This window comes from Phyllopteryx taeniolatus, chromosome 16, assembly GCF_024500385.1.
Source record: "Phyllopteryx taeniolatus isolate TA_2022b chromosome 16, UOR_Ptae_1.2, whole genome shotgun sequence".
NCBI lineage: Eukaryota > Metazoa > Chordata > Actinopteri > Syngnathiformes > Syngnathidae > Phyllopteryx > Phyllopteryx taeniolatus.
The window spans coordinates 4392520-4669675 of record NC_084517.1 but is presented as its reverse complement, the minus strand read 5'-3'; the positions used below and the strand labels follow the sequence as shown (position 1 = coordinate 4669675).

General features: G+C 42.8%; 25 protein-coding genes and 3 non-coding genes across 55 annotated transcripts in view; 15 read left to right on the top strand and 13 right to left on the bottom strand.

The window, feature by feature from the left end:
- Nucleotides 1-9607, bottom strand: part of crlf3 (cytokine receptor-like factor 3) — a 9804-nt gene extending 197 nt beyond the window's left edge. The window contains exons 1-9 of one of the 2 annotated variants that reach the window (XM_061750312.1): nt 9463-9607; nt 6458-6597; nt 4329-4536; nt 4161-4248; nt 3225-3402; nt 2917-3145; nt 2424-2562; nt 2191-2303; nt 1-567 (exon numbers count right to left, since the gene is read on the bottom strand). The exon at nt 1-567 is cut by the window's left edge and continues 197 nt beyond it. In XM_061750312.1, coding sequence (XP_061606296.1) covers nt 308-567; nt 2191-2303; nt 2424-2562; nt 2917-3145; nt 3225-3402; nt 4161-4248; nt 4329-4536; nt 6458-6577 — 1335 coding nt within the window. In that variant the 5' untranslated portion in view covers nt 6578-6597; nt 9463-9607 and the 3' untranslated portion in view covers nt 1-307. The remainder of the gene's footprint in view (nt 568-2190; nt 2304-2423; nt 2563-2916; nt 3146-3224; nt 3403-4160; nt 4249-4328; nt 4537-6457; nt 6598-9462) is intronic. The other variant, XM_061750313.1, reaches the window with a different exon arrangement.
- Nucleotides 9608-9769: 162 nt separating this feature from the next.
- Nucleotides 9770-14889, top strand: LOC133466521 (mpv17-like protein). 2 transcript variants are annotated; one of them, XM_061750318.1, is made up of 4 exons: nt 9770-10285; nt 10941-11011; nt 11266-11295; nt 13026-14889. In XM_061750318.1, the coding sequence occupies exons 1-4, from the start codon at nt 9979-9981 to the stop codon at nt 13146-13148; spliced, it is 531 nt and encodes a 176-aa protein (XP_061606302.1). In that variant the 5' UTR covers nt 9770-9978; the 3' UTR covers nt 13149-14889. The 2 variants fall into 2 exon arrangements, with proteins under 2 accessions (XP_061606302.1, XP_061606301.1); XM_061750317.1 differs by having other exon boundaries at nt 12930-14889.
- Nucleotides 14890-15822: 933 nt separating this feature from the next.
- On the top strand, nt 15823-22420 carry LOC133466519 (nuclear distribution protein nudE homolog 1-A-like). Of its 2 annotated transcripts, none has more exons than XM_061750315.1 (9): nt 15823-16218; nt 17154-17303; nt 17756-17909; nt 19391-19539; nt 20049-20185; nt 20681-20890; nt 21039-21127; nt 21306-21424; nt 21490-22420. In XM_061750315.1, the coding sequence occupies exons 2-9, from the start codon at nt 17212-17214 to the stop codon at nt 21536-21538; spliced, it is 999 nt and encodes a 332-aa protein (XP_061606299.1). In that variant the 5' UTR covers nt 15823-16218; nt 17154-17211; the 3' UTR covers nt 21539-22420. The 2 variants fall into 2 exon arrangements, with proteins under 2 accessions (XP_061606299.1, XP_061606300.1); XM_061750316.1 differs by having other exon boundaries at nt 15829-15928.
- A 102-nt stretch (nt 22421-22522) lies between these two features.
- LOC133466121 (myosin-11-like) lies at nt 22523-47404 on the bottom strand. Its single transcript, XM_061749504.1, has 43 exons — nt 47285-47404; nt 45830-46088; nt 45278-45448; nt 43853-44009; nt 43686-43713; nt 42767-42866; nt 42619-42666; nt 42444-42536; nt 42281-42344; nt 41174-41272; nt 40916-41059; nt 40286-40381; nt 40086-40204; nt 39840-39992; nt 38969-39142; nt 38701-38874; nt 38390-38504; nt 38108-38301; nt 37910-38031; nt 37473-37542; nt 37190-37350; nt 36987-37095; nt 36036-36167; nt 35761-35967; nt 34828-34965; nt 34644-34767; nt 34400-34571; nt 33195-33407; nt 32677-32821; nt 32391-32597; nt 32027-32131; nt 31727-31879; nt 31319-31567; nt 29679-29891; nt 29392-29604; nt 28759-28920; nt 28548-28676; nt 27603-27691; nt 27226-27349; nt 26864-27072; nt 25544-25652; nt 25289-25461; nt 22523-24062 (listed from the first exon to the last, which is right to left on the bottom strand). Exons 1-43 carry the CDS (start codon nt 47377-47379, stop codon nt 23792-23794), a joined length of 6282 nt encoding a protein of 2093 aa, XP_061605488.1. The 5' UTR covers nt 47380-47404; the 3' UTR covers nt 22523-23791.
- A 1535-nt stretch (nt 47405-48939) lies between these two features.
- Nucleotides 48940-51406, top strand: hoatz (HOATZ cilia and flagella associated protein). Of its 2 annotated transcripts, XR_009784849.1 has the most exons (2): nt 48940-50079; nt 51313-51406. XR_009784849.1 is itself a non-coding variant. In XM_061749505.1 (1 exon), the coding sequence occupies exon 1, from the start codon at nt 48991-48993 to the stop codon at nt 49432-49434; it is 444 nt and encodes a 147-aa protein (XP_061605489.1). In that variant the 5' UTR covers nt 48940-48990; the 3' UTR covers nt 49435-50290. The 2 variants fall into 2 exon arrangements, 1 of the variants encoding a protein (XP_061605489.1); XM_061749505.1 differs by lacking the exon at nt 51313-51406 and having other exon boundaries at nt 48940-50290.
- Nucleotides 51407-53384: 1978 nt separating this feature from the next.
- gsg1l (gsg1-like) lies at nt 53385-60385 on the bottom strand. Its single transcript, XM_061750182.1, has 5 exons — nt 59616-60385; nt 57796-57843; nt 56575-56727; nt 54939-55050; nt 53385-54719 (listed from the first exon to the last, which is right to left on the bottom strand). Exons 1-5 carry the CDS (start codon nt 59902-59904, stop codon nt 54395-54397), a joined length of 927 nt encoding a protein of 308 aa, XP_061606166.1. The 5' UTR covers nt 59905-60385; the 3' UTR covers nt 53385-54394.
- Nucleotides 60386-68818: 8433 nt separating this feature from the next.
- On the bottom strand, nt 68819-72150 carry si:ch211-76l23.4 (uncharacterized). The gene is made up of 4 exons (XM_061750353.1): nt 71993-72150; nt 71160-71307; nt 70331-70460; nt 68819-69416 (listed from the first exon to the last, which is right to left on the bottom strand). The coding sequence occupies exons 2-4, from the start codon at nt 71290-71292 to the stop codon at nt 69185-69187; spliced, it is 495 nt and encodes a 164-aa protein (XP_061606337.1). The 5' UTR covers nt 71293-71307; nt 71993-72150; the 3' UTR covers nt 68819-69184.
- A 1728-nt stretch (nt 72151-73878) lies between these two features.
- Nucleotides 73879-86616, top strand: ift70 (intraflagellar transport 70). Of its 5 annotated transcripts, none has more exons than XM_061748158.1 (19): nt 73879-74073; nt 74307-74372; nt 74761-74970; nt 75096-75152; nt 76212-76347; nt 76437-76541; nt 79133-79261; nt 79484-79533; nt 80178-80330; nt 80405-80470; nt 80587-80640; nt 80720-80785; nt 81708-81784; nt 81960-82167; nt 82692-82763; nt 82849-82952; nt 83037-83115; nt 83169-83335; nt 86479-86616. In XM_061748158.1, exons 1-18 carry the CDS (start codon nt 74026-74028, stop codon nt 83331-83333), a joined length of 1845 nt encoding a protein of 614 aa, XP_061604142.1. In that variant the 5' UTR covers nt 73879-74025; the 3' UTR covers nt 83334-83335; nt 86479-86616. The 5 variants fall into 5 exon arrangements, with proteins under 5 accessions (XP_061604142.1, XP_061604140.1, XP_061604138.1 ...); XM_061748156.1 differs by having other exon boundaries at nt 86474-86598; XM_061748154.1 differs by having other exon boundaries at nt 73880-74073; nt 83206-83335.
- On the bottom strand, nt 84491-90388 carry c16h16orf89 (chromosome 16 C16orf89 homolog). The gene is made up of 9 exons (XM_061748166.1): nt 90349-90388; nt 89967-90227; nt 88945-89097; nt 88275-88425; nt 86732-86849; nt 86511-86673; nt 86142-86246; nt 85972-86061; nt 84491-84996 (listed from the first exon to the last, which is right to left on the bottom strand). The coding sequence occupies exons 1-9, from the start codon at nt 90371-90373 to the stop codon at nt 84893-84895; spliced, it is 1170 nt and encodes a 389-aa protein (XP_061604150.1). The 5' UTR covers nt 90374-90388; the 3' UTR covers nt 84491-84892.
- On the top strand, nt 88530-88623 carry trnai-uau (transfer RNA isoleucine (anticodon UAU)). Its single transcript has 2 exons — nt 88530-88567; nt 88588-88623. It is a non-coding gene; the product is annotated as a tRNA-Ile (tRNA).
- Nucleotides 90389-90639: 251 nt separating the features above from the next.
- Nucleotides 90640-97050, top strand: alg1 (ALG1 chitobiosyldiphosphodolichol beta-mannosyltransferase). Of its 4 annotated transcripts, XM_061748162.1 has the most exons (14): nt 90640-90971; nt 91040-91117; nt 91569-91672; nt 91766-91914; nt 92519-92608; nt 92926-93039; nt 94849-94967; nt 95165-95203; nt 95275-95334; nt 95403-95513; nt 96252-96366; nt 96493-96568; nt 96638-96817; nt 96913-97050. In XM_061748162.1, exons 1-13 carry the CDS (start codon nt 90677-90679, stop codon nt 96782-96784), a joined length of 1497 nt encoding a protein of 498 aa, XP_061604146.1. In that variant the 5' UTR covers nt 90640-90676; the 3' UTR covers nt 96785-96817; nt 96913-97050. The 4 variants fall into 4 exon arrangements, with proteins under 4 accessions (XP_061604146.1, XP_061604147.1, XP_061604149.1 ...); XM_061748163.1 differs by lacking the exon at nt 96913-97050 and having other exon boundaries at nt 94852-94967; nt 96638-96784; XM_061748165.1 differs by lacking the exon at nt 96913-97050 and having other exon boundaries at nt 90913-90971; nt 91622-91672; nt 96638-96784.
- On the bottom strand, nt 96615-99914 carry eef2kmt (eukaryotic elongation factor 2 lysine methyltransferase). Its single transcript, XM_061748167.1, has 8 exons — nt 99735-99914; nt 99466-99528; nt 99325-99405; nt 99144-99245; nt 98642-98775; nt 98327-98580; nt 97048-97197; nt 96615-96981 (listed from the first exon to the last, which is right to left on the bottom strand). The coding sequence occupies exons 1-8, from the start codon at nt 99852-99854 to the stop codon at nt 96875-96877; spliced, it is 1011 nt and encodes a 336-aa protein (XP_061604151.1). The 5' UTR covers nt 99855-99914; the 3' UTR covers nt 96615-96874.
- Nucleotides 99915-100101: 187 nt separating this feature from the next.
- On the top strand, nt 100102-110382 carry pigq (phosphatidylinositol glycan anchor biosynthesis, class Q). Of its 3 annotated transcripts, none has more exons than XM_061748160.1 (13): nt 100102-100235; nt 101383-101567; nt 102732-103079; nt 103217-103413; nt 103485-103616; nt 104398-104518; nt 105807-105933; nt 106045-106198; nt 107776-107887; nt 107979-108059; nt 108584-108698; nt 108821-108882; nt 109385-110382. In XM_061748160.1, exons 2-13 carry the CDS (start codon nt 101415-101417, stop codon nt 109550-109552), a joined length of 1770 nt encoding a protein of 589 aa, XP_061604144.1. In that variant the 5' UTR covers nt 100102-100235; nt 101383-101414; the 3' UTR covers nt 109553-110382. The 3 variants fall into 3 exon arrangements, with proteins under 3 accessions (XP_061604144.1, XP_061604143.1, XP_061604145.1); XM_061748159.1 differs by lacking the exon at nt 100102-100235 and adding an exon at nt 100689-100806; XM_061748161.1 differs by lacking the exon at nt 100102-100235 and adding an exon at nt 100738-100822.
- A 2831-nt stretch (nt 110383-113213) lies between these two features.
- rab40c (RAB40c, member RAS oncogene family) lies at nt 113214-128319 on the top strand. The gene is made up of 6 exons (XM_061748709.1): nt 113214-113367; nt 118304-118364; nt 120452-120512; nt 120597-120674; nt 121278-121500; nt 122603-128319. The coding sequence occupies exons 1-6, from the start codon at nt 113226-113228 to the stop codon at nt 122875-122877; spliced, it is 840 nt and encodes a 279-aa protein (XP_061604693.1). The 5' UTR covers nt 113214-113225; the 3' UTR covers nt 122878-128319.
- A 312-nt stretch (nt 128320-128631) lies between these two features.
- eif3d (eukaryotic translation initiation factor 3, subunit D) lies at nt 128632-139207 on the top strand. Of its 2 annotated transcripts, none has more exons than XM_061748708.1 (16): nt 128632-128775; nt 130226-130351; nt 130436-130481; nt 133688-133824; nt 133916-134001; nt 134078-134150; nt 135085-135200; nt 135283-135415; nt 136390-136537; nt 136651-136781; nt 136863-136948; nt 137535-137664; nt 137733-137875; nt 138103-138295; nt 138846-138939; nt 139014-139207. In XM_061748708.1, exons 2-16 carry the CDS (start codon nt 130229-130231, stop codon nt 139025-139027), a joined length of 1653 nt encoding a protein of 550 aa, XP_061604692.1. In that variant the 5' UTR covers nt 128632-128775; nt 130226-130228; the 3' UTR covers nt 139028-139207. The 2 variants fall into 2 exon arrangements, with proteins under 2 accessions (XP_061604692.1, XP_061604691.1); XM_061748707.1 differs by having other exon boundaries at nt 135079-135200.
- Nucleotides 139208-139344: 137 nt separating this feature from the next.
- apol (apolipoprotein L) lies at nt 139345-142980 on the bottom strand. Its single transcript, XM_061749911.1, has 3 exons — nt 142442-142980; nt 141695-141907; nt 139345-141599 (listed from the first exon to the last, which is right to left on the bottom strand). The coding sequence occupies exons 1-3, from the start codon at nt 142978-142980 to the stop codon at nt 140654-140656; spliced, it is 1698 nt and encodes a 565-aa protein (XP_061605895.1). The 3' UTR covers nt 139345-140653.
- Nucleotides 142981-145364: 2384 nt separating this feature from the next.
- On the top strand, nt 145365-177986 carry cacng2a (calcium channel, voltage-dependent, gamma subunit 2a). Its single transcript, XM_061748232.1, has 4 exons — nt 145365-146645; nt 159901-159984; nt 171614-171754; nt 173164-177986. The coding sequence occupies exons 1-4, from the start codon at nt 146420-146422 to the stop codon at nt 173712-173714; spliced, it is 1002 nt and encodes a 333-aa protein (XP_061604216.1). The 5' UTR covers nt 145365-146419; the 3' UTR covers nt 173715-177986.
- A 142-nt stretch (nt 177987-178128) lies between these two features.
- Nucleotides 178129-183177, bottom strand: rpl3 (ribosomal protein L3). 2 transcript variants are annotated; one of them, XM_061748227.1, is made up of 10 exons: nt 183065-183177; nt 181857-182049; nt 181506-181674; nt 180422-180557; nt 179940-180126; nt 179255-179415; nt 179072-179173; nt 178894-178989; nt 178474-178593; nt 178129-178233 (listed from the first exon to the last, which is right to left on the bottom strand). In XM_061748227.1, the coding sequence occupies exons 2-10, from the start codon at nt 181894-181896 to the stop codon at nt 178189-178191; spliced, it is 1056 nt and encodes a 351-aa protein (XP_061604211.1). In that variant the 5' UTR covers nt 181897-182049; nt 183065-183177; the 3' UTR covers nt 178129-178188. The 2 variants fall into 2 exon arrangements, with proteins under 2 accessions (XP_061604211.1, XP_061604210.1); XM_061748226.1 differs by lacking the exon at nt 183065-183177 and adding an exon at nt 182531-182654.
- LOC133466676 (small nucleolar RNA SNORA54) lies at nt 178306-178438 on the bottom strand. Its single transcript, XR_009785007.1, has one exon. It is a non-coding gene; the product is annotated as a small nucleolar RNA SNORA54 (small nucleolar RNA).
- LOC133466678 (small nucleolar RNA U83B) lies at nt 180203-180299 on the bottom strand. Its single transcript, XR_009785009.1, has one exon. It is a non-coding gene; the product is annotated as a small nucleolar RNA U83B (small nucleolar RNA).
- On the top strand, nt 182661-186176 carry LOC133465423 (uncharacterized). 2 transcript variants are annotated; one of them, XM_061748230.1, is made up of 4 exons: nt 182661-183031; nt 183654-183873; nt 184005-184076; nt 184625-186176. In XM_061748230.1, the coding sequence occupies exons 1-4, from the start codon at nt 182879-182881 to the stop codon at nt 185248-185250; spliced, it is 1071 nt and encodes a 356-aa protein (XP_061604214.1). In that variant the 5' UTR covers nt 182661-182878; the 3' UTR covers nt 185251-186176. The 2 variants fall into 2 exon arrangements, with proteins under 2 accessions (XP_061604214.1, XP_061604215.1); XM_061748231.1 differs by lacking the exon at nt 184005-184076.
- Nucleotides 186177-186316: 140 nt separating this feature from the next.
- Nucleotides 186317-196944, bottom strand: slc25a39 (solute carrier family 25 member 39). 2 transcript variants are annotated; one of them, XM_061748228.1, is made up of 12 exons: nt 196710-196943; nt 194564-194669; nt 191922-191981; nt 191744-191794; nt 190259-190368; nt 189611-189678; nt 189395-189519; nt 188415-188588; nt 188094-188203; nt 187393-187474; nt 187226-187306; nt 186317-187123 (listed from the first exon to the last, which is right to left on the bottom strand). In XM_061748228.1, exons 2-12 carry the CDS (start codon nt 194658-194660, stop codon nt 187005-187007), a joined length of 1077 nt encoding a protein of 358 aa, XP_061604212.1. In that variant the 5' UTR covers nt 194661-194669; nt 196710-196943; the 3' UTR covers nt 186317-187004. The 2 variants fall into 2 exon arrangements, with proteins under 2 accessions (XP_061604212.1, XP_061604213.1); XM_061748229.1 differs by lacking the exon at nt 191744-191794 and having other exon boundaries at nt 196710-196944.
- A 1656-nt stretch (nt 196945-198600) lies between these two features.
- LOC133465559 (progranulin-like) lies at nt 198601-204060 on the top strand. Its single transcript, XM_061748501.1, has 7 exons — nt 198601-198740; nt 198813-198929; nt 201093-201234; nt 201768-201862; nt 201959-202189; nt 202432-202695; nt 203792-204060. The coding sequence occupies exons 2-7, from the start codon at nt 198813-198815 to the stop codon at nt 203879-203881; spliced, it is 939 nt and encodes a 312-aa protein (XP_061604485.1). The 5' UTR covers nt 198601-198740; the 3' UTR covers nt 203882-204060.
- A 1356-nt stretch (nt 204061-205416) lies between these two features.
- rundc1 (RUN domain containing 1) lies at nt 205417-213559 on the top strand. The gene is made up of 5 exons (XM_061748499.1): nt 205417-205919; nt 207915-208073; nt 209221-209419; nt 209490-209585; nt 211269-213559. The coding sequence occupies exons 1-5, from the start codon at nt 205542-205544 to the stop codon at nt 212132-212134; spliced, it is 1698 nt and encodes a 565-aa protein (XP_061604483.1). The 5' UTR covers nt 205417-205541; the 3' UTR covers nt 212135-213559.
- Nucleotides 213560-213888: 329 nt separating this feature from the next.
- Nucleotides 213889-216137, top strand: rpl27 (ribosomal protein L27). Its single transcript, XM_061748502.1, has 5 exons — nt 213889-214008; nt 214466-214548; nt 215599-215768; nt 215855-215965; nt 216047-216137. Exons 1-5 carry the CDS (start codon nt 213894-213896, stop codon nt 216093-216095), a joined length of 528 nt encoding a protein of 175 aa, XP_061604486.1. The 5' UTR covers nt 213889-213893; the 3' UTR covers nt 216096-216137.
- Nucleotides 216138-216563: 426 nt separating this feature from the next.
- On the bottom strand, nt 216564-224979 carry bcat2 (branched chain amino-acid transaminase 2, mitochondrial). The gene is made up of 11 exons (XM_061748500.1): nt 224797-224979; nt 222893-222964; nt 222326-222526; nt 221070-221180; nt 220873-220992; nt 220645-220808; nt 218999-219141; nt 218461-218546; nt 217922-218062; nt 217762-217836; nt 216564-217250 (listed from the first exon to the last, which is right to left on the bottom strand). Exons 1-11 carry the CDS (start codon nt 224812-224814, stop codon nt 217209-217211), a joined length of 1173 nt encoding a protein of 390 aa, XP_061604484.1. The 5' UTR covers nt 224815-224979; the 3' UTR covers nt 216564-217208.
- A 1659-nt stretch (nt 224980-226638) lies between these two features.
- On the top strand, nt 226639-231962 carry LOC133466605 (potassium voltage-gated channel subfamily A member 7-like). The gene is made up of 3 exons (XM_061750512.1): nt 226639-226771; nt 227224-227909; nt 230700-231962. Exons 2-3 carry the CDS (start codon nt 227232-227234, stop codon nt 231567-231569), a joined length of 1548 nt encoding a protein of 515 aa, XP_061606496.1. The 5' UTR covers nt 226639-226771; nt 227224-227231; the 3' UTR covers nt 231570-231962.
- A 4313-nt stretch (nt 231963-236275) lies between these two features.
- slc1a9 (solute carrier family 1 member 9) lies at nt 236276-274726 on the bottom strand. Of its 11 annotated transcripts, none has more exons than XM_061750501.1 (15): nt 274440-274725; nt 272902-273002; nt 266143-266295; nt 265216-265322; nt 263951-264035; nt 252521-252679; nt 251458-251610; nt 249471-249727; nt 249273-249378; nt 246252-246378; nt 241993-242226; nt 241208-241408; nt 238354-238488; nt 237646-238084; nt 236276-236542 (listed from the first exon to the last, which is right to left on the bottom strand). In XM_061750501.1, exons 3-15 carry the CDS (start codon nt 266147-266149, stop codon nt 236366-236368), a joined length of 2187 nt encoding a protein of 728 aa, XP_061606485.1. In that variant the 5' UTR covers nt 266150-266295; nt 272902-273002; nt 274440-274725; the 3' UTR covers nt 236276-236365. The 11 variants fall into 11 exon arrangements, with proteins under 11 accessions (XP_061606485.1, XP_061606487.1, XP_061606489.1 ...); XM_061750503.1 differs by having other exon boundaries at nt 241214-241408; nt 274440-274722; XM_061750505.1 differs by lacking the exon at nt 241208-241408 and having other exon boundaries at nt 274440-274726.
- Between the last annotated feature and the right edge of the window lie 2430 nt (nt 274727-277156).

The window sequence follows — 277156 nt, the reverse complement described above, 5'->3', positions numbered from 1 at the left end:
ATACCTGAAAGAAATCTTCAAGTTCCAGATACCAAGAACTAAATGATCCTAGAAATGATTGTGTTTGCACAGTTAAGTTCCAGGAATTAAAAGCACCAATGACCAAACGTTCCCGTAACTTTCGGTGAAAAAGCAACTTTTGGGTTTATTTCAGGAGCCAGAAGAAGACCCTGCTACGGACGGTAGTACTTTTGCGAGGTCAACGAACCTTAAGAGATTGGAAAGTCTCAGTTTCAGGAAGTAAGAAGAACTAAAAGATGCTAGAACTTTCGGTGTAAATATGACTTTTATGTCCCGTTGTCGTCCTTTAGAAGACGAGCACTTTCCAGCCGGCGTGTGCGAAGGAGCAGCCGAAGAAGAGGCCGTCCACCGCCGTCTCCAACATCCAATCAAAAACCACCTCGCGGCTGCCCGAGCCAATGGTGACGCGCAGTTTCAAGCCGCTAACGTGGTTGTTGTTGTTGAGTGGGACCACGCCCACGACCTCCATGTCGAACGTCACCGCCGAGCCAAGAGTGACAGACGGAAGCTGATTGGTCATCTCCTTACCGTTCACATACACAGCACCTGACAACCAAAATGCAACACCACCTACTTAGTATTATGATGACTAATATGACCTAGTTATTATTAAAAACATTATTCATCATCATTACTTAAGAATAAATTATTTGAGATAGTTTTTAGTTATCCTAAAAATCAAATACCTAGTTACTTTTTAAAGGTCCCATTCCATCCAAATAAGGCTTGCAAAACGACCCCATCAGATTTTCGTGTGGTTGTGATGTACCAAGCTACTAATTATTCAAGAGCCTGCCCACTTCGTGGTTGGTACACGCCCACTCAGGAAAAAGTGGCTAACGTTTAGGTGCAGCCTATACAGGATCACTGTTCAAGCCTGACGTCACTATGAATGCTTTGCCACCACAAGATGGTCGCTGAGATGTTGCCAGGGACCAATCAAAGTAACGCTTTTTTCCATATTTACATTAAAGAGATTAGTGATCCAATCAGAGCAAAGCTTATTTACATATCAAATATGAATGAGAAGTCCAGCCATTTCAACTGCCGAGCCTAAAAGACCCACTAAAATGTTTTACGGAAATTATCTTGCAAACCCTGTAAAAGGACAACAAAGGGGTTTTTTTTTTTTTTTTTTTTAATGAAGGCATGGAACCTTCCATCATTAAATAACTTTGGTGTATCAATCAGTGTGCACGTGTTGAACGCTCGAGGTCATGTGCCCAGATAACATGTTCACTCCTGGTGCAAGATACTAATTAAAAAATAAATAAATGTTCAGACACAACAAAAGCTTTAGAGCGGGATTTACAGTTCAATTAGCATTCACATTATTACAACTATTTATGGGATTAGGGGACTAATGGACTTAAAACAGTATTTTAGCAACCATACAATGGCGCTTGACACGCTGGGACCATGATAACGTCAATTATGACGTCATGAGGATTTCCCAGCATGCCTAGCGCGGTTGTATAGTTGTTAAAATGCTTTTCTATGCCGGTAAGTCTACTAATGCCATAAATAGTTATAATAATGTGAATGTTAATAGCGCTTATGTGTGTTTATCCGCCATCTGCAGCTCTTGTTGTGTCTTGACTATTATTTATTCTTTTTTTCCAAATTATCTTGCACCAGGAGGTAAAGTGTTATCGGGCACATGACCTCTCTAGCTTTCAGTATGTGGTGCAAGCCATTAAGCTACAGTGCCAAAACTAAACACTATGGTGCATCAGAGCATAAATACTGAAAACATTTCCCATTAAGGGCATTTTTTGAACTTTTACTATACCTATGTATAATACACACTATTTGACATTTGAAGATTTTATTTGTGGGGAAAAAAATGTATAGCATACACGAGAAATTATAAGAATCACTGTAGGCTATAACACCATGTTTTCATTTAAGTATTTTGACTCCTCATCATTATCTAATAACAACCAGTTATGATTTCAAATAGTTTTAATATTGCTATAGTAACACCTAGTTATCATTAAAGCTACTTTTTAATCATGATTGAACACCACCTAGTACATTTTAGCCATCACGATTTAAGAACAACTAATTATTTACTAAATCTGCTTTTTAATATAACAACATGAGCACCTAGTTGTTTTTAATTTAAAAAAAAAAAAAAAAAAAAAAAAAAAAGTATTCCTTCCATACCATTGGTGGAGATGCAGACGGCCTGATCTCTCTGAAGTGAGTGTTGCCCTTTTTCTCCGTCTACACACACACCCAAACTGTCCCGACGGTCCAGCTGACCGGTCGCGGAAATCCTTCAAGTGACAAAAACTCTTCAGAGATATATTATATTATATGTGTGTGTGCGTGTGTTAGTATTGCAATGTGTGTGTTTGTGTGTATATATATATATATATACACACACACACACATACTTAAAGGTAAGCGTGAGGCCGCAGAAGTAGGTGGGTGCGTTGGAGTAGAGCACAGGGCAGCTGGACGGGGCCGAGTCGTTCCTCAAGGCGATGTTGCGCCTGCTGCTCACGATGTAACCCTCCGTGCCCGCACGCCATGCTACACGCATACACACATATATATATACATATAAAAACATGCACACAACCAACTCAGACATAAAACACACACAGAAAAGCACAACACCACATGTCCACACACACCAACAAAAACAACACAGACACAGCAAACACAAACATGCAATTAAGCAACACACACCCAAATGACCAACGCACACAAACAAAGCAGGCCCAAACAGACACACCAGCAACATAAACACAGTCGATACATCAACACACACACACACAACACAAACAATACACATGCACACATAACGAACACACACGTGAACAAAATGTAGTGTTAAGGGGTGTGTGTGTGTGTGTGTGTGTGTGTGTGCCTGCGTGTGGCCACCGTGCGGCTCCATGGTGGTGTATCCGGTCTGCGCGACGCTCCACGGGCTCCACTCGGTGCGACCCTCCCCTCGGGCGCACACCCTGAAAACGTAGTCGGTGTTGGGGTCCAGGCCCAGGGCCAGGAAGTCGGTGTCGCGTCCCACGTAGGCATCCTCGTACTGGCTCCCGCCGTTACCCGAGCGCCGGTACTGCAGCCGGTAGTCGGCGGCGGCGAAGTCCTCGTCCACCTGAAAGCACGTGACACGCGTGACGAAAACAAACAACTTTTCAAATCCAGTTGTACGGGAGCGCCCCCCGCAGGCTCACCTTACACCAGCGCACCAGGATGCTCCCGGGTCTCTCCTGCAGCTCCTCGATGAGAACGGGCGGGTGCGAGGCCACCGAACCGTGGCGGCACACGTGGTCCCGCAGCAGAACCAGAAGGGAGTCGTCAAACTGGGCCGACACGCACGGGACGTCCACCAAGGCGGGGACCTCGGGCAGGCTGGACCGCAACCACACCGTTAGACGCAGTTAAGTAAACAACAATCATAAATTCATATTTAGTGTGTGAAAGGAACAGTTACTTTCAACACAACAGGGCAGGAGAAGACAGTGTCAAGTGTTAAATTTCCCACCCACACTCCGCTGTTCCCTTTATCATAAAGCCACCATCCCGCCTCTGAAGTTGAGAGCTTCACGGGTGACAGAGGCAGGAGAGAAGCCGAGTGAAACGAGATGTTTTTGTTTTTTTCGACAGCTGCTTTCAACAGGGAAGGCAGTATCTGCTTTAATACCCCTTTTGTTACTTTTCTGTGTGAAAGGTACCGACGGGGAATTGTAGCAGAATTCCAGGATAGAGGTGTGAAGTTCAACACCCTAAACTCTCTTCTCTTACCCTGTTGTGTTGAATGCAAATGTTTGTTTTTTTTCCATGTCAGAGCAGACAATGATCTGAATCATAGATGGAGACCCTAGTTAGCAGGCTTCCGTACTTCCCGGCTCACTAAGAATTACCCAAAAAAATCTGTCGACCGGTTGAGGGTGTACCCCGCCTGGCCTGGTGACATGGGCGTCAGCGAATGAGAGTGTAGAGTTGGCTGTCGTTAGCTCGGGTTAGCGGATATTTAAGGTGAGTCCGCAATAACATGAGCACCTTTCACTGCGAAGCTTCGAGGGAGATATTTTGCTCAGACTTTTTTTGTAATCAAATTATTTGACTTATTCAAATAATCGTTTCAGCCCAAGTTGAGTCGACTGTACCTGTCCAATTGAATGTGCAGGGCCTTCTTGGTGAAGCTTCCCAGTTTGTCTTCTTTCTCGCCGAGACCGCAGCGCAGCGCCGCTTCCCCTGCGGAGAAAACGCAGTCCTTAAAAATCATAAACGAGCACTTTTTCAGATGCCATTTTTAACAATTTTTTTTTTTTAACCCTCTCTGAGGAGCTCGTCGGCCTGGCCAACACCGTACTCCACCAGGCTCTGGCAGTCATCAAGAGGCTTGACGCTGTCCGCCTCAATGGCATCCACCTCGGTGAGGAGTGCGCTCAGTCGTTCCGACAGCAGCCGGGTGGCGGCCGCCTGCAGTTCGGCGAAGTGCCTGCGGAGGGCCTCGCGAGCCTGCCCCGAGCTGCCCCGAACCTGGCGGACGAAGATGAGTACCAGAATGGAAGAAAGACATAACCAACATGTTAGTGGTGACTTCTATAATACTGGGTTTTAATGACTTCCGCCTTGGCAATCCCTCAACTTTTGTCCTCAGACCATTTATGTTGCCAATTTACTTTTGGAACAAAACCAACAAAATGTCCACCCTTAATGAGAGTTAAGCTGCCACAGAGATCCTCCTTCTTCCTCAAGACTGGAACTAAACTTCTTAAAATGGGTTCCTATCACCGATAACCTTCCGACATTAGACGCTATAAAGCTTCTGCTTAAAAAATTTCAAACGTTACAAACTGGGCCAAAAAAATAAATAAATAAATAAATAAACCACATCATCTTTAATTGTATGTTTAATTCATTCGACATTGGGGCAGCAAAGTGGACGACTGGTTAGCACACCTGCCTCACAGTTCTGAGGACCCGGGTTCAAATCCGGCCTCGCCTGTGTGGAGTTTGCTCGTTCTCCCGTGCCTTCGTGGGTTTTCTGCGGTTTCCTCCCACATGCCAAAAATATGCTAGGTAGGTTAATTGAAGACTCCAAACACTTGCTAGGCTACAAAAAGATTTTGTAGCCTAGCAAGTTAGTGCTACCAACTGATATGATGTGATGTGTTATCATAAAAATACGTCCCCGGTCGGCTTGCTCGTCGTCCATGTGTGATGGTGTGTCCAGTAAAAATAAACACGGCAATCAAACAATAAAAAGTGTTTGTTGGTCACAGCGAGAATGTTTGTGGGCCCGAGGGACGCGGGGGGGCTTGATGTGAGCGAGCGGCGACAGGAAGTGGAGACATTGTTTACTGAGAGCTGCTGCCGCTTGGATCGGTGAAGACCAAAACAGGAAGGAAGAGACATCACCGCCAGGGAGAAAAAACTAAATGCCGCTGGGAGTCTCTATCAACGTTTCAACAGGTTTAGGGTTGAAAAGTAAAGTTTAAGGACAAGGTTAGGGATTTAAAAAGGGGTTAGGGTTTGAAATCAAGGTCCGTGTGTCAAGACAGGGTTGGGGTTTAAAGTCTAGGTCAGGGTTTTGAGACGGGTTTGACTTTTCAAAGTAGAGTTTTTAAGACAGGGTTAGGTTTCGAGTTTTAAGTGTTGGGGTATAACGTCTAGGTTAGGGTATCAAGATAGTGTTGACTTTTCAAGTAGCGCTTCAAAGCCAGGGTTAGGGTTCTAAGTCAGGGTTTCAGGCCTTGGTTAGCATTTCAAGCTTGAGTTGGGGTTTTAAACAACAGTTATGGTTACAAGGTAGGGTTTCAAGACAGGGTTATGGCTTTGAGTCTGGGTTTTGAAATTTGGTTTCAAGTAAGTGTTCAGGTTTCAATAGTGCGCATTTTACCACTTCTGTTTTCAACAGTCATAAAGAAAGCAAGTCTATGAAAGCTCCCATATTTTGGCTATTTAGACATCCATAGAGTGACTCTCTAATGTGGACAAGTGTCAATTTCAGTTTAAAAAAAAAAAAAAAAAAAAAACACCTTGGTTTTGTCATACGAGTGTCCACAAAAGGCCTCTCTGACAGTTACTTCTGTTTGACCAAGTTTTGGATCCGCTTTGTCCATATTTGACTAAGACCGCCCCCTTTCCTCTGATTGGTTGCCTCCGTGTCGTAGACCCAATTGTGAGAGCGCACGTCTTTGTTATGTTGACAGCGCTGGAGAGCTAGGCAGAGATCTTCGCTACTGACGTAGATAAGCTCGAGAAATTCGAATGACCTGATTTCAGGCCTCTCGACAGAAAAATGTGCGGAGCTCAGGAATGCGTGGACAATTTTAATTCATATTTCATGTTTAATGAGGCACCATAGAGACAATATTACATCCAAAATACTAGAAAAGGTTAATTTAGCAAAATATAGGCCCTTGATGATGATGAGGAGGAGGAGGAGTAAGCGCACCTGTTTGCGTGCCTGGTTGAGTCCATTGAGTCTCTGCTGCAGCTCGCTGCGAAAGTTCTGAGCCGCCTCGATGCTCTCCTTGGCCTCCTGCAGCAGCACGTCCACCTCTACCGACATCATCGCCACTCACTCACGACTTACTGGCGCACACGCACAAACGCAGACATACATGCGTGCACACACACGCAGGAAGTTAGCACACGTAGCTAGCGTAGCATAATGTGACAGCCTCACATTGAATTGCCCAAATGTCAGAAAAATCAAGACAATTTTGGTCATGAATCGATTCTGGCATGCACCACATCCACACAGTGTAGTATGTAGCGCTCCCTGCATCCCACCCACAGCTTCGTGACGGGCAGGGCACAGCAGGTGAGGCTGGGGGACACCACCTCATCCACACGCACCATCAGCACTGGGGTGCCCCAAGGATGTGTCCTTTCTCCGCTGTTCTTCTCTCAACACAATAACGACTGCACCTCAACGCACTCAGCTGTCAAACTCCTGAAGTTTGCCGACGGCACCACAGTCACTTGAGGCAGTTCTACACAGCAGGCATCAAATCAGTCCCGTCTTCCTCGATAACAGTCTGGTTTGGTGTTGCCACCAAAAAAAAGGACAAACTCCGACTGCAACGGACAATCAAAACAGCTGAAAAGATTGTCGGTACCCCCCCCCCTACCCACCCTTGAGGACTTGCACGCTCCCAGAACTAAGACAAGTGCGTGCAAAATCCTCTTGGACCCTTCACATCCTGGTCATCACCTCTTCCAGCTCCTTCCCTCAGGGAGGCGCTATCGAGCAATGCAAACCTGAATTTTACAGACAAGCTGAGTGAGTCCCTCTTCTACACCGACCCATTGAAAAATGTACTTAATGAATATATACATCAATGGCAGTTGACATACAGAAATGTCCAGGACAGAAACCTGGGAACTCCTGAATTGTGAAAATAAATGAAAAATAGAAAATAGACTGATTATTGTTTTTATTGTGTTACTATTGATAGCGGTTAACTTTTTTTTTACATATATTTGTGTGCCAGTTCAGAATGTGATTTAAAACCTGACCGCCTGTTGTTATCATCTGTCTTCTGGTGTGTTATTGTGACTCGCTTTTGTGCATCTTCTCACTGCGGTCGAGCGCGTTTCCTTGGCCGCGTCGAAAGAGGAAGTCTCTTCGAAAGCCTCGGGGTGCTTCGTGTGGAACTGCGACACACACTTTCGGTCAAAAAAAATAAATGAATTCACTAGTTAAAAAGCATATGAATAAACAACGGCGGCAAACAACTGTGCACATGCGTGTTGTTTGCACACTGCTGCCCATTAATGTGCATTTTAATTATGCAGGCATGCACTGGCGGAACAATAGTCCGCACTCTCTCTCACGCCTATCATGTTCCACCAACTGTCCAGCCTTTTATTATGACTTTTTTTTTTCTTTTCTCCCAGTAAAATAAGAGGCCTGAAGTCATTAATTCTCATGAGTGTAATCCTTCTTTTTGGGGAAGAAAACACGCAGCTGCAAGATTAAAAAAAAAAAAAAATGTCTGGTCTTATTGCCCGGGTGCGGTTGCAACAATGAACTCCATCTCAGCTTTAATTTGAGGATAAAGCGCTTATTTTCTGGGGAGCGTTTAGGTCGGTGTGCATGTGAACGTGTCCTGCTGGTCCAGGTCTGAAAGTGACTACTGACTGCAGTGTACAAGCAGGCCATAACAAGAAAGATTCGACATCAGGATACTCTGCAAGATATAATGTGAGGGCATTAAAATAGACATTATACTTAGTGATGGGGCGGTTTTATGTTACAGTGTTAAATGCCACACATGCTCTGACAAAGAGCAAAGTTATGGAAACCACATAACTATCATCAACCAGAAGACATGTCACCACTTGTTGCAACATCTTCCGTAATCTCTTAGATTTGTTGTCATCCAATTACGCCACCCTAACCATACACACACTCATAACACACACACTTAACATATCTTATTTATAGCTGGTATCTATCGCTCTGGATGACAAGAGGCCAAAGTCAGGTGGACACGTCACTTTTTTTTTTCTTTTTACATTTGCCCTACTGGCAAAATACCACAATTCATCCTTTAAAAAAAAAACATTTAAAAAATAAAAAAAAGAAGTGATGGATTTGTAAAGATAGCACAGGTTCTGTTAACATCGGCTCTCGTAGAATGCAAGACAAATGATTGCTATTCATAAACAGGTTAACTTAATAGCTTATGTATAGATGGGATCTACTTCTCGACGCCAAGAAGCCGGCGTCAGCTGCACAATCGCACATTTTTATACATTTGCCCTAATGCCAAAACACCACAGTAAGTCATACAAAAGAGAAATGGTGGTTTTCTACATATATCATAGGTTCTGCGAACATCGGCTTTGTTTTATGAGAAGACAAATAAAAACGTTCCTGTTAAAACGTTAATGTAATAGCTGGTATCTATCGCTCTAACGCCAAAAAGCCAAACTCAGTTGCACAATTTCATATTTCTTAACTTTGCCCGATGGTCAAAACACCACAATATGTGACACGTCAGGGAAATTGTTATTTTCTATATATAACAGCGGTTCTTCAAAATTCGGCTTTGGTGCTATGCACAAAAGAAACGTCGCTATTAACATAAATGATTTTTTTTTTTTTTTTTTTTAGAGCGTCCCCCAATTGGGAGGAGGATGACAGCAGAGCTAGCCAAAAAAAAGTTAACAGCTGTATCGCTAACTGGAAACAATGGCGAGTTAAGAGCCTCTAGCTATGGTTGTTGTTATGAATTTTGGCACTGGCGGAGGCGCATTAATCGTATTGTAGAAGCGTTTCTTCTTGCCCAACACCGCCAAGACGGCAGCCAAGTTGCAGCAGTTCGCTGGTGGCCCAAAACACGACGAATTGTTACTCGAACCACAAGCGACGGATAACACTCGCAAACAAGGAAGCGACGGCGGCCAAGCCATCGTCAAACACGGCCCCCGTAATGTCAAGCGTACCTTCTTTTTTTTTTCTTTTGGGTTAATGTTTCCTGGCCTTCATTTCGTCGCCAAAATCCAGATTGAGAGAAACGCTGCCTGAAGACGGAGACACGTTCGCTTGAGTTTCTAACGCAAGTCCACAAACGACACTTGAGTAGGGCTTTAAGCACGACGGGCCAATCACAGACCAGTTTGCTTTGATTGACATGCAAATTAACCAATAGAAGGATTCCCCCCTCGTCTTCTTCGGGTCCCCTGCTCATCTGACGCCGTTCGTGTGACGTCTTTGTAATATTCAAATGATGACAAATAAGGCTTTATGCCGAAATTCTGCGCAATGACAACCTCTCTGGGGGTGTCAATAAAACAAATGAATTAAAAAAACGAGCTTTATCTTTCTTGCAAATGTTTCGTTGTGCGCAGACTCCGAGGCGATCTTGGCTGATGACGTCACGCTCGTCCAGGAGGATGCGCGAGAAACTTCAGTGCGTGACGTGAGCCCCATTCGCGTCCTGAGCGCACCACCTCCTCGGCATGCGGAGGCTGGTGCTGCGGGAGGCCGCCAAGCGCTTCCCCTGGCTGGCCAACGTGACGCTCTACGGCGGCCTGTTCGCCGGAGGTGACCTGGCGCACCAGCTCCTGGCGCACAAGGAGCGACTGGACTGGACTCACACGCGCAACGTGGCCGTGGTGGCGGTCACCTTCCACGGCAACTTGAACTACTTCTGGATGAGGGCGCTGGAGCGACGTTTTCCGGGCAAGTCGGCCGGGATGCTCTTCCGAAAGCTGCTGCTGGACCAGAGCTTCGCCTCCCCGCTGGCCACCAGTGTCTTCTACACGGGTACGTTTGTGATTGTATTCTAATTTTGACTTAGAAGTTGATAGTGAAAGAGTGCAATACTCCCAAAATGGGTTTAGTAGCACTCCCTGTATGGGGTTCTATGAAAATTCAGCCCTCGTAGCCAGTTTCTACACGCATCATAGCATAAAATGCTTGCAATAGCTCAACATTATACAAGACACCAATTTTGGTATTTTCAAAAGAAACATGAAGTCGACACACATGATTTGCATTCGCGGGCCACATAAAATGATGTTGCGGGCCGGATCTGGCCCCCGGGCCACCAGTTTGACACCGGTGTCTGCCATTTTATTAAGTGTGCACGTTAATTTCAAGAAAAATAGACACATATTGTGAACATTTTAATTTAAGTAGCTGCTCATGAAATGATGTTCATTGCATTCTTATCGTTTTAATTTTACTGGGCCAAAGACCCCGAAAGTGGTCTAGTAGCACCTCATAGAATTTTGAAAATATTCAGCCCTCGAAGACAGTTTCACTTAGCATTATAAAATGTGGTCATTTTCAAAAGTCAGTCATTTAGCTTTAAAGCGGCAATTCCAAGGTTCATTTTGCCCATTTCCAGTTTCACAAGTTTGGATTCTTGACCAAAGATCTTGCGTGATCTCCGTTGAGTTTCTGTTCTGTCTTCCAGGGGTGAGCTTCCTGGAGGGAAAGGAGGACGTCCTTGAAGACTGGCGGGAGAAGTTTTTCAACACGTGGAAGGTGAGCGATGGTGGGTGGGTGGGGGGGGGGGGTGGGGAAATCACCCTCTTCCCTCGTCGCCACTGGGATTAACCCAGATGACACATGCCTCTAGTGTAGTATCTGTGGAAGTGAAGCGGACTGACAACATTTGCTCGCAAATAGGAATTAGTCTGGAATCTGATTCATGTAAAGTATATGCTTGTACAATATATGTACACTTCATAAATGTACTTGATTTTGAAGATAAAGTCAGGTTGTGTTTCCTCCTGCAGACTGGACTCATGTACTGGCCTTTCATGCAGGTAAACATCATGGTTATTATTCATATTCCATGCTAGTCTTCAACTCACTTCCCATTTTCTATTTGTATCGACAAGAATGCGCCCACAAAGAATGCGTGTATACATATTTATAAATGACCTCAGCAGCGGTCGCATAGACGATTTGACACCTCGTCATGTGAGCGCAGCCAAAGTCGACGAGACACTTGTGCTTATTGAATAACTGTGCTGTGTTGTTCATTAAAAATCCTAATAAACACGCCCGAGTAGTTGTTAAACATGTCGATTTGTCATGATTTTAGATCAGTGATTCTCAAAATTTTGGGTGGGTCGCGGACAGCTAATAAAAGATTATATGTATTCGTGTTAGGATTTCTTTCGCTGCAGTGCAGACGTGCACCAAGTTGCCAAACGGAACATAGTGTATTAGGTAAGCAACGGGGAATTTCACTTCCTTGTGTCCTAGCCACTAGTTTACTCTGTAAACAAACATCGTGTAGCTCAGCCTCCTGGTTAGCAGCTGTCTTGGCTAGTAATACGCTTTTGGCGGTACATCCTACTCATTGGAAACAGCGTTTGGAAATATAGTATACACTATTGTGCATGTGTTTTCAGAGGCTATTTTGAAAACAAAACAAAACAAAACAAAAACCCCAAAACATCTTTTGTTGTTCTTAACGTAGATGTGGCTCGTGACCTTGCAAATAAAAGGAATGTGACAGCAGTTGAGAATCACTGAACTAGAAGTTCTTATATTACAGTCTGTTGTTGAGTAATGATCATAACGCGCAGTCGTCGTTGTTAAATTACATTATGTCAGTTAATAATCATCATAAACGTGGGCTAATAGTTGTCAAATGGCTTTATGTCAATTGGTACTAATAATAAGCGTAGTCGTTGTTGAATGACAGTGTATCAAATACTGATTTATAAAAAAAAAAACATACTGTAGTAATTGTTAAATAACTTTGTTATTAGTAGTTGTTAAACATAATAAACACCCACTAGTTGTTAAATGACGATATCAGTTGATAATAATCATAAATGTAGTAGTTGTGAAAAGACTGTGTTACGTGATCATGATAATAAGCATACGCTGACTAGTCCTTGTTCAGGAACAGTATATTAATTAATAGTGATAATAAACATGCACTAGTAGTCGTTAAAATGATTGTTAATTAATAATGACAAAGAACATACGCTAAATGACCATGAACATCCACGAGTCAATGCTAATAGATATAAGGTATTGTTATATACCAATTAATAATCATGATAAAACATATCCTGGCTGTTGTTAAACGACTCTACGTTAATTGTTATGACAATACACATTCATAAATGACACTATAGATTGCTACTTATCATTATATCATGCACTAGTAGTTAAAGTATAGTTATATAACTGCGTGTTAATTGATAGTGATAATCACCATGCACTGCACATGTTCATAAAAGTAGCTAATTAATTCAAAAATAACCAGGCACTGGCACCATATTTGTTAAATAATAGTGCGTTGATATTAAGTAATGATAAAAAGATTGTTGTTAAATGACAGCATGCTGCTAATGTATTTAATAATGATAACCGTGCCCCACCACGTGTGATGCTAATTGCTCCAGCTAATTGTAATTGTGCGTGTGTGTGTTGTCAGTTCCTGAACTTCGCCCTGCTGCCTCTGCACATGCGCACGGCCTTCATGGGCTGCTGCGCCTTCCTGTGGGCAACCTTCCTCTGCTTCTCCCGTCAGGACGGCGACGGCACAGCCGGCGTGGCGCTCGCCTTCATCGTGGACCCCCGCAAGACGCTGGAGGAGATGCGCCAGGCCCGCCTGGCCAGGAAGCAGGACCGCGGGACCCCCGAGGACAACTAGTCACGTGCTGCTGTTGAGTACCGAGAAGAGCACCCTGGCAACCGGGAGCACCTGTTGTGTCCAAGCCCGTGGCCGTATACAGTGGGTCCATATGTATGCGTACATGCCAAGGCAACAGGTGGCGCTGTAGCCCCAGAACCATAAAGCTCAACCAATCAGAAGCAATTGCAGATAAGCCCTGTCGCTGCGGCTAAGATGATAAGCAGGCTATGCATTTATCGTGTACTTTTGTGCCTTAAAGTATTATGTGTTTCACTTCTATTACTATATTTATTTCTCTATGACGTATCAAACCCAAAAGATGAATATAATTGTAACATTTGAAGAGGCACATCAACATTTACAGCTCGGCGGTGCTGCTATAACGTTTTTAAAATGGATAGATGGGCCAGTTCATTGATTGATGAGGTAAAAAAATAATATTTTTTACAATGAATACAATCATATTTAATTGAACAATTATTGAATAAAATGTTAAAATTATTCATTTTACTCCTATTTGTTAATTTATCATTTCACGTAAATTAAACGATCAAATACAATAATTAAAAATGTTAAATGTCTGTGTAAAATTCTTTTTACAAATATTTTATTTTAGTATTTAAAATACATTAAATAACCAATTATTTAAGGAAATGTATTAACTAGTGTTGTATATGTAAAATTGTTTATTTTATTCACATTTTTATTTGATCATTTACTGTGTATTAATTAAACAATTCTTTACTGAGATAAATGAATATGAAATGAATAAAAAGTGAATATAATTTGATCAATTTTGTTTTTGTAAAAACATGCATTTTGTCTTTTTAATAATTTTTAAAATTGATTTATTTGATTAAATAATTAGTTAATCACTTTATTTTAAATCATACAATGACAAAAATCTACATACGTTCAAGATATTTTCTGTAATAAATAATTGGTTAATTATAAATCATCAGATTATTAATTAGAATAATTCATGATTTGTCATTTATTTTTCCTGTACATATTTTGGAGACACATTTCAACTATTTTTGTGAATGACCTTGACCTTGAACTTGAGAACCTTGACCTCAAACGTTTGCCCACCCATGTTAGGCCGTCCAAGGGAAGTAGGACAGCAGTAGTGACAGTGCTTTGGCATTGTTTATCCAATACTTCGACTTTTAGTCTTCTCAGAATATGCAGCCCACACACTCCTGCAACTAAATTGAAGGGCTCCATTATTCTACTTGACGCCATTTCGTGCCTTCTCATGTCGACACATCTCAGTGTTTGCGTTGAATATAATCCACTTTGGGTTTTCTACCTCGAATGACTAACGCGGACGTCGTAGTCTAGGCGTCTAGACAAGACAGGTATGTAGCTTGTGTTTTGGCAACAAAATAAAGGGATTTTCCTCACAATGGATGCCCAAAAGAGCCTCGCTAAGGGATCGGGAATTCTCATTTTGGAGCTATTAAAATGACAATGCTGTGTTAATTCATCACACATACTGTACATCCTGTCCTAACATACTTTGAAATCTACAAACGTTGAATGAAGGCAACAGGACTGTTTTTGTTGCCATCAGCCAAGGTACCTTATGTACTGTGCTGGAGCTCCCGACACAGTCCTTATGTCCCTTTTATTATTATCATTATTAATACAGTAAGTGGAATTAATACAGTAATCTTTCTTATGATTATGGGAAGAACTATCCATGTATTGTTTTCTTGTCAAGAAAAAAAATAATAAAACACAGCAGGGATCATGACCGTGTCATCTTTATTTTATTGCTTCATCGTCTTCAGCCATTCAACCAAACATCCGAGGATAGCATTAGACTATTCCAGAATGCCACCCAGGATGTTTCATTAAGGTCCGATCAGAACAAAAGTGTTTTGCGACTGTCATTAGCTCCGCTTTCAGGGTGACATTGAAAGTAATCCGTCTGTTATCACTCAGCACTTCCAGTTCAGTTAGGTGCTAGATTACACTAGGATCCCACCCAGGAAGTGTCATTATGATTGTATTTAGCATTTCTGAATTTAAAGCCTTTATGTGACTTTCATTACCTCCTATTTCAGTGACAATCGCCATTTCATCCATCCCACTTTGTTTCAGGATGGTATCAAGGACAGCGTTGGCGTGTGAACCAGCTTTGTGTGAAGCGATGGCGAATGCGTGTGGATTAACTAGGATCAGATCAATTGCCTTAATCCCTCGCAAAAGGACACAGTTGACCCGTGGTGACCTCTGACCCTGCTATCAGGGAACGGCATCGTCCAATCAGAGGAACAGGAAGTGATCAGGCGCTTCCAACTCACCAAACTTCACTTAATGACACTTTTAAATGGTCGGGTTCTTACTTTTAACACAACAGATGAAAGCACAATAAACTTTATTTTATTTATGTATTTACTTGTTGTACCTAGTTATAAAACATCGAAGTACATTTACAATTTACATATACCACCACAAAATCCATCATATTCCTCAACGATTGGGGTAATATTTTCGATTTCCGATAGCCATCAAAGGCATCACGGACCCTCACTAATCCATCAAAACGTCTAGACTGGGAAGATTATGCAGATACGCCTCTTCCTTTATCGCTCAGTTGATTGGATAACTAGACAAACACCACGCCCATTTAATTTGACTGCCACCTCCAACGGCTAATAGAAAGCGGGAACGAGACCGGACACGTAACTTGTGATTGGTGGACGTTTCCGGACAATATGAATGGCAGCGTGTATTGTTCGCCGTTCCTATCCCACGGCGGCAGCAACTTTTGTGACGCCCAGCTTGTGGTAAAGTGTGATTTAAACTTCTCGGAATAACATCCAGACGGTAAACGTGGTCATTATTCGTTAAGAAAGTCAGTCAGCGGCGAGTGAGACGTTGGGCGTGTTTCGTCGCCTTTCCACGACACTTTCTCCCCGGAGACCTGCGGTGTGTTTAAGTCAGCTGGGATTTAAATGGTTAACTCCTTTTAGCAGGGACCGCTAACTTATTTGCATTAAAAAGCCGAGAGGAGGAGATTCCATTGACTCTCTTGTTCTTTGGATTGCAAAGTTTGAGCTGCCTAACCCCTCCAGAAGTAAGTCATTTCAACATTATTCGCCACTACACGTTGAAGTAACCACTATCCTTTATACATCTTTTTTTGTTGTCTAGTAAGTTTTGACGTGTCTTAATTTGTTCAAACTTTGTATGAAAAGTTGTTTAAAAAAAAAAAAAAAAAAAAAGCCATTTCAAGCGAGAGCTTTAAATCCATTTAACGCATAATATGATCCACTTATTTTAGTCTGTTCTGGTCGAATGACGTTTGCCATTGTCTCGCTACTGCACTAATTCAAGTTGTTAATTTGAGTTTAAAAGGCGAAATGAAAAAATAATGTTCTATGCAATGTGAGCTAGCCTCAAAGTCATTTCTGCACGTTTTGTACTTATTAAAATGTCTAATGAGAGTAAAATTGGCTAATTTCCAAACGGACTTCGTTGGAGGTGTGACTGCACCCAACTGGGGTCAAAGATATATATTGCCAAATATGACAGAGAGTCCCAAAGAGCAATTTCAGTTTTTTTTTTTTTTTTTTTTTTTTTTTTTTTTTTACACGATGCATCAGGAATTTTGATTACAAAGTGTAAATGAGACTAAAAGTGGGCATTTTCCAAACTGAATTCCTCACGCGCTTGACTGGGCCCAACTACAATCGTTAAGTCTTAAGCTGAATATGTAAGAAACAATGAAAGAGTTATTTCGATTAGTTGTATGTACGATTACACCGGGAGTTTTCATGAAAAACGAATTGAGATTTAAAATTGCCTATTGTCCAAGTGGACAACGGACTTCGATGTAAACTTCACTGCAACCCTACTAAGAGCAATAAGTCGTACGCCGAATGTGGAAGAAAGTCCTGGCGAGCCATTTCTATTTATTTTATCATGACACAAGTCGATTTTGTCATTGGGGGAAAATGGAACTCGAGCTCCAATTGACTGCTTTCCAAATGGACCTCCTTTCACGCCCAGACGGCTTGACTGCATCGACAAGTTGGGCCGCGTTTGGCTGCATTCAGCCAGGCTGGGGATGGAGATGGAGGATCCCGACACTCCAGACTTTGGATCCTTGAAGGAGGAAGTTCACTACTGGAAGGAGAAGACTGCCAAGCACCGGCAGAGGTTTGTTTTTCCCTGTTAAACCCCGTTTTTCCCCCCCAAAATATTGACACCTTGGCAAGAAATGCCTCCAAGTGTTATCTGAAATATTAGTTGATTTTACTTTCACATTTGTGAAAGCACATTCTCACATGGTCTCCTAAAATGTCGCAGGCATTTTTTTATTTTTATTTTTTTTCAGAGGATCAGACCTGATAGAGAAGACTAGCTTATTTTTGCTAGTCACGCCACATGAAAAGATAAGATATCTTGTGTGCTCACATTGGCATCTTGTGGGAGATCACTTGCTTGTTGCCACAGGATTGAAGTGGAATTTAGGGAAAATGAGCAGCAACTTCCAATTGCTCGGATGGAAACAAACTTGGGAGTCCTTTTTGAATATGTTGACAGGCATAATGCTATGTTTATTGAGTAAAGTCTGAGTATGCTCTCCTTTTTTTTGGGTGTGTTTTCAGTGCTGAGGAAGCCCAGGAAGAGCTGCAGGAGTTCCAGCAAATGAGCCGCGACTACGAGGCAGAGCTGGAAGCAGAGCTCAAAGTGTACGAGACGAGGAACCGTGAGCTGCTGGCCGCTAACAACCGCTTGCGAATGGACCTCGAAAACTACAAGGTAACCAACCAACCAATCAGGACATTTGTCGCTTTTGAAAACTACAGTGAGTGCCCGTTTATCGTTCCGGCGGTGAAAAGCCATGATATGGCGAGACCATGTCAATTTCTTTTTTTCCTTCTTCTTTAGTTTTACCCATCCCGTACACTTAAATGTATTTGGGGGGGGGGGGGGGGGGGGGGGGGGGGGAAGTTGGGGACCTTCTGTCTTCTTGGTCTTAATTTTTCTGCATTTCATCCACTCGAGCTCAGTGCCGCTGGGCATGATGTGATGTGGCACTACACTGAAGGCGCAAAACTCTAACCCTAAACTGCGGTTAGTGGGGGAACGTTTTTACACTAACACAAGCGGCATTGTTTTTTTTTTTTTTTTTTTTTTTTCCTCCCAAGATCGTGTTCCTCTCTCCACACGAAAATATTTTAAAGTTAGCTGCGTCCTCCAGGCGGGAACGCCATGAGACCCAAGCGGAACATTCTGTGACTCGTCGCGTTTGTGCGAAGAACACAAACTGGACTTGAATGACTCTCTTGTTCATCTGATATTTAACTGCGGAAGAAGTGGTAATTTATTGAAAACTCACTGGACACAACATTAGGCACATCCATTTGTATTGGAGCTCTTGAGAGGATATACATAATGAAGTATCCAGTTTGTTTTATTTCCCCCCCCCCCCCCCAACCCACCCACAATTTTCATTGTGAGCCACACAATGAAGTTGTGGGGAAGAGTAGTGGAGGCTCGACTCTGGACAGAAGTGAGTATTTGCGAGCAACAGTATGGTTTCATGAGTACCACAGATGCGTTATTTGCCTTGAGGGTGTTGATGGAGAAGGTCAGAAGGTCAGAAGGAGCTGCATTGTGTTTTTGTAGATCTAGAGAAAGCGTATGGCTGAGTCCTCAAATGCAATTAACGCGCATGTATGCTTCAGGCTGAAATAGTTTTAAAAGATTGATTTTGTTTGAAGAATTTTAGTATTTTGTGCTTAGGGTCAACTGAGGGTGTAGATTTAAAGGTCCTCCTAAGGGGTAATTGTACAGAAATGTCTATTGATTTATTTTTTTAAGATGTTAAGTCTGGGGTTTTCCTGTTGATCGGCTGATAGATGTTGGGTTTCATGGCTGTTTACACGCTCACACTTACACACAGCGGGGGTGATTGAGGCAAGAGGAATCAGCAGGAAGCAGCTGTTGACGCCGTCGGCCATGTCTGCTCTTCCATATGACTCGTCCTCTTATGGCATTCCATGAATAACGCTGTATTATTAATATCGGTGTCCTATATGGTTCCATCAGTGTGATGTTGGAATGTGGGAAAGGTACCGACACAGTGTAAGGGACGAAGACGACGACTCAAATAGAGGCTAAACGGTGGCTTTAGTTGTGAATTTGATTTTGTGATTCCATGGAGTCCGACAAAAAAAAATGTCACTTCTCCTTGACTTATTTGTCATTTCACCCCCCCCCCCCCCCACCCCCCCAAGGAGAAGTACGGCACACAGCACTCGGAGGCGTGTCGTCAGATGTCGACGCTGGAGGGCGAACTGGCCGAAGCAACGTCCATTCGCGACCACCTGCACAAGTACATCAGGGAGCTGGAACAGGCCAATGACGACCTGGAGCGAGCCAAGAGGTGAGCAAGGGGAGGCCATGTTTAAACCTTTTAGACGGTGTGAAAGGTATTGACACTGATGGGAGGGGGGGGTGAATCTGCAAATTTCCCCAGTTTGCAAGATGGGGTGGCTACTGGCTGTATGAAAAGCCTTGATTAGAGTGTAAATTTGACCCAAATCTTAGGAGGCTACACCCCTTTCACGCTGCCCATTTTGTGTCAAAGGTACCCCTTTTAGAATTTGGGGTTTGAAGTTGAGCCGGTTGAATTTACTGGTGTCTCAAGTAGTATTGGAGCTCCTTCCAAGAAACGTTTTCACAGTGAAACATTTCAACGCACGTGCGTGAAATGTCACTTTACCTGGTGAAAGGTTTCAACACCCACAGTTGTCAGTAAAAAAAAAAAAAAAAAACGGCATTATTGCTTATCAACTATTTCGCGCACGAGACAATGACTTTGACTTCCGCATCGGGTGGTGTTTGCGTCATCCAATTTAAGCGCTCGTGACGTTTAAGTCTCTGCGCCTTCAGGGCCACCATCATGTCTTTGGAAGACTTTGAGCTGCGCATGAACCGGGCCATCGAGAGGAACGCCTTCCTGGAGAGCGAGCTGGACGACAAGGAGAACCTTCTGGAGTCCGTGCAGAGGCTCAAGGATGAAGCCAGAGGTCAGACCACGTTCCTGACTCATTGATTGTCCGCTGTCATTTTGGAGAGTTGTTAATTAAATATTCCTTAAACATGGCTTCAACCTTGATCAAAAGCAATTGACACCCCAATTCAAAATGATGTAAGGATTAAAATTGTAAAGGTGAAGATCGTTTAATCCTTAAAACAATTGAAACCTTACTTAAAAATGATGTCGACAATGAATTAAACATGATTTGAATGTTAATTAAATGTTGATTGCAGATTTTAACAAATCATAATTAAAATTTCAAATTCTTTTTTTTTTTTTTTTTTTTTTTGTCAACTGAAAAATCTATATCACAAGAATAAAGTCAGATTTTTATTTATTTGTATTTTTTTAAAATCCCCTCTTTAAAACTGTTTTTCATTAGAAAAGGCATATCGCAAGAAAAGTTTTTGCGAAGAACAAAAGGTGTAATATTACAGCCAATAATATCGCTTTGAATAATTTGCTGATGACTGATGCGTTGCAGACCTACGCCAGGAGCTCGCCGTGCAGCAGAAGCAGCAGACGCACACGACCAACACCTCCACAGAGCCTTCCTCCTCCTCCTCATCATCATCGTCGGCGCCCTTCCCCTCGCCGCCCCTCACACCTCCAGACAAAAAGACTGAAGACAAAATGTCCGCCAACACGCACATCCGAGCGCCCTCCGCACCCAAAACGCCGTCCGTCGACACGGGTCAGTCCAAAAACACCACTAAGCACTCAATTAAACATGAAATAAATGTTAAATATCAATTAAACCTTAAATCGATTTCAACCTTAATTAAAGTTGAATTCTAATGCTTTAGAAATTGCTGTTTATTGATGTTTAGTCTCGTTCACAGGTGACAGTAGCACGTCTGTGAGTCCTCTGACGACGTCGGCCAGAATTTCTGCGCTCAACATTGTCGGCGAGCTGCTCAGGAAAGTCGGGGTGAGAACTTTCATGCTCGGTGCCTGTAGTTAGCATTGTTGTCTCGCAGTCAAAAGGTTCAAGGTTTGATTCTGGGATGTCAATGGGACAGCAATGTAAACTCGGCCTCCTTGGCCAAGGTCGTAGGACCTTGCGGGAGCACAACAGGAACTTTACAAATCCTTTTCCGACATGATAGAATCTGGAATCCAAGCTGGCGTCGTGTCGCGAGTACGTCCACGAGCAGCCGGCCGGCCGCAGACTCCCGGCCGAGAATCTCCCCGCCGCGCCGCCCGCCAACGGACACTACCACAAAGGGTAAGGCGGCCCGCTCTCGTCGCCGCGACGACTCCGTCCTCATCGCTTGTGATTCGTTTGCGCAGGCTGGTCAAGAGGTTGGACTTCGGAACTGGAGCCAAACTGCTGCTGTGAGACGAGATTTCAGACCTCTCGGGCCTTTCCTGGTGTGGCCACGAGTGTGTGAGAGAACAAATCGGCACTCGCACTTAACTCACTGACTGACTTTTTTTTTTTTTTTTTGGTACGACACTGTTTTTTTCTGCTGTGGCAGACCATAGGAAAAGTGACATTTGTGTTCGTCACGTCAAAAATGGTTTTGTGTGAAGATGAGTATTGCAGCCACACTGGGGGGGAAAGCAATACTGAGATTGAAGTTAGATTTTTTAAATTACTTTTTCCAGACCAAAAAAAAAAAATAAATCATCATCTTATTATGGAGGAAAAAAGATTGAAAAGTCTTTTAGTTTTTCAGGGATAAATGGTGTTTTTCTAGAAATATTTTGGTACTGTAAAAAAAACATTACATGAATAAATCCATTTTATTTTTAAAACGACATTACAAGAATAGTCAGAAATGGTGGCAAGTTACGACAGATTTTTTCCCCCCTCAAGATTAGTCTGATTTCAAGAAAAAAAAGGTGAAGTTATCTCAGATGACCTTTTATCTGAAAAAACTGCTTAATTTTTTTTTCATCATGCAGTATATTTTCTTTTCAGTGTGGTCGTCATGCGCCATAATTTTCAACTTTTACAAACTAGAAAACAAGCACTTTTTTTTTCCAGTCCTGGTGCCTCCAACACCGTGTGGCCATTTGTGGTACTGCGCTTAGAATTGCCTTCCTTCATAGTGTTAATGTATCATGTTTTTACAGAAACATGTCTGAGATGTTGTTGTTGTTGTTTATGTCGTTTTAGGAAATGTTGAAGCTCTTTGAGCCTATTTTAAATGAATAGCTTTGCTTTACCGGCTCGGCACTGGCTCTTTATATTTTCAATAAAGAATTTGTTTTTCTACTTTGCTTGTTTTGTTTTTCTAATTTGACAAATCAGCTCCAAGGATCATTGGGACACACAATCCCCTCCACCACGATAATACAAACAAAGATACAAGTAGAGGAGGGTTCAAATGTACTTTAATGGCCTTAAATGTTTCATTCCAAACATTACAATAAGTCACGTGCGTTTGGCAAGTGCACAATAGCAATACACACGACAAGTGTAAATATAGATAACTAATAACACTGGTCAACAACTAATTTGTCGATTTTATAGCTGATTTGGGACAATTTTAATGTGCTGAAATATCACATTTGGTTCTGCTCAATCAGGTCAACTTTTTGAACTATGGCCAAAAGTATTTTCACTTTAGAGGTTCAAATCAAATTCATGTTGTGAATTTTGAACAATGATGATGTAACATTCAAAGTACAGCTACTCACTTTTATCAATGTTGACTATTCACTTTACAGTAAGCAAAATTTGTAACTTTTGGTTAATAAACTGTTAGCAACTTGGCATAAAACCCTGACCTGAACACGAGAAACTGATGTCATTTTCGGATTCAGCAATGCAAAATTGTCCTAAATCAGTTGAAAAAAAAAAACCAGACAACTTACAAAAAAACAAAATGCATTTCTAACTAATTAATATTCCAATAAATATGTTCAAATGTGTTCATAAGCACACGTGAGCAAATCTAGTTTATTCATGGCAAAACCAATGTGCTTTGGGGCAAAATATAACATTTTGGTGCATTTTATTTCACAAATATTGCACTTGTGGCCAAATATAAAAATGTTTTTCTGCTAAAATCTGACTTTTTGTAGTCAATGATTGCATTTTGAACAAATGTTACACTTTTTAGCCAAATATCCTTTTTTTTGTGTGTGGACAAATATAACATTTTTGTGACAATATAGTACATAACATTTTTAATATAAAATTTGTGTACCAAAATCCAACTTTGTTTATGGTCAACCGTAAGACTGTATTTTTGTAACAATGCAGAGTGTCTTGTAGTCAACTATTGCATTTTTCTGCGCAAATATTGTACTTTAGCTGACAATTTTGTGGCAAAATGTGAAAAAACATTTATGACAATATGTAATGTTTTTAGGAAAAGGGCGTTTGTGTGGCCTAAAGTATACGACTTTATGAGCATGATAACATTTTGGGGGACAGGGTACAACATTTTGTTGGTCAGCTATAGAACTTTTGTGACCAAATATTGTAATTTTGTAGCTAAATATAACATTGTTGTGACAAAGAAAAGTATAATCTCTTATTTTGTTGCTCAACATGTTGCACTAATTGCGAGTTTAATATTTTGAATGTCGCACAGGTTGTTAAGTGCATGCCGAAGCAACAGGTGGCGCTATAACTTGTTTACTCATCTGGGGGGGTATCGTGGAGCTCCTCGGAAGCCTCAGGCAGGGGGCTTCGTGCGGCGGGAGACGGCGAGCGAGCTTTCTCCTCCTCCTCGTCTTCCTCGGGGATCTCCACCGAGTTCTCCGCGATGGTGCTCCTGTTTCGGCCAACGCTTCCTCCTGTCAGCCCCCCAAAGCTCCTCATGGAACCTCCGCCAAGACCGAGGCCGCCGCCGCCGCCGCCGCTAGTACGAGGGCTAGAGCTGCTGAAACTCGCCTCGCCGCCACGCCTGTGGGAGACAAACACGAGAAAGAGGGTTTAGGTCAAGGAGAATGACGAGCAGTAGGTTTGAGTGCTGACATCTGGAGGAGGTGCCTCGTGTAAATTAAATGTTTGACTTTTCTAGAAAATACTGTGTGACTTTGTATCAAGTAAATATTCAACTTAAAATACTGAAAAAAAATGGATTTATGCACAGTGTATAACTTTTTTCCTCAAAAATCTAAAATCTTTTTTATCGAGAATTTTTTTTTTTCCAGAAATGTACTTTTTTTTCGAGAAAATCTATAACTTAAAAAAAAAAAGCAACTTTCCTTTTTCGTTTTTTGAAATATATGACATCTAGAGAATATGCGACTTAAAACATTTTTTGGGTCGAAAATTAGACTTTAAATATACAACTATTATTTGTCAAGAAGTTATCCATTTTTAATATACAACTTTTCCAGAGAATTGACAGGTTTCAGAATATATACCTATTGTTCAGGATATTTAATGACTTAAAAAATACTTTTACTAAAAAAAAATTCTACTTTTAATACACAGTATGACTTTCCCAGAGAAAATCTGAATTTTAGAAAATACACTTTTTTTCTAGAAAATACACATTTTTGATATACCTCTTTTTTTTCGAGATGATACTACTTTTACTGTATCCGTAACTGTTCTAGAAAATATACCGCTTTTTAATATACGACTTTTATAGAGAATATACAACATACTACTTTGTTTGAAAATCCACAACTTTTGGCGCAGATATGAATTGTTATAGACAATGTCCAACTTTTTTCCAACTTTTGGAAAAATGACTTTCCTTCAAAACTAGGTTTTATAATTTGTTTAATAGAAAATGAACATCTTTTTTTCCCCAGAAATATATGACTGTCTTTTGGTAAAATATGAGATTTTTTGTTTTTTTTTGCAAATATACAACTTTTTTCCCACCAAATATGTGGTTTTCAGAAAAATGCAACTTTTCTAGATTTTATTTTTTTGATATAAATTATGAAATATATAACATTTTCCTCTAAAATACTGTTAAAATAAAAAAATACTTTTTGTCCAATATATACACCATACAATATTGTCCAATAACCTTTTTCCTCAGAAATGCACAACTTATTGATCCTTCTTTATTTCAGGGACAACTTCCTTTTTTTTTTTTTTTTTCTGTGTGTCGCTGCCGTGTGTTTTCGTTGTGACTTTTTTTGTTTTTGTTTGTTTTCCCGTTGTTACCTGCATTTGCTCTTGAGCGCTGCGACCTCCCTGCCGAGGGCGTCGTTGGCCTCTGCTGCCTCGTCCAGCTCCCTCTGCAACTTCCTGCGGGTGGCGCCCATGCGCTGCACTTCCTCCTCTGCCTCCTCCAGCTGAAGCTTCAGCTGCTTCACACGCATGTTACTCTTCTCGGCCTGCAAGGACAAGAAACAACGACATCCTTACCATGTCGTGAATGCCACACACGTGTTGCGTTCGGGGCCTGCGCAATGTCACCTGATCTTTGTACTGCTGCGCCTGTTTCCTCTCGTCCTCCATCTGGACGCTTAAGTCCTTCAGTTTCTTCTCCTTTTGACGCAGGTTCTTGGCCGCGGCCTGACGCTCCCTACAATCATCATCATCATCATCATCATCACACCATCTTCATGACTATCACCACTACTGTGGGCTATCGAATTATGTTCAATGTATCACATCGCATTTGGAAAGAGCACTGCACAACACTCTTCCTTTCTCAGCTTTCACCACATGATTCTCTGCCTTTGTCTTCTTAATGTTCCTCCCCACCACCAGTCATCTTACACTCTCCCCTACCACCACCTTACAGTCGGTAACCTCCTTCAGATGACATCGTCTTCACAAGATGTAATCCTTTCTGCAAAGTCTCCCACCATCTGTCCCTCCAAGTTCCTTTCCTGGATGCCGTACTTAACCATCACTTCTTCATCACCCCTGTTTCCTTCACCAACATGTCCATTACAATCTGCACCAATCACGACTCTCTCTCTGTCTGGGATGCGCAGAACTACTTCGTCCAGCTCCGTCCAGAATTTCTCTTTCACCTCTAGGTCACATCCTACCTGTGGGGCATAGCCACTAATCACATTATATCAATTTCAAGTTTCGGCCTCATCACTCGATCTGATACTCTTTTCACCTCCAAGACATTCTCAGCCAACTCTTCTTTTAAAATAACCCCGACTCCATTTCTCTTCCCATCTACACCATGGTCAAATAATTTCAACCCTGCCCCTAAACTTCTAGCCTTACTGCCTTTCCACCTGCTCTCCTGGACACACACTATGTCAACCTTTCTCCTAATCATCATGTCAACCAACTCCCGAGGGCTGCATTATTGAGTGAATCCTATTATGACATTGTAATCGGAGGGATTTGTATCACATTGGGCGTGAATCATATGGAATCATATTGCAATGGTAATGAATCGGATTGAATCATAATGGGAATTCATTTTATTGTAGCATATTGGGAAGCGCATCGATGTAATGGAAGTGACTCGGATTGTCTCGCATCATAATGGGAAAGAATCATAACGTATCGTAATGTGAGTGAATCATATTATATTGCGCGGTAAAGGGATTGAATCATATCCTATTGGGAGCGAATCGTATTGTATCGTAAGGGGAGTCAATGCTATTGGAACACAATGGGATGAACGGGATTGTATAATGGGAGTGAATTGTATCGTATCGCAATCAAAGCGAATCATCTTGACGAGTTGCGTCCCAACACTTTTATCAATATGGCGTAAATAAGCAGCAGCATGCACGCACCAGCGGCTTGTCTTCTTTTTACCTGCTCTCCACCTCCATCTGCTCCTCCATCTCCCTCAGTTTGTTCTCCAGGGCGCCCACTGAGGATTTGAGCTTGGATCGTCCCTGGCCTTCCATCTCCTGAACTTTGGCCTTCAACTCTCGGTTCTGCTTGTCCAGCTGCTGCCTGGCGGCCTCCTTGGCCTGCGAAGATGCTCGCTCCGACGTCAGCTCGGCGCTAAGCTGCTCCACCTGCACCCAAAAAGTACAGCTAGGGGCGCACTTTGAACTACGAAACTACTACAAAAATCAACCTGACAAATAAACTTGAATTAATCAACAAAAAAAATGATTAACTGCTGAGCCGTAGGTCAAACTACGTGCAACTTGATCCTACGAAGGTACCTGCTGCTGGCTCTTCCTCAGACGCTCGTTGAGGTTCATCATGTTGGTCTGCTCCTCCTCCAGTTCTCCTTCCAGATGGCTGATCTTGGCGTCTAGGCGGCGCTTTTCATCGGACAGCATGGTCCTGAAATGAATTTCACGAGCGACGCTGCGTTCAAGAACATAAACTACTCACAAAACGTTTGTGATATTGGGGTGAAAATTCTGGACAAACCTAAAATGCACCAAAAACTGTTCATTTGTCTAAACCTTTGAATGCGCGTCCAACCCTTGAACCTTTTATGAGTAGTGTAATTCCTAATAAATGGGTGATATAGACTACTAAAAAGTGCTCCTCATGAATTATAAAAAGAGAAAGGATGGGAGGGTGTGCTCACTTTCCAGAGGAGTTAGTGGCAAGCTCCTCGGCCAACTCATCTCTTTCCGCCTCCGTCTGCTTTCGAGCTCGCTCGACCGTCGCAAGCATCTAAATGGCACAAGAATTCAAGTTAAAAATGCTTGACTTGACTTCGAATTCCAAAATTTGTACTATTTTTTAAATTACTTTTTAATAATTAAAATACCAATTAATAATTAGTATCTTTTCAAACATAAGAAGAGGTGTTCCTGCTGTAAGTAGAATATGCTCGGGTATTTTCCCATCGTTAGAAAAAAAATCATTCATTTAGTTTTGGGAACATTTAAAACCAGTTTTAAATCAATAAGCTGACATTCCACAAGGTTAAAGGCAGTCTGTATGTAGTCAAGGGCCTCAACAACGATGGAACCAGAACAACAAATGACAGTGTCGTCAGCATAACAATGAAATCTACCATCAGGGATATTTCTGCCAAGTACATTTACATAAATACTAAACAAAATAGGACCAAAGACTGAGCCCTGGGGGACACCAGAAAAAAACGTGTGACATAGTGGATGAGCTGCATTCAAAGTGTTTACATTGCATTCTATTGGATAGGTAATTTGCAACGCAGCCAACTGGAATGACTTGTACCATAACTGGAATTAATGGTATTGCAATGGAATGAATCGTATCATAACTGGAATGAATATTATTGTATCATCATGAAATAAATCATATCGCAGAGTATTTGGAACAAATCATATCGCATCATAATTGGACGGCATCGAATCATGTTATAATGAATGGTATGGAATCATATCATTATTGTAATGAAACCTGTTATATCCTGTGATAATCGTAAGGAATTGTAGGGTATGGCATGATAGAGTAGATGACCAGCAGCGATGTGTCTGCATGACAAACAATGAGCAAAATATGGCATCGGCCTCATGGATGGAGAACGTCATATCTGTCGTACCTCGTTTAGCTGCACCAAGTCAGCCTCCATGACTTTGGATTTGCGCTCGGTCTCCCTGGCCGAGGCGAGGACCTCCTTCTGGGCGGCGCGAGAGTCCTCCAGCTCCCGTTGGAGATCCTTCACCTGGCCCTGAGGGTGGACAAGACACGGACACGGTCAGTAAAGTTGGAAACGAGAGGAGGAACCTGATGAGAATGTTGGGCGTGCTGGCCTGGATCTTGCGCAGCTGCTTGAGCGCCTCGTCACGCCCCCTATTGGTGGCCTCCAGCTGGTCCTCCGTGTCCTTAAGTTCTCCTTCCAGCTTCTTCTTGCTGGCTGATGCCTGAGCGCGCTGTTTCTTCTCCTCCTCTAGCTCAGACTCCATCTCGCGCACCTGACCAAGGAGCGATAAATATTACCTTAGCTTTTGCTTCGGTTAGGTTGGGCACCATGGCCTTAAAATCAAATCTATGACTTTTTTCACAAAAATCCAATTTCAGATTTGAGTCCTTTTTCCCAAGAAAAATCCTATTTTAATAAAAAAGAAATTCACAAAAATCCAATTTTAATTTTCAAAAATTGTCCAAAAATCAGATTTCCAATTGTATTTGTTTCCCACAAAAATACAACTTTAATCACTCCCCCTGCCCCCACACACAAAAATCTGCTCTAATCAATTCGATTTTAATTAAGAAATATTCACAAAAATTAGATTTCCAATTTTAGACAATTTTTTCACAAAATGTATTTTTCTGATTTTGATTGTTTTTTTCCCCACAAAATTCAAATTTATGTTTTTTTTTAAACTGATTTTTCCCCCCCACAAATATCATCCAGACAAGTAAACTAGAATGAATGGATCCACCTGCTTAAGGAGCTGCTTCCTTTTCTCCTCTCCAGTCTCCTCGCGGGTCTGCAGGTCCCTCTCGTGTTGGGCTTTGAGGGCCTGACCGTTGACCTCCATACGTAGCTTGGTGTCCTCGGCCACTTGCAGCTCATCTTCCAGCTCCTCCATGTGGGCCTTCATCTCCTCCACCACGGCCTCAAGGCCACGCTTGGCCTTTTCCAAGTCATGGACCTGAAGGCAGAGAATTTCTGCATTACCAAAAAAAATGTGTAGCTCGAGAAGATGTGAACCCTGTGGTGACTTACGCTCCGTCCCACATCATCCTTAGAACTGATAAGGTCCTCCATCTCTGCTCGGAGGCTTTTGTTGGTCTTCGCCGCCTCCTCCAGAGCCTCCCGGCTCTCCTCCAGACCTCTGGACAGAGCCAAGACTTTGGTTTCCTTCTCCCTTGCCTCCGCCTCGGCTCGATCTCGCTCCTCGGCAAACTTGCAGGATATGGCTCGCTCCTCGGCCAGCATCTGAAGAACATCACCAAAGAGAGATCTCAAGTTAAATAATATGGGAAGGAACTTGGGCATGCGAGAGGGCAGAGGTAAGGGGGCGCTAGGTAATGGAGAGACTGGTGAAGGTGATGAGAACGAGCTTGTTTACAAATTCTTTGTTTGACTGTTAGCCAATGAAGGTTCTTGCGTATGGGGGTGATGTGTTCCGAGGAGGGAGTTTTGTTCACGACACAGGCAGTGGAGTTCTGAACCGGTGGGGCCAATTCTCACCGTGTCTTTAACAGAGACCCAGGAAACCCTGCTGAATAAACTAATTTTGGCGGTTTATACCAGTGATCTTGTTGCTTCGGTCACAACCCACAGCTCGTGATAATATGTGAGCATGGGAACGTAAAGTGACCGGTAAATTGAGACCCTCTTCACCAGGACATACCAATGGAGACAGAGTTTGCATCACTCCAGACGCTGCGTGGATTCGCTTGTTGATCTGCTGCTCCAGTCTTCTCTCACTTGCGAATGAGACCCAAATATATTTGAGCTCCACCACTCGGGGCTGGATATTATCCCAACCTCTTTCCACCTCACTACCATGGTCTCCAATTTGGAAATGGGGATTTTCATCCCAACCTCTTCACAGTTAGCTGCGAAGCGCTCCAGTGAGAGTTTAAGATTGAGGCCTGATGAAGCCAAAAGAACCACATCATCTGCAAAAAAACTAATATGTAACACTGAGGCCACCAAACCAGACCCTCTTCATGCCCCAGCTGCCTGGGCAGAATCCCACCCCTATTGGAAACAAATCTGATGTGAGATGTTACTGATATATGCTTTGAACAATAATGTGCTGTTGATGATGACACCCAGACTCTTAACTTGAGGGGAGGGGGACTGTGGAATTGTAAATGGAAAGTGAAAAACTGTTCGTATTTGCCAGGTTGGATTTTGAACTGATGAGCAGAAACTCACTTTTATTGCTGTTTAGTTTGAGAAAGTTGAGAACCAGGTTTTGATATCTGGATGGCAGTTGGAGAGGGAGGATGGGGGGGAGGGACATATCAGGTTGGAAATAGTAACAGTGGAACTGGATACCACATTTTCTGAGGATTTGACCAAATGTGTGGATGTAGATGATGAGGAGAAGAGTGCCTGAGAATGGAGCCTTGTGGAACACCAGATTAGACTAGGGAGTGCTGGGATCTGATCAACTTTTGAGTTGGACAAAGTGAGATCAAGAAGAGAGATACGGCCGGAACTCGGAGAGAGGGTGGCTAAAAATACAGATAGAAGCAAGTGTATCAAGGAGGATGGTCTGGGGGACATTGACAATACTGGATGAAAATTGTCAAGAGTCCAGAATCCATTGGTCTTAGTGATTTTTAGCAAGGCTATGACAAGTTCAGAAGGCTCCACTTGATCTCCAAACCCACAGTGTCCAAGCTCACCTGGTCAAATTTCTTCTGCTTCTTCTCCAAGTTTGAGACGAGCTGCCGCTGTCCCTCCAGGTCTATGAGGACGTCTTCCAGCTCCTGCTGCACTCGGCTGCGGCTCTTGTCCAGCTTGTCGTAGGCCGAGGCCTTCTCCTCATACTCGTTGCTGGCCGCCTCGAGGTCTCGCAGTAGACGCTTCTTACCTTCCTCCAGCAGCTCCACCGAACTCAGGGACTCGTCCACCTTCTTCTTGCAGTCAGAGAGCTGACGGTAGACAGCAGAGGTGGGACTAAGTCACATAATTGCGTAAGTCAAGTGATATTATCTTATAATTTACAACATTGCACATTGGCCACTTTGCACTTAGTATCTGTACATGCGTGAATGTTCTTTGGTGAGACTTTTGAGCTTGAAGTTCCTGACCTGCATGTTAAGGCTGGACACCTGCCTCTCCAAGACGCGCTTGGCCTCGCTCTCCTCCTCCAGCTGCTCTGTCAAACAAATCCGGTCTTCCTCCATCTGCCGCAGACGTCCCGACATGTTCAGCTTCTGACGCGTCTCTTCAGAGAGAAGCTCCTGTGGGGATCACAACAATATTATATTAAAAGACAATCATATGCCTAGCAGCCTGTTAGCTTATGTGATAGGTTTGTAGCTATGAATGAAATCAACTAAAGCAATTTAGTTCGACAATGCCCCACATTTGACACAAGTGTTGTTTACCTGAGTGTCTTGGAGCTGCGAAGACAGCCCGGAAACATCTTTAGACAGCTTGATGTTCTTTCCTTCTGCTTCGTTTAGAAGACTGCTCAAGTTCTCCAGCTCCACCTTCAAGACCACAACACAAGATGAAACTAAATGTATTTTGGGGCTTTAGTTTTTCACTAAAGTAAACCCCGCCATTTGCAAACTGACCTACTTAGAATTATTATTACTATTATTTTAGGAGAAGAGAACTAAAACAATCAGCTTTTAGTTATCATTGCCCCAAGTGGAGGACTTTGTGTATTTTGGGGTCCATTATGGTTTGGTCTCTAATCCACAGGAATAGCGAGGGTTGACTGTATAGGTGTTCATTTGGACATACGGTCATCTTGGAGACTTTGTCCCCTAGTTCGTTCCTCTGTCTCTCGCTCTCGTTGAAGCGAGCATTGATGTCGTTGAGCTGAGCGTCCACCTTCTTCTTCTTGTGCTCCACATCCTGCTTGGCGGCGGCCAGGGAGCGCAAGTCAGCAGTCAGGTCCGAAGACTCCTTCTCCAGGGCCTGCTTGGCTTTCTCCAGACCTGCCCGGACCTGAAGGCATGCCATTTCCCACCATTTATGACATGTAAAAACGTCTTTATTTACCTGAACTACGGCGACAGCTGTTTACTCTCTTGGCCTGTTCCAGCTGGTCTGAGAGTTCCTCCACCACCTGGCCATGCTTCTGCCTTAAATCCTGGATTTGGGCTTCATGACTGCGGCCCTCCTCTTCCATGGCTTTCTTCAACATGGCCACCTCCTGCTCACGCTTTGCCCTGGTAAACACAAACACCAGCCAGACAACTGAGCCAGCTCACGCCAGGGTAAACTACTCTCTGGGTTAAAATGGTTTAGCTTACTTTAGACTCAAGGATACCAACATGAAAAAGTATAACATAGATGAGGCTAGAATAAAACCTGGGGTAAAAAGTGGATTATCAAAGAATACTGTACATCCAAACCTAATCCCTTGCGTACAAACTAGACAAACCGAGAATATACACAAGTAAATACAGCGGACTAGTCCAGCCCTTGAACATGTCTTTACCAAAGGTATAACTTGGTTTTAGTCATGAATACAACCTGGAGCATAAACTGGATTATCAAATAATATTGTCACCACTTCTACAACATGAAGCACAGACTGACCGTAGTTCCTGCTGTGCTGCGGTGGTATCCAGGCTGTCCTCCAGTTCTGAGCGCAGGGCATTCAGTTCCTCCCCAAGGTCCCGCCTTGCCGCCTCCACCTTGGCCCGGGCCCCCCTTTCGGCCTCCAGGTCCTCCTGGACCTCAGACAGCAGGGTCTCCAGCTCCCGAACCTTCTTCACCGCCAGGCCCCGCTGGTTGCTCTCCTCATCCAATCTGTGCAAGACCACATTTGTCTCAGATGTCCTGGTAAGATGAACTGGACTTCCTGCCTTCTTACCACAGGGATTCTCAAACTTTTTGAGTCCAAGGACCCCCTCATAATCCTAAAGTCAATTGACCATAACTAGCATGTGTACCATTAAATGGTAAAAAAGATAAATAGTTGGAATGTGAGAATGAACTCTGATATTTGTAATAAAAAAAGTTATTTCTATCGAACGAAGACGTATTTTGTTTGGCTGGAACAACGAGAATAAAGTCGTATTTTTTTTTAGATAAAGTCGCAAAAAGTTTGATATATAGTTAAAAAGAGAATATCAAAAATACAATTTAATTCTCATTATGTTGCGTATAACCAATAGTGAAAATCCACGAGTAATTGACACCCCGCCTTAAATGTTAGACTTGCTTTTACTGCAGATGCCACAAGATGGCGGAAAAGCACCACATTTCTATTAGACGACGCATTGTCCTATCAAGCACAAGCTCCTGTCCTCAATTCAACATACAGTAGTTCTTTGGAACCAAGATGTCACAAGATGGCGCCAAAGCAATACTTTTATATGAGACATGGCTTTGGCCTGAGCACAAAAACAGCAAATAAGTTGTTGTTAGTAGTTAGTTTTGTCAGCAACAAATACCAAAGGATAGGTTAAAAAAAAATCCCAAAATAGCTTTAATTCGCGTGTAGTGAATTGCGTTTGTGAGGTGAACACAGTATCCTCATCAAAATATGACTTAAAAAAAAAAAAAACACAGCTAAATTAAGCATGGATGTCAGATTTATCCCAGTCGTATCAGAGCTTCTAACTGGCCCAAAGCTAAGGAGTCTTTGGTTTATGATGTTTGTTTTACTGATTTGCCGATGCCCTCACGTGGTTATGCACTTTTTAAAACGATATGACAATACTGTATATATTGCAAATTATTCGGCGGACCCCCAATCTATGGCTCGCAGACGCCCAGTTCGAGAAGCACTGTTTTACCGAGCCTGCGTGGCCTGCAGCTCATCTTCCTTAGCGGCCAGCTGCGCTCGAAGCTCGGCTAGTTGTGCCTGGAGGTCGGCCAGCTGCTCGTGGAGCTCTGCCAGCTCGGCCTCCAACTTCCTCTTGGCCTTCTCCATGTCCAGGCGACCCTTCTCCTCCTTTTTGTAACGCACTGGACACGAGAGAGGAAGGACGCATTGGAACACAGTCGTTGGAGAAGAATATTCGGTTTCGGGTGACTTACCCTCCAAGTCGGAGATCATAGACTCGTGCTTGGCCTTCAGCTTGGTTAAGTTCTTGGACTTTTCCTCCTCCTCGGCAAGGTTGGAGTTTAAATCCACCATCCTCTCCTCCAGAAGCTTTCGCTCCTAGAAAGACTCAGTTTTAAAAAAATGTATGTAACAATTTTAAGACCAAATGCCTCATACCTTTTGTAGTTTATTATTCTGGTCCTCCATCAGGAGGACGTCCTCCTCCAGTTTCTTCACCTTTCCCTCCACGGCAACCTTCTCCAGCTGCAGTTTCTGATGGGCGTCTTCTTCTTCCATCAAGTGGGCCTCCATATTCTGCATTAAAAAAAAATAAATAATTGAAAACCGAATTTTTTTTTTTTTTTTTTAAAGTTGCACAACACCCAATTCAACTCATCATTGTGGAATGAATATATTATTATATGATAAAAGAAGAATCCCGGGCCCGCCTGTGTGGAGTTTGCATGTTCTCCCCGTGGCTGCGTGGGTTTTAGGTAGTCAGCAGGCTAAGCAGCCACCTAGCTGGAAAGGCGGTAACTTGGTCCAACTAAGGAAGAGATTACTTATGGCACTGACAAGCACAAAACAGACCCGGGATTCTACCTTTGTCCAAGGTACGGTGAAGGATCCTGGTTAAAGTATGCCATTTTACACTAAAAAGAAACATTTCTTGTACGGAGACGGGACAGCTAAAACGTGTCGGCCGAAACTCTCTTACCGGTTCAATTGGTAGTTTTCAAATAATCCCATTGGATTTTCCATTTCTTGAACTATTATTTTGAAACAGTACAAGGAGTAACGATTCGATTGTGATTCGCTAATTATTCATTACTGTCAATGCAAATGGTGAACGAGGTTTTAAGGTGCGAGTCCAAGCCTTAATAGTTCTATATATTTACATGTTGTTTCCCCCCACACACACACCCATTTGTTAGTCGCTTGTTGCTAGGCAGAATTCATAGGGCTCAGTTGTAACTGCCCGATTAACCAATTATGAGGCATGTAAATTTCTCACTCGAACCGCTGCTCTGTATTAAATATAAAATGTTGTGTACGTCATATAATACCGTGTCAGTGTATGTGTGTCTTTGTGCGTGTGTGATAAACAACCTGCAGCTGCTGTTCCATGTCCTTCTTCTCCTGCTGCAGGGAAGCACCGCGCTCTTCCTCCTCCTCCAGCCGGGCCTCCATCTCATGCAGGACCTCCTCCAGTTCCTGCTTCTTGGCCTCAAGGCGCACCCTCATCTCCTCGGCTTCGGCGTACAGCTCCGTCTCGGCGTGGAGTTTCGTCTCAAGTTGGGCTCGTTCCTCCATCAGCTGCGCACAAAAAAAACGCACACATGCTCACATCAGACTGTTTTTGGAAGGTCTACGAAGGTTCATACCTGCATGTGTTTCTGTGTGATGTCCTTGAGTTCGGCCTCCTTCTTGGCCGCCATTTCCTTCGCAGCCTTGAGTTCCTCATCCTTCTGACCCATTTCCTCCTCTTGGCGGGTCACCTGCAGCAGGGGCTTCACCTGGAGGACACCACCAAAAACTAAGCTAGATGGCAGGCTCCTTCAAAAATCAACAGGCAACACCCTTGTCTCCCCTAAACAGCTTTTTGTAATATTGTTGATCGAGAACCCCCAGAGTGAACAGGCCAATCACAGCACGGAACGGTAGGAGTGCCAGATCAATGCAGGTTCTGGATGAAGCTCTGCTGCAGTCCGCATAGTCATTCGAATTTGTAAAAAAAAAAAATCAACAAGTGCATCTGTTCTCTCCCCTAAGGTAAGAAATTGTATTATCTGCCAAATAATGCTATGCGGTTGTTAGCTTGTTAAAAGAAAGTCTACCCGCAGAGTCATAATAATCCACAGACACACCATTTGTCTGCTCCAAAGTAAATAATGAACTCATATTATCTGCCGAATAATGCCATGCTGTTCTTAGCGCAATCATTAAAATGCTAAGCTAAGCTAACAAGGCTAGCTACGGGATCCGGCACAAATCATTTTTAGCCATATGAATCCACAGGCACAGTGATTGTCTACTTTTGATTGTTTGTTTAGACTATTAGTCTTGTATAGTATAGTACCTGTATTGTACCTATACTTTTTGTTAGCTCGCCAACCAAAAATGATAACTCTATGCTAGTAACGTGAAGCGTAGAAAGCTAATGAGGTTACTGATCTCTTGCAGTGTTTGTACACGTCGTTTGCTTTTTACTTTTTATGAGTTGCAATAGTAAATCGAGAGCTAGCGCTTTCAGTCAGTGACGCGTATGCTATGTTAGCTGAGCATTTTGATTTGTTTGGAATGATTTGCGTGAAACGTATCCGTTAGCCTCAAACCTTGGTGAAGAGCCTCCACCACTGCCAATTCTTGAGTTTGAGGTAACAAGCGCAGTTCCTCTGGATCACCTTCATGGCGCTCAGCTGTTGCTGACGTTTGCTGAAAGCCCTGAGAGCCGAAAACAGAGACGCTTCATTAAGTGCACCCACAAAACAGCTCCAGTACGAAGAAGTACTACTAAGAGTACTGGTGCGTGTCATACTTCCGGGCCAGGAAGCCTCGGGCTTGCGCCTGGAAGGAGATGATGATCACGGTGAGCTTAAGGTCTCGCTCTTCCTCCAGCTGAGCCAACACTCCAGTCCTGAAGAACATCTTACTCTGGCCGATACGGTACAGGTTGGGATCGAGGTCCAAATGCTTCACCTAGACAACATCAACCAGCACCATGGAAGGCGCATGAGAAACTTGGTTGACCATAGCCTCTGATGCACCGATGTTGTTGTTTGTGGGGGCTTTGTGGTTGTCAATATGAATCTTCATCTCACCATCAAGCAGCATGCCTGCTTCCCGTCCATGAAGCCCTTCGGGATGGCATTAGCCGCCAGGATCTCGTACCTGCACACACGCAGGACACTCACACATAAAGTAACAATATGGTGCAGATGATGAAAACAACAATGACAGAAACAACGGCAAGAATAACATAGAGCAATAAGGATAACAAGAACAGCTAGAGCAGAAATAATGAGAACAAAAAGAACAACAAGAGCAAAACAAGGAAAACCAGAAGGAGAAAAAGAAGAACAGCCAAAACAAGAACAACCAAAAACAACAACAAGCGCAACAAGAACAATAAAAAGAAAAACAGCAAGAACAACAACACAAATAACAAGACGAACAAAAAGAACAGCAACAACAACAACAACAACAACAAGAAGAAGAAAAAGTAGTAGAAAAACAACAAAAAAGAAGTCCTTTGTACCTCTGCCTGAACTCCTGGAATACGATGCGGTTTGGGAATCCCTGCCGGCAGATCCTGATCCCCTCCAGCACACCGTTACACCTCAGCTGCTCCAGAACCAGGTTGGCGTCCATCTTACCCGCCTGTGGCAGCACAAACACACCATCAACACCCGGTGTACGGGTGTAAGGGTGTATGGATGTACGGGTATATGGGTACCCTCTTCTCGTGGTTGGGGATAATGCACCGCACAAAGTTAGGTTGCGTGTTGTGCAGCGTAGTCATCAGTTTCCCGAGGGACTCTTTGTACAGCTGGCCCACTGTACGAAACATTCCCTTCTTGGATTTGGTGGAGGTGGGCACGGAGCTCTCGGACATCTTGGCCATGGTCTCCAGGCCTACCACTCGATCCGCTGATGAGGCGAAGAGGGCACAGGGGACAGGGTCAGATGGGAGATCCAGGCTCCGGAAGACCAGGGGAACGATTTGGGGAAGACCAACCATCTTTCCACAGATCCTGAATGAAGTTGCTGGAGGAGTTGCTGAGTAGGGCGGTCACATTGTCGTTCAGCGGGTCCATGTTCTTGGTCAGCCAGCTGGCCGCGTTGTAGTCCACCTGGGAGGCAAAAGACAAAACCATGTGTAAACAGATTCGTCAATGAGGCAACCTTCAATGAGATTACTAGAGTTGCACTCATTGGAAAAAAGGTGCTAACTTGCTCCGGATCGTAGAACTCTAACCGATCTCTTGTTGGTGTTTATTGTCAAAAAGTCATCTTTTGCCTTATTCCGACAGGTAGGGTGATGCTCACCTTTCCGGCGTAGTGTGCAACAGTGAACATCAGCTTGTCTTTGAGCTGTTTGGGTTTGGAGAACTTGACGTGATTGGCGTGTGTGTTCAACAGCTTGTCAACGAAGGAGATGTCTGTGGCTTTGGGGAACCAGCACTCTTCGTCGAGCAGGGCCAGGATGCCCGGTGGGTTGTTCTGGAACACCAGCGTATGCTTTCAAGTACAGAACTTCACATTTATGCTTGAAAAAACAAAGCAAACAAAACAACTCAAAAAAGCCGGTCCCGACCCCCCTCTCGATGAGCTCGATGCAGGGCTGCAGGTCCAAGCCGAAGTCGATGAAGTTCCATTCTATGCCCTCGCGCTTGTACTCCTCCTGCTCCAGGACGAACATGGTGTGGTTGAAGAGCTGCTGCAGACGTTCATTGGTGTAGTTAATGCACAGCTGCTCAAATGAGTTGTCCTGGGATGCACCGACGCCAGACCAACACCACAAAGAAAAGAAATGCAATTCGAATTGTTTACAGTGACTTGGAACAGAGCGCACAGGACTAGCCACAAATGAAGTTAAGTCTTATTTACAGAGAAAGCTGAGAAACAAATGGCGGAATTACGGCACGAATACGAGAATGGAAAAAAAAAGTTAAGTCATTGAAATAATTTTTTTTAGGAAAATTTTTTAATGAGAATAAAGTCGGATTTTTTCAAGAATAGTCTTTTTCTGAAGGAAAAAGTTGGAATTTTACATGAATAAAGTTGTTTTTTTTAAAGGGTCTTCAACCTAAATGAGAATAAAGTTGATTTTCTTTTTTTATTTTATTTTAGAATTTAAAAAAATTCTATCTGAGTAAAGTTAATTTTTTCAAAGAAAAAACTCCTAATCATACTAAAATAAATTTGACGGTTAAAAAAAAATAAATCAATGTAAGAGAAGTCATAATATTGTGAGAATACGTAAAAATGGATGGAACGTAAGGAAATCTATTTTTTCTGAGCAAATCATAGCCATATAAATTGTTTACAGTTACTTGGAACAGTGTCGGAGAATAGCCTTGGGGATTGAACCCCGTGCTGCTTCACTTGTCTTAAGACAAAGACATGATTATCTAATGACATGTAGCCGCCTATTGTGATAGTTTTCCATAACAGCGATCAGGCACCTCGAAAATCTCAAATCCAGCGATGTCCAGTATCCCCAGGAAGGACGAAGACTGCCTCTTACTCTTGTCCAGAGTCTTGTTGACTCTCGCCAGGATCCAGCGGAAGAGACGCTCATACATAGCTTTAGCCAACGCCTCCACAGCAAAGTCAGCCTGGTGGGACGAAGAAGAAGGTGACAGGTTGATTCATTGAGTTCAGATGACAAAATACTGTATCTGAGCATCTGTTCTTGCTAGACTCCGCACCTGCTGCTTGGTCTGAGCCTTCTGAACTACCTCCCGGCCCACTTTGATCCTGGGCGTCAAGAAGGCCCTGGTGATGTCGGTCACGTTGATACCTTGCAGGTGGCACACCTTCTGGGCAGCTAGTGCCAACATGGAAAGACAAGGAAGACTTTTAGTTTTCTTGATAATCGAAATGAGAGTCTGAGGTACGTTTGGGGTACCCGTGTTGTCCGGCATGGTGGCTTGCTCCGTGTTTCGTTCCTTCTCAAACTTGACGTTTCCCAGCTGGAGAACCGTGGAGACCACCTTCAACATCCCTGAAGAAGCAGGCCAAAACAATGACATACTCAAGGTGAATAAATCCCAGAGAATATTTAACACCATCGGGACCTGAGAATCTGGGCCTGTGTTTTTGAGTCACCACGGCCCAAATCCCCCCCCAAAAAAGTTCAGTTGGCTTTAAGGCTTAAGACACCAGCTGGGATCTGTATCTTGTTCAGTGAACTTCTACAACACCAAATAATGTAAGATTTTTTTTCTGGGGATTTATCAAGTTGGAATTATGCGTCCTGCGTAAATTTACACACAGCTCTGACCACGCATACATACAAAATCTTGCGGTCGAAACTACAAATAGAACACACTTAGAGGGTCACTAAGGACATCCAAAAGCACATCCAACTCCTGTCGTCACTGGGATTTGTGGCCACTGGGACATTTTAACAGGAAATGAGACATACGCTGCATTTCACTATCAACGATAAGTTGAATCATGTCGATGTGCAATTATATTTTTCCCTCCTCGCAATTTACATCCAGTTGCCATACAGACATCACCGACAAGAGTATACCTATTCTCTCGTCCTCAGTGAAGCCCATGATCTCCATGGCCTCCAGGGTCTCCACAAACAGCTCATCGTCCTCGATGCCGGAAACCTCCACGTGTCCCGCCACCAGGAAACGATAGCTGCTGAAGCCCTCCAGAAGAAGCTCCTCTGAAAGAGGAGCAGATACCAATCAAACCCAGACGCTTTTCTAAGGTTACACTGGATGATTGGCCACCTTCTATAGAGTGAAAAGGACTCCAATGGACTTGATTGTCTGCTCACCTTTCAATTTGTCCTTGGCTCCGGCCACCATGTAGTAGAAGATGTGGAAGGCTCGCTCTGTGTTGCCCTGACGGATACAGCGAGACTTTTCCAGAAGGTCTAATTAAATAAGGTCAAGAAGAAACTAAGCAATATATATATATATATATACATATATTCGTCAAAGGGCATCAAAGCCTAATGCTATGAAGGAGTGTTAGGACAACAATGGACTGGAAAGAAAAACAGTTTTTAAAAAATCATAACAAAAATTTTAATCATATGAGATTGAAGTCGTATTTTTCAAGAAAAATTAGTCGTAACGAGTGAAGGATGAAAATAATGATACAAATATTGAAAAAGACATAATACTATGAAAAAAATAAAAAATAATTTTTTTTTTAAAAAAGCCAGAATCTTGTGAAAATCCATCCATCCATCCATTTTCTGAGCCGCTTCTCCTCACTAGGGTCGCGGGCGTGCTGGAGCCTATCCCAGCTGTCATCGGGCAGGAGGCGGGGTACACCCTGAACTGGTTGCCAGCCAATTGCAGGGCACATAGAAACAAACAACCATTCGCACTCACAGTCATGCCTACGGGCAATTTAGAGTCTCCAATTAATGCATGTTTTTTGGGATGTGGGAGGAAACCGGAGTGCCCGGAGAAAACCCACGCAGGCACGGGGAGAACATGCAAACTCCACACAGGCGGGGACAGGGATTGAACCCGGGTCCTCAGAACTGTGAGGGTGACGCTCTAACCAGTCGGCCACCGTGCCGCCTCTTGTGAAAATACATTTTAAAAATTCAAGCGAAAAAGTTGTAATTTTATGAGAATAACATTCCCCCCCCCCCCCCCCCCCCCCCCACCCCTGAGACAAACAGTCTTAATCGTATGAGAATTAAGCAATATTCTTAAGGAAATTTTGAGGGGAAAAGTTTTGGGGTTAAAAAAAAAATCTTTAACCCAAGCTACCCTACCGTTATAGTTATTAAAAATTGGTAAATGTTTGCCTACTTCCCGTACAAAAGTTTTGCAGTAACTTTTTGCTATTTTAGTCTTGTCGTCCACGCCCCGTTGTGCAATAACACGCATGTTGTAAAGGTATTTGCAAACGACAAGGATACACGTGTCAATGTTTGCGCCGACCAGGTATCCGGTCACGTCGAAGTTGAGCTTGATGAACTTTCCCTGCGGACACAGGCGGGTCACACGACACCTTTAATTACTGAGGGAACTCCCCGTCAAAATGGTGGCGAGTGTCGACTTACGAACTGATTGACAATTTACAAATCGTGACGAGTTGTCGTTCTTGATGGTCTTGGCGTTGCCGAAGGCCTCCAGGACGGGGTTGGCCTGCAGCAGCTGCTTCTCGAGTTCCCCCTGCGGGCACAGTCCACAAGTTTGTCGACGTCTCCGCGGAAAAGGGAATTTAGCGTTATCGTAAAAGGGATTTGATACTCACGTAAGCCAGTGATCCGGCTGGTTGTTGTTGTGTTTGCTGTTGTGCCGGCTGTGAAAAAAAATCGAAATCAAATCATGTCAAATGTTAATAAGGAAGGTGGAGCACCCCAGGGCTCACTTGTTGATCCTGTATTATTCATTAAACTCACAGGATTTGCTTCCTTTTTGCCTTTGTGCGACGAGGCTACGAGGGCCAGATACTGGATCACCTTCTTGGTGTTTTCCGTCTTTCCCGCTCCGGACTCTCCGCTAGACGTCACCAGAGAGAAAATGCGTTTCAAAGTGTGTTTGAAAATGGACACGGGCGCGTGCACGTGTGGACACCCACAAGGACAAAAGTATCGGGACACCTACAATGACTCTCAACTGGTGGATCAGGACCATAAATTGGGTCTAGTATGGGAGGGTCGTGGAGAGGTCAAAAATTACAATTGAATATTGCGACAGTCATGTTGCATATTTCGTGATAAAAAAAGTAGAAATCTTTTGAAAATAAAGTCCGGTTTTGTAAGAGAAACTAAAGATGTAATATTGTGCAAATGAAGTCAAATGATTTCAAGAATAAAAATTGGACTCTTACGCAAATACATGAGCATATTTCTTTTCCCCCCAAAAATGTGTAATATTATGAGAGTAACGGTGTATTTTTTATTTTATTTTTTACAAATATGTCAGAAACTTACAATAATAAAATCTTACTTTTCCCATAAATAAAGTTATCATTTTCAGAGAATGGAGTCATATTATTTTGAGGGAAAAAAGTCTGAATTTTATGATAAAAAAGTAAGATTTTCTTTCTGAAAAATATTTTATTGTAGCAAGAATAAAGTTGTTGTTTTTTTGTCGGAAGTAGTTATAATATTGCTATAAAAAAGTATTATTTTATTATCTTTCACGAATAAAAATATTTTTGCAAGAAAAAGGTCTTAACATTAGAAGAAAAGTATTTTAAAATAGAAATACATATATATAGTTCCATGTATTGACACATTTATAGTCATAGTTTTTTTCAAATATATATTATACGTTATTGTGTGTACTGTTCCTGCAGGCTCATGTCGAACTTACGTGCAGAGGATGGACTGATCCTCGCGGTCTGTGGGGGGAAATCAAGCAGAACAGACCAAAGATGAGTGAAGAGATTAGTGGTCTAAAAATATGGAATCACAATCAAAGTGGGTATGATGAAAGTGTGTGGGGGGTGTGTGTGTGTGTGGGGGGGGGGGGGGGTTCACCTTGCATCATGTTCCTGTAGGCGTTGTCAGTGATGGAGTAGATGTGAGGTGGCACCTCGTGACGCTTCTTGCCCTTGTACATCTCAATGATCTTCTCCGAGTAGATGGGCAACATCTTGTACGGGTTCACCACCACGCAGAAGAGCCCCGAGTACGTCTGGGGTGCGCAAGAACGACACAGAAAAACTCGGTCGAGAGGGTCTTCTCCACGGGGGAGTTGAAGCAAAACAACACACGCATGGCTAATCTTTGGAGGATGTGTCCATATAAGGGCGTGGAGGGGCGGTTTCACCTCGTCTGATCTTCACGGCTTATTAGACTTTGTGGGAGTCAGTGGAAAAAGGCTACGATAAGCCCGTTGATCCTTCCGGAACATTTTGAATCTCGCAAGGGCCCTGTGTTTGTCAAGGATAAAGTTGTGCTCTAGCTTTCCGAGGCAAAAAAAAAAAAAAGTCGTACGATTTCAAAATTTAAATGTGGTCGTCATCGAGCGAAAAAATACGTGTAGTTCAAGAATCAAGTCGTAATATTTGAGGAATAAAGTCCAAATATTTCAGAAATAAAAAATTTAAAACAAGAATAGTCATATTTTTTTTTTTTTTTTAGAAAAAAAATCTGAATATTTGGAAAATAAAAATTGGATTCTTGTAGGAAAAAGTGTGAAATATTTCAAGAATAAAGTCAGATTTTAAAAGAACTCATAATTTATAAGAGTAAAGTGACTTTATTCTCACAAGAATAAAGTTGTATTGTTATGGAGAAAAGTTCAAAAGTTTTTTTCAATTTGGATTATTTTGAGAGAAAAATTATTTTACGAGAATAAATTGAGATTTGTTTCTAAGAAAAAAAAGAGTAATTTTTAGGAGAATAAGCATTAAAATAATTAAAAGTCTGAATATTTGGAAAATAAAGTTAGACTATTTTGACAAACGGGTGGTAATTTTACAAGAAAAAGAAGTACATTTCAAGTGAATACATTTTTTTTCGAGAAGAAACTAGGCATTATTTGAGAAAAAGTTTTCTTTTAAGAGAATAAAGCCACATTTTTGTTTTTTTGTTTTTGTTTTTTGACTGACAAAAAATCTGTAACATTGCTGTGCTAATTTCGTAATATTCTGTTTTTAAATTGTAATCTTCCAAGCATAAAGCCATGTTTTTAAAACTTTATCTGAAAAAGTATGGTATTCAAGCAACCGTATGGGCGGCGTAGGTACATCACTGCTGCTCGCTCATTGGTCAATTCGTCATCGGTACACAAAACGAACGTGCACGCAGGTGCCGTCTTGCCCTGTCGTTGTGCCTTCTATTCCGCAGCCTTTACGTCGCCTCCTTGCCATGCGTGCCGACGGTGGAGACCCTCGTTCTCCTCGACAACGTACAATATTCCTTCTCTAGTATGCTCGAGTGGGATTGGTCAGCGCTCACGTAGATGAGGCTGGAGAAGTATCTCTCTCGCAGGTTCTGCAGGACGGAGGCCTCGTTGAGGAAGGTGAGGGCGGCCATGTCCTCCACCTTGCTGAACTTGGGCGGGTTCATCTTCTGGATGTCGTCCTTGTTCACCGTCGCCTTGCGCCCGTTGGACAGCTCCACCAGCACCTGCGCAACCACGGCCGACCGACGGAACCGCGATCAGTCAACTGGGACGGAATTAGACGCTCGATGGCCACCTTGGCCGACAGTTAGTCAACGTATCTCCATTATTTTGAAAGAAAATAAAGCAGATTTTTTTCAATAGTCGTATTTTTCAAGACATTAAACTTGTAATGCTTTCATAACTTATCGTCGTATGTTCTCATAATTTATTTTCCTATTTTTTTTTTTTTTTCAAGAAAAAGATGTGGTAATATGACAAGAATATTGCTTTGGTAAAAGAAATGATAATATGATTCGAAAAACTCCAAAAGTGAATTCAGAAATGTGTTTCTTCGTGCGTTACAGATGTCTGAAGATATTTGAACTCATTTGTGGGCTAAAGACCTCATCGCCCTTTTCCTCCTTGATGCTTGCCGCCTCGAAGCCTTCCCTCTCCGAGGGCACCCACACCATCTTCTTGGCCGCCCAGTCGGCCTGTGCCACGCCACTGTTCCGGAAGTCGTTCTGCAGGAACAGGAACTTGCTGTCGTCCGCCGTCGGGTCCGCCATGTGGGGAACGTGCGTGTCGCAGTGAATGTCAAAATGGCCGCCGGAGGCTGGATCGGATTCTGGTGCTCGCAGGGGAGTCCGCTTGATATCTGGCCTGTCGATGGACGGAATAGCGCAACATGAACCACCATGTTTTTTTTGTTTTTTTTGGGGGTAATAGGAAAGCCATATTTGTCGAGGGAAAAAAAAAAGCTGATTTCTTGAGAAAAAAAATAATACAATTTTCAAATGAAAAAAAGGAATCATCTTTTCAAAATGGTCATATTTTTCAAGAAAAGAAATATAGCATTTATTTAGATAAAATGTTACTATTTTGCAGTGCAAAAAGGATTTTTACATTTTAAAAAAGTTATATTTTTGAAGGAGAAAAGTAGTCATTTTACAGGACAATTATTTTTTTTAGAAAGATGGCATATTTTACAAGTGAAAGAAGTTGCTATCGTAAGGGAATAAAGTTTGATATTTTTTAAGTCATTTGTTGTTGTCTTTTTCAAGAGAAAGAAATAGTTAATAAAATAGTTGATAATAATAAAATAGCAACATTATGAGAATGAAGTCTGATATTTTTTAGAGAAAATGTAGTAATCTTTCTTGCATAGTCATATTTCTGGATGAAAATGCCATCAGACAAAAAAAATAGACTTTTTCAAGAAAAAGTAGTTATAAAAATAAAGTTATATATATATATATATATATACATATATATATATATATATATATATATAAAATTTAGGGGGGGGGGATTACTTATTGAAAAAAAAATATATATTTTTCAAGACCAAACCTCTTAGTTTTCCATAAAAAGTATTATTTTTTTAAAGATCACATTTTCAAAATAAGAAAGTGGTAATCTTACGAGAATAAAGTCATATTTTCTGACAAAAAATACATATTGTTGAGACTAAAAGGGCACCTTTTTTTTTTAAAAGAAAAACTAGTAATCTTATAAGAATACATTAGTTGTTTTTTTTTTTTTAGGCGTCCAAAAAAAGGTGCATATTCTTTAGTAGAGAAATGGTGCATTTTCTCAAGAGCAAAAAATGTGTAATCCTATGAGAATAAAGTCCAAATTTTTTAAAGAATTTATTTTTTTTTTTTGACAGAAAAAAAATATTATTCTACAAGAATAAAGTCATTTTTTCCTCCAACTTCAGGCCTGTTGACATGACAGTTAAAAGGAAACTAATGCTGGCTTATTTTAGTGAAGCCCCGAAATGTTCTCAATATTATCCTGTGATAGTTTTACGTTAACTTTAAAGAATCGGTGTGTTTCAATACGATTTTACTCACTGCATTTTTCCGTGGAGGCCACAGTGATGCACCATACGCTTTGACCTCCCATTGCAAAATCGCCAAAAACCCACAAAAATCATCCCGCCGAGCATTCCGAAAGTAACGCAGATCTGCCATGCTGGGATGCCCATCTTTGGCCAGCCCTAAATTTTTGTTCCCGGTAGCCCGCCGAGGGCTGATGGGCACCTTGCGGGCACTGCGCTACCTTATAAGGTGCGCCAGCCTCTATGTCCAGCCAAGCTTGACGTTCACACTAAAACGGTGACTTGACACGTAAGTGCACCCAAGGATGACCAACAGCTCCCGTCACTGGCCTTTTTATATAAAATGGAACAAAAATACTTTTCTCCTAAAAATGTATGAAAAGGTTTTCACAATAAGGAATTAAAATGGACAATGTCCTCTGGTGTGAGCCCTAATCCAAAAGTGACTCCATTTGCATTTTAAAAGTCGGCATTTATCTGAAAATCATCTTAAGGTAGTTGAATGTGAACCAAATTCAAAAGTTTGGAGAAAGACAAAGAGCTCAATCCCACTCACTGTGCTCAGGTCGGCTCCTCGGTGCAGGACGAAGGCTCGACTCCGGACGAGACTACGATCTCACGGCGGGTACGCTGCTGGTGCCACTGATGAGGAGGGTGAGGAGGATGAGGAGGAACTTCCTCCCACTCCTCCTACCCAAAATATGACCATGACACCTGGGCCTGGAACGGGACCACGAGACCCGCCTCCTCAGTCCAAGTTTGGCAGCAATGCAAAAGCCCGAAAAGTCCAGTCGGCCAATCAGAGCAAGAGAAGAAGTAGACATATTTCTATAGTCCCTGAATTGGAAAACAAAAACAAGCAAACAAACAAACCAAAACGCTTGAAACAGATGGGACAGGTCATTTGTAGATGAGATTTTTCTTTAAAAAAAAAAAAAAAACACGTTATTTTAAGAAAATAGGACTCAATTAAAAAAATGTTTTCATTTTGTATTACTTATAATTAATTTGTCTATATTAAATGAATCAATTATTTAAAAATACATTTATAAAATGTATAGGTATGTATGTATTTTCTTAATTAATAGTCAAATTAAAACAATAGTTCAGATTTAAAAAAATGTAAATATTCATTATTGATTGAATTAGCGAACCAATTATTTAAAATTATTTTTAAATGCACATCTAAAACACTTTATTTTAATAATAAAATAATATGAATGCTAACTAAAAAATAATTATAATGTATGAACCAATCATTTCCAAATATAAATGTTAAATGCATATGTAAAAAAAATTATTTTAATTGATTTCATTATTTACCATAAAACAATCAGTTAATGAGACAAATGCACAGAAAAATGTAAACATGAATCCATTTTAACTGACCCATTTTAGTAATTAAAAAAATGACTGAATTAGAAACGCCAAACATTACAGGAATCTTTATGATACAAATAATGCTAAAAAAAAAAAAACAGAAAATAAATTAAAAACCTAGTAAAGTATTGCTAGTATGATTCGTTCGCTCCTTCCTTTTGCTGTGTTTTTTTTTTTTTTTTTTTACTTTAAAAATATATATCGAATTCCGCATGAACTCGTGAACCCGGAAGTTATCTATTGACGTCAAAAAAGGCAGGCTCGTCTCCTTCCGGGTTCTCTGTCGTTGCTATGGCGACCCTTCCAAACAACGTCAAGCGAAGTTAGTTCAGTTCTTACATGACCGCTGTCATGTCGGCCCCTCCAGAGCGTAACCGCGACGCTCCCGTCGACGTCCTGACCGTGTTCAGCGGCTCCTCCCCGGAGGACGTGTCCCACGCCCGGCAGCTGTGGAGCTCCTTGTGCATGCCGACGCCGCTCGAGTCCCGCCTGGTGTCGGCGGACATCCCGCAGAGGTTGCCCGTGTCCCGGCCGGAGCGAAGCGTCCACTCGCGGCAGCCTCCGCCTCTGCCTCGCGGCGAGCCGCCCGAGCAGCGGGAGGACGAGCGGCAGCGGTACTTGTCCGTGGCGGCCCAGAGGAAGGAGACGCTGGCCCTGCTCCGGCGGCAGAGGGAGCAGAGGATCCAGAAGGAGCTGCTCTCTTCGGCCTTCAAACACAAAGCGCCCAAAGAGAAGACGACCGACTTGAACGCGGAAAGGGAGATGGTCAGGCTACTGGACTGAACCGAACCGCCCTGGTTAGAGGCCCTGAACGCAACGAATACCTCGTGGCCCTGCCCTGAACTCACGAGAAGAAGACGCGAGCGCCTAGAAATACCGAGGCCCCTTCAACGCACCATGCGACAATAATATTCCATGCCGGGTGTCAAAGTCAACATATCGCAGTCGTCTACAGGAATTTGCGGAGGTCCTGATTGCGCCGTACGACATTTCTCTCTTGTAATTCCGTACTACGCTGAAAGCTCATGAACGCACCGTACGAGATCCCTAGAGGACTTGAACGCACCATAAGACGCTATTCTACCGTAATACCTCGAGGCCACGAATCCAACAGACTACACGAAAGTCAAATACATTTGAGGCTCTGAACGCAACTTATGGGATACATACAGGCCCTGAATGCATCATACGACACCATTACAGAGGCCCCAAATGCACCATACTATGAATAAAGTAAAACAAAAGACGTTTTATAAATGATGAGTTAATATCATGAATTAGATGATTTGACTTTAAAAGGCAAAATATCACAGAGATGATTAATATAAAGAAGAAAAAGGGGAATGGAAAGCTCAGCATCATTGTACTGAACTGCAAAGGAAGATGTCATCACTTTCAAATCTTTGAAGGAGACTAAAAAGTCCCCCTGTAAGTGGATATCACTCCAACAACTCAAATGGAGGTTTGAAAAGAAAACGTGATTTATTCAGAGAACTTAAATGTCAATGTGGAACAGTACGAACGAAATATTTAGGCCTTTAAAAACACACACAAACCTCTATGACGGTCTGCTACCATTGAATATGAAAATTAACCTTTATACTTGATTTAAGGCATCAATAAACGCTTTCCTATTGAACTTGTGGCCCGTATGACGACATCACTCGAATGCCTCACAATGTTCCTTTTCTACCTCGTATGTTCTCTCTTATTTAGTCAAAGTGAGCGTGATTTCTGGATGGATTAACCTAAATTTAAACTTCCGGATTGCACCATAGTAAACAGCATAGTACACTAGTAGCCCATTTATAAGGAACTCTTGTGTTCCTGGCACGAGCCTACGTGACTTGGAACTTGTTGCCATAATAGGATAAGACGTGACTGACTTGACTGTTGACTCGAGCTCGTCGAGCTTCCCCGACACTTCGGACTTTTCCAGTCCTGAATCATCCGACGCCCAAAGTTGGTGAGGAGAAAGTTCCCAAACAAAGCATATGAGCCATTTTCCAATTCCAGGGTGATTCTTCGGATAAGAAGACACTCACGTGGTGGAAAAAGTCCAAATATGCCCTGAATTCCTCCAACGTGCTCATGTGACAATGTCCACTTGTGGTTTCTTACTTTTAATACCAAGATGCTCTAATTTTAAACAGCGGTGGAAAGTAACGAGTACAATATGTACTTCATTACTGTACTTCAATAGCTTTTTTTTTATGATGACTTTTCAACTTGTGCTCCCTTCATTTGAAAACAGATGTGTGTACTTTCTCCTCCGTACTTTTCTGAAGAAGGCTTGTTACTTTTTCCAACCTCTGCCTCACAGTTCTGTGGACGTGGGTTCAATTGGGTGTTAACTGATGAAACTGGTGTCAGGGACAATATTTTTTTTCTTTTACTTTCCATAGTGCACAATGAAGCGTTTGTTTGTTTGTTTGTTTGTTTGTTTGTTTGACCAATGGCTGACTTCCAGTTCAATTTCATTCACGGGTCCTTGTGACTTGTTTGTGCGTCGTTTCATGTCCACCCAATTCGGTGTGGATGTGTGAAATAGTGTCCGGGGATATTTTTTTCAAGCCTTGCATTAATAAAAGACATGTCGACCCAATTTCGCGAGAACCGGTGAAACTGCTCAGACTCTCTTCATTCTTCCATTTCTTACAGTTTCTATTGGGAGTCATAAAGCGCTTGCTGCGGCTTGCATCATCGCAACGGGAGCTCTGGGACGGAGCTGACAGCCCCGCAGGAAGCGGAACCCCCCCCCCCCCCCAAAAAAAAAATAATAAAAAAAATTAATAATAATAAAAAAAAGCAGAAAAAGTTGAGTCCACTCAAAGTTTGCTTTGGAGACGAGATGTGAGCCGAATGACCGCAGACGCACACACGCAAAAAATGACATGATTGATAGCTTGCTTATGAATTTCAATTTGATAAAAGTTAACTGGCAGATGAGTCAGGTGTTGTCAAGTACAGCTGACGTTTACACTGGGTTAGGGTTTGAAATTAGACGGAGATGGGGGTCTCAAATTAAAGTTGCAATCCAAGTTTAGAAGTTCAAGACAAGGATTAGGGTTTTAAACAAGGGTTAGGGTTTCAAATTAGGGGTTCAAGCCATGGTTAGGTATTCTAACAAGGTTTCAAATCAGGGTTTGAAACCAATTTTCGGGTTTCGAGTTAGTTTCCATTTCAAATTAGTGTTTCAAGCCTGGGTTAGTGCTTCAAAAAAGGAATTCAAATTAGGGTTTGAAGACAAGGTTCATGTTTCAAGTTTTTAAGTTTTTTCACTCGGTGTGTGTCAATTTCCTGTTTGAAGACAATGGGGTTTAAATTAGGGTTTCAAACCAGGATTAGGGTTTCAAGTTATGGTATAAAGCCATGGTTAGGGTTTTCACAGAAGGGTTAGCGTTCCAAATTAGGGTTTCAAACCTGGGTTAGAAGAGCTGTTTCAATTTCAGTGCAACATTTCAACTTCCATGTGCCTAATTAAAGGCCCAAATATTTTTCATACATCGAAGAGAACATTTACATGTAGAAATTATTGTTAATAAAACCATTTTAATAGTTTTTGTAGAGGCTTGATCAACTGCCATAAAACATGAAAAAATAAAAATAAATAAATAAAAGTGACATGGAGGCTTTCAAAGTTGTCTCTGGATTATTAAATCGTCCCGAAATCTCAGAGTCAATTTAATCCCGGCTGTTTACAATCTGCCATCATTGCGTAACACACTAAAGCTCACACACACACACACACACACACACATTGCTCACTTTTTGGGTTGTGATGCTCATTTCAATTCATTCGTGTTGGGTTGATTTTCCAGCTCTTGAGTGGGGCTTGAACGATCCTTTTTAGTGGCACTTTCTGCTCACTCTTTTTATGGGGCGCACGACAACTTTATGCCCGCAGATTGATTCTGAAGCCGTAAAAGTTTCACCACGCGGAGATTTTGCACTTATGCTGCAGGTGTCAACCTGTGCTTTTCTGCTACTGCAAAAACAACAAAGGAAGGAAGAAAGCCAAGGTTAGGGTTGCAAGCCTGGGTTAGGGTTTCCAAGTGGGGTTTAAGGTTTTAAATGAGTTTCAATTATTATTTTCTATCATTTGTACATCAATTCATGTGTCCATTCATGCGGTTAGAATTTCAGGCACAGGGAACAACACCCTCAAGGATGCTAATGCCAAGGGTTGGAATACATTTTATTTGCGTTTTTATTTGCATTTGGGAAACTTCAAGATGTTTCTTTTAAAAGAGAAAAAAAAAATGTCAGAATGTTCCATGAAACAAGCTTTCTGGAATTTGACATTTAAAAATGTTTCCTACTATGCATCTCATTGAAATGCAAAATTCATTTGACGTGCAACAACACTTTTAAAATCTGTACAATACAATCTAAACATTCTAAAATCCGATTTTAGAAATGAAAATACCTGTAGTAATATTGTTTTAGTAAACAAGCTATTTAGCCCAAGCAAGGTTCAATTATTAAAAAAATATATATATACTTTTTTTTGTTTTTTTGTTAAGTGTTTACATTTGTTATCTTCAAACGACTTGTCGATAAAGTTCAAATTTGAAGTTCAAAATGCTACGTGTGGCGTTTTCTCACAATGAATGCTGTAAAATTCAATTTCCTTTTAAGCTAACGTTTGCTAACTTGCTGGTTTTGGGGCTAGCTTTTAAGCTAACGTTTGCTAACTTGCTGGTTTTGTGGAAAATGAAAGTAGATTCACATCAAAAATATGTATTTTTTATTAAAACAATCACACTTGTACCTGTTTTGTCATTACACAATATCAACTAGCAAGCTAAGGCCAATTAATTTTAGCCAGTTGCTTAAACCAGTTGCTTGGTTGTTGTATGAGCCACCAAGTCTTCCATTTTTTTTTCTTCATTATTTGTGAAAATCAAACACAGATGTGAAAAACGCATTGAAAACATTTCATTGGAATATCTGTGGCTAATTGTAGCTAATGTTAGCTATTGTTTTAATGACGGCTGGCATATTAGCCATTTGTTGTGGTTACAATACAAAGAAGTCTACAGTTTATTATTTGTAAAAATGTTTTAAAGTGAATAAATAAACATGGAGATTCCTAAAAAGTACAATTTAAAATAAGTTTACTTTTTAAACGCACCTGCGGTATATCTGTGGTGGCTAAGCATAGCTAATGTTAGCTAGTTGCCTCTTTGATGGTTATTGTATTTGTAAAAATGTTATGTTTACATTTTTTTATTGTTTATTTATAAAATGGTTTACAAGTAAAATGGTTTAAAAGTATAAATAAACATGGAAACACCAAAAAGTGATAAAGCAAAACTAAACACAAATGCACTCCAAGTATGACCGTGGCTAATATGAGCTAAAGTTAGCCAACGGGAGATTAACGTGAATTTCGGAGGCACAATATCACTGCGACGTTTTATGAATTCCATATAACTATACTGAAGTTGATTTCAAATACGACACCTAGCATCTTAAAATGTGCTAGAAAAAAAGGAAACAAAAAAATTCCAAGAATCTTAATGATATCACACAGTGTATTGATTGTTGCATAATATATTGTTATGTCATACCTTGTTATTACACATATAGACAGAGTGTACAATTCAAGTCTAGTTTCATTCATATTTCCATTGGTCTTGTCAAGTCTTTTAATAATAAAATAAAGGCGGCTGCACATTCACATTGCTATGTCAGAACCAGGTTCTGGCCTGAAGGAGGACCTCGTTCGTGACCCCCTTCAGCACTGCTCCTCCCCCAGCGAGTCCGTGTTCTCGCCTAAGTCAACAGAGGCAGTTCTCATCTTGGTCCGGTCCGCCCCTGGATCCGGAGGAGGCCCAGGTACGCTCCCGGGGCCCGGATAGACATCTAGCGTGCCCGAGATGGACTGCAAGGAGCGCTCTCGGAAGTAGTGGAAGGCCTCCTGGTCCAGGAAGTCGTGATCCTCGCGGAGGCCCTGCTCGAAGAGTTTGCGCTTGTGGCGGAACTCGATGACTGTCTTGGTATAGGAGTTGAGTGTGGTGACCGAGGCGGCCATGCAGCACGTGAAGGAACCCCACGCCATGCTGATCAGAGAAGACACAACGTGCAAAATGCTGAGTGTCCTTCCTTAAAAAAAGATTCCCTTATCCCAACCCCTGTTTTTATGACCACACATTCACCCCAAAAAAATGTTTTTGGATTATTTTTGGATATTATCTGCATTTCAACAAGGCATCAGCCCCCAAAGCTGGAGATAGGGGGTTCAAGTCCCTCCTGGGTTGGGTTCCTGAGCGTGAACTCACCAGAAGGACCAGCCGTAGTCCCAGCTGTGAGGCCTCCAGTCCTCAGGACCCAGACTGACGGTGATCTGAAACACTTGAGTGTACATCATGTGGGCCACCATTCCTAGAAGACCTGACACGCACACATGCAAGTCAATATCTAGACTTTGAAAACTTACGCAAAAGTAGAAATCATCGTAATTGTAAAATGCAAACACTAAGTTCCATTATTCTCCTCTCAGACCCGCCCTACGTAGGAGTGTGTGTGTGTGTGTGTTTGGAAAAGGACTTCCACACATCGAATCAAGAGTATGAATCCTGTCTTGGTGCTAGCCAATCAGGGAGAGTAGCGCGGGTTATCGTTCCATACGATGGACATAGGAGTTTTTCTGGACTCGCTCAATTTTCATTGTTGTGGTAAAACGCGCATGAGACAGCAAGCCGCTGGCAGAACGCCGTTTGCTTTGTAGATGCTCACAACTGGGACAAAGGGAAAGTCAGACTGTTTTATTTTTATTTTTTTATTGCAACTATCGATGGTTTGTATAAATGCGACACGATAGCGGTGGTATGAAGAGGTGGATGTAGTTGGGGAAGTCACAGGTACCAAATGCAGAGCCCACTCATTAGTGGCGTGCTAATTAGATTGATTTATGTTTTTTTTTTTTTTTAAATTACTCCTTTAAATATGCAGATACCAAAGTGTGCATTCGTGGTAACCAAGCAAGAGCCACATCTTTATAAACTGAGTGGCTGTGCAACATTACGGCTACGTACATTTATTTCTCACAAGGAAGTTCCTGTAAAATTGAAGTGAGAATTCACATTTAGCCTTTTTATAACGGTAGCTCAATCAAATCTATTTCGTTGGTAATTGCCTTCTTTAATTAGTTGCTTGGTTGACACAGACAAAGCCTTGGCAGAGGTCCTCTCTTGTGCACCATATGCTAAAGCGAAGACATGATGGAAAGAAGCCGTAAAGAACGAGCTTGTTGCTCAATACTAATGCGAGATGCCATCTTGGCATCAGAAGAATCGTGGCGGCGACTCCAAATTCTTGTGTAAGAACACACACACAGACACACGGACACACACACACACACGAGCTGTTGTGTAAGAGCTTTAAGACAAGAGCTTCAAATCCCTGGCGGGCCAACACCGAGGATATCCTCTGAACTCCGATGACCTCGCACGAACCTTCGCCGCTCAGCGTTTGATGCTGACAATGTGGATATGTTGTTGTTTCAGTTTGGTGGTTAGCTTTTCGGTCAGCTGGTTAGTTAATTGATTGGTAAGTTGGTAGTTGTTGTTTTTTTGGGGTTAATTTATATGATGGCTGGTTAGTTGTTTTTTTTGAGGTTCGGTAGTTTGGTTACGTACATGGTTGGTTGGTTGATTTGGCAGTTAACTGGCGGGCATGCTGGAGCCTATCCCAGCTATCTTTGGGTGAGCCAGCCAATCGCAGGGCACACAAGCATTCTAACAACCATTTTGACTACAGGCAATTACAAACAACTAGGTCCAGCAATGGAGCTGCAGTGTGTGGCAATTGATACCCCTATTGCACATTACCAACAACAACGTCAAGGTTTGTGAGTGTCAGTATGTTTTAATTTAAGACTTTCATTCCTGTGTTTGCGCGTCGTTCCCACCTTACCGGAAAGCACGGTGAAGACGGCGGCAAAGGCGTTCAACTTGAGCCCGTCGATGACGTTGCTGGAGTGGAAAAGCTCCAAACACATCAGACTGAAGCCCACCACCAGCAGCAGGATGTACAAGACCTCCGACACCACCGACAGCCACAGCACGCCTGACACGACATGCACAACGCACAATCAGGCATGCTTCAAAAGAATTGGGACACCTGCAAGGAAGTGAAGAAAATGTGGACTTTGGGGGAAAAAATGTGCAAAAATGTGGAGTTTGGACAGAGGTATTGGAGGTACACCTAAAAGAAGTGAGAAACATGTGGACTTCAAGCAATAGCATTGAGACACCTACTTGAAGTGAAAACGTTAAGTTCGGACAGAAGTATGAGGACAACTACAGGAAGTAACAAGTGAAGAAAACTGGAGTTTGAAGCAAAGTACTCAGAAGCCTGTACAAGGTGAAAAGTTTCGAAAATAATGTGGCGATCGGACAAAAGTATTTGGACACATACACAAAGGGACATTGTGGAATTTGGATAAAAGTAGAGAAGGTGAAAAGTGAACACAAATGTATTGGGACAGCTACGTGAAGTATGAAAAATGATGAAAAAGGTTTTGTATAATGAATTGTATTCTTAATATGCATACTTCTACGTCGAAAAAAAAATTAAAAACAAAAACATGCAAAAATCAATGCAGTTAAAACTTCAATGCACGTTTAGATTTAGCCGCACTAACGTGCACAGCAGGTAGCAAAAGCTTTAACCCTCCAGTGAGAGGCGACGCTTGCACGTATGCGACCGGTCACTTCATCAGTGGCCAATTGACGGGCGGGTCGCGGCGGTGAAAAGATTAGTGTGACCATTCTCCATTGATCTCCCGCCAGCATTCGGAGGACCACGGCGTGATGGCAGGTCAAAGGGCAACGACTATTGACTTTCAACCACAAAAAAGTGGGCGTGATAGCTGAGGTCAAAGTTAAGGCGGTTAGATAGTGTATGATTGGATGCGTGTCGGTCGGAAGATAAATTGGTGGATAGTGTATGGTAGCATGTAGTGTATGTCAGTATGTATACTGTATGTATATAGTTAAGTAAACAGACAATATGTGTACGAATCACCCATTTGAATGAAGGCTCATCTCTCCGCATTGACTCAATTCTACATCAATTTTGGGCCTCGCCACTTCCTTGAGCCGGCAAGGACGCGTGACGGCCGTCATTACTCACCTCTCTCCGAGGCGGGGGCCAGGTCAATGAAGCTGCGACACTTCTCACCTGAGACACACAAAGAGACACACTCAAAACGTTCGCATCTCAAATCATCTTTCTTCACTGGAATGGATGGAAATGCCATTGATCCGTTCCAGTCTGACTCAAAAGAAAAAGAAAAAAAAAGCTCAAAAAATCGATCTCTATACAAAAATACAGCATTGACAATAAAACAGATGGTAAAGAATTTCAACCATTTTTGTCACACTTTTTGCTTAGCCACCTGACGGCAGTATAGTACATCCATTCATCCATTCACATCCTAATATATTCTCCAATTCTCTCTAATTGTCTCATATTATTACATATACACAACAAATTGATGGCTAACTAGATTTGAAATTAGAAGCCCGTAAAAAAAAAAAAAAAAAAAAAAAAAAAAAACCTTGTTCAAGTATCATTCACTTGATTTTAAAAAAGGGGGCTTGGTAACAAAAAAAATGCTCGCAACACCTCAAAATTGTTCAAAGCTAAGACAATTTGCAATTTTGGTATTCCAAAATCCACACGCGTGATTTGCTTTCACTGGTCACAAAATAATGTGGTGGACTGGAACTAGCCCTCGGCCCTTGAGTGTGACACCTGCGCTTTACCTGGAGACGGTATCAACTCCTCAGTACAGCCATAATAGTTGTCGTTCTTTGCAGAGGATAAAGAATGTATGCCTGTGAGTAGGGCTCGGACCCGCCGTCTAAATCCCCATTCGCATTCACTGTATCTGCCTCCATATTTTGCGCCACCAATTTGTGTTGAAATGTACCACATACTTTGCTTAAAGGGTTATAACACTGCCACGTAGAGGCTAGTCATTTGCCCATCTATGGCATTTATGTTAGCATCAGAAAAATCTCGAAAAATTCGTAAGTCAGGTCACACCCACCTCAAGGCACCACTGTAGTTGTACCAAAAGTAGACTTACTTTATCATTATTACTATTGATAGCGGTTCACTTCTTTTATTACATGATTTTGTTAACTTTCATACTCAGGATCATCTTTTACGTCAGATAAATTAGAATAATGCTGACTAAGATCAGCAAATGCTCAAATTGTGTGTACGTGTATGTGTGTACCCTACATATGACGATAGTCATTCAGAATAATCTTTTCGAGACATACAGCGATCAGGCTTCGGCTGACGATAGCACGAGGGGACGAATGATCACATTCAGCCAGGTGATCGGTATGTGTGTACCCCAGACCACAAGATAATCACTCATACTGATCGTCGGTATGTGTGTTTGAAATGAGTTTCCAGCAAAATGTCATTGCTTTTGGCTGACATTTTCCTTACTTCTGCACTGAACGATGGCATGAATCATTGGTGACTACATCCGGTGGCAAGCCATGAGAGTGGACACCCAATCTAACGAGTGACTCCCTAGTTTGAGCACTGCTGTTTATATCGTATGGTGCAGAGGGACCCCAATGGACATAAAAATAACAATCAAACTGTGTTATGATTATTGGTCCCAGCGCAAGTAATTAAAGCCTATAGCGTGTCTATGGAACGTTTTAGTGAATGAACACTATATCACATGCAAGTCAGTCAACTGGCGAGCCCATCCCACGGGGGCGACCCAGCCAGGGGGACGCCACCCACTCCCAGGGCGGTCCCCGAGCCCAACCGAAGTGCCCCGACGAGTCCCAAAGGGAGGGGCAAGGGTACCGAAGAGCATGGGGGGCCCCAAGCACCAACAGGGCCCAACGCAGGAGCCGGCCGAAAGGTCACAGCCCGCGGGGGAGAGGAAGGCGAGGACCCCACGTCGCTCCACCCACCTGCCTCGTGGATGTTCTCCTCACACGAGTACCAGATTCCGGTGTGGAACCTCCTGAAGAGGAAGCGGTCGTCTCCGGTCTCCCAGCTGTAGTGCACCTTGCTCTGGTCCGTCTCGTTGACGCCGTAGTCGATGCAGTTGTGGCGCCGCTGCGCGCTGCAGTTGGGCTTGGGCACCCGCTGCGTGCCCTCGCACCAGTACGTCGTGATGAAGGCCGTGGTGGAGAAGAGCAGCGCCACCAGGTTCAGGCCCACGGACAGAAGAGCGCGACACTTGCGCGTTGTCTTCATGTTCGCGGAGGAGGAGAGGAGAGGAGAGGAAAGGAAAGGAAAGGAGAGAAGAGGAGAGGAGAGGATAGAAGAGGAGAGGAGAGGAAAGGAAAGGAAAGGAAAGGAAAGGAAAGGAAAGGAAAGGAAAGGAAAGGAAAGGAAAGGAAAGGAAAGGAAAGGAAAGGAAAGGAAAGGAAAGGAAAGGAAAGGAAAGGAAAGGAAAGGAAAGGAAAGGAAAGGAAAGGAAAGAAGAGGAGAGGAGAGGAGAGGCGAGGAGAGGATAGTGGCGGCGCGTCAGGCGGCGTGGCGCGCGGGCGGCATGGCGCGCGGAGCTTGCACCTTGCGGTACTCCTTCTTCTTCTTCTTCTGTCTGTCTGTCTTTTTTGTAGTTGTTCTGCTACCGGGCCAGTCCGGTGAAGAGAGTAGCGAGGAGGACTCGGTCCACGTCCCCGCAGCTTGTGAGCAGACTTTTTAGAGTCTGTCTCTCTCTCTCTCTCTCTCTCTCTCTCTCTCTCTCTCTCTCTTCTTCAGTGTACGTCACACAGACACACGCGCGGCAAAAATCCTCACACGTGCACACAGAATTCACACCAACACGAAACACGCAAACAGGACAGAGAGGGAAAAGTAAGCCGACCCTTGGAGTGAATACTTGCTTGACCCTCCATCGGCAGCAACAACCACAACCAAACGTTTCCGGCAGTTGCAGATCAAAAGTCCCCAACGACCAGGATGAATTTTGGGCCACTTCTCTTCTCTGTTGCAGTTCAGCCACATTCGTGGCCGGGACGTCTGGCGTGACGAGCTCTCGTCAGGTCATGATGCCGCAGCATCTCAATCGGGGTAACAAGTGGCCAATTGTGCAAGTTCTCACACTTCAAAAGATGAGAGAGGCCTGTATTTTTGATCGTAGGTATACCCTCACCTATGAGAGACCAAATGAGAAAAACAAGAAAATCACACAGCAAATTATGGTGGAAAATAAGTATTTGGTCACCTCCAAAGAAGCAAGATTTCTGGCTCTCGCAGATCTGTAACTTCTTCTTTTAGAGGCTCCTCTGTCCTCCGCTCGTTCCCTGTATTAAATGGCACCTGTTTGAATTCGTTATCAGTATAAAAGACACCTGTCCACAACTCAAACAGTCCCGCTACAAACTCCACTATTGGCCAAGACCAAAGAGCTGTCAAGCTTGTAGACCTGCACCAGGCTGGGACCAAAGGAACAAAGGCTACCATCAGTAACGCCGCCAGGGACTCAAAACCTGCAGTGCAATCAATCTACCATGCATGTTTTTGGGATGTGCGAGGAAACCGGAGAAGCCGGAGGAAAATTCTTTCAAAATCAGACAATGTCATTTTCAGTTTTTTGTTATTTTTGTTGGTTTTTGCCTCTCACAGGTGAGTTATACCTATGATGAAAAGTCCAGGCCTCTCTCATCTTTTTAAGTGGGAGAACTTGCACAATTGGTGGCTGACCAAATACTTTTTTTGCCCCGCTGTGTGTGTGTGTATATATAAGGGTGTAACGATTCATTCATTGCATCTCAGAAGTGTGAGGCAGATGTGTTAACCAGTCGCCAACGTGCCGCCCGTAATATATGTCACAGCCGACAAGGCCTTGACACCCACCCCACGACGACAATCCATCATCAGACAGGACGCTTGCGTCTTCCCGGCATCCGTGAGCACGTCCTCGTCCGACGAGTTTCCACAAGAAGGCAGCAACGCCACAGCGCTTTTTGCCGTCCTTGAGGAGGGCGAGCGTGTCCTCTCTTCCTCCTCTTCTCTGACTCCTCTCACCATGTTTCAAATGAGTCCAGCCAAGGCCAGCGGGGGCACAATTCATCAAATTAGGAAAGAGATGCGCACTAGATCAATGACACGCACACACGAACCTAAACGAACACAACGCAGGCACACGAGCTGCTCGATGAAGCGTTGACAGAATACACAAGGTGACGTTGATGATCTCGCCACTGACTAGACTTCATATACTCTTGTAGGTTACCTTTACTTCATTATCACACCGTAAAAAAAAAAAAAAAAGGACCCAGAACTACAAGTACCCAACATTACGAGTTGGAACGCTTGCTAAACAGAGCTGGCGCAATCTGCTTGCTGGGTTCATAATTTGTTATATTGTTTTGCACTTCCAGGCCATCGTGTCAAACTGAGTCAGGACATTAGTCAACTCATTATCTTTTTCGAATTTATTATCATTAAAATTATCATTATTGTTTTTATGAATGACTGTAATATCAATACATTGCGCATCTTGGGTATGAGATGTGTTTGACTTTTTTTTTTTTTTTTTTTTTTTTTAAATGCCGATGCTTCATTATGTGAGGATGTTCTAAATTTGTAAAAAAAAAAATAATAATAATAAATTAAAAAAATCCTGGATTCTAAAATTGGTTCTGATTCAGAATTTGATTGTATAGTGATTCTAAAACTGATTCAAATTCAAAATCTGATGATAAAATACATTTTAAATCGGATTCTGATTTTTTTCCCAAATATGATTTTTTTTTCAAAACAACAAAAATTTGAATCATATTAATAAGAATTCAATAATGTAAAAAAAACATAAGTATGCATTAAGAATCTGATTCTGATTTTAAAACTGATTCTACATACGATGACTGCAACGTGGATTCTAAAACTGATTCGGATTCCAAGTCGAATTCTAAAATTGATTCATACATGGATGCTGTTTCTAAATCTGATTACAAATCTGTTTCTAAAATATATTTGAAATTTGATTGGTGACTTTTAGAGTGACTGTGTTTGAGTTGTGAATTTTCCACACGTGAAGAAGACAGTGACGCGAAGTCGAAGTCGATGGCATGCGTGTGCTGCATATAAACAATAGATTAGAGTTGTGGTGTCTGCGAGTGTATCAGTCTTTGCGGAGCTCGTCAAGGGAGACATATTGCTTCCTCTTAACACAAACAAGACGTGCCTCCTTCTTGTAAAACTTTTTACGGCTTATTTCTCAACTCCCCCTGATTGCGTTTCAACACCACGTTAGTTCTGCTCTATGGTTTACAAAAAGGTGCCAGGCTTCCATCTTGTGACTGTCCCCACCAACCCGAGCTGTCATTGTCTTTCAGAACTGCAAGCATATTTTTTAATATACTTGCTGACTGTGGGATTTATGCAAAGCTGAAGGCCGTCCCGTCACGTCGGCGCTCTCGTTTTTTTTGTTTTTTTTTATCCCCCCCACCCCCCGCAGTGTCAAAGTGTCGGCCGGCCACGCATCTGATGGAAGTGTGCTGACTCTTTCCCGAGGCAGAAAATTGAAGCCGGGAGAAATGATGCAATCACCTCACCGCGGCATCATAGAAAATACATCGTCAACGCCACCGTTCTGAGGTCACCTTCTGACTGCATAAACGCACCGCTTACATGCCAACACTCGCTTTAGTTACACCTGCAAGATATCCAATCCCTGGAGCCTCGATTTACAAGTTGAATCCGTTCCGTGACCACGCTCGTAACTCAAAACGCTGGTATCCCATCGTCTTTCCTCATTGATATGAACGCAAATATCGTGAATCCGTGCACACATTGGGCAGTAAAATGTGATGTTGAGTGTAATTTATTGAGGCCAAAGAAAAGACCTTGCTTTTGGAAGGTCCAAATAAAACCTTTGAGGTTGAACATACAACTTTAGGTGGAAATGCAACTATTAGGGGCATTTATCTGGGTCAGCGAAGACCCTGGCTCCCTGGATTCTTTTCGTGCTCTTTGCGGTCGCCTTGTTGTCGTGCAAACAAAAATGAGTCAGGCAGCGTAATCCTTTCTCCATCTCGCTGTCACAACCTCTAATCCAAGCCGGTCCCTCACGGCCTCGCAACCCGGCCGGGCCGGTCCGCTCGGAGATCAGCGTGACACGCTTGCGCCGCTTGGTGGGCTTTGACGTCGTCGCTGAAACGGCGGAAAGGCAGGGCGACGAGACGGAGAAGACGTCAAGGACGTAACAGGTCATAGCTCGGTCTTGATATGTTTTAGGTGTGAGAACGACTGCTCGCATGCATACGTAGAGTGGTTTCGATAGGCGTGTTCAAGAGTTCCAGTGGGTTTTCAAATGCAAACACCGCTTTGTTTTACTTTGAAATGTCCGCGGAAGTCTTCTTTATCGATAAGATAAGATCGAAAAGAGCCCTTGGTTGGCAACCCCGGTTCTAACCCTTGTTTGAATCCTCATTTGAAACCCTAAACCTGGCTTGAAACTACTTTGAAACTCTAACTCTGGATTCAAACCCTAATTTAAAAACCCTCATCCCGAGTTGAAACACTAACCATTGTTTGTATCCCTAACGCAGGCCTAAAACCCAAACTTGAAACCACAACCCGGTCGCAAAACCCTAAAATGGAACACTATTCCAGGCCTGAAACCCAAACTTCAAACCCTAACCCTGGCTGGAAACCTGAATTTTTTGGACATACTTGGCAAAATAAAAATGATTCTGATTCTGATTCTGATGGAGTCAACGTGAAGAAGACAGCAGATGCTCCAATAAAAAGAGCCTCCATGGAGTCATGTCACACACACACACACACACATTTAGTGTGATGTGTGGTGTGAAGCCAGCAAGGGCTTCAATAACGAGGAAGCAAAGTGTTGATCTCCAATTCTTTCTTTAGCTTTTTGACAGATGAATCCAACTTGAAACTGTAACCCAGGCTTCAAACCCTAATTTGAAAACCTAACACTGGCTTCAAACCCTAATTTGACACCCTACTCCGGGCAGGAAACCCTTCATTTAAAACATAACTTTGGCTTGAAGACCCAATTTGAAACCTTAACCCAGGCTTGAAACCTTAATCATATCTTGAAACCCTACTTTGAAACACTAATCCAGACATGAAACCCGAGTGCTGTCTTGATACCCTACTTTGAAGCCTCAAGTTTGGAAGTGCTAACTACTGTCAAACTCAAGGCCCGGGGGCCAAATCCGGCCCGCCACATCATTTGATGTGGTCCGCGAAAGCAAATCGGGTGCAACTTCCATGATTCTTGCTAAAATTTTCACCCAAATTTTAAGCAGTTTTTGCTTGCCAAACCCCGCTTTACAGTAACTTGAACAATAGCTGAACAAACTATTATCCTTGAATGTTGATTGAAACCTTCATTTTGTATTAAAGCCTTAATTTAAAACCCTAATCCACACTCTGGAAGCCCTAATCCTGTCTTTAAACCGTACTTCGAAACCTTACATTTGGTTTAGTTGAAACCCTAATTTGAAACCTTAACCCCTCTTTGAAACTCTAACCGAGGCTTGAAACCCTAAATTGACGGCCTAATTTGAAAACCAAACCACTTGCTTGAAACCCTCATTTGAAAACCAGGCTTGAAACACAAATTGGAAAAGATAACCCTTACTTTGAAACCCTAATTTCAAACCCTTACCCTGATCTGAAAATCTACCTTGCAAGTGTAGCATTTGCTTGAAATCCTTGAAACACTAACATTGGCTTGAATCTCTACTTTGGAACCCCAACTTGGACTTGAAACCCCAATTTGAAACAATAACCCAGACTTGAAACCCTAATCTTGTCTTGAAAGCCTACACTGAAACCCTGCTTATCTTGAATTCCTAATTTGAAACCCTAACCAAAGGCTTGAAACCCAAACTTGAAAGCCTAATTTGAAACCCTAAACATCTGCTTGAAACCCTAATTTGAAAACCGGACTTGAAACCATTACCCTGGTTTGAAAACCAAAGTTGAAAACACAGCATTGGCTTGAAACCCTAATTAACCCTGACTTGAAACCCTACTTTGAAACCATAACTTTGACTTGAAGCCCCAGTTTGAAACGTTAGCTTAGACTTGTAACCCTACTACGATATTCTAAATTTGGTTTGAAGCCGAAAGTCTGAAGAAACCATTCGCTTGAAACACTAACTTGAAAAATTGAATTAAAACCCTAACCACCTGCTTGAAACTCTAATTAGAAAACCCGACTTGAAACCATTACCCTGGCTTGAAACCCAAATTTGAAATCATAACCTCACTTTGAAACCCTGATTTTAAACAGTAACGCTGGCTTCAAACCTTCACTTTGGCTTGGAGCAAAAAGGAATTTGATGGAATTTGAAACCCTACTCCTGTCTCGAAACATTGAGTTACAACCCTAACCCAGGGCTGTCAAACACATTTTTATTGCGGACCACATCATAGTGATGGTTTCCTTCGGAGGGCTGTTATGACCGTGAACCCATATAAATGTATGATCGTCTCATATTATTACATAATGGATACGCAACAAATTGACGCCAATTTAAAAAAATAAACCATGTTTGTTGAACTAGTTAATGTCTTTTATAAGGGAGCTTATTAAAAATGAAGACAATTTGCAATTTGGTATTTTAGCAAAAACACATTAAGTCGACGCACATGATTTTCTGTCGTGGGCCACATAAAATGACCTCTGGTGCTCACCTCATAAATAATGTGCGACTATTACACCAGCCACGGAGGTGTTTCATTACGGTGGTACTCAGATCTGAGACGTGACGTGGGCTGGAGACCCCTGATGGTTCTGATCTCCGGTGTGGCAAAAAGGGCTCGTGACTGCGTAATGGGAAATTTTATCACTGCATCCATTTCCAAGAAAGAAGGATGACCCCTGTGAAATGTGTATGGGTCTGGTTAGTTTGCATGTTGGAGGTATATAGATCGGTATTTGAAATCTCCTCGGGGTCAGGTACTGTCTGTCATTATGGTATGGTAGCATTTTATTGTCAGTCCTCATTGTGCGTTAAACGTACAGAGAGCAGAAATTACTTTTCCGAGAGGAAAGAAAAAAACCAAAACAAACCATGCAACATAAAGACATAAAGAATCCATGCAATTTGTTGTATGAAGTGGTTGTAGATGAAAGAGGGCTTCAAGCACATCTGACCAAAGAGCTGGGGGAACTGCCAGAACAGTTTGATCTATCCAGGATCGAGGTGGTTTTCACCTACCACGAGTGAGTCTGGAACGTATCCCCCCCCCCCACGATAAACAGGGTTTCCATGTATTCTCTACATCAGACCGAGTCTTTTTTTTTTTTGTCCGGTGTCCTGTTCCTTGAAGAGTACATCTCATCTTGTGTCCAAAGCATCCTTTGCCCAGCATGTGAGTGGGCCCCGAGAGATGAGGCGTGAACTCCCAAATCAATAGAAAACGTGACGGCCCAGGACGTATGAGAAAGACCGCGACGAGGTATTTGGTGAGCGGCAGTACGGCATGTCGCTGATGCCACAAGGCATGAAATTCATTATCGATCCCATGACCCCGCTGACACGGAAACGTGATCGGTCGCCACCGTCGGTCGTTGGCCCGATGATGGGAGGACCGTGAATCACGGGTGTGGAAGAATAGGCCGTTTTCCTTGACTCGTCCACCTGACACGCTCCTCCGTTCATGTGAGGGATTCTCTGCTTGACTCATCCCGATTTGCACTCTTTGTCAAACTATTCACAGACACCACTCACTGTTTATTGTGTTTAATTCTCGTTGGGTTGAAAACAGCCACCTGGGTGGACTAGTGGTTAGGACATCTTCCTCAAAGTTCTGAGGTTTGGGTTTGAATCTCGGCTCCGGCTTTCCTACTTCAATGTGTCGGTTGTGAATTGGTCTCACATCCCTAATGTCTTGGTCTAAACTGTGTTTCAAGTCGTCAAAGTCTTGGCTTTGACTTGGTCTCAGGTCCTCAAAGTCTTGGTCTTGACTTGGACTGAAGTCCTAACGTCTTACTTGACTTCCTCTGAAGTCCTTAAAGCCTTGTTCCTCTTGGTCTTGGTGTTGACTTGGACTTGGATCCTGAATTTCTTGGTCTTAGAAAGTCCTCAAAGGCTTCGTCTTGGCCTCAAGTTCTAAAAGTCTTGGTCTCAACTTGATCTCGAGTCCTAAAAGTTTTGGGCCTCAAAGTCTTGTTGTGGAGTTCGTCTCAGATCCTAAAAGTCTTGGTCTTGACTTGGACTCATGTCCTAAAAGTCTTTTTCTTGACTTGATCTCAAGTCCTCAGCGCCTTGGTTCTCAAAGTATTGCCTTTGACTTGCACTCAAGTCCTAAAAGTCATTTTATTGACGTGATCTCCAGTCCTAAAAGTCTTGGTCCTCAAAGTCTTTGTGTTGACTTGATCTCAGGTCCACAAAGTCTTATTCCCATCGAGTCCTCAAAGTCTTGATCTTTACTAAGTTTACTAAGTCATCAAAGTCTTGGTCTTAATCTCTTGGTATTGACTTGGCTCTTGAGGCCAATTTAAGAGCAAGAATTTGAAGACTTAAGATCAAGTCAGTACCAAGACTTTGAGACATCTAAGAATTTAAGACCAAGTCACGGCTCGATACTTTGTGGATTTGAGACCAAGTCAATACCAAGATTTTGAGGACTTGAGACCAAGACTCATCCCATTTCTCTTCACTTCCTTTAAGTGTCCCAATAACTTTGTCCTAAGCCAACCAATGCATCCTAAGTTATTTTTGGTTCTGTGACCCACTTGGTGTGACATCATAGTCATGGGGGAAACATGAGTAATCCTATTGACACTAGGAACTCACTGTAACTGTGTGTAATCTGCACTTGCTCTCAATCTCACTCCATGCAGGAGATGAGCAGCGAGAGTCCACAGATGACACGTAGATACAGCACGTATGAGCATCGGCACAGCACCAGTCACTGGTCAGTCTACGTGTCAGTCATTCCAAGCAATACTAGTGACTGGTCCATGATGTGATTGAAATTGGTCAGTCAAGAGTGTCAATAATTACAGGCAGCACCAGTGATTGGTGGGCTACATCACTTACGCTTCATTAGTCGGTCTACATGTCAATTATTATATGCAGTACCATCTCAGTCTACAAGTCCACAGCAGGTCATTAACCAATACAGTCTTATTTATCATAGCAAACATGTTTTTTAATGAAGCAACATCCTCTGATGCAAAAAGTGACTTTATTTGTTCACTGGAGCGTATGTGTGCGCATGTTTGTGAGCGCGTGATGCAGCGGGAAACAAAACGCAAAGCGGAAGCAAGCGCGTCCAAACAATCCGACTTGGATGCGGTTCAGCATGTTGGGCCGAGTTCCACCAGCAAGAGCAAATCCCTCAAAGTGTACCGACACGACGCAAATGTTTCCAGAAGGGAAGAAAATCCTTCATGGTTACTCGATAGCTTCTCATCACTTACCTGGACCAATAACAAACACTTTTTTACACCCCACCAAATCATATTTTTGTGTTTTTCTATTATGTCATTGCATAAAAAAAGCAGAGTAAGAATGAAAGCGTGAACATGATCATTTTAGGAGGTGGTGGCCGCAGGGGTGGTCTTCTTTTTTACCACCCGCCTGCCCGTCTGCCTGGGGACGGGGGCCGAGGCCTGGGTCTGGGGCCGGGTGCCTCCCCGGCTGGCCTTCACCTCGTCCATGAAGGTCTCCAGGGCGGTGAACTTCTCCGTCAGCTCGCCCAGATGAGCTTTCAGGGAGTTAAACTCCTTGTAGAGATCCCCCAGAGCCTCAGACAGAGGCTGGATCCTGGACAGAGGCAAAACATGTCAAGGTAGGTTTTTGTGAAAAGGAAATGTCCTTGTGTGACCAGTAGTCATGTGGATGATTGAGAATAAGTATTCACTCTTTTACGCGCGGTTTCGTGCATGACTGCCAACTACAGTATATTAACTTTGGCAGGTTTTTACTTCCTGCTTTTCTCCATTGCAGTTGGCTTGATTGAACTCTTCAATGGTAGCTTTTTGTAAACAAAGGACTTTAATTTGAATCTTCTGTGACCAGTGACCATGTGCATTACTACTAACTATATTAGTTTTGGTAAGTTTCTACTTCCTGTATTGCGCTGTTAGCCATTAGCTTGCGGGACAAGTCATGCGGATTATTGCCAACTACAGTATATTTATGTTGGTTGGTTTCTGACTCTTGGTTTTGTTTGATTGCTGTTGAGTTGGTAGGACTCTCAGCCAGTAGCTTTTTGTGAACTAACTGCTACATCGATGACGACTGCTAGCTTAGCTTCTTGCACTAGCTGCTAACTAGCTTGCTACCAAATAGGACTGATCTGAATGGAACATTTTGTTTTGAAAGACAACCAAATCAAAGTTCGATCTTTATGTGAGCGGAAGAAGAAAATAAGCTGAAGTAGCAATTTGTGCGAATAAAAGCACGAAAAGGGAAGTGATAACGTGTCATTTTAACTACTGGACCGTCGTAATGTCTCGCCCTCCAATCCGAGCTGCAGCGGGACGCAGGAAACACCAAACTTCCTTTTGTTTATTTAATAAGTTTCTATTTCTAAACACCCAATTGCACCCTGCGTGTTTATTTCCAGGCCCGTGAAAGGAGCACATTCCTGTGGGAACTCTTTGGCTGGGAGGCAATATTCCCTTTACTGGGCGGGCCCTTGTACTTTTGCGTTGTCAGGTCGGTTCGCGGCGTACCTGGCGTAGTCGGGCAGCAGGGACTGGTGGTCATTCTGCAGGAGTCCCTTCATCTGGTTGAGTATGTCGAAGCGCCAGTTGTCCAAGATCTGAGTCAGGTTGGCCACCCCCCTCATGCTGACCCTGTCAGCTGGGACCAGACGGGGAACCAATGAGAGACGATACCGACATTTACTTACATTAGCATTAGCTTGGAGACGTACAACCAACACTGCTCGTTTATGTTTTCAATTCATGTATAGTTGATATACTGATATCACTCTGGTGTTTATTGCATTCTTAATACATACAATGCTGTTGACCTTTGTTGCTGCTGTTTAAATGTACCATACAGTATCTATTTATTCAGGTTTGGACTCCTTCGGAGATGATGTACTGGAATATAAAGGTCACCGTGTTTCTTCTTTAATGCCACACATAGCTATCCTTGTGCAGCGTTTTTGTACATTATTTCCCCGATGAGATAAGTGTTATTAAGAGGTGGATTAGGTCACTGAAGGCCCGGGGCCCAAACTCATTGCTGTATAGTATATTCTATGTATAGTATTATTGATCCATGGACAGCGGTTGTCACTCCACTGCTCCAGTTTGTGTATAAATTCTGTTTTTGATACTTTTGCTGCATATAATGTTGCTGACTATTCTTGCCGATGCTCACATTCACTTCTTTATATATTGGATTGTATTTGTTCACGTACAGTTTGTTTTCCGTTTTTCCGGCTCAATGTGCCGCCAATGTTTGTCGTCACCTCTGCCTTTGACACCATCATCGGGACCCCTGAACCCCTCACGTCGAGTAAACAGAAGAGAGGGAAATCTGTTTGCTCACAGCCATCCCGGTAGTTCCACTCGTCCGCGTCGGCCGTCCGCGTCTGAGCCTGCGCGCGCCGCCGCTGCGCCGTCACAGTTGCCGCTGCAATGGCCAACAAGACCAGTACTGCCAAGGTCAACTTTTGGGCCATCGTCCACACCACAACCTGCGCAAACACTCTGTAAGGACATCATCTGCTGGATGCATCAACGTGTACGCATCACACCCTCTCAGGAAACTTTCCTACATCCTACTTTGAAACCCTAAACCTGCTTTGAAACCTTAACAATCCTGGTGTGGTACCTTAATTTGAAACCCGAACTCTTGTTTTAAACCCCAACCTAGGCTTGAAACTCTCATTTTCGACTAACTCGGAAACATAACCGTTGCTTGAAAGCCTCTCCGAACACTCCAGACGTCAGCATTCATGAATGAACTAAGATAAGAAAGCAAACTTTTTTTTTTTTTTTTATGTCGTTCAAAATGTCAAATTCACGCTTGACATTTTGAATAGTCTCGTATGAGTTCATCTCATATGACTTCCATTTCACCCTTCATTGTCTATTTCAGTATTGCTCTAACTTTCCGTCCAGTCACCAAAGAAAACTAAAAACACTCCACCTGGAATCCCGGAATCCTGCTGCCCTGCTGAGTAATCTTGTTTTTCAAGTATTTAAATAAGAGTTAAAAGATGATGTTTTATTTGACAACGTATTCAAAAAAACGGCTGTTGTTTTGAGACCACCGTCCTGTACACTATCCCAGCATGCAAGCAGACAATGTTCCCATAAAAAGATACAGCGTGAAACCTTTTCTGCTCTTCAAAGGATTGTTGTGAATTACGCACGTACCTGCTGCACAAGTGTGTCACCTGAGGACCGCTCGTCAGTCGTCTGCTTTCCGACACGTTCGACACCAGGCAGCGCTCAGCGAAAGCAAACGAGAACACACCCTTCTTCGGACTTAATGTCAAAAACACACAAACACTGCGGTCAAGTTTGTCCAGCGTTTTGGAGGCCCACGGTGTGGTTTGGGTTGGAGGCGTGGCTCCAGCTCCTCTGGTTTGCTTCTTATATTTGTTTTTCTTGGGCATCTTTCATAAAATGACTCATTTAAGTCAAAAAAAAAAAAAAACACACGTGTGTGCTTTAGGCACATGATGTACAATACCTTGCAAAAGCTATTTGATGTGCGTTTTTTTAAATTATTGAACATTTATGCAGACATTCCGTGACAATTAGAAACGGGGCAATCGCAGAGGTATTATTATTTTTTTAGATGTGTTGTTTTCATGACCATGTATAACTATGATGAGATAAACTTTATTAGTCCCGCAATGGGAAAATTACTCGAGCCGTGCAGACCTCCACCAAGGCCAAACTGTGAGCAGAAAGTACAAATCCCAAAATTGTGCTAGTAATTGTTTTAGCAGGTTACTGGCTTGCTGTTGCCATTTTGATTCTGCGGTGGTGGGCAGTTCCAGGGGTGGGTGGCAATTAGGAATTTCGGGACAACTCCCAAACGGCGGTCCATTCCAGGCCCACCTGGCCAAGAATCTTGTTTTTTTTTTTAAATAGCATAATTCCTATATAATTTCCAGCACACACAGCCATCTTTTAATAAAACATAATTATATACTATTATTCAACAAATACAAGACGATTTATAGGGTAGCCTTATGTCAACAAAGCCGTGCACGAGCGAATCGGTCGCGTGCGCCGTGCACGCCGAGCCGAGAGTCCCGGCAGCCGGCCGCAGTCCCGCTATAGATTACCTGCATAACCTGCAGGCTGCGGCATGTGTTTGTGATTCGTGACGGAATCTTCCTGTTATGATCAGGGTCCTGAATCTCCTCTGCGGAGTGTGAGCGGCGTCTTCACATACCCAGAAGACATCCTCATTTTGTCCCAGAAGACATCCTCATTTTGACGGGAACATAACTCATGATGATGATGATAATGCTGATGATTAGCAGCACCAGGGGTGAAGGTCACTAGCAGAGGGGTTATTGAGCGACTGGGTGAAACCATGATGGCAGTGAGGAGGTGGTGCTGTTCTTGGAAAACGAGGAGGAGCAGGAAGATGTGGTGGTCTTATTGGGGGAGAAGGAAGAGAATGGAACAGGAAGCAGCAATAAACAGACCGGGAGATATTCCGTGTGTACTGGGTAGGCAATTGTATTATGCATGTAGTGTATACATCAAAAGTGATGAGACCTAAAATCATGGTGACCGCTAACTGGTTAGTATTCGGGACTTTGTTGCAAGGGAGGAGAAACCCAAAAAAATTCGGTCTTCACTTGACGCACAGGGGGCCTCGCCATTTAAATTCCCGGGCTGAATTTTGGGCCCGGTACATCCGTGGGCACTTCCATTTGCACACTACTATGTATGTTTGTCTTTTTACACATATTCACGATTAGTGAAGGCGTGTGTATTCATCGTTTGTTATTCATCATAAAAATTTACAATTTAGAAGCTTACCTTGCAAACAGAACTGTTGTTTATCTGTTCCTGGCCACAGAATTAATACAACCATTTCTTAAAAATTGCTGTAATATATATATATTTTTTTCCTCACTATATAAATAAAGGTTGTTCTTTTAATCCCTGGCAATAAAGGGTGTGCACTGCTGTTATCTAAAATTATGTAAATAAAGAACAGAATATTTAATAGATTAGTTGCTGCATCCTCAAACATGATTGGTTTTCATAAACGCCCGTCAAAACTCTTACTTCCGGTCCGGGAGGTTGCTAGGTAACACCAGTCAGCTTGCTCTGTGCGAGCACGCCAGCTAGCTAACTGGCTAGTTAGCGTCGCTTGTTTTGGGGAATTTGGCAGATTCGGTCTCATTTGGAGCCGTGAAATATACACGTTTGGCATCATGATGACGATAAAAGACGGGGAGTATACTGCTACTATCTATAAACTGGTAAGAATACGAAGGTTATGTGACGGGAGTTGTCCTGGATGTGCTTAGCTTAGTTTAGCTCGGTAGCTTGACGTCAAACTACAGGAAAATTCATTGAATTATGTTACTAGTTCTTACTTGTAAACAGCGATTCACTATTAACATGGCTCAGGAATGAAACAAGAAAAGACCTGTTTGATTTACAAAATGACTATTAATAAGAAAAATGTGCGTAATGCTGATTTGTCTTGTAGATTAAGGACAGCCAGTATGTTGAGGCCATTCACATTCTCAACAGCCAACTTCAAAAGCACACCAGGGTAAGTGTTTGATCATAAGGATGTCTCATCTCTTTCTCACAGCTTCAAATATTAAGAGGGGAAAAAATGAGCACACCCCAATGAAAGTGTTTGATGTTAAACTTGAAAATTCAAATTCGTAAGACGAGTCCAATCACTGAATACATTTAATGTAATTTAATAATCATTTAAAGGCGGACTAGTGTTAAGTATGTCTGCCTCGCATTTCTGAGGTACAGGGTTCGAATCTTGGCTCTGCCCTTCCTGTGTGGAGATTGCATGTTCTCCCTGTGCTTGGTATGGGTGTTTTTCTGGGTACTCTGACTTCCTCCCGCATTCCCCAAAAATGCAACGATAGTCTATTTAAAGTCTAAAAAATGTGGAAATCGTTCCTGTTTTTTGTTTCAAGTCTCGGGCGGCGCTGTCCCTGCTGGGCTTCTGCTACTACCACGTCCAGGACTTCAGCGCCGCGGCCGAGTGCTACGAGCAGCTGACGCAGCTGCACCCCGAGGTGGAGGAGTACCGGGTGTACTACGCTCAGAGTCTGTACAAGGCGGGCGCCTATGCCGAGGCCACCAAGGCTTCCTTCGCCCTGGATACGCCCAGCAGCCAAACCAAGGTCACTTGGTCCACGCAATGATCAAGATGGTGTTCAGTGAATACCCCAAATAGGAGAAAAAGACAACACAGCTGACATTTAAGTGTTTTTTCTAAATTGTCCCTCTTCTTCTTTCTTCTCTACAGATGATCAAACTGCAAGCCTCCATCAAATATTTTGAGGAGAATTACTCTGCTGCCAAAGTAACCTCCATCTCAAAGGATGAATTGGTTTTCTTTATTTGTATTTAGTTTTTATTACTGACTTCTCGTGAGTATTGTTGACCGATAGGTTTGTTATCAAATATGACAGTTATTATTGTTGATTTGGCGGAAGGAGGAGGAAGGAAAAGAAAAAAAAAAGTTTCCAGGCAGGGTGGCGACGTGTGCCGCCCGCTTCCTTCCCAAAGGACCTTGCCCGTGAGCTGCCCAGAAACCCATTGGGTAGCTCGGCGCGCTGGCAGGGTGCCCTTAGGCGGGGAAGGGTCCGATGTGTCCTCGCCACCTCGTGGTGAGAGGTGCGGCCTCCTGGCTGAGTCAGTCTTCGGCAAGTTGGTCAAACGAGTGCCAGCACTCAACAAAGGGGGCTCCAGCCTTTATGCCCCCCCCGACCCTCCGGGGCCAACAGGGAAGATTGACCGCCTCTTAATGTTACTTTTCCAACCTAGGATTATTTTGCGGTTTAAAACCAGTGGGATAAAATATTAATTGTTGGATTTAAGATAACAAGACCATTTTTTTAGCTTTGCATTGTCACTCGCAGATCCTCTTTAATCCCTGGAACGAATGTTTCAATTGTATGTGGTTGTTGAGAACAGTATAATATTTGCCACGTGGCATTTGTGTTGAAAGGTGAAACGTCTCATCCGGTTCAGCTGACAAACAGATTTGACATCAGACATTCAAATTTGCAGAAATACAATCACTGGAGGCGCTGTTGAGATGGTAACACTAAGGCGTTCATGCAAAGTTCTTAAAATATGATATAACGTTCAAATCCAGTGAAGATTGTGATTAGTTCCTCCAGAGTTGCAGTAGCTAGCCGCCACCTGTGGGTGTTGCTAGTCCTCCAGCAATTGTCCCAGACAGAAGGAGCAAAGGGTTGGCGGGGGTCATCTGTAACGGCGTGTCCGTTGCATTATTATTACTTACTGATGGTTATTATTGCTGACTAATAGTATTGGTGAGTGACTCGTAGTTATTGCTATCTGATAGTATTGCCGACTGACTTTTATTATTGGTGACTGTCGTGCGTGGGTGCAGTCTCTGGTGGAGCAGCTTCCCCCGGAGGACACTGACTACGTGTACAACATGGGCTGCCTGCTCTACCAGGATGCCAAGTACGAGGACGCCTGCAAGAAGTTCACATCGGCCATGCAGGTGCTGGGATATGTGCCTGGTAAGTACACAGACACACTCAAACATAAATCACTACCGAAAAAAACAAACAAAAAAAAAACCCCTTTTTTTTTTTGTTCTCTGTGCCAGCTCTGTCATACAATATCGCGCTATGCTACTACAGGCTCAGCAACTACGCGCAGGCCCTCAAATACATCGGTGAGATCATCGAGCGAGGCATCCGGGAGCATCCAGGTATCTGACTCGATCGTGATGTCAAATTGTCATTACGGGCCACATGGTAGTTATGCTTATGGCCCAGCTAAAACGGCCCTGCTAAAACGGGCCAGCTAAAACATCCTGGGCAAGACCAAAGAACTTTCTAAGGACATCAGGGACAAGATTGTAGACCTGCACAAGGCTGGAATGGGTTACAAGACCATTGGCAAGAGGCTGAGTGAAAAGGAGACAACTGTTGCGGCAATAAATCGAATAAAATTAGAATTAGAATAATTAGAATAAAATGACTGTCAATCTCCCGCCATCTGGGGCTCCTCGCAAGATTTCACCTTGTGGGGTACTTTCGTGGGGTATCAATGATCATGAGAAAGGTTAGGCATCAGTCCAGAACTACATGGGAGGAACTTGTTAATGATTCTCAAGGCAGCTGGGACCACAGTCGTCAAGAAAACCATTGGTAACACGCTACGCCGTGTCATTAAAATCCTACAGCACCTGTAAGGTTACCAGTAATGTGGTAATGCTGATACAATGACAATTGTGCAAATGATGCAGAGTCCTCGAGCAATTTAAAGCAGTTTGAAATGACTAATCTGGAACAGTGACAACAATTGTGCAAATGGTGCAGATAGTTCTCAAGCACATGAGTGCCCAGTATTGGTCAACAACAGATACGCAAATAGCGCACAGTGACGAGACTACTACAGTGAGTGCATGAATAACGTAGAAGTGTCCCGACAGAGATCTGCAAGAAGGAAGAAGCTGTTAGAATGTCTGCTGCCCTGGTGGAAGCCTTCAACCTCAAGGCTGCCATCGGGTACCAGCTGAAGAACTGTAAGAGATCGGGTTGCAAGAAGCTACACACAGTTCCAGAGAGCTATTGAAGATCTGTGTGAAGACTGGAGCAAGCTGGTCCGTGCAGACTTTGAGGCAGGATGGGGACACAAGGTCTGGGCCCGCCCCTTTGTGATCTTTTGTTGTTGGAAGATGCGTCTCACATCCTGTTCATGGATTGTCAACGCAGAATGGGGAGGTCAGAGGTGTGATGGTGGTTGGTGGTGCGGCTAGGTGGGTGTGGGATGTGAAAGTGTCCTTTGAAATCTGCTGTGTTGAAGTCGTCATCTAGTCCTTTATTGTTCTCCGCTTGAGGGGATGGTCGCTTGTAGTTAGGGAATGTAATCCACGCCAGACTGATTTAGATTTGTTAGCAGTAAACAGTTTTTCCAGCTTTTCTGCATAATTTCTCTTTGGCAGGTTAATTTCTTTTGTCAGCTGGTTTATAGCCCGATTGTAGAGGGTTCTGTCCTCATTTTGATCGGCGTCCTCTTTAGCCGAGCGAAGTTGCTGAAGTTTAGCAGTGACCCAAGGCTTGTCGTTATTGAACGTGTGAAATGTCTTTGTTGGTACACACACATCCATCCAGTATTCAGACCTCCTTTCATTTTTCACTCTTTGTTATATTGCACCCATTTGTTAAAATCATTCAAGTAAATTTTTTTTCCTCATCAATGTACACACAGCACCCCATATTGACAGAAAAAAAATGGAATTGTTGACATTTTTGCAGATTTATTAAAAGAGAAAAACTGAAATATCACACAGCCATAAGTTTTCAGACCCTTTGCTGTGACACTCATATATTGAACACGGGTGCTGTCCATTTCTTCTGATCATCCTTGAGATGGTTCTACACCTTCACTGGAGTCCAGCTGTGTTTGATTATACTGAAAAGCCACACCCCTGCCTATATAAGACCTTACAGCTCGCAGTGCATGTCAGAGCAAATGAGAATCATGAGGTCAAAGGAACTGCCTGAAGAGCTCAGAGACAGAATTGTGGCAAGGCACAGATCTGGTCAAGGTAACAAAAATAATTCTGCTGCACTTAAGGTTCCTAATAGCACAGTGGCCTCCATAATCCTGAAATGGAAGACGTTTGGGACGACCAGAACCCTTCGTTTTGTTTCAATGAAAAAATAATAGAGTACAATGTATTGCATGTAGATCCTCAAAACCTGAAACTGGGTCGCAGTTTTCAGCACGTTGGTGGATGTGAGGTGCTCAATTGCTACAACTGCAACAAAGAGTCACCAACTGTACATTTTTTGCAATGATCCACTTCAGTTGTTTTCGGACGCGTTGCTTGGTGTGCTTTTCCATTTTGTCGATCTCTAGAATTATCCCAAACCACTCCCACAATGTTCGAGGTGATGGAGTTAACCACTTTCACTTTTTACTAGCAGCTAGAAGAGCTTATAATAGTTTTTCATCCTTCCTTCAAATCAATAGTTGATTTTGACCAAAATGCGGACTCTCAAAATTCAACGGTGGATGGTTTTTGTATTTCCCTCCAGTATGGTGTCAATGTGGGGCATCCCCAAAATACGTGAAAATGATTTGTCTCACTCGAACCACATTGTCTCCAGCAGGACACGGGGGCATTTTTAAACTCTCCGTGGAATGGAGTGCTAAAATATCTTACAACAAGTTTCCAGCAGCGTTCCCTCCTGATCACTGAAGTAGTAGAAGACCATCGGAAGCTCCAATTTTCTCCCCACGCTTCGTCTCGGAAAAATGTAAAAAGTTGTGCCTCTTCCATTGCGGCAGAGCTGAGCGTTGGCCTGACGACGGAGGGCATCGACGTGCGCAGCGTGGGCAACACGCTGGTGCTGCATCAGACTGCCCTGGTGGAAGCCTTCAACCTCAAGGCTGCCATCGAGTACCAGCTGAAGAACTGTAAGAGATCGGGTTGCAAGAAACTACACACGAACATCGCAAACGTAAAAGTTTGATTGACAGATGGAAGCCATATTACGTGCATAGAAGGATTCTTTCCACAATTAGAAAGCAGCTTTATTACACCTTTTAATATTCTAAAATATTTTAGTATCCGCTTCGTTTTTTTGTAATTGCAATGTGAATAAAAGATGAATTGATTATTCAAATCTCCATTGGCAGTAAAAGGAGCTCAGGAGGCTTTGACGGACATGCCGCCGAGATCAGAGGAGGTAACCGAGAATGTGTGCGTGTGCGTCTGTCGGTCCCGCTTCTCCTGTTGTGAGAACGTCTCGTGTCCTCTCGTGGCATTTATTACAAAACACATGCGGACTTCAACAGTATAAATTGTAATAATGTTGTGCCATACATTTGCCCTAATACAATTGTTTATTACTGACAACTTGCATAATATATAAACACCATTGATACAGTAGACCATAACATACTGCTGAGCACGTTGGAAATGTGGGTAGGACTAAATGGAAAAGTCCCTAAATGGTTCAGGACCTACCTGGACGAAAGGAATGTTTATTTGGGGAAACATTAGAATTTTTCAATCTCATCGAATGGCAATGACACATGGGGTCTCTTAAGGGTCAGTTCCTGGACCCCTCGTGTTCAGCCTGTGACCAACATGCATGGGCACATACGCTCATGCAATATAGGTGTCATACAAGTAATGCAATTATTTTTGCCACATTAACCACCAACTTGCACATCCGAAATAAACACAAAGTCCAGCACAGGTCAAGTGGCTTAGTGCGAGTCAGACGTTATACACATTTTCCAGAAGTATAACACCAAAACACAAAAAATGAAAATATCAGAGTGTATGTTTCAGTGAAGTCTGTTGTCGTGATGATGTGACACGCAGGAGTTAGACACGGTGACTCTGCACAACCAGGCTCTGCTTAACATGGACACCAAGCCCTCGCAAGGCTTTGAGAAGTTGGCTTTCCTGCTGCAGCAGCCGTCCTTCCCGCCCGTCACCTTTGGTAACTTGCTGCTGCTCTACTGCAAACATGAGGTATATTATCAACAGTTCACGTGCCCAGACTTCGGAGTACTGTTGGATACAACCTTACGCTTGTTTCTTGGCAGTATTTTGATTTGGCAGCTGACGTCCTGGCAGAAAATGCACACCTCACCTACAAATTGCTTTCTCCAGTGAGTTCTACTCACCTTAATGTGTCATTTTTGGTGTTCTGGTTTGAAACATCCTTAAGCGTTGTGAAGGTTGTCCACTGAAGGAAACATAAGTGTGTTGTTGCTTGTCTTTTTAGTATGAGTACGAGTTTCTAGATGCCTTGCTGACCTGCCAGACGGCGCCAGAGGAGGTAGAATAAGAATCAGATGCATTGTGGTGGTATTATTATGACATCAGTAAGACCAGGTGTCCTGTGTTTGTGTGTTCAGGCATTCAGGAAATTTGATGACATGATCCGCAAAATGACAGAGAAGTTGCGCAAGCTGGCCAAGCAGGTCACCTACTTTTTACTACATTGTGCACTTTCAAGACACCTTCCTTGCCTCCTTTTTTCTCTTTATGAGTGTTTTTGGCTAAAAAGGGGGTAAACCATTTGATCTAAATCAGAAGAGCTGATGTGCAGCCATATAGTCCAATAGCAACTCTGGTGTTCACTATTGAATCTTTTTAGAATCGATTACCCTATTGATAATTCGTCAAGTACTCGAGTAATTCCTCGACGCAGAAATTTTTGTGGCTGACTTAGCCGAGTTAGCCAATTTTATTTTTTTCACAGCCCTACCTGCTATGAGTTATTACAAAATACAGTGGAACCTCGATTTAACGGACTTATGGGGGGGGGTGTCGTCTGTTACAGCCGATCGTCGTTTATATTCAAGCCCTTTTTTTTGTGGCATTATGCACCCATATTGCTGTACAGTACAAAATTATTCTTTTGTATTTTTTTTTTTCTCGTGGCCTTAAACGCCCAGTACAGTACAAAGTTATGGTAAATAAATATAAAAAAAGCTTGAAAATGTTTGAAAAGTTTTAAATTGTATCCAAACTTACTACGCTGATGTGCTCGGTCATGGTGACAATCAGCTGTTGTCGTAGCATGTCGCTCTCATGAGCCGCCAGGAATTAGTGTGCTTCCTATTTCCAAATCCGTTAAGATTAATTTCCATTTCCATTGCCATTTCCAGGCATTGCATTCGATGCAATGCCTGGAAATGTCGCCACATTCAACATGGTCGACATGGGCATGTACAGTATGTTGGCTGGATCTAGTTATTGTTTACATGTGACCCGAAATACGTGTGTCCCAATCAAGTGGCAACAAAAAAACAAATTTTAAAAAATCACTTTATGTATTACATTACAAAGCGTATTTCATCTTTTTGTGTATATATGAGACTTATTTCATTGTGTTTGCAGCTGCAAGAGGCCAAGACGGCTCGAGACGATGACGGGCAGAAGAAAGCCCTCCAGGATTATGACACCATGCAGGAGAAGTGAGAACACACGTGCACACGGCTGGAATATTTCTAGCCGTGTTTATTTCTATTGTTCAACTTAGCTCTTATCATTCATCCTTGATGTCGTCTATGTTGTGTTCAGAAAAGGCCTTCTTGCAATAAATGTCTCCGTCTCATTCTCCGCCTTTCTTCTTCTACGTCTTCCGCACAGGTACATCGTGGTCCTGATGGCCCAAGCCAAGATCTACTGGAATCGTGAAAACTTTGCGATGGTGGAGAAGATCTTCCACAAGTCCATGGAGGTGTGCAATGAGGACGACACGTGGAAGCTGAACGTGGCCCATGTGCTCTTCATGCAGAACAAGTACAAGGAGGCCATCAGCTTGTACGAGCCCATCGTCAAGAAGCACTACGACGACGTGAGTGACGCCACCAGGCGCGTGAAGGACGAGGTTAAAGCTTATTATTCGAGTGCGTTGTTAGGTCATTTGACGGTTTAACCTTTGTGCACAGGTGGAGCAGTGTAGCGTGCAGGATTGCCTGTGCACGTACAAACCGCCGGTAAAAATAGAGAAAGTAGCTTTGCCTTGTCTTTTTTTTCATTTTTTATTTTTTATTTTACAATGCGTGAAACTTTTCTTGTTTTTTGTGTGTGTGTTTTTGTTTGCAGTGCATTATGAATAATTGCAACTGTGAGAAGGAGGAAATTTGTCATTATGAACGTTGGAAGAGTCAGTAGTGGTTAGTTCGGAGCTCGCCTTAGCTTATTTTTAGTTTAAAAGAATAAAAGGCAATTTAAAATATCTACCAAATAGAAGAGTCAAATTAAACAGAAATAAACAAAAGCCAGAAATGGAATATAAACACTTTTTTTTTTTTTTTTTTTAAATAATTCAAAACTTTCAAATCAAAATCAAAAATATATATTTTGATCTTGATGCAGATCTTGAATGTGAGCGCTGTGGTCCTGGCCAACTTGTGCGTGTCCTACATCATGAACAGCCAGAATGAAGAGGTAACTTGTATTATTTGCATACCTTAAATCACTGAATAGCGGGACTGGGACTATTCAGCACTGATGGAGTGAAAACGTCTTGCAGGCCGAGGAGCTAATGAGGAAGATCGAGAAGGAGGAGGAGCAGATCTCCTATGACGACCCAGACAAGAAAGTCTTCCACCTGTGCATCGTCAACCTGGTCATCGGGTGACTTTTAACACCTCTCAATCATCCGGAAAAAAACAATATATATATTTTTTTACATGTGTATGTATATTTTTTGGTCCTCAGCACGTTGTACTGCGCCAAGGGCAACTACAATTTTGGCATCTCTCGCGTCATTAAGAGCCTGGAGCCTTACAACAAGAAGGTAACTGCTCTTTATTAATTGAGCTAGGCCAACTTTATATTTATACCTCGTAGTACGTGTGTGATGTATGTATGTGTGTGTGTGGTGTAGCTGGGGACGGACACGTGGTTTTACGCCAAGCGCTGTTTCCTGTCCCTGCTGGAGAACATGTCCAAGCACATCATCACACTGAAGGGGGTGGTGGTCCAGGAGTGCATTCAGTTCTTGGAGAACTGTGAAGGTGATGCGGAAGCACACACACGCACACACTGGTAGCGCTGGACCATGTATGATGTCGTCTTGGCATAATGGGGAGCTGCTTTTTTTTTTTTTGTTGCTCACAGGATATTACCCTCAAAATACTGGCATTTCATTCCCCCCCCTTGTTGCCACCCATTCAGTCCACCCTACAGTAGTAGCCAGCCTACAATCCCAAAAACATGAGGGAAAAAGTTGATTGATTGATCATTTTTATTTGGTTGTTGCACCGTATTAGCAAACAATACAACACAACGCAATACAACTTTCTTTTCAACAAGCAAAAGCGTATGGGCAAGACGCAAAGCTGCTTGTTTCGCCCCATCACGAATCATACATCAGCAAAACAAGTTGGATTCCGTTTAACACTTCCCCAAATTACTAAAACAATAAATAAATAAATATTCTATCCTAATACTTGAATATATACAGTGGGTGCGGAAAGTATTCAGACCCCCTTAAATGTTTCACTCTTTGTTATAGTGTAGCCATTTGCTAAAATCATTTAAGTTCAATTTGTTCCTCAGTAATGTACACGCAGCACCCCATATTGACCAAAAAAAAACGGAATTGTTGCCTTAATGTGGCTAAGGCATGCACACCAGAAGGAGCAGCACAATGTCCACTGAATTGAAGCACAAAATGTGGCGACAATTGTTTAACTCTTTGCATTATATTTAATTATGTCATTACTGTATGTTTTTTTCTCATTAAAAACATTACAAACCTTTTTTTTTTTTGGGGGGGGGGGGGCTGGAACAAATGAACAACATTTCCATTCATTTCAAGTTTTTGGGAGTGACGACCTTTTCCAAAAATCCATCCTAAAATTTTACCTGAAAGGCTATATCACAAACTTTGTGTGAGTAGCGTATTTCCTGACTGACCATCAAAATGTCAAATGATCCACCTGGGACCAATTCAAAATGCTTTTTTTTTTTGTTGGTTTTTTTCTGGGGGTGGGGTCTCAGAGTACGGACGGGAGGTGCCCGCCGTCATCGAGCAGCCGCTGGAGGAATCTCCCGTCCAAATGGGCAAGAACACGGTCACCTACGAGGCCCGGCTACTCAAGGCCCTCTTCTACAAAGTCACCAGCTGGAATGAGTGAAGACCCAACCAAAGACAACACCACAGACTCTTTTAGTGGACTACTTCCTTTTATTTGGAACAAAGAACAAAAGTCAAGGAAAAAATGAGGCAAGGTTTTTGCGGGCCAAAATAAGTGTTGGATGTGCCCCCGCGGGCCTTGAGTTTGACACCCTTAACCTAGATGTTATTTATATAACGTGTTTGTTGGTCTGTTAGCAAGCTGGTCCACAAAGAACACATACAGTAAAGTGCTGGTGGGCATCCAGGAACAGTTTCGATGAGGTCTTGCTCTACTGGGGGACGTTCTAGACTTAAAAAGTGTTGGTTGTCATTCTTGTGGATTTAAGAGTTCAAGCTTTAAAAATTTTTTAAAAAAAAGCAGGCAGGAATAAAGTTTTCATTTTGGAGCCACGGTGGGTGGGTTCTTGTGGAGTAGGGAAAAAGGGGGACTTCACGAAAGGGGTCTCTTGGTTATATCCTGCTCCGTCAGGTAGAAGTTTAAATATCCTCCCAGGGCGCCCACCGCCACAGCCGTCATGTGACTGGAGCAGCCATCTTAAAACAAGAAACATACATTATGGGATACAATGGATGACAATATCCACTCACAAACCACGTTAAATTGTATATGTACAGAATAAGACAAGGACCATTACAAAAACAAACAAAAAAAACAGTCAGGAACAAGCCAAGAACTATGTCAAAAAACACATCTAAAAGAGTCAAAGCATATGTTAAGAACCAGTCAAAAACTAGTTAAAAGAAAAACACTTCAGAACTAGTCTAAAAAACAGTAAAAAGTCAACAACTATGTCAAAGAAACTTCAGGAACAAGTAAGAACTAGATCCAACAACAAGTTTACAAGTCAAGAACCGTGTTGAAAACCCTGTCAAGAACTTGTCAAAGAACTATATCAAGAAACGCCAAGAACAAGTCAAGAACCACGTCCAAAATAAAATCAAGAACCACATAAAAACCCTAGTTAAGAAACAGTCTAGAACTACATGAAGATACAGTCAAGCACCAATGAATTACAGGTCAAGCATTAGTCATGAACCAAGTCAAGAAGCACATCTAAGAACAAAAGCCAAGAACGGGTGGGTACAAGTCAAGACCCACAAAACTGTTGACATGGTTCTTGATTGTTTTGTTTTTTTAACTTGTATTTGTCGTGGATCAAGACTGGTCCTCTTTTTGACTGGGTGTTTTTCCTTGTTTTTGCCAGAGTTTTTGAAGTGGTTCTTGACTGGTTCAGGACTGATTCTTAACTTAGAGTTTGACTGGTTCTTGACAGTTCTGTCCTTGTTTCTGGCATGGTTCTTCACTGTTTTTTTTTTTTTTTTTGACTGGTTGTTCACGTTTTGTTCATTGTTTTTGTATGACAGACTAGCAGCAACTCCAGTTGTTACCAGTTTTTTGTTCCTGAATAAATTTGTATCGACTTTCAAAAGCAGTTTTGTGTCATTTGACTTGTGCCCCCACATTGGCACCCGATACTAACAACCATCCGTCATGAAGTCTGAACCCACCAGGAAGAATCTTCTCCCTCCTCTTGACGCGGTGATGAGGCTGCAGTTGCTCCAGCAGCTCGTCTCCGATCATCTGCGAGATGATGCTCCCTGACCACAACAGCAGAACACATCTCACATGGCGAATGCCTGAAAAGATGCAGACATTAAGTGGCTCTTCCAAACTTAACGGTCACGGCCAAAGCAGCCGAGCTCGGTGTCCTGCAGTCGGAGGATGTGCTGCAGCCAATCGGCTTTGTAGAAGTCGGAGAAGCCGGCCAATCCGCAGATGAGGACTGTCAACACAAACGTGAAGTTTTTGGTTAGTTTTGGGCCATAATTCCCTGGTGAGGTTGTCTAGCCTACTTGTGTTCATCCCAAAGTGTTTAATGGGCGGGTTCTTCCATTACAATGACCAACTAAGACTTGAAGGATCGAGTGACGAGATCCAACCTCTGACCGATTCATTGATTGATCAAGAGCTGCGCAGCGTCCCAATACTTTTGTCCGTACTTTTCTTAAGGCCAGGTGTCAAAAGCGAGCATGCAGCGACCACTGACTGTTCTCGATGAAGATGTCCGCCGTCTGCTCGCTGAGTCCGTCCGTGCCGATGTTCTGGTTGGTCTTCATCATGTTGGAGCAGAAGATCTTCTGGTAGCTGCGCTCCGTCATGTTGGCACGGGACGCTCGCGTGTCGCCCTTCAGCAGGTTCGAGCACCCTTTCTAGCACGCACAAAACCACACATTAGCTCCTCAACAAGGTTCCCCTCGTCTTCCTCACCATCTTCCCGATCATGAAGTAGAGCAGCTGGTGGGACAGCGAGTAGTGCGGACAACCGAACTGGGTCATGGTGTCGCGGCACGGCTTGGTCACGATGCACGGCGTCCCCTTCTGTTTCCTACAATGGAAAATCATCGTCATTGGTCGCAAGTAAAAAATGACAAATATTTCGTTAAAACTGGAACTTCATGAGGGGGAATTGTCATTTATTTTCTTTTATGAGGAGAAAACACACAAAAAAGATGTAATATGAGAAAATTATGTGAGAATAAATTTGTAATTTTATGTGCATAAAGTTGTCATTTTTTAAATATCAGGGACTGTCTTTTATGAGACTAATGTCATAATATATGCGGAGAAAAGTCTAAAAAAAAAAAATATCCCATTTTTACGACAATGAAGGTATAATTTCTAGGAGAAAAATGTTGTTCGAGTTCCAGTAAGAAAAACTTGATTGTCCAAGAGTGAAATTTAATTTTATAGACAACAGTCATACTTCACAGGATATTTCAATTTTATTTTACATGAGCAAATATAAATTCTGCAAGAATCATTTTTTTTATTTTATGAGACTAAAGTTGTCATTTTTACAAGATCAGGTCTTAATTTTATGAGACTAAACGCATAATATTTGCAGAAATATGTAATGAAAAAATATTTTATGACAAAGGTATTTTTATAAGAAAAAAGTAGTAGTATTATGAGAAAAATATGTAACTTTCCAAAAGTGAAATTGTAATTTTTACGTGATTTTTACTTTTCTCTTAAAATCTTTTAAGCGACCAAAGTAATACTTTGCAGGATTTTTTTTCAATTTTATTCGGAAAAATAACTTGTGTGTTCAGATGGGATTTGAAGTAGAGAGCTGTCCAACTCCTTTTTTTTTTTTTTTTTAACTTGTTGCTAACCGCAGTTAATAATCCGGCCAAGAAACTTTATTAGTACTCTTTGCAAGAGTCTGCTGTGATTTTTCAAAAGATCATTTTAATAATATTTTACTGTCAGGTCACACAGTTGTAACATACAGTATATGACAAAAAGTGTTTTTTTTTTTTTTTTTTTTAAGAACCACGTACTTCCCTTTATGTACAGGAGTCAACTCAGTTTTTTTATTTTATTTTTATTTTATTTTATTTATTTTTTTACACAGGTATCTGTACCGCTGCTGTAATTTTATGAGAAAGATGTTGTAATTCTTATGAGAAAAAGTTGTAATATAACCAGAAAAAATAAGTTATATCATGAGATTAAAATTATTTTTTTTTTATTTTATTTTACAAGATAGAAGTTGTATTATTAGAAAAAGAGTTGATTTTCTAAGAGGGAAAATTGCAATCTTACAAGGTAAAATGTGTTATTTCCTGAGAATATTCTTATGAAAATAATTGTTTGACAGTCAAATTTTTACTTTTGTACATTTCAGATTCTGTACTTTTACTTAACTACAGCAGTTAAATCAATATATCTATTTTTTTTTTTACCCAAGTATCTGTCCTTGTACTTAAGCACAGCTATGCCAAGTGTCTCCACGGCAACACCCTACCAGGTTCCCAGCAGCAGCGTGAGGCACTTGTCGCTGAGATGCTCATCGTAGCACTCGCTGCCGGTGGTGGCGGCGTACACCAGGCTGGGATCAGTGCTGCTCCGCTCCTCAGAAACCTGCCAGAACTTCCACGACAGAAGAGGCTCGAACTCTTCGGGGATGGGACACAATTCAGGTGCAATTTTTGAATTATTCCAGGACAATAAATAATAAAACAGTACAGTCAAGTCCCGCTATAATTATCCCTGAATGTGTGCTCCAGTGGCGCAATCGGTTAGCGCGCGGTACTTATAAGACAGTAGCCTGTGGAGTGATGCCGAGGTTGTGAGTTCAAGCCTCACCTGGAGCAGTTCTCTTGACATATTTTGTCAATAACCTGTATGCACTGTACTGTGTTAAAAAAAATAAAAATGAAAAAATATCCATTTATGCGCACTTATTTAATTCAGTGATTCTTTGTTGTACCACTAGAGGGAGCCACACTTTGCAAATCACTGAACGTACACAATCGACAGGCAACCTGTCAAACCCACGATCTACAGTTTCACTTGCCCGCTGTGCCCGTATTCAATTTTTTATTATTATTTAACAGAAAACAAATTGTCACATTACCAGAATAAAAATGTAATTTTACAATGAATGTGTAATTCCAATTTGATGAGGATTTCACCTTGGTAGTACTTGGGGTCATTCTGGCGCAGGGCGGCGATGGCATTGTCGAAGCTGCGATCCAGACGCTTGACCAGACCGACGGCCACCGTCCTCTGAGCCCAGCTGACCGGGTCCGAGTGAGGCCACGTCCGCACTGCCTCCTTCAGCTCGGCTAACGCAGCCAAACAAACGACACATGCAATGCACACATGCATTTAAGTGTACCAAGAGAATAATGTGGTCATCTTAAAAGGAAAAAAAATTCTAATATTGCCAGAAAAAGTTGCAATATTTTGTGTGTGGGGCGGGCTTTATTTTTATTTATTTACATTGGGGAAAAAAAATATTATATGAGAATAAAGGTGTGATACCGTATTGCAAGAAGAATATGTTCTAATATCCGCAAAAAAATTGCAATATTACTGGAGAAAAGTTGTACTTTTACGAGAAAAAAAGTTGTAAAAATGGTCTATCTGTCGTCATTTTAAGACAAAAATCTTGAAATTTTATGTGACTAATGTTGAAATTATACTCAAATAAAACTAATAGGAAAAAAGTTGTAAGAAAACTAGAACAATACAAGGATACAGTGGTAAAATGAGAAAAAGTTATTTTACAAGGAAAATATTATGTGACAATGAAGTTGTTATTTTACGAGAAACATAAGTTCCAATATCTGTAGGAAAAAGTTGTAATTTTGCAGGTAATATCTGCTGAAAAGGTACTAAAAGTTGAACGTAAAGAAGTAAACAATAATTTAAAAAAAATTATATTCCGAGAGAAAAACGTAATTTTTAAAGATTTAAACCAGTAATATTATGAGAAAAGTGGTTTACTAGAATTGTACTAGACTACAATTTGTGCATTTTTTAATAAGATTTGTGCTTTCCTTTTTTTTCTTTTTTTTTAAGCCACACTGACAAAAAAAAACAACTACATTTGAAACGAAGATAATTCAAATGTTTTTTGTCAGCCAGTGTATGCAGCATGCAGATGGACACTGCGCCACAAACAAACGCGGCCCCTCCACCCAGCACCCACCCTGCAGCATGAGGAAGCCCACCACGCCGTCCAGGTTGATGTGCTCGTGCTGGCGCTCAAGGAACGAGGCACCCTTGGAGAGGCTGCCCAGCACGTCGTCGATCACCTCCGCCCGCGAGCGGCAGCAGCAACACGCCGCCGACAGCAGCGCCACGAAGGCGGCCAGCCGGAGCCTCGCAGTCCGCATGCTTGGAGCTCGGATGCTATTAGCTCCGAGGTGACTTGAACGCGTCGTCGGTGCCTGCTGGGGGGCGGGTCCGTCTAGCGACGTCATGAAAAAACAGACATGGGGATTCTCATTTTTCTTTTTTTTCGTGTTTTAAAATCCTTATGATAATAATAATTTAGACAAAATATTAGTGGAGAAATTCTTTCGTCTCACCCGGGGCGGACCAAAAAGTTTCCATGTGACGTCAGTATACGGACCAGTAAATGAGTTATAGGCAATGTTGGGAAGATGACTTTGAAAATGCAGTTGGTTACAATTACAACCTCAGTTTGAACATAAAATTACACATTACATGTGTTTCGTACCCCACATAGTTGTATATGTGTACATAAATATTACTTTTTAAATACAAAAATACAAATGTTGACACCAGTAATCTTAATTCCATGTTTTCGAAGCGGAAGGCCAAAGCCCTGCGTTCCCTTTAAATATGAAGCCCCGCCTCCACCTTTCTCTACGTCATCACAAACCCCAAACAAATATGGCACCGCCCGCTCCCAGCAATCCTGTTCCCATTCCCACTCTTTTTGTCCTCATTCCGCTGTTCTTCTGGGCGATTTGCGGCGCCAGTTCGGGCGTTTGGTGGCCGCTGGTGTCGGTGACGGTCGCGGGCCTCGCCGCCGCGCTGTGCTGGCTGTTGAGGCGGCGGGACGCTGACGCCGAGCGGAGGGTGTGCGTGTTGGTTCTCGGGGACATCGGCCGCAGTCCCCGCATGCAGTATCACTCGCTGTCGCTCAGTAAACATGGATATGAAGTTACTTTTGTGGGCTATTTAGGTAAAACACAAACATACGCGTATTTGATATAAATGTGATTTGTGTTCATTTAAATGTTTTATGTTTAGACAGCAAACCTCACCGAGACGTGTTGAGGGAGGACAGGATTCACGTCTTCCCGATTGCGGAAGTTAAAGGCCTCGGAGGTGAACGTCTTATTCATTTCATCCATTCATTTTCTTTAGTGCGTGTCCTCTTTATTATTAGGACACAAGCAATGGACTGGTCGCCAGTGAAGCACATAATGAGATCCCTGTGAGCTTGCGGTAGCTATTTGTGGACCATGGATTGTGCTGTAAGATGTAACCACAAAATTGTCAGAAAAAAAGCCTACTAGAACATCAGAACTTTATTTGGGGTTATTCATAGGCACTTTAAATGGTGGCATGAGTGCGCTGACTCCCATTTGACAACAGTTTGAATGTGATTGGTTAATTCTTAACTCACTCACATAACTGGTCAGAGGGTGTGCACACTTATGCAATCCTATGATCTCAATTTGTTTTTTACTCCCCCTCATAAAACTATTGCCAAAAAAAAAAAAAAAAAAAAGTTTGGTTCTCATTTTTATCTCTATTTTTAATCATAAACGTCCAGGTGGACCGAAGATTTTGACGTACGTGACTAAAGTGACCATTCAGTTTGCGCAGGTTCTTGCTGTGCTTCTGATGCTCAAGCCACATGGTCACATACTCATGCAGGTGGGTCACGTGACTCCGAGAGAGCCAATCACGACTTGTCACTTTCCTGAAACTGACCTTCAGTTCTGGGGTTGTTTATGTTTCTCTTCCCAGAATCCTCCAGGTTTGCCGGGCATGGCATCGGCGTGGCTGGCGTGCGTCCTGCGCGGTGGCCGCTTGGTCATCGACTGGCACAACTACGGTTACACCATCATGGCGCTCCACCACGGCGACTCGCACCCGCTGGTGCGCCTGGCAAAGTGGTCAGTGCCTTCCGTGCCACGTTTATCATGATGGAGACGTTCCAGACCAACCCGCAATAAGTGAACATTTAAATCCAAGACATGGAAAGAGCATGCTAAATTTTTTTTTATATCTATATATAGTTTTATAGTTTTTCCAGGCACTTTGAACACATTTGAACTTGTTAAATCAAACTCAAAAGTATTCCTTAGCACCTGTTGTCACTCTCTCACTCACACAGTTCTCCAAATAATTATATGTGTAATGCGAAACGCCGTAGATGGGCTAATGGAAATGAGCATAAATGCTACGGTGATTATAAACCTTCAAACAACTGCTACTTTAGCACATGTGGAGCAGCAATCCATACTAAAACTTGTGTTACTCATTTCATGTAAATCAATTTGGTCTGGTCCAGTTTTAAACATTTATAAACTTTAATACAATAAATATCCAGTCTTATGGAATATCGACATTAGGAGGGAAACAAAAACGTGATGTCAAATTTAGGCCATATCGCCCAGCGCTAACTCGCAGGCGTATATTCTCGCCGCTCTGTGGAAACAACAAATTACTGCAATTTAATGACGGAATAGAAGAATAACGCGGTTCTTCTTCCCGCAGGTACGAGCATGTCTTCGGTCCTCTGGCATCTCAGCACTTGTGTGTGACCAACGCCATGAAGGAAGACCTGCGCAGGAACTGGGGCATCAAGTAGGATTTGGGGCTCATGACGCTCCGTTTGTATAACGGTTTAAAGGTGAACTGGAACTGTGTGGGAATTTGGATGTTTCTGCGTGATAGTGTTTCAGACAGTTTAGCGTGTAGCTTGAAAGCAGCTCTGGATCGTCACTCAGCCTGGCTCTCAGGTCATGGTGGAGAAACTGTTGCGGGGGGTTAGTTGTTAATGTAATTTCACCCCACTGTTACATCACAGTAGGTCAACCTAAAAAAAAGGCTTGCTTGGGGACACATTTTCAAAAATAGATAAAAGATTTAGAGTGTTTAATTGAACACGCTGCTCTCTGCAGAGCGACCACTCTCTATGACAGACCGGCAGCCATATTCGGAGAGACGCCGCCGGAGACGCGGCACGAACTTTTTGTGAAACTTTCGCGCACGCTTCCTGCTTTTCGACATAGCGGGTAAGTGCTACAATACGAAAAACACACTTGCACGTTATTTCAAATCAACAATTGTATGTTTAGTATGAAGTGTGAGCTTACAATTAGTAGAAGACAATGTACTGCACTCGGTGTCTGGTCAATACAATTTCTCCTCTCTTGTAAGATAAATGGTAACTGTTGGTCAAGTAACTGTCAACAATTGTATGTTATCAGGAGACGACTCATGTTTAGTGTCTACTAGGACTAGTTTTAATTCTGCTTCTAGTTACTGTTTTGGTTAGAGTTACAATCCAGTTGTAGTTGTGCTTCCAGTTTGAGTTGCAGTACCAGTTCCATTTTAGTTCTAGTTTCAGTTATGGCACTAGATCTACAGCGGCTGAAATAAGTATTTAACACGTCACCATTTTTCTCATTCAATATATTTCCAAAGGTGTTATTGACATGAAAATTTCACCAGACGTTGGGAACAACCCAAGTAAACCATACATGCAAAGAAAGTAGAACAAATAAGATCAGAAATTAAGTTGTGTGTAATAATGTGAAATGACACAGGAACAAGTGTTGGACACGCCAACTGCTATTTATTTAATACTTTGTACAAAAGCCGTTGTTTGCAATGACAGCTTCAAGACGCCTCCTGTACGGAGAAACTAGTCTCATGCATTGCTCTGGTGTGTGGTTTGGCCCATTCATCCACACAAGCAGTCTTCAAATCTTGAAGGTTCCGTGGGCTTCTTCTATGGACCTTGAGTTTCAGTTCTTTCCATAGATTTTCAATTGGATTCAAATCAGGTGATTGGCTGGGCCATTCTAGCAGCTTTATTTATTTTTTCTTTGAAACCATTTGAGAGTTTCCTTGGCAGTATGTTTCGGATCATTGTCCTGCTGAAATGTCCACCCTCGTTTCATTTTCATCCTCCTCGTAGATGGCAGCAGATTTTTGTCAAGAATGTCTCGGTACATTTGCCCATTCATCCTTCCTGCAATAATGTGAAGTTTACCAGTACCATGTGTTGAAAAGCAGCCCCACACCCGTCATTTTCCCACCTACGAACTTCACTGTTGGTATGGTGTTTTTAGGGTCATCTGCAGTGCCATTTCTTCTCCAAACGTGGTGTGCATTTTAGCAGCAAAACGGTTCAATTTTGCTCTCATCAGAGCAGACTATATTCTCCCAGTATTTAACTGGCTTGTCCAAATGTTGTTCAGCAAACTTTAAACGAGCTTTGACATGCTTTTTTTTTCAGCATTGGGGTCTTGCATGGTGAGCGAGCTCTTGGACAACTCTTCTCATTATTCTTTGCACTCCTCTGTCAGAAATCATGCAAGGAGCACCCGATCGAGGCAAATTTATGGTGGTATGATTGGCTTTCCACTTTCGTATTATGGCCCCAACCGTGCTCACTGGAACATTCAGAAGCTTAGATATGCGCCTGTAACCAATGCCAGCGTAATGTTTTGCAACAATTACTTTGCGATGGTCTTGAGACAGCACCTTTTTTGTAGGCCATCAATTGGGACTGAACCAGCTGATATTCATGTGCACTGACAATGGGCTGGATTTCCGTTTGATTATAGATCGATTTTAGGTGTTGTCTTGGCTTTCCATGCCTTTTTGCACCTCCCCTCATGTGTTCAATACTTTTTCCCTGTATCACTTCACATTTTTACACACATACTGATCACAAACATACAAATGTTGACAGTTACTGTTCAAAAATACTCTTTAGTCTCATGCTAATCTACCAAGACATGATTATTTTTTTCTGATCCCGTTTAAAAGGATGTTCTGGTCAGTTTTCATCACAATTTGTTGTTCCGCCCCAGCAGTGATGATGACAACGTTATGGAGAAGACCGTCTTCTCCGAGCGAGACATGGACAAGAACACCGTGACCTTGAGGCCTGATCGGCCCGCCCTGCTGATCAGCAGCACCAGCTGGACTGGTGCGTAAACTGTGACTTATTCTCTTGTATGGATGGCAACAGATGCCTTCTGCCATCTAGTGGAAGAGCATTGAATTTGTTCCGCCCGTCATTAGACGTTGCTGACATAGAAAGATGAACAACCATACTTTATTTGTAGTAAATGGCTCTATGCAATGTCTCCTCTTCCGGCCACCGCTTTGCTCTCCCTCCCGCAGAGGATGAGGACTTCTCCATCCTCCTGCAGGCTCTTCAAGGTAACGCAACAACTCTTCTACTGTCGCACACCGCAGTCAAAAGTCAAGTTTCTTATTCTTGTTCCTGGCAGAATACGAAGAGTTCATCTTAACGGGAGAAACTCTGCCGCCACTTATCTGCGTCATCACAGGTACGGTTGACTTGAATGTTTGATGGTGGGCATTGATTCACTTGTCTGTCTTTTGTGTGCGTGTGAAGGGAAAGGTCCTCAGAAGGAACACTACAAGAAGATAATTGACAGTCTGCATTTGGAGCATGTGAAGATCTGTACACCATGGCTGGCGGCAGAAGACTATCCTGTCTTGTTAGGTCAGATTGAAACTCTTTTAAGTTGGGGGAGGCTACACACGGAACAATTTTTAACATCGTATTGGTGGTGTTATTAATATAGCCTACCACGGTTGCGCTTTCAATCGCTTAATTGTACTAAGGAAACGCGTAGGAAGCCCATTCAGAAATGAGCTCGTGTGGCCTTCAACTAACGCCCACTCAAAACGCAGACTGGCTAGCGATTATCCAGTTAACATCCAGCCGCTAACTTGAGTCGACAAAAGCCGACTGCACTCCCGTTCGCTGACGCACACGTCACTCAACGGACCAGGTCCCGCCTTTTAAAGCCACAAGCGCTCAAGTCGCAGATGCAGTGTGGAACGTGAGGATGGCGACCCCAAGTGGACAAAAATAAACCCTGCCCCTTACGTGCAATATTGTATTGTTTAATAATGCAAAATCAACTTTTAGCTAGTTACAGTGGACCCCAGTCATTTGCGCTAATTGACGCTCGTTATAATTGCCATTAAACAAAATGTGGAGAAGAAAACGCCTGTAAGCGGAGAATCAGGTCCCCAAAAAAAAGATGTGGGGGGGGGTCTACTGTACTCGATTACTCAATGAGATAACCGGTAGATTACTCAGTACTAAAATATTTGATAGATGCAGCCCTAGTGGTAATAAAAGGTGTGATGTTAGTGGTTGTAGTAGTAGTAAAAGTGTTGGTAGTAAAAGTAGTGTTGGTAGTAGTAGTAATAATAATATTATTATTTTCAGGTTGTGGTGACCTCGGCGTGTGTCTGCACAAGTCTTCCAGCGGTCTGGACCTGCCAATGAAGGTGGTGGACATGTTTGGATGCTGCCTGCCCGTCTGCGCCGTCCACTTCCTGTGGTGAGTTTGGTACTAAAATGTACAGTGCAATGGAATGCTGTTCACGGTGCTTCACTTTCATTTAAAAAAAAAAAAAAAAAAATGCATAACAAATTATCAAAAAGAATGATCTTGGTTCCCTCTCAGCCTAAAAGAGCTGGTGAAGCACGAGCACAACGGTCTGATCTTCTCAGACGGCCCGCAGTTGGCCCGGCAGCTCAAGGTGGCACCGCAATTTCTTCATTAAAAACAATAAAATAATCCACGAGTAATTTTAACTTTTTATTTCCAGACTCTCCTGTCAGACTTCCCCAGCAACGACGGCAAGCTGCGCGCATTCAGGAAGAACCTCCACGCCAGCCGGGGGGAGCGCTGGGACGACAACTGGGACCAACATGTCCTCCCACTCTTATCCTCATCCTCCTCTTCTTTTTCATGATGTACAGGGAGTCGAACCACACTTACAGCAACGGTGAATTGTTACTGAACATTCCCTTAAAGCAGACACTTTTGTAAATAATAAAAAACTTTATTGACCCGCAAACAATTGGACGAGCTCTATTTCAGATCCTCTGCTGTACTCAAAGACGCGCTTGACAGCGCCACTCATCACCCGGTGGCCAATTCCAGCATCACCTGTCAAGCAAACTTTTGTTAGACACGATTGGCCAATCGGTGCGAGAGGTTGCGTCTTCGCCTTACTCAGATTGTGCTTGAAGCCAGCGTACGTCCGCGGGTTCCTCACAGTGGAGCAGATGAAAACCTCGGCGGGAACCCGACAACCACGCTGCCTCAGGATCTTGGACAGAAGCTGGACCAGAACCGCAACCACGTCGGGATCGTACACCACATCTGCAACACACACAGAGCAATCAATACACTTGGCACAGAAGTATAAATATTCCAGGACATATACAGTGCTGTCAAAAAGTATTGGCGCCCCTCTCAAATTCTTCGATTTTTCCATCGTTTCCCCAGTGTAGCTATTTTTGGTCCACTCTTCCTTGCAAAATTGTTTGAATTCAACAAAAATTGAGGGTTTTCGAGCATGAACGGCCATTTTGACTAGGCCATTCCAATACCTTCATTTTTTTTTTTTTTTAAAAGCCATTCAGAAGTTGACTTGCTGGTGTGTTTTGGAACGTTATCCTGCTGCAGAACTCAAGTGCCCTTCTTGCTTGAGGACACAAACTGATGGCTGAACATTCTTCAGGATTTTCTGTTCAGGAGCAGAATTCGTAGTTGCAATCAATCACTGCAAGTTGTCCAGGTCCTGAAGGAGCCCAGCAGCCCAAGACCATCACACTGCCACCACCATGTTTGACTGTTGGGGCAAGGGGGACAATTAACTTTTTCACACAGGGCCTGGTCATCTCGAATAGCTTTTTTTTCCCTTAATAAATGAAATCACCATTTAAAAATGATGATTTTAAAGTGGGGAAACTATGCAAAAATAAGGATTTAAGAAGGAAGCCAATATTTTTTCACAGCACTGTATGTCCTGTACACATTTGAAAACGTCTGACCTTCATCATTCCAGAATATGGACCCTGCAAATATGTAACGCTTAAGCATTGTACAATGGTGTAAACATTCTGGAAGAAATTTTCGATAAACATTCCAGATCCTTTTTCCTGTAGCATTCTACAACATTTTTCTGACATGCTTCTAGAAAATATGTCCCTCAAACATTCTAGAACAGCAAATATCTCATTTTATCTCTCGTTTTGGTCCCAGGTCTCTGCTGGTCATTCACTAGGTCCCCCCCCCCCCCCCCCCGTATGGTTCTTGGATTTTTGCTCACTGTTCTTGTTATCATTGTGACCCCACGGTGTGAGATCTTGTGAGTTTGAAGGTGTCCAAATACTTATTTTCCCCCATAATCTGCTAATAAATTCTTTAAAAATCAGACAATGTGATTTTCTGGAATTTTTCTGCTTTTTTCAAACCATGAATCCTGCATCATTGCAGAACATCAAACCTGCTGCTATGACCACGTCTGCGCTGATGTCATTCAATCGTTCCTCAGTCACGTCCATCCAGTCCAGTTCTTCCACACTGACTTCAGTCTTGGTGTTGTTTGTGTTGTTGTTGAGTCCATTGATGCTCAGGTTGTGTGTGAGCCTCTGGAGGACACCTTGGTGACAATCACTGAAGATGTACGAGGACGGTCCACACAAGCGACACACGGCAATGCCAGTCAGACCCGCACCGCTACCCAGCTCCAGAACTTTCCTACAAAGGAGAACTTCATGTTCATCAAGTCTGGAAAAAATTCTCTTCCACATGGTGGTACCTTCCGGCAAAGGTCTGCGGATGGCCCAAGGCCCACTCGGCCAGGTAGAGGGCCGCCTCCCACGTCACCAGACCCGTCGTCCCCTCAGAGATCAAAGCCACGTTCTCCAACAAGCCGACTGCGTCCCCGCATGGCTAAAGGACAACATACACCCAACTGCGTGTAGTTTGGTACTGTTAAAAAACTTCGGCATCCTTCTTGAGGTCACTGAGTGTGGAGAGGGTGGATTTGGTACCATGAGAAGGTTCTGTATCCTTCATGATGTCACGGCGCATGTGTGAGGTGAGTTTGGTACCATCGAGTTGGTTCTGCATCCTTTGGGATTTTGTCGATTGTGTGTGTGTGGGGTGAGGTTCGCACCGTGAAGTCAGTTCTGTGTCTCGTATAATGTCACGGAATGTGTGTATACCAAGTTGGTACCTTTATATCGGTTCTCTATCCTTTGTAATGTGATTAAACAGGTTCTATAAACCTGTATGATTTTAATGTGTGACTTTGGTACCAATAAGTAGGTTCGGTATCCCTCTGCCACCTCTTGGGCTGCCACCACCTCTGCCAGAGCGTCGTAGAGCTCATCCAGAGGTTCGCACCCTGCAGCTTCCATCTGCAGATGAGTGTCACCATGACGACCGCATCCAGAAAACAACGGGACGGGGAAGGGAGGGGAGGACAAAAACACTCACGCGTCTAATGAGCTCGGAGAGAAAGCACTTCCTGTAGCGCGGCGATGGCGGAAACTTCCGGCAGAGCGAGTGAAGACACGTCTGACAGAAACGTGAACATTAGACTTCATTTTGTAACTTATCAGTGTGTGCACCACTTACCTGTTTGAGGATATCTAAGATGACATTAGATGATTTGCTGCGTTCAAGGTCCTTTTCTAAAACCTGTAAAGGGCAGCGTCTCAAATGTAGATGTGGTTATTTGATTAATAGCTAACATGTAGGCTTATTACGACTACGCCAAATTAAGGCAAAAACACTATAATGTGATATATCAGCATTTATTTTAGCTCAACATATTTCCTGAAGGAAATCCTAAATCCAGATATTTACGAACGAGGTTTGGCTCAAAGCAGGCTAGCAGTACTCACCGTCCAGGGGAATGAAACGAGGCGACTGGTAGCGAAAAAACACGACTGGAAACGATTTAAAATGTCACCTCTGTCTTGTTCTCTTGAGTCAAACTTTATTTTTGACTCCGCACAGTCCATCTTTTCATGTGCTCGCTTGTTTACTTCCGCGTCTGTCGTGAAAAGCGTCGCGAGAGTTCGAGAGCCTCTGGGTATTGTAGTCAAGTCAGTCAGTCTTTCTATGTATTTATTTAAAACATGCATTCATTTTTTAATTTTTATTTTTCCCTGTGTATTTTATAGCCAGAAACTATCGTATGATGCCTTAAGAATATGAATCCCCCCACAACTCACAAAATATTCACCACAAAGCATCATGTTAGCCCAAAACTAGTGTAGTTATGAATGCACTCCCGCCTTTTTTGGTTGCTGTGTCACTGCAAAAAGAAGATAAGTCACTTTACGGTTGGGTGACTCCTTATTTACTGACAGCAGAGTCAGTAGCAATCGCACTCGTTCACTGTGAGTAGAATTATTATTATTATAAAAATTAATATCTGTGAAAGAAAATGGATGGATGGATGGATGGAAAGATGCTTGATTTCATAGTTCCACAATGATCTTTGAATGGATTTATTATTTTACGATTTAAAATGAAACTTTTCATGAATTTTGAGACGGTGGGTATGTAAATAGGAGTCACTGATTGTGTAGTGGTACATTCGCCTGACTTTGGCGCTTTCACGTTCATTTCTTGTAAGAATTATAGTTCAGAAATAAATTAAATAAAGGACTTCAAAATAGGGAGTTACTTTTCAAGTCAGCTGGGATAGGCTCCAGCACGGACGCCCGCGACCCTAGTGAGGAGAAGCGGTGTTGAGAATGGATGGGTGGACAGAAATAGGTATTTTTCATGTACTATATGTGTAAAGTATGGACAACGAAGGCGGACGTTATTCTCGGTGACACACACATCTTGACTTTTGTTTCCTGTCGGAATTTCTAACGTGTGGGACTGTCAACAAACAAAATGGCCTCATAGCAAAGCGTACACTTATGGACGGAAGGTGAAACTTTTGTGGTTGACATTAAGGTAAAAAATACAAAAAGTACGTTTCCTGACATTATGACGACTACATTACAAATATTAAGCTTTTTTTAAATTGTGAAATAAAAGTCCCGTTTAATTGTAGCAGTTTGATCGACAGACCGTTAGAGGGATGCGAAAGCTCTGTCACGACGATGATAAACTTGAATTCCCGTCCCATTTAAGTGTTACAATTAAGGAAAATAAATGTTTACTGTGTACTAGTTCTTTATTTCTTCAAATAGACTAGCGTAACCTTTTGTAGTGCAGCACTAGCCTGCTAAGTATCGGGCACGAAATCAATGAAAGTTGTGCCTGGGGTGCTCTGCCCTTCATGAAGGACAGTCAATGATGTTAGTGCGTACACGTGCATCAGTATTATTCTAAAAACACACACCAAACAAAAACACAACACACCTTTGCCGTGACGTAGTGTGTGTTGTGTGAGTTAAATCACTGAATGTCCTTTATGATACCTCCGAGAGTGCATGTCTGGTGAGTTTGGTACTGTCCAGGCGGCGCTTGGGCCTGAATAAAAGACTAAAATGAGGGCATAATTTCACTTCTCTGCTGCTTTTGAAGGTGAAAAGGTGTAAAAGAAAGAAGCATTAGTGATGGTTCTGAAGGTGTTCTTCCCTCAATGCTGCAACCTCGCAGCCAGCGGCCTGCTGGTGGGACGATGGATCCCCCATCACAACTCGGCCGTGGTGCTGGCCGTCATCCACTACCCGTTCATACCCAGCCACGTCAAACGCTACATACAACAGGTCAGTGCTGGTACCATCGAAACATGCAACACACTATCAACAAATTACATTTTGATCCCACGCATTTGGGAAAACGGGTCTGAGCACTTCCTCTTGGTTCGGGTGAATGGCGAAGCGGGCTGTGCCAAAGCAATCGTAGGGACTTTAAACATCTACAAAATCTTTCTTTAACACAAGATGTCACCACAAAGCCACCAAAGATGACAATACTCGATGTGAAGGCTTCGTTTGTCTTTACATATATCATGTTTGTATAAATAAATGGAGTTCAAAGACTGGGAGATTGACGGCCAGATCGCATCAGACTATCGGTCTTCCTTGCTTAAGCTGCAGCCCGACTCCGGATAAGCGAAAGAAAATGGTTGGATCGATTGAAGGATGGATGGATGACTTTTGTCCAAAGACACCGGCCATAAAGAAAACGTGAAAAAGACGTTGCTTGGATGGCAGCATATGTTTCTCCAAAACCTGTATGTACCTTTCAGCATTAATGGTGCCTTCACAGATGTGTAAGTTACCCATGCCATTGGCACTAACACAGCTCCATACCATCACAGATGCTAGCTTTTGAACTTTGCGTCCATAACAGTCCGGATGGTTCTTTTCCTCTTTGGCCCGGAGGATACGACGTCCACAATTTCCCCCAAAAATTTTAAATGTGGACTCGTCGGACCACAGAAAACTTTTCCACTTATCATCAGTCCATCTTAGATGAGCTCGGGCCCAGAGAAGCTGGCGGCGTTTCTGGGTGTTCTTGATAAATGGCTTTTGCTTTGCATAGTAGAGTTTTAAGTTGCACTTACGGATGTAGCGGCGAACTGTATTTACTGACATTGGTTTTCTGAAGTGTTCCTGAGCCCATGTGGGGATATCCTTTACACATTGATGTCGGTTTTTGATGCAGTGCCGCCTGAGGGATCGAAGGTCACAGTCATTCAATGTTTTTTTTCGGCCTTGCCGCTTACATGGAGTGATTTCTCCAGATTCTCTGAACCTTTTGATGATATTATGGACCGTAGATGGTTGAACATGATTAGCAAATCATTGTATTCTGTTGTTATTTATCTTTAACACAACGTCCCAACTTCATTGGAATTGGGGTTGTAGATTGATGAAGTTTGAGCCTCCTTCTTCTTCTCTCTCCTGGTTTTGTCTGTGTGTCAGATGGCGGCTCAGAGCCACGTGGATCTGTCCGTGTTGGGCTCATGGAGTCTGCCCCAGGATGGCGAGGAGGGCATGGACAGCTTTCTGAGGGACCTGAGCACCATGTTCCCCAGGCAGCGCTGGCTGCAGATCAGCCGCCGCCTGGGCCAGAAAGGCTTCACCTGCCGCCTGCTCGGATGCACTCGGCCACCAAAGGAGGTGACGAACAGTGAGGAAGAGAAGGTGGATGAAGAGGAGAAGGTGATCTTTGTCCACTACGAGCAGAGGAAGGTGATGTTGTCGCAGCTTCATCCCGTCCAGAACGGCGTCCCACAGTCCCGAGATGATACGCTGTCCGAGTTGAGACAGGTACAGACATTAATGCCTCCGGTTTACAATCAAAACATGTTGTGTTCCAGGCCGAGTTGAGGTGTTCCGTACGGTGTCGAGCAGCGGTCCTCTGTCCTTGTTGCTTATAGTACTACGTTGTGTTGTTCGCTCTTAAGGTGTTTCACACGGTGTCGAGCAGCGGTCCCTTGTTCTTCCTGGACAAGTACGACGACGGTCCTTTGAAGTCCACCCACTGGCAGTCCGATGGTCGTGAAGGCAGCATCGTCGTCGAGATCCTGAAACAGGCCTCTGTGCCTGTCTGCATGGTCCTCAGCCGGATCCTGGCCGTGTGGACCTGGATCTGCAGCATGCAGTCAGGAGCTTTCACATGATATGCTACCCTATCGTAACATGTGTTGATGTTTGTGTTGTTGTCCTCTGCAGGGTCTTTGGTGTTTTCCCACTGCCCTTCCTCTGGTCCAAGTTGTCATCCTGTGTGCAGCTGAGCTACAGGAGCCAACACCTCAAGACACTTAGCTCGCAAAAAACTGCCGACAATCACACGCAATTCTTCAGGTTTCACCACTACTATATTCTTCTTCGACATTGTTGCTAATCCATTTCTCTGCTTTTTACAAAATGAACAAGCGTTATGGCAGTCTAGCCGTAGTCCTTGTTTTATTTACTGATCTAGTTCCAATTTTAGTTTTACTACCTGTCCTAGATATAGTGCTAGTTCCTATCTTAGGTCTTGTTTCAGTAATCATTGTAGTTTCAGTTCTAGCTGCAGTCTGCATTCTACTTCCTGTTCTGGTTCCAGATTAAGTTCCGATTCCAATTCTAGACCTTGTTCCAGCCCTAGTCCTTTTGTAGTTTCAATTCCAGTTTTGGGGTCAATCCCAATTCTTTCCCGCTTGGTGTTTATATAGCGGGGGAGTCGCATCCCTGTGGAACCAGGATACTTTTTAGCCCCGCCCACAACTTCTTCCTGGCTCTCAAGAGTCACCAAAAGACCAGCGTGTTGCCAACGCAGGTTTTGGGACGGAACATATGGTACTACTAATTCAGCGAGGCAGGAGGGTGCTAAGCCATGTAATATTTCATGAGTAAGTAACAAAACTTTAAAATCTCAAGAGGACCGGGAGCCCATCATCCGGCAATAACGGTGAAAGACTTATGAGGCGGAGGGGAGCGGTGGCGGTTTGGGGCAGGGACTGAAATGAGGCTAGATTCAAATCTTGCTAGCATTTTGAAAACTTTGCATAATTCCCTTTAAAATGAATCAAATAATTCTCTTGACCCACTCACTTTGCTCACGTGCATTGTCATGTTGTGTTTTGTTGTTGTACGTGTGCAGAAAGGCCAACGTGTTTGTGTCGTTCCTGGTGGACATCGGTCTGGGTCTGTTGCTGGCCTCCTGGCTCTACACAGACAACAATATTAGCACGATTGCTAACATGCTAGTGCCTGCTGCTGATGTAAGACACACCTTCCCACCTTCATTTTCCAACGCGCACTGCGCACCAATAACTCACGACCACACTGTGAAACCGCCAAAGTGGAATGCCCCAAAAGTAGTCAGATTTGAAGTTCAAACAAAGCCAATCTTGTGAGACTCTTCTAGTTAAGTGAGGAATGTGTTTTGCTTTTTTAATCATGACTACAACCACACAAACAAATTGTTACAGTTCTTGTTCCAATTCCAATTTTAGTTCTAGAACATGTACCACTCCTAATTCCACTATTACTTCCAGTTTTGCATTCGTAACAGAACTGCAAAAAAGTTCAATTTCTAGTCTTGTTCCAGTCCAAGTCCAGTTTCCCATCTTCCTAGTCCTAGTTCCAGTTCTTGCTCCAGTTGTAGTCCTTGCACTAGTTCCTAGTGCCGCAGAACTACCCAGACTAGACTAGCGCCGGAACTAGGAAGAACCACTTCCAGTTCTCGTTCCAGTTTTGCATTCTTTACAGAATTGCAAAAACATCTATTTCTAATGTAGTTCTAGTCTGGTTCCAGTCCTCCTAGTTCTTTTACCAGTTCCAGTTTTAATTCAAGTTACAGTCCTGCTAGTTCCAGTTCCGTTTATAGTTCTTGTTTTCAGGATGACAAAAAAAAGTTCCACTCTTGTCTTATTTCCAGTCCTAGTTCCATTTTTAGTTTCAGTTATAGTTCCGTCCTTCGTGGTAGTTACAATTACTGTACTCGTACTATTTACAATTTTAGTTCTTTACTTCCAGTTTAAATGGTAGTTCCAGTTTTCATTGTAGTTCCATTTTTTGCTTTTTCAATACGAGTAGAACGGTGATTTCTAAGCTTTGTGGAGCCAAGGCACATGTTTTACAATTGAAGAATCGCACGGCACACCAACGAACAAAAATGTCACAAAAAAGCGGAGACATTAATTACGGGCATCTAATAGAAGACCATTCATTTGTTCTGTCTGTTGCGATGCCACACTGGCATAAATAGATGAACAAAGATACATTATTTCTTGGAAATAAATCATTTTGTCAGCAGTTCCGTAAAATTTGATAATTTCCCACGACACACCTGAAGCGCACTGGTTGAGTAGAACCACAAAAAAATTGATTTCTGTCCTAAATAAAGTTCTAGTTCCATTGTGTTTTAGTCTTTAGAACACATTTGGAGGTTTCATTTGTACCAGAAGTAGTTGTTGTAGATCACTTTATCAAGATGTGGTGTTGATATTTCCTTGTCATCTTTTCTGTTAGCACGTGGCTAAGGGCTGTTGATATTTTTGTGGTTAGCATGTTGCTAAGGAGCTGGTGGAGCTGCTCCAGTGGCTAATGGGCGCCCCAGCTGGGCTGAAGATGAACCGGGCCCTGGACCAGGTGCTGGGCCGCTTCTTCCTCTATCACATCCACCTGTGGATCAGTGAGTGGACCTCACACACACACACAAACACACACACACCCTGTACACGCATATACTTTTAATGTTTTTTTGTTTTTTTGGGGGACAAAACAGTTGTTTAATGTCTTTCAGATTACGTGCACCTGCTCTCTCCATTCATGGAGTCCATCCTGTGGTACGGCGGCCTGTCGGCATGCCTCGGTTTGACCTTTGCGCTGTCTTTGCTGTCCGACATGGTGGCGCTGCTCACCTTCCACATCTACTGCTTCTACGTCTACGGAGCCAGGTCAACGCGCTTCTATTAAGCGACTCACTTGAAGACAAACAATACATTAACTTTCAAAGGCTTTTTCTATCTTACCTTAATAACAGCGTTTATTCTACGTTAATGTTAACGTGGAAAACAAGACGACCCTTGATTGTAGTAAATTGAATTGTCAGCTGAACGCAGGCTTTTCTCACATTTACCTGCTGTTTGTGCTTTTTGAGTTTTAGTTGTAGTTCCAGTCTCAGGTGTATTGTTTCAGTGCTAGTTGTAGTTCTAGTTCTAGTTTTAGTTGGAGTACTAGGACCGGTTCACTAGTTCTCATTAGGGTTGTAGCAATTCATTCATTACATCCATGTATCGATTTATTTATCTACGATCAAGCTGGATTGATCTGCGCTCGGCAAGTTAGCCTTCCGGACAAAAATATATCGATTACATTTTTTATTATTATTATTTATTTCTTTTTTTAAAGGTAATCAGTTGATTGTATCAGTACTAGGAAATAATGCATTAGATGTGTTTATGTGTTGTATTTCCAAGAACCACGCTTGTGATCCCTTGAACTTAGCTTTATTTTTCAGCTAGCACACAGACGTTAGCACAACACTACTTTCTTCTTCGTCTCTTTTCTTCCTTGTATCCTGTCTATAAAACCCATCTAGACATTACTGTCTGTAGCGCCCTTAGTGGTTGGAATGAGACAGCACAGAATGTGTATGTGTTTTTTGTCTGGTGGATGGCAGATGAGAAGGTCAAGGTAGCACATACAGATGTTTGAAATTACGCTAAAAAAGATAGTATAAACAATAACATCAATATAAAGAGCTAAATCAAACTATTGTATATACAGTATGAAAAGTATTCATTGAATGTGCAATATCAAAGATCAGGTGACGTGCGCAACATAGTCAAGGTCGGAGAATCAAGGCAAATAAGACCATATATAAATTAGATGACAGCTCTGTAATACAGTCTAGTTGTAGTTTATTGATCCAGTCCCAGTCGTATATCTAGTTCCAGTTCGATTGAAAGTTTCACTTTGATGTTCCAGTTCCAATCGTAGTCCCAGTTCTAGTTGTTTTCGTTTTCAGTTTCTGTTAATTTCTCCTATTTCTATCTGAAGTTCCGTCTTTAATTCTGGTGCTCAGTCTGTTAAATGGATGGCAGATGGACTGTTCTGCTTGCCTTAGAAGGCCTTTTGCCTCTCGAATCATAGTTCTGGTTCCAGTTTAGTTCAGTTTTAGTCCTAGTTCTAATTCTACTTCCTGTTATATTACTAGATTCAGATAGTCCTAGTCCTAATTCCAGTGAAAAGAAGGAAAAGTGTCTCGATAATCGTTCAACAAAATTGAAACTTACTGCGTTTGGTTTCTCGATACAATTTCAATATAAGTAATACTTAATTATTGGAAAATCACACTACATCCGTCCTTTGTGCGCTGCTCATAATAAAGGATGCTGAGGCAGAAAAGAGGCTTCAGTGAATAATGCACTGACGCTAAATATAGCCTGCCCCTGTGCTGCATTATGAAATATGATTGCATATTAATTAGCTTCTTGTATAAATGTTGTAAAATATTGTATGAATGTGACAGACTGTATTGCCTGAAGATCTACGGCCTCTCTTCGCTGTGGAGGCTCTTTAGGGGCAAGAAGTGGAACGTCCTGAGGCAAAGAGTCGACTCCTGCTCCTATGACCTGGACCAGGTCGTATATACATATTAATATTTATTGTTAGAAGCATATTCATGTTTAATATTACACAAGCACAATATGAACGTTATTCATGTGATTGTAGCTCTTCATTGGTACGCTGCTGTTTACCATCCTGCTCTTCCTGCTGCCCACCACAGCACTCTACTACTTGGTCTTCACACTGGTAAAAAAAAAAAAAAAAAAAAAGTCAGCCATTTTGGTTTAAAGTGCAACTACACTCCTCCCCAGATTTAAAAAAATAAAATAAAATAAAATCCAGCCCCCAAAACCAGCTAAATTTAGCAACGTGAAATTTTGGTAGACATGTCAATCAATAATAGAACAACAAAAAAGTCTTAAGAAGCCATCGCTGAAAAGACGCAGGAAGTCGGCCATTTTGGTTTAAAGCGACCATCATAGGTTCAAAGTTGCCACGATCATTTTTTTAAATGGAATTCATACCCTCAATGCCATTTCCACTTAACAACATGATATTTGTTCGACTTGTGTATCATGGGTAGACCCACAAAAAAGTCTCAGAAAGCCAGCCCGAAGAGACACAGGAAGTGAGCCATTTTGCTTTGAAGGGGCAATTTCCAGGCCTCTCTCAAAGTCACATTCCTACTGATTTCTATGAAATTTGACACAAATGTACTATATAGATGTACAACACTAAATTCTGTGTGTGTGTGTGTGTGTGTTGTACAGTTGCGTCTTGTGATCGTGCTGTTCCAGGGCATCATCCACCTCAGTGTAGATTTCATCAACTCCTTTCCGCTCTTTGCCATCGGCCTTCGCGTGTGTCGTCCGTACAGACTCGCAGGTTCGCCAACGTCCGACATTGTTAACGTCATCAGCGTAATAACAAAATAATTCTTTTTTCCGTTGTTTTGTTGTTTTGTGCGTGTGTGTGTGCGCGTGTGATGGACGCCACCTGCTGGTCAGAGGGTGTGAGGTTCAGGGTGCTCAGTGAAGAGCCGGGATCTGCTCTTCACTTGCTCATGGAGGTGAGACCTCACATTATTTTCTTTTTTACATCCATACCAAATAGCAGGTTTTTTTTTTAACCTGACCATTATTGTTGATTTGTTTTTTAAATCAATATTTGCCGGCCAATATTATATAAAATATTAATATTAACAGAGCTAAGAATAGAATTTTAATTATGCATGTCATTTTTTGGTACATTTACAAAAACATTGTGTTAATAATAAATAATAATTTATTTTGAATTAGTGAATTCATTGAAATTTTCATTTCAAAAACGGAGATTATTTGTGTATTTATTCAATTCACTAATTTAGACAAAACAATTCTAATTTTGGAAAGGCATAGTGTATTCTTTCATGAAGTAACAGTTTTAATGAATATTGTTTATGCAGCAATTTATTATGGATTAATTAAACAGACCAAGTGTAATGCAAATAAATGACTTAGTATACACAGTATAAACTTGCTCACTAACAAATAATAGCACTTATCCCGTTCCAATGTCATTTTTGTTGGCAGATTAACCCGCTGAAGAGCAGTGCGGTGGTTCACACGTACCGCACGCCCACCTACAGCTGCTACCCCAAAGACTCGTGGGGCGCCCTGGTCAAGAAGCTCTTTGTCGGAGAGCTCATCTACCCATGGACGTACAAGAGCGCCAAGGGCCACGCCGCCAAGGCCGAGTGACTGACTGAGCAGGAGGAAGGAAGGAAGAACATGAAATGAATAAGTCATGGAATGGAAACAGACGGACGGCGGCGAGAGAGAGAGAGGACATGGAAAACAAAAGTGGTAGCCGTACCAAGATGCTGCCCACTCACTACAGCGACCAGTTAGCAGTTAACCAGTTAGCAGTTAATGACTTGGAAAGGGACCAATCGCGTGACCAGCGACACTCGCTTCTAATGAAATATGAAGCATAAATACTCCGCACTGATGCTGAAATATTTTCTGCGTTAAAGATGTATGCCGCCTTTTGAAAAGAAGTTAACCCTTTTCGGATGTAATTTATTCACCTTTTAAGTTTGATATTTTTGTTAATGCTGCAATTGTTGCAGGTAATTTAATGTATGACTACTGTTTATACTAAACTGCAATAATACTAGAAAAAAAATCACATGAATATTATAAAGAACTAAATTGCTGATGCACTTAACTCCCCAAAAATAATTTGCTGTCTATTTTAAAGGTTGTTAAAAATAGCTAATATTAGCCACCATGAGGTCAATCTCTAATAATATTGTGAGTGAATTATCTGACTTTTCTATAGTTTTATTCTTGTAAATCAATGTCTTAGTGTTAGTTTAGAGCAAATGAAACAAACTGGACAAGCTGTGATTTTCTTTGATATAATAATTTAAATCATGTGTTAGGTTGTATTCTTGTCATGTGCCTCTAATAATGTTATTTTTAGTGCAATTAGTCTTATTGGTGGCTGACTTGTACTCATTATTACAGATTTTTCTTTGATGTGCTTATCTTGAGCCTTTGCCATTAAACACGTCATCCAAATATGATTGAATGCCTGATGTCTTGCCTTTTCAAATGTGTCTCTTAAACTGCCAAATCCTATGCTATCGGTGATATTCTGATTTCACCAATTATTAGTGTAGTTTTAAGCCTGTCAAGTGCTCACAATGACACACTCGCACAAAGAAATTGATGCTTTTTGGCGTGATTAAAATGTTAACACGACTACAGTAACTGTTTTCTTAACTCGTCGCGTGAGTATTGTTTCTCTCTTTGTTTAGTGTGATGTCATTTGATCATCTTGTTTCCAAGCACCATCTGCCTGTTGTTGACTCAGGGGGAAGGGTGGCGGGGGGGGGGGGCTTGATTGACAACGCTTCTCGACGAATGCCGTCCCGCGCTTCCGCCTTGGTGAACGTTTCGACCAATCACGCGAGTGTAAAGGCGGAGCTAGGAGTTGGTTGGCTGGATTGCGAGAGGAGCCTGCTGAACAGCGATCTGATTAAAATGATAAAATTAGTAAAATATATATTTTTTGTAATATTGAGTATTGCTCCTGTATTTGTCTAGTACGACAATTTCACCCTCTTTGTTGTTTTTCCGTAACGTCTGCGTGTTGTTGACGGTACTGTTTAATTGTCAACTGGGTTCGACCAACGGTTGCTCCGCCTTTATTATCAAAGAAGCCAACCATGCGAGTGAGAAGGCGGGACTTAAAGTTGGAGGGCGGGAGCGCAAAGGGGCGCTCAGCAGCGATCTGATTAAAAATTCAAAATAACTAAAAAATGTATTTTTTTAAATAATCCATGCAGTTAGTATTTCTTCTGTCTGTGTTTGGTGGCAATATTTGATCGTATTTGTTGTTTTCCAGCACCATCTGCGTGTTGTTGACAAGGGGGGTTTGATTGACCGCTTCACCTGACCAATGGAGACCGCCCTCTACGCCTTTTTTGAAGGCATAAACCAATCATGCGAGTGCGGAGGCGGGTACTCAAAGCTGGACAGAGTAGCCCAGCAGCGATCTGTCAAGCATCCGCAGATGCCTCACTGTTCTCGGCTTGAACCATGGCTCGGAGGAATGGAGAAACATGGACGTTACGGACTGACACGACGGAGGACGCGCACAGATTTTATAAGATTTTATAAGTATAAATTTCCCCGCCGCGGTGCTCCCCCCACCCCACCAGTCCTCGCGCATAGCAGCGTTCCTTGGATGTGACGGACGGACGTTTCAGTAATCTTCGTACCCGCGCGAGAGGACGACGAGGCGGCCTCAAATCACGCAGACGTCGCTGGGATTGGAGCTCACCAGGTTAGCATCAGGGGGCTATCGGCTAACACCGGGGTGTTTTTATTTTAAACCGCTGAGTCACTCGCGTGCATGAATGTGAACAGTGAAGGTGTCTTTAAATACTTTTTTTTTTAATTTTGTGGTGCCTTCTCGTTGACGTTAGCGACAGTCTTAAGTGGGAACGATAGTTAGCCTGTTAGCTTGTGTGGCGGGTTGAGGGGGTGCATGTTGTTGTTCCCTTGTTTAGTTCCCAGAGGGTTTAGGCAAATATCTTCCCTTACTCATTTGTAAAGACAATAAAAAGGCAAACTTGTATTAATATTGATTTTCAAACACTCAAGACCACCCAAATCATTTTGTTGTGGTTTTGTAACAGACAATAATCTAATAATGGGTGACTGTTTAAAGGAAACAACTAAATAACTTTAGCCTAACTTTTTTTTTTTTTTTTAATTCTTATCAATTAATTATTTTTTTCAATAAATGCTCAAGTAAGCCCAAAGTATCGTGGTATCGTTTAAATACAAATTACGTTTATGTAACTGACGATAATCATCATGACAGCCTTCCAAATTCACGTTACTTTGTCTGTATTAGAGCCCAGGCGCTGTTTATTTTGCTGTCTTTTTTTATTTTTTTTATTTTTTAAAAGGGACAAAAGCCCAAATTTTCTTATTCAGTTCAATTCAATTGTGTATTTCAAACTTAAAGTTTAAAAAAAGCGGCACAGTAAAGAATTAAGAAAATAAATACAATGTAATTATGCAGCGTAACTACTGTGCAACAACTTATAATATTGTCTTATAATTGAGGATGTAAAAAAACCATGACATAAAAAACACATTCACTCAACTTCCAATAGGATTCCAAAACATATTGCGTTTACTTATATTCTTTTTACCGAAAAAAAAAAAAATAATATATATATATAAATATATATATTTCATGTTGAGCGCCATTACGATTCTATTATGGTCCATAACATGTCAGAAAATAAGCATTTCGATCATTCTTTTCCAAAGTAAAAGCAGATGTTTCCAAATGTCTTATTTTGATTCAACACAAAGATAATCAGTCTAATTATATGGGGGACTACAGAAATGAGAGAATATTTAATGTTGAGAGGCTGAAATCAGAGAATTTGGACAACTTTAAGTAAAACAAGGTCTCTAAATGTTTAATCGATGATCACAATAGTTGTTGGATTAATTTGATAATCGATTAGTTGGCGATTCATTGATAAATTGTTGCATCTCTAGCCTAAACTTGATATTAGCCTTCCATATTCACCTTCATGTCTGAAATATAGGTCGAACATGATTTGCAAATCATTGGATTCTGTTTTTATTTATGTCTAACACAACGTGCCAACTTCATTGGAATTGGGGTTGTATAATGTTAGACAATTATTCCTTTTTTTATATCAAGCCCACATCCCACTGGTGAATTGTTGTTAGTCCAGTTGTGCATTTATTTGCAGATGACACACAGGTGTGAAAGTCAGCACATTCCGGCCACCATAAACCTTTATCAATCACCGTAATCTTTATTATGATGCCCTCATCTTTTATGCGCTCTCCAGGGCTCATGTGAGAGGCCATGGGCAGCCAGGGCAGCCCGGTGAAAAGCTACGACTACCTGCTCAAGTTCCTCCTGGTGGGCGACAGCGACGTGGGCAAGGGCGAGATCCTGGACAGCCTGCAGGACGGCTCAGCCGAGTCTCCCTACGCGTACAGCAGCGGTGAGTCCCTCCTAACTTTAAACATTACAGTCAACCTCCGCTATATTATTATTGTTCACCTTTTGCACGCCCGCTTTATCGCTGATTTTTAAGCAGTCATTTGTACGGGTTTCTACATTATTATTTTCTGAAAAGGAATTCAAGGTGCCATATTTTACCAAACCAACTGTTTTGCTAGTAATATTGGCTCTATGTTGTCTCACTATAAACATGTGAAATATGAATTCAAATCGTTCACGCATTCCTGCCATACTGTGTGGGGCATGAGGATGGGGAGGTCACGACGTGGATACACCTTTTGTTGTTAATAACTGATGGGATAATCTGTAGATTAATCAATTCTCAAAATATTTGCTGCAGCTCTAGTACTGTGTACCCCATATTCATTGTTCGGTATTCACAAATTGGCCTATTTTCTTTTTGTTGTTGTTGTTTTGTTTTGTGGGTGAGAACTATCCTGCGTTATTTAACACATCTATTTGCTGTTTTTGTGCTCAGGCCAAAGCTATCAAAGTATTACGTTGGCGCCACCGGTGGAATATTGGTGTTATTGTTAGGTTTATTTCAGTTTTGGTGCTTGTTATGTCTGCTTTTGGGATGTCCTGTTTTTTGGGAAATCCTCGAATGCACCTCATGTACAGTACACGTATAGCATAACTGAAAATGTTTTTGCTTCTCCCGCAATGCAGCTGCTCATAGCCAGTGTAGTCTACGTTGCCAAGCATGTATTATTGTGTGTAAATGTCAAAAGGTGAATTTAATGATTTGTGTAAAATGCTAATTTGCATATTCGTTTAAACATGTGATTTCAGGTCAGTTTGTGCCTATTTAGGCTGGTGTGCTAGCTAATGCTATTGCTGAGCTCATGTGAAGGTGGTTTGTTTGGAGGGCTGTCACTACAGAATCTTTTTAGAATCAATTCTTCTATTGATTATTGATTGAATAATTGAATAATAATCGCCCCCCAACCCCCCCACACTATTACTAAAAAGAAAAATCTTTTTAAACTACTAACATGTATTTTTTTTCTAAATCCTTATACTGCATATTTGGTGCTGTGCATGGTATAAATTTGGTTTTGCATATTTCCTGAAACGACGACACGGTGGTGCCAGATATCGCGTGACCGTGCGAACACACCTTAACAATAACAATGGTGGATTACTCGTGTTGCATTTGTCCGGCAAAAACTCCCGAGCATGATGGTCTTTTCCAGCAAAAGCTCCACAAAAATCCAGTCCACACAAATGTGTTTCTGTGTTGACATGGCCTCAGTCTTAATGTTAATGAGGAAGTTGTAGTGCGAAGCTCATTTGCGTTCTCATTTTTTCAACATTATAAATTGTCATACTAGTGTAAATATTACAGTAAGAACTCTTAATAGTAAGTGGTTAAAACAATACAACAGTGTAGCATCCCTTGTTGAGGCTGTTTTTTTCCTTTACAATAAACATAGCTTAAAATAAGACAAAGAAAAAGACATCCGTTGGCGCTCACTGAACTGACGTTTAGCAAGATTTTCTTGCGTGAAGTCTAGCTTGAATTTTGCATTTGTTAACTGTTTTCCTTTGTTGCTATGCTGTGTTTTTTATTTTGTAATTTATTCGTAAATGACAAACCTTCCTTGCTGCGTTGGATTTACCGCTCTGAATTACGTTTCCCTCGATAGTTTATCGTGCCTACTTCAGGTGGTGTGTGTTATCACGTAACTGAAACCCGATTATGATGTATTTAGCATAGTGAAGAGTGGATGGAACCTGACTAAGTCAAAAATGAGGAAAAGTCAGTTGTTGGTCCACTTCCTTCTGGCTAAAAGCAACAAAAACAAGAACATTGTGTGACCAAAGTAAATATTTAAACGGCAGGAAATCTGGACTGAAGAAGAAGAAGATTGTGATTGGATGAGAATGTCTTCCAGCTCTTTTTTTAGGCAAGCAGCCCTCGATTGTGTTTGTGTTGTGTGTGTGTGTGCATGTGTCGTGTTGGTGTTCTCAATGTATTTCGAGGGACCAATTTTTGTGTTGTTGTCAGAGTGACTTCATCCGTGTGATGAAATAGTTACTTGTTTTCCTCCTCACACAGAGGCTGGAAGAATTTGTTTACTCAACTGCAGGCAGCACCGTGCGGTTGTTAGGAGTCGTGCATTTACGAGGGGTAGGCCGTTATTTGTATAAAATACATTTTTATCATGATAATGAACAATATGTCATCTTTAAAAGCATGTACTCCACGTTTAGTTTTTGTTTGTAGCCGATAGTATATATGTAATTTGTCCACAAACAAATAATGGTACTTAAAGAAAATGTTTTCTATTACAATACTATGTATGTATGAAATGGCGGCCTTGAAAATATCTATCCATCCATCATCTATCATCTGCCTCTCGTCAAGCAGATTAGAAGATCTGCATCCCTTTTATGCCAGAACAGTTTTCCTGTGTCACAGTGGAGTTTTTAAGATTCCGCTGTGGTTTCTTAGTATTATAATTGAAGTTTATTGAGAATCGGAGTCGATCAGTCGAACCTAACAAAGTTTCTAGAGGGGAGAGAGAAACCAAGACAAAAGACAAAGCACTAATTGTAAACAGGAGGAGAGAAGTAAGTCTTTACATTATCTACAACAGTGATACATTAAATATGAGTGTTGCATGGGGATGTAGTGCGACACCCTGTGAGGGAAGGACAGGACAAGATAGAACAGGACAAGGACAGGAGAAGAAGCATGCAGGACAAGGGTCGTGAACCCGGCTGTACAACGGAAGTGTGGTGGGATTGACTATGTAAATTATAAAAGTCTACAGGACGAGAGTATGAGTGAGGGGGATACACAAGCAATTTGCATATTCATGAGTTATTTGTTGCAATAAGTGAGTGGCCCCACACCCAGCGAAGGAGTCCCAGGGGTGTGTGCCCGCGGACACAGTGTGAGTGAATTTTACATGCACTTAGAGTGACAGAAGCGTCCTCTAATTGCTGTGGCCGCACCGCGGAGGCTGAGGACCCCACCCAATCAATCGAGGGGCGGGATCGGGCCCAGGGGCAGCCCGTGGACGGGACACGTCCCACACACCCTAAGCCAGGGCGCTCCGCCGGCCCCACCGAGGCGCCCCGACAACTGGGCACCCGGTGGGGGCCGCAGGGACCCAATGCCACCTCCCCCCACAGACGTGCTGAAACCCGGTCCGACACCCACACCCTCCCGATCCCATACCAGTCCATATCTGTCATACGTCTATCTATCCATCATCCACCCATCGATCCATCCTTCCATCTATCTCTCTATCCATGTCTATCCATCTATCCATCCATCTATCTATCTATCTATCTATCTATCTATCTATCTATCTATCTATCTATCTATCTATCTATCTATCTATCTATCTATCTAGCTATCTAGCTATCATCCATCCGTCTATATCTATCATACTTCTATCTATCCATCCATCCATACGCCTATCTGTCCATCCATCCATTCATACGTCCATCTCATTATCATCCTTTCATCTAAACATCCATCCATCCTTCTGTCTGTCCGTCCATCCATTTATCATCTGCCCATTCACCTAGCTATCCATCCATCAGTCTACCCATCCATGCATCCATCCATTGTCTTGTCTATCCATCCATCATCTGTATTTCTATCAATCCATCCAAATCCAGCCATCTGTCTATCATCCATCCCAATGCCTCTGCTTCATCTGAACAATGCAATGAGTCATTGACATCTATATTACTACCTTTAAAATGTGTCGTATGTAATGATCCTACTATATCGCCAACTAGTGGACAAAAATAAGCACTATATGGTGTATCCTCTGATATGGCAGGAAGGTATGCTTCCTTCCGAGTTGTAATCAATGCGGCAATATGTCCTCAAAATTACCCACAATGTAAGTTTCACAGATGCTTTGGAGGCCATACTTGCTCGACGCATTCATCATCTCCTTGAGCGAGTCCTCTTCTCTCCTCTCCCAGAATAGAAGCATCGACCGTCGAGATCTTAAGAGCCATTGATCATCCCAGCAGGCACTCTCTCCATCTCCGCAATGGAAGCAGCTCGGCACTTTAATAGCTCGAAAGATTGCACGATGTTGATGATGTTGATATTAGCAAGCGGCCGCTAACTCCCGCCTCTCCTCCTCCATTACGTGTAGTCCAAATGCGGAACTACAGGAATTGCAGTTCATGAAATTAGTGTTGGAAGAAACGACAAATATGTGAACCATATTCCGATCGGAGCGAACGGGACACACACGCATTAATGCAAATACAGAACAAGCACTTGAAACGAGAGTAAATGTGATGAAGTATCCTTTTCACGGTTATTTAGGACCTCAGTCAGCTCATTGCCATGGGAATGGACCTTTGTCACAAACCAAGGACCCCCTGTACTCAACTTTCCCTGCCACTTGTGGTTCCACACCTATCAGTGATGATTACACGCCAGTCATCAAATTTATTAGACCGAAATCATACTGGACATTTTGTTGTCGTTAGCAGCCGTTCTGGGTGGCTTTCACTCTCGCTCACAATGAAACCTGAAACTGAGTTGAAGGTAGTATAACAGTCATCAACCTGCGATTCAGGTGTTTAGCCTTGGGACTTTTCTGGCCGACCACATTTAAAAAAAATAAAAAATAAAAAAATACAGGAACCGGTTCCGGCAGGGGAACATGTCCGGGCACGAAGCGGCAGGTGTAGTCAGACTGTTTTTTTGTGTTGGCCGATAAACGAACAACTCAAGAGGACAATTGAAATACAGTGGTACCTTGACTTATGAGTTTAGTTTCTTCCGTGATCACGCTCGTAACTCAATTTACTTGTATTTCCAACCATCAGGCTCTAATTTCCAAAATCCACCTGGGAATTGTAGTCCTCCGTAGTGCATTGTGGGTAAATTAGCAGTTCCATTCTAATTCTTCTTCTTCTTCATCCAGGCATCGACTATAAGACCACCACCATTCTTCTGGATGGCAGGAGGGTGAAGCTGGAGCTTTGGTGAGTACATCGAACCAACTTTCTTTGTTATTTTAGATGCAGATGAAGAACAATCTTATCTTTTAGAGTCTCATTAAAAAGAATTAGGATGCATTGCAGTCTTCTACGACCACGAATTTGTAGTTTTTTGTCTCTTGCAGACACAACTGGAAGCCGTTGTGGTGTTGTGCATTCCGATAATTAGATGCATGACAATGCCATCGCCACTCTGGCGCAGTGACAATTGCTTTAAACACACACTTTCATTTAGATGTATTATATAGATGAATTAAATTACTGGTTGATAATAAAAAAAAAATTAAAAAATGAAAATACATTATTATAAAATAATGCAAAACTGTGTAGAATAAAAATATGTATTTAACATAATTTTTTTAACTTATTTTTAGAGTTGTCGCGATTGATAATCAGGGCTGACCAATCTTCTTAATGCATTACCGAGGTATTGGATCGGGACTCCGTATCGGCAGATCCTCAAAATCAAGTGACTTGGACTCTGGTGCAAAAAATGTGATTTGGGCATCCCTACATTTTTTTTTTTTTTTTTTTTTTTTTTTTTTTTAACATACACATTTTTCAACTTTTTTTTTTTTTTTTTAACTCACCTACAAGCAACGTGGCCATCTGTTCGTTTTTAAAAATCAAATGTAAAATGTAAAAAAAGTTTGCCCACCCCTGCCTCACGCACCGCCAGTAACACATCTTGCACTCAATTTGAAGCCGGTCAACTTCTACCTCCCCATCCCACACAGGACAGTGAGCTGGGAAAAAGCCGGCGGGGATGGCCTGTCTGAAAGGGCTTACATCAGCGCTTATGCTGCTGTTCTTGCCTCCTGTGTGTTGTTCCGTGTGTTTCTCAAACGCATTTGGTAAAAAGTGGGGCAAGCAAAGAAGCAGAGCCGGCTGGTCCCCACGGAATCGTTTGTATTTATGCTGCATCACACTTGGTTCCTCGCTTTTCTTACTGATCTCACACCGTTTCCGTCGGTGTCGTGACTCACACTCATCTAACTCACTCTGAAGTGTGTTTCCCCAGGAGAAGTGTTCCTCCAGAATTGTTTCAGCGCAGCTACAGTAATGCTCAGATTTGCGATTTATAAGCATGCAGATCGAATTCTTGTAAATATTCGTGACAATTTGTGGCGGGGAATCTGTGACTGCGGATGACTTGCATCTATTGCGATGTTTGGGTGTCTTGTATCAAGTCGCTATGGGTGTGCGTTACACACGTCCCTGGGTGGTCTTGAAGCAGTTTATCAGCAGTTGAAATGATTTAGATTTCAAACTGCGTTTCCCAATTGTGATTTTCTTCCTCACAAAATTTAAAAGTAGGAAAAAAAAAAATTACCTGAAACTTTTCTACTTTCTGTATTCCAAAATGGATTTTGATCAAGTTTGCGTGGTCGAACCTTTTATTGGATTTCAACAGACCTTTTTAAAACATTTTGGAGGGTGTGAAGCTGAAGATTTTTAAAAAATGTTTCCTACCAGCAGCCATTTCAATTTTTTGGAAGTCCTTTAAGGCAGTGATTCTTTAAGGCGGTCTGTCTACAGGTGCAGCTCAATAAATTAGAATTAGAAAACTGAATGTGTTCCTGGAGTTCATTTCAAAAACGCATATGGAGATTCACTACACAGAGTGAAGTATTTTATGATTTTGTTTGTCATTAATGATCATTTTAGCTTACAGCTGACTATAACCCAGATTTTACCATCTCCAAGAAATTCGAATGTTACATAAGAAACGGTCAAAAAGATTTTAATTCCGGAAATTAGGCTGGAGTTGGGCTTCTGAAAAGTATTTTCTTGCATTGAATGAATCTGTGTATTTGATGAGTTTTAATTCTGGAATTTCAAAGCTGAAATACAATGAAGTCTCCTAGAGTATTCCAATTTTTATTTTTTTTAGATGCACGCTATCTGTTGCCTTCAGGGAGAGTCCGAAATCTTAGCTTTCCTTGAACTTCTTGACTCTTTATTGGTCTGTATATGGCCCAAAGGTTGACCACCCCTGGTAGCGTGACAAATCTTCTGTTCATGCATTTCCACTTGTTGTCCTGAATTCTTCTCCTTCTTCTTGTCTTTAGGGACACGTCAGGACAGGGGCGGTTCTGCACCATTTTCCGCTCGTACTCCCGCGGCGCTCAGGTGAGGAGTGCGCACATGGCGGACTGAAGTCTTTCATGGTATTCTACTAGATTGCCGTTTTACATTATTCTGCCTTGTGTGTAGGGCATCCTGCTGGTGTATGACATCACCAACCGCTGGTCCTTTGACGGTATTGACAGGTGGATCCGAGAGATTGATGAGGTGAGTGAGTCCAATGGTGATTTATTGATCACACTGCGATGTGGTGAAATACACCATAAGGACTCTCTTAATCATTACAATCAGCTGCCTCATTCATTCATCCGTTTTCCATAGCGTTTATTCTCACAGGGTCCCGCGTGAGCTGGAGACTCTCCCAGCTGATTCTGGGCGAGAGGCGGGGTACACCTGGAATGGTCGCCAGCCAATCGCAGGGCACATATAGACAAACAAACGTTCACACTCGCATTCACACCAGTGGGCAATTTGGAGACAGAAACAATGGGTGCTAACTTACTGTTATTAAAATACTTTATTGTAATTAAATGACTTCACCCACACCGAAACTTTAGCGCATGATTCGACAGAATGGCTGCATGTTTACGCACAGCCGTTAGTGCTAGCACTAGCTTGCTAGGCTACATAACGTTTTGTTGCCTGCTTGCGAGCCGTATTGTATTAAAAGTATGTGAACATACTTCTCCTCTAGTAGTGCCTTTACGAAAATGATTTTATTTTTGTATTTTTTTTTTTTTACCAAAAAAACGTTGTGGAATATAGCTTTAAATGTACACGATGTGTGCTGTCTGTCTTTCCCATGGCCAGCACGCACCCGGCGTGCCCCGCATCCTGGTGGGCAACCGTCTGCACCTGGCCTTCAAGCGGCAGGTGCCCACTGAGCAGGCACGGGCCTACGCCGAGAAGAACGGCATGACCTTCTTCGAGGTGAGCCCGCTGTGCAACTTCAACGTAATTGAGTCCTTCACGGAGCTGTCGCGCATCGTGCTGATGCGGCACGGCATGGAGAAGTTCTGGAAACCCAACCGAGGTAGGTCCCGAGTAGACTTTCACTCTAGCAAAATTATAACTTCGTTGATATTATACTTGTAGTCGATACCGGTAAGGAAACAAGCACCATGGTAACAAGCTAAAACATAAGTAAAAGCAGTGGAATAATTGATGACAAACATGAAAGATTTTTAGTAATTTAAAATAATACAATGGTACCTTGACTTAGGAGTTGAATTTGTTTCCTGACCAAGCATGTGAGTAAATTTTCCATATTGAAATTAAAATGCCATTAATCCGTTCCAGCCAACAACAAAAAAAACACCAGCAATGCAAAAAATCGATCAAGCCATAGCTCATAACTCAGTGAAGTATTGCAATATTTTTCTACTACAATAGTACCTTGATTTACAAGTGCCCCAATTTACAAGATTTCCAAGTTATGTATGTAATGTAATGATAAACAGATTAATTAAATAAAAAAAACAACCTTAAATTGCACTTTTCCAAATTATTACGCACAGCAGGATTTCAAGACATTTGACAAGTTTTAAAGAACTGAAAATAGTAATTTGTTGAATTTGCAGCATCAGGGGGTCATATTTACTCCAATCAAAAGCTATTTCAATCAAAAACATAAGTCAAGTTACATTTTGATGTAGGACACCTTATTTGATCGTCACTTCACAATTCTTAAATCCAATAAATTTGAGTTTGTTTGTATTTTTTGCTTGAATTGTCCATTGTCATGCTTGAAGATGATTTTGTTAATGAAAGCACGGTTCTTCTTTTGGTGCCGTGCTTTAAAGGCACGTCTGACACACGAATACTACAGTACCTACAGTGTTTACACTTTACAATTATCAGATTATATCTTACATTCTCTTTTATTGTGTTGTTATAAAATACAGTGCTAGTGAGTAAGTAGTAGGTTGAATAGCATTCGGGGAAATTTTATTTGACGTCGGAGTGAAATTAGCATTGGTCACGGCAAGTCAAGGCACCACTGTAATTTGTTTTGTAAACAGACAATGAAATTTCAGTTTCAAGTCTTACTTATTTTTATTTCAGTGAATGTAAATGTTTTTTTTTTTTTCTTTTCCAATTCTAGTTTTCATGTTTTAATTGTTTTGGGTGTTCAGTCTTCAGCCTCCAGGACCTGTGCTGCCGGGCCATCGTGTCGTGCACACCGGTCCATCTTATTGACAAGCTGCCGCTGCCTGTGGCCATCAAGTCACACCTCAAGTCCTTCTCCATGGCCAACGGCATGAACGCCGTCATGATGCACGGACGCTCGTACTCGCTGGCCAACGCAGCCGGCGGCTCCAAGGGCAACAGCCTGAAGCGCTCCAAGTCCATCCGTCCCCCGCAGAGCCCCCCGCAGAACTGCACGCGGAGCAACTGCAAGATCTCCTAACTGCCATTTTCCCGGCGCACCCCCCAAACCCGACAGGCCGCCGAGCTGGAATGACGGCGAGCGGGATTGCTGACGGCCCGGGCTGGCAACCTTACGCGCTGGCTACGGCGCCGTCCCGGGAGAATTGGTTCAACATTTTTGAGTGTCCCACTGCTACTATGCGCTACGACTCACGTGAGCGATAAACAAGGATTTTTCTTCACTTGTACAGACAGAGACACTCATCGGGTGTTTCTATTTTTGTCTTCAGTCTTCTTCTCCGCTTTCTAAAGCTCAATAAGCTACAAGTTGTTGTACATTGTAAAATGGCCTCAAACACACACAAGCACATTCGCAAAGCTCTTTGGACTGGTGGCAAGCACTCACACGCTCCTCACACACACTTGCTCACATATTTACTCACAAGCACTTTCGATACTTGCCGCACACTCGTCTCTTGGGGTTTTCATTCTCACTTTTCTCAGACCATACCAGTAGGAGTATTCGCTCTGGAGTACTCACAGATACCGAGTACTGACACCACTAGTACTTTTTACATATAAAATTTCAATTGACACAGTGGCATATAATTGTGAACAAAGACCTTTCTTTCTTTCTGACGCATGTGATGCTTCGCCCATGTGTCTAACCGCAGCAGTGTAGCGCCAACTACTGGCGAGGAGGACTTACTCCATGTCAATTTTTTTTTTTTGCCTTAAATATCGGTGGCTGGTCATGGCAGCCTTCACGAGTACCCGATACCTTGCAATGAGGCCGGTATCGGCCTGATGCCGATGCCTGGTATCGGTACTCGCCCAGCCCCACTCCTCACGCGCACACACATCTCAGAACCTCCTCGCACACTCTCGTAACACACACTCATACACTGCTCATACACACGTACACTCAACACGCACTTACACGCTCACATATACTGTACACTCCTGACACACTCCCCGTACACTCTTCACTTACACACGCATACACTCTCCACACACACTCATGCACTCACACACGCACTCATGCTCACACACAATTCATACACCTCTCACACACTTGTCACACACACTCGTTTACTCTCCTCATAGACTCCTAACACACACACTCACATTCCTCTCACGCTATTTATACACGCGCTTCAAACACACATATACACTTCTTACACACTCCATACATGCCTCACACCCGAGCGCCTCTTTTTTTACTGGCCTATGTCAGGAATTCGCCATCTTGCATTTGAAGCTAACACAACTCGTCCCGACTTGTTCCTGGTCCTGACCTGTGACTCGCAGAGTTTTTGCTTGTCTGAAATTGGAACGATTGGATGCACCAGGCTTATATTTCCTCTCTTTTCTGTGCACCCCCCACCTACTTTACCAGTTGCAATGACTTGTTGCCGTGAAAAGTGACTCATCTATTTAAAGTCCCTCACAATTGTTTCAAACTTGACAAGAGCGAAGGACTCTTTTTGTACTTGCCTACTACGACTGCTACTACTTGCACTGAGGCCCCTTTTTAGACCCAAACACCTGCCTCCCTTTAGCCCCATGTGGCACACTTCCTTCTCTAGATTTGGCTAAAATGAGCGCGTGTTGGGGGTGGGAAAGGTTCTCTTCAAGGCAGGGAGTCATTCTAGTGTAAGGGATTTGAGGTGTGTCGCGCCAAGACTCCTTTCAGCCGCGTGAAATTATTATTACAATGTTTTTTAATCTCATCGGGGAGCCGATTCGCTTAGAAGCGTGTCGCTGGGCGTCATAATGCGTTTGTTAAATATTTATATTACAGTCATCCATAATTCCAATATCAGTTAATGTGGGACAGCTGAAATCCTAATGAGCACAAGTTAAACTATTCTATTTTAGTATGTGAGGCTTAATTAACAGTTGTTGGTTTTTTTTTTGGTTTTTTTTTGCATGTTGCGTTCTATTTTCAGACCAGAGCACCGCAGATAATTCAGGTGCGATCGTGAGAAAAAATTGGCAAGCGAGACTATTTTACTGCGCAACTCCCGTGGGAATTGCTGCTGAGAAGCGTTGCAGTTAGGTGTCATCGTGCAGTATCATAAATGTGACGGAATCACTCCCTATCCGCTGTATAATGCCTTACATTGGCCATTTTGTAGTGCTGTGAGAATGTATATTAAGTATAGGTTATCCTCCACATAGTGCCCTCTATGTATTACACAATGCACCTCGAAAAGTCGTTAACAACCGAAAAAGCTCACTAGAAAACAACCTATCCCATGATGCATTGCACTGATTCACAATAATAATTTTACGTTTCATTGTTTGATTTTTGGCATGTGACAACATTCATGAGTTGTGGTGCGAAAATATCAATATATTATTGGATAACCTGTAAAGGCCAAAGCAATCTTGAGGTATCTTGGTGCTAAGGAACTATGTTGAAGTGAATTCACTAATAGCTCACGAAAAAAAGTCCACGAAAAACAGTACAGTGATTAGGGTCCGACACAGTGACTGTGTTGGGAATCATTCACTCATTCCCTACTCCCTAATCACTACACACGGATTTTGATATAAGTGGATTTATGGACTATGTAGTCAATTTATCCGTCAAATAAAAAATCGTTTTAGAACATTGCTCACGTGCGCTCCTAATTACGTCATTGCTATTGCACAATTACAATGCACCGGACCTTAGTCGAAATTAGATTTATTTTTTATTTTTTGGGCGATTTAAAAAAAATCAAAACAAAACAGTGAAGTTGTCTTTAACTTTTATGCTACTTTTTAAAAAGTGGCCCATGTAGTTGACCAAATAAATAGTCCACTAGATAAAAATCCATATATCCAAATCTTCTGTATTGACGAGGGATTAGGGAACGACTGAATGATTCTGAACACAGCCCGAGTCTTCTGATGTCAGCCTGGTTGCTTCCCACGTGCACCACGCCATGATTCCTTGCTGCTGAATAATAGATGCTCCTCGCTTGGATCTCAGGAGGGATTCTTCTCTTCTTCATCAGTGTGCTGTGGCTCTATGGTGCACTTTCATCTTCCCACTTCCACAGCTCTCTTTTTTTTCGCCGCCGTTTTTTCCGCAACAACCTGACCTCACAACACATTAGTCCTGTCTCTTGTCATAACCGGCAGCATAAAGAGACCATATGAGTGTTGTAGCACTTTTGTTTAGCTTTTTTTTTTGTCCATTTAGGCCATGTGTCAAACTCAAGCTCTCCGGGGCCAGATCCATTTTTTGTGGCCCACTAAAGCAAATCAAGTGTGTCTAGTTCGTGAGATGGATTTGTTCTCATTTTGGCTGAAATCTTAATGAGAATGTCAAATTTGTAATCCCTTTTTTTTTTTTTTTTTTTTTTTTTTTTTTTTTTTTTTAAATAAATACAGATTTTACACACTTTTTTGCCCCCACCAAATGCCTGATCATAAATTGAAAAATAGTATTTGTATTTGGTTGTCCCTGTTTTCCTTGACTTCTGATTCAAAACTCAGTTTGTTCAAAATATAAATACCTGTACAGCGAACCTCTGAGCCCTGTCGCGAATAATGAAATCCCGCAACGTAATGGATACCTCCGCCACTAAAAGTTAATAATTATAGACGCCACAAGGTGGTGGCAAAGCACTACTTTTATCTAAATAAAACCTCCACTCACTTCAACATATTTCCTTTGCACCAAGATGGCACCAAAGGACCACTTTTGTCTAAACGAAGCTCCTTATTTAACTTTAACATAGTTCCTTGGTGGCAAGATGGTGCCGAAGCACTTTTTTGTCGAATTGAAGGTCGACAATTCAATTCAACATAGTTGCTTGGCACCTGAGCACAAAAACATTTTTTAAGCGAATAACAGAGGATAGGTTCCCAAAAAATCTTCAACTGTGTGGGGAACACAAAGCAGGAATAAGGGGGTCGAATTTATTATTATTATTTTTAATCAAATGCGATTTTAAACAGTAATTGAATGCACAGTAACCCACAACAAGAATATAAATTTTACACAAATTACATTTGAATTATTTATTTATTTAAAAAAAAAAAAAAACTTCATTCTTGTGATGAATCACGCTTATAGTCATGATGCTCAAGAGCGACAATTGGTGGCCACTATGTAAATACGCCTGGGTTGAAATACTGAAGGCGAGACTTGTGACGGAGCGAAGTCGCGTTGAATCCCGAAGGTTGCACCACTTTATAAATGTCAGTGCTTGTTCTTTTATTGCTTGGGTCTGAGCACAAAAACTGCTAATGATATATCATTTTAGCAGAGGATAGGTTGAAAAAAAGTCAGCAAAAAAAAAAAGATCATTTGCAATTGTCGACACCCAGCACTCATTTCGCCGCTTGTATCCGTGATATGATCATACTTTATATTATTGTCACCGTCATTAAAGGAGTTCAACATGCCTGATTTAGTGATCAAATTACTGTAACGAAACAGAACAAAAGCCACATGAGATCCGTTTTCTTTCCATCTTTTGTTAATCTTAGTCCAATTTCATCTCCAAACAGAAATCCCGGTTGTTTGTGTGAAGGAGTGTAACATCACATTTCGGAACAAATCTGGCAAAAATATGCTTTTTTTTTTTTTTTTTTTTTCCCCCCTCTCTCCCCGCACTGGCTTTGGTGGAGCAGCCTCAGGCTGTAATCCCGTACTGAGAATGTTCCTGGCACAAGTAGCCGGCGTGTGGTGGATTTTTGTGTTTAGAGTGACACTCCTGTTGTTGGGAATGCGTTTCCTTCCTTCCTGCCAGCCCAAGCTGCTGCTTTTCCACCGGTGGCTTTCTGAAAACTGGACAAGTCATAAGTACACAAAAAGGAAGAAAAACATATCTTGAGATATTCAATGTACTTTATGTTCTTTCTTCTACCCTTGACATAAAGCAACCACCTTTTAAGTCATTTTTCTTGTTTTGTATCCTCTCCGATTGATTTCCTGCCTCTGGATGAAGTGGAAGATAAACTAGAGCAGCAATGGAACAAATGTTTTTGTGCCACTTAAGTTTTTCAAACTGTGCTCTGCGTCGTTGCCAAGAATTCCACAAGAGGTTTTCCTCTCTGATGACATGCAGGAAAAGAAAGATGTGTGTATGTTGTTGTTGTTCCTGACTAATTAATGGGTTAAAAATTTGTTTTTTATCAATTTTTTGTTGTGTATGCATGACCTATTTTGTTGAGATTCTAAATAATTTGGGAAAAGTATACATGGGACCCCTTCAGGATGCCCTCTGATTGGCCTGCTGGTTTTGTGTAAGGGAAAGTGTTGTCAAATGGACTTTTAAAAAATCTAAACATTTAAACACTATTTTTGGGGCTGAACGCTGCTGAATTTGAGGTGTGAATGTGTTTGTGTGTGTCTGAGGAATAAGATGAAGTTTTTTTTTTTTTCGTTTTTTTTTTCCCGTTTTTAAATTATTGATTGTGCAGTTTCAATGCTGTGACGGTTTGGGGAGACTTTTTCACAATTAAACAACTGAATGTTCCAGGTGGTAGATGGACTCATTTCTTTTTCCTAAACATCTTCATGCAGTATTATAAACGTTGAATGAAAAAGTGCGTCTCATTGTTTAAATACCCTTGGTCTTATTTGCCCTCGATGTTGAACAATAAGGATTTACTGCTCCCTGGTGTTCATAATTTGGAACTCCAGTTACACGTCACAATTAGAAAACATTTACATTCATATTACTTACAAATAGTAACTTACACTTTACCCACAATAGTCTTACATAAACAAATAGTTGTACAGAAAATAAAAAAGAGTAGCTAGCAGAATTGTATTCGAACGATCGCTTTCGACACTTTACGACATGACCAACAATCAACTTTGCGGCAGTTAGCCTCTTCCTATCACGCCGGCGCCTTACCCTGGGGTTTTTTTTTTTTTCGTAGCGCACCGGTCCCATTAAGGCCTTTTTAGCGTTTCACGTCGGCTAAGGTAAGAACACGAAGACGCTTGTAAAGAGTAGCGAAAACGACTTGTTTCAAGTCGCGTGTTTTGTGAAAACTAAGCTAAAGTTGTCACCGTGTTACTAGTCTGCTAGCCAGTTAGCTTCACCGAAGCACCCAGCGCGGCCACCCCGCATGATGACGGGCCTTGTAGCGGTAGCAACATTAGCTCACGGTGGCGGCTCGTCCTTATCTCAAATACCTTCATTTGTCGCCTAATGTAACATTTGAGTCTTATCGCTGAGTCGAAAAAATAAATATATATATATATATATATAATATATATATTAATGACAGGTCACTTTTAATCGTGTCAATAAATCATGTGAGTTAGTCCTCGATGTTTAAATGACAGCTATTTTCATGTCTAATGGTAGCAATGAACTACATTTGTACTTATAATTGTAGCTCGATGCTCTACTCTACAAAATGGCTGCAAATATAACACTTTAGTCGGAATTATTATAAAAACGTTTCAGTTACTGAAATAAAGTAAACTTTAGGGGCTAAGACCATGAATATTTGCAAATAGTAGACCCTACCCCAAAAAAACTAACGTCAATAACTGTCTGTATTAATAGTTTAAACCATAAATGAACCAGTGACAATCGCTAACTCCATTTTTGTCATTTTTATAAGGTGCAGTCCATTATTTTTACTTAAGTTTGGGTGTCAGTTCATCTGCATTAAAGTGTTGGTGAATGTTGTTTATCATCTTACATGAAATACTGACAGATTTGATGTTTTGTTTGGACTTAAACCATTCTTGCAATAGTGGCAGCCATAAAACCTGAAATCACTCTCCTTTAAAATGACCAAAAAAAATGGAGTTAGCACGCTCAATTTCCCAGTGGTCCAAATGTACACCTAACTATGATCCCAAATTTTTTTTTTAATATAATTTCAAAATCATGTTACAACGGTACCCCCAAAAATAAATGGCTTTCAAATGATTTGATTGAGAATGCTAAATCTTTAAAAATACCAGTTACTACTTTTCTAGTGCCATTTTAATGTTTTTAGACTCGGGTATACATGATACTGACATTCTAAATAAATAAACTACCATTCAGAAGTTTTATTTAGTTGGGCATTTTTTTTTGTACCTTAGGTTGAGGAGCTAGATGTTAGCGTCTGATCACCTGTTAACTTCTACCCCTGCCAATAGCAATGCAGATCTTTCTCTGCATCTCATCGAGCTTGCTGCTTTTCACCAGTGACAAGGAGCTAGTACTCTGTACTGACATTTATATGGTGTCCATGGGTCCATGATGACTAGCCCACTGCGCAAACTGAGCAGTGCCTCTTTGTTGGAGTGCCCTGCTGGAGACAACAGTGCTGATTAAAGCCTGAGACCCTGTGAAACATTTCTGTATGGGCCTTGAGACTGTATGACTTGTCCAAATGTAATAATTGAACTCCTGGAATCCCATCGGCAGGTCATGGCCAAGTTCAACGCTCCTGTTATCCAGGACAACCCGTCGGGATGGGGTCCCTGCGCCGTGCCGGAGAAGTTCAAGGACATGCCCTACCAGCCCTTCAGCAAAGGAGACCGCCTGGGAAAGGTCTTCTCACGTCACACAGAACTATTTGTCACTCATTTTTGGCAGCATCCGCTCACAATGTTGTGGTCATCTTGTGGTTATTAGGTCGCCGACTGGACCGGAGCAACTTATCAGGACAAAAGATACACCAGTAAGTGACTTAGAATTGAGGTTTTAAACATTTTAAACCTCAAAATTGGAAATGAAGTCAAACTAAAACGTTAAACAGTCATATTAAGTTAGAAAAAAGAAAACAATTTGACTAATGAAGAGAGCTATTAAACATTGCAGATCTCGTTTTGCAATACAGCCATCAAGCACTGTCTACTAGACGATGGTAACATGCAAAACCATCTACTGTATGATTACACGTGCAGGGATCTCGTTTGATGCGCGTTCTGCGTCTGAGACGGACAAAAATGAGCAAGGATGCATAAGATAAGATCAATCTGCGTCTGAGGACGCGATGCTATGGATTCAAGTATTCTGGCGTGGGGCTTTTTTTTGACAAGACAAGGCTCTAGAGGGCTACTAATTTGGTCATATATGCGCCCTAATTTCTGAATGATGCTGCTTAAAAAAATAGGGGGGGGGGGGGAGAGAGGGGGTCCACCTGTGTGCCCAGTCATCTGAGGAAGAAAAAAAAAATCTCTGCGATTTGAATGCAGACACATGAAACCCATATGGTCTCTAAACCAGTCAGAAATAGTGAAGGACAGGACCCTCAGAGGGAGGGTGGGTGCCTCAGTGAACGTGAAATATGGATTACAATCATCCAGACATTCCACAGATCCAGCCATTTTTCTGCCGAGTAGCCTGAAATCAGCTCATTCGAATTTTTCGAACTAGAGAAGATATGTGCATACCTCTCTGCTCCCAAGCCAGCGCTGTCAACATAACGTCTTTTCACAAGTGGGTCTTCTACACGGAGACAACCAATCAGAGGAAAGGGGGGCGATCATAGCCAAATATGGACAAAGCGGATACAAAACTCGGTCAAACAAAAGTAGCTGTCAGAGGGGCCTTTTCTGCACAAAACCAAGGTGTGTTTTTATTTAATTATTTTTTTTTAAAAATGAAATTGACACTTTTATACTCAGTCCATGTTAAAGAGTCACTCTATGAGATGTAAATAGCCAAACACAACTATCTCACCCAATTTCTTCAGCTGGGAACAAAAAAACACGGTGGGACATTTCCCATTTTCCGTCAGCTCGCAATTATGAAACCCTTTGCCCAGCAATGGAAATACCAACGAGACAGTGTATGTGGCGCATGTATGCTCACGTTATATACAGTATAGTGTTACTCACTATTGTAAGAGATGTAGTCATTGAACATATTAAAAAAGCAGCGTTTAAAGAAAGGCTGTAGACTTTTGATAAATACAAATCTTGAATCAAAACAGGTTGCTTTGATCTCGTTCTTGTGCTGTTGTTAATGTTAATATGCACTTTTTCTTAACCAAATGGAAACTTGATTGGCAGTATATTGCCTCTTTAGGCATTAATGTGTGTAATCTCTTATGGCCTCTTTATACTCCCGCGCGGGCGACAGCGCCCGCATTGCATCACGTGACTGACTGCATTGGGCTGCGCGGCCCCTATGCAGCCCCTGTGCGACGCTCGACACAAATTGTCGCCGCGCGCAGAATGCCACGGAGATCATCTATCGTGATTGGTCCGTTTTAGTCACATGCTGTGATGACGTACTCAGCCGCACATACCACCTACGCCGCTGCCTTCTCGATCGATTTTGCAATATAATTAAACGCATCATCTGGTCATCTCGGTCCATTTGTTCTATCAGGCACTTTTTCACGGTCGCCATTGTTGTTGCTTTTTTCCTTGTTCCGGAAAGTAAAAACGGCCACCGGAATTTGCCATAAATTGCAGAGGAAACTCCATTCTGTGGTGTCCTAGCCAATACCAGCTGTAGCCACACCCCTGACTTAGAGATCTGTAGCACATTTTCAAAACAGCGGGCGTGGGTTAAGTTCGAGTATAAAGGCAAACTGCGCGCGGGATAGCCGCAGTGGCGGCAGCGCGGTCACTGCCCACGTGAGTATAAAGAAGCCGTGATCTGTGCCAAATGTTTATTTGTTCAAGTGCAATTTTGGTTAATAGAGCCTGAGTGTCTTAATTTATTTTTTATTTAACAAAAATATTGTACAAACAGTATAAAAAATGGAGTAAGACCTGTAATAAATGTCTGCAATATAGCGGGACCGCGAAGCAAGAACCATGATATAGCGTAGGATTACTGTATCTGTATTCCGTGATGATAAGTTTCAGGGACTCATTGTTCCAGGGCTGGGACTCATTGTTTCCAGACATGTGCATCCTGTGACTCTCATAGTTTCAAGTGTAAAATGATCAATCCAAGTGTCAAGCATGTTATGGCTAATGCAAAAAGCTAACCTAGCACTACATCACACAGTGCTTCTTTTTTTTTTTTTTTTTTTTTTTTTTTTTTTTTTAATACACAAATGAATGGAATAAAATACACCACATCAGTTGCAGAAGAGCCAAAACCAACTTTTTTGTTCACAAAAAGGTGGTTGATGTACCAGCCAAGAGTCCTATGGCCAAACAAGAATTAGAAAACAACAAAAATAAACGCAGTAATAGCACTTACATCTTCCCTCATGGAATGCACAACACCTGTTAATGAACGAATAAATAAAGAGGAAAAAGGAAGCACATTTTTATCTCTTTCTGACCATATATTGCATTCCACAAAGGTTAGGGAAAGGTGGTATAAAGGTTAAAATACTGTAGCTGGTTTGAAGATTTGACTTTCCGTAGAGTCTATGTCACATGCTCAAAAACGAAGACGTCGATTGGCTGAAGAGGAGATCTGTGTATTGCCGATCGATTGCTATTCCTACAGTACCGGGTGTCTGTCACAGCTAATTTGAAATTGAATTTGTCAAACTGAATCTGAAATGATCAACCTGAATGTGAAATTATACAATTTGAATTTTCATTGCGGATAAAATAATCATACATTCACTTTCAAGTTTATTGGACTTCAGTTCCAAACTAATGAATTCAATTTCAAATTATACTATTCATATTAAGTTTTTAAATGCAATGTTTCAAATTAAACAATACAAATTTGAATCGTTTTACAAATTCTGTTTTTTTAAATGCAATTAGCAATTAAAATAAAAATATAAATGATTCAAATTCAGTTCCGGCTTGGCAGATATTTCAGCCCATAAAAGACAACTGTCATGACACTGAAAGGATCTGAACAGAATCCTAAATCCTTTGCTGCTGGCTGGGAGGAAGTCTGAGGTGCCCTGCTATGCTGCATTATGACAGCTCCGTGTCCAAATTTTGCTGTCAACAGACAAGTACTCCTCTCAGTTCGGCGGCGGCAGTCAGTACGCTTACTTTCACGAGGAGGACGAGACCAGCTTCCAGCTTGTGGACACGGCCAAGATGCAGAAGACGGCCTACCAGAGGAACCGCATGAGGTTTGCGCAGGTAACAGCCAAACCATATTCGTACACAACGTAGCTCGTAATAAGAGCGTAACCCACGTTATCTGACTGAATCTTCTGTTTTGATCCGACAGAGGAACCTGCGCAGAGACAAGGACCGCAGGAACCTGACGCAATTCAATATGCAGACGCTGCCCAAGAGCGCCAAGCAAAAGGAGAGGTGAGAGAATAATTATTATTTAAAAAAATAATAAAAAGGTCTTGTGTTGGGTTCTCACATTTTTTTATATTTGTAGGGATCGTATGCGCCTGCAGAAGAAGTTTCAGAAGCAGTTTGGCGTCCGTCAGAAGTGGGACCAAAAGTCTCAGGTACATTTTATTATTGCACTCCATTTTCTTTATATTGACTGTAGAGGACACATGCTCCTGGCTTGGCAACTTTGATTTACAACTTGAGTTTCACTCTCTCAGACAACAACTTTATACACTTCATGAAACAGATTCTTGTTTTTCTCTTTTTTAGATATTTCATTCAACAAACACTGTTTTTTTATTTTGTTAAACAAATACTTGTTTCTTGATAATTGTATAAAATGTTTAATTATTGAAACTATTTACGTTTATAGTTTTTATTTAAAGATATTTTATATTGAATAAATACTTTGTTTTGATAAGTTTTATCCCAAAAATGTTTTTTATTTACTCCAAGAAATGCTAAAAAAAATTACTGAATTTTTTTAATACTTTAGATTAAAAAAACATTTCAGATAAATCTGTTAACAGAACAATACAATTTTGATAGATGTCATAAAATAGTTTAGCTTTTTAAAAATATTCTTTATTAGAAAATCTTTTGAGATTTTTTTGATACATTCAATATTTTGAGAAATATTTTGGATTCAAATTAACTTTGTTAAAGAAATACTTGGATTTTGTTTTTATGTATTAATTTTGTTCCTCTTCAAGAAATACCTTTTAATAGATTTAAACATTTTGGATTTTGAACTTTAAATTTTTCTTAGTTATGTCAAAGAAATACTTAATGAAATCAGAGGCTTTATTAATACTTTGTCTCTGACTGGTAATTGGTTTGTAACATTAAAAGAAGTACAAAAAAATTGTAAACTACTACGCCGATGAGCTGAATGACCTGAAATATCCAATTAGTCTCTTCTAATAAAACTATATTGAAGTTTTTTTGATAGACTCAATTCAGTTGATCAGAGAAGTAGCATCAAATGGATTTTTTTTTTGTTTGTTTTTTTTTTGTTTTTTTTGTTGGTTTTTTTCTCACAAGGCTCAGCTGAAGCCGCGAGATTCTTCAGTGGAGGTGCGCAGCGACTGGGAGGTGAAGGAGGAGATGGACTTCCCGAGACTCATGAAGATGAGATACATGGAGGTGGCCGACCCCGTGGACATGTAAGGGCGCCGACTTCACTCCCGAGCCCCGGTTTTGCATCACCCTGCCCAACGGCACCAATTTCCACTGCGTCCTCCCCAGTGAGTGCTGCGGCGCCTTGGAGTACTACGACAAAGCCTTTGACCGCATCACCACACGCAACGAGAAGCAGCTGAAGAGCATCAAGAGGATCTTCCACACCGTCACCACCACAGACGACCCCGTCATCCGCAAGGTACGTTTTACAAGCGTCTTTAATTTCAGGGTATCTGCCGATTTAAAAAGTTTTCATTTGATGTTTCAAAATGAAAAAAAAGGAGAAATGAATTCAAATGTATCTAAAGTCTGCAGTTCATGCATCCTATAATAATGTAGAAAAAATGTCTTCGCATATCACCTACGCTTTATATTTTGTAAGTGAGAGGCCTTCAATTTTTTACATTTAAGGTTCCAAACTGAAATTTAAAAAATGAAATGAAAATAACCTGATATCTGTACTTCAAATTTCTTGAAATGATCTAAAAATAATAATAATTAAAATTTCTTAAAATACGACTGCCCATTCCTGGTGGTCACATTTAGTGAGGTCTTAAATTTGATTAAAATGGCCTTTAAAAAGTTTCAAATTTCTTCCAAATCTTAAATGTGATGTTCCTAAATGGATAATCCTTAAAAATGAGACGTTTATCCTTAAATACGCACTTTCACAGGTCTGAAAAAGGACACAGACACAATAAACATGGCTATAGTTTCACTTTTTGACCAAAAACTGCTAAAATGGTGAATTATTGTGACTCGTATAGCGATTTAAATAACTTTCATGTTTCAAGGAATCATTTTCTACAGCATTGTTTTCATATATTCGAAGATGGTGACGTTTATGTCAATCAATCAGTTAAACTTTATTTGTAAGCGCTTTTCCTCAAAAGGAGTGCAACACAAAGCGCTTTACGTTTAAGGAAAATACAAAGTAAAACAAAGCTGCCTGCCGCTTGTCTGCAAGGACACGGACACACCGTTAAAAATCCCGAAAGGACCTTAGTAACCTGAGGCTGTGTCCAGAGCATCCCGGTGAGGGAACACCGTCGTGAGCCTCAGCTGCCACTCATTTCGATTTCGTCATTTGTGCTGCATAAATTTGAGTTGAGTCTAAGGCAATTACTTGGCTAATGTTGTTGTGTACATATGTGTATCTACACATGTGTTTAGCTGGCCAAGACCCAAGGCAACGTGTTTGCCACTGACGCCATCTTGGCCACCCTTATGTGCTGCACGCGCTCTGTAAACTCCTGGGACATCATTGTGCAGCGGGTGGGCAACAAGCTGTTCTTCGATAAGCGCGACAACTCAGACTTTGGTGAGAAGAGTGTCGTGGCGCCACCTTTCTTTTAAAAAAATGTATTTATTATTATTTTTTTTTATTTTGCATTTGCTTCGTTACTTGACACGTCCGGGCTGCTGCCTCCTTAGATTTGCTGACCGTGAGCGAGACGGCCAACGAGCCGCCGCAGGATGAGGGCAACTCCTTCAACTCCCCGCGTAACCTTGCCATGGAAGCCACCTACATCAACCACAACTTCAGCCAGCAGTGCTTGCGCATGGTGAGAACGAGCGCGACACCTTTACGAGCACCTATTATACCCACAAAGGCAACATTTTTAAGATGTTTGCATTGACTCCAGGGCGGAGAGCGTTACAAGTTCCCCACTGGCAACCCCTTTGTGGAGGAGGATATGGACAAGAGCGAGGTGGCGTCCGTCGCTTACAGGTTAGCTCAAAACTTTTCGTTCTTGTGATCTGACCACATCTTAGCGGTATACCGATGCCCCTCTAAGGACAAAGAAGGGGAATCTATAGACTTTTGCCCTCTGTAGCAGACAAACTTGGTCTATCAATGGATATCACATGGGTAAAGTGCTTGAGTTGACAAGAAGTCCGTATAAAGCTTAAATATAGCCAGCTATAGCTTTGTGAATATTGTCAGTTTATTATTAAGATGGAAATCTCATTTTTATAATTGCATTGCATTATAGTAGCCTGATGGGAAATCCAAATTTGTTTCCCACTTCATGCTGATCTAATTTAATTGTAAAATATTTTTGATTCAAAGGAGACTAATTAATAACAATCTGTAGTTAATTAATTATAATCGTGATCTGAAGAGGACCATCGTGACAAAAATTGTAGTCACGAGACAATCACGAGAGATGATCTGCGGCGTTCTACGCGCAGCAACAATTTTTGCCGTGTGCGTGTCAAGTTTTTAAATATTTCGAAAATACTGATAATTGCAATCATTTTGGCTTTGATAATCGCGATATGAAACGGTCATATTGTTTCGTCTCGACTGCCAGGTATCGCCACTGGAAGCTGGGTGAAGACATCGACCTGATTGTCCGTTGCGAGCACGACGGCGTAATGACGGGCGCCAACGGGGAAGTGTCCTTCATTAACATCAAGACCCTCAACGAGTGGGACTCAAGGGTAAGACAACAAAGTGTTCAGTTGGCTGTTTGACAGTCTGATAATGATGACCGTGTCTTTCCTGGCAGCATTGTAACGGCGTAGACTGGCGCCAGAAGCTGGACTCTCAGCGAGGTGCGGTCCTGGCCACCGAGCTGAAGAACAATAGCTACAAGCTGGCCCGCTGGACCTGCTGCGCCATGCTGGCCGGCTCGGAGTACCTCAAGCTGGGGTGAGTTCTTAGCAAGTACAGATGTGCTCACAATAATGGCAGTGCATTTAAAAAAAAAAAAAAAAGCACATTAATCCCCCTAAAAACAATCAAAAATGTATTACTCCATGAAGCACAAATGTAGAGCTATTAGAAGGGTTTGTAGCAATTATTCTTTTTTTTTTGTTTTTTTTTTTTTCCCCCCCAACATGACTCTCAACACAACTTGTCGAAATGTCTCCTCGCAGGTACGTGTCCCGCTACCATGTGAAGGACTCCGCCCGCCACGTGGTTCTGGGAACCCAGCAGTTCAAGCCCAATGAGTTCGCCAGCCAGATCAACCTGAGCATGGAGAACGCCTGGGGCATCCTGCGCTGCGTGATCGACATCTGCCGCAAGCTGGACGAGGGCAAGTACCTCATCCTCAAGGATCCCAACAAGGTGAGCACTCCACAACCCTCCCGTTGGCCTCCTAAGCTTTTAACGGCGCTTGCTTCAAGCTGAAGTTGACTGTAAAACTGACACATAATACAAAGGAGACTCAAACATTGTAAATGTAAACAACAAAATGTTCAACCAAACCATATACTGCAGTTTTGTTTGATGAAAGTCCACTAGCTTAATGCCAACATATGATGCAAAACATCATAGACGGGCTAACATAAATTAGCTAGGATGTTACGGTAATTATAAAACTTCAGACATCTAGTAGAGCAGTGCTGCCCGGCATAACGTGGTACTACACCGAAGGTACTCAACTCTAACTTCGGACTGGCCTGTATACTGCAAAAACACATGAACCACTGCTATAAAATCCACAATATAGCAAGGGAACACGGTATAAAATTTTATGCCAAAAGCTGTTACAGAAATAAAATGATGGGGGGGGGGGGGGGACTAGTAAAATTTACAAAACATATTCATGGAGGACACACGATGTAATTAATTAAACCAGGCTGCCTTCTGAGTAGTTCTCCACTTTCCTACGCAGCAAGTCATCCGCGTCTACAGCCTGCCGGACGGAACCTTCAGCTCCGATGAAGAGGAGGAGGAAGAAGAGGATGAAGAGGATGAAGAAGAAGAAGGTGTGACACTTAATCGCTTGGTTAACGACCTAACCTGTGGTGACTAACGGGAATTTTTCTTTCTATGATTCCAGATGAAGAAAACTGAAATATGGTGCCTGGTGACCAAAAGAGCCTGCCAATCGCTCACACACACACATACACACTCACACCTATTCATACACAAATTTAATTTCACAATCAATAAAGATCCAATTGGCCCAACACACATATTCATACACATACACACATTTAATTTCATATTCAATAAAGATCCAATTGGCCCAAACTGTTTTATTCTTTGAGTGTTGGTGAGTTTTCAGGTGTACCATGATAAGAAAGTCTACCATACGGTGACAGAAGCTCAGAAGCAAGAAAAGTCAACATTTTTAAGCATTTCAATAAAGTGCTGTGACAGGAAAGTCCTCTTGTGCTCCAGGTGAAGCTCTACATGCTTCTCAAGCACACATTAACAAGTCGGGACTTTAATTTGAGAAGCTTTAAATACTATAGGTGCGTCTCAATAATTTAGAATATCGTGAAAAATTTGATTTGTTCCTGGAGTTCAATTGGAAAAAAGTGAGTCAATTGGAAAAAAAAAGTCTTATATATATATATATATATATATATATATAGTGCTGTGAAAAAGTAATGGCCCCCTTCTGATATTATTTTTGCATAGTTTTCCCACTTTAAGGTCATCAAACAAATGTAAATGTGAGACGAATATAAACCAAGTGAACCTGTTTTTAAATGATTTCAATTAGGGAAAAACATTTCAGTTGCTTGGCCCTGTGTGAAAAAGTACGGTCATTTCTCGTGTATAATGCACATTTTTTTCCCCAAAAAATTGTCAAAAGTCAATAGTGCGCATTATAAATAGGTTTAGGGGCAAATGGGGGGAAAAAACGTTCAGATTTTATACATGTATGCCGCCATCTAGTGGTTATGAAAAAGCTGTACACTTTCATTCCAAAATGCCACCGCCACCTAGTGGTTATAAAAACTTAATTTAAAAAAATACAGGTAGGGCTGTGAATTTCAAAATAAGAAGTAAATTAAAAAAAGGATTACATGTTTGAAAAAAGTGCTTAACTTCAGAATAATTCTTTGAAAAATACAGATAATTCTTAATTTTTTGGTCATATGGGTAGAAGCGAAATCATCCATTTTTTTTTTTACCACTTCTCACTAGGGTTGCGGGCGTGCTGGAGCCTATCCCAGCTATCTTCGGGCGGGAGGCGGGGTACACCCTGAACTGGTCGCCAGCCAATCACAGGACACATTGAAACAAACAACCAGTCGAACCCACATTCACACCTACGGTCAATTTAGAGTCTTCAATCAAGCTACCACGCATGTTTTTGGGATGTGGGAGGAAACCGGAGTGCCCGGAGAAAACCCACGCAGGCACGGGGAGATCATGCAAACTCCAAACAGACGAGGCCGGGATTTGAACCCAAGCCTGATTGCCTCCAGACCTGTTCAATCAAGAAATGATTTTAAGTGGAATCTGTCCTGACAAAATTAAGTCAGACAAAAGATCTAAAAAAGCTGCAACAAAATGACCCGATCCAAAGAAATTTTACAACAGTCGAGAAATCAGTTTGGAATGGGTTAGAAAAGCCATTTCTAAAGCTGTAGACCGCCAGCGAACCACAGATTTAGCATTTATCATTTACATATTTAACATTAAGATTTAGATATATATTTAACATGTAGATTTTTTTGGCCGCTACTGAATGACGCAACGTTGCTTTTCGTCGCGTTTGTCGTCACGGTAAACCGGTGCCTCTATGACGGCCCGGTTTTCCTCAAAAGACGCCAATCCTCGCACCAACGAGTCGGACATCCTCTGCCAGGATTCCATCTCCGCCCGCCACAGAGCACTCCTGGCTCTGAGAAATTGCGACACTTGGGACTCGCACCCTTTGGCCAGAGCAACACTGTCCATGCAGATGATGACGATATCAATGCCGATGAAGATTCCGTTAAGCGGGATGAGTCCGGCCCTGGCCGTGCGGGACACGGCCACGGACCCTTTAAGGGCCGTGTGGCCCACATACCGGGCATCCGCCACTGCTTTGTGGACGTTCCGTAGCGCTTTCCCACCCACAACCACCACCTTGCCCACCCTGGTGGCCACCTCCTTGTTGCGTTGAGGGGTCTTCACAGCAGAGGTGGTGTCCGCAACCAGTCCGACTCTTCTGACCTCATGCGCCTCACAGAGAACTTCGCTGACGGCGGCGTCCAGTTGGCGAGTCTTGTCGGCAACGTCGTCTAGACTCTGCGCGTCCTCAATAAAGTTATCCATCACCTCGCTGGCCTTCTTAATAAACTTCTGCTCCAGTTTATAGTCCACGATGGAGGTGACGGCACAGTTGGCCCAGCTGGCCAGAGCGAGACCCAGTCCGGTCATACTCAGAGCCAGCGAGGTGCCAGCTGTGATGGGTATGAGCGAGAGCCCCGCGATGGACAGCGCGCCGCTCACCGCGCCCACCGAGCTACCTGCCACGGTGGAGATCTTCACCGCCTTGTTCTTCCTGACCAGCGTCTCGGTGCTCTGGTCCAATTGGTCCAGAAGCTCCAGCATCCTAGCCCGACGCTGGCTGAACTCGGCTAGGAAGCGGTGACACGCGTCCTCCTGGAGCGCAAAAACCAGCCGGAAGTCTGCGTCCTTCCTGAAGAAGACACCGGGATGTGAAGAAAACTGAGATCTAAAGGGGTTAAGGTCTGCCTCAGAGTGAAAAGCTTCCGGGTTTGAATCAGGGCTCACCTGATCTGGTCACACTGGCGAACGTGGCGAAGAATCCTCTGCGTGTCGTTTGAAGATAATTCCTCAGGGAGCTCCACACGGACTTCCAACGTTGCCACGTTGAGGCAGAACTCGCTGGAAGAAGAACGTGTACATATCAACGCCAGCTTTGTCCGTGGGAACGGTATGGAATCGTGTTTTGAGATCAACCCGACAATTTGCTGGCGAGACTCGCTGCCCACAAAGCTTCATTTCACTGTTACGCCTTACATGCACCGATTTTGGTGGCAACGCTGTGTAGAATTCGGGGCTTCGAAAGCAAGACATTCCTGTCTGTCGTGTACGTTCGCTCGGCGGTTACACTGTCCGCATTCGTACGATAAGATTCGTGACTGATTCTATCTTACAGCCCCTTCCACACTGCTCTTTTGAGCAGCTTTTTCACGGCTCACTGTGTCGCCATTGAGACAGAGTCACCAGTCGCCCTGCGAACCAGAAGTGGAGCCCCTTTTCCACGACTTTTCCCCACGGTCAAGTCATACCATCTCTTTCGTACAGAACTCCCGCGGCAGCACATCACTGTGTCTGTAATGCACGTTCCCACAGCTATTATGGCTTCCGGCTTTCCGATTATGTATGAAAGGCATAATGTCATGGTGTGTGTTTTAAGGGGTTGACAAGGCGCCGGAACCTGGGTGCCAAAACCAACACTCGGATTAACACCCAAATTAGGGATTGTGGGGGTGATTTTGACTTTGTATGATTTACCTTTTGTCCATCAGGAGACACATTTGTAGTGCAGTCTGCACGTATTTGTGTAGAAGGTACACCAGTACGGCCGCGTTGTCCAGCCTGGGCACGAAGAAGACTTTGGCGTCTTGCTTCAACTCGGCAGCGAGGGGACAGGCCCGACGTGCCGCGGCCACGGCGAGCGCCGCATCCCAGCGGCCGACATCCTGTGGCAGTTTCACCACCTCGCCCCGGAAAATGAGTGGCGAGGTGGTGGCCAGCCTCTCCAGCGCCTCCACGAAGACGTCCAGGTCCTCCAGGCCGAGCAGCACGTCCTTTAGCGCCACCGCTAGCTCCGCCTCCAACGCTGACCGCCTACGCTCCGCAGCCATCTTGTTCTTCACATACGCCAGGATATTCTTGGTCGGCTTCAGCTCCGCTCTGTTGCTGATGTCCGTGATGGCGTTCATCTCATTCTCACGCCGCAGCCGCCACTCGGACATACCCTCGCAGAAGCGGCTCACCGCGGACACGTCGAGCAGCGTGTCCGAGACGTAGCGGCTCAAGACCTCCTCCATAGCATCTCTGGGGGAAAAAAATCACACCTTTGAAAGTTGTTACTATTCCATTCTTCCGGAGAGTACCACAGGGATATGTCCCGGATCCTCACTTTTTCTATAATTACCTCCGAAGATGAGGCACGCTCCCTTAAATAGGACGATGGCCTCATCCAAGGCTCCTCTGGACAACAATATGAACTTTGTTGCTTCCTCACAGGAGAAAATGTAATCTTACTATTACTTTCTTCCAGACGAGTACCACAGGAAAATGTCTTGGATCCCCTCAGGTTTTCTACTGTTAATACCCAAGATGAAGCATTCTCCCTTAAGAGACACAACTTTATTTCCCCCAGTGGGATGAAAGTGTGCAGATGTACTATTTTGTTCTTTCAGCGGCGCACTACAGGGCAATTCACAGTATCCTCTGAGCTTTTCCACTGGTACTACTTGGGGCGTAGCGACTTGTTTCCGCAATCATTCGATTCATATCAGGATTCGTGGTTGCCGATTCAAGGATGATATCGGCTCATTTAGAACAATACGATCAGAAACAAGTACAGAGGCCTCCTGCAGGGCATCTCTGGCATTCAAAACACGCTCCAACATCAAAACCAGCAGGAGAAAGTGAACAGCAGATAACATTATCATTTTTCTTTTGAAGGGGAGTACCACAGGGAAACGTCCTCGTTCCTCTCATGTTTTCTGATCGACGGCACAAATCATTGTTCCAAGGTAAACGTGCAAAAGTGTCAACCGTCGCAATCAAAATAACAAACATGAAATGAAACACAAAACCTTCAGAAGAATGCCTATTTGCGGGTTAAAGAGAGATTTTACCCGGACTCGTGCATGTTGCTGGCATGAAGTTGACCCAGAAAATGTGGAAATGTTTTTGGGAGTCACTATGGCTCACTTGCTCACACAAGTTCTGCAAAACCTGCAGCTCTTGTTTGATTATCCTGACTGGCAGGTGGAGCCACGCCCACTACCAACCGCCTGCGACTGTTTACGGTTCTGCTCGAAATGCTCTTTGTATTTCTGCTGTTGCTCGTCGATCCATCGACTTGTTCAGCTTCACGCCACAAAAAAAAAAAAAAAACAGGAGACACACGCACACGACCAATGTTGAAAAATAAAATAAAATGGCTCGAGTACATTGTAGACATTGTATGGGTCGTCGTCACGTTGACTCATTTCGATTCGTACTTTCGCCTGAAGACACTGAACGCGAATAGGCTCTTTTCCATGGCAACAAGACAAACATCCGCTACTTCATATATTCGCCTTATACATGGCATTATCTAACCCCACCGTGTACTGAGCTACATCCACTAGTCGGTGTATTAGCATGACAAGCACTTTTTTTTTTTTTTTTTTTTGCACAACGGAGGCACTTTCGTAGCCGAGCGTCGGGTCTTGCTCAACATTTTCCTTGCAGCGCGTTCACAGAGCGGGCAAAGCGGCCGCTGCCGTTGCTGCTCAGCAAACAGTCAGTCAGCGCGCTCGTGGCCCGGAGGCCCGGCGGCGACGCGGCCGTGACGATCACTTGTCGCCCTCGTCGTCAGCGGCACACAAACAAACAAACGAATCACCGCTGACGCCAACGCAAACATCACGAGGTGACGTTTTTGTGTCACGCGGGAGCGAGGGAAGCAAAAGGTCAGCGTTTGAGCAATTTTTATTGCATACCGTCGACGGCATACTAGAGATTTGAAAGACATTACAATAACACACATAGTTTTAAATCAACACAACAAATTGAAACCCCATCTGATCTGACACAAATATAAATATATGATCATGTAAAATGGAATTTACATTGTTTCCAAAATTGCAGTCTGGAGCAGAAAAGGATCAAACTTGAGTTTCAGTGCTTTTGAACACCTGCTTTTGAAAAGAATCCATCATTAGAAAATGTTTATTTATTTTTTTTTTTTAAAGAATAAGTGCCTACCATTAAAAAGACGTTATCCAACTATCATTGAAAGAAAACTACAAGCTCCGATTAAAAAGAATGCGTGTAATGAGCATGCTTGTCGACTAGATGGCGCCAGAGTCCCGCTGAAGACGTCGCTGTCCTTTCAGCACCACGCTGTCATTTGGATTGGCTTCCTTTCTGTGCTAATGAACACTTTTTTTCCCCCCCATATTCATATCAAACATGTCGACATTTGTTAGTTCATCTCCCCCCCCTCTCCCCCCCAGCTCGCTTCCAAGTCGTCTCGCACTTGCAACTAAAAAAACGAAAGTAGCAGTCAGATTTATTATGCGCCATCTCGACCGTGGGAGGGAAAGAGGAGAGCGAGAGAAAAAAAGAGATGGAGTGACGACCCCCCCCCCCCCCCTCCGCTCGCGCAAAGCCAATTAAAAATGTTGCTGTAACATCTTCGCGTTGCCACCATTGCTGCTGCAGCGCGCGCGCGCGCTCACGCACGCACGTGGGCCTCTTTAAAGCTCGGGTCGCACACCGACGAGCATCCATGTGTTCTCCATCGTGACATCTTCAACCCAAGAAGAAGAAGAAGAAGAAGAAGAAGAGGGGGCATCCATGCGCATCCCCAGCACGCACCAAGGGGTGGGGGGGTGACGACAACCGGCTCCTTCTGCGCGGTGGGCTTTGGGATCATCCAGCCGGAGAGGGATCAAGGAGAGGACTCGTCGCCCTCCTCCCGCCCGCCGCATGTCGAGTGATGGTCGGCTTGGCTGGCCGGACGCCCCCCCGCTGCCTCCGGATCCCCGCGTGGGGACCGCAGACCCCCATTCCCGGCGGAAAGAAGCCCGGTCCCGGCTCTAGGGCTCCATATGGAAACGGAGGACCAGAATTTTAGGACAAAAGGGAAATCGTCCGATTGAAATGACTTTTCTTTTTCTCGATTCTTCGTGTTATTTTGGCCTATGCAATGAATGCATTTTTGCTTTGATTGAACTTTTTATTTTATTATTTTACGTGGAAATCGGGCCTGGGAAGACTTGGAATTTTTAGGGAAAAAAAGGGAAAACGAATCCAGTATTGTCCTCCCATGCAATGAATGCGTTTCTGCTTTGATTGAGCTGTTTTTTTTTTTTGGTGTGTGTTTACGTTTCGAGGGCTTGCAAGGTGCAGCATTTGATTCCAACGGTGATTAATTGACGTGCGTGTAAGAGGACAAACACGTTGGCAGCTCCCACTGCTTTTTTTTTTTTTGAATTCAAGAAAAACTGAAAAAGACGAGCGAGAGGATTTCCATCCTTTTCCCGTCCTGATCGTCTGTTTTTTTTTTTTTTTTTTTTTTCTCTGCTAACTGGTCCTCATCCAAACGCAACCATAAGGCTCCTGGCGCCTGGTCGTCGTCCTCTTCCTCCTCCTCCTCCTCCTGGTCCCTGGTCCCTGTCCTCCCGCTTTTCCGCCTGGCTGGGGTCCCGCGCGGCGTCAAATATTTACTTCCTGTACATCAAGCGGAAAGGGGGTCCCCCTTTCATGGAATGCGGGAACATGGGCCTGTTCGAGCGCGGAGTGCAGATGCTGCTGACCACGGTGGGCGCCTTCGCGGCCTTCAGCCTCATGACCATCGCGGTGGGCACCGACTACTGGCTCTACTCGCGAGGGGTCTGCAGGAGCAAAAGCGGCAACGACAACGAGACCAGCAAGAAGAACGAGGAGGTCATGACGCACTCGGGGCTCTGGAGGACCTGCTGCCTGGAAGGTAAGACCCAGTTTAGGTCGGTTAAGAACGGTGCACCACAACTGGGAACTTTTGGAGGGCCGCCGCGTGTTTGGACTGCAGAGACACTCCAGAACTGAAGGTTCCTGTAACTTCAGGTAGAAATCTGACTTTGAAGCCTCAGAGAACTAGAGTGGGCTAACTCCGCTATGTCATTTAGCAGGCGAATGAATTCAAGTTGCATGGCTGCCATCGAATGTGGGGGATTCACATCTTGGTGATTTCTATGTCAATGATTAACATCCGGATACTTGGTTTGGCAGAAATCGTGGTTCTCAGATTTTGGCATTTGGGACATTGATCAGATCGCTTAGCTTTTTACCCACAACTGAGGTATTGTTCGTAGATCGCATCTGCCCGAAAGAAAAGACCCAAAGAAAAAGTTTAGGGCAATAACATCTGTCAAATCCATCAATATTTCATGAAAGATGATATTGTTCACTTCAACTAGCATGCAGATGCACTGACACCCGAGCAAAATCACGACAGTGGAACCCGGCTATTTGCTGGGGATTGGGACTGAGCCTGACCGAAGTCGTGGATCGGGCCCCCAAAAAAAAAAAAAAAAAAAAAAAACACAAATGAGCAGAGTTTCTGTAACTAACGGGGTTTAGTTTCCTTCAAAAAATTCACAAATAGGTGAATTCGCGAGTACCGAACGATTGGTGTCACGATTCGTGGTTTCCGATTGGATTCGTGTCACGATTCGCGGTTTCCGATTAGATTCAAGGACGATATTGGCTCATATAGAATAAAATAGAATCGACTCGATTGTCATGAATTATTATTATTTCACAGTCACACTGGATGATTTTTTTGGGGGTTAAAAAGTTACCGAATTGCTTTCCAGCCACTGAATTGAAACGATTTCAATGGAAATATTTACATCCGGAAGGCTAACTCGTCACACGCAGATCGATTGGATCGTGGGAATATCAATTGATACATCGATGAAATGAACGAATCACAATACACACTCGTGTGTGGTTAGCCACAACATCACGTGTGTTGATGTGGCTAAACCTTCCGCCACACTTAGCCAGTCCTCATCACTGGGAGGGAAGCCTTAACGTTGTGGGCCCGAGTAAAACTACCGACTCATCAATCAGGAGTAAAAAATATTAATTGAATATTATAAATAAATATTATAATGAATTGATATGAAGAACAAATCTTTATTTTACTATTGAATTGTTAAAGGCAAAACCTTCCATCACAGTAGAATATTAACGTCGTCATTGCTGTAGCGTTTAGATTAAAGAGAAACGTTGGTATTCAAAATCTTTGGTGGTAAATATTAGTAGGCTAACTTCAGCTGTGAGATAATTGGAACAGATTTCAAAAGCAGGACAAAGTGGTCGAAATTACATAAGAGGGTGAGGGGGCGTGACCACGGTTGGCGCGGCCCCCCCCGGTTTGAGCCGGCGCCATCAACGCTTCAAACGTGCGTCGCAGTAATAAATACGCATGGCTCAATTCGACGCTAAGCGGATTGGGGTCCTGCGTTCCCAAAAAGACGACCCCGTCATCATCAGTCGGGTTCTGGACTGACTTTTTTTTTTCGGAGAAGTGTGAGCGGCGTAGCCCTCTGTCCTGAGGCCGTGCGTTTGATTCCCACCAGTTGTGTTGTCGCGTGCCGAGAACAAATCAATAGGAACACACAATGCACAGGCCAACAGTGACGAGCCGCTAGTGTAGCAACTAGCATACTGTCTAGCCTAAGGCCTAGTGCCGCAACTAGCGCAGACTAAAACGTAGAGATTTTAATATATATATATATATATATATATATGTATATACATATATATATATATATATATATATATATATATATATATATATATATATATATATATATATAAGCAGCCAATGAGAACATGTCCAAGGACCTTTCCTCCGATGAAAAGCATCTCTGATATTCCCACTTGATTATCGTTCTCCTCCGGCTGGCTTCCCTCCGCCGAAGTGGAACGCCGCCAAGCTGCGACCGGAGGCCAGCTCGCCGGTAATTACTCGTCCGTTGTGGCGACCGTTCAGTTGCGTGTAATCAGAGAGCCGAATCGCGATGGAGAAGAGAGAGAGAGACCCTCCAGGACACTTGAACTCGCAGCCTTTTATCAGCACGCCAATGTTTGCTCACAACAGAAGACGAAATCAATTGAATAACAAATACACACACACGGAAGCGCAGTGTGAAACCGCATGTGAAAAAGAATACACGCACACACGTTCGATTTCCATTTATTGAATAAGACAGTAATTCCGAGCACGTTGGAATGATACATCTTGACTGAGAGACAAGCTTTGCACGTCGGAGAGGAGCCGAGTTTAGTCTGGGTTGTTATCGGAAATGATAGAGATTCTCTTTTGACCCGTGTACACGAGCTTGCGAATTATCATTTCATCTGTGTAATGTGGTTATATAGTGGTGCCTTGACTTAGGAGTCGAATTCGTTCCGTGGCCACGCTTGGAACTCAAAACCATTCGTACAGTACCTCAGATGCCCTTTTCCCATTCAAATGAATGGAAATCCCGTTCATCCATCCCAGCGCCCCAAGAAAACGTAACGCAAAAAAAAATCGGCAAATTCTCTGCCAATGCTCGTAAGTTGAGGTACCGTCGCGTATTCTTCATTCATCCCGTGAGTGTTGTTGGTTGTCACTGTGAGAGTGTTGTACATGCGGGACGATGGTTAAACAGCATTCCGACGAGAAGTCGCGCGAGTCTGGGAACGACTTGACGGGCAAGAGGGGGAATCTGGGCCATTTCCGGAATTCATACGCTCCCCGGTGTAGGCGAGGGGGAAAGTGTTTTGCGAGAAAGATGATGATGTAATTTCCAGTCTAGTGTGCCTGTTAACCCCTTCCCAGTGTGTGTGTGTGTGTGTGTGTGTGTGTGGGTGGGTGGTGGGCGGGGGGGCACGCCATGCCGGCGTATCGGAACTGTGTGAGAGGATGAATTTTTAATGAGGAGCAGCGTGGCTCGCTCATATCGCTTTCCAGGACAACGAGGCGCTCACGATCGCAGCAGCGACAGCAGCGTGAGGCCGCGGCGGGGCGCGCTTTTCACCTGGCAATGACCGCGCGGACGCGAGTGGATGTGACTGCGGCGTTACGTCATCATCCCCCGTCATCATCATCACCAGGATGACCCAAGCAGCCACGTACACGGGGCGAAAGTACAGATACGCCGTCCTAATGTTTTTGTCCTCCTCGCAATCATTTTGTCAGAATCCCTCATTGTCACTTTTATCCAACCTCCATTTTTCTCCACTTTTTCCACTTCCTGTAGGTGTCCCAATACATTTGTCCAAACTCTTAACTGAAGTATCCCAATACTTTGGGCCCAACTCATTGTTTTCTTCAGACGTCCCAACTTCCTACAGATGTCCCAATGTCCCGATTTTTGCCGAAGTGGCACATTTTCTTCACTTTGCACTTCCTGGAGGTGTCCCATTACTTTTGCCAGAATCCAAATTTTCACTACCTATCCAAATAACCTTTTCACGTTCCGTAACTGTCCCAATATATTTTCTTAACTTTCTGCTTTCAAAAGCAGATCGGAGCGGTGTTCCCCAAACGAAAATACACACACACACACACACAAACACACACACACCGCGGTCCGAAATGTCGATGCCTCTGACACGAGAAGAGTGAATGGTATTTGCAGTATTGCATCAGAAAGGAAAGCAGTGGGAATGTTGAGGAGATGCGCAGAAGGAGCACAGCGGCACAATCTTCATGCAGCAAAAAAAAAAAAAAAAAAAAAGCCAACGACTATTAGTGGCGGAGGAAATTCATTTGTGGCGCAGTGGCGGCCCGCTGCAGATAAACGTGCACGTGGGAAACACCGCCGCGCGTTGGCCGATACCTTTGTCCTAAACTCCCCCTTGGACCTTTTCATTTCCACTTCCTGAATGCGTCCCGACTCGGAATACTTACCGTATGCCCCAACAATTCTGTCAGAAAACGCCACATTTCACCTTCTGCTTTCCACTTCCTGTCGGCGCCCCAATACTTTCACCCACGTTTACTATGAAAGCTGAAATGCAACGTCCACTACAAACCGGTTTACGTCCCTTTCCCTCCACATTTGCCCGTTTCCCCGTAATTCCCAGCGCCTGCGAACACATCATCACGGAGGCTATTTTTTTGATGACTTTGTCCTGCACCGCGACGCCTCGCTCGGTAATTTGGTCGTCGGTTGCGCAGGACAACAAGTTTGTATGAAGCCGCAACACGCGCCTTCACTCACCTGTCACATGCCGCAAGGTCACACACGCACACACACACACACACACACACACACACACACACCACTCGGCTCATTACCTTTACGGACTTTCTTGTCTTTGCATGCAGCACTTGTATGGACATTGGGCCTGGTCCATGTTAGAGAGATGTTCTTGTCTTTCTTTTTTAGTGAGGCACTTTTACTGTGTGGACATTTTGGTTGCTTTCACCCCATTAGACTGTGTGTGTGTGTGTGTGTGTGTGTGTTTGCAATATACAAATGATGAGTCCACGTCTCCTTTTTTCCCCCAACCCCTCTTTGGTCTCCCACCATGCATTTCTGCTAGGTCCTGCAGCAGGAGGACAAGATGACGTGGGCAGTCACTGAATTGACAGTCCCCACAGCGGCGGGGGATGGGGGTGGGGTATTGGTAGAGGTGGAGGTGATAGGAGGGGGTATGGAGGTGGGGGGGGGGGGGGGGGTGTGTGCTTTGACGCAGCCACACTGCAACCATCGGCGTTTTCTTCCTACATTAAAGATTAGCAAGAAGAAGAAGAAGAAGAGAGAGAGGGCGAGAGAGGAAAAAAAAAAAGAACCGCAGCGAAGCGCCACACTGAATACTGGATGTGTGTCCCCCCCCCCCCCCCCCCCCCCCCAACACACACGCGCACGCTCATCCCTTTGACCCCACTCACACCAGCTCTCCACCTCCTCCTGCTCCAGCAGAGATCAATAACCACAAATGAGTCCTTCCCACGAAGGTGGAGTGGGGGTCTTAAAATCGGGGGGGGGTCAATGTTACTTCGGTGGCGCATAGAAAGGCAACATTCAGGCCGCCGTTGTAAACTTGTGCTGGACCAGAAGTTTACATACACACCACAAAAACACATATGCTCGACATTCCCGTGGTGTTGATACTTGCATGTAATGATTGAAACAGATGCACCCGGCACCTTCAGACATCTGGAAATTGCACCCAAGGATGTGCAAGTCCGCAATTCTCTCCCTGATTTCTTGGCTTGTTTCTTTTGACTTTCCCCACGATGTTACACAAAGAAGCAGTGTGTTCTCGGCGTGCCGAGTTCAAATACATCCACAGGTGTGTCTCGGATGAAGTCGGAAGCTTCCGCAGACATGACACCATCATGTGGGTTTCCCCGAATTGTTTAAAAGTCATTTTAATCTTACTGTATGTAAACTTCTGACTTGGAAGAAAGTAATGGAAAAATTCTCTGAAAAATAGAGTTCACTTAATATTCTGGCATTTAGTTAATATAAATCATTTTTTCGCTCTGATTTTATGATCGTTGCATGATTGCATTTCGAAAGCTGTGGTCCAATTAGTGACCGAATCGATTTTTCCCACTCAGAAGTTGGGTTTTGTTCCATTTGGTGTTTCCATTGTCAAGTGGACCGAAAAGAACTTATTAGCGCTCCTTTTGTCAGAACCAAACCAAACTTGTGTAGTACAAAGGGTCTCAAAAGTCTGGTTTCCACCAAGTACTTCCGTTTGGTTCAGTTTGCCGTTTCCAATTCCAAAAAGTGATGTTAAACCGGACTGGACTGGACTTTGGTATGGCTGTCTTGCGAGGTGAGTAATGGATCTCGACTTCCAAGATTGTCTTTTCGAAAAGCGGTTATGGTCCAAATTTTGTTTTTGCGCTTCTATCGACAAAAAAACTACGAAGGCTCGCGACATCAAAAACCTTTGAGGGTAATTCATCGATATCGATTTGCACGATTGACCAAAGTCTCGTTTCCATCAATCATTTTTTTGTTTGTATTTCCGCAATCGGAAGCATCGAAGTGATTTTAGTACCCTTTTGTTGGGGTTCCAAGAGCGGTGTTGGGTACGCTAACGCTAATCGGCCATTTATCTGTCTGTGCTGTGGTCTTGACTTGGTTTTGCCAACCAATGTTAGACTCTTTGTCACACGAAAGTGTGAAACCAATGTCGCCGACTCGTAATCCGCAGAGGCGAAGCCGCAGCCTCGACTTTTTCGCGCGGCCGTCTTTGGGCTTTGGCTGCAGTTTTTTTGCACCTCAGCGAAGGTGCGGTAATTGGCAAAGATGGAGGAAGGTGACTTTGACGCCGTGACTCTTATCTGTGCTTTTTTAAACGGGGAAAGGGGCGGGGTGAAAAAAAAAGGCAAGATACCCTCTGAGCGAGTCCGCAAAGTCGCTCGCTCGCTCGCCGGATGACGTCACGCTCTTCTGTTGGGCGGCGGCCAATGGGAGGACAGGGAAGCGCACGCTCAACCGTCATCGGCAGAACGCGGTTGTCTTCCGTGGCCGCCGTGTTCGTCTTTGCGCAAAGACGTTTGTTATCTCGGCCGCTGAGCTTATCAGCCGCGTCCGCGCCCGTGCTGAGCTCGGCGCTTTTCAGGAACAAGCTCACATGCTGGCGGAATCTTTTCAAACTTAACTTTGAGGACGTTTTTTTTTTTTTTTTTTTTTTTGTTCAAAGATAAGGAAAAGAGTGGACGGGGGGAAAAAGCAGCGCCTCACATCTCACGCGATGGAAATCTTTTTCTATTTGAATGCTTTGTAGATTGAATCAAGGCAGGGATGTCCAAACGTTTTCCACATACAGAAAAAATAGAAGTGCTCGCTTCACCGTGTGTTTAAGAAACATGTTCAAAAATATTATGCTAGGTACATTTCCCAAAAATTTGAATTCTTCATTAGAAAAATCTCATGGCACACCACTAAACAAAATATGTAAAATAAAACCAATAGCTACATTGGTGGCTTTGCTCAGCATCTTCCAAACTCTCAAAATGCATCATAATCATCGTCATCGAATGTGATGTGATTAGCTGGCGTACCTAATGAAGTGTCCGCTGTGTGGAACAGGACGCCATTTTGTCCTCTCCGCCTCTTTAACTCTTCTTCATTTACATTTACATGACTTCTTAATCGACTCGTGGCTCGAAGTGACTTATGCCGCTGATTGGGCGGTCCGCTTGTCGCCGCCCCGAAAAGGGCGGACGACCCCGGCGTTCGCTTTTTACGCTGCCGGGAAAACGTCCATCTTTTCAGATACTTTTTAACACAATCGTGGGGTGAAGGGGATTTGTCTATTCCAGCTCAACAGGTCGTAATGCATGTAATGATTGACATGTAGACTGACCAATGAACAGTGAGCGAGGTGCACACCCAATCGAAGGCGCCGCCTGAAATGATTGACGTGGGCCGAACACCGACGTGAAAGTGAGCTGTCTATAATGTTGTGTCCCAACAATAATAAGAATAATTTGAAAGTAGCATGTTTTAATGGGCTGCCGCCGGCGAAGCGTGAGACGGGTAGCGGGTTGTCGGGGGGGGGAGGGGGGGGCGGAGGTCGGTCTTCCCTGGCCGCCTCAATGGGACGTTATCAAGATGAATGTGATGATTAGAAGAATGAATGCGGCCATTAGGGTGCTTCATTGCCGGATAAAGGGATTTTTAAAAACCATGGCGGCGTACAACGGACACGCGTGAACACCATTAGCAAGCGTGTGTGTGTGCGCGCGCCTGTGTCTTGTTCATGTGTGTGTGTTCTTCATCTGATTGTATACACGTGTGTGTCATGCGCGAGTGTGTTTTGCACTTGTGTGTGTTGGTGTGGCTCACGCGGGAGCTGTTCATGTGTGTGTGTCAATACTGCAGGTGTGCGTTGTTCATGAGTGTGTTGTACATGTGTATTGTTGTTTGTGTGTCGTGTGTATTTTTGTTGTCTGTTTGGGTGTTTTGTTCATATGTGCGTGTTGTCCGTGCGTGTTTTTCATGATTGTGCTGTTCGAGTGTGTGTTGTTTGTGTGTGCCGTTCTTGTTTGTGTTGTTGTTCGTTTCTATTTGTTTTTTGGTGTGTCTGGTCTATGTGTGTTGTTCATGTGTGTGTGCTGATAGGCGTGTGTGCTATTCACGTGTGCGTCTTGTGCAAGTCTGTGTGTGTTTTTTTTTTCTTTTTGTGTGTGTGATTCCTCTCGTTGTGTTGTGATTTTTTCGAGCGTGTGCGTGTTCTTAGTGTTTATCTTCTTCGTGTGTCGTGCGTCGTTTGTTTTTGCGCGAACGTGAACGTCGTCTCGCGTTGTCGACAAATGAGTGTTTGTTTGTGTGTCTGCGTGCGGTTCCGCTTGTTGCGACTTGCCGTCACACTCGCCGGGCGCAGATGCGCCGCGCGGTCTCCACCTCCTCGCCGAGCCGTAACCGTGGCAACCCAAGCGAGGACCACACGGCAACAGCTGCCGTAGGGACCGAGGGACGTTCGGGGAGGGCCGGGCGAGACGGCGGACGCTAACGCATTTAGCTTCCGGCTGGAAAGTTTGTGAAAATTGCGCCCACTGCTGCTCAGTGACCCCCCCCCCCCCCCCCACACACACACACACCCCTCCCCCATCCATCACCCACCAGCACCTTTCCCATCATGCATCTGCTTTTTGTCTGGCCATGTTTGATTGCAGCGGCAGGCCGCGTGGGCCGGCCCGACCCGGATGTCTCCTTCCTCCATCCACGCGTTCTTTCTTTCCATCCCACCTGCTCGAATGCCGCGTGACAAACAGGAAGTCCGCTTTTTTTCTCTGCCTCCTGTGACTCTTCTCACTTTACTTTTCAAATGCACTTCTTACGACTCCCTCTGTCGGTCCGCTGCAGATTCGTCATGTCTCTGGTGGCTCGTGTTGCATAATGGTCGGGTCGCAGAGGTTGCTCGGTGTTTGGAGGTAATTGGATGATGGCATAAATTAAAATAGACCTTGAATTTTGTATTTTTTTTTGGTATGCAGAAAGAGGATGAGAATGCCAACTCTGCAAATAATGAGTGAGACGAAAAGAAATATTACCGAAGGGGTAAAATGCTAACATCCGCACTTTCGATTCAAGTGGACAAAAGTATTGGGATGCAGCACGTGTCGATATTGTGTCCCAATACTTTTGAAAACCTCCACAACCTTCTTTTGCACTTCCCATACTTGCCCTCTCCACATTTTCATCACTTTTTACTTCCAGTCGGTGTCCCAATACTTTTGTCCAAAGCCCCCATTTTCTCCACTTCTCACTTTTTTTGTAGTTTTGTATCCGTCCCGTTGCTATCGTCCGACGTCTTTGCTTTTCACTTCTCCTTCACGTCCCAATACGTTTGTGCGCGCGCCACCTTTTAATTCACCGCCTGTAAGTAAGTCCCAAATGTCACATATTCTTCACTTTGGACTTTTTGGGCACGTCCCAATACTTTTGGCCGCAATCACGCAGTCCCCTCCACCACCGTCGTCGTCGTCATCATCCTCCTCTCCAGCGTGTGTGCGTTTTTTTTATGGCTGCAGGGACAAGAGTGGACGTGGGGGTCACAGGGTTAGGACATAGTTCTTTCCCACTACAGTGGGTGGTCGAGGAAGGGGGGGGGGGGGAGCGGTGATGGACGAGCACAGCGTTCAATATTTAACACACACTTGAGTGGAAGCGAAGGTCCGGCAAGGAGGTCGCGAGACCACTCAATTGTCTCAGATAATGCGCTTTTCTCTTTCGATGGTTGTATTCTTTGATTTTCTTTCTTTCTTTGATGTATTCCCTGTATGTATCCGTTATTCTGTCACTTTTTTATTTGAGCGATCTTCAAAGTTCATTTTTGTAATTTCTTATTCTTTTTTAATAAAAATAATTCTTTCAATTGTTTCTTTGACATATTCTTTCACGTTATTTCTTTGATGTGTATATATATATTTTTTTCAATATTCTATTATTTTTATTTTCAGCATTCTGTCGTTTATCCTTAAATTTCTTTCTTCACTGTACTTGTACATTTTTATTTGATATATTTTGTATTGTATTGTTTTATTTTGCATTGCATTTATTCTTTCACTATTTGTTATTCTTCTTATTTTATTCATTTAATTATTTCTTATTTTCTTATTTTTTTCTTATTTTATTTTTTATGATATTTCATTCACCCATCCATGTCCTTTTTGTTGTTTTCTTTCATTTTATATTCTAAATTTATTTTATTTGTTCTTTTATTTATTCCTCACGTAGGTCATCTTTGCTATGATTCGTTTCTTTTTATTTAACTTATGAAATGTTTTTATTTTCTTGTGCATTTTATTTTGTATTTTATATGGTTCTTCAACTTTTTATGACTTTTTTTCCACTCTGACTTCATTTTGTATGATATAATTTTTTATTATTTTCTTTGTTATGATTCTTGTACTTTTTCACTTATCCATTTTGTTGTTTTCTTTTTATTTTATGGATTCTTTCATTTATTGCTTATTTTTTCTTTACTGTAGGAATTCTTTTATTTTTCTTATTCTTTTTTTATATATTCTTTTCATCATGTATTTTCTTTTTAATTTCTTCCTTCATTTATTCTCAATTTTACTTCTTTGATTCGTGTTTATTCTTTGTATTTTAATTCTTATTCATCCTTTCATTTATTTTTGGTGTTGTTTCTAATTTGATTATTATTCATAATTTATTTATTTGTAATTATTTGTATTATTTGTTTCCTCTCCTTATATTCTGCTTCTTCTGAAAATGCTGTCAATATCTGAGCCCCCCCCCCCCCCCCCCCCCCCCCCACATGAATGTAGAATATGACAAAATAGTATCAAAAGTGCAATATCCTGCTTGGCTGGGTTCTGTGTCAAATTTACCAGTGTGTAAACCAACATTAATCTCCCAATAGTGTTTTTCAGTGCCGACTGGCTGCTTAAACAGCCACTAATGGTTTGGATGGTGTCCACTTCAAGTGCAGTGAGAATGCAGGATTTTAGAGGACGTGCTTAAAACCTGCAGGCCTGTTGAGCTGTGTGCGATATATATTTTTTTTGTTTCTTTTTTTTCTTCCCGGCTCAGCGATTAGCGAGGCCTGAATGTGACACTTGATGTGCTCCACCTCCCACTCCCGCTTTGCTCCACCGTCATCCCGCTCTGCCCTTCAAAAACTCTCCTGACGTTCCCACATTCAGGCCTCCCTCCTAGCTCCTCTTTCTATTGCGACACAACTGCTAGATGGAGTTTTTTTTTTGGGGTGGGGGGGCGGTGGGGTGGGCTACAACACAATGAATTGTGTGTTGCTTCAGTGGTGCGCTCGTATTTGAAAATGTAAAAACAAACAAACAAACGTACCCCGAACTACAAACGTGGCGGAGATTGTTGCCAGGTGGTGATCACAGCCGTGGATTCCCCCCGCGATGTCCATGTGCTCGTCACCGTGGGGGTCCCTCCTCTGTTTCCATGCCCCGCAATTCCCGTTGCCGTGGCAACCGACACCCGCCCTCCTCGTTAGAGGACGAGTTCACCCTTTCAGAGACCTTCACGGCAAAAATGTATGCACGCCAAATAAACTAGGGCCCGACTGATATGGATTTTTTTGGAGGCCGATGCCAATTTCGATTCTGGGAGAGTAAAATTCCGAAAAGCGATTAATCGGCCAGTTAGTTGAAAAAAATACACATTTAGAAATGCTGAAACTTACGGAATTGGTAAACTGCTGTTGTTGTTTGTTTGAATATGATTATCTTTGTCTTATGTTGTAATGGGCCAATGTGTAAAAAAAAAAAAAACAACTGCAAAAATCAGCCAATATTTTTTGGATGTCTGTTTGAACGTCATTATCTTTGTCTTCTGTTGTAAATGTGTTAATGTGGAAAAAATAATAATTGGCAAAACTCTGCAAAAAACGGCCGATTTATGTCAATTTGAAAAGAGCTCATATTTTTTTTTGGGGGGTGGGGGGCGGTAGTTAAAACGTTGCCACAACACACACTTTGGAGTCCAACCTAAGTCGCCACTTCCCCACTATATAAGAACTTGAGCGCCTCCGTTATTAGCAGCTAGCAGTAAGCGACCTACCAATGCCCACGCCCCAAAAATACATACTGTATTCCCTTCAGAAAATCCACTGTTATGTCCGTTAGAGTGCCTTGTTGTCAGAACATGAGTGTGCATACCTCAAAGAGAGAAAGCAAGAAAAGAGGGGCGGGGGGGGGGGGGGTTATATATTTTAAAAATGAAGACACTGCCAAACTGTGAACCAGGGCTTCAGCCTGGCATGGCCACTTTAGAGTGCCTCGTTGTCAATGATGAGTGCACGTAAATCACAGAGAGAGAAAACTGGAACAGCGGGACGGGGAGGAGTCAGACTTGACAGCCAGTGTGCGGACAGAGGTTCCACGCTCGCTTGTCCGCTTTAGAGCGCCTCGTTATTGCGACGTAGAAAAGCACAGCGACGACCCACTGGGATATATTCTGCCAACGGAGACTTTAAGTGGATACATTTTATACATATTTATATGCAGCCATAAGAAATATGCTCGACGAAGTAGCATCCATTTTTCAGGTTGTAGTACTGGTATTTGATTGGCGGGTGGGCCGTGGTTTCAGCACATTCAGCGGACACACCCACAGCGTTTGTGGCTTGATTTTCCACATTTTTTTCATCATTCCAAAGCCTCATTTTATATATTTGGCAAAAATTTTTAATCATGTTTTTGGTGTAGTTCCAAATAACATGCAATTCCTTATTTAAAGCACTTTTTTTTGTTTGTATCTCTCTGCCTTTAAAGTATAAAATCATGCATCCTATAATACCAGTGCGTCATTTCGAAGAAAAGTAGTGACAGATTCATCCATTTTCCCATCGTAGGCTGACTCGTGAAAGACTTAAAAACAGAAGAATTGCATGCCCAAAAAAAATGATTGCAGTATGATGATTAATGAAATCAGGTGGCTGCTACCGTGTTGCCTTCACTGACCAAAGCCCGGGGGAAGAACGCCACGGGCGGAGGTGTCGGCCAAACGAGATGAGCGTCCGTTTGGCGGCGCTCCAGCTCACCGTTGTTTGCACGTCGCCGCCTACTGCCCACGTGTGTGCCGCGCGAAAAACAGCGCACGCAGTAAGACCGTTCTAGCCAATCAGGACCCAACAGTGGTATAAGAGAAAAGGCAAAGAAAAAGCCAATCCCAACTTTCCGTGGGCTTTGTCGTCGCTGACGTTTTCCCCGTTTTGTTTTCCGTTCCCAGGAAACTTCAAGGGCATGTGCAAACAGATCGACCACTTCCCCGAGGACACCAATCACCAAGCCGACCCGTCCGAGTACTTCCTGCGTGAGTACGCGCACACACGCACACTTCCAGAATGTTCGTTCGATGCCGGGACGCCGCTCGGCCACATAGCACTCCGCCGCCCCCGTCGCGCCGAGAGTCGCGTGTGTGTGTGGCACTTTCGTCAGTCAACACTGTGTCCAATGATTAGTGCGCTGTGTGTGTGCAAACGATACACGAGGCCCTTTCACGTTCTTCCCGGATTTCACCTTGTCCGTGTTCTGTGTGAAAGGTACGCACAGCAAGGTATGTGCTTGGACGTCAACCCGCAAATTCTCCGGCTTTCGAGGTAGTATCAGAGGTGAGACGATTGCAGCGTGAAAGGGGATGGTGGCAAGCCAAGGTCAGGGTGTTCAGTTTGAAACTCACTTCTCCTGCCAGGTTGTGTTGAAATCTATTGTTACTGTTATGTGTGAAATGCACAGGGGGATAAGTACCAGCCATTTCACTTCTCTAAGGATCTGAATACAGGACATTTCCGCATCAAGCTGTGTGAATTTGCACTATAATCATGGCAGAATGTCCCGGTTTGCTGGGTTCTGTGTGAAAGGCACAGGTGGATAAATGCTGGATCACTTCTTCCGCTTGTCCCGCTGTCTGACTAGTATTTACATCCTAGTGCTGACGTCATCTAATTAACTGTACTGTGCGTTCACACAGCGGATGCAGCAATGTACCTCTTTGCTGAGTTTCGTGTGAAAGGTACAGGTAAATAACTGTCGCGCCTCTCTCTCGCTCTCTCAAATTTCCAGAAATGGTGTGAAATGTGCTAAAGACGCTTGCATGCTCATCCTAAGCATCACAGCAGTAAGGGACAATTAGCATTAGCATTAGCGTCGTCGTCATCATCATCATCATCCTCATCCTGTGGATGCTGATTGGTTCTGATTGGTCGCTCGCACTTGAGCAGTTTGTCATGGTCAGTTTGTTGCCATGGTTAGAGTCGGCATCAGCGCCTGCTACCATGGCGACAGCTCCGTTTTGAAACGTGTAGGATTCGTTTCGTAGGCTGTTGGTGTTGGGGTCCCCCGTTTGCGTCCTTGCGATGTGTTGACACATGGAAGTCAGCGTGCGTGTCGGTCATCAAGTTGAAGTTAAGTCTAAATATGTCAGTTTAAATTTGTTTAAAGCGTGTGTGAGAGGGAAAAAAATATATATTTTTTAAACATTTTATGGTCTCTTTCCAGATTTTCACTTACAGCGAGAAGTTCAGATTTCCACTTTTAAAAAAAAAAAAAAACCATGGTCATTTTTTGCAAATTATTAGCCATATATATAGTAACATACTTTGCCTTTGTTATTTTTAACTTACGCCACATTATCAATAATAATTTTTTAAAAAAGCAACGTGCTTGCTAAAAACAAATTTCTGAAAATGTTCAAAAATGATTTGGGCGATTATGCATTTAGGCTAACATAATGATTTTGCGATTTGAGAAACACTGTCCTCGGGGGGGGGGGGCAAATTTGCCTGTGCTGTGTGTGTGAGTACGGTTGCCAAAGCACCGCCAATTAGACAGATTGACTCTGCGCTCAGAGCGGTGGCTGCTAATGATGCTAACAACAATGTCAGCGGCGGGGCCGACCGCGGACGTTAACCTCTCTGACTGCGCTCTGATTGGACCAGAACACTCCCAGTGGCTGACCAATTAGGACACTGGCGTCCATAAATATTTCAACCTCCTTCCTTATGTGGGTCAGGCCGCCGTGATTTTCACGACAGGAGGCCACCGAGTGTCATCTCGCGAGACAGACAGACAGACAGACAGACAGACAGACAGACGAACAGACGGACTCAAGGACAGACGGATGGCCAGACGCCGTGATTTGACAAGGGACATATTATTATTGAAAATTGCTTTTTCTTTTTTTTTTTAAAGCAATTGAATTAATGTCTTAGACTACGATACATCATGTCATATTAAACATACTTTCAAAATGCTGTATACTGTACACGATGTCATGTTGAAAATGATGTCATACAATACGTGTCACTTAAAAAAATATGACGGAATATTAAAGGTTGTCAGATTGTACGTCATGTCGTAAAAAATGGAATGCTACCATACATTAAGTCATATTGAAAAGGATGTCTAATTATAGCGCATGTCATTAAATGAACTCATCATGTCATAATAGAAATTATGTATTACTATTACTTTTATTATTTTTTAGCACGATGGTCAGTGTCACGACGCCTTTGGATGGCCTCCTTTTTCTCCTTTTCCTCTTCCTCCTCCTCCTCCTCCTCCTCCGCCGTTACGCAACACATAGCATGTCACTCCAGGTGAAGGCCCACCCGGACGTGACGTCGCACATGCCCAAAAATGGAGGGGGCACACCAGTGATGTCATCTCATTGCGTGGAGAGTCCAAACAACATGCACACACAAACACTGATGTGACCCCCCCCACCCCTCCCACCACCACCACCACACACACACACACACACACACACACACACAAGTACATCTCTCATTTGTCTCAATATAAAACATGAAGTCAGACTATACATCATTTCATTAAAATGACTATACAATACATTTCATTTTAAAGCTGATACCTTACCTTACATCTTGTCATATTAAATATAAAGTAATACAATAAATCATGTCATAAACAAAATGAAGTCATACGATACGTCATGTCATAAAACTCCTGACCAGAGGTGGGAAGGAATGTGCTACATTTACTCCGTTACATTTACTCAAGTAGCATTTTTAATAAATTGTACTTGTCAGCATAGTTTGAATGCAGCATACTTTTTACATTTACTTGAGTATTTATGTTAAGAAGAAACGGTACTTTGATAATGATCTACACGCTGCTCACTACTTTTATTGATCAATTATTGTTTATTTATCCATTTTTTTCACGCGCAATCTGTTTAGACTGTGACTTCCGCATTGGCCGTTGTTTGCTCCAATACAACGTAACCGCGAGTGACGTTTAACTCTAGTTGACCAATCAACCGACCCAAAACAGTCACATGACTGCACACAACGTATTCTATTGGGCTTCACGGGCATAGATATGAACAGTAGATACGCCAGTCCAGTTCATCGACGCGCCTATGTGGCGGCCATGTTGGGAAGGTCGTCGTCCCCATAGAAGTGCAACGGCGTGCGACTGTGTTTACATTCCAAACGACAAAAACAACAGCTTTCATGCATTGTATTATTTTCCTGGCACTGTCTAACAAAACGTGCAATATTGCAGCCCACTTCTATGTTGAGAAAACAGCTTGCGGTAAGTTTCGTTAGCCCTATTTTATGGTCACAAATAGGTGTAAAACATGCATCTTTTGGGGTACGTGCTAATATTGCTCACACACGCAGACAATTTTTGGCACTTCTGCTCCTGACACATTAAAAATGATCTTACTAGTCATTCATTCAGTCATTCATTTTCCGTATCGCTTATCCTCACTAGGGTAACGGCCGTGCTGGAGCCTATCCCAGCTATCTTCGGGCAAGAGAAGAAAGGGCACATAGAAACAAACACCAGCCAATCGCAGGGCACATAGAAACAAACAACCATTCGGACTCACATTCACACCTGTGGACAATTTAGAGTCTTCAATTAACCTAGCATGCATGTTTTTGGGGATGTCGAAGGGAACCGGAGTACCCGGAGAAAACCCACGCAGGCACGGGGGAGCACATGCAAACTCCACATAGGCGAGGCCGGATTTGAACTCGGAACTGTGAAGCAGATGTGCTAATCAGTCGTCCACCGTGCCGCCCCCTTACTAGTCATGTCATATTAAAATGTCTTATGATACATCCATCCATCCACCCATTTTCTACCGCTTATCTGAGGCTAGTTAGTTTGCATCATGCCATTTAAAATGATGTCTTAGTACACTTCATGTTCCACAAATTGTTACCATCATGTCATCGTAAATAATTAAGGCATCCTATTGATAATGCCACGCTAAACACGGTGTCATACTATTCGTCATGTCCTAAAAAGTCAAATCACACCATACATGTCATATCATTTGAAATGATGTCTGAGTATACATCATGTCGTCAAAGGAGTCTCTCACTCACACACGCACATACACACGCACACACACAAACACACGCGCACACAAAGAGCCCTAGCGTCTTTCGTGTGTATGTGCTTGAGTCCCAGTAGCGTGGCACTTTGCACATCCACCCGGGATTATATAAGGCAGCTGAGGCGCACTGAAGCGCCAGTGGGTTTTTAGATCATGCCGTGTCTGAGCTCCCATCATGCACTGCTCCGCTGGGCGCTAAGCAGCTGAGCGAGGAGGAAGAAGAGGAGGAGGAGGAAGACGAGCAAGGCAAAAAGAAACGCCCCGTTATGCAAGAAGGCCGTTTAACAAAGAGAGAATGCCGCTCATAGAAAGAGGAGAGGACGCCGACTCGTGTGATGAGCTCCAACGCTGCCGCGGGAAACGCTACATTCTTTATATATATATATATTTTTTTTTTTTTCAGGTGAACAAAAGTATTGGAACATGTGACTGATGGTTGCTTCTAGTTGCTCAGGTGTTGCCTTTTAGATAGATTGCTTAAACGTTAGCTAGTGCTTGTTTTTTTACTTTGGGTTTCACCTGTGAAAACTGCATTTGCTGTTAAGCAAACATACAGACCAGAGAGCTGTCAATGGGAGAAAAGCAAACCATTTTGAAGCTGAGAGAAGAAAATCGATCAGCGCTATTACACAAACATTGGGTGTAGCCAATGCAACAATTTGGAATGTCCTGAAAATGAAATAAACTACTGGTGTACTGATACTTGAACCGTGCCGCCATGTCATACTACAGTCATTAAAAATGGTCTTAATATTTATGCCATAAACTGTAATGTCTTACTTTAGACCATGTAATATTAAAAAATAAAAACATCATGCTATTTAGAAAATGATGTCATACTAACATTATGTCACAGTCAACATGAAGTCCATTAAACTATACATTTTTTCATAAAAAGTTCAACATTTGTGCATCGTTATTACGCTGCGTTGGCACTTGTTATCCTGCATATTAGAGGCCACAGCACCTTAATAATATTCCTGCTCATAATCGTAATTAGCGACCGCTTTTGGGAGTCTTCCATTGGTGGCAGCCTCCTGTCGGTGCTTGCATGAGTTCATCAGAGACTATCCGCCAATATTGATGAGTGGGGCAGCAGTGAGGGGTTGTGGGCGGGGGGTGGGGTGGGTTGCATTGCCACCACCCTGGGGCCCCAAAGCAGACTAGCCGGATAAAATCGATGGGACGGGTCTGGGCTGGGACACGCAGGGACTGGGCTGAGGTCTGTGTGTGTTTGTGTGTGTGTGTGTCTGAGGTATATGATACGCTAACACTGTCCCGGTCTCCTTGGCAACAGATGGCCCGCAGACACGAGGCACCAAATTAAAAGTCAATCTTTTATTTTTTATTTTTTTGGTCCTGATTGACTGAGCGAGTGCACACGGCGATGACTCCGCGTCTCATTAACGAGAAATTTAGCAGTTGACACACCTCGTAAAACAACGCGTGTCCTCCCAACCGAGGTGAAACATGAAATCGCGCGTCCTTTTTTTTTTTTCTTTTCAATTAGAATCTCCCGACATATATTAGGTGCGACAGCTTGCGGGCTTTTATTTTTTGGGTGGAATTAAAATGAGTTTTATTGTGGCGAGCTGGAATGGAAGTTGATCCATGTGCAAAGTCAAAGGAAAAGAAGCACCAGCTGCTCCTTGCTGAAGAAGAGATGGATAAACACATGATGAATGTGAATGTAAACAGCAGCAAGAATAGTCAGCAGCGTTGTATGTCACAACAAATTATACAGTGCATCAATATATCTTTTATAGCAAATCAATCGACAGTGGGTACGGAAAGTTTTCAGACCCCCCTTAAATCTTTCACTCTTTGTTATATTGCAGCCATTTGTTAAATGTTTTTTTTTTTCCTCATTAATGTACACACAGCACCCCATATTGACAGAAATATTTGCTGTGACACTCATATATTGAACTCGGGTGCTGTCCATTTCTTCTGATCATCCTTGAGATGGTTCTACACCTTCACTGGAGTCCAGCTGTCTTTGATTATACTGATTTTACTTGATTAGGAAAGCCACAAAACCTTATATAAGACCCTCACAGCTCACAGTGCATGTCAGAGCAAATGAGAATCATGAGGTCAAAGGAACTGCCTGAAGAGCTCAGAGACAGAATTGTGGCAAGGCACAGATCTAGCCAAGGTTACAAAAAAAAAAATTCTGCTGCACTTAAGGTTCCTAAGAGCACAGTGGCCTCCATCATCCTTCAATGGAAGACGTTTAGGACGACCAGAACCCTTCCTAGAGCTGGTCGTCCGTCCAAACTGAGAAGAGCCTTGGTGAGAGAGGGAAAGCAGAACCCAAAGATCTCTGTGGCTGAACTCCAGAGATGCAGTCGGGAGATGGGAGAAAGTTCTAGAAAGTCAACCATCACTGCAGCCCTCCACCATTCGGGGCTTTATGGCAGAGTGGCCCGACGGAAGCCTCTCCTCAGTGCAAGACGCATGGAAGCCCGCATGGAGTTTGCTAAAAAAAAAAAAAAAAACACCTGAAGGACTCCAAGATGGTGAGAAATAAGATTCTCTGGTGTGATGAGACCAAGATGGAAATTGTTGGCCTTCATTCTAAGCGGTATGTGTGGGGAAAACCAGGCACTGCTGTTATTATTACGCTCATTATTAAATTGTTTAAATCCACAACCGCCGTTACGCGGGTTGGGGAGTAGTTGGAAACCAACGATTGTTTAAGGGGATGGACAGTAGATCAATGAGGTCTGTGAACATATTTAAGTCGCCCGTGGTTATCGCCAGCTCATACTGTATTTAATCACGTTGTTTTTTTGCTCCGGTCACATGCTCTCCATGCATGCGAGGCCGTCATTGCGGCAGGCCGACCCCCCGCCACCACCACCACCACACACACACACACACACACACACACAGGCACACACACCGCCCCCTCCGTTGACCATCGACCGGGAGGGGGGCTGCGTGTGCCATATAGAGGCAACGCACAGGCCACCATTGAAGCCAGCGCCACCACTGTGTGCAGATGCAGCAACATAAGTCAGCAGCTTTGTATGTAAAATTCATGTTATGTTACAGCCTTATTTCAAAATGGAATACATTCAATTTTTTCCCCCTTCAAATTTGGTCTCAAAATCTTTAAAAATGATAACAAAGAAAACCCCACGTCCATTCCGTAAGTATCAAGCGGTCGCACAGGTGGTACGCGCCAGCGTGTCACAATATGAGCCTGCAGGCCGTCATGTTTGCCATCAGCTGTGTCAATCGATACGCGGCCGGCACTATCCGCGGCCCCGCACGCACGCACGCCGGCGGCGGGCGGACTTTGGCGAGCGGTCGCTTACCGCAGGATGCGTTAGTCAGTCGTATGTGACTCACCTCCGAGCTCCCTTAGCTTGTCTTCCGAAATGTGGGTCACCGAGTGGACGTACCTCATCCTGGGAGGCGAACAAGGACAGGACGCCATGTTTGTTTTTGTCACAGGCGCAGGAAATCCTCCCGTCTGGCAGGCTCATAGTCTCAGCCGGAGAAAGAAAAATAGCGACCTGTCAATCATACAAAGGCAAACAGACACAAAGCACAAATTCTTTTGCAATGACTTCGCTCAACCTGGGCTAATTTATGATTACTGGACAAGTACAATACCAGGATCATGCGCAGGAGGTTAGCAGTTTCAAAGGCAGATGGAAGTTTGGGGAGGGGGACAGAATGAACATATTTGGAAAAAGCGATCGATAATAGTGAGAATGACCGAGTTACCTTCAGAGGGGGGTAGGCCGGTAACGTCCCCAGCCATGTGGGACCAAGGACGGCTTGGGACAGGCAAGGAACGCAGCCTGGACCGAACCCTAACCCTATCCCAAAAACCTAAACCTTGTAAGCAACCTTACAATAAACTCATTCAGTAGTCATCCCGCCCTGTGTGTTAAATTTGTGTATAAAAAAGAAGGGAGTATATAACATTAATTTGAACTTTAATGAGGTTCTACGGCGTCCGACTGTTTCTTGGCTCTGGGATGCAATCAAGAGTCCGGCTGGCGAGCGGCCCGCGTTTTCTAAGCTTTATTATTGTCCAAATGAAGGCAAAATGACCAAATAATGACGTTCATTAACACCGGCACTCTGAAAACAGACACACTGCCTTGTTTTAAAATATGACCATGATCTGTACATTCAACTTTATCTAACCCTATCCTAAAGCATAATTCAACCCTCACCTGACCTCCACTATAATTGATCCCTTACCCGGAGGAGACGGCCATATTTGCCCTCCTCCTCCTCGCTCCTCTGTGGCTGCGAACTGAGCCTGTCTGAGGTTTTACTCACCTTCGGCGTCACCTTGATGTTTTTTCCCTATTCAAAAGCGCCATGTCACTCAATCGGTACGTCTTTTGCCGACAACTAGACGTGCAGCAATAAATCGAATCATCGACAACTAATCGATTATCGAATGAATCGACGATATTTTGATAATCGATTCCTCAGAATTTAAGCCTTTCAACTGTAAGTATTCTCTCATTTCTGTAGTCTCACCATGAAAGATTGATCATATTTGTCTTGAATCAAAATAAGACCTTTGCAAATATCCTCACCTGCTGGGTCCTGGCCGTCAGGAAGCTGTAAATCCACTGGCAGATGGAAGGCGAGACGCTCAGATGGAGAAGCTTGGAGGACAGGAGAGAAGTCCACAAACAGGATCCTCGCATAGGTCCCAGTGCCGCTAAGGTGTTCTAGGATGAAGAACATCATCCACAGACCAGTTTGCTTGGTAGGCAAACGGCAGGGTGTCCAGCAGGGAACCTGTGACGCTCTTGAGGTGGTCCAGCACGATGTGTTCAAGGGGATTTCATGACCACAGATGTCAGGACGACAGGCCTGTAGTCAGTGCAGGTTTCTTGTGGACTGGGATGATGGTGGAGCGTTTGAAACAGGAACGTACTTCGCACAGTTCCAGAGATCTAGTGAAGATCTGGATGAAGACTGAAGCGAGCTGGTCCACGCAAACTTTGAGGCAGGATGGGCACGCAAGGTCTGGGCCTGCCGCTTTGTTGATCTATTGTAGTTTGAAGATGCATCTCACATCCCGTTCATGAATGGCTCTGACATTGTTAGTATGTTGTAACAGCAAGTTTCCCAGTACGCAATATTAGTATTTGGTCCCAAACTATTGGATAGTAACAATACACGATGACAGTCACAAACTTGTTCGATATTTGATGCTGCGGCGTTGATACTGTATCGCAACAGAACGATACGGTTCATCACAATATTGATATTTGGTCCCAAGCAACAATATGCAATGATACTGTCACACATTTGGTCAATATTTAATGCTGTGGTATTGAAACGGTATCATAAGTTGACTCTCAGGACAAGTTAATATTTAATCACGCCACGCCATCCGGAACCCAAAACCACATCATCCCCTCTGGGATGGAGGTGACCGACACTTTGTTCAATGTTCTCTGGCGACAAGCAAGTGAGTCAAAGAAAGAAGGATGAAGGGTGGCGTGATGGACGGTGTGATACGGCACGGCAGCTACGACAGCAAGCAGATGTTAAAGCCAGGTCAAAATGGCGCGGGTAACGTGACGTGTTGTCAGTTCCAGACCATAAAACACACGTGAAAGATCACGCACACAAGATGATAAGTACAATGTCATTTTGTAGCGTGCTGACCTCCTCCAATCCCTCTGACACATCTTCATGTGGATCAGCGCCAGATTGGACAACTTCAATGATACGTTCAGAGTATCAGCGCCACATCCCAGTTATCTTCAGGCACATCTAAGCAAACGATCCTTCGCACTCACATTCACACCTACGGGCAATTTAGAGCTTTCAATTAACCCACAACACATGTTTTTGGGATGTGGGAGGAAACCGGAGAAAATAATACGGGGGGATCACACTCCTCAGCCTCCCTGGTAAGGTCTATTCGGGGGTGCTGGACCGTCGGGAAGTCGAATCTCGGATCCAGGAAGAGTAGTGTAGTAGTAGCAGCTCTACACCCTCGGCGGGGTCCTTGAGGGTGCATGGGAGTTCATCCAACCAGTCTAAATGTGTTTTGTGGATTTTCTAATTCCTGGGGACGACCCAGGACACGCTGGAGAGACTGCATCTCCCGGCTGCCTTGGGAGCACCTCGGGATCCCCCCCCCGGAAGAGCTGGACAAAGTGGCTGGGAAGAGGGAATTCTGGATGCTGCAGTATCGACGCTAATTTAGCGCAGGGGACCCTTTTGAACCTCGCAGCCTCCAAGTTTGACTTGTCTTAGCAATCAGCCGCTGCACTGATGATGATGATGATGATGATGATGATGAGAAAGATGATGACGTTTGAAGGACGCGGTGGCTCCTGCGCTACAGCCCGCCGGGCGTACAGTACGTGCCAGAGCCCTGTGGTGCTGCCCGCCATCAACGCTGCCAGTTAGCCGGGAGTGCCATTACATAATGTCCACACACACACACGCACGCACGCACGCGCACACACATCACGGTGTCGATGGAGTGTTTCACAAGCCTGACGGGGTGTTGATTGAGCAGTGAGCAGATGCTGAAATGGATGCTAATGTGCTTTTTGCCTCATTCCTTCTACCTTTGCTGTATTTGCACCTCCAAGTGTCGGAACTTCTTTGAGGTTCTTTGTACTTCCTGGAACATAAAAAGTTGTCATTAAGTAAGACACTGTCGATACTCATGGGAGCAGCTGTAAACAAGCAGTACTTACCAGATATGCCAATTGTCTCTCTCACCCTTCTCCGGGGCTGACTCGTTTTTCCACAGGAGTGCCAGGTCGCTCCCGAATCGTGACGATTATCGTATCCACCATTGTTTGAGGACGTTGTGAGTGACACGGCGTATTTTCGATGCTGATTGGTTGTCGCGAATTTGAGTTGAGTGGGCAGGTACTTGAATATTAATTCTCAAGTACGGTGGAGCAACACATGAGATAGGCAATACTCACAGGCATCCATTTTTAATCCTCTGCAAAACAAAACAACAATTAATATCGCACCTGGCGGCACGGTGGACGACCGGTTAGCACGTCTGCCTCCCAGTTCTGAGGACCCGGATTCAAATCCGGCGTCGCCTGTGTGGAGTTTGCCTGCGTTGTTTTTCTCCGAGTACTCCGGTTTCCTCCCACATCCCAAACACATGCGTGGTAGATTAATTGAAAACTCTAAATTGCCCGTAGCTGTGAATGTGAGTGTGAATGGTTGTTTGTTTACATGTGCCCGGCGATTGGCTGTTCGGGGTGTACTCTGTTTTTGAATAAAGTATGATATTATAGAGAGCCGTTTCCCTTCTTAAAAAACAAAACTTCACAAACTTCGATGTCGAACTGTATCGCCATCTGATGCCAAATGTCACATTATCCACTTTTGGCCAAACAAAGACACTGTAACTGGCTCCATTCTCGACGGTGTTGTTGATACCGTGGATAACGATGCAATCTATCACAGGGATCAATATGATGTCCCCAAAAGCTACGACGCTACCTCGGAACTGAATTTAGACACTACTTACAGAACGGGTCCAAGTTCCAGGGGGGTAAAGATGTACGTGTCATGCGGATGTTTGCAGGCGCGGTGCGGGCGTCCAGCATCTTCCCCATCCTCAGCGTCATCCTGCTCTTCATGGGAGGTCTGTGCATCGCCGCCAGTGAGTTCTACAAGTCCAGACACAACATCATCCTCAGCGCCGGGATCTTCTTTGTGTCTGCAGGTCAGTTCACAGTCACAAATACAACCACAAGACATTCACATTAACACAGGCACACTCACTGATAGAGTAGGGTTAGAGCTATTCGCCTGAGTTATGAGGTACTTGTGACCTGAGGTTGTGGACCCCAGAGAACATACAGGAGCATAAAAAAACGACAACTGCTAGCCACGGTTTATCGCTACAACTGTTAATACCGTGAGCGGTAACGATGGCATTAGGGGTGCAATGATTCATTTTAGCACCGATTCGATTCGTATCGCGATTAGTGGTTGCGAATTCGATTCAGGGACAATGCTGGTTCATTTCGAACGATAGGATCGAAACGATTGAGTGGCTGGAAATTGATTGGGTAACTTTTTAGCCCAAAATTCATTCGGCGTGACCGTGAAATAAATCCCTGCATACTGGATTCTTGTTGATTCTTGTAAGGGAATTGGGTAAAAACTAATTATGGGCAATAAATATAAATATGTACTGTATGTGTTTTCTAATGGATTGTGAATCTGCTTAATAAAAGATTGATTGCATTGCTTTGCAATAAAACAAAGGAGAAAACAGCAGCTTAGTTTTGTTCATATTATTTCAACTATGATTTTACTGGTTGGGTCAGGAAAACTGAAATATCACACAGGCATAAGTATTCAGACCCTTTGCTGTGACACTCATATTGAACTCGGGTGCTGTCCATTTCTTTTGATCATCCTTAAGATGGTTCTACACCTTCATTGGAGTCCAGCTATGTTTGATTGTACTGATTAGGAAAGCCACACCCCTGTCTATAGAAAACCTGACAGCTCGCAGTGCATGTCAGCGCAAATGAGAATCACGAGGTCAAAGGAGCTGCCTGATTTTGCCTTGAGTTGCGAGCAAACATTTGAGCAACAAGTGCTTAATGGTGGCAGCGAACTTCACTACAAGCAACAGAAAAGTTCAAACTGTGTATTGCCACTCTCAGCTAAAATTCATTGTAAAACTAAATATAGAACAAAGATAATTACCCATTGTGTGTTCAACCAAACCACAAAACTTTGCCTTACGAAAGTCTGCTAGCGTAATGCTAACACAAAATGCAATACACTATAGACTGGTGAACAAAACTAACATCAGTGTCCCAGTACTTATTACAGTTTAAGCAATGGGTATTTGAATACAAATTGTGCACACATGTACTGCATATAGACAATATACCGGCATATATTCTTTATCCTCTGCACAAAACAACAAATATTACCTTCGCTTACTGAGCTTAGAAGGGACTGTCTTCTTTGTGTATTTATTTTTTAAGCATAATATAAATCAAGGTACCACTGTATACAGAATGTAGCAGAATAACCTTGCCAATATAAAACCTTGGAGCCACACGCTGCTTCGTCAAGTGTAGGTTTGACGTTATTCTTTCATTTCCGCAGGCCTGAGCAACATCATCGGAATCATCGTGTACATATCAGCCAACGCAGGCGACCCATCCAAGAGCGACTCTAAGAAGAACTCGTACTCGTACGGCTGGTCCTTCTACTTCGGGGCGTTGTCCTTCATCATGGCCGAGATGGTGGGCGTCCTGGCCGTGCACATGTTCATCGACCGCCACCGGCAGCTTCGGATCGGCACCCGTGCCGCCGACTACCTCCAGGGCTCGGCGGTGGCCCGGGTCCCGAGCTACCGGTACCGCTACCGACGCCGCTCGCGTTCCTCGTCGCGCTCCACGGACCCGTCGCACTCGCGCGACGCCTCCCCGCTGGGCCTGAAGGCCTTCGGGGCGCTGCCCTCCACCGAGATCTCCATGTACACGTTGCCCCGAGACACCCTCAAGTCAGGAGCGGGGGCGCCACCCGCCAACACCGCCGCCTACAACTCAGAGCGGGATCACAACTTCCTGCAGGTGCACAACTGCATCCAGAAGGATGCCAAAGACTCGGCTCACGGGAATGCTGCCGCCAACCGACGCACCACCCCCGTATGAGGGGCCGCCGCCCACCCGCCATCTTTATAGGAAACGTGTTGTTTTCCGCATGACTCTTCCGAAGTTCCAGAAGCTCGGAAGAGGTCAGAGCCGTCCAGACAAACGCCTCCTTTATTTTTGGACTCACTGTTTTGCATTCAAACTGTGAATTGTTACAGCCCAGCCTGTAACCGCTAGTAAAACTACTATTAATATAAATATATATATATATATATATATATATATATTACTTTTATAAAGATTCATAATAAGAATAATCAAGAGATACCGACTACTTTACTGAAGCAAAAAAAAAAAGACAACTACGAGTTAAGAAAGTACTGTCGGTGACTCTTTTAGAAGCCTAGAATAATAAAGTATTACAATTTTTTTTTTAATAGAACAAAAAAAAAAATGAAAATGTGAACACATACCAGAGTCCGAAACTAAGTGCATGCTATTAAAACTGCAGCAAAGTTAAGTTTTAATCCTCCTAAAAGGGTGAAAAAGCAATTCCTGAGTTCCATGTCTTGTTATTTCTCTTTCTTTTTTTCTTTTTTTTTTTGCTTTTGTGAGCCAAACCAAATTTTAAAAAAAAAATGCTTTTTTTAAAAACAATAGTTTGACGAATATATAAAAACTATAGCTACAATACGTAATGTCATTTATTTTGAAAACTCACACAGCCTTAGCCATTTCTTGTTAGTTTCTTTTTGATTTCTAATGTTCAAATGGAAACTGTTGAAAAAGGTGCCAAAAGCGAATGATCCTTCTACTTGGATGCATCAAGTACTGATGAATAAATACCGACCCCAGGGGGAACAAATCAACGTGTGTGTGTGTCTCACGCTCAAAGCTAAGAAGCTCTTTGTTTCAATGCTAACGTGCTACATGCTTAAACCCCCCCCCCCCCCCCAAGCTTCCTCTAGGGGGCGCTATGGTAGAATTTTCACCAGTACCGTCGCTAGATGGCTCCAAATAAGCATAAACAACAACAGTCTGCCATACTGCTGTCAGTATGCGCAGGGTGCCTTGTGAGTGGGGAGGGTCCCGTGTGTGGTGGGTGGGTTACCCTCTGAGGGGTGGGGTGCCTTGTCAGGGGATGGACTCCCTTAGGTGGGGTGTCTTGTGAAAGGGTACCTTGTGAGGGGGTGCGGCCCTCTGCTTTAGGGATGTGGGATGCCTTGTCAACGAGTGGGGGGGGGGGGGGGGGGGGGGTCTTCTGAGTGGCTGCGGGGTCACTTCCTTGCAAAGGGGTGTGGTCCCATATGAAGGGCTGGTCTCCCATGTGAAGAGTGGGTTCGCGTTCCCGTCACAGTTTTTTGTAGGGTCCGACCGATTAATCGGCAAATTGCTTTTTTTTTTTTACACATTAACAAGTGACAACATAAATATTGCTTTTTTAAATATTTCTTCAAGGTAAGCTGTAAATAGCTTCGGAGACAGTGTGTCGCCTTTTCCTTGACTCTTTCATCATCAATTCGTATTGAACCTGAAGAATCGTACTTTTGGCTGTGTGATATTTCAGTTTTTCTTTTTTAATAAATCTGCAATTGTTTTTTTTTTTCTGTCAATATGGGGTGCTGCGTGTACATTACTGAGGGGGGGGGGGGGAAATGAACTCCAATTATTTTAGCAAATGGCTGCAATATAACAGAGTCAAACATTTAAAGGGGTCTGAATACTTTCCGTAGCCACTGTCGGTCGGCGCTATCCCTCGATTTGCTAGTATCGATTTGCCGATTTGCAGTATCGAAGCGGCGGCGACTGAGTCGAACGCTTTTTCATAGTCGTTGTGTCGTTCGATTATTTGTTGAACTGTCTGCATGTGGTCCATAGTATTAAAACCGCTACGAAAAACCCTCTTGTTCTATCGGCTGTGCTTCACTGAGTTTGATTCCGATTCGTTTTGTCCAACATCGTTGCAAAGACTTTATAAATCGCTGCGATCAGTTAAAACAAAAAGAACTCATGCGCGATTCATGACTGAGCAGTTAAGTTTTCCCTCTTTGCGTCCAAGACAAGAAGTAGTACGACACACATCTTTACGTGTACAACAACAGGTTTGCAGCGTGTAGTACACACGTTTGGAACGACACAACTTGCAGCAGCCGTCGGTTCAGAGAGGAGAAAGCGCAAGCGACACCTTTCAGTTTCCGCCTGGTCGCCCTAAAAGCTGAGGGAGCAAGCAGCCGAGGGAGCGCGCTTGGAACACCAACACCGGAATGAGAATCCCTTCGTAGGGTTCTCAAGTAAGCGCTGGGGGAACCTCGGTGGGGTGCTCGTTGTGAGGGGTGGCTGCATTCTGAGGGGGTAGCCCCCCTTGGGTGGTGTGTGGGGTCACTTGGGAGGGAAGGGGACGGTGAGGTCGCCTTGTGAGGATTCTTAGGAGTGAGTGGGGTCACTTGTGAGCCTTGAGGTGACTTAACGGGGGGCCCTTCAGAGGGACCCTTGGACTTGAGGGGTTCTTGTGCTGGGGTAACCTGGAACGCCCAATCCTAATCCTTGTGAGGGGGGGGGGACCTGTGAGGGACCCGTCACGCTCTCCCTGGCAGTGTTCACAAAGCACATGAAGATATCAAATCGTCTGTGCTTACATAAGCTGACATGAAATTGACTAATGACATTTGTGTGACCTCAGCAGACACGTTGTGCAAAACGGGCAGCGTCCAGCACCCATTGGAGTTTGGGTGGGGGCCGCGGGGGGGTCATCACCTCCACCGGACCACGTTCACATAAAATGCAAGCGGGTGGCTGCAATGGCATTTTTGTGTTTGCGTATGTCATCATCACTGTGCAGCCTCAGACTCGTGTGTGTGTGTATGTGTGTGTGTGTGTGTGTGTGCGCGTGAGGGCTGTTGTTTATGCTGACCACACAACAGTTGCTGACTGTGCTCTCACCCCGGGTTCTTCTTGTTTTTGGGTTAGGCGCGGTTGAAAGAAGGAGAAGTCAGTGGCGTGCACGCACACGCAAACACTGTGGGCCAAAAGTACAAACCCAAAAGATATTTCATGTTCAAACTGATTAAACACACTAATCAAGTATTCGTCAAGTCTAAAATAATTTGTAAAAAAAAAATTTAATCACAATGTGGAATTTAAAACAGTACTTCTTTACAAAAACAAGGGAATAATTTATTACCGAATAATTTACAGAAATTGTTAAGAAAGAGAGGGAGAGTATAATTTCAGATATGGCAAATTTTAGGATCCAAAAATGCACAACCCGCATTTAAAAAATGTGCGTATCAAAACTAACGTTCAAGCATCAACCGGTTCAAAAACAAATGCAAACAAATGAGCTTTACAAACTATGAGGAGGAAGTATTATTAGTATACTGTAAATACATAAAGCACATAAGCGCTTTATGGGGATTAAAAAAAACAATTAACATCGCAAGAAATATACAAGCACCCACCCATTCCATCCCCACATATAAACACAAAATACACCCACACAACACAGCACACAGTGATTAATAGTGCAGAACTATGGCAAGGCACTAAGTAGTCAACATTATACAGGACAATACACTCATAATTTATATATTTTTTTAATTTAGGGCGGGACGGTAGACGAATGGTTAGCACATCTGCCACACAGTTCTGAGGACCCGGGTTCAAAACCTTTATTGCTGTCATGGGGAACTCGTGCCAATGGCTCAGTCGTGCTTTTTAAGAGGTTGCTATGGCTTCAGTTGTCCACCAGATGTCACCATCACGGAAGCCTTGAAGCTTTTCCGGCACAATTGCTTCGCTTGCCCACCACTATGGGTTAGTCACGTCGGTTGGTTGAAGTAGACACCCATGATATGGTGCTTCTTTCAAAAATATATACTCTCAACTATTTTTTATCATTTTAACCGGTGGGCCACTTACTTTCAAAGTACTGATACCAAAACAGTGGTGATTTTAAATGACAAAAGATCTACATCCAAACAAACTAGCAAACCTCAAACGCTGTTTTCAAAGATTTAAAATTCAAATGCTGTATATAATGCCCTATATTGATTTTTGCTGCGTGTGCACAAATACATTCAACGCAGGATAATACACAGATAAATTAAAAACTTTACAACTTTTTTCCTTCTGTATGTAAATTGTCCAAAAAAATGCAAATAAATTTGGGACTAAAAAATGACCGTTATTACTGGTCTGAATACTTGTGGCTGTGTGATATTTCAGTTCTTTTTAAATAAAACATTTCAACAATTTCCTTTTTTTCCCATCAATATGGGGTGCTGTGTGTACATGATGTAAATGATTTAGCAAAAGGCTGCAATATAAAGTGAAAAATTTAAGGGTGTGTGAATACTTTCCGTACCCACTGCATGTCTCGTGCTTAAAAACCTTTCATGCTGCTAAAGAAAATGTACGAGTTGTACACGTTCCCAATTTCCCATTTGGTGAGTTCCAGTCATTTCACACGTTTGAATGTTTTTGGACTTTTTTATTATTAACTCTGCAGACAAAGACAGAACAGAGCTGAGAGACTTTAGGCAGTCTCCTCTTTGATAAGGCGGTCCTTCTTGAGGGGTCCCTGTAGACAAAAGAAAAATATGCTTTGGTGACATCAAACGTAGTAAACTGAACTGTGTGTGTGTGCGTGCATGTGTGTTTCCAGAGAGTGAACAGGGAGTGAGCACAAAGGGGGCACTACTCCCCTGCCTCACTGGAGCTCAATATAGCACTGGAATGGAACCAGAGTTCACAATGAAGACTGAACCAGGTTACGAACAGTGCACAGAGGGAGGGGGAGGAGGCAATAACACCATCTCACCATGAAGGCCTTCTTCTCCTCCACAGTCTGGAAACGTCCATGGCCGAACTTTGAGGTGGTGTCGATGAACTTCAGGTCGATCTTCTCCAAAGCGCGACGATTTGTCTGGACCAGCAGAGACTGCAAAACAAACATTTACTTTAATATTAATCCAACAGAGATGTGACCACCTGCACTACTCACCAAGTTGGGCAATATTTAGGCCACTCCCAATTTTTTTATAATTATTTTTGGGTGTCAAACAGATTGACTTCATTTCTTATGGGAAATATTGTGGCAATTTTTCTGAATTTCTCCAAACAAATAAAAAAAATGTAGGTTTCACTGTAGTACATTTTAGGTTCATCCTGAAATTTCACCCCAAAACCAAATATCCCAAACTTTAGGATTGGTGTAGTTCCTATGTTTTGTCCTCCTCACCTTCCGGAGGGTGAGGACTCTCTTCTTGGTTCCAATCACACATCCTTTGACCATGACAAAGTCATTGGTGACTTCTCCATAGTGGACAAATCCACCCTTTTGGAGAGAGTTGATAAGAATACATGAATGACACATTTGTGAGAGAATTGAGTTTGGCGTGAGCTCCACGAGTACTGACCAGAGGGTTGATGCTCTTGTTGGACAGATCGTACTCTGTGGAGGCGTTGTTCTTCACCAGCTTGCCGTCCTTCTGATGGTAGCCCTGACCGATCTTGTAGATCTTTATTAAAAAAATAAAAATAAATAAAAAGTCACAACCGTTGTGTAGCCATTTAAATCCAGAAAACGGAAGCTGGTGTACCTTCTTGTTAATCTCTGTACGGTGGTGGTACCCCTTCTGACCAGCGCGGGCCACAGAGAAGGCCACGCGGGCAGGATGCCAGGCACCGATGCAGGCCACCTTGCGCAGACCACGATGGGTCTTGCGGGGCAGCTTCTTGGTGTGCCAACGGCTGGTTACACCTAGCCACAGATAAACATTACACCATTAATTAAAACTGCCAACGGTGATCCACAAAGTCTGCCTGGCATAAATCGGCCTACCAATCGATTGATCGAGTCCTACTTAATTAACCTTTCAAAGCATGTGGGGAAAAATACTGCCTTGCACATTTTATCCCACACATAACTAAACGCAATTTTTTTAGATTTGATATAACAAGCATTCATATTTTAAGTCTCCATCTGTTGGCACTACTTTTGACCATTCAAAGGATGCCCCCCCAAAAAATTACACCTCTGAATAGGATCTGCCATTTTCCCATTTTTCTCCAACTTGGACCACTGGAGGTTTTTTCCCCCCACCAGGTGGCACTAATTGCTGCTGCAAAATTGTACAAGCTGGCATCTTGCCATTTTGAGATATTTATTAAAAAAATGAAAGAAAAAAAAAACTCATTTCAATTTTAAATGACCATTCTTAGGTGCTTCAGGACAATAGTCAAATTTGACTGTGCATAACTGAAGAATTGAGTTAATCCTGACACCTTTGTATCCGTGTCCCTTGGTGACCCCGATGACGTCGATCATCTCGTCCTGGGTAAAGACGTTGGAAACGGGCACGGCCTGCTCCAGCTTCTCACGGGCCCAATCCACCTTGTTGGCGATGGAGCCTCCGTTGAGCTGCACCTCCATCAGGTGAGACTTTTTCTGCTTCAGGGGCAACAGACGCATCTGCCAGCAAACAAAAAGGAATTTCATGAGCAAGGAAGCTATAATTTGAAGGAGCGTGGCGGCTGCTCCAAGGAGGGGAAGTCTCAGAAGGAAGGCAGCTGGAAGGTATCCTCACTGGAATAGTCAGGCGCCATGCCTGACGCAGGAGTTCCATGGTCTCGTCACTGACAGCATAGACACTAGCCTACTTGCAATCTAAAAATATTTGTCTGGTTTAAACTGTAAATGCAAACATTTTTTGCAAGTAGGGCAGTGTCTGTAAAAGCACGGAGCTACGACATTTTTCTGAACTCACCTGCGTGTGAGCGATGATGCGAATGATCTGGCAGTACTTCTTCATGGAGGCAAAGTCCTTGTCCAGCTGCTTCTTGCCCTCCTCATCCTGCCACTTCTTGCTGTACTTGGTGAACGCCTTCTTCTTAGACTTGTACCTGCGAGCGAGCGGGCACAAGGTTGGCGACAGGCCCTTCATGACCGCAGAGGGTCAGCGGAAGAACACCGCGCCGGACTGGTCGCCCTGATCGTGGAGGGGGCGGCACCAGCCAACGAGAAGATTTCGGCTCATGGCGACGGCTTCTAAGCAGAACTTTCCACCGGCCAGAGGAGCCAAGAGCTCATCAGGGCGCAAGGCACCTGAGCGGAGCTGCCATCAGAGGGCATCGTAATGTCAGACTCGCTCAGTGAAAATAAATCATCTCCACTGGGGTACTAACAGCTGCTTGGAACATTCTAAGGCAGTGGTTCTCAAATGGGGGATCAGGACAGGTTGGGGGAGTGGGGCGCAGGGTCCCCAGTATGCAGATGTGCACTTCAAGGTTACCAATGGTGCACAAGTGACAAGTTTGCCTTTGCGAACTAAGAAAACGCAGTCAGTTAGCGCTGAACATAACAGCTTTTTATCACATCGTTTTTGAGCCTTAGGTGACTTTTCATACAAATATTTACAGTAATACATTACATGCAGGTCATACAGGTGCTGTCTCTTCACTTAATTAGCCTTCAGTATGGCTCCAAGAAAGTGAAAAATGTAAGGGAAAATTACCATAATTAGTCAGCCCTAAGATGGCTTCTACCTCTTAGCAACATTAAACGTTTAACATAACAGCATCAGATTTAGTGTCTTAGTTTGGTAGACCGCAGAAATGCTCACCTGAGAATTCGTAATAAATCTTGCTCACTTTTCTATGCATGATAAGCAATTGTCATGTTCATTCTCCATTTCTTAAAAGTGCTTTGAATGATACTTTGTACGTGTAACAGTATACACTTTACACGTTCTAATCTAAAATTGCGATGGGTTGGTAGCAACAGGAAAACGCGCGTCACACGGTGCCAACAGTTGAGAACCACTGCTCTAATACTGCGGCATAGAGTCTCACCAGTTCTTGTAGAACCGCCTCTTGCACTCATCGCTAATGTGCTCAGCAAAGACGGTCTTGAAAGAGCGCAGGCCGCGGGGGGTGCTCACGTAGCCCACCACACCGACCACAATCATGGGGGGAGTCTCCACGATGGTGACGGCCTCCACCACCTCCTTCTTGTTCACCTCTGCACAGGAATGCACATAAGTGAAACTTCATGCAAGAAGACACTTGCAAACGGTCAATTTGAATCGTGTAGTGCTCAGTACTCGACGTTCAGCAAGGGAGTGTAAGCCCATTCTGTCCGCCCGTCGAGGGTCTCATCATTGGTTTTAAAAACATATTTCGAGATGATTTGTCACAACTCACTCGATCCAGGTCTGTCCACCTCGCGGACGATGTGAGTCATTCCGGCCTTGTAGCCCAGGAAGGCGGTCAAGTGGACAGGCTTGTTCGAATCGTCCTTGGGGAAGCTCTTGGCCTTACCCCGGTGACGGCGACTCCTCTTGCGGGGCAAGAAGCCCAAGGAGCCGTGGCGCGGAGCCGAAAACTTGCGGTGGGACTACGAGGGGAAAAAGTGTGTGTGTGTGGGGGGGGTGGGGGGGGGGGGTGGGGGGTGAGACTGCCATTTGAACTCAGTAATACAAAGTTAGCCGTGCGCATTAGCGGCTAACAGGTCATCAGTGGACCACGATGTTAGCATGTGGACACGTCACTTCATTGAGTTCTCAAACTTAAAACAGCAAAGTAAATAAATACTTCCCCGAGTAATACACATTAGTATAAAAACATTTTAAAAAATCTAAGTTATAAGCTTATTAAAAGAGATAGCAGAGTACAAGCAGCCATTTTAGGAAACGATGATTTGTGTTTCGCACAAGACTTTACGTCATTTTTCTCGATAGGCCACAAAATTCAACCTAACATGAATGTTAGAACATAATGACCCTGTCCTAAGCATTGAAAAGAGACGAACGCCTCAGATGGCAAAGATGCCGGACGGATTGCCATTTTCTTTGGTGACGGCATTCAGACGAACTCACCATATTGTCTCCAATCCGATTGAAAGAGGGCCACTTGCTCGCGCGCTGACGCTTATAAGGTGGCGCAACTCTCGCGAGACCCAACGAGACTTCGCTGCCTCACAAAGTCCAGCCTTCCGCATTTTGACCACGATGTATTTACACAGAGCGGCCACAAAGAGTCGCTGTTTACCTTCACGGCGTCAGAGCCGTAGAACTAAAAAGTCAGGACACTCTCTGAACTCACCGCACTGCTCTGTCATTGGTTAAAACAACATCACATGATGTACGGACGCCATGTTGTCAGCCAGAGTCTCCGTTTCCACGTTTATTGTTTGGCGTTTTTAAGTCGATTATTTTGGTGCAAAAATGGTTTGCTGTGTGGCTGTAGGCTGTTCAACTCGTTTCAAACAAGGCGTGCGCATGCATCGTTTCCCGAGAAATCCAGAAAGACGACGCTTGTGGGAGATCCAAGTGAAACGAGTGGGCTGGAAGCCTCACAACAATTCTTTACTTTGCGATGTAAGTATTCGTTAATTATGGTTATTTACTCACCTGTATACGGTCAGGTTATGCTCTGGTACTTGTTGAAATGTTCCCGATGACGAGAGAAACCCATTCGGGGCTTTTCCACCAACCAGCCCAGAAACTTTGAGTTCCTGGTACCTGTGGCCCACGTGACGTGTGTTCCCATTGCACTAATTAGTTCAGGGTTCATGTTGCTCATTACCGACACCTGTTGGATCTAAAAAAAAAAATCATAATAACAATAATAAATGCTGGTATTTCAAGCTTTCAATGTCTTATTTGATATCTTAATCTAAATGTCCAATATTCTTGATACCTTTCAAACCTAACCCTTTATCCAGGTGAGGCAATTGAGAACTGATTCACATTTGCAATGCCAACCTGGCTGCTGTGGACTTTTATTTTATACAGGTGCAGTTCAATAAATTAGAATATATTTATTGTATTTTATTGAGATGACATACCTAAATAGACTGGTTCGTGCTTTGGGAAAGCCCCTATAGTTATATTACCTGTTCCGGTCACTAAATGTGATTCAAAGAATGCATTTATGTGTAATAATATGAGCTTCATTTGAATCCTAAACATGAACAATTATTTTTGGACTGTGTTTCAGAAGCATTTTGATGACACTCAAAGAGAATTGAACCATCCTGAGAAACCTTTGAAATGGAATGCTGTGCCCAACATTTTTGCTCACACCAAGAAAGTTGCGGCAAGACGACCCAGAAAACGAAGAACAGAGCCTGATCCTCCCAAATTTTGGAATAAGCTGGATCATCCGTATGCGCAAAAATATCAAGTTGACAGTGGCACAGCTGACGTTTCAGTTTCAGGTTGGTATTGTTGAGAACGCTACAACTGTACAACTTGCACGTGAACATCCATTTGTTTATTCCCTTATCTCATGGACCATTTAACTATTTAAAATATCCTCACTATTGGGTGGAATTTCCAAAATCAACAGGTTACAGGAAACATGGAAAATTAAAAACAAAAACACCGTCTGGCTTGAGTTACCAAATACCACATCGTTCAGGTTGGTATTATACCTTATATTGTGATTACATACTGTTGTGCGGCCACGTCAACACCACCCCACGCCAAAATGACATTCAAACTCTATTTCTTTAAAAGAATAAGAACCAATGAGTGATGTAATACAAAAAGAAACGACGAGCTGGCTAAGCAGCGGAAAAGCTGGAACTTAATCTGCACACAAATTTACATTTGTGGCTGATGTGCTTCCATCTGCAACGAAGCATTACAATGACCCATTTTTTTTAATCAAAGCAAGCTTACAAATGTATCAAAACCTATTTTCACAGAGTCGTAAAACAAACAAACCTTGAATTATGGCGCACTGCTCCTGCAGAGTAAAGAGTGGCAATTTAGAGATTTCAGTTAACCTACTATGCAAAAAACAATAGAAAATGTATTTGGACTTACGAGTTTTCCAGCTGACAGCTGTTTTGACAATACAAGCAGACCCGCTATGTTTAAAGCTGATGTGTACATTGCAACACCTTTATTTTAATTAAGGAATTTATAGGAAAAAAAAAAAAAAGTTTATTTGACTTCTTTCAGATATCAACATGGCTGATATCATTAAAGAAGATGTGGTCAATCCTGTACCTGCCGTCCCCGCTATACCTGCTGTACACGCTGCACCCACTGTAACCATCGTTCCTGTAAATCCCGATGACCAAATTCACAAACTTCAAGCTCAAAACCTCATCTTACGACGGAAGCTTCGGTATGAACAACGTTTAAGAAGATCAATAGCAAATGAGCGGTCGGTAATGCAGGAGAAAATGAGGATGGTGTTTAACAACAACCAGATCGAGAATATGACTAAGAAGTCATCGTGTTCCTTCAAGTGGTCAATGGATTCGTACAGAAAAGCCCTGAAGCTCAGAAATGCTTGTGGAAAAACAGGTTATGATGAACTTTTGCGTCAGGGTTACCCTCTGCCCTCTCTTCGTTCTCTGCGGCGGAAGGAAGTCGTGTCCATGGATTCTGAAACCCAAGAGGCGACGCTGAAGACGTCTTCAACCGATGGGAAGCAAAGAGATTGCCCCCTCGCTTCGGATGAGACTGCCATCGAAGCGGACTGTCAAAATGATGAGACGAGTCGCGGCTTTTGTGAAGATGTTACTCCACCGGGTTATAGTGCGACACCAACGCACGCCGTTTTCCTCCTCGTCTCTTAAGGTTTTTTTTTTTTTTTAAAGAAACCACCGTGCCTGAGGTAGATCAACCTATCAGAAACAGAAGCCGTGACCGACGAGTTGTTTTTCGTTGGGCGGGTTCTTAAAACTCAAATTGGAGGTACACTATTGGGCTAGAGAGGGTCACCCCCAGCCCCCCCAGATTTTTACTAATGTATTGTCGTCAGGTCATTCTGGCAGTATTAACAAAATGTCAGAAAGTGAAACTTCCCCTTTTAGGAATATGAATTGATTTTTGCATTTTAATGAATACATTTTTCCATGTATTAAATACATTATTTTTAAAAGTATGATAATGATGGAATGAATGTTTAACACATCTGCCTCACCATTCTGAGGACCGGGGTTCAAATCCCAGCCCCGCCTTTGTGGAATTTGCATGTTCTCCCCGTGCCTGCGTGGGTTTTCGGCGGATACTCCGGTTGCCTCCCGGATCCCCAAAATAAGCGTGGTAGGTTGATTGAAGACTCTAAATTGCCCCTAGGTGTGAATGTGAGTGCGAATGGTTGTTTGTTTATATGTGCCCTGGGATTGGCTGGCAACCGGTTCAGAGTGTACCCCGCCTCTCGCCCAAAGATAGCTGGGCGCACGCAGCATATCCCTTACATATGGTTGTCATTCAAATGTATTCTGTGTTGAATTAAGATTTTGTTGTGAGTTTAAAACTGCATGATTCAAAAAATAAAACATTGCATTTTTGTGCTCAGGCAATATCTTAGGGCAGTGGTTCTCAAAGTGTGGTGCAAGTCCCACTAGTGGTACGTGGGCTTATTCTATTAGTACGTGAAAGAACTGCATCCTATAATTGAGTGGTTTGAACTTGTTTTTTTGTTGTTGTTTTTTTAACACAATTTTTGCATGCTAGGTTAATTGAAGACTCTAAATTGCTTGTAGGTGTGAATGGTTGTTTGTCTATGTGTGCCCTGTGGTTGGCTGGAGACCAGTTCCGGGTGTACCCCACCTCTCGCCCGAAGATAGGCGCCGGCACGCCCGCGACCCAAGTGAAGGAAGATAAGCAGAGAAAATGGAAGGATGGAAACATTCCATCTTAAAGCAACATAATTATACTTTATGACACAGAGAGGTCACATATTCCTTAAACAAACCTCTGAAAGATTTTAAGGATTTGACACCAACCACCAGGACTTAGCATGTTTGAAAATTGCAATCTTTTTTTATAAGCTGTGAGGGTGTCTCGCGCTTGCGTTATAATATACAGCAGAAGTCCATTTTCTTGCTAGGATCCTATGATATCCTATGGCTTTGCTCCACATATGCAAATGGAGAGAAGCAAGAGAGAGAAGCATTTAACCAGCATAATGAGTTGAAATGTGGGAGTAAGTTCTTGTCTTGCATACAAAATGTTGAGTCCAAAATGTTTTTTTTCCCCCAGCTTCTGCGGAGCACTCAATGAATTAATTAGTGTCCATGCATCTGTGCCCATGCAGTCTTTCATCATGGAGTTATGAGGCATCGCGTCACAGCCCGAGCCTTGTGACAGTTATTGAAATGAATCACGGATGTTGTCGATACAGTAGTTCAAACAATGACTTGTCCAGAAACACAAGATGTAATCCTAATTAGTGGAATGGGGTTCAGAACTCTTTACTAAAACCTTAATTGCACTTATTAAAAAAAAAAAAAAAAACACCGCCTCAGTTTGATCATAAACTTGCTCCGATTTGACAAAATGGCGAACATAAAAAAATGCTCCTCGGGAGTTCCCCAAAGTCCCGTCAGGACGCCACAGGCTCACGATCACGGTTGACTTTCTGGAAGAAGGCTTTTCCGAACTCGTAGGTGCTTATCATGATTGCACAGGCCGGCGCCACTTTGATCACCCTGGGCATGAAACCTGATAAATTGAAGACAAATGTCGATTAAATATTTTTTTTTTACTGATCACTTTATGGCCACATTGCACAGCCATTTGAAAAAGGAATGAAGCGATTCGTACCTGCAAAGAGCCCCCGATAGCCCACCTCGCTCCAGATGTCCCTCATGATGCGCCACGTGGACGCTGTCTTCTTTAACGGGGCTACGAGTACGAGCAACGAAAATCAATACAACCACAGTGACGACTTGACGTCGTTTACCATAAATTCCCAGCACCAGTGAACGCACTTCCTAGCGTGTCCATCTCTCCCAGCTGGATCTGTCTGCGAGTCTTCACCACGTCGAAGGGCAGCGTCAAGATGGCGGCGATCTGGCATTTTGTTGACAAAGACATGCATTTAGATATTATTAAGAAAGAACCATAATATGGGGATATATTTACAGGCACACACACACAGATGTCGCCACGGTAACAAGTGTATCCGGTCGCATTTGAGTTGACAAGATAAAGCCCAATGATCGTAAAAAAAAAAAAAAAGGGATTTACAGTACAGTACTCGGTCATAAGACACGCGACAACTGTGCACGATGGCGAGGCGGAGTAAATGTCTTTCGCGCAGCCGATCAATGACGTCATTGATCGGATCGGCAAATTATGACATTAAAGCCGATCAGCATTAAATGCTAAATATCGGCCGATACGGATCAGGCCAATAAGATCAGTGTAAAGTCTAGTACACACCAAAGCTAGAAAGTAAGGAGGAGAGTGCTCCTTTTGGAATCAAGATGTCACCATGACATTTTCAGTCATGGAACTGACAGTTATTAGAAAATTGATAGGTCATTTTACCCCTTACAGATCAAATGGATTTGAATGTCAAGTTGAGAGCCCCTACTTAGCCCGACAGTTACCCTGTAAAATGACAATGTTCACAAGCGAATGGAGATTCAAAGCGGAGGGTGAATGTGTGCGTGTGTAGAATCCATACCGCTCCTGAGGCAGCGCCTGCGGTGAAGCTGATGGTGATGTTGGCCTGGGTCATTTGGGATCGTCCACATAGTTGGGCTTTCACCAGCTCGTAGTTGAACCAATAAATGGCTGGACATCCAGAAAGAAAGAGGAGACATTGGACAGAGCAGATGCACGATGGGCTTCTGACTAACATGACAGCTGTTGTGACATTTTTAGGAAACATCAGCTTCCTCTTGACAACAAACTTGCCAAAAAAAAAAGACATTACCTGACTAGTTAATGATATCAGACCTGATTCCTCAGCTGCTTAAGATGGAAACAATGTGGCGGTTCTCACCAGAGAAGGGCACATCTCTGAGCACGGTGGGCCCCCAGCCGCGCCACAGTGACACCAGGCCCCCCTGGGCCACGGCACTGCCAATGCAAATGCGCAGCTCACCGTACGTGAGGCGGCGGGACTGCATCTTGGTCCGAATCAGCTCCAGAGGACTGATGACCGTCACGGCACCCACTGGAACACACACACACACACACACTGATATTTAAGCTTCTTTTACACATATTACCCCCTTCACGCTGTCCATTAAAGGTCCCATATTTTGGCTATTTAGACCACCATAGAATTGAAAAAGTTGGGTTTAACAAAATATGTACCCTTTAACTATAGGACAAAAAAAACTGTACTTTACGAGTCAATTAAAATGTATTTCACATAAAAATTCAATAAAAATGTTATCCGGTCGAAATTTTTAAAAACAAATAGCTCTTAAAGATAATATGCAAATATAGTGAACTTAAGTTAAATACAGTGGTGCCTTGACATGCAAGTTTAATTGGTTCAGTGATCTCAAATCATATTTCTCCATTGAAATTAATGAAAAGAAATGTTACAACATCCCCCTCCCCCCAAAATGTTTGGGTTAGGGTTATGAGTGTTTTTTAAAAACTCAATACTATTATAAATTTCTAACATTTTAACAGAATGTAAAGAATTAGGAGGCACGGTGGACGACTGGTTAGCATATCCGCCTCACAGTTCTGAGGACCCGGGTTCAAATCCAGCCTCACCCGTGTGGCGTTTGCATGTTCTCCCTGCGCATGTTTTGCATGCGCATGTTTTGCACCCGGGTACTCGGGTTTCCTCCCACATCCCATTGATTGGAGACTCTAAATTGCCCGTAAGTGTGAATGTGACTGCGGATGGTTGTTTGTTAATATGTCAGCTGAGAAAGGCTCCAGCACGCCCGTGACCCTAGTGAGGATAAGCGGTATGGAAAATCGATGGATCAATGTGCGTGTGTGTTTTAGTGGGCTTACATCTGGCGATACCCCCGGCCAGGAGCGGGATGTGGTTGCCGTGGAAACCCATGCTGAAGCGCAGGAAGTCCCGCAGCTGGTCGTAGCAGGTGAAGTAGATGACGGTGGCGGGAACGGCCATGGCGCTACACACACACACACACACACACACAATTGAGGGACCTTTTACATCACTTTAAGACCACTTTTAGTCGTACTGTGGGGTGGGTTACTGACAGTGTGGGTGGGAGTCCACTCCACAGAGACTTGAGCCCTTCATGGCGGTAGATTTTTACAAAAGCATCCTGCGACAGGCACAAACAGAGGATGGGTGAATCAAACACTTGAATTATTAAGTACTGTACAGTGGCTCGCGCATATTCACAGTTCGGTATTTGCTGTTTTTTTTTAAACCCTCTTTTATTCACTGAAAATCTCAGCTAATTATTTTTGTGATCAGGCCTAAACAATGAACTTTTTTTTTTGCTTTTCTCCTGATGTAGCTCCGAACAGCCATAAAAGTCTATTTAGCCGTTACAATTTGTTTTTGCTTCCTTGTTATTTAAGCAAGTATGCTATCTTATTCTGTTGATGAGCCTCATGTGAAGGTGGTTTGTGTTGAATAATTTAATAAAATAAAAAAAATACAGCCTTTAATGTAACACGGGTTCATTATTGTGTACATGGTAAAGCATGGTGTCGATGCTTTATGATCCTCTCCTTATTAAGTGCTTTTGCGCCATCTTGTGGCATCTATGGTCAAATTACAAAGTCCTTTTTGAGGATGACAATTATTTGGCGGCTTTTCGCTATTCGCGGCAGGGCTCAGTGCCTATCCCCATGAATAGTGGGGGTTCACTGCATTCACATTTCCTATTAACTCACCAAGGTACCGCTGAAATGAGTTTGTCGCTTGTACCAGCTGGTGCAGCTGCTTCTATTCTGGCACACGTAGATGTGATCCATCAACCCGTTACAATACAGGAAGCACTTCCCTGGGCGAGAAAGAGTGTTATGACACAGGACGCCTTTGACCTGGACCTCGGCAGGACATGACGAAAATAGCCTGAAGGGTGTCAATGACTATCAAAGTGAACGCTTTTCACATTACAGAAGTTGACGTGACCTTGATGAGGCAACAACCGCACAGATGCTAACATGCCAACAAAGAGGAGATTTGTTTAAACACGACACACACACACACACGTGGTGCATTGAGGTGCAAGGCCACAATGAGAAGAAAATACTACGAGATTAAAGTAATGACTTTGAGAATAAAGGTGAATTATCATCAGAATTACTGTTGATATGTTAATTATTTTTTTAATTTTTTTAGGACAGTGACAATAAAGTCAGAATTACAATCAGTCATAACCTGAGAAAAGTTGTGATAGGAAATGAAGTAAATTTTACAACAGTTGATTTTATGAGAATAAAGGCAATTTATCTTGCAAAAAAGTTGCACTATCATGAGTATTAACTCATTATATTTCAGAAAAAAGTACATTTTTAGTCATGACTACAACTTACAGTAATAATCATAGTCAAATAAGAATAAATGTGAACAGTACTGTTACAATAATTGGTTTCCAAGAAAGATTTTTACAAGAAAAAAGCTGTAGTTCCACAAGGCTAACAATAATGATTACGTGAACAAAGTTATAATTATGAGGAAAAAAAATGTTTAAAAAAAATAGTTCTCTGAAAATTACACAGTTTTAGAATAAAATTTCCATTTTCCATGGAATAAAATTTGAATATTTGGAGAATAACGTAATGTTTCAACAATAAAATTGGATATTTTTTTAAGAATCTTTTGAGGATTAAGTAATATTTTTAAGAAAAAGGTGAGGATAAAATGTCATACTTATATGAATAAAGTATTTTTTTGTAAAATGTTTTATTTTTAAGAATAAAGTTATAATTTTTCAACAATGAAATTAGTTTTTTTCTGAATCAAGTATTTTTTCTGAGGATGAAATGTAATATTTTTAAGAATAAAGTAATTTTTCAAGAGTAACAATGTTACTCCTTTGAACCAAGGTGTCATTTTTCAAAAGGAATTTTTTTTTTTTTTTAAAGTAGTAATTTATGAGAATAGAATTGTACTTTTATAATTCAAAAGTAGAACAAGAATAGTTGGAATAATATGAGGAAAAATACTTTTGTTGTGACAGTCTAAATTTTTTTTCCTTTTACTGTGATGAGCTTTTCCTTCCAACTTTATGACATTTTTCTCCTCTCTTTACAACTTTCCCCCCCTTTGATTTCATTATTTATTTTTCAGTGTGGCCCTCACACTTCCTCAGACACACACAGAAGTTTGAGAAGGGTGTGTGAGCGTGCGGCAGGCGAGGGTCTCGTACTCACACTTGGAGGGGCGGGTGACACCAGGCCAGGAAGCGGCATTGCTAGTTAAAGCTTTGGAAAGAAAAGCAGAGGCAGAGGAGCGTCTTGAGGTTAAAATATTAATTGAACGCCATCCACACAGCAGGTTATGTGACGGTGACCACATCGACACCACAGAAGAAGAAGAAGAAGCAGCTACCTTGATGGAGGGGGCTCTGCTGGGCCTGCAGCCTGATCTTCACCACATCCAGAGGTGTGACTGCAAACAGTAAAAAGAATGAGCAACAACCCTCCAATCGTCAGTCACACAAATACAGACAGTGGGACCTTGACTTGAGTTTAATTCGTTACATGACCAAGCGCATAACTCACATATTTGTGATTTACAGACTACTGTTATTTGCTGTTTTTGTCTAATATTTCCCTCGTCTAATATAGAAGTACTGCTTTGGCACCAGCTTGTGGCATTTTGGTCCAAAGGAACACTGTTGAAGTGAGATGAGGGGCTTTGTTTGTGTTTAATAATACCACTGACTAGTCATTAATGTAGCATGGGTTCATGACTGTGTAGAGGCTAAAGCATTGTGTTGAGGCTTTATGATCCTCTCTGTTTTATGTGCTTGGCCGCCATCTTGTGGTAACGTAAGGTAATTATCGTCAATTGCCCGCAAATTTTTGCTTTTCGTGGTAGGGCTTGATTCGCAGGGGAACACTATACTCCTATACCAAATCAATTTTCCCTATTGAAATGAATTGAAATGCAATCAATTCCAGGCCCCCAAAAACAAAACAAATTTGCGACTTGTTTTTAGTTAGGAAATGAAAGAGAATTAAAATAAACTGGTATTATAAATTGTAGTTTCTCTAGGTACTGTAGTTAGGACGTTGTGTTAAACAAATAAAAACAGAATACAATGATTTGCAAATCATGTTCAAGCTATATTTAATTGAACACACTACAAAGACAAGATATTTAATGTTCAAACTGATAAATAATCATTGGCAAATAATCATTAACTTGGAATTTTATGGCTGCAACACGTTACAAAAAAGCTGGGACAGGTGGCAAAAAAGACTGCGAAAGTTGAGGAATGCTCATCAAACACCTATTTGGAACATCCCACAGGGCTAATTGGGAACAAGTGGGTGCCATGATTGGGTATATAGTTCCCTGAATTGCTCAGTCATTCACAAGCAAAGATGGGGCGAGGTTCACCTCTTTGTGAACAAGTGCGTGAGAGAATAGTCAAACAGTTTAAGGACAATGATCCTCAGCGTACAATTGCAAGGAATTTAGGGATTTCATCATCCACGGTCCATATCATCATCAAAAGGTTCAGAGAATCTGGAGAAATCACTGCATGTAAGCGGCAAGGCCGAAAACCAACATTGAATGCCCGTGACCTTCGATCCCGCAGGCGGCACTGCATCAAAAACCGACATCAATGTGGAAAGGATATCACTGCATGGGCTCAGGAACACTTCAGAAAACCAAGGTCAGTAAATACAGTTCGGCGCTACATCCGTAAATGCAACTCGAAACTCTACTATGCAAAGCAAAAGCCATTTATCAACAACACCCAGAAACGCTGCCGGCTTCTCTGAGCCCGAGCTCATCTAAGATGGACTGATGCAAAGTGGAAAAGTGTTCTGTGGTCCGACGAGTCCACCTTTCAATTTGTTTTGGGGAAATTGTGGACGTCGTGTCCTCCGGGCCAAAGAGGAAAAGAACCATCTGGACTGTTATGGACGTAAAATTCAAAAGCCAGCATCTGTGATGGTATGGGGCTGTGTTAGTGCCAATGGCCTGGGTAACTTGCACATCTGTGAATGCACCAATTATGCTGGAAGGTACACACAGGTTTTGGAGAAACATATGCTGCCATCCAAGCGATGTCTTTTTCATGGACCCCCCTGCTTATTTCAGCAAGACAATGTCAAACCACATTCTGCACGTGTTACAACAGCGTGGCTTCGTAGTAAAAGAGTGCAGGTACTAGACTGGCCTGCCTGCAGTCCAGACCTGTCTCCCATTGAAAATGTCTGCCGCATCATGAAGCGTAAAATACGACAACGGAGACTCCGGACTGTTGAACAGCTAAAGCTGTACATCAAGCAAGAATGGGAAAGAATTCCACCTACAAAGCTTCAACAATTAGTGTCCTCGGTTCCCAAACGTTTATTGAATGTTGTTAAAAGAAAAGGTGATGTAACACAGTGGTAAACATGGAACGTGTTGCAGCCATACAATTTTAAGTTCATGATTATTTGCTAAAACCAATGAAGTTTATCAGTTTGAACATTAAATAGCTTGTCTTTGTAGTGTATTCAATTAAATATAGGTTGAACATGATTTGCAAATCATTGTATTCTGTTTTTATTTATGTTTAACACAACGTCCCAACTTCATTGGAATTGGGATTGTATTTGATGTGTGCCTTTAAGGGCTGAAGGCTAGTGAGTTATGACAGGAGCTGGAGTCTGGTTGGCTGGTTTGTTTGTGTGAGTGCGAGGATGTGAGTTGTGATATAAAGCAGCTACTTGTGTGTGTTCTCCTTTTGTATTTGTGTGTTTGACTGTTTGTCGTGTTCGATAAACGAGTGAAAGTGCATTGCAACTGTGGCTCTCCTTGCCCACATGCAGGGTCATCATTATAGTACCTTAGTTTCTCCGTGTTTCTTTATTTCAGTCCAGCGGCCCTGTAAACTCTAATTTCAGCTTGCAACACAAAATAAAAAAAAAAATAGACCAAGCAATAACTCTTAACTCAAAGAAACTTGTGAATGGGGGCACTCGTAAGTCAAGGCACCACTGTACATTTTCTTCACTTAAATCTCTCACCAAAAACGGACGTGAGGAGGGCTCCAGTGCCAGAGGCCAGCATCTGCTGCACTGGAGAGATGGCGGCCGAGGCGCCACCGGTGGCCCGCTCCGCCATCGTGCCCACCTGTCGCCCCAAACACAGAACAGTGAACGCCACGGAGGCGTTTACTGACCCCTTCGCGTCAAGCATAAGTTCAACTGCGTATTTTCAGGTCTGCTCGTTATGTAAGCGAAGCGGGCGTGGGTCAAATTCATTCTGTGGGCCAGATTGTACCCCTTAGCGGAACGGTTTTGGCCTGCAGGCCATATGTTTCATATCCCTGCTATATAATTTACTAATAGCTGACTTTAATATAATCTAAACATTATGACTATCTTGGAAAAATACTAATTTATTCCCTCTTATCCTGACAAAATGTATATTTTGTTTGTACAAAGATTGACTTTTTCTTTCTTGATTTTTTTTTTTAATGGCCATAACATTGAAACTTTTTTAATCTAAAAATATGACTCTTTTCATTAGATTATGACTTTTTCATCTCAAAAATAGGTAAATTTTTAATTCCTTTGGCATTTGGCGGTACACATCATTAGCCTAATAACATAATTGCTTTAGTCATTTTTACTTACTGTCACAATTTTTAATATAATAATAACAATGGGCTTGCTAAAATTTGTATTTTTTCTTTATGTCCATGTAGATTGTCAGTCATCCAATTCATGGTAATCTGCAAGCGATGAATCAAGGCAACTGGACTCTTCTAGTTTGTCAAATGTTTTTCTTGTTTTCAAATACGGCTCAAAAATGACTTGGGCAACTATGCTATTAGGTTAACAACATGGTAGTTGTGTTTAATTGCTGTTAGAATTATGAGGAGGTCCTTGGAAAATCTATATTTTTTTTCCCCCTGTAAGGAGTTCCTGTTTGAAAAGCCTTGCTTTTGAGGACTAAAAGCTTCATCTGTTGATTTGTTAAGGCATGTTATTGTAACATAACGTGAGTCAGCCACACACAAAAGCGCATTTAGCCAAGGTGGAGCTGAATATTGGGCGTCTGGCGATAGCTTATCAATGCGGTGCATAAGCCCAATGTCGTCATGCAGCCACAGGAAGGGTTGCTCACCACTTAACCTGTTGTCACAATTAAGGCTGGGCGATTAATCGAATATTGATTAATTTCAAGTCATTTTTCAGGAGACTATTTTTCGTGGCTTTCCTACTTCAAAACTTTGAAAAGACCACGAGCGAGAGATGGCTAACATATGGACAAGGCATCGATGGAGACATTTTATGTTTAATTGTTTAAAATATTAGTGATTGTGTTTATACATTTTGACAAAAAGGATTTTTTTTTACAAGAGGGGTAAACACTTTCACATTATCTGTAAATCTTTAAAAAATGAAGAATAAATTATGTCTGTAGGAGTTGGTGTAAATTAATGTAAACTGTTTCGAAGATTTTTTGGTGACAGGTGAACTAAAGAAAATCTACCGAGGTACAACAAAAACCTTTTTTTCCCAATAATGCCATTGTCATTTGCTTTTTGTATAAGCAAAGGGGAAAAACAATAAGAAATCCAGATTTTATTTTAACGCCATACCGCCAAGCCTTACTTCACATATTAATAATAATTGTTTAAGCAAGCATGTGCTTTAGGGCTGACAAAGTATACAAGTAAATATATTTCTTGCAAAACTATTTAATATGATTAAATAACAGAATATGTTCCCAGTGCTAAAAGTCAAATGTATGTTCTCCTTTAACCATTATGACAGAAAGCAAAACGCGTCAAATGAAACTCAGTGTGCAGTCGCGTCATTTAGATAAAATTAAATTTTAGAAAGGAAAAAAAAATGGAACGAAATAGTTTAGGTGCAAACGCAAAGAGAGCATAACGGCGTTTTGTTGAAGTGGAGTACACCGTGTCCTTTCCTCTCCTCGTGCTGACATGACTAGCTCGTTGTCACATTAAACAAGAAAATTATTTGTAAAATATATAATAGAAGTCGTTATAACATAACAATAGAATAAACAAAATAAACCTTTTTTTTTTTATTGAACCACATTTCGTAATAGCGAGCTAGCATGTAAAAGCTCGCGTAACACACGAGCGATTTAAGCTAGCCAGCTAGCAAGCTTGCATTCGCACTGTTTTGTACTCACCGTTACTTTCACTGTAGCCCTGACGCGCCTTCGCCAAACAGCTTCACACAATGACACTAAAGCATTTTTATTTTTATTTTTTTTATTTTTTTTTAGAGGAGCCCCCTAACGTCAACTGTCCTCGTCCATCGTGTTTGACCTACTAAAGTCTATTTCGCGAGGAGCGTTCATTAAAGCAGTCAACATAAACTTCGCAGATCTGTACCGTATATTTTACGGGCTGTCATTCTGCTCAGTGAACAGGGCGTGGGTCGATCCATGTGACTTATACATCAGCGCTAAAACGACACCATCCGACACGTTCCTGTTTCTCTGTCGCCCCCGAGTGGAGGGAGGACTGCAAACTGCAGCATGTAAACAAGCTCATTCAAAAGAAGATGGGGACGTTTTGAAGCTGGAGCACAAAAACATAAAAATAACAAAAAAAAAAAAAAAAAAAGAAACTTTTAAAGGGAAAAGTTTGAACATGTAGGTATTCAACTGAGGTATTGGAGGAATTACACAAATTAGAAAAGGGTCATGCTACGAAATTGTTTAAAATATTGAATAACAAACAAAGTGTAGTCTGTATGTCCGTTATGTTACTCCATCAATGTATAAAGTTGGAGCATGTTGTAGTGCATGTCAAGCTTTATTTTAAAGAGGAAACTGCAGCACTTTATTTAAATGTCCTATTTATGTACAAACCCCAATTCCAATAAAGTTGGAACTAAAAACAGAATACCTGTACAATGATTTGCAAATCATTTTCGACTTACATTCAACTAAATGCACTACAAAGACAACATATGTAATGTTTCAATCTGATGACCGTTATAGTTTTTTGTTTTTGTTTGTTTGTTTGTTTGCAACAATTCTATCATTGTGCATTTGATACCTGCAACGCAATCCAAAAAAGGCTGGGACAGGGGCAACAAAAGATTGGGAAAGCTGAGGAATCCTTAAAAAAATACTCGTTTGGAACACAGGTGAACGGGTTAATTGGAAACAGGTGAGTGGCATGATTGGGTATAAAAGGAGCATCCCCGCAAGGATTAGTTGTTCATAAACAAGGATAGGGTGAGGGTCCCCACTTTGCCTACCAGCAGTCCAGACCTGTCTCCTATTGAAAATGGGTGGCGCATTAGGAAGCGAAAAATATGACAACGGAGACCCCAGACTGTTGAGCAACTGAAGTTGTACATTAAGCAAGAATGGGGGGGAAATCCACCTCGAGAGTTTCAACAATTAGTGTCCTCAGTTCCCATGCGCTTCTTGAGTGATGGAACACAGTGGTAAACATGCCCTGAGTGAATATTTGCAAAAAACAATAGCGTTTATCAGGTTGAACATTAACTATCTTGTCTTTGTAGTGTATTCAATTGACTATAGGTTGCGAAGGATTTGCAATTCGTCGTATTCTGTTTTTTACATTTTACACAATGTCCCAACTTCATTGGCTGTGTGTTTGTATTTTAAGCGTATAAACGTAACAATGTACATGTAAAATTAAAATCTAGCAGCATTTTTTTAAACAAGGATTTATTTTACAGATTTTTAAAATTATTTATTTTATATTATACTGTATAGCATTTCTGCGATTGGCTGGCGACCAGTTCAGGGTGTAGCCTGCCTCTTGCCCAGACTCAGCTGGGATAGGCTCCAGCACGCCCGCGACCCTAGTGAGGAGAAGCTGTACAGAAAATGGATGGATGGATAGCATTTTCTTTTCCAAATGTCACACAGTTCAAACACAAGAAACATGGATTTTCATATTTGAGGAATGTAATAATTATTTTTTTGTACATTTATATATGTTTTCATTTTTTGGGAATACAGAATTCTTCTTGATTTATGACTATACACAATCTGTGTTGTATTCTTGTTTTATGCCTTTTGATTGAAATATTTCTTTTTTTTAAACAGGAACCGGCATGAAAATGGCCCCACTGGACTTTTACAGTAAATGGGCGTGTCCAAAACGACACTTTGTAGGAAGCACTTTTGACACTGTACACTCTCTTCTCTACTCACAAACACTTCACAGTCACGGTGAGAGCTGCACTAACCTGCTTATATTTGATTTATTACCAGGCCTAATGTGAATAGGAACTATTATTACAGATGCAGAGTCTGGCTGTGTTCTGCTGTGTCATGCTCCTTCTGGTTGAGGAGCCACTTGGAGGGACATGTGAAGACCACGGAACTGCCAGCAGCTACGAGTGTGGACCCGCTGACCAGGTGATACCGCGTCACCTCACAAATATGCTCTCCAAAACACGTTCTCAGTCAAAAGAAGCCAATGTATTTTTTTTCTCGTAATATGCCTTTTTTTTTTTGTCATGAAATGACAACATTTGTTGTAAAAGTCAAGACTTTTAAATTTAGTTTTTGGGGTAATATTGCCACTTTTTTTTCATGTCATATACATTTTAAAATTGCAAATTGGGACTTTTCTGATGGGGCACTGATGGTGATACTTTTTCAAAATGCGTTATTTCCGTGCCTTTCTGGTTTGAGTGTTATGCTTGAGACATTTCTCACTTCTCATATTTGTATCTAAAAATGTGAATTGCATAGAAACTGCTTGTTCCTGTTTAAAATTGTAAAACGTCAAGCTTGCTGGAATCGAAAGAGTCCCCATGATCAATAGTGTCAATGGTCTCATAAATTTGTGGAGCACTGTACATTGAGGATACATACAGAAATGTATGGATTATTGAAAGTCATTATGAATGAAATGTTAAAAAAGGAAAATAAAACTACTACTTTTAGAATAGAAGCGTGAGAAAAGGACTGCTGCCATTTTCAAGGACATCTTCTAAACGTTGTTGTGTATTGCTTCTATTCATTCATTCCATCTGTGAGGGGGGGGGGGGGGGGCGCTCCCTTTTTGCCTTATCTGTTATACAGTTATTATTTGCCTCCCTAAAATGACATCGCAAAGAGTTCCATTGTTCATTCACATGCTGTGCATGGGAATGGATAAAGAGATACAGTTGATGCATGCTTTATTCATCCCATCAGGGAAATTAAGGCCACAGCAGCAATATTCGCACACAAACACTCCAACCGACCAACAAACAACAAAGTAAAAACAAACAGCAGCAGTAAGTAGAAATTCAGATCTATTAGAGTGGCCATGGAACAAATTAAACTTGTACCTCAAGGCACCACTGTATTCTAAATATGCTGCAGCAAATTAAAGTACAATTTTTTAAAAAAAATGAATAAAAATTAAAGTACAATTACAGTGTTATAGCGACTGAGCCCTGCTGCGAATAGCGAGAAACCACGAGCAATTGATATTCCCTCTAGAAAGGTTTACAATTGCCTATAGATGCCACAAGATGGCAGCAAAGCACTACTTGTCAAAATGACACGCCTCAACTTACTTCAACAAATGTTCCTTGGCAACAAGATGCCACAAGATGGCGGAAAAGCACTACTTTTGTCAAAATGAAGCTCCCCAATTCACTTCAACATCATTCCTTGGCACTAAGATACCACAAAATGGCGCCAAACTAATAATTGTATTGCTTTGACCTACACAAAAACAGCAAATAGGTGAGCTTTTCAGTGAATAATTTATGGTCTGTTCTCCACCCAAAAATTTGCAAATGCCGAACTGCTGTATTGCAATTTACAGAATATATTTTTGGCAGTGATATAAAGTATACTGTAACAATGAATTATAATCCACCCAATACATTAGGGTTAGGTCAGGATTTAGGTTTAGGGTTAGGGTAGGGACGGCATGTCCGGGTGTCTTGCTGCAAGACTTTTTGCGCCAGTTACAACAGCTTTGAACACAAAAAGAAGCATGGCCAGTGAAATTAAACTTCAAACTGTTGTTGCGGTTGACGGCGTTCCGCTTCTGGTACTAACATGCAAAAAGGTGAGATGGTAAATATTGTCTGGCTTTCAACTCGGCTTAAGACCCAGTATCTGTTAAGGTGGGGTTTTTTTTTCCCCTCACATTTCCTCAAGTTTGACTCTTATCTGTGTACAGCACTTTGTTTTTCAGCTGTGGTTGTATTAAAGTGCTTTATAAATAAAGTTGAGTTGAGCGACATGACAGCGAGATGGTCAAAAAGGCAGCTTAGACGGTTTAGTGCCAGCAACAGCAGCTTTCGACACAAAAAGGGCCGTGGGCAGAGAGTCTCGGTGTTGAACCTCAACTTCGGTCGGTGATGTTCCGCCTCTGTTGTTATGTCAGAAGTTGTAAAATTCCCCAGTGACACACGGGACAATGGGATAGTAAAAACATTATTCCACTTCAAACTCTGGTCGTAGGCGACGGAGTTCAATTACACTGGTCAATTTCAATTTACTGTGATGCGGAAGTCCCATCAACGTTCATGTCATAAAATGCCAAATAACAATAAATGGCCGCCCAAACAGGCCGTATGCTGCGAAGACAATGTCCACTGCTGCCCCGCGGGCAGCGAGTGCGATGTCCAACGCTCCATCTGCGTCTCCCAGGAGGATGGCAAGGCGACGCCGATGTGGGACAAGCCTCCCGCTGACTGGGAGAACCAGCAAGGTCAGTTATTTTCCCCCAGGACTTCCTCGTTCCGATGAGGGCTTGCGTCAGAGCAGAGAAACCGTTGACGATGCTTGGGGGCGATTAAGAACCTGCGCACTTCCTCCTGCAGAGAGGGGAAGTTTGTGTGTTGAACTAATAACTTTACCCACAGTCAGCTATGTTAGGTTATTTTATGCTTATTATGGAGTATAATAAGCAGCGGACGCATGTTTTGTGGTCATAACATAAATATAAGAGGGTTTCCTCCCACATCCCAAAAACATGCGTGCTCGGTTGATTGAAGACTCTCAATTGGCCGTAGGTGTGAAAGTGAGTGCGAATGGTTGTTTGTTTCTATCTGCCCTGCGATTGGCTGGCAACCAGTTCAGGATGTACCCCGCCTCTCGCCCGGAGATAGCTGGGATAGGCTCCAGCACGCCCGCGACCCGCGTGAGGATAAACGGAACGGAAGATGAATGAATGACGCGTACCCGTGTAGTGACTAGCTGCTTATTTAATTTTTTTGTTTTATGATTCTGCTGTTTTTCCAGCTAATATCGCCTGTGATGACAAAGTCCATTGCAAAGCTGGCACCACATGCTGTAAATCCGCAAAAGGCACTTGGTCCTGCTGCCCTCTACCAGAAGTAATCCAATGGCCGAAAATGTCACATTGAAAAGCTTTTGCCTGATGATGATTTTTTTTTTTTTTTTTTTTTTGTCTTTCTGGATTCTGGTCCCAGGCGGTTTGCTGCAGTGATTTGAAACACTGCTGCCCTCGAGGTCACACATGTAACTTGGCCGCTCAGACTTGCGATTTGGAATGGCGCTCGGTGCCCTGGTTGGAGAAAGAGGCCGCGGCTCCGAGGCTGCGGGAAAAGGAAGTGAGGTGCGACAGCAAGTACACTTGTGCTGACAGCTCCACCTGCTGTAAGACCAAAACAGGAGCGTGGGGATGCTGCCCTCTGCCTCAGGTGAAGATGCCACTTTTTCCGGACGTCTCCATTTTCGTTAACACTCGCGTTTCAACCAGTCCTTGTTTTCGTTGTCTTCCCTTCTGGAATGCCAATACTGTTATCACCAATCACTGCTCTGTCTCTTTAGCATTGCTCTTTATGTACCCCACCACTAAACGACCATCCATCCATTTTCAAGACGGCTTATCCTGGTTAGGGTCGCGGGGCGCTGGACTGAAGTATCACTACCTCCCTAACAGGCCGTGTGCTGTCCTGATGGCAACCACTGCTGCCCCACGGACTACACTTGCGATGAGCAGAAGGCCAAGTGTTTGAAAAAGGACGTGACGGTCCCTTGGTATCTCAAACTTCCGGCCAGCGCATCCTCCGCGCTCCCGCAGCAGACCCTCGCCGCCGCCGTGAAGCCGAGGTTCGTGCTGTGTGACGACGAGAGCCTCTGCAAAGACGAACAGACCTGCTGCAAGATTTCGCCCACGGACTGGGGATGCTGCCCTCTTGCCAACGTATGAATTTTACCTGTTGATCAGAGTGGGTTCAAACCAGAGGTGGGCAAAGTGCATATTTGGCCCACTCTTGTTATTTAGCTGACATTATCAACAGTGCTGTTGGATTCAATTAGTGCCTCAAATTCAAGTCTCTTCATTCATTTTTTTATTCATTTATGTCATTAAAATAATTAGTAAAGTAAAAATAAAATACATATTCACCATTTTATTTGACAATTGTTGTTTTGTTAAATAATTTCATAAAATAAATGTAATTTATTTAATAAAGATATCAGTAAAATAGTTACAAATCAAAGAAATTGTAAAAAAAAAGAAACTGATACAAAAGTGATAATGTTCCATTTTGATTTAAAAATGCTCTGTTTTATTAAATACTTACAAATAAAATAATAACATTATTAAACATTTTAAATGTAATTGACATTTTTTTAATAAAAAATAGTACTAGATAAATTTGTAGATACATTTTAGTTTTATTCAAAAATGTATTCTATTTTATCAGTTACAAATAAAAACATCTCTTTAAATATATTTTATTTAATAACTACAACTAAAATTAAATAATAGTAACATAAAATATTTTACATATAATTAAACATTTGATCAGAAAATATATTTTATTAAATAATTCCAAATAACAAAAATATTAGTATAAACCTTTTACACTATTTCAGATGCATCCATTTTCCATCCCGCTCTTCGTCACCCGGGTTGCGGCCGTGCTGTAGCCTATCCCAGCTGACTCTGGGCGAGAGGCGGGGTATACCCTGAACTGGTCGCTCGCTAATCTCAGGGAATATAGAGACGAACAACCATTCTTACTCACACCTACGGGGAATTTACAGTCTTCAATTAATGCATAGTAGGAAACTGGAGTACCCTGAGGAAACCAGCACAGGCACGGAGAGAACATGCGAACTCCACACAGGCGAGGCCGGATTTGAACCGCAGTCCTCAAAACTGCGAGGCAGATATGGAAACCAGTCTATCACCGTGCTGCCAATTTAACATTTGTATTCAAAAATGTACTGTATCAAATAATTACAAATATTAATGTTAATACAGATTCCTCAATCATTTCTCGTTCTCACAGGCGGTGTGCTGCCTTGACATGAAGCACTGCTGTATGGCCGGCTACACGTGCACCGTGAGCGGCCAGTGCATTATGAATGAGCTTCCCTGACTTATGTTCCCCTCCAACGACAACAAGGAGCAGCAGCACGACATTGCGTGAAAGACTGCACTTTCTTTTTTACTACATGCAACACCTATTTGAAACCATTCGAGATAATACAGTCGTAGTCACTGATGAACTGTGGTTGATGTCCTGATTGTTGTCTGATCATAAAAGATGCAACATGATTCGAGGCTCTAACTGTGTGTAATCTTTCTTTTACACTTTAACACCAACAAATGAGGCGAAAATGCCGAACACAAATCGTAGCAATTCAAAGGTACTGTAAAAGAACGCTCCCAAGTGGCTGTAATCAGTATCAAAATGACACGGCAAATCATACCGTAGTTTACGTGGTTTGTGGAGGTTTGGTGGAGTTAACGACTAACTAAAACTGCTTTTACGCTTTTTCTACTATGCAAACTGTTTAGTGTTGTGCTTTTTGTACGCTTTTTATGTGTGTTAGGTAAGAAAACAAAACAATATTTGGGATGCATTACACCACAGGTGTCAAACTCGTGGCCAGGGGGCCAGATCTGGCCCGCCACATGATTTTATGTGGCCCGCCAAAGCAAATCATGTGTGTCAACTTCATGTTGCTTGGAAAAATATAAAAATTGCAAATTGTCTACACTTTTAATGACAGCGATATTGCGAGCATATTTTTCTTACCAATCCCCATTTTAAAAGAAATGTTATACTAGCGAAAAAAAAAAAATTTTAATAGGCTTTTGATTTCAAAAGTAGTTATCCATCAATTAGTTGTGTATATGTAATTATATGAGGTGATAATTCATTTGTAGTGGACCCCCGCTATTCAGGCCAGATCAAAACGAGTTATATGTCAGTTTGTTGTGTACTGTATACTATATGAAATAAATTAAACATTTATATGGTTTTACAGTTATAACGACCCAGTGAGGGAAATCGTAACAACAATGTGGCCACAGTTACACAGTTTTGTCTAACAACTAACAAACAGGAATAAAACAAAACTTCTAGCCTTGAGCTTTTGGTGATAGGCTGTGGAAATGTAACAATCATGCTTGACCCACCCTCTGGATTTATACATTTTATTTATGCTATTTAATGCTGCTCTTATTGGTACGAAAGTGCTTCACTTCCGGATATCCTGTGATTGGCTGACGCGTCTCGCTCTGACGCGTTATTAGGAAATTCACTCCTGTTCTCGGCAGGAAGCGCCCTGCTCCAATATTACTGGCTGCAGGACACGCACCTCTGCAATATGATTGGCTTCTGTATCCCAGTAGGACACGCCCTCCTCCTCCTGCTTCAGGACCGGAAAATACGTGGTGGCGTTAAAATGAATCTCAGTAACCTAATCCTAACATTAACCCCATACATAACCCTAAAACTAACTATAACAAACTGTTTTTATTTTGTTCAAAAGTGTAACATATTTGAACGTCATGTCGTTACATCTGCGTAGTTTGCCCTTCCTGCAATGCAGGAACCAATCATGTTGCGGCAGGGCGAGTCCTGCCTAGAACACAAGTGGGATTCATAATAACGCCGCTCTGACGTATGATTCATTCTGCATCAAGATGGCGATACACCTGTTTCCATAACGGAAACCCCCCCCGCCAGTTAGCCAAATAAAGCTGTCAAAACCGAGTGAGAATTGTTATTCGGGGTGACTCCGTCCACTATGTCCACGGAGGAGCTTTCAGCGTTGGACAGCGAAGCCGCGTTGGCCGGCGCCGGCGAGCGCTGGGCGCCGGTGGGCGCCGTGGCCAGCCCCGAGGAGGAGCGCTCGAGCGGCGGCCACCCGAGGCGGAAAGGCTCGGTCGACGAGGAAGCGGCCGGGCGACTGAGGAAGCTGGAGGAGGAGCAGGAGCTGCTCAACTCGTCGCTGCTCGCCCTCACCTCGCACTTTGCCCAGGTGCAGTTCAGACTCAAGCAGATAGTCCACGCGCAGAGCGACGAGAAGGAGAAGATGCTCACCGAGTTGGAGGAGTTCGCCTTCCGGGGATGCCCGCATGTGGTGGGTTGCGGGCCCCGGGGCGCCCAGCGCCTCCACAACACGGTAAGCAGTTTAAGAAAGTCTTAATGAATGTTTGCCGTCATGCGAGTCTCACTTGGTTGGGTTCACTTTTCCCAGGTGTATATTCTCATTACAGTAATGTACGACCATTCATTTTGAGTACAATTAAAATTGCAATTTATTGTGGATGCGGCCAAAACTTTATCCAAAAACTGCGACCTCAAATGGGGGGGTGGGGGGGGGGGAGCTGGGAAGAAGAAGACTACAATTCATTTTCATAAATCATCAATCCTCAGATGCCAGGCAAATACGCCCCCTGGTGGCTGTGGGCAGCCAAAGGGATGACGTCGTAACAAGCGATGGGATTGGGAAGAGTTTGGAAGACATTCCCACAATCCAATCACATCACTCACTTAACTCATTAACTGGCATAGACGTTTGCATTCGTCACCCGGAATCCAAACGCTTGCTCCCACCAACAAATATATTCGTCGAGCACGTTTTTCAACGGGTGAGTGTGGAAGTGGGTCGCGCCCAGCTTGTCAGTGAAATTCAGAGTTTTAATGAGCAACAGATGCCGAGGTGGCGGGCGGCGTTGCCTCGCTTTGGATATGAGATCAGCACAGCTTTTGAGACGAAGAAAAACATAAAGAAGTGAATCTCTGCTTGTCTCCCCCCCCCCCCCCCCCGTCCATTATGAGGGAGAGATACGCTCACACGTTGGAAGTCGGACAAGTTTAGGCAGCTCATACGCAGCATGAATATCATTAAAAAAAAAACAAAAAAAACCTGCAGCCCATGGTTATCTTATTTGATGAAGGCTGATGTGTACTCAGTCAGTGTTTAGTTCTTGTTCTTCATGTCTTTGTCACCCTTGCACATGCTTCACCTGCAGGAGGACCTGGTGAGTTGGATTAACACGTTTGTCTACATTTGAATTTGGGATTTCCAATCATTCTTTTTTTCCCATTTATTTGTCCATTTTTTAATGGACAAATAAATACATATGCATATACTGTATAAATGTAAAAAAAAAAAAAAATCTGCCTTTACAAAGGTAATAATGCTCACTTGTCTTTATTATTGCATTTTTAGTAACTGCACTGGATCTTACTGAGAGTTGTTTTGAATAATTTGACCCGATGGTGACCAAAAGTATTAATGTTATTATCCAATGCAATGGTTTTCTATTGAGATCTCTTTCTAAAGGCAGAAATATAGCATACAGGGGTGCCTTGACTCATAAATTGCATTCATTTCGTGACCGTGTTCGTAACTCAAAACAAGGGCTGGGCGAAAAGAACCTCACGATTCGATCCGATTCGATCCGATATCGATTCTTTAGGGTTTAAATGCTCCGATATCGATTCACTAAGAAGTACAAATACATAAGAGTACATTTTGACAATTTTGTAATGTAAACATATGTTCAAATAAAAGCAAAGCATGACAGTTGGCATGCGGCTGCTTACATGTATTTATTTTTATTTGTTTATGTTTAATGAGGCACCATAGAGCCAATATAACATCCCAAATACTAGAAAAAGTTAGTTTGGTAAAATATGGCACCTTTAAATCCTCTTTCCCATTTGAAATGAATGGGAATGCCATTAGGCGTTTGCGCTCGTTCTGGTGTTCGTGCCTTGACTACCAGAGGACGGTATAATATAGACGCACACGAAGATGAGTTTCACAACTGACTCGGTAAGCTGTTGTAATATTTGTCGTTCTTATCAGAAGATATAGAATATACTGTATGCCCGGGAGTGTCATTATATTGTCTGTCTACATCTGCTGCTGCACTTTGTGTTCAAATATCCATTGCTTAAAGCGTTATAGAACCACCATTCGTTAACCCATCTATGGCATGTCTCATTATGTGTGAGCATTAAGCTGGAATAGACTTTTGTTGTTGTTGTTGTTGTTGTTGTGGTGACCAGTTAGTGTGTACAGGGAGGGACGTGAGATGCAGATTAATGTTGGACACTTACTTCATGTTCCATAGTTGGAAATTGTAACGTATCATTTGCGTTCCAGAGCGAGCGGGAGAAGCGGGAGCGTCTGGAGGCTCAGCGGGAGAAGCAGAAAGATCTCATCTTCCAGCTCAAGACACAGCTGGATGATCTGGAGCACTTTGCCTACCAGGAGGGCAGCTACGACTCACTGCCGCAGTCGGTCGTCATGGAGCGGCAGAAGGTAGGAATGCCGCCGACTACCCACCCGGCTGCGCTTACGTATTACTGTAATCCTCCGCTATTTACGAGGGATAGCAACCGAGCTCTGCCGCCAATAGCGAAAAACCACGAGCAATTGATTCCACCCTCTAAATTGTTGATAATTGCTAGAGCTACGAACAACTCTGTGGTGATTCGAATTGACCCCTGACCCTTTGTTTGGGAAAAAAAAAATAATACTGAAACATTATTTTCACATTCGAATCAAAGAATAACATACTATTTATTTTATTCTGACAAGAGCTGCAATTCTGCGAAGCCCCATTTACTTCGGGTGTTTACGGCCGCCGTCATTTTGTGTTACTGCGCATGTGTGTATGCACACTTGTACAGTAGCCACTTTAGCTGATCACATGGATCGCAGAGCCGTCTCCCCTGTGGCGATAATCTCCGCAGAATGAGGCGTCCAATGATGTTCTGATGTTCATGGCCGACTGCGACCGCAGGAGATGAATTGGATAAAGTTTTTCAAGACTCATTCAGCACATCGTGGCAGATGATTGACGAGCGTGAGCTAGCTACTGCTAAAGCTATATGCTTTTATAACGTACAATGTGACAGAGTGCCTTCCATCCATCCATTTTCCAAAGCGCTTATCCTCACTAGGGTTTCCAGCTATCTTCGGGCGAGAGGCGGGGTACACCCTAAACCGGTCGCCAGCCAATCGCAGGGCACATACTGTATAAACAAACAACCATTCACACCTATGGGCAATTTAGAGTCTTCAGTTTACCCACCATTCATGTTTGTGGGGATGTGGGAGGAAACCGGAGTATCCGGAGAAAACCCACGCAGGCATGGAGAGAACATGCAAACTCCACACAGGTGAGGCCGGATTTGAACCCGGGTCCTCAGAACTGTGAGGCAGATGTGCTAACCACTGTGCTGCTGATAGAATTCTGTTTAAAAAAAAAAAAATAATAATAATAATAATTGTTGGATTGTTTTGGGAGGCTGGAACAAATGAATGGCATTTCCATTCATGTCAATGAGTAAAGAAGATTTGAGATACGAGTATTTTGATGTATGAGGGTGGTCACTGAATGAATTAAACTTATCAGGCACCTCTCTCCACTACTGCCTGTTCGTAACCTAGCCGCGTTCCTCAGGTGATCATCGACGAGCTGATCAAGAAGTTGGACGTGAACCTGAACGAGGACATTGGCAACCTGTCGCCTGAGGAGTTGCGACGGCGAGTGGACGCCGCCATCGCGCAGATCGTCAACCCAGCGCGGGTCAAGGAGCAGCTGGTGGAGCAGCTCAAGACGCAGATTAGAGACCTGGAGATGTTCATCAATTTCATCCAGGGTACACGGTGGACTCGCATTTTGGAAAATGTTGTCGCATTTGTGCCCTAAACGTGTTGTTTTCTTCTCAGATGAGGTGGGCAACCCTCTATTGTATGACGGCACTCACAGTCAGCAGCCTCTAGCTGCCTCCGCCAAGGCCAGGACCCCCAGAGGGAAGAGGACAGGTCAGTCGCCTTGGAGAAATCTTTCTGCTGCAAATGGATGTGGCCTGTGACCATGCACGATAGAAATAAGAGCGACAACAAATAGCCCACAGTCAAAAACGTATGGAGAAACTAGTCGCATGCATTGCTCTGGTGTGATTTTGGCCCATTCCTCCACACAAGCAGTCTTCAAATCTTGAAGGTTCCGTGGGCTTCTTTTATGGACCTTGAGTTTCAGTTCTTTCCATAGATTTTATATTGGATTCAAGTCAGGTGCCTTTGCCATTCTAGCAGGTTTATTTTTTTTCTTCGAAACCAATTGAGTTTTTTCTCCAGTATGTTTTGGATCATTATCCTGCTGAAATGTCCGCCCTCGTTTCATTTTCTTCATCCTCGTAGATGGCAGCAGATTTTTTTTCTCAAGAATGTTTCTGTACAATTGCCCATTCATCCTTCCTTCAATAATGGGAGGTTTACCAGTACCATTTGCTGAAAAGCAGCCCCACACCATCATGTTCCCACCTCCGAACTTCACTGTTGGTATAGTGTTTTTAGGGTGATGTGCAGTGCCGTTTCTCCTCCAAACGTGGTTTGCATTACGGCATCCGAACAGTTCAATTTTGCTCTCATCCGACCAGACTATATTCTCCCAGTATTTAACTGGCTTGTCCAAATGTTGTTCAGCAAACTTTAAACGAGTTTTGACATGCTTTTTTTTCCAGCAATGGGGTCTTACGTGGTGAGTGTGCATACAGCCCATAGCGGCGGAGTACATTACTCACTGTTTTCCTTGAGACAACAGTACCTGCTAAATCCAGGTGTTTTTGAAGCTCTCCATGGGTGGTCCTCGGCTCTTGGACGACTCTCCTGATTATTCTTTGCACTCCTCTGTCAGAAATCTTGCGAGGAGCACCTGATGGAGGCAAATCTATGATGGTACGATTGGCTTTCCACTTACGTATTATGGCCCCAACCGTGCTCACTGGAACGTTCAAAAGCTTAGATATGCGTCTGTAACCAATGCCATCGTAATGTTTTGCAACAATTAGTTTGCAATGGTCTTGAGACAGCTCTTTGCTCTTACCCATCATGAGATGTGTCTCGACTCACACCTTGGCAATGAGGCCTTTTAGTAGGCCATCAATTAGGACTGAACCAGCTGATATTCATTTGCACTGACAAGAGGCTGGATCGCTGTTTGATTGATAGATTTTAGGCGTTGTCTTGGCTTTCCATGCCTTGTCGCACCTCCATATCTTCGTGTTCAATACTTTTATATATAGATATATTTGAAAAACACCTGCAAATAATTTGTGGATTTGAAAAACACGTGTAAATCGCGGGATATATTTCTGGATTTGAAAAACACACGTGCAAATCATTTTGAGACATCTCTCCAGTTGGCAGATGCAAACGTCCACAGCAGTCAATGAGTTAAAGATGATCACCTTGCACAATAGCAATAAGCAACTCAAAATAATCCACAGGGTATGTTGAAAAGGAGAACGCTGTTCGGCAAATTAGTTGATACCGAATCCAAAATGCCTCTGTACGAGTACTGCAGTCCATTCTACCTCAGTTGCTCAATTCCGGGTACTCCGGTTTCCTTCTACATTCCAAAAACATGCATGTTAGCTTTAAAATGGATGCTTCCAGACACTATTGATGGATTATGATTGGCTGGTTGTGGTTGTATCTCCTCAGTGGACCCGGAGCAGGCGCAGAGGATGCGTGAGACGGGCCTGCAGCTGATCCAGAAGGCGCTGGCCGTGCTTCAGATCTTCGCCGCCAGCCAATTCGGCTGCTCGGCCGGCCAGGCGCCGTCGGGCGTGTGGCCCCAAGAGTCTGTGCAGCGTGACTACGGTCCTTTACTACGCCGTCTAGAAGCAGCCGTAGACAAGGTTCGCGTGCTAGGCTCGCGCCGCCATCCCGGCCAGGAGCACGTGGTCAACTACACCGGGAACTCTGCTGCGGGACCGCAGGATGAGCTCACCACGTGCGTACGCAAAGAGCTGGCCTTGGTTCTCAAGGACTTGCTGGCTCACGGTCTGGTGTCGCCATCCCAGACCGTGAGCTTGGTTCTGGCACCCATCTCCTGCTTGCTGCCTCACCGGACCACGGCGCCCCAAACCATGCACCCCTGGGAGCTCTTCGTCAAGTACTACCACTCAAAAAATGGCAAGGCCTTCGCCGAGTCGCCTGCCCGTCAGCTCTCGCAGTCCTTTAGCCTGCCAGTAGGGGGCGGCCCTCTTACCATCACCCCCAAACAGTCACTGCTGTGGGCCATCCACACAGTTTTGAAGGAGCACGGGCGCTACAAGCGAGGCCCTGACACCGAGTTCAAGGCGCTGGTGTGCATGGCGCTCAACGAGCAGCGGCTGGTCTCCTGGCTCAACCTGCTGTGCAAGGCGGGCACGGTGGTGCACCCACACTACCTGGCGTGGAGCTACATGGCACAGACCGGCTTCGAGGGCGCCCTGCGGATTCTGGGTCGCATCAGCCACCTCAAGTTCGACCTGCCCGTCGACCTGGCCGTGCGGCAGCTCAAGAACATCAAGGACGCTTTCTGAGGACGCCAAACGGAGACGCAACGATGGAATAAATCAAGGGGTGGGCAAAACATTATGGACCACGGTCCACATGCACCCCACTGAACATTTACATTTAGCAAGAATCCTGGAATATTTGTTGCATCCATCCATCTATCCATTTTCTGGACTGCTTATCCTCACTAGGGTCGCATTTCACTTTTTTTTTTTTTTTTTTTTTTGTAAAAAGGATTAGTTAAAATGTATTTATTCTTAATATATTTTTTAATTAATGTATCTCATTACATAACTGGTTATTTGCTTCATTGTAAATAAAATGAAAGCACATGTACATGTTTAACAATGTTTTGTTTCTTTTATCAAGTAATTGTTTTAATAATTATAAATACAAGAAAAATGAGTGAGATACTTTATTAACAATGTCACAAATTATACAACAGTACATTTTATATAATTGGTTCATTGATTTATTATAAACATTTGCTTAATTTTAAATAATTGGTTGATTGTAGTTCAATTATAACTAGCACCATAAATAAAAAATACTAAATACTAGAATTAACATTTATAGAATAAGTTATTGTTATTAAAATAAACCTTTACAAACTGCCCGATGATAGCCGGGATTGGCTCCAGCACTCCCGCGACCCTTGTGAGGATAAGCGGCTCAGAAAATGGATGGATGGAAATGTAAAATTTTGAAGAAGTAAAATTTAAAAAATTCAAATTTATAAACACATGACATATAAGGTCAATGTGAGCGGTATACAAAGTGGAAGGATCATTTTTTGGGGTTAAAAAATACAATGAAACAGACACAACTTTTTTCGAAAGAAGTGGTTAGTTAGAATTACAACCATTATAAATCATAAAATGTAGAACTTATGAATCATTTTAAAAGAAACAATTTTACATGTACTGTACACTGTGCACAATTCAGTCCTGTGTGTATAATTTTACCGTAATGGCTGACAAACCAAAAATGAGGTGACTGACCGCTGCTTTTATCGTTTCATTGAACAAATGTTTGATGCGACATGGTTGTAAGGAAACAATGTCGGCTGTGGCGGGTATCTTCTCCCTGAATGTAAACGCATCTTCTCCCTGAATGTAAACGCCGTAGTTGCTGTTAAAGTGCTCTCTAAACGCGTGCAGTATGTTTCAAAGTGCTAACAATTGATACCAGCAACATATCAGACTCTAGTAGTACCAGAGGTCGTTGTTTTTGTCCTGCTATGTTGTTATTTATGTTCAGAAGAATTTATTGATTGGACTACGTGTTTTGGCAGTATCAGCACACTTCCTACACATGTAGCTATATGTTGTTTTCTTTCCTTTATCCTAAACATTAACAATATATTGATGTGTATATTAAGTTTGTTTTGACACATTCCCGTCATGTTTCATGCAGAGAAGCATTTATAAACATTAAATGTCATAACCTACTGAGCTGCTGGTGGGTTTTATTCTTTTCTGCAGGTATGACACTCTAAATTCTAAATACATTACATAAGAGGCTACATTTGCCTTCCAATCATGAGCTATACATAATTTTACACAAACATAATTTAAACAATTGACGTGAACTTCTGTAAAGAAAATATTGTACTGTTGTTGACAAAGGTGATTCCGGAAGTGATGTCACATCCACACGGGTCACAAAAAAAGTTCGCAAAAACAAAGATAAACACGTACAATATATAAATGTAACGATAAATAAATATATAGAATGGAAAAATAGTTATCGACGCACAAAATAAAGCAAAAGAAAGTCAACAAAATGTCGACGTATACACTGAACCTTTCCGGACGTGACGTCACAGCACGTGGGTCAAAGTTCGTACAATTCTACTCCACTTCCTTTCCTAGGAGCGAAGGCCGTAGAAACAGTACCAGTGAGTCAACATTGTTCTGGATAATCTTCAAACATCGCGTCCAATTTGACCTGTTTAAATGTTTTACCGCAGCGGATATGAAGTACACACTCAATTACCCGTAAAGCGACAGTTATGTCCACGAATATACGTTCGATAAGTCGTTCAAATGACTTAATGGCTGCGCTATGAGTCTGGGGTTGATTCCAACATGGCAGCCGTCATGTCTTTTACCACAGTTATGCTACTTGACACTGTTTGTTTACCATTGAATATGTTGTTTTAATCGGACCGTACATAAAACGTTTCCCTTTATTTGTATCTCTTATATGTAGTTAACGCGGCATGGCACTCATTTGTAGCGGTTAGCCGCTCAGAAGCGAATGCTAACTGAGCCGGAATTGTTATTTCGCCTTACTTGTTAGTTTTTCTGATGTTGTGTTAACACTTAGTTGATGATTCCTTCTTACTTGTGCAGAAATGGGCAAATTTATGAAGCCTGGGAAGGTGGTGATGGTCCTCGCTGGACGTTACGCCGGCCGCAAAGCTGTCATCGTGAAGGTAAAGATCCATACAAACATGGAAATTATGCTCCATACGTCGAGACAACTTTAGCAGTGGTATTATTTTGTGCAGGGCTTGCTGTTTACTTAACAAATCATGAAGATGCATTTAATGGGGGCAACAGGAAGACATTTGTGAAACCATAACTTTAAAAAAATGCTAACTAGGGATTGTGTTCATCACTTGTTTTGCTAACTTTTGTATTATCTGTAAATGGTGATCTGTGGTGTCCTCACGAAAAAGGCCAGAGGGAGACACTCCTGAAGTTGATCCAATGATAAGGGAACCTCTTGCTACATTTCCTGTTCTGTGTTTATTGTCTTTGGTACCCTTTAGTGGTGGGACATGCGAAAGTAAAACTCGTGTGAAGTCATTCCTATAGATACCCACTGAGCTGAAGTCTCACGAGATTTCTTGGAAATAGTTGGGAGTCTGTTTCACATGCCATTTGCAGCATCTACAGTACAGTGGCGCCTTGCGATATGGGCATCCCATTTATGGGGTTTTAGTGACCTTGCCGTTCCAATACCTTTTGGAGCGGACTGTGTGTCTATTATTCGGACCCCAATTGCCCAAGGTGTACACACCAGAAGAAGCAGCACAATATCAATTGAAGTGAAATGTGGCCCCCCAAAAATTATTTTCTACGTTTTAATTGTCATTACCGTGTTTTTATAAAGTACATTTGAAATACAAATGTTTTGTTTTTGCAAGCGTGGTCTTGGAACGAATTTAGACTGTCGCCAGCCAATCGCAGGGCGCATATAAACAACAATTATAATTCACAACTACGAGCAATTTAGTCTTCCATCAACCTACCAAGCATGTTTGGGGGATGTGGGAGGAAACCTCTGTACCCGGAAAAAACCCACGCAGGCACGGTGAGAGCGTGCAAACTCCACACAGCCGGACCACCGGTCCTCAGAACTGTGAAGCAGATGTGCTAACCGGTCACCCACTGTGCCGCCAACTGTAACTACATTCCATTAAAAAAAAAAGGTTTTGCATTATTCATGTTTTTGATTGTTTGAATCTCATTTCATTCAGAATATCGACGACGGCACAGCCGACCGGCCTTACAGCCACGCCCTGGTGGCCGGCATCGACCGCTACCCTCGCAAGGTAACCGCCACCATGGGCAAGAAGAAGATCGCCAAGAGGTCCAAGATCAAGGCCTTCGTCAAAGTCTACAACTACAACCACCTCATGCCCACGAGGTCTGCGGCGGTTCCGTTGCTGACCAACACTTTGGATGTCTTGGGCGGGGATTCAGTGGTCTAAAATGTGTTTTTTTACTGTGTAGATACTCCGTAGACATCCCCCTGGACAAAACGGTGGTGAACAAGGATGTCTTCAGGGATCCCGCTCTCAAAAGCAAAGCCAGACGTGAGGCCAAGATGAAGTTTGAAGAGAGGTGAGTTTAGTTTCCAGGAAAGTTCTGACTTGTAAAGATTACTTTGGTGTAGTTCTGATTAGGTCCACTTTTGTTTCGCAGGTACAAGACGGGCAAGAACAAGTGGTTCTTCCAAAAGCTCAGATTCTAAATTCACCTGATTTCACAAATAAAACTGTTTAAAAAAAAAAAAGCTGTTTGTGTTCTTAGCTCTTTGTGTCCGGCCCACTAAGCATTACATTACTAACAGTCCTCTGTTATGTTGCATTGTTTGTTTTTCCCTTAATCTGGTTAATGAAAATGTTATTTTCTTGATCTCATTAAATTTGGTAGCAGTAGTAGGTGGTGTTTTTAAAATTTTCTAAATTGTGTGTTTTGTTTACATTGTCAAAAACATTACATTGGTTAATTTTCCTTTTTTTGTAATCATTATGGTGTTTTTAAATTGTAAATTAAAAAGTAAACAAATTTTACGTTTTTTTTAGTGGTTAATACAAATTTAAAGTAATTTTACATGCACATTTAAAATGTTATTTATTGTGAATAATAGTTCATTACAATTAAAATTTACATACACATTTGAACCTGATCTGTCCATTATAAAAATCAGCAGACCGGATGGACACAAATGGGCTTTAATGTAAAAATAATGCAGACTAGCTGTAAACAGCACATACAAAGAGAAAAGGGACATTTCATGGAGAATATTCCGCGGAAGACACGCTGACCAACCAATGGTGGTCAGCAGGCACTTGACGAGGGCACACTGAAGACGGCTCAACTCATTTCATTTCAGACAATATATCATTTAAAAACATGGAAAAAACAAAAGCAATGCAGGCGGCTAACATTTGCTCGCACTAATAAATCTCCACATTTAGGGTCTTTGTCTGTGCAGCCGCTTGTCCTACCTGGCTTTGAGTGCAAAATGGCCCCTTTCGTCCGTCCACAGTAACAGTAAAAAAAAAAAAAAAAGCACCACACCGCAATGCAGCTCATCACTGAGCTACAACTACCGTCTTAATAAGGAGTAACATTGTGCTATATTACAGTCTATTCATAAAGTCAAGCTGTGTTGTTGCATACAGTTCATATTGCTCCAAGACCACTGGCTACAGTCTCTTGTCTCTGTGGAGTGGCAGGAGTGCATTAGTGGTTTTAGATATGTAAGAAAAGAGAAAGAGAGCAGAGGGGGATTACTGGTGGTCCAAAGAGGAATTATGGGATGTAACTGTTGATTCTACTGCCTTGTGCAAATAATTATTTAAGCCACCACAGGCGCCCATTCGCTGGCCTTACGTCCGTACTGTGAAAAGACAACAAGAGAAGAATTCAGAAGTTTGGAGACCCCCACCCAAATTGAACTTGAATCAACTTCCAATATGGGAGCTTTAAACATTATAAAATGAGCCATCAAACTGCAAGGTGCGGCCATCCGTATGTATGTTGTTGTAAGGGTAGCGTCTTTTCTCACGTAGACCCGTGCAGGTGAGCGGAGCAAAATAAAAGCGGCCTTGACGCACATTGGAACATTTTCAACATGCTTATAAATCACTACTAAGTTGAGTTTGCAAATGTTCTGCAACATTGACTCTTGTGATTGCCTACTGTCTTGTCATACGTAAAAAATGTTTTAATATAATTCCGCTTAATTTTCTAAATAAACACTAGAGCGCCTTGAAAAGTTGCAAAATACTGTGACCAAGTTGTCAACACCGACGGTGCTTTTGTAAACGAGCTCCTCTCTGTTTGCATCCATGTTGTTAGTATAAGCGGTGCACATCGGCGAGGCCGCGCCCTTCTGTTCCGTCACTCACCTGGATATCGGTGAGCTCTTTGTAGAACCTCTTGGCCAAGTCGGGTCCGTTCTGCATGGTTGGGATGTTGTATGTCTGAGAAGGTTGGTAGAGCTCAGTGGTTTTTTTTGGGACACGAGAGCGATCAAAAACAAACAAACAAACAAAAAAAAAAACACACCTGGCCCTTGTAGAGGAGGCTGCCCACTGGACACACCACGCAGGCGGTTCCGGCGCCAAACACCTCCAGAACCCGGCCGGCGTCCACAGCGCCCAGCAGCTCCTTCATGCTCATCGTGCGCTCTGTCACTTGGAACTCGTCCTTGTACACATGCGTCGCAATTTAGGACTTGTTTCATTCTCATGTTAACATACATTGAATTATAATTAATTCATCAAGTGTTGCATCAAATGTTATACGTATACCGTATACAAAAGTGATTATTGTATCTTTTTGTGTTTTTGTGTTAACTTGTGCCAAAGAATTCAATATGTTGAAAATACTAAAAAAAAATAATAATAATACTAAAACATTCCCATCTTTTATTTGTATTGCTTACAATTCACTTAATTATAATAATTAACGCATTATTGAAGACAATTAATTGAATTTGAATTATTACAATCATGGTATTATTTACAATAAAATCAATCAACCAATTATTTAATCATATACGTACATGAATAAAAGTTAATACAGTATATTTTATTTAAACGCACCCAGGTACGGGCCAGGTCCAGCAGAGACTGTCTGGTGACTCCGGGAAGGATGATGCCGTCCAGAGGCGGTGTCACCAACTCTTTCTCTACACACAAAAATACAATTTTAAAAAAAAAATGTTTTTTTTTTTTTTTTTTACATAACACTATATAGGAATTTTTTAAAAGTAAAACTAAAAAGTCCAATAAAAATCCCTTCATAGTGCGTTCGGGAGTCATTTCTCATTCCCTGCTCCCTAATCACTATCGAGGGTTTTTTTTTTTTTTTTTTATATACAGAAGTATTCTTGCTCATAATATTGATGAACCTCATGCGAAGGTGGTTTGTTTGGGTTGAATAATTGAACTACTGAATACTGTCGTTTATGTAACATGGGTTCTTAATTGTGTACATGCTAAATGCAAGATGTTGATGCTTTATGATCCTCTCCGTTCTTGTTTTGATTTTCACTATTCGCGACAGGGCTCGGTCCCTATCTGCAGCCAACCGCGGTGATTCGCCATAGTGGTCGTCGAATTGACGGCTGCCGTGTCATACCTCCGTTTTGGTTGGTCCAGAAGATGAAGAGGTTCATGGTGCCGACCTCGGTGATCTCCTCGTTGTCGCCGTAGAGCCACAGAACTTGCTGGCAGCCGCGCTGAACTGCCTCATTCTGAACTGCGATGGTTGGACCGTAGTTCCTGCACGACACACGCTGTTAGCCCACATACAAAAAGCAAGAAAACATGGAAAAATAATATTCATATTATCAAACATTAAGACATGCCACTTAGGATTAAGGCCAACAATTTCTATTCTGGTCTCATCAGACCAGAGAAACTTATTCGTCACCATCTTGGAGTCCTTCAGGTGTTTTTTTTTTTTTGCAAACTCCATGCGGGCTTTCATGCGTCTTGCACTGAGGAGAGGCTTCCGTCGGGCCACTCTGTCATAAAGCCCCGACTGGTGGAGGGCAGCAGTGATGGTTGACTTTCTAGAACTTTCTCCCATCTCCCGACTGCATCTCTGGAGCTCAGCCACAGTGACCTTTGCGTTCTTCTTTACCTCTCTCACCTAGGCTACTCTCCCGCGATTGCTCAGTTTGCCCAGACGGCCAGCTCTAGGAAGGGTTCTGGTCGTCCCAAACGTCTTCCACTGTGCTCTTAGGAACCTTAAGTGCAGCAGAAATGTTTTTGTAACCTTGGCCAGATCGGTGCCCTGCCACAATTCTATTTCTGAGCTCTTCAGGCAGTTCCTTTGACCTCATGATTCTCATTTGCTCTGACATGCACTGCGAGCTGTAAGGTCTTCTAAAGACAGGCGTGTGGCTTTCCTAATCAAGTCCAATCCGTATCATCAAACACAGGTGGACTCCAATGAAGGCGTAGAATCATTTGAAGGATGATCAGAAGAAATGGACAGCACCCGAGTTCAATACGAGTGTCACAGCAAAGGGCTATAATGAGCGTCCATTATTCACTGATTTTCGGAATTCATGCTATCTCCTGTGAATAGTGGGGTTCCATAGTAGTTTAAAAAATGGATTTTATGAAGTTTGAATGTGTTTAAAGTATGCGGGAGGGGGAAAAACTACCCCCCCAAAAATTTACATGGTCGCACTGTATGTTTTGTTTCTAAATATATTCAATAAATTTGAAGGTAGGTGTTGACAACATATATTACTGAATTGATTATTGATTGATTTTTTTCACCATCTCAGTGGTCCAGATTTTTTGGGTGGGGCAAAAATGGGGCCGTGCTGACGCAAGCAGGAAACAGCATGAATTGCCTCTCCCCCACGATATAAACACCAAGCGGCCATTATTACACGCAGTGGCCATTCGGCGGAATTGCCACTTCCTTATTCATAACAACTTGGCCCAGTTCTACCAGTATAGCGTGCAGGTTAGCCATGAAACTATGCCCATAACTCGAAAAAGCACATTTGCCCTGAAGTGTAACGTGTTTTGAGTTATTTGAGCGAGTTTTATAGTTATCTGCCGTCTGGCCCCACGCGCACTGCATAGCGAGGCAGCGGTAAACTAAGACGGGATCCGCTGCCATCCGACGACCCCTTGCCAGAGGTTAGCGTAGCTGCCGGAGGTCCTATGTCAACTTTAAAAGACATTTTTGGTGACTTTGGGGGGGACTTTAAACCCAGTTGTGCCCAAAAGCAAAATGACTTTGCCGGCGGGGTGACTCACCCTCCCATCTTGTAGGCGCCGACTCCCCCCTTCCAGGCCCGCACGAACGACGGGTCGGCCAGCAGCGAGACGGGGTTGAAGGCGCCCGTGGCGAAGTACGGTCCCACCGGGCCCACGATTACGAACAGCAAGGCTTGGCTGGCCCGAGTCACGCCCAGCGACGGCTGCCGACAGATTGACGGTCGTATGATGAATTATATACAAGAATATGTTCCCCGAGTGACTTACCTCAGTACCGATGAAGGTGGGCCGAATGTAGAGGCTGGCATCCTGGGAGTATGGAACCCACTCCTGGTCCAACTCCACCAGCTTCTTGATGCACTCCAGCAGTTCACCTTTGTCGAATGTCTGGGAAAAAACGACGATCGTCAAAAGACACGCGGGCGTGCAGACGGCCACGCCAACAGCGACTGGTTGGAACTCACGGGCAGACAGCTGCGCTCGGCGCTGCGGTGCATGCGCTCCATGTTGAGCATCGGCCGAAAGAGACGCACGCGGTCGTCCGCGCCGCGGAATGCCTTCATGCCTTCAAACAGCTGACACACAGCAAAAAACAACGACGCAACGCAGTAACATTCCAAGCAAAGAGAATATCAGCTTCTTGATGAACTTGATGAAAGTTCAATGTTCAATGTTACTTATTTCATTTCTGTGCATGAGAGTTGATAGACTTTTTCCAAGTCATCTGACGCCTATTTGAATTTTTTTTTTAATTTTTTATTTATCAATAAAATAATATCGCAATTTTAGAAACTACCTTTCAGGTGAATGTTTTGTTTACTAAGAAATAGTACAAAATAACCTAAGAGGTCAGTTTTGTGTTTTTCAGAATTTTCTAAAATTATGACAACAATTTGAAAAAAGTAATACAGTTCACTTTTTTCAAAAATATGTAAAACATTTTAATTACATTTGAGTTATTTTTTCAACAAATTGTTTTGTTTATTTGTACTGTTAAAAAAGTTTTTAGGTGAATGGTATTTACTTTTTGTTTTACTTTAATAAAATTTAAATATTACGTTTCATTTTATAATAAATGTATAATTACAAATTACTTTATTTATTTTTTTAAATAAATATTACGTTTCATTTTATAACAAATGTATAATTACAAAATTACATTTTTAAAGATGGCAAATGAAGTAAATTTTACTTATATTTTTAAGAATTTTCTAAAATTAAGATTTATTTTATAGCATTTGAGGCCAATTTTCGTTAACTGAAATTATGGTTTGTTTTACTTTTAATACAATCGACTTAAATCTATTTTTGATTAGAAATAAATACATAAATTACAAATGTATTACATTTTAGGATAATTTTATTCTTTTCATTTTATAAATAAATTGCTACATTCACACAGGTAAATTTGTATGTATACTAAATAAAAATATTAAAGAATAATCACATTTGAGGCAAATTTAACATTTTTATTAAAAACATAACGATTAATTACGTTTGAGGTCAGTTTTCATTTTGAAATAAGAAAACCATTTCCATTTGAGAAACATTTTGTGGCTTTTCCAGCCGTTTCACACTCACAATGGTCTAACACCTATTTTAATGCCATAAAGCGATAAATGGCATTAAAATAAAAGGTGTGAGGCCACACATAAACAAACCAAAAAATAAAAAATAAAAAATAAAAAGAATAAATATGATTGGCACTAGCCCGACTGACCTCGATGGAGTAGTGCAGAGCAGAGCTGGCTGGGTGCAGCGAAATGTTCTGGAAGGGTTGGATACGTGGCGCCTCCCAGCCGCCGTCAGCCGTCCACCGCGCGGTCAGCATGTGGTCCGAGAACTGCTTCCCGAACACCAGCGAGGACGGGTCGGGCTTGGGCGCGCATTTCGGGTTGCGCTCGATGCCGAGGTCGGCGGCCTGCGGCGGCGCACCGTCGGCGGAACCATAACGACAGTGATTGATTGCAGCACACGCATGCTTGGTTCATTTTTATTTTTTTTTTAAGACAATTATGTCACATGACAAGAAATATAAGGGCTATACAGGAAATCAATAAAATCACACACACACAAATACAATTTTACTATCCTAAAATTCAAATTTTAATCTTGTGGTGTATTTTTTTCCTTCCAGTGTAGCCCTAATAGTGTGTCACACATCATAAAGACACGTGCTTCAATTAAGAAGAATTAAACAAGAGACGAGAACGCGTGAGGAAAAGCAGAATGTCAGATTTAAAGAGTGACGCATCAAACTTTCCCATGATGCATCGCTGCACGTTACCTTAAAGGAGCTGGTGAGGCGGCGCGGTGCCAAAACTAAACGAAGCGTCTGACTCAATCTTCTTCGGACCACCTGAACAACACACAAAAGTCAACAGAGGTGAGTTTGTTCCGCGCATGACTCACGGCTGTGCGGCGCTCTCGACCAATCAGCTGCCAGCGTGTCGCCGTTCCACAAATAGAAACCTGACACACTTCCGAGTGGCTGGAAATAATCACGTCTGTGGAAATATGATCAACTGACAAATTGTCAGCTGACTAAATCAAAAAAAACAAACAAACCAAAAAAGAGCTATGTCATGCTGGAACACAAACATTAAGTCATAAATATTGAAAAGTAAGAATACCACTTTATTCAGACTGAGTACAAGTACTTACATTTGAGCGCACGCCGATACCGAGTGCGAATACTAAACCATGCAATTATGGCTTGCAATTTTGAGGATAATGTGTTTTATTTGAATCAAATATTGCTCAAAAACACAAACCTTTATTGAACCTGGAATGAATTTGACTCCAACAACACTTCTAAAAATGTCTATTTGACAGGAAGATTTTGGTAATGTCGTGACAATCAAGTCTTATTCTTTTAAGAAAAAACAGTTGTCTTTACACAAAGACACGTAAAGTCATCATCTTACTGGTATAAAGTTGGGGTTTTCTAAGGAAGTGGTAATATCATGATATTAAGGTCAAAGTTCAACAACCAAGGAAAGCCATATTTTACCAAGTGCACTTCAAAACAAAAACTTTATTCTCGTAAGATTACATTTATTCCCTATGAAGAAAAAAAGACTATATTATTTTAAAATAATAATAATAATACACCTTTCGTTCTGGAATAAAAATCGGACTATTGCTTTTATTGTTTTGTTTTGTTCCCCGCCCCAAAAAAAAACATTTTAATGTAATGACATGTGCCCCGACATTGACTTAGCGACCAGCTTAAAAACGAAAACGATCAAACTTTCAAATGAACGAATGAATTATCAGCCTAATAGCATCATAGTCGAAGTCCTTTTTAACTTACTGTCACAATATGAATAAATAACATGTACATGTAATAGCAATACGCATGTTGCGTGTAAATCCATTTATGTAAATGTGCATCTGTGAGCGCGTCAGACTTATTCGCCACCGCAGTGTTGTGTGTGTGTGTGTGTGTGTGTGCGCGCGCGTGTGTGGATGATGCAATTTGTATTAAGTGTTTCAGTAGTTGCATCAATAAAAGTCGTACAAATTCAAACATGTTGAATGATGTTTAAAATAGTCGAAAATCGCTGAGAGCAACAGAAGCTCGCCAGAGAGTTGACTTGAAACTGGCCGTTTCTTCCCTTTTATTGACATTAGCATTGTTGACAAATACAGAATATTTGCACGACAACCACAACTGTAAAAAAAAAAAAATAATAATAATAATAATTTAAAAAACAACAATAGGACATTCTTAAATCGGATTAGGGGCTAGAGTATTGCATTCGACGTATTAGCATGGCTAAACATACCTCTTTTGCTTTGACTAAATCAATGGAATGTACTGGGTGCTGCGTCGCGTCGGCTCGCTTTAAAATGACATTCTGTCATTGTGTCTCAAGTTACAAAGATTGTTAAATACGCCGAATTAAAGAGTGAACAATGACGATTCGCAGCCACGATTTCTTTTGCGTCACCGCGTTTTCACTTTTATGCTTTTTGGGCAGAATCGCGAAAATTCCCAAATGTACGACTGGGATTCCGTCCGATGTCCTTTGTTTTCTAGCTCGGCGGTGCTCCGGTGGGACTCGGTAGCTCAAGCAGCGCCATTTAAACGTTGTCTTTACTTGCTCGCCATCGCCGAGCTTAAAGTAAGGCATGAACTCGAAGAGGTCAAAAGATAATGACGACATTGTTCGCCTTTGGACTCACCGACCGGAAGGCTGCCATCTCCGTGCTGTTGCTGTGTGCTCACTGATTATTTACTCGTAAGGAAACAAAATGCCTAATAGTTCCGCCTTGCAGAGTCACATCTTCAGACGCATGATGGCAATAAATACAATATTCTCATATAAATTCATGATTAAAATTGAGATTTTGTCTTAGAAACAAAACGCTTCGAGTGTGAAATGAGATTTGAGATGGGAAAATAGTAGACTGGAGTTGCATTTTTCGAGTTCTATTGACGAATTGCAACGAAGGAGTGTCTCGAGCGTCACTTCTGATTGGCTGCAGCCAATTTGAGCGCTCACAGTTGATTGGCTGATGGAGGGGCGGGTGCTGATTGTCAGACAAGAATCCCCAAAAAAGACCTCCACCCTTATTTCCCCCAACATTGAACAAGTTAAACAAAGTTACATACAGTATTTTACTCAAATTTTTTTTTAAAGTTGAGAGTATAGTTCATAGTTTTAGATACCTACTGCAAAATAACACAATAAAAAAAGTGAAGATTTTCAAATACTGTAAAATCAATGGTGAATTTAAGAAACTGAATGTAGTAACAACACAACATACTTGGCTAGGATTTCAAAGTAGGATTTTAAACAGGTGTTTGTGGTTTTAAGCCTGGGTCAGAATCAGAATCAGTTTTATCGGCCAAGTATGTTATAAGAGCAAAATATACATTTAGGCAGAGGTGGGGAGGAACATTCTACATTTACTCCATTACATTTACTCAAGTAACATTTTGGATAAATTGTACTTGTCAGATAAGTTTCAATGAAGCATGCTTTTTACTTTTACTCAAGTATTTATGTAAAGACTAAACGTCACTTTTATTTCGTTACAATAATCTACATGCCAATAATTGAGTGTGGGATCTATTTATCTATTTTTAGACTTTTGTTTATGACTTCTACATCGGATTACCACTGTGACGATTGAAGTTCACCCGGGTAAATACAGAGGGTTGCGTCAGGAAGTTTAGGGCCAGGTTGTGCTGTAGGAATTGTCTCCCTCTGATGGACTAATTGTGAACTACACGAGTTCTCCCGAATGACGTCAGTCCAAAAATTAAATCAAGTTTGAGGCAAAACGTGCACAGGGGATTATAAAGTGTTATAAAAATTATTAATAAATAGTTTGAATACACATAAAAATTCATTTTCATCAGCAAGAATTTTTAAATCAAGCAATCATTTATTTGATCTATTTTTAATTTCTGCTAGTGTTGACAAACTGCTGCCTACTTTCATGCACTCTTATTTTCGTTGTTCATTGGAAACCGAAATGAAGCATAAATAATAAAATAAAAATGAAAGCAACTTTTAAACACTAATAAAGACAAAATACATTTAAAAAAATCAAAAAGAAAGTACATGAAAAAAAAAATGTAATCAGTTAATGCCATCATTTTACATTCAATTTAATTTCCATTCAATTAGTTCATAATTATGATTGAGTCATCCCTCTCCATTGGAAGGAAATTACACAGAAACAGGAAACAATAATGAACAGTATTAAAAGGGATTATTGTGATTTCTGAATCGTTTGCTAGGCAATCATTTGCAGTGTGTTTAGGGTGATGCTTTGAGTGTGTGTGTGTGTGTGTGTGTTAAAGCAGGCAAAGAGCCAGCGGTGGCGTTGGCCTTTGGAGACGCTGGAAGATTAAATTTCTGCCTGACAGCGTTTCCTGTCTACGCGAGGAGCATACGGAGAGAGAAAGAGAGAGGAGTGAGTGAGTGAGCGTAAGGGCGTCCCCATCAAGTCACCCACAAACACGCTGAACGATCGCAGATTAACACCAGGTACCTCTGACCCCTCCACCTTACTGACGGAAGGACAGCAAGGAGCAACAGCGTGGACATCATCAGCATGTTTGAGAGGGACGGGTGAGCTGAGGGCACCCTGATGGGGCGGCGGTCATGGGGGTGACACATTAGTTGAATCCACAGGAATCGCCAAGGTAAGACTCATTTCCTGCACCATAGAGCAGTCCATCTCAAACTGGGGTTCCCAGACTCCCAGGGTCCGTGAGCTCGAGCTTGGGGGGGTCTGCAAAAATAGTTAGTCATAAATCATTATGTCATATCATTTTCAAAAAGTGCAGACCTACATATGGGGAGTGGCACCCCAACAACACAAACATAATAACCCAATTACAGTGTTACCGCAATTTGCAGGGGAACGTTGCCGCAAATAGTAAAAATCTACAAGTAGTTGAGGCCAACCCCCTTCAAGGTTTATAATTGCCTATAGATGTCACAAGATAGCGGCAAAGCACTATGTTTGTCGAAATGAAACTCCTCAATTCACTTGAACTGGTTTCAGGTTGCACAGTCATATATGTCCTCTAAAGGAAACTACAATATGACCCGCGAGCAAAAGTCTTTAAAAGTGGTCTTGTATCGATTTAAGGTTGAGAAATGGCAAGCCCAGACAAGGACGGCGGGAGCAAAGACAAGCATCCGTCCGAGGACGAGGAAAAATGGGCCAAAGACGAGCACAATCAGCAGGAGAAGGAGAGCGGGAAGGTGGTGGTGCCGCCCTCGGGTAGGGACACCAAGCGGGGCAAGCGGCGCACCCCATGCAGGAGCGGCTGGGCCCTGACTGAGCGTTTGGCCATCAACGTGTCGGGCATGCGTTATGAAACCCAGCTGCGCACCGTCGCTCAGTTCCCCAAGTCCTTACTAGGAGACCCCCGTAAGCGGCTGCGCTACTTCGACCCCGTGCGGAACGAGATATTCCTGGACCGCAGTCGGGTGTGCTTCGAGGCCATCCTGTACTTTTACCAGTCAGGCGGTAGACTGCGGCGGCCCGCCAACGTGCCGCGCGATGTGTTCTTGGAGGAGCTGCGCTTCTACCAGCTGGGTGAAGACATCCTGGAACGTTTTAAGGAGGACGAGGGCTTCCCCAAGGAGGAGGAGCGAGCTCTGCCCAGCGGGAAGCTGCGACGCCGGCTATGGATGCTCTTCGAGTATCCTGAGTCATCCAGTGCTGCCCGCATCATTGCCATCGTTAGCGTGTTGGTCATCATCATCTCCATCCTCATCTTCTGCCTGGAGACCCTTCCTGAGTTCAGGAACGAGAGGGAGCAGAGAGAGGTATGTGGTGACCCTAACACAGTCACGTTTTTTATGCTCACAAACCGCTCTCTGTATTGTCTCTTTGTCTTAGTTCATGGTTTATTAGTTAAACTGTGAAGTTAATGTAGCTTCTGTGTCTATGTGGGTTTTATAGTGACAAATGAGTTCTCAAGATTTAGTTCTCAAAAACATAATCCAAATTGAATAACCTTCTGATCTCCCTCGATGATACTTAGACTAGAATGCTTTCTAAAAAAAAACACGTTAGCTTCATGGAACTCTGGATGTTTGTAGCATCCTGTCCTGTTATTGAGAGGTGAACAGTCAAGGTTCTTCTACTCAGCCCCAAAGTCCGCAGGAATCGACTCCAGCTTCCCAGCTTCCCTAAAAGGGATAATTGGTATAGAAAACAGATGGGCAACTGGATGGACATTCCCAACACTAGAATGCGTAGCGCTAACAGGGAGGCTTGGTGACAGGGTGCCAAGAAGGTGGTAATGAGGTGAACATGGGGGGGATGTTGGGTGGTGACAGGTGTCCCCTTTCCAAGCAAAAACGGTGGAGAGACATTTCTGAGGGATTGGGAATCAGGAGAGACAACAGTGAGTCAAGTTTTAGATTAACTCCATTCTGGTAAAAAGGAGAGTGAAAGGAAAATGGGGGAAATCAGCGATCTCTTTCCTTGAGTATCCAGGAAGCAAAAAATGAAGCCTGACGGCAGAGATGTAATGGGAAAACACATTTAGATGGAGATGCTATTCCAAAAGACGAGGTAGAGCCAAGTGCACAGAGGCAAGGAAAGCAGATGAGGTGCTCTCGCGTTACCCTTCTGAGATGCAGACCCCTAAATTTAGATGAAGGATAAGCCATCCAGATATGATAATGTGTATTAATAAACTCGTGCACACTGAAAACACCACCATGACAATCTACCAGGGTGGTCACCAAAGCAAATCAGGCTTGGGTAATTTGATTTGGATATTAGTTGAGTTTGGAGTTAAGGATTAGGGTTTGATTTAGGGGTTGGGTTTAGGGTTTTGATTTTGTTCAGGGCTTGAGGTAGAGAAGGGTCAGGGTTTTGACGAGGACTTGAATTATGGTTAGAGTTGGGTTAAGGTAAGCGTAGGCAGGGAAATGACTGTGAAGTGATGATGAGTCGAAGGGTACGTACGGCATAGAAAATCAAGTCCGGACAGTCAGGACTGACATAGCAAAGCATGAAAAATACAAAAATAAGTCGAGCGCTGCGATAACCAAGGGTAACTTGAGCCGGCTCGTTAGTGCCAAGTACTGTGAAGTCGCCCACTTCCCAGAAAACGAGTCTGGATTGGTGTGAAACTCAATTCCATCGTTTTAAATATAGACCTGGAAATTAAAGTCTGGGTGGAAAATTAACGCGGACCAAGTGTAAGCAGAGGAGTGGTAAATGTTAGCGTCAATATCAAATTCTTCTAATGTGCTGAATAACCACTTCCATCCTTGTTTTGTCGCATATGACCATGTCGCAATGGCAATTCTTGGCATAAACCACATCAGTGACCAATAAATGGAGTGTTTAACGAGCAAACTGTACTATAGTCTGCCAACAAAAGATTGCTGAAAAGAGGGACAGCTTGGCTATTTTGGAAATGTTACTATTGGAAATGCTGAAAAAGATTGCACTAAACTCAACCAAACTGTACTAGAGTACGAAGGTTGTAGGTGCGACCCCCAGCTCCCGGTGACCATGTTGAAGTATCCATGAGTAGTTTAGTGATGAGGTGTCAATGTGAAATCATTAAGAGTACCTTGAATTTAACCAATGACGATTACTCGTCGTCTTGGTATGTAAGTCCTAGTACCCCACAAGTCCATTTAAACTGGAAAAAAATTCATTGTGTGAATGCTGAAAGAATATTTTGTATTATTATTTGTCCGTTAATTGTCGTTCCACTACTTGGACACTTTTCATCCAATTCACACCATGTTCTCCGTTAACACATCCCCACGTTTCCCACATTTTACACACAACATTTCCCATTCATTCCCAATGAGACATTCAACAAAATAGTTCCACATAATTCCCATTCCACATTCAAAACATTCAGCTCATTCAGAACATCTTCAAAACACATTCTTACATTCCCCAAATTCCCAAATTTTCACCCACACTTAACGTTTCCCCACATTATGACTTGTTCTACATGATTCCCACCTCCTTCAAAATTTCTTGACCGATTCAAATCATTTCAACTGGAAAATATTTTCCACATTCCCACATTACCCCACATTTTTCCACATTCAATTACCGACATTTCCCCCGTATTTAGTTGCATTCTACATTATTTCCTCCGACTTCAACATTTCAAAACATTCCATCCATCCATTTTCCATACTCATTTTTTGACTGATTCAAAACATTCCAACTTCAAACTGTTCAGCTCGACATCATTTCATATCATTCGAGATCATTTCAAATCAATCGATATTTTATTCATCATTTCAGCATTCACACACAATTTCTCCAGAAATTGCATAGTCTATGTTGTGAGTTTTGTTCTGTATGTGAATGTGTTCGTTTTGCAAGTACAGATACTGAGTGCAGAGTAGCTAATGTGCAAATATACCTGTATCTTGCTAAACCCAAGTAATGACTTAACTCGACGTCGGCTAATTAAAATGAGTGGAGACCGGACTTGACTTGCTTTATATTTTCTTAGGAATTACTTCAAACTTTGAAGGTTATGACTTGAGACTTTCTTTTTTATTTTTATTGATGACTTACACGACTCACTCCCACATTTGATAACCAGAGTCTTTGTCTTTCAGAGGTTCACTAGCGTTCTTCACTCAGCCGTAAGCAACGAGAGCCTCCCACACTCGGCAGTGTTTTCCCCCTTCCAGGATCCCTTCTTCATCGTGGAGACCATCTGTATCTGCTGGTTCTCCTTTGAGCTCATTATGCGCTTCAGTTGCTCCCCCAGCAAGACACACTTCTTCAAGGACGTCATGAACACCATCGACTTCTTCGCTATCATTCCTTATTTCGTCACACTGGGCACGGAGCTGGCCAGGGACAAAGGGGCGCAGCCCTCTGTGTCATTAGCCCTGATCCGCGTCATCCGGCTAGTGAGGGTTTTCAGAATCTTCAAGTTATCCCGACACTCCAAAGGTCTCCAGATCCTGGGCCAGACGCTGAAGGCCAGCCTGCGAGAACTTGCCCTGCTCATCTTCTTTCTCTTCATCGGCGTCATCCTCTTCTCCAGCGCTGTCTATTTCGCAGAGGTGGACCGCCCGGACACGAATTTCACCAGCATCCCGGAGGCCTTCTGGTGGGCTGTGGTTTCCATGACGACAGTGGGCTACGGCGACATGTATCCCGAGACGGTAGGCGGAAAATTGGTGGGCTCCATGTGTGCCATTGCCGGCGTGCTCACCATCTCACTGCCTGTGCCTGTCATCGTGTCCAACTTCAGCTACTTCTACCACCGCGAGATGGAACGGGACGACACAAGCGTGTACCAACACGTGTCCACGTCCATTTGGGAAGATGATGACGAAGATAACGAGGAAGAGCTGGATGAAGGGCCTGAGGACATAGGAGAAAGCACACCACTCTATGGAAGGAACAGCAAAGCAGATGGAGATCTTGGTCGGGTGAACTTTCTTCTCAGAGAACCTCTGGTCACTCAGGTGTGAAGGAACCACAGACGAGGGTGTTAGCTACTTTGGAAAATCCAAAGGAGACATGGACAGGGAGAACCTGCAATCAACCTCATTCAGGTCAATTGACTTGTCGCTAAGCCAGATCCCAGAAACGCAGAGGAATATCAGTTTGACAGGTTCCCAGCAGGCCTCTATTGAACTTAGTGACCTATTTGATGATTTTTAAGTTTGCAACTAGTATTGGTGCTGCTAGCGTGGCAACTAAGCTAATGAGGGTAACTCCTGGTTAGAACATTTGTATAGGCCTGAGTTTTGCTTTTTTTAATGATTGTAACAGTTAATCTCGATGTTGAGACAGTGGTTACATTTAATCCTTGATATGTAAGGTACATTATCTTAGACCCCTATCTCTGGCCGAGATGTCGCCAAGACTCCTGAGACTGATGAGTCGGGAGACCAAAAAGATGTTTGGGACACATCTCCAGACAACGTGACAACCAATTCACCTGGAAGTCGCTAATATAGGCCTATATACTGTATATTATATATAATAATATATAATAAATATATATATCCATCCATTTTCCTTACTGCTTAACCTCGCTGCTGAAGCCTATCCCAGCTATCTTCGGGCGGGAGGCGGGGTACACCCTGAACTGGTCGCCAACCAATCGCAGGGCACATATAAACAAACAACCATTCCTCCTTGCAGATCCTCTCCAGTTCTGTCAGGTTGGATGGTGAACGTTGGTGGACAGCCATTTTCAGGTCTTTCCAGAAATGTTCAATTGGGTTTAAGTCAGGGCTCTGGCTGGGCCATTCAAGAACAGTCACGGAGTTGTTCTGAAGCCACTCCTTCGCTATTTTAGCTTTGTGCTTTGGGACATTGTCTTGTTGGATGGTGAACCCTTGGCCCAGTCTGAGGTCCTGAGCACTCTGGAGAAGGTTTTCGTCCAGGATATCCCTGTACTTGGTCGCATCCATCTTTCCTTCGATTGCAACCAGTCGTCTTGTCCCTGCAGCTGAAAAACACCCCCACAGCATGTTGCTGCCACCACCATGCTTCACTGTTGGGACTGTATTGGACAGGTGATGAGCAGTGCCTGGTTTTCTCCACACATACCGCTGAGAATTAAGGCCAAAAAGTTCTATCTTGGTCTCATCAGACCAGAGAATCTTATTTCCCACCATCTTGGAGTCCTTCAGGTGTTTTTTTTTTTAGCTAACTCCATGCAGGCTTTCATGCGTCTTGCACTGAGGAGAGGCTTCCGTCGGGCCACTCTGCCATAAAGCCCCGACGGTTGACTTTCTAGAACTTTCTCCTATCTCCCGAGTGCATCTCTGGAGCTCAGCCAGTTAAATACATGAGTGTCACAGAAAAGGGTCTGAATACTTATGGCTGTGAGATATTTTAGTTTTTCTTTTTTAATAAACCAGCAAAAATGTCAACAATTCAGTTTTTTTTCTGTCAATGTGGGGTGTTGTGTGTACATTAATGAGGAAAAAACATGAACTTAAATGATTTTAACATATGGCTGCAATATAACATATATATATATATATATATATATATATATATATATATATATATATAAACCAAATTAAATAATTATATAATATAATGATTAAACATAATATATTATGTGTTTGTGTGTACGTGCTGCGGGAAGATGCTCTAACTTACATAGAATCCAAAATATTGGGGCGATCATTCTGATATTTTCAGAGGTTGAAGTGGGCATAGGAAGAGATGTCCATATACATTTTGGTGACGATTGTGCTCAGAATTGTGACATTAAGCATTAAGGAAACCCGGAGTACCCGGAGAAAACCCACGCAGGCACGGGGGGGAACATGCAAACTCCACACAGGCGGGGTCCGGGATTTGAACCCCGGTCCTCAGAACTGTGAGCCAGATGTGCTAAACAGTCCCTCACCGTGCCGCGTAAAAGTGACTTCACAATGTGAAACTCACGCCATTCCGCCTCTTGCGGTCACAGTAGACCGAGCTGGTCCAGCTGCTGCTTTTTATTTGCAAGGCGGTACATCAACAAACATCAACATCCTTCTTGAAATAATCACCATGCTAATGTACGCCACATGGGCCACATGGGTTCTTTGATTTGCTTTGTTTTGACTTGAAAAGTCACAATTGGGCCAAGAATCCCATGAAGGTCACTTCATTTAGATACACCCAATGTATGCTCACTTTTGATTGACACAAATTAAATGTATTTTTATTTTGGTGGTTCCAAAACACCAGCCGTTTGAATTCTTCAAGTGGCCTTATATAGCAACAGGAGATGCCAAAATATGACTACTGGACCCCTTAGATGAATATTGCATATCCACAGACACATATATTTGATTAATAATTAATATGTGCGTACATATGTGTTGTTTTAAGTCAATCCCAAACAGAAGAGAGCGTTTAGTTCTGGAATGTGACACAAGAGAAAAGCTGCCAACATGATGGAGCCTGACCCCGGCCGGGCGAGAGGCGGGATACACCCTGAACTGGTCGCCAGCCAATCGCAGGGCACACATAGACAAACAACTAGCCACACTTACATACACACCTATGGGCAATTTAGAGTCTTCAATCAACATGTTGGGACACGGGAGGAAACCCGAGCACCCGGAGAAAACCCACGCAGGCACAGGGAGAACATGCAAACTCCACACAGGCGGGGCCGGGATTTGAACCCCGATCCTCAGAACTGTGAGGCAGATGTGCTAACCACGCCTCCATACATAATTGTGTAAAACACAAAATTCTATTTATTGTTTTATTCATCTGATAAATAAAATAGTCACCATGAGGACGACGTGCGAGTGGTGTAATTAACACGCACGGCAGCAGAGGTCGCTGTTGCTCAGCATGAATGAGTTGCAACAGGATCGTTTGAAACGCAGGACAGGAAGTTATAGTACACTTTACACTACAGTATTTTTATTTTATATTTGACCGATCTACCATATGTATTTATCTACCGTGTATACCTACCTGCCTAGCCATTTATCTATATACCCACCTACCCAGCTACATGTATATCTACAGTACATAGCTACAATTCGATATTCGAACCGGTCGACCAGCCAATCGCAGGGCACATAGAAGCAAACAACCATTCGCACTCACAGTCACACATCCGGGCAATTTAGAGTCTTCAATCCACCTACCATGCATGTTTTTGGGATATTGGAGGAAACCGGAATGCCCGGAGACCAGTCGGCCATCGTGCCTCCATTGTGTAAAACATAAATAAAAATAGAATACAATGATTTGCAAATCTTTTCCAACCTATATTCAATTGAATACAGTACAGACAGAAGATATTCAATGTTCAAACTGTGTGTGCAAATATACTCTCATTTTGAATTTGATGCCTGCAAGATGTTCCAAAAAAGACTGTGAAAGTTACAGTTGATTCAATCGAATATACGTATATTTAAAAGGATTTGCAATTCATTGCATTCTGTCTTTATTCCTTTTACACATCAACCCAACTTCATTGGAATTGGGGTTACCAATTTACCCATCTATTTACCTACCGGACTGACTGGCCTACCTACCTACACAACCAGTAATCTACCCACCTACCCTCCCATCTCGCTACCTACTTTTGACATACCTACCTAGCAGTTGACAAACCCTACCTATCCAACTACCCATCTATCTACCTACCACCCTCATCTACCTACCTACACATTCATCGACCAGATTACCTACAACGTTCTACCTACCTTCCTACCAACGATCACTTTCTCTTGCGTATCTTCACATTGACGTGCTACCTGCCAGATTAGAGCGTCACTGTGCCAAAGTTGACTGACATGCATCAGAACATCGTCCGACTTTCACCTACACGTCACTTGACCAGAGACACACACATACACACAAACACACACACACATACCAAGCCTGCCACGCAATCATCCAGCGCTCTTATGTTGTCTGGGAAGAATGAAAAGGATTGACGTCTTTCTGGCCATCTGCCGCCACCCCCCATCTACCATCCCTCCATCTTCTTTGAGAGGATTAAGTGTGTTGATATGTGTATCTTTGTCTCATCAATGGTGTGCATGCCTGTGTGTGTGCGCCATCCAATAATTTCTTTGTGATTTCCCCCCCCCCCGTCTGTGACGTGTGACCCCTTTCGCATAGCAAATCCTCCCACAGAAGTTAAAGAAAACGCTCTTATAGGAACTCTTGGAGGGGGTTTTATTGTATACACACACACACACACACACACGCACACACACACCTTCACAGACCTGCCATGTCGAAAAAAAGAAAAGCATTCAAGCGGAGTCGGGAAGTGGGAGGTGTGCGACTGTGCGTTCCAGATCAACAAGATAAAATACGAATAAAAGTCAACACAAAACAAAGACAAAAAAAAAAAAAAAAAAGAGGGCGACGTGTGCGTTTCGGCAACTATGAGTCATCAAGCAAGAACATCACATAAAGAAAAATTACAAAGTGCTGAGAGATGGTAGAAGAATGCGGGAGCGACGGCGTGTTTCGACCAAGCGGTATCGTCCACTTGACGCTGACACAAAATGGAGGAGACTACGTTATGCCATTTTTGTATGCCAAGTTCACGGTGAGCAAAAAGTGGCACAGTATGAACAACCTTTTTCCATCCTGTGCCAAACTGGACCCAACCGTGCTGCTTGGTGCAAACGAGGCTTTCACGAGGGAGCGTTTTCTGTTGGAAATTATGAATCAAACACAGTGAGAGATAAATGAATTTAATCATTTTAGCATCATACGAGAAGTGTTTTGATTGTGACATGAATCGAAACAAGCGGACATGAGATGTTTTTCACGGTAGGTCGCACGGTAGAATGGCGTGCCGCCGGTCGTACGCGGTGTCGTCGCTCTCCTCGCCGTCGCTGGGCTCGCCGAGGACGCGCTCTCGTTCTTCCTCCTCCTCCGTCTCGCTCTCTCGGTGCAGACGCTCGCGCTCGCGGTCCCGGTAGCAGTGAGGCAGGGCAGGGAGCTGAGGGACCACACGCACACATCAATCCAGGCCGGTTATGACTGTTAACTGTTTGACCATTACCTACCGACCAAACTACCCATCTACATAAATACCTACCAACAATCAACCTACCATCGATCAACCAATCTGCTTAAATACCTATCATATACTGCAATTACCTACCAACACTAACACATCTAGCTAGCTAGCTACCTACCAATCTCTCTACCTACCCAACAATCTACAGCACCTACCTCTACAAGTACAAACTATTTGTATCACCTGCCTTGACTCAGATATGAATTTAATTGACAACCCATTCTTAATGCATAGGGTTCAATATGACATTGCAATTATCATATTTTGCAATTATAACATCTTAAGGTCCTGTATTTTGCCAAACCAACTTCTTCTAGTATTTTATATATTCATGAGCTTTGTGAGCTATTTCTTGGGTTAATTGCATCGCTCACCTTTGCAAAACATTTTTGGAAGACGACATAACGCAGAGTTAGCATTTCTGAAGTTTTTGTATGACCGGTGGTGTATGTGACCGCAGTGAAAACCCTGCTAGCACGCCGCTATGTTCATACTATTTTATCGGGCTTGGACACTCGAAAAAAAGGTTTTTGGATGACTAGACAGGTGTTGAGTTATTTTTTTTTTCTTTCAGAGTATTAAATTAGCAATTGAACATAATTTTGTGGTGTTTGTAGATGTTGTGTTCGTATGAGAGTGCAATGATATATGATAGCAATATAAGGTATAATACCAACTTGAATAAAGCGGAAGTTGTCATCTAAAAAAAATATTATTTCCTGAAAACTTGTCATTTTGGAGGTGGGATTCCACCCAACCGCTACGATATATCAAATATGAGTTAATACTGCCACTTTATAGTATAGTACATTCCTGCCCACGCCCACCATGTAGTGAATTTGGTCTCCACTTCTGCCTCTGACATCGATTTTGGCGATGCAAAAGGGCTGTTCAAAAGGCAATTAGTTATTTACCAATTGATACAAAATGGATTGATATTTTTGGAAATGACTGCCAGTTTCATTTTCTTGTGCAAAAAATACAGAAAATACCAATAGAGGGAGCACAAAGCGTGCTCGTACCTGGTTTTCGTGGCTTGGCAGGGCGCAGTAGCCCGGCTCCGTCCTGCAGAGGAGGCGAGGTGAGTGGGCGCGGAAAGGGCGAGGGGAGTGGGAGCACACGGAACGTGGGGAGGGCGAACGGATTGAGCGCGGCGAAGGGGAACGGATAGAACGGGACGGTGAGTAGTTGACAGAGTGGGACTGAGACAGGACGTGGCCGTGGTGGTTCTGCTTGGGAGGACGGGGCGACCGGGGGGGCAGCTCGGGCGGCTTGAGCGGGTCCACCAGGTCCATCTCGGTCAGGACGGGCGGCGGCGGGATGAAATCCAGTTCCTCCTCCACTGGGAGAATTTCCATTTCGGCCGCGTCTATTTCCTGGAGCTCCGCTTTGGACAAGTGGTCCACAATGCCGGCCCCGAAAGAGTCACCCACAACATTGATGGAGGTCCGCATCCGGTCGCTGAGTGGTATAAGGAGTAAGTCGTAAGCAAGTTTTAAGTCTTAACCTTCAGGTTTCAAACCACTCCCAAGTTAGTAAGTTTACTCGAGTAAGTCATGTCATACAATACCGCTCAGTCACCACATAAATTCGTACATTAGCCACTTGGCAAAAACCTTCTCCTCCACATGCCCAATGACAAAGCAAAGTTTTAGCCGAGCAAGTCTGAAGTCCTAAAATTGGTTCCTCAAGTCTGACACTAAATCCCTCTCAGTGGACACCTGACTCACAGCAGCCAGTCAACGGCGATGAGCAGACTGATGTCCTGTGTGGGTAGGCCCACGGCCGTCAGGATCAGTAGCATGGTGACCAATCCGGCACTTGGAATGCTGGCCGCTCCCACGCTGGCCAGGGTGGCTGTCATGCTGGGATGAGAAAGGACAACTACGTCAAGGCCATGTGGCTACAACTGCACCAACAGTCACTTTTTAGACCCTTGGAAACTTTGTTAACTACCGTGGATTTGGGATATTTTTTTTCTTGAGCCCATTCTGGAAGCAACCATTCTTTCGGTCACTCTCTTTAGCGTGGCTTAAATGAGGCCCAGTGACACACCTGCGACCCGGCATGAGTCACCGCTCCCCCACTGTTTAAGAACTTGAGCGGCTTCATTTGCATCAGCTGCTATCCGATTAATTGCGACGTGCAGTTTGTTAGCTAGCTATGCCTACACAGATGAAGTAACGTCCGTTTTTTTCCCCAGGCCATAGTACTGGGATTTGATTGACAGTTGACAGTTGAGCAGGGCATGGTTTCACGCCCACAGCATCTGAGAACGGAGACAATAGCTTGATTTTCCACCGCGTTGAAAGCCTCATTTTATACACTCGGCCATTTAAAATTTGTAAGGGTTGGAAATCATTGACCTTTCTTTCTCCAGCGTCTGCTCACACATGTGTAGACATGCTACATCTGCGAAGCCGATTGTCAGCAACATGTCGCATATTTACGGCCATCTCTTGGCCACAAGAGACAATACAGTATTTAGAGGTTAGACTGGTGGTCACGCTGGCATTAATCAAATACTTGTAGACACACTGAGAATCATTTGTCGGTGCGACTGCGACTGCTCCGTCCCCAGACGAATGTTAGCCATCAGTGTCAAACCACATGAATGCGGAATGAACAAGGTGACTGGTCGTACGTTCGTTGCCATACATCAAACCTGACAATGCAGATGATGTGGTTTTCCCAAAGGACTAGACTGAATCCATGTGACCGACCGCCATCGTCGGGAGTTGAACTTTAGCGACATGAAAGCGGGGCTGGTTTAAAAAGCGTCTTAACTGCAGACAGATGCGGCGGCCAGTAAAATGTTGGTATTATTACACCATGCGAGACTGACGAACCACAGAAAACAAAGTGCACACAGAGAAGAAATGCTCGTCAGCGAGTGGAAGTCTGCTGGAACGGCCAAGACCTCCGCCAGGAATCTATTATACGCAAATGTTAAACACGCACACACACACACACACGCATGCAAGCACACACGGACACACACAAACACACACAGTATCGAAACAGCGCTCCTAGGATCCTAAGGAAAACGAGAACAAAAACTTTGGATAATTGAATTTGCCACATTTCTACATGGAGTACAGTACTATGTATGCATGTATTACATCTGCCAGGGATCTTAGATTATCATGGCCATAGCTTTGTTTTGTGCCATTTTTGAATATGAATGGTGGATTTTCCATGACAGGGTTGATGTTCCCGTTAAGAGAATCCACACATTAATGAAATATGATTATGTAGTATTATTTATCATCGTTTAAGTTCAAATATCTCATTAAATATTTGTTTTTACACTTTTATACACAAGAGAACTGTAAAAAATATACCGGTACTTAATTAAGAATTAATCTACTGAAATAAAAAATTGCTAATTAAAAAGTTTTTGTATTTGACTTAATACATTATTTTATTCACTTTAATTTGATTACATTTTATTTTTATTTATTACTTATTCTTTATAGTTATTTTACTGGATGTATAACAATGTTTCAAATTTCAAATTAATATATTGTTAATATTGTTATATTACAATTAATGTATTTTTCATATTTGTTTAATGCATTAGTTTTCATTAGTTCACATTTGAAAAACTTGTAACTTAATAATTGCATACTTATATTTCATGTTTTTATTTTATTTCAATTATTATATTTTAAGTATTGTCATTTTCCTATTGTGCAACATTTATTTTGATCTAATTTATTTTTCATTTATTTGAATGTTATGATTCGTTACATGATTTTATTATATAAGCGGTATTCCCTTATCTTATGACATGACCAAAGGCAATGAGTCAAGGTAAGACACAGAGGTGAAAATGAGGTTAAAAGGTTCATTTTGTTATTGTAATTGGTAATTGGAAACCATGGAAAATGGCACGATATCAGCTCTTAAATCAAACTCTGAGTTGTTATGAGCTATTTTTGTTGTCATCATCACATTTGTCCAAACAAATGTACCTTTTGTTGTACCAGGCAAGAACAAGACAGAACAGCAAAACAAGAAACATTTTTTTCATCTCTAGAGTAGAAAAGACTTACATTTTTAGATTTTAATGAATATATTGTTGACATCGTTCTTTTTCGATCAATCAAAATGTATTTTTTTTTACATTGTATTTTAACCAATTATTTTGCGTTAATCTCAGTTCTATGAAACCTTTGATAAAATCATAGCATGATTAAATTTAAGTGTTTATTATTAGGACCAGAGCAGCACTCGCTGCAAGGGACCTCTTGTACTCATAATTTACTATTATTGCATATTTAAAAAATGCATTTGATTTTTAAGTTTTTTTTAAAAATGTAATTGTATTGTTGTTAGAGTGTAGTTTTTTAGTAATTTTATTATCGTGCATGTACATGTAATGGACTGCGGTGGTAGGGAGTAAAGAGCCCTGTCACAACTTTTAATGTATATATAAATAATATAATGTAAAGAGCCCTATAAGTACATGGAGTTACAGTCTGGGACATTTATACCCTAGATTGTTCTTGTTTTTTGTCGTAAATAAAAAGGTTCAATCAATCAATTTTAAGCGTTCAAACGATCAGTCTGTGTTTTCACCCCAACCTGACGGTGACAATCTGGCCGCCGTCTAGTGAAATGTCGTTCATCTGTGCGATGAAGATGGCCGCCACGGCCTCGTAGAGCGCCGTGCCGTCCATGTTGATGGTGGCGCCGATGGGCAGCACGAAGCGGGTGACCCGCTTGTCGATCTTCAGGTTCTCCTCCAGGCAGCGGAACGTCACCGGCAAGGTCCCGGCGCTAAATATTGAGACGTCGGACATAAAATAGGCAGGCAGGTGGTGACATGCAAAGGTGGGGAGAGCAGGGGGGGGCACGACGGGGAGGTTGGCATGGAGACAAAATAATGCAGAAATGTGAGCGGGAGCGAACCTCCTCCTGACAGCTGGTCCGGGCCATGCTGGCAATCCCGTGCGTGTATTAGAGGAATTTGATTCCCGAGGTCGGGCTAAGCTGGATTCGTAATATAATTAGAGGATTTCCCATTTGGACGCAAGTCATGCGCCAAAATAACAGTTGCAGAGCATTTGGACCTTATTGGACTCCTCCGCTTTGTTGTTCCAGGAGTGGGAACATTTTTGGGCTCGGCGGCCACATTGGAGTTTGAAAACAGAAAGCTATAGGTTTGCTAAATGAATGAATGAGGAAATAAATCAAATTTGAATGTGGGTAAAATATTATTTGAATAATACGTAATAATGCATATCATTCATGAATGATGTAATTATAATTAGTTACTCAATTATCTAGTCCTAAATAAATGTCTACATAAATTGGTTATTTTACGAATGTATCTACAAATGTTTTTATTTCATCCTTCTTACCTACTGGCCGTGCCCAGTGCAGTGATCCACGCCTGGAAGATGCCCGAGTAGAAGGTGAAGGGGCTCTTGCGTGTGATGGCGAAGAAGATGGCGGGTAGGATGAGACCACCGTGTATCACCAGGCCCACGATGACGGTCACCATGTACATGCCCAGCTGCCGCGCCACCACCTCAAGGTCCCCGATGGCTGCGATCTTGCCCGCGATCAGCGAGGCGATGCCAACCGGAGAGTACCTGAGGAAGACGGCAATTTTTACTCTGTTGTTACTACTCGAGAACCTAATCCATCGGCCCTTAGTCAAGTCGTTGTTTGTCGGGCCTTGGCGGAGGCCTGCGTTCATTCTAACACAAACACATTTGTATTCAGCATGGCATTGAATCAATCTTCATTTCAACGAGCATCTCAGATTCCCGTCCAGTTGCTTCTTCTCTCCAGCAGCGTCACTCCCGACAAGTCAGCTGCATTCCGACGTCGGGGTCCAGTCGCTGTTGTTTTTCCAAAGCGTGCCGCGTGCACGCTGATGGATGCGTTCCTTGTAGGATGCGCTGTTTTTGTATACACTGGCCTCTGCGTTTAGCTGTCGGCTAATGTTTACACAGCGCGAGTGATACGAACATGCACACTTCCTCCGGTGACCAGCTGCGCATGGACATTGTTTTTCTTCCCCGCCTACTCCAGTTGGGCCACGTCACTTCATCTTTCCACGTTCCTCGTCTTCTTCCCGCTGCTCCTATGTCACCAATGGTTTGCAATAGTGGGTAATAAACAAGTACAATACAGTGGTGCCTTAACTTCCGAGTTTATGAACATGAGCGAGCTCATAACCTTTAACTTTTAATTTATTGACTACAGTGTTCTTCCGCACATTCCTGATTCACAACTCGCAGATTCATTTATTTGTAGATTTTTTTGGGGGGGGGGGGAACCCATCATCCATTATTTTCTGAAAAACTCACTGTTTTGCTGCTCAGGCCAAAGCCATGTTTCATACAACAGTGTTTTGTGGAATCTTGGTGCCAAGGAAATATTCCAAGAAACTATGTTGAAGTGAGTTGAGGAGCATCATGATGTGATTTCTTGCCATTTGCGGCATCTATAAGCAATTGTAAACTTAAAAAAAAAAAGACCACAATTTTTGTTATGTTTTTAATATGGTAAAACAGCACTGTATTGTACAAAAACATAGTAGAGAATGTAAAGAATATATGGTTGGCCGGTTATTTCAGTGTAAGCGTCTGCGAGTGAGGAGTGGCCTATAGCAGGTCCTTGTGAGTGTTTCTGTGTGTTTTTGACAGTTCAATAAACGGCTGAAAGCGCATCAGCAACTGTGGCTCTCCTTGCAGGAAAAGCCTACTAGAACAGCTGAATGTGATTTGGGGTTAATTACTTTGAATGCTGTTTGAATGTCATTGGGTGATTCTGAACACAGCCACATCCCCAGTTATAAGAAGATGTGCACACTTGTGCGGTCACATTATCTCAGTTGTGTATTTTTACTTCCACCCTGTTTAAGATTTCTTGTTTTTTCAGTTGACAGGCTGCACAGGTTATAGGTCACATTATTGGGGGAAAAAGTTTTTAAATGATTTATCGTTCTTTTATATAAAAAAAACCCTGCCATTTGAACAAATGGTTAGTTAAATGAGTACTTCTACTTTGACCAGTCTTATGTTGCACAAGTATCTGTATTTCCACTTATGTACAGGGAGTGAGTACTTTTGCCACCACTGGTGGGTCGTTACTTTCTAGAGATGTTCCACATCGTCCCATGTGGGAGAAGTCAACATTGTTCGTACTCCCCCAGCATCTGTGCATACCACAAAGTCCAGGATCCCATCTGTCCACGTCCTTCACAATGCCCCCCCCCCCCCCCCCCCCCCCCCCCCCGCCCGATGCTGCGTTCCCACAGCGCATCTAGTGTGCGATTCTTCCCTCGTCTTCTCAGTCACTGTCAGTGTCGGCCATGTGCACTTTCTCTGGCATGTCAAAATAAAATACGGACCCAAGTGAGCAAAAGCAGAGATGCATGTTTTGTAAAAGTTGCCAAGGGATGAACAATGTGGGAAAATCATCTAATTGAGATTTTTTATTTTTTTTTTACCAAATATAGTCAACCTTTGCCAAGTCGCAAATAGACAATGTTTCTGCAGAACATAATAAAAACTTCTAAAAACTAGCTTACACCTTTACCTTCCAATGTAGGCTTCTAACGTTGGATTCCGAAGTTGGCTTAGAACTTTAACCTTCAATGTAAGCGCTAATATTATAGCCAAGGAAAACCAATGTTAGCGTCTGACAGCTCCAAAGTTAGCCTCAGCATTTGCTTCCATCATTAGCCTCCGATATTAGCTTCCAATGTTAGCTTCTGAAGTTACCTTCCAACGTTAGCTCAAATGTTAGCGCAAAGAAAGACTAACATTAGGGCCTGACATTATTTCCAAAGCTAGCTTCAAACATTAGCCTCCAACGGTGCCTCAAATGTTAGCTCGACATTAATGTTGAATTCAGAAGTTAGCGTTCAACGTTAGCGTCCAAAATTGCTGCAACTTTCAAGTTAGCTTCTAATGTTAGCGCTAATGTAACCGCTAAGGAAGCTCAATGTTAATATCCAACATTATAGCAACATTACCTTCCAACCAGAATCAGAATCATCTTTATTTGCCAAGTATGTCAAAAACACACAAGGAATTTGTCTCCGGTTGTTGGAGCCGCTCTAGAATGATAATAGACAGTCAATTGACAGAGAATACTTTTGAATCAGAATCAGAATTGTGCAAAAAGCTGCAGAGTCCTCTAGCACTTAGAGCAGTTCAAATGACTAATATTGCAATAGTCCCGTGCAATGACCTTTGTCCAAAGGGTGCCGAGACTTCAAGCGAGTAGTACGATAGTCTGGGACAATGTTGATTGTGCAAATGTTGCAGATACTCCTCAGTCAGTGTGCAAATGGAGCAGATGCTACTCTGGCATGAGTGGCCAGTATTGGTCAACAACAGATATGCAAATAGTGCAGCGTAGTGAGACTACTACAGTGAGTGCACGAGTAATATATAATTGGCCCGACAGAAATGTGACAACAAACTCAAGACAAAAAGACAGAAAATTGAACTACTGGCCCACCGTGGATTTCTCACATCCTAAAAGGTACTGAGCAGACATTGACACCCAGCTGCGCTGTGCGGCCTACGAGAAGTGCGCGTGAGTGCGCCTGTTGCTCAGCTGTTGGTCCAGTACACCTCCCGCCATGTTCCCCTTTCTCAAGTCGCTGGCGTCGGTCTACGAGCCGAAGAGCAAGCTGGACATCCAGGTGTGACTCTTCGTGGTTCCCGCCAGCGCCGAGCAGAAGCAGATCCCCTTCGCCAGGGTCAACCACAACAAGTACATGGTTACAAACCAGGTCGCTTATATCAGCACGTCCAACTGGTCCAGAGATTACTTCCTGAACACGGCGGGCTCCGCCCTGGTGGTGAACCAGACGGTGTCCTCGTCCCTGGATCCCAGCGTCCAATCGCAGCTGAGGGACGTGTTCGAGAGAGACTGGAACTCCGCCTTCAGCTTCCCCCTCACGCAATACACCAACGTCAAAGACGTCTGTTAGGCCACACCTTTCAAACCACTGCTGCTCCGTCGAAGAACTTCAACACTAGGAACGATACTCCAGTCTGAACGATCCATTTTTGAAGCTTTTCAAGACTTGACACGTTGCCATGATGTCCCCATTACGACAACCTCAGTCATAGCTCCAGGGACAATCGAGATGTTTTTTTGTTTTCTGGAGTCGGCTGTGTGAAAATAAAGCCAAGCCAGCTGTGGACCAATGGTTAAGACCATCGCCTGCCACCGTGGGGGACCTAGGTTCAAGACCCCAACTGGACCATCCGCCAACATCCCTCGGACTCACGGCTGTGGTGTCCTTGAGCAAGACACTGATACCCTGAAATGCTCCCCGGGCGCTTCAGCTGCCCCCTACTCCAGTGTGTTCCACTAACATGTGTATGTGTTCACTGTGATGGGTAAAATGCAGAGAACAAATTTTGTGTGCATGCATGCATGTTCATCACAATAAAAGGTGATTCTTCTGAAAACATTTTAAATAAAATTAAAAAAAAACTGCACAACAGTCGGGTTCACTCGGGTTCGGCGCTAACCCTTAACATTAGCTTCCAATGTCAATACTACTGCAAATTGAATTAATCATTGGGTCAGAGAGAGAGAGAGAGAGAGAGAGTGAGCGAAGGGGTAAAAGCAATATACTGACCACATAATCATGGACACCATGGTCATGATGATCTCGTTGAGGATGTTGAAGAAGTCGCACATGATCTTGCTGCGCTCGCCCATCCTGCTCATACAGATGCCAAAGGTGATGAAAAAGCCGATCAAGCCTGAAGCGACACACAAACACAATCAGGACTTATTATATAATTGTTCAAAAACAATCTCTATGTTTAAAGAGACAAGGAGTTAAGCATAAATGCATAAATTATAGGTGGTATTATTCCCTGAATTTTGTTAATTTCCTGGATTTCTGCTTGGCTGTGCCCTTTGGAACACTAAGTAGCGCGCTTTAGCACCACAAACAAAAATAGAACAGTCAATTATTTATAAAAACAACCTCACTTGGTAGTGGTAGTGACAGTAGTAGTGGTAGCGGTTGTGTTCACAGTAATGGGAATGGTGGTAATGGGTTAGGGTTAAAGAAAAAAGAAAAAGAAAAAAAGGTTTCTTCAGTTCTAAAATGTTTGGTGTGGTGTCTCCCTATTTATGACTCGTGGGTGTGTTCTTTGTGGGTGGTCAACAATCACGGTAGGTTGTTGTTGCCTGGTGTGATGAGTGAAAAGGCATACTAATCCATCATTTGAAGTAATATTAGTAATAGTAGTAGTCATTGTGGAAGTAGTAGTAAGCGTATTAGGCCCAATGTTAGTAGCAAGAGGCAAACATTTTGGAAATCGGACGATGGGTTCCGGAGAACTTTAGCTTTTTGTGGGGGGGAAAAAACTTTTTGTAGAATGCTTTTGTGTGATATCGCCTGTAGAAAATCAGGTCAAAAAACCCCTTTGAATAAGAGTATTACGGTATAACTTCATTATTTCTCAACATATCTTGACACCAATTCACATACAAATGTAATTGGCCATGCGGAATTCGATTTTTAACTTTTTTCTCATGAAGATGCTCATTTAAAGACCCTAAGTAGCATAAATTGATATAAAATGATCATCAAAATGTCATCATTTTTCTCAATTAAGTTAAGCTTTTCAAATTTGGACACAATATTTGATAATATATGAACCCCTAATGTAATTGTAAAAATATAGAACATTTGAAAATGTTGACATTGGTTGCCATGGTAACAGGAACTTTGTAATAGAATTATGCGATTTCACTTGTAACGCTAATTCTCAGGAACTACTGGAGGGATTTGGCCGAAACTTGCTATGCACCTACTTATGAAGCTATTGTGTGCTATGAAGTTTGGTCCTTCACGGTTATTTCTACTGGATGCCACGGATGCCTGATGTTGTGCCATGCATCTATCTGCTCAATGTTTGCTTGGTTTCCCCAATGGATGCACCTGTGCCTTCCTCACTGCAGCTGACCCCATACATCGGCTTGCTTTTCTGCATATGTGGTGCCTGGTCTTTGGGGTGTACCACCCTTTGTCTAAGGGTGTTACCAGGTTTGAAGTGTACCAGAACGTTGTGTTGGTTGAAAATCTGTTGCAGTTTTCTCAAGACAGACCTGATAGATACGGAATGACAATATTGTTGCATCTGTCAGATGCACTTTTCACAAATGACCAGCTGGGAAAACCACAGGTTTTGAGGGCCTCCCTCATGTGTCTGTGCTGTTTTTCCTTAGCTCTGTTGTTGTGCGCAGTCTGTGTGTTGGTCAAAAAATAGGTGTTGGTCAGTGTGTGTGGGTTTTCTATAAACCTCAAACAGGGAGGCCCCTGTCATCTCCAATGTGGGCAACGGAGTCCAAAAAAGGCGACTTATTGTCTGACATCCTCACGTGAGCTTGATGTTATTGCCCGTTGAGTTCATGTGCTCGGTGAAGGCTTACACTTCTTGGCTTTTGCTTTTAACCCATGTGTCATCTACATATCTGTACCAATGACTTGGTACAGATATGTTCCCTTAAAGGGGTTCAGAGCTCTTCTTTCCGTTGCTTCACAGGTTCCAATGCATCCTGGGTTGGAATGCACATGAACAAAGAGGTGACATCGAATGAAACCATAGTTGCGTTTTCATCCAGCTTTAGGTCTCTGACCTTATCAACATTGAGTTTTGGACGTGGTGTGTAGTATTGCCAACCAAGGGTGCTAAGATGTTGGCCACATAGCAATGTAATAAGTAACAGAGTTGATGCTGCCGACAATGGGTCTGGAAGGTGCTCCTTCTGTGTATATTTTTGGTAGACCATAAAGGCCAGGAATGGTCTCCTGTGGCTACAGCTGGTAATAAAGTGCAGGGTTGATGGTTCATGACTTCTTCAACGTTTGTAGATGCTCAGTGATTTTTGTCTTGTACCCGCTGGTTGGGACTCTTTTGAGTCTTTCATGTAGTTTGGTATCATTGAGAAGTGAAAGTATCTTGTCATGGTAGTCTGTTGTGTTAAGGATTACTGTGAATCGTCTCTTATCTGCTGGCAAGACTGTGATGTTTTCATCCTTGCTCAATGATGTCAACGCTTTTCTTTCCTCTAGGGAGAGGTTGGAGGTGGGGTTTTGGCATTCGGAAGTGCTGCAGACACTTAACCTGATTTGTTCCCCTTCGGTTTCTGTTTGTTCTTCCTAATAGCTGATTTGATCGCTGTGGTCATATTAACTATTGGAACTTGTTGTGTTGTCACGGAAAAAATCCCAAAATTTGGCCAACACCGCGTCTTTGATTGATTCTCTGTCTGAAAAGTCTTTTACCCATGGAATGTGTACTTCTTTATTATTCGGGTTCCCAGTTTTTTTGCCTCCATGTGAACAATTGGGGAGTGAAGGTGTTATGTTTTGATTGTAATTTCTGAAACTTTTTTGTAATGCTCAGCCCATCTTGATCATCCCAGCTTGCTCTTCTGTTATCTTGAGTACAGTATATACAGTAGATGAAATAAACGTTAGTTGATAGTTATGCTCCAGACCTCTGTTTTTGTAAGGATTAAGCTTGGTTTTATCGGGTCTGTCTATCTCCATGCAAACTGACTCCATTCGTCAAAAGATTAGTCAAGACATACCGACTAAGTCGCTGAACAACAAGCAAATTAAACAATTCATTCTCACCAAGAACGTTCATGCCCCATTTGTATTCCAGTTTCTTCTTTTTGACTACGATTGGATCCGTTTGGTTTGTGGCCGCCACCGCCACCTGTTTCAGCACGGTCTGGACCTTTCGTCAAAATAAACCAACCACACAATGACACAGTGTAAAAAAAGTTAATGCATCACAAGAAAGTGAAAGACAGCGATCTAAGGAGCTACCTGCTGGAAGCACGCCTGCACCAAGTTCTCCGGGAAGAGGTTGCGGATGAGGTCGAGGAAGGCGTCCAAACTGCTGACTTCCTGGGTCCTTGGGAGGGCAGAGGCAGAGGAGCCCCCCTTGAGCTTGGGGTTACCAGGGTGAATGCTGATCACCAGAATGACGCCCAGGATGGCGGCGATGATGGTCGTGCTCATGTAGTACACCATGGCTCTGCTGCCCATCCTGCCACTGGAGCGAGCGTCCAGACCCGCCAGTCCTGAAACATTTTTGTGTTTGAAAGGCTTTCCCTGCATGTAAAATCTGTAGGTGGTCGGCTTCACCTAATTTCAGATAGTCTCCAACTCTAAAACCTCTGAAATTGTTTTATTATTCAACCAGCATTGCACTAAGTTGGGTGTTATTTCTAACTGCAATTGTAACAAAGTGGTCGCTGAGACAAAAATTCGGACATGGGAGGAGTTCGGTGAGGCCATGGAGAAGGACTTCCGGACAGCTTCGAGAAAATTCTGGTCCACCATCCGGCATCTCAGGTGGGGGAAGCGTTGTACCATCAACACTGTGTATAGTGAGGATGAGGTCGTGCTGACCTCGACTCAGGACGTTGTGAGTGGGTGGGGAGAATGCTTCGAAGACCTCCTCAATTCAACCGACACGCCTTCCCATGAGGAAGCAGAGTCTGGGGTCTCTGAGGCGGGCTCTCCTATCTCTGGGGTTGAGGTCACCGAGGTGGTTAAAAAGCTCAGGACAGAATTTCTAGGCGCAACCAAGGCGTAGAGGGGGTCCGGTTTGGTGCCCTCAGTATTGCATCTCTGCTTTTTGCAGATGATGTGGTTCTGTTGGCTTCATCAAGCAGTGATCTCCAACTCTCACTGGAGCGGTTCACAGCCGAGTGTGAAGCGGCTGGGATGAGAGTCAGCACCTCCAAATCTGAGACCATGGTCCTCAGTCGGAAAAGGGTGGAGTGCCCTCTCTGGGTCGGGGATGAGATCCTGCCCCAAGTGGAGGAGTTGGGGTCTTGTTCACGAGTGAGGGAAGAATGGAACGGGAGATCGACAGGCGGATCGGTGCAGCGTCTGCAGTGATGCGGACTTTGTATCGGTCTGTTGTGGTGAAGAAGGAGCTAAACCAAAAGGCGAAGCTCTCAAATTACCGGTCGATCTATGTTCCTACCCTCACCTATGGTCACAAATGGTGGGTCGTGACCAAAAGAACAAAGTCCCAGACACAAGCGGCCGAAATGAGTTTCCTCCGTAGTGTCTCCGGGCTCTCCCTTACAGATAGTGTGAGAGGCTTGGTCATCCGGGAGGGCCTCAGAGTAGAGCCACTGCTCCTCCGCATGGAGAGGAGCCAGATGAGGTGGCTCGGGCATCTGATTAGGATGCCTCCTGGACGCCTCCCTGGTAAGGTGCTCCGGGCACGTCCCACCGGAAGGAGACCCCGGGGACATGCTGGAGAGACTACATCTCTCGGCTGGTCTGGGAACGCCTTGGGATCCCCTCGGAAGAGCGAGAGGAAGTGGCTGGGGAGAGGGAAGTCTGGGCTTCCCTGCTAAAGCTATTACCCCCGCGACCCGACCTCGGATAAGCGGAAGAAAATGGATGGATGAATGGATGTAACAAGGATCACTAGATCTTGGATTTTTAAGCAATCTTTCTTTTAATGAATTTGTACAATATAATTAAAGGTATCATCTGGTCATCTCGGTCCATTTGTTCTGTCGCAGTCGCCATTGTTGTTTTGTTCTTTGTTACTGAAAGGAAAGTAAAAACGGCTATCGGAAATGGCAAAAAACAATGCAGAGGAAACTCCACCCTGTGGTGTCCTATCCAATACCAGCCGCAGCGACACCTCCGACTCGGAGGAGAACTGCAGCACACTTTCAAAACAGCGCGCGTGGGTTGCGCTCGAGTATAAAGGCGAACTACAGCCGCAGTGACGTCAGCGCGGTCGCTGTCCGCGCGAGTATGAAGAAGCCTTAAGTGTCACCTGTGATGAGGCTGGAAATGATGAGGGGCAGGATGAGCATCTTAAGCATCCTCATCAGGATCTCTCCAGGGAAGGAGACCATGGTGAGGGCCGAGCTGTCTGTCACCTTCATGTAGCGCAGCAGCATGCCCAACACCGCTCCCATCACCACACCTAAAACATGATCACAACAACTTATTATTATTATTATTATTACTACTATCTCATACACTGCGATGGACAAACATATTGGGACACAGCTAACTTATTTCTTTAAATAAATAATAGCATTTAAATACAAAAAAATAAAAAATGTCAACCCTATAGTATAATTAATGCCATTTTAGCTCATTATTCTTAATGTATTAGATTTTAAATGAATGTAAGTACCGGAAATTTTAAACATAATGAGTCAAATTACTACTTTTAAATGTTTTCAAAAAAATATTTTTTGATTTTCATTTTATTCAAATAAATTAAAAAAATAAGTTTTTCCTTCAGTTTAATTAATTCATATTTTGAAAACGATTTCATTAAATTTAATTTGAATAATTCAATCCTGAAAATTAATATTAAAATGACTTCAAAACATTTTAATCTAACTACATTAATAATCATCCATCCATCCATTTTCCGTACCGCTTATCCTCACTAGGGTCGCGGGTGTGCTTGCGTCTATCTCAGCTGACTCTGGGCGAGAGGCAGGGTACACCCTGAACCGGTCCCCAGCCAATCTCAGGGCACATTAATAATAATACAGAATCTAAAACCGTTTTAAGTAATTGCTACTCCGGAAGTTTAATTAATACCTTTTTAATTTATTTGTATAGTCCATTTTTTATTTGTTTCATTAAAATAGAACTTAATTGAAAATAGTTGCCGCTGAAGTTAAATCTAATACTTTTTAAAATGCCATCTCAATCCTTTTTAATGAGGTGCAACTGCTTTCATTGGAAACATTTCCGACACTGATCGATGAAAACGATCCAACCAAATGACTGTTCGTCAACAGCTCAGTGAAGTGTACTGAGTCTCGCTACAACTACGAAAGGTAAACACATGATATGCTGAAATGAGGGCGTACCCATGACGGTGAGGCCCAACAGGAGGTTGTGGGTGTTGCGGCTGCAGTGGCCGGCATCTTTGTAGCCCACCTCCGTGCTGTCATCCTGCCGAGTTTCATCTCCTGCCTGGGGCTTGCTGGCGTTGGACTGGTTGACTGTGGCCTGGTTTGTCATCCTGCCTGTGGACAAGGGGGGGGGGGGAAATAAAGCTAGTGATTAAGGCCCTATACGGGATATACCTTAGCATCAGTGGGTAGTAGGGCTGCACGATTATAGCCAAAATAATAATTATTTATTATTTTTATAAATATTGTAACCACAATTATTAATCACAATTATTCCTGATGTTATTTTTATTGCAATACTTTTTAACGAACAATATGCAAAAGTTTTCAGTTCTAAATTAATCTTTATACAAGAATACATGATAGCCAATAATTTAAAAAATAAATGTACAAAAGAAATTCAACTTTACCAAGGGCTAACTGAATAAATGTGGCATTACAAAGTGCAATCACGAATTGCAACTCATCCATCCATTTTCTTCCGCTTATCCGAGGTCGCGGGGGCAGTAGCTTTAGCAGGGAAGCCCAGACTTCCCTCTCCCCAGCCACTACCTCCAGCTCTTCCGAGGGGATCCTGAGGTGTTCCCAGGCAAGCCGAGAGACGTAGTCTCTCCAGCGAATCCTGGGTCGTCCCCGGGTTCTCCTCTCGGTGGGACGTGCAGACTTGGCGGAGTCCAACCCTCACCGGAAACGAGTCCGACTTACTGCCGGCAATGCGGCCCAAACTCTGACACTGGTCGTACAGGGACCGAACGGCCCATATCAGGGGGCTTAGCACCCGATACTCCCGAAGCACCCCCCACAGGACTCCCAGAGGGACAGGGTCGAACGCCTTCTCCAAGTCCACAAAATACATGTAGACTAGTTGGGCTTACTCCCATACAACCTTGAGGACCCTGCCGAGTGTGTAGAGCTGGTACACTGTTCCACGGCCAAGACGAAAACCACACTGCTCCTCCTGAATGTGAGAATCAACTTCTGGGCACAGGTGCAATTGAAACACTTTTCATATGCAGCAGTGCCCACATTTTACGACGATCAAGCTCATTTACCGTAATTTCTCATGTATAATGCGCATTTTTTTCCTCCCAAAAAGTGCCAAAAATAAATGGTGCGCATTATACATAGGTATAGGGGAACATCAAAAAGACTTGCCCATTTTATAAATGTATGCCGCCATCTAGAGGTTATGAAAAAGGTTATGAAAAAGCAGTACCCATCTTACAAATTCTGCCTGGGAAATAAAACATATGAGCACAACTGTGTGTTTTCTCATTGACTAAATAAAAGTAGGGCTGTGAATTTCAAAATAAGAGCAAGTAAATAAAAATAAAGTATTTTGTGTTCAAATAAAGTGCTTATCTTCAGAATAATTATTTGAAAAAAAAAGAACAAAATACAGATAATACTTCATGTTTTGATCATATGGGTAGAAGAAAAATAAAAAATAAAAATGCATTATACATAGGTAGAAGGGTTTTTCAGAATTTTGAGGTCAACTTTGGAGGTGCATATTATACATGGGTGCGCATTATACACGAGAAATTACGGTAATCGTGGCAGCCAAAATCACGATCAGCCTGTGGGTCGCATTCTTCAAAATGGTTGCCAACTGGTATACTGCACAGTAATTAGTAACGGTAGGACAAAATATTACAGTGGTTACGGAAAGCATTCAGACCCCCTTAACTTTTGCACTCTTTACGCACAATAGACAATAGATATAGCCATCATAACATGGCCACCATGTCAATGCCCCACATTCTACATGGCTGCCACACAGGCACGGAAGGCACGTCTTTTGGAATTGGACCTGGAAATATGTCAGTCCCATTCTTCGCCAGTCAACAACAGTGGCTAATTCTGGAAGTAACAGACTTTGTCAACGGCAGTTTAAGTGACAGATGAAAACTATTTTTGGACACATTGTTCAGTCCTGACGGTCGGTTTTATCGCGGTGCGACAGTATATTGATTATCACATAATCTCTTTATTGCGGTATCATCACCAATGGAAAAATATTCGGATAATATCATTTCGTGTGGTAATCTGTGACTCCAACCGCTAACAAAATGGTGCCAATGTGTGTAATGTTAAAAGCACAACATCGAGATATGCTAGGACCAGTGAATTGCTACTGAATCCCGCTCCTAAATATATGCTAATCGGAAACATTTAAAACTTCATTGTACTGGAAACCCATACATTTATATTTGATAATTTTGTTATGTGTGACATATATGGAAGATACTGTTTATAGAAGTCTTCTTTAGAATCGTGATACATGTACATGTTTTTTTCCCAAAATATTATTTCAATCATTGGTGGCAAAATATCTGAACATTGTACTGTATTGTGTGTAAATCCACAGTTCCCACCCGTACTTTAGTATCATAGACCATTTAATTGGTCATCTGCAAGCATTTCTAGTTATTGACCGACTTATTTCAATTCCCGTGGTTCAACGCAGGATTGTTACGGAACACATTTCCCTCCCAACATTCTCACGGCCTCCAACGCAACAAAAGCTCCGATTGTAAGCGCATCCCCTGTCTACATTTCAGACTCCCACCATCTCATGTAAACACATCTGGAGAGCAGCACCACGAGCCAAGTGTACGTCACGGCTACGACTGTGCCCTTTCCAAATCCATCAGACGGGACGAACACTGACACAAAAACAGCATTACCTGTCGACCTCAAGCGCTAATCCTCTGACCCCCCTCAGAGTGATGTCCAATGTTGAGACGGCGAACCTCCCGGCCAGTTTGAACAACATGGATGTAATCCTCGCGTCAAATGTGAGGCCAGGAGAGGAGTGGGACGGGAGGGCGGGCTCCTCTGTTGTAGTCTTCACAAATCCTCTTTTCCATCCTTATGTCATTCTTCGCTGCGATATTGTTTGCCGGACAGCGCAGTTACAAAGAGGTCGCACAGGAGAAAGATTTATCGTCGCTACTGTCCGTATCTTTTCAGACGACACTCTGTGTGGTAACCCATTAGAGGCGAATGTATCAGGCTTATCGCTACCCTGTAAACGAATACAGTGCTGCTCAGCCTCTGGCGAGTGGAGGACGCACCTAGCGGTATACTTGCGGCGGTACGTCAAACTCAACTGAAACAGCATTGAGCAAACGTGAGAATTAGTGTCATAATATTTTCTATAAAATACAGTGGCGCCTTGAGAAATGAGTTAAATTAATAATGTGACCACATATATAACTCAAAACATCTTTCCCCATTGAAATGAATGGAAATACCATTAATTGGTTCCAGCCGACTAACTAGCACATCCGGCTCACAGTTCTGGGGAGCAGGGTTCAAATCCCGGCCCCGCCTGTGTGGAGTTTGCATGTTCTCCCCGTGCCTGGGTGGATTTTCTCCGGGAACTCCGGTTTCCTCCCACATCCCAAAAACATGCGTGGTAGGTTGGTTGACGACTTTAAATTGCCCGTAGTTGTGAATGTGAGTGCGAATGGTTGTTTTTTTTTCTATCTGCCCTGCGATTGGCTGGCGACCGGTTCAGGGTGTACCCTGCCTCCTGCCCGAAGATAGCTGGGATAGGCTCCACCATCCCGCGACCCTAGTGTGGATAAGCGGTAAAGAAAATGGATGGATGGTACCAGCCGCCACAAAAAGCAAAACCTGTAATGTGTGTAATGAAAATAGCACTTAAAAATATTGCACTTTATGTGAACATATCATAATAACATAATTAGATAGAATGTAAAGAACTTCACAGTTTGTGCATCATGATGAATTCATTGCAGCTCCACGCAGACACAAACAAAGTTTCACAAACCTACTGAAGGTGACTCAGTAAGTTGCAGTGAAACTGGTCGTTTTACGCTGAGGATAAAGAATAAATGCCAGTGAGTACTGTTATATTGGCTGTCTACATTTGTTGCTGCATCATTTGTGTTCAAATATCTGTTGCTTAAAGCGTCATAACTTATTCGTTAGTCTGTCTATGGAGTTTTCCATTTTGTGTTAGCATTAAGCTAGCACATTTCAAGGCAAAGCTATGCAGTTGATTGAATTTCATTTTAATGTCGTTGTTTCGTCGGACAGTAATTTTCAACTGTCTGGGAGTGGCATTAAACAGCTCGAAGCCCCTTTTTTGGAAGTAGCTGCCAAACTGCTGCTTGTAGTGAAGTGAGTTTCGTTCTTTGCCACAACACAGTGCTCCTATCTCAAGCTTGCGTTTGCAAGTCAAAGCAAAAAAAAAAATATTCTTCCAAACAACGGCTCGTATTGTGAAAAACTATAAATAAATAATAATAAATAAGTGATTCTTTTGCATATTAAATCAGCGAGTGAACTTGATTTTGGGGTAGTGTTGTTGATGTTGGTGTGCAACGGCATATGATAGCAATATGAGGTATAATACCAACTTGAACGATACAGTGTTTGGTAAGTCAAGTAAGATGGCGTTTTGTAAATTTCCTGAACAGTTGTGATTTTGCAAATGTGAGGATTCTGCCAAACTGCGATGAAATGTAATTTTTGCAATCAGAGGACACACTTGGGCAACATAACACACGCTCCAATACTTTTGGTTGGGTTGCAACAGAAGCTGCTATCTTGTAAGTAGGGTATCCGATCCAGATGTCCTGTGAACATCCTTAAATAAAAGCTGAAATGTTTAGCTCGTCTCATATTCATCTGTGGATGTAAAAACCAAATGTTTTCAATATAAAAAATAAATTGTCGTCACTGTTCCAACACAACGCAAACCTTGTTGCCCTAATGTTGGAGAACAAAAGAAGAATCCAGACAAACTGGAGGGTGGAGGTTTTGACGATTAAACTACAAGGACATGTTTAAAGACGTCAACCTGTTTAGCAAATCTTTTGGTTCCCCCAGCAGGCAGATTATTTGCCCCTCCAGGAAATGTCAGAGCAGTTTCAAGGTGAAGCCTCACAAGTCTCAGAGGAACCCTGAAAGACTGCAGCCCACCCTTTTTTGCCTGAAAAGTACTGAATTATACTTTACGGGACCACGGGAAACAGATGCTGACCAGAGGATAAGAATAACAGGAGAACGAGGTCTGGCCTGGCAGAGCACTGGCTTCGTTGCGTCACATTACAGCTTAGCGCGGCTAATAAAAAACAGGAGCCACGGCGGTCAGAGGGTTCAGAGCACCATCGGACCAGGCAGCTTACAGAAAATCCTGGATGTCAGCGCCAAAATCGCACAGGTGGTTATCCTCATCTGCCAGGTGGGCCACTGGGAAATCCCTTAAAGGAGACATTTGTGGAGTTTGTGGAGATTGCTTTGGGACAATGAAACACAAGACGAAGATCATAGCCGAGCAGAGACGTAAGAACCTGAATTTGTGCAGTCCCTCGGTACACTTGCGTGGAAATATTCAGTTGGTCTGACTGGAAGTGAACTTTTGAGACGTAAACACATTAGTATGACGGAAGACCAGGAGGAAGAGCCCAATACTAAGAGACTGAATGGGGGGATAGCAGTGGCATAGTAAATGGGGGCAGGGTGGTGGTTGCATCAGGTGCAGAATTTTGTGTAGTGTACATTTCAAGAGTAAAAATCATTTATGGTAATGGTAGAAGTAGTTAGTGGCGTATGACTATTAAATTTTAGCTTCAGCTGAGAAACCTACGAGTAAATGTCACTTTCTACCAGGGTACCTACTAGTAAATGTGACCTTCTACCTGGTAAAACACAGTACACTTTACCTGTGAAACCTCACCTCATACCAGGTAAACTACTAGTAAATGTCACCTTCAACTGGATATTCCACTAGTATACATTACTTTCTACCAGGTAAACTACTAGTCAACATCAGCCTCTACTGGGTAAACTACAAGTCATCTTTTGCTGAGAATTATTTTTTACCTTCTACCGGCTCAAGGACTTCCCTGGCTACCAGTTAAACTTCTAGTCTTACTAGACATTCTACCAGGTAAACTACAAATAGACTTAACCTTCTATTGGGTAAGCCACTTGCAAACGTAACCTATCGAGTCAACAACTAGCATAATTTAACATTTATTGTGTAAACCTCGCCGGCACGGTGGACGACTGGTTAGCACATCTGCCTCACAGTTCTGGGGACCAGTTCAGGGTGTACCCCGCCTCCCGCCCGACGATAGCTGGGATAGGCACCCGTGACCCTAGTGAGGATAAGGGGTAAAGAAAATGGATGTATGGATGTGTAAACCTGACCTTCTACAAGGTAAACTATTAGTAGACTTAACCTTCTATGAAGTAAACCATTCAAATTAACCATCTACCATGTAAACCTTGTAAAATTCACGTTCTACCAAGTAAACTACTAGATTTCACCTTCTATTAGGTAAACCACTATGAAACCTAACCATCTACCATGTAAACTACTTGTAAAATTCAACTTTTATTTGGTAAACTTCACCTTCTATTAGGTAAACCACTATTAAACTTAACCTTATACCAAATAATATACTAGTAAAATTCACCTTCTACCAGGTAAACTCCTAGAAAGTTTCACCTTTTAGTGGATGAACTTACATAAAGCTTCGCCTTGTACGAGGTAGAATATTAGTAGACTTCTCGTAAACTTTGCTTTCTACCGATACACTGAGAAGAAAGTTCACCTTCTATCAGGTAAACTAATAGTCAACAACACGTTTTGCTAGGTAAAACAAATTACCTTGTAAACCTCACCTCCTACCAGGTAAACTACTAGTAGTTTACTTGGTAGAAGGTAAAAATAGCTAGTGGTTTACCCAGTAGAATGTGACATTTAGTAGTAACATTCACCTTCCTCTGGGTAAACCATTAGTAAGCTTTACTTTCTACCGAGTAAGCGACTGGTAATATTCACGTTCTACCAGGTAAACTACTAAAATTAACCTTTTATCAGATAAACTAAACTTCACCTTCAATAAGACCAACTACTAGTAAACTTTGCCTTCTACCTGATATACTACTAGACAAACAAACATACAGAGCATCTCCAAAAAAAAGCTCCAGGAAAGTTACCCAAAGGTTAAACAAGGATCACCCCCCCCCCCCCCCCCCCCCCACCCCCCCTCGATGTAAACTCCCATGCGTGACGACGGTAGCAGCGGTGGCAAGTGGGAGGGCCAAGCGTGACAAGCGTCACAATCTCCATCTGGGCTGGTGGACGTTGTTCTTAGGACACAATTTGTTAATCGCCGACGTTTCCACGACAACGAGCGATGACAGCGCAGGATAATCCCTCACCACAGCGGCCTTTGATTACTGTAATCGAGCTCCAATGAAAATGACGTCAGAGCGGGACGCTACTTACAACGCATACTACAAACAGTCAACTTCACCATCTACCAGGTAAACTGCTATTGTAGTAAACTTCAGCTTCTACCGAGTAAACTTAGTAAGGTGAACCTTACCGTTCTCAGAGCGTGAGACCCCTCACAATGCACACTACAAATAGTAATCTTTACCTTCTACTGGGTAAACTACTGGCAACCTTGAGCTTCTACCAGGTAAACCACTAGAAAATGTTGCTTTCTACCTGGCAAACTACTATAGTAGTAAATTTCACTTTCTACCATGTAAACCACAAGTACATTTTTCTCAGAGCGGGACGCCACTCACTATGTACACTACAAGTAGTCGACTTTAGCTTCTATTGGGTACGCTATGAGTATACTTTGTCTTCTACCCAGTAAACTACTAGTAAACTTAATCTTCTACCAGATAAACCGTTTGTAAAACTTTCCCTTCTATCAGCTGAACTCATCAGTGGGATGCCCCTCACAACGCATACTACAAACTTGACCTTCTACCGGGTAAAGTACCAGGTAAACGACTTGTACAGTTTCCCCATTTATATTTTGATGACAGCGCGATGATGTCAAATCTGATTTGTGAAGGCTGGGTGACAATCACAGAAGTTCACGTCAGGCAGCCGCTCCACACATGAATGGAACAAATGAGGATCGTGTAAATACATATTGAACTACAGTATAGTATTGTGTGTGTGCATGTGTGGTGAGTGTTCGGTGTCTGTGTGTCCCAGGGGATTACTTGCAACAGTTGATTGTTTGGTGTGAGATTTGTAAAGGGATGGACATATAATCCAAACCCCCCCACAACCCACCGCCACCGCCCTATGCCACTGCGCCGTCCTCCCCCCCATGGAGGGAGGTGCAATACAAAACTTGCTCAGATGTCCCAGTTGATATTAAACGCACCAGAGGCTCCATTAAAATAATAACTTTCTACATTGCTTGTTTTTGTAGTGGATTTTTTTTGGCATAAGATGTGACAGGCCACATCATTAGGTACAGCACGTACGAGCGCGAGAGATGCAAGAGCTGTACTTTTGCCTTTGGTAGACAACTCTCAGTGTATCCCACCTGACATTTTTTTCCTAAAATGGAAGTATAATTTCGTTACACCAACCCTGAGTGCCATCTGTTAAAATAAGTAAAATGTGCTTGTAAAAGTGATTTTTTTTTTTTTTGGGGGCCTATAATGGGAGAGTGCTTCTTTAAACACTCAGTTTGAACCATTTTAAATACATTTTGATTCAACTTATTTTTATTATATATTTTTTCAACAGTACTTTCGAATTTGTTATTTTTAAAATTGTACTTATATTTGCAAATATTAAAAAAATATTCCCATTATATTTCATCTATATTAAGCACTGTTTTAAACAAAACTAAAACATTTTTGACACTGTCAGAGAAGTATTAATTTCACGCTCCTGATGTGGTCAAATTGAGCTGTTTTTGAAGTTTAAAACTAAAATAAATCTGTTAAAAATGTAAAAATAAAACTGGAAAAACTTATACTATGTTTTTTTTTTAAATGTTTTTTTCATTTACTCAGTATCGTAAATTTAGTAAAAAAAAAAATAAATAAAAAGGGAGCAGACATGTCTAATTCATGCAATCCTATAACATTACATACAAAATACATGTAAATACATGAGTGAGTGATTCTGGTAGTTGCACTAAATATTGATGCAATAACATGAACAAGCGGTGGATAAGATTGACTTGTGAACATTTCTTTTAACACAACAGAAGGGTTAACGGGTACGACTGACCCAGAGTCAGCTAGAACAAAACGCACTGTATTACGTAGCAAAGTGTAGAAAGATCAGGGTTCAGTGCTCAATGTTAGGATAAACAATGACAACGGTACTACACAAGGGTTCAAAAGGACAATGTGAGCTGCTCTACGTTTACTTATCAATAAATAAATAACGCGATGCAAGTCAAAATGTTTGTTAATTCATTTTTTTTTTTTTTTAAAAGGGAAAATTCTCGACTTCGCTTATTTATGGATTTTCCAATTGTAGTTTCTGCTCAATCCTGCTAACGAACAACCAAATGACAAATGCTCCTTGGCAGAGGTGACTATGGTGACCAGTTAACACATTATTTGACAAAAATAAGAAAACTACAGAAGACGAAGAAAAATAAGAGATTTTGGTATCCTGACACCCCATCTCTACATATGTGTGTGTGTGTGCGTGCAGCCCTTCCCCTCCCCACTCCGGGATGATAATCTGTGTGCATTAATCTGTTGTTTGACGTTTTTAAGAACAGTCCGTCAATCACATCTGCTCCCGTCACCCTTGCGAAGATCTGTCATTTATAAGCCCTCCTTTCACTTTTCTTCATTTTATTTTCGCTGTGCCCTCACACACAAACACGCACACACACACACACACACGCGCACAGTGCATCGGGATCTCATTTCATGCAGATTGCTATAAATCCTCATTTGGCCACCAGGTTTCTTGGCGACTCCTTGATCTCAAATGTGTTGATGGCAGATTACATGCATTTTGTCAACGTCACCTTTGACCGTGTAAACTACGCGTACAATTCACCTTTTACCGGGTAAACCACTCGTAAACCTCTTCCAGTAAGTAAACTTCACTACCGGGTGAGCTACAAGTAATGTTTACCTTCTACTATCTGAATGACTATAAACTTTCCCATTTATCGTGCATACCGCTCGTAAACTTGACCTTGTATCGGGTAAACTACTAATACATTTTACCTCTACCGCCTTAACTACTCATGAACTTTACATTCTATGGCGTTAACTACTACAACCCCAATTCCAATGAAGTTGGGACCTTGTGTTAAACATAAATAAAAACAGAATAGAATGATTTGCAAATCATGTTCAACCTATATTTCATTGAATACACTACAAAGACAAGATATTTAATGTTGAAACTGATAAACTTGTGTTTAGCAAATAATCATTAATTTAGAATTTTATGGCTGCAACACGTTCCAAAAAAAGCTGGGACAGGGTCATGTTTACCACTGTGTTAAATCATCTTTTCTTTTAACAACATTCAATAAACGTTTGGGAACTGAGGACACTAATTGTTGAAGCTTTGGAGGTGGAATTCTTGCTTGATGTACAGCTTCACCCATTCAACAGTCCGGGGTCTCCGTTGTCGTATTTTGCGCTGCACAATGCGCCACACATTTTCAACTTGATATTTTCAGGTCTGGATTGCAGGCAGGCCAATCTAGTACCCGCAATTTTTTACTACAAGCCACACTGTTGTAACGCGTACAGAATGTGGTTTTGCATTTTCTTGCTGAAATAAGGAGGGGAGTCCATGAAAAAGACGTTGCTTGGATGGCAGCATATGTTTCTCCAAAACTTGTATGTACCTTTCAGCATTAATGGTGCCTTCACAGATGTGTAAGTTACCCATGCCATTGGCACTAACACAGCCCCATACCATCACAGATGCTGGCTTTTGAACTTTGCGTCCATAACAGTCTGGTTGGTTCTTTTCCTCTTCGCCCCGGAAGACACGACGTCCACAATTTCCCAAAACAATTTGAAATGTGGACTCGTCGGACCACAGAACACTTTTCCACTTTGCATCGGTCCATCTTAGATGAGCTCGGGCCCAGAGAAGCCGGTGGGGTGTCTGGGTGTTGTTGATAAATGGCTTTTGCTTTGCATAGTAGAGTTTCAAGTTGCACTTACGGGTGTAACGCCGAACTGTATTTACTGACATTGGTTTTCTGAAGTGTTCCTGAGCCCATGTGGTGATATCCTTTCCACATTGAGGTCGGTTTTTGATGCAGTGTCGCCTGAGGGATCAAAGGTCACGGGCATTCAATGTTGGTTTTCGGCCTTGCCGCTTCCATGCAGTGATTTCTCCAGATTCTCTGAACCTTTTGATGATATTATGGACCGTAGATGATGAAATCCCTAAATTCCTTGCAATTGTACGCTGAGGATCATTGTCCTTAAACTGTTTGACTATTCTCTCACACACTTGTTCACAAAGAGGTGAACCTTGCCCCATCTTTGCTTGTGAATGACTGAGCAATTCAGGTAAGCTCGTTTTATACCCAATCATAGCACCTACCTGTTCCCAATTAGCCTGTTCACCTGTGAGATGTTCCAAACAGATGTTTGATGAGCATTCCTCAACTTTCGCAGTCTTTTTTGCCACCTGTCCCAGCTTTTTTGGAACCTGTTGCAGCCATAAAATTCTAAGTTAATGATTATTTGCTAAAAACAAAGTTTATCAGTTTGAACATTAAATATATTGTCTTTGTAGTGTAATCAATTAAATATAGGTTGAACATGATTTGCAAATCATTGTATTCTGTTTTTATTTATGTTTAACACAACGTCACAACTTCATTGGAATTGGGGTTGTAGTAAACTTTACCAAAAACAGGCTGAACTATCAGTAAACCTTACGTTGTGTACATCTTATAAATGTCACCTTTGACCAGGTAAAATACTAGTGAACTTCAACCTCTACTTAGTAAACTCCTGATAAAGTTCACCTTCAACCCGGTCTATTCCGCCAACCATGGTAAGGTTTACCTTCTACCAGGTACACCATGAATAAACTTCTGACTTCACCTTATACTGTCTTAAATACTAGTAAACTTCATCTTCTACTGTGTAAACCACTATTAAATGGCACATTCAACCGGCGTAACTACTCATCAACTTTACGTTCCACTGACCTAACTGCTACAAAATCTAGACCCATCTACAGACTTAACTACTAGTAACCTTTACCTTCTATACAGCTGATAAACGTCAGTTTTTCACGAGATAACATTTTAGCAAACTTCACCTTCTACTTGTTAACCTACTACTAAACGTTGCCGTCTTACTGTTAAACTTCTCCTTCTACTGGATAAATCACTAGTCACCTTCTACCTGGTAAAGCGCAAATAAACTTCGCCTCGATCGGGTAAACTACAATTAAAAGCTACCGATCTAAACCCCTCACAAACGTCCCATTTACCTGGTAAACCATTTGTGTTTACCTTTTAGCAGGTAAACTACTTGCAAACTTCACCTTGTACTTAGTAAACTGTAAACTTCCACTTTCTACCCCGTCAAAGAGTAGGAAATGTCTTTTCTACTGGGTAGAAAATTATAATATATTATTAGTAAATGCAGACTTTGTACCAGGGAAGCTACTGGGAAACTTAGATTTTCTACCATGTAAACCACTTTAAATTTTTCACTTAAAAAGTTGAAAAACATGGAAAACAGCAACTGCCATTCAAAGACTAAACCTTGAAATTGAATCAAATGAAATTTAAAAAAATGCTGGAACCGGTTTGACTTAAAATGGGAAGGATGGTTAGGGGACAGGTAGGGCGGCCGCAAATCCGGAAGCTTACCTGCTGAGCGTCGCTGTCTCCCGTCCGACAAGAGCGAGGCATTGGGAGATGAAGAGAACGGGATGTGGCGATGACGAAGAGAGGCAAAGTCACAGTCTTTGCGTCATCTGAGGAAATTTGCAGATTATGCACAATGACAGCTTGGTCCGTGGGAGTAAACCCCATCACCAAGCCCCAATCCCCAATCCCCTCCCTCCTCATCCCCCACCACCACAATCCCTCCAACCGTTACTCAGCTCCTCGCTACCACTGGTCACATCCTGGATGCTGATCGGGGAAAAGATTCGTTCGGACGTATGTGAAAAATTAAGGACTTTATAGGGTGTCAATAGGGGGCTTATCCTCCTGTCCACAGGGGGGCAGTGTGACTCCGCACAGTAGTAACAGCTTCATTTTGTCAGGTTCTCTCATAATGGTCACACTAGTTTTTCATCCACATTTATGTCAAGGAAACCATTTTCTTTCATGAAAATAATCTAATTTTACCATTTTTACCTGCAGGGGTAAATTTCATATAATTTGATCAATAACGGTAGGGACATGGCCCACAGAATTTTATAAACAGTCCTTCTTTTTCACTCAAGCTGTCTTTACTGTTAATGATAAATTTGCCTTCGCTGTGAATATTGACATTTTTAAATCATTAGTACGTTTTTTTAAAACAAGACTTTATGCATGGTTGTTTCGGACATGGGAGACATTTTTCCATAGGAGTGGTATAATAATTGTGAATATAGATCTGATTTTCTGTACCGCTTATCCTCACATGGATCATGGGCGTGCTGGTGCCTATCACAGCTGACTCTGGGCGAGAAGCGGGGTACACCCTGAACTAGTCGCCAGCCAATCGCGGGGCACATATAAACATACAAGCAATCGCACTCACATTCATACATTTGGGAAATTTCGAATTTTCAATTAACCTACCATGCATGTTTTTACGAAGTGGGAGGAAACCGGAGTACTTGGAGAAAACCCACGCAGGCACGGGGAGAACATGCAAACTCTAGTCAGGCAAGGCCAGATTTTAACCCGGGTCCTCAGAACTGCAGCCGCCCGTCTCGAGCAAGTCCCAAGTCACTGTGGGAAAAAAATTAAGTTGTCACTAAATTTCAAGTCGAGTCAAGTCATTACTTGGTTTAAGTCAAGTCATACGAGCTAGCTCCAGTTACAACATATATTGGAGGGGTAATAAAAGAAAAATCATAATTAGGGAAATAATATATGACAAAAATGTTGTTATCCTTAAAAAAAAGTAATGTGAACAAAATCTGGATTCCTCCTGTGTCTACTTTAATTAAATCACTCAGTTGGGTTTGTTAATTTATTTAGAAGCTCTGACTCTGGACAATTGCCATTAGATTAAAGGTTGTTTCATATGCTGTGGTCTCAATTTTAAAAACACAGTGCAAACAGCTTTATCACAGAGGCGACAGAACAGATGACATTTTTAAGGCGACACTTCAATAAACACGTTCAGTAGTATGAAAATATGAATGCACGTTTGTCAACGACATTTTCATCGCCGTGATCGGAACGCAATGGCTCCCAAGTCAAAGTCAGGTCAAGTCTTTCTGAAGTATTTGGCAAGCGGGTCGCAAGTCATAAAACTGGCAACTTGAGTCGAGTCAAGTCATTTGACTCGAGTCCCCCCTTCTCTGGTACCTTACAAACAGGCCAGCAAGCCAGGAAAAAGTCAAGTTTCATGGGCACTGCGAAAGGTGCTTGATATCTCTGAAAGCAGAAAGTAGCTGCATGAATTCTTACCCTCGAAGGCAGCAAATAGCCAGGTGGCAAAGTTGCAGTTTGACTTTTTATCCCCTTATACCTCATCGGTACCTTACAGACAGGTCAGTAAGAAGGGGAAAAAAGTCATCTTATATGGGCAATGTGAAAGGGACTTGATATCTATGAAAACAGAAAATTGCAGGAAATAATTGACCTCTGAATGCGGAAAACAGCCGGGTCAACCTTTTCCTGCTATTTCCTTTTCGTCCCCCATCCCACATCAGTACCTAATAACAGAACAGTAAGCCAGGAAAAAGTCTGCTTAGATGGGCACTGTGAAAGGGACTTCATCCTATCTCCAATGGCAGGAAAATACTGCGTCAGCTTCCACACCTCCATCTAGCATCGGTAGCTTAAGACAACCTCAGAAGCAGACAATCGTCTGGTCGACTTTGTCCCACCACACCCCCATCTCATATCAGTACACTGCACACAGGACAGCGAGTCAGATGCCGTAAATTGGCAGTCCAGAAGTGGCTTGTTACGAAATCCAAAGGCAGAAAGTTGCCAGGTCGACTTCATCCCTCAATTCTGTGTCAATGCTGTATTTATCGTTGTAAAAAGGCGAGATAATGTCGTCTTTTACAGGCTGACAGATGGAGATGGCGGGAACATGAACCAGCGGGCCGCATCGAGGCCTTTGTAACTATGAAAATTAAGCTGCGGCTAATTGCCTTTCCGAGACAAAGTCTGTCTGTGAAACACGATCCGGCCGTGTGTTGTACGGTGAGTTAAGTTTAGAACCTGTAACATTTTGCCTCTGGCGAGACGGGAGGTGAAGGCGGCGGATAAGAGGGGTGGGGGGTGGCTGACACCAGAAGGAGGTGTTAAGCTTGCAACCAGACGATTAACTAGCGACACATCCCAGTGAAAGCCGTCCTGGGTGGATGGCGTCCTGCAACGTGACACCCACGGGGATTGGCGGTGGTAGCGAGGTGGCCTGTAAGAGGAGAGGGCCTCAAACCATGTAAACAAGACCAGCGTCGCCCGATGGCACTCGGTGGCCCTCGCCAGTCAACGACTGCTTCTCATTAAGCCAATTAGCAAACTCCGAGTCGTCCCTAACCAGGCCTCTGCTAGGCCGAATGTTCCGGTACCTTTTGCTGAAGGTAAACATTACCAAGCGCTAATTTCAGTTTCACGCATGACCGGCAATTTGTTTGTTTGCATACTGTTCTTGTGTGTTGGTCCTCCATTTGTCAATGTTCCAAGCTGTCAAACTCACAATACAGCATTAGTACGATACTTTGCCAACGATACCGGTAATGTGCGATAACGGATATATTGGAAGAAAAACAACCTCGATACTACGTACATACGTTTTTCTCCTTCTTTAGTGTCCAACCTGGCATACAAGTCATCATATGCCTCGTTTGACCTTTGCCACCACCACCTTCGCCCTGCATACATACCTTTCTCCTCTCCTCAGTCCTTTCAGTGTCCCACTTCTTCTTAGCTACCCTCTTCCCTTGTATAATTTCGTGTACTTTGAGGTTCCACCACCAAGTCTTCTTCTCTCCTTTCCTACCAGAAGATACACCAAGTACTCTCCGGCCTGTTTCTCTGATCACCTTGGCTGTAGTGGTCCAGTCTTCTGGAAGCTCCTCCTATCCACCGAGAGCCATTCTCACCTCTTTCCGAAAAGCCGCAGAACACTCTTCCTTTCTCAGCTTCCACCACGTGGTTCGCTGCTCTGTGTTTGTCTTCTTAATCTTCCTCCCCACCACCAGTCATCTTACACTCTCCCCTACCACTACCTTACAGTCAGTAACCTCCTTCACATTACATCGTCTGCACAAGATGTAATCCACCTGCGTGCTTCTACCTCCGCTCTTGTAGGTCACCCTATAGTCCTGCCTCTTCTGGAAGAAAGTGTTCACTCCAGCCATTTCCATCCGTTTTGCAAAGTCTACCACCATCTGTCCCTTGAGATTCCTTACCTGGATGCCGAACTTACTCATCACTTTGTCATCACCCCTGTTTGCTTCACCAACATGTCCATTAAAATCTGCACCAATCACGACTTTCTCTTAGAACTACTTCGTCCAGCTCCTTCCGTGTAGGTTAACGGCGCCTGTGGCAGACGTACTAGAGCAGAATCTGGAAACGTACTAGAATCTGGTATGGAATTCTTTGGATGAACGCTCATATTTGTTTGGCCTGACCGGCATACAGTTTGCACCAAAGTGATATGATTGTACATTACTATCTATGTAACTAAACACACTTTAAATGAACATATCTGACATAGTTTTGCAAAATACCTTCTGCACGTTTTAAAGAAACCCACTTTTTAGAAACTGCCACCGCCAGAAAGAGTCGAGGGCTACCCAGAGGCCCACCTGCAAGCACCCCCTTGACGGGTGGTTCTATTTTTTTCTCCTCCTTGTTTTTCTGTCACTCTCACCGTGGCATGAGCCCGATCACATCTGAGAACGAGGTGCTTTAAGCGGGCTCGCCAGCGGCCGAGTCATGGTCAAAGCTCTATTTTTTTTATTTCAAATTTGTTTTATCTTCCCGTTTTACGCCCTGTTTTTCCCTACGCTGCCTCGGCCAAATCACACCCCAGAACGAGGCGCTTTAAAAGTGGCCTCACATGCAGTCGAGTCCCAGTCAAAGTACTGGTTCTTTTTTTTTTTTTTTCCTCCTAAGAGGAATCAAGAAGTGGAATCATCAGGCAAGCAAACAAAACGATTTCTAGGAATTGAATTACTCGGAACCACTTCTCAAAAAGAACCAATGTTTCCATTCCCTAACCAGGACATCGTACAGCTACAATACAGTATCAATACTTGACACATTTGTATCAATATTGCACCTGTACCGAACATGTGACAAGCAGCTAACAGGTTTGCTGACGGCTGCCATACAGCCATACGGTTGGCGTCCACCATCCCCCACCCAAACACACACAGACATACACACAAGTAGACCTCACCTTTGAACCTTTACCTCTTTGCCACCGCGTCTAGCGCTGGGACATTTCCAGCCGACTCTGGTTAATTGGGTCAGATTGCAAGGAGTGGTGCATTACCCCCCGAAATTGGAACCATGTGGGGCCTTACATCACTTTATGTGCACGTGTGTGTGTGTGGTAAAGGTCAATTGGCGCGGTCCATTGATTGAAGAAAGGATGTCAGAAGTGGAAAACGGCCAACAAATCAGACTGGAAGAGGATGGGATGGTGGCCCAACCCCCACCATCATCCCCAGTACCCCGCCTCGCTATATGGGGCTGGATATAGCACGGCGGGCTACGGCAGCGAGGTTGCCATAATTGATGTCTGACGTCTGCCACACTTAGGCCGCCTTGACAAGCTCAGCCATTTGCCATAATTGACATAATAGCTTGTTTCCAATTACAGTTTCCATTGAAGGAGGATGTCCCAAACGTAACAGTGGACATGTGTAATTATGTCATGCTACGTGTGTGTGTGTATGCGTGTGACATCTGGACACAAGCGGGGCTTGGGTTTGGGGACCACGGTCCCGAGTGGTATATTGCACGGTGGGATGGCGCCAAAGCCTGTGCAGAGTTCACGTACGAGGCAGGAGGAGAGCGGCGTAAATCGGATCAGGTTTGTATTTAAGGGGGATTTAATGACAGAATGAAAATCTGCTTGGGTTCATGAAAATGTTGTTTGTCCCAAAACACAAATCCCCCCCCCAAAAAAAAATAAACGGAAAATCAGGAAGTGGGTTGTTGGATTGCTCTGTCTTGTTTTCCAGGTGAACATTTTCCGGAATTTGTTCAATCTTTGTTTGAATCATTTTTTATATAAATTGTTATGCCTGTTGTATTGATATTTTTTCATTAACAGAGTTTGCATTTTTCATTTAGACTTTTTGTGAATTTTTTCACACTTCAACTTACTGCTCGGATATTCATATATAATTTGCAAATATTAAATGTGCATCTGTGTTAATGGTTTGTCATTTTTTGTTATCTATCCATCCATCCATTTTCTTCCACTTATCCGAGTTCGGGTCGCGGGGGCAGCAGCTTAAACAGTGAAGCCCAGACTTCAAACCCGGACATAGCAGAGCCCGCACGGAGCCCCCCGGACTCAGCTTCCTAAGAATCTGAATCATCTTCACTTGGCAAGTATGTCAAAAACACACAAGGAATTGGTCTCCGGTAGTTGGAGCTGCTCTAGTACGAAAACAGAATACTTTTGAGACATAAAAACACAGTCACTGAGCAATAAAATGTTACCAGTAATGTGACAATGCCGGTACAATTTAAAAAGAAAATGTTTTGACAATTGCGCAAAATGATGCCGAGCCCTCTCGCAATTAGAGCAGTTTGAAATGACTAATAGAACAATAGTCCCTAGTGAGGATAAGCGGTAAAGGAATATGGATGGATGGATGGATGGATGGATTCCCTTTATATTGAAGTGCAGAATTAACAAGAAATTCTGCACGTATGATTGGTTACTGTGACTTTCCCGGAAATGACTTTCTGTGTGCTTCTGATGGGCTAAAATCAGTTCCGTGTTATATCCCCACCTGTTGCCTCGGCACACACCTGACAGCCTCCATATGTGTTTCAATTGGATTCAATTTCCACTTTATAGAGGGCCAAATCACAACAGTTGTCTTAGGGCTTTTCTTCATGGAGCAGTTCTAAGACAACACTCCTCACTTATTAAAATATTCACTGAACCCCAGAGTTTGCATTTGAATTGACTTTGATCGCACCCTTTTGACCCCGGTGCTTCGACAAAATTATTATTATTTTTTTAAATAGTGCCATGGGCGTAGACACTAAAGCGGGTAAAATCCCCGAGGTGACGACACCAGGATGAGGAGGAGGACCGGCGCCCTTTTGGCTCGACACCTTTGTTTGTCCGCACTCACAACTTTCTCTCTGCAAACTCTCGCTGACGTTACCCCCCCAGGCACAAAATATCTGCCAGCACGCAGGGCGAGTCTGGGCAAAGACTACGATGCAGAGAACTGCGGATGGCTTTTAGAGGATTTTGAGTGAGTGACACTAAATGCCGCCGAAGAGGAGGAATGCCGCGAGGGAGACACCGAGGAGAGTAGGAGTGTGTGTGTTGATGGTGAAGATCCCACTCAGGAATTTGGGAAATCTAATTTTAGTGGCGCTACTGTGCATCCTTGAAAGGGGCCTCTGCTGCCAAACACTAATACTCCTTAAAACCTTTTCAAACGAACTGAGGGGGAAAAAAAAACTCAAATACAGTAAAGTACGGTGAACCTTCAATCAAAACTTCTCCTTTGGCAGCAATAACCTCAACCGAACGTTTCCTGTAGTTGCAGATCAGACGCGCACAATGATTAGAATGAATTTCGGATCCATTCGTCTTGACAAAACGGTTGCAGTTCAAGAGGATTCCCGGGATGTGAATAGCTCGCAGCATCTCAATCAGGCTGAGGTCAGGACTTTGACTGGGCCACTCCACTCCACTTCTGAAGCCATTCTGTTGTTGATTTGCGTTTGTATTTTGGCTCATTGTCCCGTTGCAACACCCATCCTCTTTTGAGCTCTTCATGTCAGCTTTTTTTTTTTGCCTTAAGTATCGATGGCTGGCAGTCTTCACGAGTACCCGATAAATTAAAATAAGGCCAGAAAGGGCCCAATCCCCATACCTGGTATCAGTACTCGCCTATCCCTAGTTTAAGCTATTAATATAAACAATTATAATCATTTTTAGAGGGGCACCAATTACTTTTGCTATTTTCGGCAGGGCTCGCTCCACATTGATTACTGTACACATATCACAAACGACTTGGCTTTGAAAGCGCACACAATAATTCTGCGTGTGAAATGCTACACAGTGATAAAAAGTAGACCAAACAAGTTTCTCATAAAACGAGGAAAAAAGCAAATGTGAAGCAGAAGAAACCCAAGAAGATTATTAATAATCACCTTGTTTGGTGGAAAATTCAGCGTGGCGTGAGGGGCAAGGGTCCTTTCTGTGTGTGCACGCGACTGTGTGGGAGCCGGAAGAATGAAATGGCTCCTACTTCCTGCGGACACGTTAGCATGTGTTAGCATTGGCCACTGGGACTTAACCTCAGAGTCCACAGCTCCTGTGCTGTTAGGGAAACTCTACATTCGATGCACACCAGAGTCAGTGTTACCAGTAGGAGATGGATAGCATCGATAGCATGAGAAGGACTCTGCACGGGTGTGCGACGCACAGAAGACCAACTTGGAGCCGATACGACCCGGACGGAGGCTACACTTGTCGTTGGCGACCACTCCAGAAATGAGGGAGTTTGAGAAAAATCAAAATTCACCCAAATGGAAAAGAAAACTACCATATCCAAGTGGAACCAAAACGTCCACTTTTCGAGTGTCCTGGCTTCGTACACAATGAAAAACAGCGCTGGCCGGCAACTGAGTGGGTACACATGTATTCGTAACAATGGGAGAAATCAAATGCAGTCAAACGCAAGAATACTGCTAATAATAATCTGACACAGTATTACGTAAGAGCAAAGAAAATTACATATGATATACTTAATTGATATAGTCATGGAAAAATAGTGTGTGTGTGTGTTTATTACTATTCATTTGGGTACTTTTCAATTTGCCGCTACATGGTGTGAAAAACAAAAAAGTGCATGATATGCTGCTGTTAGAAAAGCGTTGTTATTGTCCGATTTGTGCAAATTTGAGTCCAAATGTAAGTTCAGTGGGACACACGGCGGATATAAAAAGTCGCTACACCCATGTTTAAATACTAGGTTTCAGTGATATAAAAAAATGAGACCAAAATAAATCATTTCAAAACCATTTCCACCATTAATATGTCAGGAAAAGCCTACCAGAAGAGGCACTTAAAATGGTGGCAGATGTGTGCTGACCATCATTTAGCAAGAGGTTGAATTGATTTTGTTAGTGATTGGGTAATTCTGAAAACAGCGACATCCCCACTTATAAGAGGGTGTGCACACTTGGGCAACCACATTATCTCAGTTGTTTAGTTTTACTACTCTCAAAAAGATTAGAGGTACATTTATTTTTATTTTTTTTGACAATTGTGCAAAAAGATGCAGAGTCCTCTAGCACTGAGAGCAGTTTCGAATGACTAATATTGCAATAGTCCGGTGCAATGACCATTGTGCAAAGGGCGCCGAGACTTCAAGCGAGTAGTACGATAGTTTGGGACAATGTTGATTGTGCAAATGTTGCAGATACTCCTCAGTCAATGTTGGTTTGAGCTGACTGATTAGAATACATCACCTGACTAGAGAATACTTTTGAACATAGTCAGTATACAGTACACAAGTATATACAGTAAATGAACAAGTCATTGAAATAGAAACATTGCTCAATCTTGTGATAGCATCGGTGATCAGCTATCGTTTTTTTTAAACTCGCTGATCGGTGATTGGCCCCAAAAATTCTGATCGTGTAAAGCCTACTCACAATCGCGCTAGATATGATGAAATACCAACATTTAGTGTGATTGCTTGAAGATCAAGGTTTGAGTTTGAATTGAGCGCACAGGTGAGCGTCGGGGAATCATGCCAAACGTCTTTTGACGACGGTCCGTCTCGCTGTCGGTGTCCGTGTCTTCTCCCATCCCCGAAGCCTTTCATGTGCTTTCTCTGAGGGCCGTCCCGGTAACACGAACCTGACCGTCTTTTGTGCCTATTCTTCTGCTTATCCTTTCATCTCTAAAGAGCGAGAGGCTAGCCGAGATGGAAACCACCACTCATTGAACGGAGGGGAGGGGGGGGGGGGGGGGGGGGGCGTTGGGGTTTGTGATTGGGGGGAGGTTTGTGGCTCATCCCACAATTTATGACTGTGCTTTTCAACAAGGCCATTCAAGGTGGGGAGGCCCAGTGGTCAAAAGTGCTGAACCCCTGCCCGCCCCCACCCCCCACCACCCAGACACCCCCCTCCGGTGTCTGCATGTGAAGGGCTCACTTATCTGAGGCAAGGACCGGGAGATCCGTCTGGGTGTCGGTCAATGTGCCCTCAAAAGCCACATCCATGCCTGCGCTGAAAAACACACACACAAACGTGAATATAGATGATACCCTACACTGTATAATAAATAAATAATACTGTCATATTTTTTTTAGAAATAGTCATGTTTTTCGACCGAAACGTTGTCATTTAAAAAAAAGTACTTTTTCTTAGGGAAAAAAAGCAATACATTTTGAGGGGGGGGAAACATCTAGAATGTTATCTTTTAAATAAATATGGCAGGAAGTACATACAGTAATGACTGTGTATCTACTTTTTGTGACATTGTTTTGTTTGTTGGTGTGCCAAGAGATGTGCCTTCGCTCCATAAAGATTGGAAATCACTACTCTCGTCAAAAAAACATCTTATTTTTCCAAGGGGAAGAAGTTCCACATTTTTAAAAGAATTAAAAACTTACGTTTTGAGAAAAATATATATATATTCGAAGGGGAAAAGTCTTAAGAAAAAGCTCTTTTTTCAATTAAAAAAAATATATATAAATTTTTTAAAAAGTTATATTTTGTAAAAATATTTTTTCTTTTAGAAGAATGTCATACATTTTGAGGGGGAAAAAAGTATTTTTTAAGGAGGAAAAGGGATGTTAATTTTTTTAAAAAGTCCTTTTTTATTTTTTAGAAAAAGTCTTGTACACGAGAGTAAATCCTCATGGTGGTGAGGGTTAGGTTCCACTAACAAAATTAGAGCATACACTCAAATTCTGCGATATGGCGAATTATGCGCATTATGTATATGAAAAAAAAAATCTGCAATACACTGCATCAGTAATAGGTGAACTGGGAAATAGCAAGGGAAGTTTTTATTCTTACGGGAAAAATTTCATTGCACACATGGAGGTCGCATGTGTGAAACATCTGAGCGCACGCAGGGCAAGTCAAGACAAGGATGATCTTACGTTGGGAAGACAACACATGCCTTGACTTCTTGGATCACTGCAAAGACTTGAACTCTACAACTTTTCATGAATGTTTGTGTGCACTACTGACACATCACAAAATCATTTCCATGGTAGTGAGTTCAATATTCCGATGTGATGATGCAACATCAGAAAACGAAGCCCTGGGAGGAGAGCAATGCCTCGGTCGCACTACGCCTGCATCCATCCACGCTACGAGAATACCGAATAGCGAACACCCAACGAGATTGTCACGCGCGCTTGTAGAATGTAAATCTTCCTTCCCGGAACTGCATTCGTCTTCCCGACAGCACTACATTTCCTAAACACCAACAAGCTCCGTTGTGATCGGCGGCTGTCTGGCCTCCAGTTGGAGAAGATGAGTCACTCAGATGTTGAGGCACCATCAAAGTCACTTGAAAACTTTATGAGTTAGCCTTAGGATTCCAAAAATGGAGTAAAAAAATCGGGGGGGAAAAAAGACTGATTTATCGCAGCCTTTGGAAATCAAAATAGGATTTATAAAAAGTGTGTAAAAAGTTGGAAAGACGTTACAAAGCTGTGCTCTATCTATCAATCCATCTACAATGGATATAAAAAGTCTGCACACCCCTATTCAAATGCCAGGTTTTTGTGATACACAAAAAGGAGACCAAGATAAATAATTTCCAAACTTTTTCCACCATTGATGCAGCCTTTAACCTGTACAGCTCAATTGAAAAATGTTGTTTAAGCTTTTCAAGAGATGTAAAAGTAAACAACTGAAAGAAATGTAGTTGCAAAAGGGTGCACACCCTCTTAAAACTGGGGATGTGCTCTGAATTAGCGATTCGATTAACTTTAGAGGCTAAATCAAACTTTTCAGAAAACACAAGGCCTACTATGCATTTTCTGTTGTGACAATTAAAGTGTTCCCAGGAGTCTTAATAACATGTCTGTGGCATGCTTTTGTCAAAATACCCCAAGCAAGGATCAATAACTATAAACCTATTCCTTGCCATTGTGAAATTGGCCTGTTTTAGGGGTGGATCTTCAGCATTTTTGTGCCACATGGATTCATCGCCAAACACAAACACCGCCAATCTCCACCCTGCCACAAACTGTCATTCATAAGAAGCTAACGCTGTGATCTCACTTAAAGCGACCACCCATCAAGATTCAGATTCATCACAAAGCCACTGAATTACAATTTTCAATAAGAAGTGTAACAAAAATACGACCCAACCCGCACATTGACAGTTGAGCTGGAAAAAAATTAGACCACTATTATCACATGCTAATGCTGA

Excerpts from the sequence above, each read along its gene's own strand:
- LOC133466521 (XM_061750317.1), top strand. The coding sequence starts at position 9,979 with ATGCGGAGGCTGGTGCTGCGGGAGGCCGCCAAGCGCTTCCCCTGGCTG. Across the intron at positions 11,012-11,265 it reads AGTTTTTCAACACGTGGAAG|ACTGGACTCATGTACTGGCC; the intron begins GTGAGCGATGGT and ends TTCCTCCTGCAG. Across the intron at positions 11,296-12,929 it reads TGTACTGGCCTTTCATGCAG|TTCCTGAACTTCGCCCTGCT; the intron begins GTAAACATCATG and ends GTGTGTTGTCAG.
- LOC133466519 (XM_061750315.1), top strand. The coding sequence starts at position 17,212 with ATGGAGATGGAGGATCCCGACACTCCAGACTTTGGATCCTTGAAGGAG. Across the intron at positions 17,910-19,390 it reads TGGACCTCGAAAACTACAAG|GAGAAGTACGGCACACAGCA; the intron begins GTAACCAACCAA and ends CACCCCCCCAAG. Across the intron at positions 21,425-21,489 it reads AACGGACACTACCACAAAGG|GCTGGTCAAGAGGTTGGACT; the intron begins GTAAGGCGGCCC and ends TCGTTTGCGCAG.
- LOC133466121 (XM_061749504.1), bottom strand. The coding sequence starts at position 47,379 with ATGCTCGGCGGGATGATTTTTGTGGGTTTTTGGCGATTTTGCAATGGG. Across the intron at positions 45,449-45,829 it reads AGGAGGAAAAGGGCGATGAG|GTGCTGGTGGAGCTGTCCAA; the intron begins GTCTTTAGCCCA and ends GTGGTTGCGCAG. Across the intron at positions 42,345-42,443 it reads ACGACAACTCGTCACGATTT|GGAAAGTTCATCAAGCTCAA; the intron begins GTAAATTGTCAA and ends CTGTGTCCGCAG.
- hoatz (XM_061749505.1), top strand. The coding sequence starts at position 48,991 with ATGACCGCTGTCATGTCGGCCCCTCCAGAGCGTAACCGCGACGCTCCC.
- gsg1l (XM_061750182.1), bottom strand. The coding sequence starts at position 59,904 with ATGAAGACAACGCGCAAGTGTCGCGCTCTTCTGTCCGTGGGCCTGAAC. Across the intron at positions 56,728-57,795 it reads GGCCCCCGCCTCGGAGAGAG|GCGTGCTGTGGCTGTCGGTG; the intron begins GTGAGTAATGAC and ends ATGTCGTGTCAG. Across the intron at positions 55,051-56,574 it reads CGTCTTCACCGTGCTTTCCG|GTCTTCTAGGAATGGTGGCC; the intron begins GTAAGGTGGGAA and ends TGTGCGTGTCAG.
- si:ch211-76l23.4 (XM_061750353.1), bottom strand. The coding sequence starts at position 71,292 with ATGGCCCAAAAGTTGACCTTGGCAGTACTGGTCTTGTTGGCCATTGCA. Across the intron at positions 70,461-71,159 it reads GTGGAACTACCGGGATGGCT|CTGACAGGGTCAGCATGAGG; the intron begins GTGAGCAAACAG and ends GTCTGGTCCCAG. Across the intron at positions 69,417-70,330 it reads CTGCTGCCCGACTACGCCAG|GATCCAGCCTCTGTCTGAGG; the intron begins GTACGCCGCGAA and ends GCCTCTGTCCAG.
- ift70 (XM_061748153.1), top strand. The coding sequence starts at position 74,026 with ATGATGACGATAAAAGACGGGGAGTATACTGCTACTATCTATAAACTG. Across the intron at positions 75,153-76,211 it reads AGAATTACTCTGCTGCCAAA|TCTCTGGTGGAGCAGCTTCC; the intron begins GTAACCTCCATC and ends GCGTGGGTGCAG. Across the intron at positions 82,953-83,036 it reads ATCGTCAACCTGGTCATCGG|CACGTTGTACTGCGCCAAGG; the intron begins GTGACTTTTAAC and ends TTTGGTCCTCAG.
- c16h16orf89 (XM_061748166.1), bottom strand. The coding sequence starts at position 90,373 with ATGGAAACTTTTTGGTCCGCCCCGG. Across the intron at positions 89,098-89,966 it reads GGGCTTCCTCATGCTGCAGG|CCGAGCTGAAGGAGGCAGTG; the intron begins GTGGGTGCTGGG and ends TGGCTGCGTTAG. Across the intron at positions 86,247-86,510 it reads GGACATCTTCATCGAGAACA|TCCTCATCTGCGGATTGGCC; the intron begins GTCAGTGGTCGC and ends TTGTGTTGACAG.
- alg1 (XM_061748162.1), top strand. The coding sequence starts at position 90,677 with ATGGCACCGCCCGCTCCCAGCAATCCTGTTCCCATTCCCACTCTTTTT. Across the intron at positions 92,609-92,925 it reads CGCAGGAACTGGGGCATCAA|AGCGACCACTCTCTATGACA; the intron begins GTAGGATTTGGG and ends TGCTCTCTGCAG. Across the intron at positions 95,514-96,251 it reads AGACTATCCTGTCTTGTTAG|GTTGTGGTGACCTCGGCGTG; the intron begins GTCAGATTGAAA and ends TATTATTTTCAG.
- eef2kmt (XM_061748167.1), bottom strand. The coding sequence starts at position 99,854 with ATGGACTGTGCGGAGTCAAAAATAAAGTTTGACTCAAGAGAACAAGAC. Across the intron at positions 99,246-99,324 it reads TCTCCGAGCTCATTAGACGC|ATGGAAGCTGCAGGGTGCGA; the intron begins GTGAGTGTTTTT and ends ACTCATCTGCAG. Across the intron at positions 98,581-98,641 it reads CCGCAGACCTTTGCCGGAAG|GAAAGTTCTGGAGCTGGGTA; the intron begins GTACCACCATGT and ends TCTCCTTTGTAG.
- pigq (XM_061748160.1), top strand. The coding sequence starts at position 101,415 with ATGGTTCTGAAGGTGTTCTTCCCTCAATGCTGCAACCTCGCAGCCAGC. Across the intron at positions 101,568-102,731 it reads TCAAACGCTACATACAACAG|ATGGCGGCTCAGAGCCACGT; the intron begins GTCAGTGCTGGT and ends TCTGTGTGTCAG. Across the intron at positions 103,414-103,484 it reads ACCTGGATCTGCAGCATGCA|GGTCTTTGGTGTTTTCCCAC; the intron begins GTCAGGAGCTTT and ends TGTCCTCTGCAG.
- rab40c (XM_061748709.1), top strand. The coding sequence starts at position 113,226 with ATGGGCAGCCAGGGCAGCCCGGTGAAAAGCTACGACTACCTGCTCAAG. Across the intron at positions 120,513-120,596 it reads CGTACTCCCGCGGCGCTCAG|GGCATCCTGCTGGTGTATGA; the intron begins GTGAGGAGTGCG and ends CCTTGTGTGTAG. Across the intron at positions 120,675-121,277 it reads GGATCCGAGAGATTGATGAG|CACGCACCCGGCGTGCCCCG; the intron begins GTGAGTGAGTCC and ends TCCCATGGCCAG.
- eif3d (XM_061748707.1), top strand. The coding sequence starts at position 130,229 with ATGGCCAAGTTCAACGCTCCTGTTATCCAGGACAACCCGTCGGGATGG. Across the intron at positions 137,665-137,732 it reads TCAACGAGTGGGACTCAAGG|CATTGTAACGGCGTAGACTG; the intron begins GTAAGACAACAA and ends CTTTCCTGGCAG. Across the intron at positions 137,876-138,102 it reads TCGGAGTACCTCAAGCTGGG|GTACGTGTCCCGCTACCATG; the intron begins GTGAGTTCTTAG and ends GTCTCCTCGCAG.
- apol (XM_061749911.1), bottom strand. The coding sequence starts at position 142,980 with ATGGAGGAGGTCTTGAGCCGCTACGTCTCGGACACGCTGCTCGACGTG. Across the intron at positions 141,908-142,441 it reads TGTCTCCTGATGGACAAAAG|CGAGTCTCGCCAGCAAATTG; the intron begins GTAAATCATACA and ends CTTTGTGGGCAG. Across the intron at positions 141,600-141,694 it reads CGCCAGTGTGACCAGATCAG|GAAGGACGCAGACTTCCGGC; the intron begins GTGAGCCCTGAT and ends TGTCTTCTTCAG.
- cacng2a (XM_061748232.1), top strand. The coding sequence starts at position 146,420 with ATGGAATGCGGGAACATGGGCCTGTTCGAGCGCGGAGTGCAGATGCTG. Across the intron at positions 146,646-159,900 it reads GAGGACCTGCTGCCTGGAAG|GAAACTTCAAGGGCATGTGC; the intron begins GTAAGACCCAGT and ends TTCCGTTCCCAG. Across the intron at positions 171,755-173,163 it reads GATCTTCTTTGTGTCTGCAG|GCCTGAGCAACATCATCGGA; the intron begins GTCAGTTCACAG and ends TCATTTCCGCAG.
- rpl3 (XM_061748226.1), bottom strand. Across the intron at positions 180,558-181,505 it reads AGGCGGTTCTACAAGAACTG|GTACAAGTCTAAGAAGAAGG; the intron begins GTGAGACTCTAT and ends GCTCGCTCGCAG. Across the intron at positions 178,234-178,473 it reads AGGAGAAGAAGGCCTTCATG|GGACCCCTCAAGAAGGACCG; the intron begins GTGAGATGGTGT and ends TTTTGTCTACAG.
- LOC133465423 (XM_061748230.1), top strand. The coding sequence starts at position 182,879 with ATGGTTTGCTGTGTGGCTGTAGGCTGTTCAACTCGTTTCAAACAAGGC. Across the intron at positions 183,874-184,004 it reads AGCTGACGTTTCAGTTTCAG|GTTACAGGAAACATGGAAAA; the intron begins GTTGGTATTGTT and ends CAAAATCAACAG. Across the intron at positions 184,077-184,624 it reads CCAAATACCACATCGTTCAG|ATATCAACATGGCTGATATC; the intron begins GTTGGTATTATA and ends GACTTCTTTCAG.
- slc25a39 (XM_061748228.1), bottom strand. The coding sequence starts at position 194,660 with ATGGCGGAGCGGGCCACCGGTGGCGCCTCGGCCGCCATCTCTCCAGTG. Across the intron at positions 189,679-190,258 it reads CTCATTTCAGCGGTACCTTG|GATGCTTTTGTAAAAATCTA; the intron begins GTGAGTTAATAG and ends TGCCTGTCGCAG. Across the intron at positions 188,589-189,394 it reads GGCCGGGGGTATCGCCAGAT|TGGGTGCCGTGACGGTCATC; the intron begins GTAAGCCCACTA and ends TGTGTGTTCCAG.
- LOC133465559 (XM_061748501.1), top strand. The coding sequence starts at position 198,813 with ATGCAGAGTCTGGCTGTGTTCTGCTGTGTCATGCTCCTTCTGGTTGAG. Across the intron at positions 201,235-201,767 it reads TGACTGGGAGAACCAGCAAG|CTAATATCGCCTGTGATGAC; the intron begins GTCAGTTATTTT and ends CTGTTTTTCCAG. Across the intron at positions 202,190-202,431 it reads GATGCTGCCCTCTGCCTCAG|GCCGTGTGCTGTCCTGATGG; the intron begins GTGAAGATGCCA and ends CCTCCCTAACAG.
- rundc1 (XM_061748499.1), top strand. The coding sequence starts at position 205,542 with ATGTCCACGGAGGAGCTTTCAGCGTTGGACAGCGAAGCCGCGTTGGCC. Across the intron at positions 205,920-207,914 it reads CCCAGCGCCTCCACAACACG|AGCGAGCGGGAGAAGCGGGA; the intron begins GTAAGCAGTTTA and ends TTTGCGTTCCAG. Across the intron at positions 209,420-209,489 it reads GTTCATCAATTTCATCCAGG|ATGAGGTGGGCAACCCTCTA; the intron begins GTACACGGTGGA and ends TTTTCTTCTCAG.
- rpl27 (XM_061748502.1), top strand. The coding sequence starts at position 213,894 with ATGTCGACGTATACACTGAACCTTTCCGGACGTGACGTCACAGCACGT. Across the intron at positions 214,549-215,598 it reads GCAAAGCTGTCATCGTGAAG|AATATCGACGACGGCACAGC; the intron begins GTAAAGATCCAT and ends CATTTCATTCAG. Across the intron at positions 215,769-215,854 it reads AACCACCTCATGCCCACGAG|ATACTCCGTAGACATCCCCC; the intron begins GTCTGCGGCGGT and ends TTTACTGTGTAG.
- bcat2 (XM_061748500.1), bottom strand. Across the intron at positions 219,142-220,644 it reads GGCGCCTACAAGATGGGAGG|GAACTACGGTCCAACCATCG; the intron begins GTGAGTCACCCC and ends TGTGTCGTGCAG. Across the intron at positions 217,251-217,761 it reads AAGAGCTCACCGATATCCAG|TACGGACGTAAGGCCAGCGA; the intron begins GTGAGTGACGGA and ends GTCTTTTCACAG.
- LOC133466605 (XM_061750512.1), top strand. The coding sequence starts at position 227,232 with ATGGCAAGCCCAGACAAGGACGGCGGGAGCAAAGACAAGCATCCGTCC. Across the intron at positions 227,910-230,699 it reads ACGAGAGGGAGCAGAGAGAG|AGGTTCACTAGCGTTCTTCA; the intron begins GTATGTGGTGAC and ends TTTGTCTTTCAG.
- slc1a9 (XM_061750501.1), bottom strand. Across the intron at positions 252,680-263,950 it reads CTGTTTGGAACATCTCACAG|GCAGGATGACAAACCAGGCC; the intron begins GTGAACAGGCTA and ends CCTTGTCCACAG. Across the intron at positions 241,409-241,992 it reads GCACTGGGCACGGCCAGTAG|CGCCGGGACCTTGCCGGTGA; the intron begins GTAAGAAGGATG and ends CTCAATATTTAG.